At 37.0% G+C, this 288,358-nt stretch overlaps 2 protein-coding genes across 5 annotated transcripts; one reads left to right on the forward strand and one right to left on the reverse strand.

Moving 5' to 3' along the window:
- Positions 1-312: 312 nt before the first annotated feature.
- Positions 313-126,684, reverse strand: GPATCH2 (G-patch domain containing 2; the record flags this gene model as incomplete). Of its 2 annotated transcripts, XM_080408452.1 has the most annotated exons (10): positions 313-4,063; positions 16,571-16,653; positions 34,199-34,269; positions 37,579-37,618; positions 39,921-39,985; positions 102,494-102,573; positions 103,688-103,870; positions 111,964-112,025; positions 117,296-118,009; positions 126,170-126,684. In XM_080408452.1, the coding sequence occupies 10 exons, from the start codon at positions 126,682-126,684 to the stop codon at positions 3,894-3,896; spliced, it is 1,983 nt and encodes a 660-aa protein (XP_080264578.1). In that variant the 3' UTR covers positions 313-3,893. The 2 variants fall into 2 exon arrangements, with proteins under 2 accessions (XP_080264578.1, XP_080264579.1); XM_080408453.1 differs by lacking the exons at positions 313-4,063; positions 16,571-16,653; positions 34,199-34,269; positions 37,579-37,618 and adding an exon at positions 100,376-100,463.
- SPATA17 (spermatogenesis associated 17) lies at positions 126,645-231,735 on the forward strand. 3 transcript variants are annotated; one of them, XM_080408490.1, is made up of 9 exons: positions 126,645-126,750; positions 132,158-132,239; positions 138,065-138,115; positions 143,641-143,744; positions 161,548-161,671; positions 180,609-180,812; positions 186,026-186,177; positions 195,027-195,162; positions 215,908-231,735. In XM_080408490.1, exons 1-9 carry the CDS (start codon positions 126,683-126,685, stop codon positions 215,986-215,988), a joined length of 1,002 nt encoding a protein of 333 aa, XP_080264616.1. In that variant the 5' UTR covers positions 126,645-126,682; the 3' UTR covers positions 215,989-231,735. The 3 variants fall into 3 exon arrangements, with proteins under 3 accessions (XP_080264616.1, XP_080264617.1, XP_080264615.1); XM_080408489.1 differs by lacking the exon at positions 126,645-126,750 and adding an exon at positions 128,241-130,064; XM_080408491.1 differs by lacking the exon at positions 138,065-138,115.
- Positions 231,736-288,358: the final 56,623 nt, after the last annotated feature.

Here is a 288,358-nt window from a genome sequence, read left to right on the forward strand (position 1 = left end):
TTAAAGAGTGAAGGGAACTTGTATTTAAACGCCTCAGAAGAATACGATAATAAAAGTACTGCAAACATCTTAAATGAGGCATTTCCTGACATCGTGGTGTAACCTTTTCAGATGGATAATAATAACCTAGAAAAGTACTAATAAAAAGGTACATATAAGGTAGTATAGTAGCTTTAGCATAATATGCATCTGCTCAGTACAAGATATTAGCAACCTTAATTATATTTTCAGAAACAGCATGTTTTTTACTCCCCTGTGCAGTAGCGATGTTATCGATCAGGGCACTTTAAAGAAAAGAACATACAAACCCCATGAAGAACAGTCTATTTATTTTATTTCATCTTGCATTTGTGCTGTTAAAGCAAAGCGTTCTACACATATTATTTAGCTATTTACTGCCGTTCTACACCCATCATTGACCTAATTGCAGAAAGACAAATGCAGGGACAAACTTGTTAAAATGAGCATATTGATAACGCTTCTCTGACTTTGACAAATATTTATTTAAAAATAAGATACTGCTCATGGGTTTCTTTTATTAACAGTTAATGGCTCAATTCACAGAACTTTGAGACACCATGGAACATGTAGCAAAACGCAATGCTGATAATACATAATGTCTCCTCACCAAACATTCTGCAGAGGAAGAATATTATGGTAACAGCTGAGCTACTGGTTAATAAAACACCTAGATGGAAAGAATCTGACAAGTGATTGACGGTAACTTTTAGATACAAGATGATCCCATACTTATTTATATAGGCAAAAAAAACCTTCAGTGTCACAGCTATTAAGAATTATTATCTGAAAAACTTGCATATGTATTTTAAAATAACATGTGCCAGCTTTACAGTAGGTATCATAGTATGATTGTAAGTTAGGTATGAGGAGGACCTGAAGAAAAAATCCCAATAAATCCAAGTACTTTGCCCTGTTTCAAAGGCAACTAACAATGCAACAGCTCAAAAAAGAAAAAAATACAATTAATTCTTGTTTTGTTTCTTAACACTAGTTTTAACTGTGCAAAAATCACACTACTGGAGTATCTTTTAAAACCACTCCTACGACATGTGGAAAAACAGAAATAAAATGATACTGTGAGTCAGAATGGGAATTCTACAGCAACAAAAAAACCCTCTTTAAACTCTAAAGTATTTTAATAAATCAATTTGTTCTACAGCTTCTAACAGGTAACACTGACTGTCAGCTGCGGCATCTATGAGAATACCTGCTGGAAAACAGACAAACTATATCTATCACTATATCAAAATCAATTTGACTATTCTTAATGTCTAATAGTTTCTCACTAATGGATTATTTTAAAACAAAAAGTTGTAAGATTTCCAATCAGACTAAGTAGTTCTTCCACTATGGCTGTTTACTAGGCTGGCTGCTTCACTGTATCTGTCTGTATGCCTGGATGAATGAAGAGTTGAATGGGCTAAAGAGTTTTTCTCTCAACATGTATCCATTATTTCCCTCTCACCTTTTTAAAACAGAAAACATTTTCAAGTACTTTTGGAGCTGCAGACTGATTTCTTCAGAATCTACTGCTACGGTAAATTGCACAGAAATACTTCAAACAAGTGCTATATGTGCTGTACTTAGAATTTCCAGCCCAAGATATGTAGGGGTTGTAACCAAAGCAAAACAATGGATTTTAATAGGGAAAGAACATTCCTTTACATATTTGCAAACAAAGCTAGAACAACCAGAACTTAAAGATTCACTTTCACAATTTACATTTTAAAAATTATTTGAAGGAATTTTTGATTGTGGTGTACAACACAAAGAGCTCTTTAGAATTCCCTTGCTCTCAATAGCACACTGCATCGCAAGAACCGAAGCATGCCAGGTAAATTCATTATTGTAAATAACGCTTATACAAGTGGGCACCTCTGCTAGCTGCAGAATTTCAGGCTCTCAGCCCTTTGCAATTACGTGGCCCTGAAATCCTTTGGATATGGAATGTTTTTAACTCAGTTTAGTTGTGCAAGAGATAATTGAAGTGGGAAACACTATGCTATGCCCCAGAACCTTTCAATAAAATGCGTATGTGTTGATTAAAATCCCAAGTCTGTTTAAAATGTCTTGCTGTTTCAAAAAGCAAAACCACACAATCGTATCAAGTATTTAAACAGCAACAAATAGTTCTCCTGAAACTCAGAGAACGTGCATTCAGCTATCATTAAAAACAGTATCAAGTACCAACGTTTTACTCGGCACTACGTGTACGGTGAAACCATTTTCCCAAACCAACAGTACTCACAGTGGAAAGCACAAAGATTTCTTTTAAGCAAACTCAATGCTATAATGCTGCTAGTTCTTTTCCTAGTATTAATTTTTCTGGAAAAACAGGTGAAGTTGAGAGAAAAAGTAATAAAATCACTTAAAATTCATCACTGTATTCCACAGTCACATCAAGGAAGCTGTGCTCTTTTTGTTCTAAGGAAATATCTTTGCAAGCATCTGGAAGTAAGTATTTTTCTCTGCAGTTTGGGAGCAGAGGAAGAGAAAGATCCTCCTCTCGAATAAAAAAGAAAGACTGGAGAATCAAATCCTGTTACCTCTGCAGTGAGGGTAAATATTGCCGGCTACTCCAGGGGTGGGAGGGGAGGGAGGCAGGATTTTCTCCTTAGTCCACCTGAACAACAGTTTCCTTCAGCCCTATCATTTAATTTTAAAGTGGAATTTGTTTTATACTGCAGACCAATAAGTACCCTAGGAGCTTGATTGGTTGGTGCTTAATGAAATTGCTTCTGCTGACATTAGATACATTAGGATACTGATTAAAACACTTAATGATCCCTCTTGATTTTAAATTGCTAGCTTAGATTTGTGAGATGCCATCAAAGTACCTTTTTCCTTCCTTTCCTTCACCCTAACCCTGCTCCTCCTTGCCCTTTTTCTGTCCATGATCCTTAAGGGTTGTGGCTCACTGGCACCAGCATGATCACAAACCCAATGGTAACATGATGTTGAACACTGGATTGTTTAAAACATGCCAAACCCCAGAATATAAACACTGAAAAGGCAGTCGTCTTTAAAATACAATTTTCCTGGTTCAAAGCTCAAACTGTTCTTAAAAGTAGAAACACTGAGGATTATTAATATAAAGGGAAAGCCAAGTCAGAATAATCTTTAACTTTTTAAAATATTTGATGAAAAAAGATTATCCCGTAAATGTGAAAACAAGTATAAAAGCTTTACTTTTGAGCTTGAATGTGGAAGACAGTGATACATTGCCAGATAAACATGTTGGAATGGCATCCTACCAAAAGAAAGCCATTTTTCATGCTCTTATACAAAAGCGCACACCATACCACCTTCCAGTGGGAAATGTGTACACCTTATGGGCAAAATGTCATCTTGTTAACAATCAAATATTGTTAACCGCTAGAAACACCAGGTTTGGAAACTTTGCCTGAAAAGGGGAAAAACACAACAGCTGCAGAAAGTTCCATTTTCCTTGACAAATTCTTATCAAGACTTTCGAGATGAAATCATACTTACAAAAAAAAAAAAAAAAAAATTGCTTATATACTAAAACCTGCTGGGTTAGAAGCTTTCATGAAAAAAGGTGAATATACTGAATTTTATGCTTAATACAAACTTTAAGACCAGAGAAAATAAAAAAGTAGAAGTTTTTGTACATTTTAGCACCATTATAAAGTCAGACTCGAATGCCAGTTGTGTCACTGTGGCTGTACCTTGCAGCTGGTGTAGCTAATGTGAAGCACATCGACTTCCATCATCTCGGAGAGAGGAATAACTGGATTTGCCGATCACAACAAATAATATGTTTGCCATTTTTCCTTTTTTTTTTTTTTTTTTTCTCCTTTCAAAATTAATTCTAGGCTTTATTTTTATTGGGCAGCCAGAGTGCATTTCTGTCAGCTAAATCCAAGTCCAAGTCCTTTTGGTCTCTGGACAGCTCGTATCGGCTCTGCCATCCCTTTGCCGTCTGGTCCAAGGCCCGTGCCAGGGGTCCAGCCCATACTCTGAAGCATTCTGTTTCCAATGTTGTTTTCTGGGATTGGTTGGGTGTTTTCACCTACAAACCCTGAGATTAAAGAAACACACAGCATTAATCAGCGCTGCCCGCCATGTGGAGAAGAGCAGGATAATCTCCCTTAAAGCCTTAAACCTTCTTATTCTCCTAATTCACCTAACAGGTTGCTAGAACGGGCTGTTTTTGCACATGTTGACCTTATATGCATGACTGCATATGAATCTAAATAATACAGTCTTAAGCTCTGCTTTATTTTTGATGTTTTTAAAGACTCATTCAGTTTTTAAGTATGAAATACTGTCACAAATCTTTTATATACCAATATAGTGGATTCTACATTTCCATCAAAGAACACACATCACCTGCACAAGTCCACCAATACACCAATACAAGGCACGATTACCTGAATTTCTTGTCCTATACAGTCACATCATATTAACATGAACATTTCTCCATTCTTAGCAATACTTACCAATGCTTAAGATCTCATTCAATAAAACACAATTTTCTGATTAAACAGTTATAGCTGTTACAGAAACAGTACAGACAAGTGGTCTAGTATTCCAAATACAGCTATATCTTTACTCTGTTTCTCTTTTACTGATCATGTAAGAGAGAGTTGATATATCCAAGTCTACTTTCAGTATTTTCAATACCATTAAGTGTTGTTTATACACTTTTCTCTCTGTACCGTCAGGATGTCTGAGAAAAGCTGCACACATACTGCAGAAAAGATCATCAAGATTGCAAGTGTTATTGTAACAGATGCATTTTTTCATTAACAGATTATTTTTTTTTCCATGAATGTGTCATAAAAAAAGAAAGTGAAGTCAAGTAACAAAGCTGTTCCCCCCGCCATCCACCAAACTCCTCAAGATAGAATTTGGAGGTGAAGCACGGATAAGCCTTCCCATACATAACCGTCCTGCATAAGGGGTATAAATGATATTTATTTAAACAATCTGCATTGAAACTTACCAAGTTATATCATACAAAATTTTAAAAAGCTGAAGTTTTTGAACTAACACAAGCAGTTGCATGTAGGCAGCTGGATTTTGTTTTCAGCTTTGTTCAGCATCTCCCTCCCCCGCTGACAAAAGAACAAAAAAAGAACCCCAACATGTGCCCAGCTTCAAATATTCTCTGTTTAACGTTGTACCTGTTTATTCTGGACTGCTACTTTTTGAAAAATACTGCAGGAGGAGACTGTGTTTTTGGAGAGTACAATGTCTTCAATCAAGAGTTTACCATTGATGAGCAGCTGGCTCATGATTATATTACCTTACTAAAGAAGAACACAATAAAAGTTGAACATGCACTTCTGAAAAGCTTCAATTATCACACACATACAAAAAAAGCAAAGCCCCACAGTGGAAACTGCATACACATAAGTTCAAAACGAGAGGTGCACATTAAAAAACTCATGATAGTGATGATGAATTTATAGTACTCCAGCATTATCCACCACAGATCTGTTCATATTCAGTAAAACGCTGGCTACATAAAAGGTAGACAGCTTTCTAGTATCTCAGCTCCTCAGACAAAGAAAAAGGGAAATGCATTGAGAGAAGGCATCCTTTAATACTGGTTTGAAGCTATGCTTAATGCTAGGCTTAAAATAAAGGCTTTTAAGTCAGCAGCCTCCAGTCCCCAAGAGGGTTCCTCTTGAACTGACCAGCACAAAATTCAATGTCCAAGACTTCTTTTCTTTTCAGGCCCCCACAGGCAGAGGCAATTTTCATACAGATGAGTCCCTGACACTGCCTGGCATACACAACACAGGCTTTGCAACCTTCTTAGTTATACTTTCTAGCTAAAAAAAAAAAAAAAAAAAAAAAAAAAAAAAAAAAAAAAAAAAAGGAAAGAAAAAAGGCTACTGTTCAACAAAAGTTCTGGTAAACCTCACAGGTAAAATCCTGGAATTGTGTTTTGGTCCACTTTTCACAACAAGTGATGGTAAGAAATGAAGCATCATTTCAATGAATGCCTGTGGAATAATTAAGGGGGAAACTTAGAAGAAAGATCCAACATCTCCACCAAGCAGGAAAGAGCAAGGCTAAGAGTATATTTGTGACATCTAGATATCTAAAATATTAAAGTATTCATAACGCTGCTTAGGCAAAGCCAGCAATGCTGCTGGAATGGTATGCAAGGCATAGCCTGAGACAACGTAAACAGCTTTTTCGTTAGTGTATTTGGGGGAAAAACCCCCAGAGCTTTTCTTCTAATACATGTACCATTCTATATGAATTTCAATTCTCAAAAACAGCCAGAGCAACTTCACAAAAAGAGATACGTGAAAGAACAATTTGTACCCTGATGTGGTTTTTAGTACATTGATGTTTCTATTTTTGATACTTTCTGAAGTAGCTTGATGGTGGATTTTTTTTTCTGTGACTGACAGGATAATTGGAGTATTTTGTTTTTAAAGACATATAAGTACTTCTAGAATGTATACTGTAACTATTTTTCCCTCCACTAACACCTTGTGTTAGAAGACAAACCTCTCCTGAACAGTTTGTTTTATTCTCAGATGTCACCAGATTAAAAAAAAAACAACTACAAGAAACCACCACAACCTCGACTTCACAACCCACTTTTGGGCAATCAAACAACATATGCTGTCCAAAGGATGATGTGTTTGGAGGCTTTTTATTGCAGCAAGAATAAGGCAAAAGCAAAACCTGACCCAACTTGCCTATATTACTAATCGACTAATTACTGAATTAAATGTGAATATGGATAGCTTTTAATTCTGAAAAATATTTAATATATGCAGGCCACTCTTTTGCAGTACAGTCAGTTTTTATATGAATGCTATCTATATCTGTCTTTAATATTTCTGCAGTTTTCACTCATTGCTTGAAAAAATTATCTGTAATGCAACATATTTTACTTGACTCAGAAGAATACGGATAGTGGCATTGCCATCTTCCTCCACTCCACAACCCATCAGCATTTGGGGAAAGAAAAAAATTTGCATTGCTGATTGACTGCATGACGGGAGAGACCTCTTAAAAATCATGCTACACTGTGTGCTATTCCCCCGACCCCCGTTCTTGTGCTTTGGGCTTTTATTTTCTAATTAAAAGCAGTAATTGTCCTTGCAATATTCATCTTCAAGTTCAGTTTGTAATTCATGCCTACGGCACACTTCTTGGAGTAGCCAGTAGGGCCTGTTAGGCAGCACGGTCCAAGCACGCTGGCCTTGGAAACAGCTGCGCTACCTGTGGGACGTGTTCAGCCTCGACCCACCCAGGAGCAAGAGCAAAATCAACTCAATTGCACCGTCCCACAAAAAACAAATATGGAAAATTGGGCTAAGAAAAAAAGTGGGGATGCATTTTTCTAAGTTTATTGCCATATGAAGCTTTGTGGGGTTCCAGGAGTTACGAGGAAGTCTCTGTACTAATAATTAGTAGGAATCGCCTGTGCAGAGCCTTTTTACTCTATAGACTGAAAATGTTTTTAGCAACTGTTAACAGCTTGGTTCTTGATCTACCAGATGAGTAGTCCTGCAGCAGAAGTGGCTGCCGTTACACAAGCGAGGAGCAAACACCGAGGAACAGTAACTTGCTTGAACAGACAGCACTGTAAAATACCCTCACTTATGTTCCTTCCCTTTGCCATACTGCCAGCTGAAATAATAAAGGCCAATCCTCAAATGTTTGTGTATATGAATAAACACACTACAAGGTGTACACGTATTGTGCATATGACCTTACATACATGGAACATGGAACCTATGAGCAGAAAGAGGCAAAACTGGGAAGGGGAAAACAAAACCTCATCACATTAGTTTAATTTTGGTATGATATTTATGATGGCATTAAAGGCAGGTTTCAATGAAAAATAAAGGTAAGTAAGTTTTTCTTAACAGCTGTTGAGACAGGTATGTCCTGGTTAAAGAGTACACTAGTATTCAGTGCCATACCCTTGATTTTACAGTGATTGCCATGAATTAATTTAATTCCATCTGTAAGCTAAAATCAGATCAGAGGTCTAATGCTGCTGCAGGCTCCACATCTGTTTAATCATTTTTGGATACAACAGCTTGCAAAAGTTCAGGTTTTAAATTCGCTTCATATTTAAGAAACAATGTTACACCACTGCACATCATCTTCAGCAAGAAACAAATGAGCCTCTGCACAGTTTTGATCTGACAGATCCATTTTGTTTGCAAAATGCTTCTAAAGATTAAAAGCTCATCATTTAAGTTATCATTTATTACAGAATAATAAAGGAACTGTGACCCCACAAACCATACTGTGACAATATTTATTTGTATGGTCCAATTGCTGGATGAGACCAACATCAAGCATGTTTGGTTTATATTGGGGTGAATAAAATCAGAATACAGCCAGGTTCAATCTCTTCAATAACACTTGTTTAGGAAAATGTTGGTTTTGTTTGTTTTTTTTTTTTTTTTCCTTCCCCCCAGCTGTAAGAAACAAATGAAGGCATATTGAAGTAATTTCATCTCTGGCCACTGAACTATTTTTGATGTTACGAAAACGGGTTTTTAAACAGTTCTGAAGAAAATGACACTGTACATAAATATAGCCTTGGCCTTTCATCTTTCTTTTATATGATTAAGACTTGTGAGCAGAACAGCAATGCCTTTGCAGACCATACCACAACTATTATTTCCTCTTCTATCGCTCCCAGCAGCCTTAAATCCTTTAAATCCTTTCCTAGAAGGATCTCTCTTTGCTTGGGTAATTTTTGCAATACATGGCCTGCTAACCCTTACCCCCTACCCTGGATCTCACTTATGTCTATCACAGCAGAGTCAGTCTTTCTACTTCAAATCTTCCAAGGAGCATTGTGGATGGTAATTCACTTGCGTAATTGGCTCAAGCGATGAAAATCTTGTATCTGCCTCTCTTAGCCACTAATCTATCCAGCTGACTGCAAGCCTAATTGGCAGCTTGTTTAGTAATTTGGCTCCTAAAGTGTTGTATTGATGTTGGATAAACAGCCAATGGAAGGAGAAACGATACATGCTGCTTTACTTTAAAAGCCAGTGCACTTTCCCCCTCATTTTCTGAAAGCATTTAATATTCCATCTATTCTTTTTCTTTTCTGACTCCTCACTAGGCAGATGAGCTTGGAACAGTAGGGACTGATCCTGATACATAAGACAATTTTACAAGGAATGTAATTAGAATAACACACTGCTGTAGCATATCTTTTTATGCCAGCTCTAAGTAGCAAAATGGGAATCAGACTGCCTAGATGCTTACATTAAAACTGTTTTGGATAATTGCGTGCTCAACATTGTGAGCATAGCCAACAGCCATATTGTGATTTTTAAAATCAGTACCTGCAGTTGTTTTCAAAATTCAGTATGCTGTGGCTGTGTATCTAAAAAAAAAAAGTTACAAAAATCCTACATTACTTAGCTAAATATTTGAAATTGCATTTTTACACCAGACTTTCATATATATTCCTCACACCAAGCTATTTAAGATTGTGTCTAAAGAATAACCTTAGAATGATTATAGTTCAAGTGAGCCTGCTTGCATTGTATTTTACCCTAGCTAGCAGAGACAGAGAAATAGAGAGGACAGAGCTACGGCTTCAGCAGGCGTTGGAAATCTCAGTGTTTACCCACACCCACTATTAAAGCAATAGTCGCGGAATGGCAGCACGGGCAAATGCATTCTTTCTTGCAGCTCAGACCCTAGATTTAAATCTGTTTTCAACTGTCCTGAATACATAAACATAAATCCATGAACTGATGAAAATTGAGACACCGAACTTTAGGGTCAGCTGGTCACCCAGCATCACTTGAACACGGATCTGCAGGTGCTCTGCTCCTGCCATGCTTTACTGCACTACACTGTGTGTAAAGTGTAACTTCGCGCCCGTTCAGTCTTTGCTACTATTAAAATTGGTTGGGAAGAGCTGGAATTACTAGATTCCCATTTATCCCTCTGTAAGGGGAATCTCTTGAATACCCAAGACTGTCTTTTCACTAGGCTCCAGAGGAGGTCAGTTTTACGCCTGCCACCGGATGGCATTTAGGAAGAAGCACTCTCACAGGGGACCATTCCAAAGTTCTCCTCAAACCCCTGGAAACCCGGCAAATTGCTCCCTTCTGATAAGCATTCCCTGACTTTTACAAAAAGGCTTGTAACCTTATACTGAAAGCCACAGGGAAAGGATTTAAATCACAGTAATACTCTCAAAACGGACAGCACAGTTGTTAATTTCAGCAGAAAGATTGAGGATTAAACTGATACTAGGCCCAGGCACACCATGGTAGCTCTGTCTGACCCTAACTCAAGTTGGGATGGATTGCCAGGACACTGGAGATGTGCCTATTGCCTATTCTCTGCCTGTATGGTTGGAGTATTCCCTTCTGTCAAATTATCTTAATTTAAAGATGAAGACTAACTCATTAAAACTAGGCAAATATATCTGCATATTTTTTACTATGGGCTAAATAACCATTTGCCTATTTATTTATGCAAACAATGCCCACTGTGATCCCTCTCTTAGTAATGAAGGCATCAGAACACAAATCTTACTTACCACATTAGCACTGGCAGTGTCAATCTATAGGCTGAAAGGTAAACTTCTTTTACAATCAATAAATCCAAATTTCCTCTGACTGTAGAGGAAATCAAAAGCAAAAATTTTCTTTATGAAATCCACAGTATAACAGGTATCTACAACAACTTTTATCAGAAACCTTTCTACTGATTGTGAAGCTTTTATAGAAAGGCAGAAAACAGAAATCCAAACTTGCCTGTACTGAAAACCTGGTCAATTAATTTTATATTCTCACATCATGAAAATATTTTCTCACATCTTAAACAGTTAGTTTTACTCCTCTGAAGTGGTAAAAAAACCTTCTGCATAAAGCTATCAGGTTTATGCATAGGTGGCCTTTCTTATTCAAAAATAAATTACACGCTATCAAACCTTTAAGAAAAGTGACTTTTGCATAATCTATAGCAGGGCCTATTTGCAGCAGCGCTTCCTATACCCTCAGGAGAAAGTAAAACTAGCCACCATCCACTGAGAGGTTGTTACGGAGAGCTGGGAATAGAAGTTAGATTGACTGGGGAAAAACTAGACATATTTCCTCCTTGCACATTTTAATTCCCAAACTTTCTCTGGTTAACAAATGTCCTTTGGTATTACCAATCTAAACCACACTGACAGAAATATCAGGTACTGCTTTTACTGGTTGAGTTCTAGGAAAACTGCACAATGTACATCAGCTCTTCTGAAAAAGGTGACGCTTCTAACAAATTGCATCCAAAATGAAGGCAGCTCCTCTCTGTGGGGAACCACTTCATTATGGCATCTGGTAGAGAATGAGCAGAATTTCCAGAGCACATAACTGATCTGGAGGATGAGTCTCCCTGCTGACACCTCTCAGTTTCATTCAAAACCATTCCTCAAGTATACAACCATCTAATGAGACATACCTTTGGAACTGGAAAAAAATGCCTGGTTTAGCTTCTTTTGAGCAACAATTTCATATATATTAAGGATGCTCTCAGTGGTGATATTCTCTGTTAAGCTGGTTTATAATTCTTGACAGCAAAGTCCAAAAAAATTAATAGAATCACAGAATGTCTCAAGCTGGAAGGGAACCATGAAGATCAAGTCCAGCTCCCAATGGAGGCAATGTGAATGCTTTCCACAACCAGAAACAGCTACCTTAGGAAACACTCCTAGAGTAACTTGAGGAATTATTTTTGAACCTTCTGTATTTCAGAAGACAACAGCATTTAAAAAAGACTAGCAGAGTCATCTATCAACCTCAAGGCTGACTTTATATTGGCTATGTGTACAGCCTGAAGAATACTGTCTTCTCTCTAGATCACAAGAAATCCATCAGCAAATTCTCAGTATAAGCTTGGCTCTTGTCGTATTGTGGATCTTTTCTTCTGAAGTTTGTTACTGAACTCTCTTCATTACTCTGGAATTTACATGCAAGGGGTCCCACCTGAACCAATGACCTCAAGCTCAACATGGAAGGCCTTTTGCTCTGAAGGGACAGCAGCTTCCAACGCTGGATGGCACCCTGTGATCTTTCCATTGTTGAACTGCTTTAGTGAGACAATATGGTTGGAAAAACAAAGAAACAGAAAGGGGTCCCTAGAATTTAATCTGCTGCAGAAACCAACGAAAGAAAAAAGTATCCATAGGCTGGATGATCAAGCAGATATACTGCGTGCGCCAGAAAGGACTTTGGTAGACTAAGGATAACAAGTGGTGCAACGCAACGAGGGAGAGCATTCACAACACATGCCAGTGTCAGACTGTCCTGTGACAAGGGATTTCTGTCTATGGAGTTGTAACATTTAGTAGATAGAAAAGCAGGGAACCCAGCCAAAAAGAAAATAGGCATATAACAGTTCGTCTAGAGTTTTGGAAATTTACTGCCAGTTCACCCAAGTACACAAAAGTCTACCCTTTCACTGCAACTGTCTAAGTTGACCTTCACCACAAACTTAGCCTCAGCCACCTCTGTTATCACAGTGTAATCACAATCTTTTTCAAATCATCATTTTGGTACTGCAGATATTCAGGTCTGATTTTTAATCACTGACATATTAAGCATCAGCAAAATAGTTTGCTTAGCTGTTCTGCTGGCAATTTTTAAAAAGGAATGAAAACATGTACCCTTTTGATTACCTTGTTAAAGTGAGTCATGATGGCATTATAGCAGTGCTCAGTATTTCTGCTGTAATTAAGAATCTGTCATATTTTTCATTAAAACACATTCTTTAAAATGAGACTTTTAACTTGGTCATTTCAATCAGTACCAGCCTGAAGTGTAGCATGCAACATGCCAACTAGATAAAGAAAATGACATCTGAAATTTGCTTTTGCAAAATAGAAGTATTAAAGTCCCCATAACATGCACAGTAAATTTATACATTTTATATGCACATTCTCTTTTGTATTTTAAGTACACCATAGCTTTCTCTTTTTGAAGTTACTTTTTGCAGGTTTTCCATGCTGCTCCAAACTGTAAACCATGCTATGTAAGCAACAGAGCAAAGATTGTTTCCAAATAGAAAGAAATACCCATTTACAAGGCACACAAGTAAAACTTAAATTTTTTTGTTCTGAATCAAACTCCCTATGTTCTGAAAATTAAGTTATTAACATCCCACAGATGTGAATCAGAATTTCATGGTTTTTCTCCCAACATTTAAGATTTAGAGGTTTTTTATTAAAAAAGAAATCTAAAAGATCTTGGGGATTTAAAAGGAGCTGATTGAGAAAAAAAGCTTGTACAGAAGAAGATGGAGAGTCAATAGGAAAGGAACTGGGGTAAACATATTCAGTGTATGAACATGGCTTCTAAAATTCTGTAGCATCTGCTGGTTTGATACGAGACGTAAACTAGGTAATCTGACTGAAATTACTGTAAATATTCCCAATGTGTCTGTTTCAAATAGCAGTAATACTTTGCAGAGAATGACCTTTCTCTTGCATGCAAATTTTGTTGTTGTTCTTTTGTTATTATTTTCATTAATGCTGGACCCAGTTTTTCTAGGGCTAGTTCTGTGAAAATGAATTAGTTTGTCTAAGAGGTTTTTATACAAACTTGAGGGTATTGTATTGCTGCAATGAAATATGTCAGGGTGTCACGTGAAATAGCTCTACCACTCAGGTAGTCAAAGAGGGCATAAAGTCATTGAGAATGACCTGGTCCCAAATCTGACTAGAATCACTGAAATAATACTGGTTTCATGGAAAGAAGCTGTGCAAAATGTAGGTATTTATAATGTATGGCACCTAATTCTTCAAAGAAATCACAGTAAGGAAAGAATTTTTACTAGTATCTTTTTTTAGTCAATAAACTAATTAACTATCAAGGTTCACAACACACAGATGGAGCTATATCAAGCATCCATAAACCAGAAAATTTATCTTAGTAGAAAAGGCAGAATAGGACACTCCTGCCTCAGTACTGTCAGCTCCTAACAATCTATACCTATATTATCTCCCATTTTCTTCACTGCTTTTCAACACAGCTTTTCTTCACCTTTACAAATGACATTTCTGAAACTATAAAATGCTCTGTGCTGCTCAAACTTTCTTGCTTCAATAGTTCCTCATCGCTGTACAAGTAAATCTACATCCTTTGTTACTAATATACACAAACCTATTGGTATGTGACTTTGACTCCAGGCTGAGAACAGACTATAAATTTAGAAATCAATATCTAACTCTATCAATATTCATTTTACTTTTTCAATACAAAATACAAAGGTGAAAGAGCAGTAAATAAGCTGGAGTACTGAAATAAATTGGGTGTTCTTGTCACAATTAATAAATGTTTAACCAATAACACTGCTTGCTACAGAAGTCTGCAGCTTTGTAAGGTGTCTGAAAGTAGCAGGTGCTACCCTTGTGAGACTCAAAACCAGAGAACACATTTCGATACCTCATTAGGATCACCAGTCCTTCTCTTCAGTACTACTGAAGCTAAACGTATAAATGACCATTTCTCAACACTGTGCATAGTGCTACAGGAATTTAATATAATGTATTTCTTTCACATTTCTGAACAATGCAATTTATTCAAAAAATGCAGACGGGATTTTTTTTTTTCCAATGGATTGGCTCATAGTTGGTAAAACTTTGCTTATTTGCAACACATACAGCTCAAGAAAATGTTCGCAATTAATGACTCATTTAGAGACAGCCTTTCAGATTTCACTATGATGTTAAGTATCGATTACTAACAATGCCTTTTTCATTTCCAACTTCTGTTCCTGTAAATACGCAACTTTTGCCTTTTTTTTATTTCAAGAAAAAAGTTTACAAATTCTTCTATATAAAATCTAGTTCTTCTGTTCCTATACCTTAGCTAATACTGAAAGAATAATCAAATGGTGATCTTTCTTTTTAATGCAAATTTCCAAATGTATTTCCCTTCTAAAAGGAAACCTGTCATAAAATGTTATGAAATACTGACAAAGACAAACAAGGAATGCGATGGATAAACAGCAGTTCAGCTGTAGGAGGGTTAGCTTTTGTGAAAACTTACAATTTATAGTATGTTATACATTACCTACACATATCTGTAAGTTTTCTCAGAAGTTTACCAAAGTTTCCATTTGCATAAAAATTTACAATGATGAAACGTAGAAAAAAACTTTTATAAGACCACATAAATAATTCTCAGTCCTCCTGCCCAGATCTAAATTGAAAATATTACCTTGAACTTGAAAAACCCCCCACACTAGTTAAAAAGGCATGTCACATAACAGCGTTAGCCACTGTTATTCTCTGTTGCTCTCCGCGTAAAGGCAAACTTTGGGGGCAAAACAATCTCTAAATCTGTGAATATATAGATACGTAACTTTGAATGACCACATAATGTATTTGCCTTAGTATCAAAATATTGGCTTTGCAAAGTTACGCAGAGGAGCCAGCTTATAAAATAAAATACTGAACGCTGAAAGCCCAAGGTAAAATGAATAATAAAATTAATTTCATGATACTTCATCCCCTCTCAGTACAAAATGACATCCTCTAGTACTTGAAAGTTGTGAAGTGAAAATCACCTTGTAGAAATAATGATATTATTCTCTCTTCAGCTATTAAGTATTTTTCTTTCTCACTTCACATATGTTCAGAGTCTTAGAAGCTGACCCATACATTCTCTTTTTCCATACTGCTGCCACTAAGGTGCTCTTATAACATTTTAAATGTTATTCTTGGTCTGTTTCTGCCACTGAGCTTTGAAACAAAGACTTTTCAGGAGGGGGAATTCAGCTGGAATACAAATACTAGGCTTCTCTAAAGACATCTATTTGAAGAACAGTATATGTTGCATATGTTACTATAGTAATTGATGTAAGACTAGGACATGCAATCCAGATTTCCATATTAACAATATATAAAAAGCCTCACACCAGCACACACACAATCTAATCCTTCCAGTACGCACATATATAATTAAAACAACAAACTGATGAGGGTCCTATAAATCACTGCTAAGTATTGAAAAAGTCATTTTCCAGCTGTGACATCAGCAGAACGCATCCAGGGCTGTGACCTCGCATCTGTAAAATTCAGAAATGTGCTTCCAAGTGCCTCCTATATAATCTACAGCACTACTTTTAAAGCTGTGTTTCACAGCCTTATCTCCACATTTTCAATTGTTTGCCCAAGTATTCACATCCTATCTTTATTGTGCAGGGTATTTATAGTATTCATATGCATTCCTCACAGAAAAAAAAAAAGTTGCCTCATGGCTTCTACCTTGTAAGGCTTGAACAGACATAAGCGGTAATCTTCATTGTCTACAGTTCTCAGTATATGAAAAAAGATTTATTCTCTTTAAAGAATGGTGTGCAACAAAGGACTAGAAATTGGAAATATTTGGGGGAGAATTAGGAGACCCTAGTATTTCCTAATCTCTATTAATAAATAAGGATAGGACACATCTGAAGTTATACGGGAAGTTACTGAATTTATGAAGCATTTCCTCAGGTCGCTGACCTACTGCTTTGTATTTAGAGATTTAACATCTCGTATTTTGTGTTCTGTCCCAGGGAAATTGGTTACCTGTGGGTCCTGGCAGGGGAGCAGCTTTCCTTCTCCGTTTGATGTCTCCCATGCACAAGGATCCTAAGTGTACGCTGGTTTGCCTGCAAGTAATTATAGGAGAAAACTATTAACAAAGGAAGAAAACCGCCAAATACACAGCTTGTATAATCTGAACCTATATCAAAACATTCTCAACCAAGATGAAACTGCACCGTCGAGCCACCAATCTTGTTTATATCGAAGCATAATTATGTTTGTTGACAAGTGCTCAGTATCTAAATGCAGCATCATAAATTGTTGCCGGAATGAATAATATAAAGGGAATGCTTCTTAATTTTCAAAACCGGCAATCTTTGTAGCTCAACATAAAACAAACTCGCTGTTGCTCCTGACAGGAAAATAGCTAAGATTAATTATCTAAAGAGATCACAATACTCCTGGTAGGTTATCAATTGGCTAGTAATGCCTGACTGTCAGAACAACGTTTATTACATGAAAAGTATTATAAATTTTTTTTTAAAGGTAACATGAAGAATGAATCAGAAAGCACAAAACAGTAAACTCTTCAAAGTTGCATGAAATAAACTTATAGCACAGCAATTTATCCTTTTCTAAGTCACTGGCAGGTTGTGATAATGGTAACATGAAAGCATACTATCTGGTATACTCATTAAACAATTATGAGCTTACACCTGGAGACTGGAAAATCAGTGGATCTGCAGAGGATGGCAAACAAGCAAATCTTAGTGCATTAAAGCCAGGTATCAGAAGTCAGGTACCACAGAAAAGGATAAATTTGGAATTTCCAAATATTGGATTTTGGAATATAAAAAGTCTTAAAGGACAATTATATTTATTATTTTTCTTAAAGCAATGTGCGGTGCCTGTGGAATAGATTATACGTAGCTGGCATTTTTCTGGAAAGAACTAGAACAGAAGGGGTAAAAATGCAGCAATTTCTACACTTTACAATTTTAATCTGTCTCCATAAATGTTGCTGAGAAGTATGATTCTTGCCACAGAAATGCAGTGAATTTTGATAAAAATACAAGTTGAGGATTAAATCTGACTGTCTACTGTAGCATAGTAACACTGTCACTCATGGGATCTGGTTTCAGTGTGGATATATGACTTGTCCTTTACTGCATTTATAAACTTTTAAAAGCTCTGCTGCTTCTAAATGAATAACAAATAGTCATATAATGTTGAGAGACCTCCGATCTGCTCAATAATGTAAAAGAGTGACAACGCTTTGATGAAAAAGACGACAATGTGCAATCCTCTACACACTTCTTCTAGAATGTTAAAGTAAATTAGCAAGTACCAGAATGTTTTCATTCAAACTGTAAAATTTTCCAAGAAATTTAAGTTTCACACAGACATGTAATGTAACGTCACCCAGTGAACGCTTATTTCAAGAGTTATTTCTTTTTGTTTTAAACCAGACATTTTCCTTGCAAGCCTTCCAAGTTGAAATTGTGCCCTATTCTAACATCTGGAAACTAAAATACTGTTGAACTGGTACATTAACATGGTGATAAATTTCAGTGATAAATTTAGAAATAAATAAAAAAATGTAATCCTTTGATAACTGATTGTACAATAAAGAAAATTTGTATTGAAATATAATATGGAGAAAATTATTAGAGCAAAAATATTTAGGATATGTTTAATCATTAATAGATCAATGGTTAATGTTGATATTAAACACACAGAATAAGTTGTGTGGTAAATTATACGTTAAAAAGCATGCAGCTCTCCGGTTTCTCTTCCGAATGAAAAAGGGACAAAGTCTCCAGGAATACAAGTAGGATGAAAGATAAAAATTAATAAAGTCAGGCAATTGAACCTGAAGACCTGAGCCACAGCAGTAACAGCTAGCAGCATTTGAGTTATTTTACCCAGAATTGATTATCTGTTACACTACATTGAGATATCTAAATTATTGATCTGTAAGATTATGGTACTGGGGTCTCCCCACTTTTCCTCCAGGCACACCGAATGGAGTTGCAACAAATAACAATAAGTAAGGACTACTTTGTTATTGTTGTCACCCTTCATGTAGAACATAGCAGTTACTTTTTAATTTAAAATCAATGAGTGTCTGAAAGGCAGCCTTGTTCCTTCAGCATAAATGAATCATTCGCCTTTGCTGAGCACAACCACCTGATCACCAGCCAAGGTGAGAGTAGGTATTTCTTTGTTATCGTTGAAAATTCTGTACACCACAAATAAATAACAATATGTCAGAGCACTAATTAAGCTTTGTCAAACCTAGTTTTACGGCCACTACCATCAAACATTAAGCTAACTCATGATGCTCAAGTAGCATTTGCTTTCACCAGGTCTTAACATTTGATATGTGCTGCCAATGTAGATCATAGCAAAAAACCCCACAAAATCAAACAACAAAACAGCAACAAAAAAAGGCAAGCTTTTTAATTTTTTTTTTTTTTTTTTGAGGAAAAGACAGAAACTATCACTGCTCTGGAACTGGCAGGTTAGACAAAATAAGTAGTATTCTGAAGCTGCACAGTACATTTTGAAACGTTTGTAACGGGGGTATTATAAAGCAGTGAGAACTCTGACCCTCAATCAGGCTGAGTTTGGCATTATGTTTCTTAGTATTAAATCAGAAAAGCGTGGATTACAGAAAAACAGCAAGCTATTTGCCTGACTTCTCTCTACTTACCCCTAGCTTGCTTCCAGCTATCATTTATAAATAGTGCTCTGGAGGGAAGCTAGGCATTTTATTAGGGAAAAAAATAAAACTTGTTAAGACCACCTTGCCTGAAAACTTGGCTTTTGACGTGCTGGTGACAGGCACTGGAGCAAGCAGTGTCAAATGGAATAATTTTTAAGGAAAGACAACAGGAACTTGTCGCCTCATTTTATGCATTTACAAATAGAGGCTTTTCAGAGTATTAGGCCTAGTTAAAGCTGCCCTCTGGATAAAAAGTGTTCCCAAGCAGCCTCAGACAAGCTTGGGAGACAAACAGATGTGACTATGGTCCCTGGCGTTTGGCAAGAACACTCACTGTCAATACAAAAGATATGAGCATGGACAGGGCATCAGCTGCACCACGGCCGAGCAGGCCTGCAAGTGCCATAGCGGCGGCAAAGTTGGGGCAGGGGGAATCGGAGGGCTGCAAAAGCCCGGCTGGTGTGAACTTAGGCTAGCATGCCAAGAATTGTTGTTGTTGCTGTTGTGTCATGCCTCAGCGTATTAAAACAAAAACACTGGAAAAGCCACTGTCAATTTTTATTTGTTTTCCATCTTGCACGGTGTTTAGAGTCTCCTTTTTACATGGTAAATAGCCTCAAAACCGGAGGCAGACAGGGAAGGCAGCAACTAAACCCAACAACTACATATTAATAAATAAATAAATAAAATAAAACACAATAAACAATAAAAATAGTTTTGATACAGCAAATACTTTTATAGAAGCAATGACATGCAAAGCAATTCACAAGCGTCTATGCACGCTTGTGACAAACATTCATTCTGACAGAAATTTTGTTATCTCCTCCTTAAATATTTAGTCTCCCTATCACTTCTTTTTCAAGGCAATTGCCCTTACTATGGTAACATGCCTGAATTGTCTCTAAGCTCCTCAAACATTTCTATCCATGCTTACACAACACAATGTCTTTTACTGTAATTTTCATAGCTTAGTAAGGAATATTTTTTGATGAGTGCCTTTTCTGCAGTTACAAATGTTCGCTTCTCCAGGGCATTTGTAATAGGCTATGTCGGATTTTTATCTGCCCTGACCTTTGCAGCTTATGGACCATTTGGTCACATTCCCCAAATAAACATCTTGTTCCGCAGGGGAACCTACAGCGGCGCTGCTTTAATTGCAATTCACCTTCTGAGCAACTGAGCACACAAAGTGGTTCCTAACTCTTTCACTAGTAGTTACCAGCCCTGCACTATCGAGTTCCAAGTTCACCAGTCCAGCCACTGAGAAGGATAATACCACGAAACGGGTGCAGGATGGCAGATACTCTCTGGTTTATTACATGCTTCTGTAATCACTGTCATCCCATGTGTAAAAAAGATGAAAACAAAACCTCAAATGCCCAGAACCCCACGAAAATGCAAGAACCCCCCTATCTCCCAAATTAAAAACCCCTGTTACAATTCAGCAATTTTTCCAGTCTCTTCAGAAAGATGCAACGAAGCCATTAGTCTTGCAGGCACCAATACAACAGCCTAAACTAGCGAGACTGTCTCATCTCACTTGGGGGAACCCTGGGTACTAGTGTATTCGATACACAAAGTTTGCATGTGTATTTTATATCCTTGTAACAGCACGTCCATTGGTCACTTCACTTTGTCTGCCGCCAGCAGCTGTCCCTTTCCTTGCAAGCTGCAATGCTTTTACTTGGTGTCAGTGCAGTTGCTTTTGTTTGTGCACTGTAATCGTGCCAACGGTTACAACATCATTGAAGGCAAACTTAATTTTATCTCTTAGTATATTTAGTGTCAAACCACTTACCAGATGACACTACAACATTGCTCAGATTGCTTGTAAGCAATGGAGGTGATGGCTTTATGTTCTGGTTGTGACAAAACCGTTAGTAATCAGTACTTTCATGCAAAGGCAGACGTGGAAGAATGCGTGTTTTTTGTTTAACAATATTTATTAAATTTCTGTACTCTAACTTGGAAAATCCTGTATGTTTTTGAGAAGAAAGAATGTTTTCAAGAAGACAGATTTCTATTTCATAATTAGATGAACCAGTAATGATCAATACCTGCATAACGTGTATATTCCAATTAACACCTCTCTCACCTGAGGAACAAATCCACAGTAAATAGCGACACACACCGTTCTGCCACAGTATCAATGCATTCCTGCAGATGGCTGTAGAACTCTGCAAGTTTATCACCACTGAATGCTTCAGCTAATGAAGAGGCTTGATAAAAGTTTGTAAGTGAACTTTCTGCACAAGAGATTACAATCAAGCAAGAGCTGACTGCTTTGCAATTTAGAAGGGACCCAAGAGAATTATTTTGAAGGGGAAATCAAACTGTCAGTTCTCTGTCTTAAAATATAGGTACAGAATAGATTTAAATACGGATATGATTGAAGAAAAAATGCAGAAGACCACAACTCACCGTAAGCTTGAAATGACTGGACAATTTCTTATAAACTGAAATTGAGTAGGGAGTGTGTGAAGCAATGTTCAGAGTAGCAGTTAAAAATGAAAAAACACAACTCACAATTGCATAACAGAGAAGCAAGCCAATAAAATAAATAATAAAAAAATTTGAATGTGTAGAATAGCTCAACTTCATAAAAAACAAAGAATAATCTGAGCAGATATTCCATTATTTAAGTACCTTTTACAGAAAAGTATCACAGAAATAGTTCTTATATCCTTACACAGGATGGACCTGTAGTGCAGATTCTCTCATTTCTTACATAATTTAAAATGCAGACACCAGTTATCTGGTGGCCCAAGGAACTGCATCCATTAGCATTGCTTATGTAAGGGAGCCTGGATGAACTTTAACTCCTACTATACATTCCTAAATGTCCAGAAGTGGCAGACAATGGCTTCAAAAGCATCCAGGTCCATGGAACAGTTTATGATCCCCTTAGACATAAACACCATCAAAAACCTGTGGTTTATATATATATATATATTTTTAAACAGCCAGTCATCTTATTAGCTAATCAGATAAGATGAACACAAAATTCTACACTTCTATTAGACTGATTCTCCAGAAGTATGGACTTAATCAAAAGGTATCAATTCAAATACAGGTACTACACACTTGGTGCTGTAAATACGGGAAGACTCTTCTGTGTTATCTGGGTATAACATACACTTCTAATCTTTGCCTCTGGCACATATCTTAATATAACCACAGAAAAGATACATGATGATTTCATAATATTACACTGAAATGTGCAAGGCACATTTGTTTTTGAGGATAAATATATGAAAAGCAATGGCTAAGGAATTTTGTAAGGAGAGATCTCCTCTTTCCCTTGTAGCACACAGCTTGGCCAGAACATGGACACAGCCTCCGGTCTCCATCTGAACGCCCAGAGAACAGTAACACACGTGGTAAGGCATGTGCCCTGTGGACAGTTAGGGGAGGGATGGCTCCTTAACTGTTCTGAAGAAGGTACCTACGTTCTTTTGCTTTCTAAAATATGCACAGTGCATATGCACTTCCAGGAGATGCACAAGACACTACTTTGAGGTCAAAGCTTCTGGGGAGTAAATGAAGGCAGTTAAAAATGAACAAAACAGGTGCTTTAAGAATGAAAATTTGGACTCCACATCTTAGTATTACGATAGAGGGCAATCTTGAAAAACTATCCAGCAATGTTTGTTAAGAACATTTGAGATGAACCTCACTCAGTACAAATTTACTTGACTTTAGGTCAAATCCACGTCTGAAATTTATTTTGTTACAGAGACATTACATGCACGTGTGCCTGGTGGCAACCTGGGAAGTCAGTATACCAAGTGTCTACAACAAAGCTGCTGAGACAGATGCATTCTTGGTGAACACTTCCTCACCTGAGCCTTTTCTCCAGAAAAGAAAAACCCAAAAAACTTTTGATAATGGGACACAGAGATCATATGCTTAGACTGTACATAAGGGTACCTCTACTTCCATGAAACCCTCTCAAGTGAATTGTGGAAATTTTCACAGCTTTTACGGAATCCTCAAAAGCAGCGTTGGTGATACACAGCATCAGGAGACAGATTCCTGGAAACCAGAAACTTAAACTCTTTTGATAGTTCCCTTGATTTTTTTTTTTTTAATGTGTGAAGTAATTCAGAAATTCATACATCTTCCCTCATGCTAACTTTTTGCAGGTTGTAGAAAGAACCACCCCCACCCCATGCAACACTAGAATGTTGGCGGTGTTGAAAGGATTATCTCTTGTCAAGGAGTGGTAGACCAGTACTGCTGCAAATGAGTCTTGTCTATAAACTAAAATCTTTATGGAAACTTTTCATTCAGTGCTAAAGAACTGGCAATATAATAATGAAATATAATGCATATGCAGCATATATATTAGTTTTTAAAGATTATGAAGATGAATATGTATTTCTTCTTGGTATCACTTCTCAGACATTCAGGTGCAATCAGTTCCACACTTGATACCTTCACACCTTTTACAAACAGTAAAGCTTTTCTTCAGACTTTTCTGAAGAATGACATCATCGATACAACAGATTGCTTCATCTGCCACCACAAGTGTGAAAACCACCATTACATTTAACCGGAAGAGCTATGCATTTTATTTTCCTTTTATTAAAACTTAAACAGATGTGATGAAACCATGCAACTCTACTGAACTCCTTTCACACTACGCCAATCTGTTCACAATATAACTTTAAACATAAGGGTGACATACCTGTATTATTGGAAGTCCTAGTGTAATCCTATTATGAGGTGAACACGATCTTCCCCGGCCCCATCAGATCACCTCATCGCCTAACACTATATCCTAATACGTTCTTCTCCTTTATCTTTTTCAGCACTTTTAAGTGTCATTCAGACACAGCAGTCGTCCAAAATTTACCTGACCCCTACATATTGACACATTCAACTCCACACTGGCATAATTTTAGCAAACGCAATGGAAAGTAAAAACTTACATCACTACATATGTTTTGACATCCAATCTCAAGTCACTTACGTACTTTATTTGTGAATTGAGTCTCTCAGATATCTTTTTGTAGCAGAGGCCTACTGCCCTCAGAAAGGATAATGCATTGTTTTTTCTTGTTTCTAATTAGTAATTTAAGCATATGTTCAGCATTTAACTCTAAATGTTTGCCTTTTCCCCAAGCTCTAAGACAGCTGTCCAAGATGTGAATGCCAGAAAACATTTAAATATCAACATCTGTTGAATTATGTTAATTTAGTGTAATATAATTGGGCATGAGTTGGAATTGATCAAAAGTATATGAATTACACAAAGGCAAATCCAAACCAATATCTTGGTGTACAAATAAGTCACCAAGGAACACTGAGGGCACAAACCCAAAAAATCCACTTCTGTTAAAAATGAAGTAGCTAAAACCTACAGTTTTCTTCAACAAATGACATGATTCCATATTTTCGAGACAGAAAATGAATATACTCATTCAGAATATAAATTTTATATTAATTCCGAATATTTTAAATATTTTTGACAGCAAGTTCCGTTATCGTTTTGTGTCAAGCAACACCCAATACAAACAATTCTCATAATCACGTAATGGTGAAATGTAGTTAGAAAATAGGTTGCAGTAACAGAATACCATCCTGTTACAGGACAATATTATTTGCTTTAGAATTTGTGAAACATTCTTTGGCTTCTCCTTCATCTTGCAACAACACTTTTGATATCCAAGAGATATAGGCCCCGATCCAGCTTTGAAGTGATTTGGAAAATACCTTTATGACTTGACTTGAGCAATAACCATGGGCTTGAACAGACACTTTAATGGAAGGACTCAATAAGTTTACTCAGCTATACTATTTCTTCCAGATACTTCTGGATACATACTTGTTTACTACAAATGACATTAATTAAATAAACTCATTGCAGGACAAATATATTTTGTTGAAAAGACTTCAAAAAACACCTCTTAGAGTTCTGGATTACACTTATATGGAGTTAGGTTAAAATATGGAGAACAGTAGCATCATATTAAAAATCCTTTCCTTTTATAACAGGTAAGGAACAAGAAGCAACACTAAAAATCTAAATATCTAATATAACAGCTCAAAAATGGAAGAAAGAAAATGTTTTATTGGGTTGGAAGCACTCAATACTCAACCTGTATGCCAGTTTATTTACCTCTGTGCTGGTAAAGTGCGCAAGCATGGCCAACTGGAATGAATTCCATCCACCCGACCAATAATTCAATTAATGCAGAAAAACACCCAGCACAATGTTATGTTTTTTAATCAGTCATTCAGACCTAGATCTCGACCAGTGATCCAGAAGCTTTTTGTCATATAACAATCATTGTGGTCAGTCCTTAACCTACTGCCTTCCAATAGGTTCCAAGAAAACAGCAGCTCTGCAGCTGGACCCCAGCATCATTCTCCTCCTTAGCCCCTTTCTCTTCCCAATTTTTAATACTATGCTTGAGAAACAACTCTTCAAAACATATTTTCGGGCCAAGTTAGTACAGTTGTAATTCAGTCAATAAACTGATGAACAAAGATACAATAGTATGCAAGTTGGAAAAAAAGTAATTACTAAAGCTGAGACTGAAAATTAAGCAAACAGTGCTTCCTAACACTGCACTCATTCCCCACAGTAACTTCATGCAACTCCGTTGAGTACAAGGGGTCTGCATGTGTAGGAGTGAATACAAAAATGGGCTTTCTAATAACAAAGGAGAGAAGTAAGAGATAATTAAAGAAAAAATGACTTTTATTTGGTCCTTTTTAATTTTGAAATTCTTTAATAGCAAAACCTTATGTCTTTCTGCTCTATGTTATTAATTAGCAATATCAACACTTTAAAAACATGTATAAAAAGTAACAGGAGAATGGCAAAACTAATTCCAAAATCAAAAAATCAGTGGACTGAACAGTGTCTTTTGCTTCCTTTTGGCTAGGACTGTATCTGAGTCTTAGTTTCCAGAAAGGCTGAAATGTATTGCTACAATAAATGATCACAATTTCAAAATATCAAGAAAGAAAATAAACATAAAAATTTTAAGTAATTTGAAACAAACTACTCAAATTTTCTTCTGAACTTCCTTTCCTTACACAAAACCACAGTCTGGATAGAAGCCAGCATGCCTATGCCTCAGTTTTAGTGAACATGCATCACCGGATGCTGATTTACTTATATGAGGACCAGGGATCCCTTGAAGATTAGTAGGAAACTGGTGTAAAAATGGCACAAACAGTTTAACGCGCAAAAAGAACAGGAAGAATCAAACCCACCCTTCCTTCACGGATGGGTATTCATCATTATGTCTGTGGTATGTAGCATTCATGTGCCTGTGTGGTGAACCACGCAGAGAAAATCCAAATTTCTCATGGTGGGGGAAGATGCTGGGACAACTGAGCAGTGGAAAAACAGGTGGAAAAACCCCTCTTTCGCTTGCAATGCCGCTTAACAGCAGGTTAAGCAGTTTGTGGAACTTACAGTGGAAGTTACCGCGCATAGCTCTTGCTTGAACAGCAGGAAGAGTCTTCACGCCTCTGAAGCCCAAAATAACTTCACCCTTGTGCTGTTAGCATTTTAACTGGTAAGCTGAGACAAGCAAAGCTTGAGCTCTGGAGCACAAACTTGAGTGAAAAAAGAAAGTCTAATGCAGTTAAGCCTAAGAAACAAGCGTACCATGTGCTAAAATTCAGGTACTTGAAAATGAGAAATCTGCTATCAATTTATTCAAGGGAAAATTCAATCCACTTGGTACATCAGGAGGATCCAGAAGTACATAATGTCTGGAGGTTGTGTGATTTACTTTAAAATATATATATATATATTTAAAATCAGAATTAATTAACTTTCTGTTAATTAACATAATCGTGTGTACCTGGAATTTAATTTTAAATGACAAATTTTCAGTATCATTTAGCAGCTTACATATGTACAATATTACAAAGTGTACTAGATTTTAGTGCAGTAACAACAAAATTCAGCTTGTGGCTTTGTACTTAATTAGCTTTGCGTTAAAGATGCAATGAAACTCCTCAGATCATATGGAAAAATGTATTTTCAAAACAGAGCACGGTCTCTGCAAATTTTCTGCTACTTTGTAACTTCTAATATTCATTTAATCAATGGATACTTTAAAACTACCCACAAACCGAGGCTTGAAGATTTCCATAAAATTAAAAGCATCACATACTAGCTACATTTTGAAATAACAATCAAACTGTTGTCACCCCATCCCCCTCTCCCAAATGAAAATATTCTTGGAACCTTAAAAATAAGGCTGTAGTATAAAAAACTCAATCAGGAATGGCCTTTTCCAAAATGGCACCATCTTTTATTCTTCCCAGAGAAAAAAAAAACAACCAACTACCAAACTGATGGAATAATGTTGTCCCTGAGGGTGACAGCAAGGGAGGAAAGCAATGTGTCCTCAAACATTCACATAATTTAATCTGGAACTGCAAATATTATTAGGCACCAATCATAACAGTAGAGTTACTGCTTCATGGCACTCCAAAGAGGAGATAAAACTGCTTAGTTGTTAATTTCTAATGATGTAAACACATTTGGATTTTAGCATTATATCTGAATCTCCTGCATTATTAGCTCTGGGTTTACAAGATGTTAACTCACTATCTTGAATAATTTTACACTTGATTTAAAGGCTGTGTTTAAATATTACTTTCTTTTAAAGTATTTTTGCTGAGAATACGTGTTCATGAGATGGCAGAAGTGAATCGCCTAATAAAACCGCTATGCATTCCTCAGCTTTACTGCAGTGTAAATGCATGCATGTTTGCATGCGTAATTTTCAAAAACTGGCTGAATTTACCTCCTCTGGTATTGTAATTTCATTCCGCAAAAGCCACATTAAACAATTACAGTTCTTGTAATTAACCAGTAGTCTAATGTACAGTTTTCTTATCCCGATCCATTAACAGCTGCTCAAAAAATGTAGTAATTAATGGTTTCATTTATTTTTGGCAAACCTGCAACTCAACAAATAGTTTTGTATCTGCTGCAAATTAGGACTCTTTCCCAAACAACAGATGACACGGTGGGAAAGAGGGAGCAGGCAGAATCCTTGCACATCCTTGTCTCTTTATAAGATCAAATAAAGAGCAGCTGTAATGCTATTTGTCACATCTGTGTAAAAAAGTGCCATGATCCGTATCATTAAATGAAAATGAACAAGTGCTGTAAAATAGGGGTTTCCCTTCCAAACTGAGGAGGACATAAAGTTCCGCATCTAACTAAAACAGTAACATGCTTTTGAAAAAGGTCTCATCAGGTCTGGTGGTGTTTTTCCTCTTAGAATCTTTCTGTAAATGTGATTCCCAGAGAATACTTGGTTACAAAAAATGAAATTACTGGAGAGTCACCCTCTTGTACCAACACAAGGCACATACTTAAACACGACTGAGACCAACGAGGGAAAGGAGGGAAAAGAGACAGTTGCAGCAAACATGGAGAAGTTATGACTGATGCTCAGGGGTTTTATTGACACTTATCACCATTTAGTAGCATCTGACATATTTCCTTTATGGAACCCATCTACTACTTCCAGAGCCTGCTTTCCTGAACGCCTCCTCCACATATGCAAAGACCCATATTTCAGCCTGCGCTGTTCGCCATGGCAGGAGAAGACTTCAAAGACTTCTTGCCAGCTCAAAATAGAGGAGCAACAGGTGACCACTGGATGACTGGCACACAGGCCTCTGGCCACGTTACAGAAAGTTGAGTAGGTGGCTTCTGCTGATGTTTAAAGAAATATCAAGGTACTACCTCTTCCCTCAAGCTATGGTCTGCTTTGCAGCCACAGAAGATGACTAACTAGTTCATACTATGCTGCTGCTACATTGACTAACTTGTTAACACAACATCAGTTAGCTAGTTGAAACCTACCTTGTGTAATTCTACTCTACCTTGAAATCACTTTTATGAGCATGACTTCTTTCAAGCCACGACTGAACTGCATAAAAATTACAAACAGCTATTTTTTTTTCTTTAAAAGATTTGGAGAGCATACAGCTCTTCATATTTGCATGTGAAAAGCCAACACAGAATTATCAAGATATGACCAAAAAAAATATTGGTAGGCAGTAAAAATTTGGGCACTATTTTCTTTGCAATTTCTCAATTCATGTGTGTGCTGAATTCCACTTACAGTACAGTAAGAAACGAAAAAAAGTAGATAAAATAATTAATGCTATTTAACAGCAACACACTATAAAATAAATACGACACAAGACCATTAAGTATAGTAACGGAAATAATTACACACAGAATCCCAGAATGGCTGGGGTTGGAAGGGACCTCTGGAGATCATCTAGTACAACCCCTGCCAAAGCAGGTTCCCCTCGGGCAGGTTGTACAGAGTGTGTCCAGGTGGGTTTTGAGTGTCTCCAGACAAGAAGACAGCCTCTCTGGGCAGCCTTTTCCAGTGCTGTGAAGTTTAACTTATTCTATAAACTGTAAGTTTAACACAACTTTAACGTATTCCATAGTCTGCTGTTTTCCCAATCTGCAAATCTGTCATTTCTAGATTATGGCATAAATTAACTAGTTATGGCATTGACTGTATGAACAAAGGCAAAATATTAACTTGCCTAAGTATTCTGGTTATTCTGTCAAATGAGGATAAAAGTACTTCCTAACTTCATAAAGGTATTCTGAGGATAAATGCATTCAATATTAAGAGACAGGCAGACATGGTGTGATGGAGGTCCCCCATATATTTAATGATATAATCACACATTCAAAATCATGTTATAGCAGCTCAGCAAAACACTTCAACGCTGTCTCCATCACTGACCAAAAGAATCTCTCAGCCCTGGGGAGACTTCTTGAGGCAGAACTCATTTTTATAAAATCTTACAAAGGTGACTTAAGAAAACTCTGCTTTACCTTACGACGGGAGCAGGGAAACCAGGAGCGCGTGATCAGCTCCGGCAGTTCAGCTGCCAAGCAGCAACTTGTTAACTCGCCATAACTCAATCATGTTCAATTGTTTGCCCACAGCCTCGGGCTACAGACAGACATTTGGTCTGCTAACAACTGCGCCAGATGAAGACATTACTATCCCAAGCTATTTGTTATCACACATCTGCTGGAGATTATCATCTCCACAGCTCTGCTGGAGGAAGAAATCACGTGAGCACTCCTTAATATGGTTCGTACAAAACCAGCCAATTTAATTTAAATAGGTGAGTTGAGCTAGCCAGGCTGGTTTTGCCCAAAGCATGTTAAAAAATGCAGACATACCCCCTTTCTTTACTGGCAAAAAGAGCACAGGATGGAAACAAGCAGCTGGAAGAATTAACAGCTTGGTGTGGCTGGACTGGGGAGGGAACTGTTCCTGTCCTAATGCAGAGAGACAAGGTAGAGAACTTTTTCAAGGCTATACAGGAGAAATAAATGTAGCTTCTAAACCAGTATTGTTTAATAATGTTTATATAATTTAAATAATTAACGGGGAAACTATGTCTTTGTAGATTAAAGCTTATCTGTAAAGGTAGCTTAAAACATATATCTATGTAAATACACCGAATACAGAAGATCACATGTTGAACTGTATCAGGTTCTAAGTTTTGTGGTGCAGGACTGTTTCCCTCCTTAACATTTGGTTCAACAGTTCTCAACAATCTACTCATCTTGCCACTAGTACAAGTTCGTGTTAGTTTATATAGAGTTGGCTCATTATTATAGATTTTGACAGAAGACACCCAATACAAGCAGCCCAGGAAAGCAAAGCTCACCCAAAGAGTATCAGTATTATTCCACTACGAAGACACAGCTGCAGACCACTGCCATGCTTAGAGCTCCTCACCTTTTTGATGTATTTACAGAGTAAATTATTCCACAAGTCACTGATCTAATGTAGCATGGGTATTTACATATTGTCTACATGCTGAGACAAGAACTGTGTTCAGTCATCCAAAAGGGGTAAGAAAAGTCAAGGCAAGCACAGAAGAAGCTGTGGGTACGTACACCTTGTATACACACGAAAAACTGAAGAAAGGTCTTCCAGAACAGCAAACAAAAAAGATAGACCCACAACAACAAATACAGTTGCATGATAACTATACCAAGAAAGACACAGAGAAATTCAGTCTTGCAAAAAAAGCAGATTAAACTGTATTCTGGAAAAGCACAATAATTTTATACAATGTCAGTACTTAGGCACAGCTGCTGTTCTATCACTGCATTTAGCAATGAACAGTAAGACAATATAAGGTCCCAGCCATTACTTTTCGTCTGCCTTTTTTTAAGGGGCTCCTGAATTACCTTTATGTGTCAGCTCCAATAGTTTAACACATGCAAGCACCAATTTAGAGCCCATTTTCAAAAGCTTCAGACTTTCAGGTGTGAGTAAACACTTTCATCCAACAGAAGATTTAACTGCATATGCATACTGTGCACTGAAATAATGACAGATTTACTACAGTGTTACTTCACTCTGTAACTTAACCTTGTAACATTTGGTTGGTACCACTGTAGTTTACTGGGTTTTAAACTGTTTGTGCACATGCAAAAGTCTAAATGACAGATTTCCATTTTAAGATTTCATACACATTTGCAGCTAAGGTGACGTTCACCATTTCGTTAACTCTGTGAGCAATATTTGCTATTAATTTGTCATGCTAATAATTTCTGTAAGTACCTTGTCAAGCAGAAACCTTTTCCTTCTCTGTACTGTCTGGTGAAACTAAGATTAACCCTTTTGGTAGAAGTGATAATTGGAAATTATGTCATAACAAAATCAGCCTTCAGTATTAACTACAGATAAATCTGATATACGTCACTATGCACCACAAATTTTATTTGTAAGGAACAGAATACCAGAGGAATTCTCCTGAATCAAACGAGGATAGGTACTATGAACATATGAGGAGATGAAAAATATATATGTCATGTGTTGTTCCTATATATCTGAAATTCAGTGTCTATTTTGGTTGTAACAGCTTTTGATAAATAGCAAAATATTAGGTTATAGAACACAGAAACTATAGGAAGAAAGTAGTCACCAGGAATGCTATTGGCCTGACAGAGAACAAGTTTGCACGTCGTACAAATTAAATTCTTATTTTCAGCAGCTAAACTGTACAAGGACATTAAAATTTGTTCAATATGCCTTGATATTTTAAGATAGCAGATGGCCTGTTAAAAATATCATTTTCATAGAAGTTTGAGAATTTCTCAAGTAATTTTAAGGAACTAACAATAAAAGTTTCTGTGGTAGGCAGAGAAAATGGTGGTTTTCTGAAAAAGCACAAATAATTTTGAAATAACCTCTCTAGAGGGAAAAGCCTTTGAAAACAAAGATGATGGTACCAGGAGATGTTAGCAGATGAACTTGCTCTTTTTAAGTGTATTACAGCATGATAATATACGGTAGATTTAAGTACGTCATAATAATGGTTTATGTAAGTCTTTCTTTAACATTACAGGTATTTTACGGAAAATGCCAGTTTTCAGTCTTGGATTTGCCACCTATTGCTTCTACACAACCCTGGCCAGATGTTTATTGGGATAACAATCTAACAACATACTGCTGATTGGACATGAAGAGAGGTTGAAGATCACTTCAAGTATTTAACACTATTTTAAAAATCTCTGTTCTAACTGCTTCTGTAGGTAGCCATCACTTCACAAGAGCATCACTAGTCAGAATAATAAACACACAAGTTATGATTCTGCACTCCTCAGACACCAATTTACATTGCTATAGTATAAAAAAGATCCTAAAATGACTTTAAATATAATCTGTTTCTTAATGCTCACTTTATATCTACTTTATACTCTCAGTTTCATCTAAGCAGCCTGATAGTAAGAGTGCATTTATGGTGAAAATTCATATCCAACGTGAACTTATTCTAAAATTCTGAGCAAAAGTATGATTTAACAAATGTGCTCTCCAGAAGACATATGCAGAAATTTTCAAAGTTTTTTTGCTTATTATAAAAGGATTAATAGACAAAGATAACCACAATTTCTGAACGCAATGCACCTGGATAACTGATGGTTGAGAGCATAGAACCAGAAGTTGCATACAATCAAATAGAATCATCTTTAATATGCATGTTTTTGAAAGAAGTGCTCCTTTCCCTTTCTATCCAGGTATTCCATCAAAGCAAATATTTAACAATATTGAAAAATTATTTCAGGATGATAACATACATACTAAAAGACTGATCACATATATACTAAAAGACTGCCTGAAAGACAACTGTCTCACTCAAACCCACAGTATTACATGACCATATAAATTGATTACTGCTATTTGAAAAAAGTAATTTGATAGCACATTGCCTAATTTACAGAACAACTCAAAAATTGTGTAAGGTGTTGTACATAGTCAGGGCAACATTTTTGTAGTTTCTCATTTAGAAAAAAAACAGACCCTAGAATTAAAATAATTATTTAGCAGAGTATATTCAACAGGTATCATGTACATTAAAAACCCTCTAGGAACAGATTCCTAGACCAGTGCCCATCCGTTCAGTGTTGATTTTTTTGTCTTTTGAAGGGGAGGAAAAAAGCTGGAGGATAGAACTAGATTTGTTTTTAGTAAGTCCTCACAATGAAATTTTTATTGTCAAAATACAATATAAGAACAACTTAAGTGATACAGTATTTGAGTTTTCTTCTTGATTTCAAAAGCATGTAGGCATAACGGTCGTTTTATATATTTTCAGAACTTAATTCACATGCCAGAAGCACTTTGGCATCCATTTAATTCTGATGTTTACTAAAGAGATTAAGTTTAGTGAGTATAGTTGGATATAGTCACCAATACAGTCTAACACTCATATTTTAGGCAAAGGTTATCCCATGTAAAAGAAATTCTTGCAAGTAAATCACAAAAAAACAGAAGACCTCTGAAAATACCGCAAAAGAATGGTGGTGTCATTTTTTACATAAAAAATTGAGAGTTAAGAAATCAACACACTCATAAACAGTATTAATGACAGCTGCAGCATTAACTTACCTACTAGCTGTTTTTACAGAGCTGTTCTTCTTGTGTCCTCTCTCCGATCGGTTGTCTCGCAACAGCTGAAGCTATTAAAAAAAAAAAGTGTTCAGAACAGTCTCACAAGCAATACCTTTATTTGCTTTTTAGAAATCTTATCCTGACAATGCCATTTCTTTCTGTCTTGAGTAATCTTTCAATAGTTTTCATCCAAGACTCTAAAAGACATGGACATTAATAGAATTTTACAATAAAAGTCAATATTTCAAGATATATCCACCAATTTAATATTCCTAAATAATTGAAAATGTAAAAATGAAAGCATGCTCAAAGCAGATTAGAAAGACATGCAATTCACAATTTCATAATTAACTTACCTGTATAATTTTATAATTTTCACAATATCAATTTTCAAAATTGTTTAATGAAAAGTGCTGGAGAACACTTAAGTTATGAAAAACTACTCAGGTTGGCACTTGTATCTAAGCAGTTATGATACAGTTACACTATTCTAAGCCCCAGGAGCTTTTGTAATTTGAAAATTGCAGAATGAACAAACCCATGGTATTAAACCTTCCTATAACAGGAATAATGAAGGACTCATTTAACTGAAACAGTGACTCAGCTTCTGGAACAAGCTCTGATTTACTCCATTTATCTTTAGAGAAATAAAACTTTTCATTCAGGCTATCTCCAATACTCAGAAATCTGTTTCCAGCATTTTGGTATTTGTCAGGATGAGTAAAGTAGCAATAACAGTAACAAACGACTGTCAAAAAGTTGCACTAAAGAAAACTAAACAGTATTAAACAATAGAACTGTTTCCTGAAATTAATCATATATTGAAGAAAGCATAGAACAAAAGACTGTTTAGAAACAGACCACAGATAAATGGCTCCAACAGTCACAACAAACACACTTAAACATCTACTGGAAATTAGGAAATTATGAACATTATGACTTGGCCAACCACACCTTAATGTTGTACCTGAGCATGGACACCACAAAATGACACTATCTAGAATAACACTTCATTAATTTGTCCCCAACTGTCTGTAGCTTGCTTCTTGTATAAGGAACGCTCCCTGTCATTTCAACCATCTAGTTCTCAGATGCAGTAAAATAACAGAGTCTGGTTTCAAAAGGCAACCTGAAGGATACATAACGGCAGGTCACCTTATTCTGATGCATTTTCGCAAAATACTTCATCATTTTCTTAACGTCAGTGAATCAAGTCATATTTAAATGTAGCCACAGTTTTTACCCTCATGACATTCATACAATGTGTATCTATTTCATGGTCAAGCTAAGGAGAACAGTCTCACTGTTATCAGTATTCACTTGCTGATAAGTAAACTGTAGTTATAGCATGTACAAACACAGATCACCTGCCAGACCTTAAATCTGGCAAGTTAGTTACATGTGTTCTAACAAAAAAACCTTCAACTCCAGAAATTATTTAAAAGACAAAGTAGTAAACTCATGCAACCAATAGTTATGCACTACAGATCTTAACAAATTTAGTGAGAATTTTATAGGCTGTCAAAATCATCACAGTTACATTGCACCATCACTCTAAACTCCTTTACTTGTCTAAAAAAACCCAAAGAACTCATTATGGGCCAGTAACACCTATATTATATGGTAACATTAGCTTTACTTCACAATACATTAGTAATCTCTAAGTTATAAATACAGTGAACTTCAGATAAGCTCTGAAAACACAGGTCTTAAGAAATATGAAATAAACACAGAAAATTTAAAATTAATTCAAATCTACTATTATCTGTGAAAAATGAATTAACTTGTCCTTATATTCCAGCTAAGCAGACTTTTTCACACTGCATGTGGAATGGATATTGCCAGTATCTATGATGCAGATTGATGTATTTCTCAGCATGGAAATTTCCATAGTGTTTTAAGCTTATAATCTTTTAAAGAAGTAAACAATATATCTTCAGTTAACTATTATGTTATGCGAGACAATCAAGGTATTAAAAAATCCAATATAAAAAAAAAAATCAGTCAAACTCATTCTAATGTAGCAAATTTGACTACTTAGAGCATCAAAATTTCAGCAATAGGATAAAGATTAGCCCAGGAGAACTTTTTATCATGATTAATTAAGACAAAGCATGGTCATATTTGAAAAGCTCTTTGTTATGTGTTTCTTCTACTAGGAAGTGTGTTCCAAAATGATGAGTTAAATGCAAATTATATAAAGCCATCTGTTTGGATGTTATGTGTCAGTCATTTTACTGTAAGATGTTAGAAGTTCACAATTTACAGCTAAAACTGTACTATGTTCTGGCAGTTTTGGGTAAATAACATCACTTTTGAGAGACTGAGCTTGCTCTGGAATTCAAAAGAAGGGGGAGAGGACACGAAAAGAGTATTTCCTTTCTGATATCAACTGATATTTCAACTATGACTTACTGGAGCTACAAGTGTTCATGATGGATCATCCGCAGATGAACCTTCCAAAGATTCTACAGATCTTGTTTCCTTTTGAAGATTGAAATCTGTTCAAGTTTGTAAATGTACTAGTGAACTGGCATAGACCTAATTAAATCAACTACATTGTATCCATTTTTAGCAACTTAAAAAACGTACTATGAAACTTTAGTCTTAAATTCCAATGCATTGATGATATATTCAACTACTTTTACTGAATAGTTCAAGTTAACTGTATATTGATGAAATGAAACCAAATTTATTTTCACATTTTTTTATAGTTCTTGGACAGTATGCTCTGTTTAGACCTTACTACCATCCATAAAGAAAGGTATTCCTCCATGTCAGAAGACAAGCTAAAGGAGTAAGTGTCATGTCGCTAATCAAATATTAAACGTTCCCTCAACCACATCTCTAGGCTTGGACCTCCTAGGGTAGGGGCTCAACAGACTAACTAGTGGAATATTTTCACCGATATCTGCAATATGATGGACATTTAACAGTTCCTTTTTTACTGCTGTGGTGAAATGCAGAAAAATGGAATTGAAGTCCTTCCTGCAGAAGCCTACCTGCTCTCGTCACTGCTCTGTATTTCCTGATTTTGTAAGTTAAATGTTTTGCTTTCCAGCATTTTGAGACACACAACATTTGGAGATACTAGGATTAACAAAATCATTATTAATAATAATAATAATCAGACTTTCCATTTAACCTGTTAAAACTCAAAGATAATTTAACTGAAATTAAATGAGTAATTAAAGATTTTTAATTAAGGGACCTTTTGAAATGCACTGCTGTTAATGTATTTCCTTACAAGAAAATATGAAATCATACCTGCTTTGTTTATATTTTCTTAAAACATTAGCCCACTACCTCTGGAGCAGAGGTAGTTAAATTCCTTTATACATCTCAAGTAAACTGTTCTTAATCAAAGCTGTTCTTACCTGGCTATGTTCCTTCCTAGCCCCAGGGCTAAACCAGTGGCTGTGGGAGAAAAAGAAAAGTTTAACAATATAACTAACAAAGCACATGCTGTCATATGACCAGTCTGTGCGTGCTTTTGGGTATTTTATTGTCTGCCAGGAAAATACAGCCTTTGGCGATGCTTTATTTTAATGGGATATTTTTATTGAACTCTCTAAGTATGTAACAGTTTTGAAAGAATGCACCACAAATTTCACTTCTGAGCAGCTATTGGCTTTATAGGCAATTATATTTTGTCAAACAAGCTAAAATAATATATAAGTGATAGTATTTTAATATACTGTAATGTATGTGCTATAAATAAAAGTAATTCCATATTTAGTACTGAAGTGTTACATATTAATGATTATAGCTGAAAAGATTTTTAAGTACTGTGGGCTACCCGGTAGTTGTTAGTGCATTACTGCACAGGCTGAGGTCTGAGTTTGAATCTAAAGTGAAATCCAAAGTCCATAAATGCAATGACTTCTTATCTCCATACACTTGTACAATTTTGAGTATTGGCAGCCTTATTTCACAGAGGTGAGAATTTTGACCAAGACATTGACATGCAGGGACAAGAACTCACGATGTGACTTTTCCCTCAGTAGCAGTAAAAGCATATTAATACTGGTTCACACACACACTGTGAGCACACAGAACTGAATTACCATCTGAATGTAGCTGTAGTAAGCATTATACAAACCTGGGGCAAATCTTGATACTTGCAAAATACAAAGAAGGAAAAACAATTAAAACAAGGGGGAGCTGATATTACATATAGTACTTACATATTACTCACATGAACAAGCAGTAGGTTTTAGGCAAAGCATAAAATAATTCCATCCATTATAATACTGCACAAAACCGCCATCACATTACCTGCTATTATGTTTGTGAATTCCTCTGGAAGTGTAACCAAAGAGTATAAGCTTAATCTAGTCACGCTTTTTCATATGTAGTTCAAATATTTTTTTCCCTACAGCAGCCATATGACACTCAAATTTTTACTTCAATTAACAAACTGAGAAGAAGCAAATTCAATAGAATTGTCAGGTTTAAATGACTTTTGTTGTTGTTTTTTAAAAGTCACAAATCTGAAAATTTTGTGGCTTTTTGTCACTTTTTGTGAGTTTGCTGCTGAGCAGTCAACCCTGTAATTCTTGCATACAAGACCAGCTGTCACCAAAACCTGTATACTCCTAACTCCTTTTTCTAATTTTAAGTTGATTAAGGAAAAGAATGACAGCAATAAAGTTAAAAGTATACCTTGGGATAAGGTAGACATTTATATATTTTGGACATGAAATGTTTATCAACTGCACGGAACAGTTCAAAAGTCTGAGGAAAAGGGGGGAGATCTCATGCACACGCAACTTTGATGTTGGCAGCATGTGAAAAGAAAAAACATCACATTTGCAAGTGACCCAGCAAATATGGTCACAAACATCCAGAAGCTGATAAAGACAAGAAATATAATGGGTTAGATCTAAATTCCACAAAAACGAGTGTCTTGTCTCTGAGCAGCGTCAACAGCAAACACTCAAGGAGGAGCAGCAAACTGGGGTATTCTCCTCCACACAAATTCTGCTGCTTTGTGGCAAATTAGTGGATTACAGACTAAATTATTAGTAAAACATATTTCTATTGAAAAAAAAATCAAAGTAATTTGAATACGTCTCATAGTTAAGCATTAAAACCCCTTCATAAAGAATAAGATCTTGTAACGGGAAAGTGATATTCATATCACACTGATTTTTAGGATTTTGTCCATTTGCTTTAGTATTATTTGTTTACTTGTTTTTTTTTAATTAAAAAAACCCCATAAAATACCAGCTGAATTACTGTAGGGTAGAAATAACATAGAATCAAAACCTCTTTAGTTAACACACATGCTAGCAAGTTATGGGCTGCAAGAGAAGTGGATTAGTAGCATAAAACAGTTTATACTGAGGATCTGATTTATGTAGCATCTTCGGCAAATTTTGTTTCAAGCTGTGCATGCTACATCTATTAACAGTTAGACACAGAATTGTATCCCCAAATATTTGATATCTAGCCTTAAGAAGTGTAGCATTTTAGTAAAGCATATACTTAGCAGTTTAATAAAAATAAATTTACAAAGCACTGAACTTCATGGTTCCTTAAGAAACATAAAATTAATTACAAAGGATTATAAATATTATTATTGAAGATCATTACGTAACTGAGCTGAGGCTCTCTTATCACATTTGTACAGTCGCAAAAATGTGGCCTTGGGGCAGAGGTAGTACTGTAAGGCAAACAATAATAAAAAGTTATAACTCCCATCACTGACACTCACTCATGGTGAAGAGAATCCTGGGACAAGTGAACCGTTTTCCTGCTACCGCCTGGTCCTGGAGTTATCTAATGCGAAAAAGTAGGGGGGGAGAAAGAGTTAGAATAATGAGGCAGCATACACACAGAGTGATTGTTTATGAAGAAAATTTATCAGCAATACTAAATACAAAATACAGACCGTACACTAGACACAGTAAATGCAATAAGCAATATCTGCAATTTTGAAGTAAAGTCCGAGTGCAGAAAGTGCTATACGAGATCTACCAAAATCCTTTATGTGTAATCCTGATTGGATGTCAGACATCAGACATTTACAGATGTCAGGGGCTCAAGTTACTTTTGAAAAATCCATGAAGCACTTTATCTCCAAAAAATGAAAGTTAGATGTTTTGAAAATCATATTCAACATGCTATCCTTATTTATGGATAATACAGCAATGAATGTATTAAAAAATGCTCCCCACCTTTGTATCCCAACACAAAACTTTTGAAATTCACGTTGATGTGGGATAGAAAGCAAAGATAAAATAGGCTTTACCACACTGTACTGCAGTGCTTGCCTAGTGCTTTATACGTACCAAACCCACACATAATATGCTCAATTCAAGAATGATCTTAAGAATGCAGGACAGCACATGCCCACTTCTGCACATGATGATATTCTGGTATTGCTCAAGAATGCATTCAAAGAGCTTTATTTTTTTTTTTTTGTTTTAAGAACCTGCTTAATTTTCTGCACATGTCGACAGCTAAAAGCAGAACAAGAGACCACCCTGACGAAACTCATGCTTGAAGAACCAGAGCAGAAGACAAACTTTTCCTGTTTCAAAGAATGCAAGGCCAAGTTTTCAGTTCTTTGGAGATAGTTTTATAGTCAGTAGATGACCAGAAGCAGGAATGAAGTCAGATGTTCTGCCAGTTTTGAAAGCAGACCACAAAACCTCAATGATAATACATTTATATGGTTCAGGCTTGCCAAAAATACCTAAGCAGAAGATTCACAGATAAAAGAGCCTACTCATTACTAAAACAACGCACTCATTAAAGAGTACTATCCCTATTCATCTGGTGTCACAATGGAGAAAAGCCAGGGCAGCTGGAGCTCCAAGTCTGGAAAACTCTTGAAAGCACACACACTGAATAATTTGAAAGCTCTACGTGGTTGAAGTACTTGACCAAAATCTGTTTCTTTGGCCTGAAGAATGATGTCACTAAGGGCTGAACTGAGAAACCCTAAAGCGTTGTCACTCTTCTGGCTGATGGCAGCTGAGAAGAACTGGCTATACTTTACCGCAGAAAAATGTATGCAGACATCCAAGTCCCTAGTAGAGGAAACCATGGCAGCTACGTGGGGGAACAGCACCTAGTGCTTTATCCACGTTTGGAATTCCCTGTTTTACCGGCCGTATTGAAGCCTGACAGAGCCACATGCTAAACAATAAACCAGCGACCAAACGTTACTTTTTCAATGTCATAGTTCACCTAATAATAAGGGCAAGAAATGTCAATTCACAAAGACGCAGCGAGAAATACAAACAAGTATTTTAATATGTCATTTCCAAATTTCAAGATTAATACGTAAACTGTTACTTTAACACTGTAAGTAAACATGTAGCTCGGCTCTTGAGAGTTACATCCCACATTAATCTCAAAATGAGGTTTTCATGCTATTCCAGTGGGTATCCCTGGAATATAGTAATCCATTTTCTACACTCTGGCTATAAGAAAAGCCGACTGTGCCTATGTCATGCTTTGTTAGAGGTTCATGATCACATTATCTCATGGTGGACCTGACACTTTTATTCAGTTTACAGTATGTTCAGTGTACAGGCAACTTATTTCCTTTGCCAGGGCTGCTGACAACCTTTTCCACACTATATTAATCTTGTTTACAGACTTTATCTTGGTACAAATATCAGAAAACTGAACTTTTTATCTCAGGGAGAAAATAAACAACATGTTGACAGAAGCAAAAGCTATTTTCTGGACCAAAATTGGTTGTTTACCTGTAGCCATACTTATGGAAACAAGTTTAAGCTTCCAGCTTACTCAAAATACATAATCTCAAATTTAATAAGCATGGAAATTTCAAGAAAAACCACTTGATAAATTGCCAGTTTTAAAATATATAAACTACAGAAGCATGTTTTTCCACTAATCTGTATGAGGCTATGAACTTGCTTGGAATACAGTTACAACTGATCACAAAGTACACTGCTCAGGTTTCTCTTGCACACCCCCAGACAGCTGCAGTAGTCACAAAATATTTATAAAACCAAACTCATAATGCATGCTTATAGATTCTCTGAATAAAACTGAATGCTGATTATCGTAAGATTCACAATATGTTAATGCAAATGAATTCCTATTTGCAAAACTTACCCAGGGTGTAAAAAGCCAGAGACAACCCTATTGCCCATCTTTATCTGCCAGCTCACAGTTAGAAAAATATACTCCAAAGATCTGCTGACTCGCTACAGAAGACAGCGCCAACTGCTCCAGAAAGCGGCAGCAGATTGCAAGGCACTAAAATAAAAATAAATACCCTCTCAACTGTTCAGATTCTTTATTCATGCAACCCCCCCCCCCCCCCCCAAAAAGCGTAATTATCTAGAATTGCTTTAGGTGATGAAATACCAGTGCACAAGAAGAATTCGGGGGTAAAGTAAGTACTACCTTCCCGTTTGGAAACAGCACTGAAGGTTTGCACAAGTAAGACTTGGTTGGTTTTTTTTTCCCCTCTTTTCCTTCACAGTTGAAGGTATGCTGGCACGCATGTCAGCGCACACACGTGTATCAGGGAATCTGAACTGCTGTGATGAGCGTTCAGAAATCTAACAGATCAGGCCTGTTTTAAGCTTTAAGTTCATTCATTAACATCACTCCTCTTGGTAACGGTCAATTCTTACACACTATTAAACATCTCCCTTATATATACCAAGAGTGTTAGTTTTTGACTAATTTGTATGCTAAATCAGCTGTGCGTACTTAATTTCGGAGCTGACACTGTAGAGTTAGCACTGACGGCTACGGTCCTTAATGGCTCTTAGCCACAGGGGTGAAGGTGCCCAGGACTAAGCCATCTGAGAAAAGACACTGGAATTGAAACGGGCTTGTCTTCCTTCTCGTCAGATTCTCCTTGCCTATGTCTGATGTCTTTATGTTACCGCTCCCTCTGAAAAAGAGAGGGAGGGTGCACCTTCTCTTTTTTTGTAGCAAGCACCTGAGCCATTGGCAAGTTAAAGTGCAATCTGAAAAAGCATGCTTTGATAACAACAAGTGCTGTAGACCACTTTTGCCACATACTTCGCAGGAAAAAACATGCAGCAGGTGTTTTTCTAATAATATAAATACAATAGTTTGTTTTTTTTTCCCAAATCTTTTGAAGAATAAACCTTTGGAAATAATGTCATGGCACACTATAGTTCATATAGACACAAACAGAATTCTGCCTTCAAAAGTTCATTTCTATGAGACATGAAAAGGCTTAGGAAATGCCCAAAAACCTCTTTCAAGCTTTTTAGCAGTATATTTAATAGTCTGTGTTTCTAGAACTTGTACTACCCCATAACTGAACATAACCACACTGGAACATAGGTAACTATAATATAAAAATTGGAAGTATTTCTATTTCCTCTATTTAAGAATATCAGCTTTTAAAAAGTTTACTAGATGTAGCAAATGACTAGGAATGATGTCTTAGAGGATGAAGAACAATATCAACCTTCAAAAAGTACAAAAGAACTACCACAGGTCTTCACACAGCCCAACTGAGTTGCAATCTGTCCTGTGGCTTAGTTGCATAAAGCAGAAAATAAGTAGGAGTGTAAAGGGAAACCAGGGAAACCTTTGACCCTCCTTGCTTGTCAGCTTCCTCCTGTGCAAAGTCTCCCCAGCAACACATTGCCCAAGAGATACCGTAATCTACAATTGATTTAACTGTTTTAATATGAATAAACTTTAGGGTTATCTTTGGAACTCTTTAATTTCTTCCGGCTGCAAGTCCTTTTACTATTGCTTGAGTAAGACAAGAAGGTGGTGGCTGCATACTGTTTACAGGGTCCCTGAAACACAGGTATTACAACTCAGAGAAAAAGGAATCCTGTTTTGCAAAGATTGCTTTGCCTGAGAAATTGTGACCTACACTGATAAGACACAGTAAAATAGAAAAGTATTCAAGACCAAGGAGTTTTGCATCAAAATACACAACATAGTACACTGCTGCCTGAGATACCACATACCACAAACTTCAGAAGTGATACATGGAAACACGGTGGGATTAAACAGAAAAAGGACAAGAGAGGATTTCACTCTGCAGCAACGTCGAGCACAGCAACTATTGTTAAGTGCTAATAATATAAAAAGACTATTTCATTTGGAAGGGATCTGCAATGAACATTTAGTCCAACAGCCTGTGTGATTCAGGGCTGACCAAAAGTTAAAGCATGTTATTAAGGGTGATACAGATGTACGGATGTGTTCCAAACACAGTACTTTCTTAATACTTAAAATGCATACCCAGCTATACCTCTTTTCCCTTATTTTCCCCCATGCTATCACACAATCAAGTGAACAAGTACACTTCCTCTTTATGTTTAGCTTAGGAAATAACATTTTTGAAAAAATACAGATTGTGTCCTATTCATAATTGTACCTCAGCTATGTTTTCCATTACTGAAAAAATAAATTTCTTAAATTTCAAGTGATTTTTAAATACCAAAAATGACACTTTTGTATTTTAAATTGGATTTTATGCCAAATAATCCATAGCACATGCAGCGAAAAAGACATTACCAAGCTCGTGTTTTACAGGATGCTGTTTCCTCGCTATGATTTGGTAGACTTGGCAGTGTTAGGTTTATGCTTGGACTCAATGATATTACAGGTCTTTTCCAATCTATATAATTTTGATGTGTTTAAAGAATCCACATAAATAATTATGGAAGCATTTGACTTGAATGCTTAACTTAGCCATCACAGCATGTCACATTCATACTATGCAAACGCAGTAAAACCACAGCAAAATTTTGCTGAACGCTAGTTGCACAAATGAGCTAACCACTTTTCTAAATGAAAGAATACGTTCCTTTTTCCACTCTATAAATTAACTGCTATGATCAACAACAGATTAATACATGTGAAAAGTAATTATACTAAAAAAATCTTTAAAATTTCAGAAGAAGAAAACATACTTTTTTCTGGGTTCACGTATTTGTAGTATGTTTCCCTAAAAACACTATATTGATGAATACAATTTGAAAAGTTCAGTAGCAAACCTGATTTTTTCAGGCAGCATTTTCCACAAAACAAGTTGTCCAAAACAAAGCGCAACTAAAATGATATCCTGGACGACAGGATTTTGCACTAGAAATTACAGCATCACAATGGCACTCCCATAACTCACAGTTCTGTAATTGCCAATTTATAGGAAATTAAATCAAACTGTATTAAAGGGAAGAGATAGAGAAAATTTTTTTATTTTTTCTTTATGTATTTCTTTATGTATTCTTTATGTATTTTTGCACTGATTACAAGCTATTTTTCGTAATTTCAGACATCAATTTGTTATCACTCATTTTATACCCTTCTTCACTAGAAGTATTGGGAAGCACCTACACTAAACAAAGCTCTGGATTTAAAATACATCTTTAAAAAAAACATAGATACAAATTCTTTTACTTGGAGCAAAATAAAAATCTAAGAAAATAAAACCAGCTTTCACAGTATACATTACTGAATCATTGCCATAACCCTAGCTTGACACTACCATCACATTTTTATTCCCTCTAGAAGCGCACTCTTGCTGAAGGGCCCAAACTGACCATTCCAGAGAAGCATCTCTTTAATGTACAGGTTACCTTTACACGATGCTCAGTCAAACTCTGCAAAGTCTTCATGAAGACGTGGTTCACTGGCACAATAGTTCTGTTCCAGTTTCTTGCTACTCTAATTTTAATTCTTGAAAATTGGCCCCTTACTAACACAGTGTTGCAAAAATCAATGGATCATTGCCATTCTGCTTGCAAAATATACGCAAGTGATAAGGAAGGAGCAAAACCTCGAGAAAAATAGGTCAAAAGACAAGGACTTTAATCCTAAAGCAAACACACATCTCCCTGTACATGTGTTATTGTTTTCTCTTAGTAACAACAAAGAAAAAAAGACCTACGCACCCTAGGTAAAATGTGAATCACTAAGTTTCTTGGAGTTAAAATACATGTTCCAGTTCCTCAATCTCTCCAGTGGTTTCACACACTGTTAAGAGTTTTCTCTAAATTTCCTTTCACACAACTGATCAGAATATGTTTCTCTCTTCATATATGGTTTTCAATTGAATGATTAACAGATAGAAAAAAAACCACTATCGTATCAGAGATTAAAAGGTGGAAAGTGCTACTAAACACAGCTCCTTCAGGAAAAGATGGAAAATTTTCTGACTTATAAAAGCAGAACAACGAATTTCTCTGTAAATCTTCGCTGTTACACAATTTTTCTCTGCTTTTATAGTAACATGAATTTGAAATTAAATAATTATAAATTTTAAACAAAAAAGACTTTTGTAAAGTGACTGGCCTGGGCATAAAGTTTTTTGTTTGTTTTAAAGGGTAACACTAGCAGAAAATAATACAGACTACGTTTTGTCCTAAATCTTTGTCAAAGGGACAAGCTTTTATATACTATAGAATAAGTAACACAATAAGTGTGATGATGCACTGTGATGATATACAACAGTGCATACATGCTGCCTTTAGGTATCTGATATGGTGATGCCAGAAGAGCTATTAAAGCAGAGAAAATAAGTACTTGTGTATCATGTTAAAAAAGTAAATAAATTATATGGTGTATGGAGAAAGTATCAGGTAAAATGAAACGTGTAAGTGTCCCATCTGTAAGGAGGTCAGTAGGAAAGCTGCTTTTGAGATAGTAGTATTTCATATTAAATATTAGTTATGTGGCACCATTGCCAAAACAGCAGCTCACAGCACTGCAACAAACTGGCTGATTTGTAAGTCTCAAGAGGAAATATAAACCAGATTTTATTTTGCTTTTAGTTAAACCTGGTGGTAAAAGGCAAATGTAAGATCCTCAGGATGGCATTAACACACCACACAGCACTGCCTTTTCACTTTTTATATTAGGAAAGGGAAAATCTTCCGGACAGTTAGCTGAACTGTATTAGTTATGGCAAAAAAAACCCCACAAAACAAAGGCGAAAATTTTGCTACCTCACTAGTCTGTAAATAACAATATTCAAGAAATTTTATTTAAATGCAACCAACTTTTCCTTAGTACATAGAGCTACTAATTAAATGCTGCAGGAATATACTGCGTATAAAAAAAGTCTCTATTATGATGTTTAGCTGTCTCTTTTATTCTAGGGTGAAAGCTTCACTAAGTCAACAGGATTTTGATTTCAGTAGTGCTGGGACTGTATCCTTATTAGTTAAGTATGATCTAGAATGCAGAAATAATATTTTTACTTGTAAAATTATCATCACTAAGTGAAGTTACCCACACGGCAATACAGAAAGTAGGAAGGAGCGAGGCAGCGATTAGGATACCAGCCTTGCCCTGGGAGATGCAGGTTCAACTCCTCACTCTGCTGCAGGCTTGCTGTTTTGACTTTCGGTAAGTTGTTTTCTGCAGCTCAGTTCCTCATTTGAGAAAAGCATGAAAAACAGACAAACAAGACCCTCCTGCCCTTCCCTCAGCAAAGTAATCTGTAATACTTTTCCCTTACTTCATTAAAGTAAGGTAATATAAACATAGTACAGATTGTACCAACAACAAAGGATGTCATCAAAAAACATTTTCTTTAAGACTGCTTGAGGTATACTACTGAAGGTGATTTTTATTCCTGCTGCCATGGGACTTATTACAGGAAACAGAAAAAAGTCAATATTAAATGCATTTACATACATAAGCAGAATTACTCATAACAGAACTCTGTGCGGGTACAAGTCATACTATGACAGTTCGTGGCAGCATAAGGTTTCTCAGAGCGGATTGAAAAAATCAACCCTGCACACAAACCCCCCATTTTCAAATGACTGCCCAGCTTCAGTAGCAAGCTATGAGTGGCCTCTACTGGCTGACCAAAGGCTACAGAAGTCACTAAGCTTTTGCTATGAGTAACAACCGTGGTTATCAGCTGCGTGAAGAAATGCTAACAGAACGAGCATGTTCGTCAGTGCTAAATATTTCACTTATGCTATGGCTAAAACTGACGGCAAACATGAGATGAATGATACAATAGACAGTGAGAAAACCCACGTCTAATACCGGTGATCCCAAGACCTGGCGATATCTAGACTGTAAATATGTACATGCAAAAGTCCATTTTCCAAAAGCTGATAAAGGAATTCAACAGTATATACTGTGGTAGCTCTGAAGGTGGAAACAAACCTGAAACTCAAGCAGTTTATAATTTGTTTCTACATTTTGTATGAAGACTGAATTACCTCAATTATGGTATCACTGGTTTGATTTAGACGTGCAATTAGGAAGCCTATTGCGTCATCTGAGAAGGTATGAAACCAGAGACAATGTAATTATTCTTCTCATAAATGTGCAACAAATTTGTCCTTTTTCTTATTTATAAAATTAAAACCAGTAAAATACAGAATAATAAAAAATGAAAAACCTGAAGTATGGAAGTGTATCTATTGCCACAAAGCCGATCTACAATTTCCTCAAAGTACGTAAAAAATTACATTTTTATTAAAAGAATAAACCATAATTAATTTGTTAACGCACAATAATTGTGGACAGCATAACTTGAAGAGGAGAGTAAAAGCTGTCCAAAACACGGAAAAAATACTTATTAGATTTATCATGCAGTATCTCTGTTCAAATAAAAAATGATTAGATAAACAAAATAGCACCAGTAGCAAGGAAGTAATTATTTTACTTCACCTTTCTTTGCTATAGGAAAATGTACCTGATTTGCCATTCTCTCATATTTTAATTGTACCCTATCAAGAAGGATTATTGTAAAACATAAGTGACTACTGATGCCAAAAGGTGACTGCCTTCAGAAGCAGCCGTACGGTGCTCACACCGCGCTGTACTGTGTGAGATTTCCAGCTCCTGTTCTGAATTCTGCCCCATTCCGGAGTTCTACCTCATTTCAGAATTCAGTCCCATTATCTCCACCGCTCAAAACTGTTCACAGGGTTATCTAGCTGACATAGAAGATAACCCTCCGTCTCACTAGACACCACTGGGATATGACATGCTGACCCACGGTAAGCCCTGATTATTAGCTTGAAACATACACCGTATAAATGGAGCTTCGAGCCAAATAACTTGTTAAAAAGTATTTTCATTTTACTCTTACATTAAAACTAATTTTAAACATGCTGACATCAGTTCCATTAATCTACGTAGCCATGAACATATTTAAACACGTTAATGTTAGATTGTTACTATTATCCATAACCAGATGAAAAATGCTATGACTAGAATGCAAACTGCAAGTAATGCCTTTTTCTTTTCAAAAGGGAAAGGGATTTTAGTTTAATAAATTATAACTAAATGAAAAACAAATGGCCAGCCGCTGCAATTAAAGAGAATGCCCCATTTTCTGCATTGCACTGCAGGCCACAGTGTTATCTTACTGATGGAAGGCTCACAGCCGACGGTACAGCGAGGTCCCATTCTTTCCATCCCATCTTTTCCACACCACTACGCTTCCAGCGACTGGGAGAGCAGTTTGGATTAGCAGCCCCAGACAGAGGTAGGCAGAAGCGACCTGCTCGGCTAAGTCTCCCTCTCGGCTGGGATGCTTTCCTATCATAGCACCCGCAGCTCTGCGCAGTCTTGAAGTCTTCAACCAGTCAAGTTTCATTTGCATGAAAACCTCGTTACCTTTTGCTTTTCACAGGGGCACCCAACGAGCTATATTACAGCCTGGGAAACACAAGCCAGACAGCATCTAAACTATTTTCAGGAGAATGTGACAAGAGGAAGACTAGGCACAAGGGGATGCAGATAGCAGCATACTAACAGTCTCCCACGTGAAGAAAATAACTCAGGTATCAGAAAATTTTGGTTTAAAACATTACACTTTGGTAGTATCTGGGATAAAATACCTTTTAAAATTTGTACAGTTTGACCAGTAACAGACCTTACAAAATTTACACACTTGAACTGCTAAAATAAAATTACCTTTTCCCCTTCAGGTTAGGCAACATATAAATAATTAGTGGCCACAAAACAATTTTCCTGCATTTCAAGTGAAATTCTCACCAGAAGGTGGTGAAACAGCAGGAAAAAGGCTTTAGGGGAGTTTCAGGTACAAAGCTGGCCAGTTTCACTGTTGACAGTATTGTGTACACACATGACACTTCTCATTACTTTGCGCTTGCCTGTACACACATGTACACCAGGCAAGCTTGCACGATTGGTAGATTTTAGAAATCCTTCTTTATTTCCCACTTTTTTCTCTGCAATCTGAACTTCTAGCGCATAACTATAACTATTGTTCCAAACTGTAAATGCCAGTAGAGATAAACATAAGCAAGCTGGAAGCTCAGAAACCAACTTTTCATTGGGTACTCTTAAGGTCAAGCTAAATTCAGGCTTAAGGTAACTTTTTTTTTTTTCTCCCTAAGCAAAATGATGTAGAAAAAAAGTAAGTTTTAAGATATGTTACAATAAATATATTTTTTCCTAGCAGGACATTCTCAAGCTTTTCCATCATCTTGCCTTCAAATATCAAATGTAAATAATTCATGACTTCTATTACAGAAGAAATGGAAACAAGTAGGTTCTAATAGGGAAGAAAAAAAAAAAAAGTAGGAATTCCACTCATACATTTTAAAAGAAACTGTCAAGCTTGTTAGGCTTGATGGCAGTCCCACATTGGAATATCAAACATATCAAGCACATGACATTTCAAAACTAACATAATGTAGATACTAAAGATGTATCCTACCAAAAGCTCATGAATGCATTGTGCAAAGCCACCACTAACTTTGATTGGAAGACTAAACTGCATTATCTTACTCTCAAAATCCCTCCTTATCAATAAGAGTGTTCCAAGGTTCTCTTTGTACGATATCAAGCCCTACATAATGGAAAACATCACAGTGCACTCTTAAGGGCGAGCCCATAGTTCCTTATAATAATTTACATTTGTAATGCATTAAAATGATAGCCATGCCCAAACACTATTCATAAAGGAAGGCAAAGCCTGTGGTCTAGGAGCAGAACGCAGCTTCTCTCCGCTATCCACTCCTCCAGCAAGATGAAATACCACTGCTGTGTGTTGTCCTGGCACACAACGTGCATTTCCTTGGTAGTTTTATGCTATTTTGTTCATGGGGGAAAGACCGTTCACTTTCCCCTAATGTCTCTGGCTGCATCAATTTTATTTTTTTGGCCAGATCCGCAATAGTAAGTTTTGGTCTCTATGTAACACTTTAGCTGCCTCAGGCTTCTGAAATTCCTGATAAAACCACGTATAGGCAACTTTTGGCTACCAAATGCATAACCTCTACGTATGAAGCATCGTGGTAGAGATAAAGACAAGAGGAGTAACTCGCTTGTTGGGTCCTGACTACACAGGGAATCCAGTAACGAACACTTTTCTCTCTGTTGTATTTTATGTGTTTCAGGGCACAGAGAACAACATCATTTTTTCACATGCAAAGCTGTAAAGCACATTTTGCCAGGTCCTGGAGAAGACTGACTTTCCACCCACCTTGGGTAGAGACCATACTTCACAGAATCACAGCCTGTGGCTATCAGCAACTCCTTGCAAAATGATAAGGGAATTTTAAGCAGCCCTTGAGGAGTGAGAAAGTTATTTTCCCTGTTACTAAGGGAGGAAAAAAAATCAGGAGAAGCCAAAAAGATGGTCTTTGTCACAGAGAAGATCTTGAACCAAATACTGACATTTTACGTTTATATGTATATGTTATTCCAGAAACACAGAGTTAATTTAGTCCCTAATAAAGACAAATTGCCCTAAAAGCTTACCACTTAGATGTATAAGAGCACGATGTAACTCACCAAGAAAACAGCCAAGGTGAGATGGAAGGAGAAGAGTATGGACATGGAAATACATTGCATCCAGCTATAAGTGACAGCCTTGATGCTCAAAATTTCTACATGTCCGGAAGTTTTCAGAGACTATTTCTGGGTCAATCTGATGGTCTCCAAGATGCAAACTTCACTTTCAGTCAAGGGAAGTATTTTCACTACCAGTACAAAAAGTAAGCATTCTTCTGTGGGATGCTGGAATACATATTTGATTTTAGTTTGGGAAGGAAGAGGAAAATGAGCAAAAATGAAAGCAGAAGGTACCATGTGTAGAGAATATCATAAAAGTATTTTTGTATGTGGAAAAGCACACCTTCACAGAATTCTACTGCAAGATAAAACCCAAGAATCTGCTGAAAGATAATAGTGACTATCCCTTCAAGAAATGGTGCTTGGGGAATTGTGTGAATCTCTCTGCTTTGTTCAAAGCTTGAAGACACCAGCTTAATATAAACTGACTCATCTTTTTCCCATCCCCAAGATGGTTGAGTAAACACTACCAACACAAAGCCTCGCTGAACCCACCACTTGCCATTCAAGTCGGTTGTAGTGGGATCCTGGGCACAATTTATAAAGTGAGTTATTAAGTTTGCATTTCATTTGCTGCCAATGCCTGTCTGTGATTGCTTAATAAACACAAGTTTCTGGATCAGTACCTTTTATTTAGCTGCTGAAGCAATACTATGATGATGGGCTATTCCATTTCCTACCAAACACCTAGACTTTATACTGTACCAGAATGGAGGCTGAATTAAGAGCACCCAGCATGTTATTAGGCCTGGTTTGGTTTGCAGGTAGGTTTAACACTAGAAAGTGTGGTAAGCTCCCAACTGTTAATAAGATGCTCAGATTTCTCCTAGAAAAATGAAAATTGCTGGTCAAGACAAAGCTCATTTATTTTGTTAATAACTGGATACCAACAGGGTAAATGCTGCATTCCACAAGCTTAACTGGAAACAGTGAATTTAAGAGGAGTGAGAGAAAATAAAAAACTCAAGTAATGGACACCCCCCCCAAAAAAAAAAAAAACAACCAACCACAACAAACGCCAACCAACAAACAAATAAACTCAAAACAAAAAACCCCAACAAACTGGCACACTTGTAACTTTGGTTGAATCTCTAAAGAAATTGCATTTGGTGGCAGCATTCAAGAAACCGTATATATTGGCAGAAAGCACTGTTGTGTATATCATACCCTCGATAGCATTAAATTGTGCAGGTGGCCGAGAAAAAACATTTATGGAAAGAGCCATCTGAATTTGGCATTACGACCCACAAATATTTAAGTAGCACAGAAGAAAATACATATTGAGTTATTTTAAAAAAGTAACTTTAAAAATCATAAACACATAGTGATATAGTAATTAGGAAGAATGGTGTTGGCAAGAAATTCACGTTCGCTGAAAAGGTGCTGTAAGTGCCATGAAATATCTGGGAACGTTTTCAAGTTCTTCCTGCATATAGCCACGTGCTGAGGAAAATAATCAACTGAACAAAGAATATGTACAGAAAATTCTGGAAAGTTATCAAAGCAGTTTGTATTCAAAAGCAATGATTCGGCTTACTATTAAATCAGAGGTCGTCTGTCCGATACTGCATCAAAAGATGGGAACTACTGAGGAAATGCCTGTTCCTTGGGGTGGTGGGGAAGTGGTACTAGCTGCATGGTTCAAGATGCCTTCTTGGAAAAGCAACAGACACAACAATCCTTAGGAAAAAAAGTCTTAGTAACTCTGAAATCGAGTGACACAGGCATACTTGACCTACTCCAGTTTTGTCTAGCTCATCCTTAACCTCAACTAAATCAGGTTCAAACAATATTAAGTGTCCTGAACCTTGAAAATTTCCTATTCACCCAAGCTGATACACAAAGAAATGCTGTTTTTTTTAAAGACACCATTAAAAATACTTAACTCCTTCCACACCTAAATAGTTTACCTGAATCTCTGGTGCCAGGGTAAAAGCAGCAGGTAAATTCCTATTCCCACAAGACAAACCTTTGCAGAAATATCTTTGACTTCAGTCCACTACATTTTTATTTCCTGCTTTTTCTTGCAGACCTGTGAGATCAGCTTTGAAAGTTTCTCCTCTAACAAAAGTCTTACTTTATCATAAGATACGGGGAAAGAACTATGGTTTTAATTCATTCAAAGTGAAAGCCTATCAGCTCCAGAAGTTTTCATACCAAACTACTTAAAGACAGATTTTTGTGGCTAAAATTAACAAAAGTATATTTCCCATTTGTACCGTAGCCTAAAATTTCTGAAGTTATTTCCTATCATTTTGTATGGTCCACTGTTATAGCACCATTTAACCCTGATGAACTATTCCTCTTTCCTATTGTGGGACTTTTCCACGCCCCTTGAATTCTTTGAACGGACTTCACCTTTATGGCAAGAGTTTATGGTGTGAAAAACCAGTTCTAATAAAAGGCAACATAAGCAAAGAATGCATTTCAGTGCTCTCGATTGATTCAAGAATTACATACCACTGTATTTTGTGAAACCTAAATATTGATGCAATTTCTGCCCTTTAAAAATATTTAAGGGGAATATTACCTCCAAGGTTTAGTTTTAGAAGTCAAACGATACACGTATGAACAGACAACAGCAGAGGAAAAAATCCTTGATACCTGAAAACAGATATGACATGCTTCCAGATCATCCTTAGGCAACCGGAGTATGTTTTATTCATTACACCACCAGACTTAACATTCCAAAATTTACAAGACCTAGGTAGGGGAGAAAGGCGTGGGACGACCAATGGTTTCTGTAGGTATATCTGCATTAACAGAGTTTTTCAAAAGATATTACACGCTTGTAAATTACTGCAGTTTAAAAACAGGAGCAACGTTCTAAATCCAAACATTTCAGTGCCTGTCTCCTACGTGACATCAGTCAACCACCAACGAATGCCTCCGTGGCAGAAGAACAGACCTAGTCTCCCCATGAATAACACTTTCTGCACAACGTGCCTAAGGATTCTGATCTATGGAGAAGGAATTGCCCTTTTTTTCCATTATACAAGCGGCTACCTATGATTTTGATTTCTATTATATTTATTTTTTAAACTGGGTACAATACTGTGAGAGATTTGTGACAGGGTTTCAAAATTACTACTGATGAAACCAAGTAAAATATTACAAATAAAAATCCTCAATAAAGAAACTAGAGGCTTAGGGTCGGTGTTAGCCCCTCATCGCCCCCCAGTTAAACACAACTCTGGAAAAGCAGCTCCTAGAAGTTGAAGTTTTCACAGTTCCTTGGGAATCCTCATGAAAGTAAACGACTAACAACATCTGAGCTGAAAAATCTCACCCCTAATAAAACAGAGCTCTTTCCTTCCAACTTCAGAACACATTTCTTGACATAGCAAAAACAAACTTGCAGACAATCGTGCAAATAACAAAATGTGTGGTTGACTAAAAAGATCTAGCAAAACCAAACAAAACCCCTGCTAATTCCCCCAAAGCTGCAGCCATTCATTTTAATGGAGCACTTAGGTTCTCGCTAGATGTCTAAAAGGGGAATAAATACCGGAGATGAGACAATATGCCTCACGATTGTTTTGAAAGTTTGCTGACTTCAGAATCCATAAAACTTCAGGCTGATTAGGACAGGATGTACTTACTTTGCAAGCATTAAAACAGTCCTCATCTATTATTGAATCATCACTTGAATTCAGCTCATAGAAGTGAAGATCTAGAGTTTAAAACATGAAGTTTTAAAGATGCCACACAGCAGCAGAACAATAGGATGGGTAATCTTTAAGCCCTCTGGAGATGGAAAGCCTGAGGAACCCTAAGGGTCAACATCATTTTTACTTTGTGCTATACACATCTTAAAAGCTGGATTTTTCTTAATATACACAAAATGCATTCTCACTGAGAGTATTTAGTATTTCTCAGCCGTATAACTCAGATACATAAATAAAAATGTCTCATTTGACAGTAAGCTCCCAAATCAAACATTGTTGGAGGTCTTAAACATACCTGTACACACTTCTTCAGGGCTAGAGCAAATATTAACTTTGTTTTCTGAAGTCTGCCCTGCCTGCTGACTGTTTGGAGTGACTTCAGTCCAGATTGCTGCAGCCCATGTGTCAAACAAGCCTTTTTCTGTATCAGAAATGGTATTTCATTTCCACTTGTCCCCTCTTTTTAATAGAATCATTTGGGGATATAGTTGTGACATCAGCACATTCCCGACCAAAGTGTTTCCTGATGAAACAATTCAGTATGATATATTTTCCTTAACAGGAAACTAAAAATCAAATCAATCGTTAACAAATGTACTGGGTGCATCATCACTGTAGCATTTCTGCTTGTACTAAGTTAAGGGTCAGAATGTGCCCATGTAAAGACAACAAACGTCTTGTTTTAGAGACAGCTTTGTGCACCACTGCATGGCACACTGTTTGTAGACCTGCTGTCACTACCTGACGAGCAGGTATGGACTTGCATTCACTGAATTTAATTACCTTACACTTACACTAAATATAACGTTTCTTCCAAACCAGAGTAGAAATACTTTTAAGTAGTAAATGATGTGTCTCACACATTGACACCTCAGACTAAGCCTATGAAACGGCCAAATCAGACATTTTAAAGTGTAAAAGTGCAAGTTGCACTTATTTGACAAAATCTCCTCTTTTAACATTTCACAAGAAAGCGAATGCTGCTGCAGAGACTCTGTACAGATACAGATACTGTACAGATACACTTCCAGCTCTATTAGTTCCAATTTCTTTTATTTACTTTTCTGAAGGGACTAGCCTTTCAGCTAGTATAAATATGAACACTAAATGAGCTACAATTAATTAATTGATAAACCTACCATCCTTCTCCTAGCTGAGGAGCCAGTTCTAAAATGTACACTCATAAATATTTATGTTTCCAGGACAGTAAACTTCAAATAAGCTTGAAAAAGGAAATGTTAAAATCCAGAATACCGCGTGTCTCCTTCCATATTGCTAGACTGTAACATTTGTATTTAACAGTTAATTATCTCATGGTGAGAAAAGGCTCATTGGCTTCCATTTTCAAAGCAGTTATATATATATTTAAACTATAAGCATCTTTTGGTTCTTCATCAAGAACAGACTGCTAGATATTTGAAAAGGGCAGCTGCCACATTGTTCCCTGGGTGCAACACAACGGCAGGTCAAACTTTTGTTCCTCTTGTCCTACAAACAATTTTCAAGCCCATGCTCAATAAATAAATTTGGTCTCAGCACTCCCAATCAGGGCTGCACAATCCCCTCAGTAGCAGACCTATGATAAATGGACTTATTTTCCCAAATCAAACACTTGAATTTAAATTCAGATGAGTTAATGCAAAGGTCAACATTGTAATCAGTTCTTTTGATCTTTATAGAATTTCTAGAGTAATACATAATAAATCTGAAACAAGGCAATTTGCAGCTCTGTATGTGTGGCTGGTAATAAAAATCTTAACGATTAGAGCCTTTATGTACTTAGGGAACGTTTTATAGTAATAGCTATAGTGAGAGCCTCAATGCATGGGGAATGATGGCAATAGATAACACTGAAAGACATGATTGCTTGATTCTTTATATAGTTTATACAGTATGTATAGATTATACATTATAAATTAAAGCACAATGTATCTGAAGAGTCTCCCAATGTTTTTCTAATATTGTATTCTGGATTTGTATCCTCCACAAAATATGGCCTTGATAAAAACATGTGAAATTAATCTCGTATTTTGAGAATTTTATTGTTTCACATACTAGTATGTTACTTCAGCTAAGAAAAGAACAAATGAAAATGTTTTGCACAAGTGTGTGTGTCTTGATGTCTTTTTGATAGAGGAAGATTCATTTTCTTGGAAGTATATATTTAGAAGTACATTATGTCACATCTCCCATGCACAAATAAAAGGTTATTAGACAAAATTTATTCCAATTAAAACCAGAAACATGTACTAGGAGTAGATTTCAATGTCACCAGTTATATGAGGAAATTCTTAAAATCAAAAGGGTAAAACCTGATCTTTTTTAAATAATCCCTTAATTTTAAAGTTTTCTTGATAATAATCATAGAACTACCTAATCACTAAAAGCTGTAAAAACATCTTCCTTTGCAATACTGATAAAATGAGACATTTAAGAACTGGTGTCAGAGTACACCTTCCATAAACATGCAATTATGTAGTAGAGTGAATACAGGCTATAGTTTAGGAACTGCAGAAAGATTACTTCTTCAGGAAAACCAAGACTAAGTAACTGTCAGCAATGACTGCGCAGGAAGGACCAAGAGTTCATCCACGGAAACAGTGACTGAGGATCCCACTATCAGGGCAGATCAGTTGTCCACATCTATTCCGTGAAGTTGAGATATACAAAAAATTGATCGCTTGTTTACTTTTCCTATTCAAAAGTCTCCTGTTCTCACAGAACACATACACGATCTCCAGCAAAAACAGAATTATTCTTAATCTCACTCCAAATTCATTTAGGTGTTAATTATACAACTACCATCACACAGAAGCATTACTGACATTAAACTGCGTTCATGAAAAACCAGTAAGGCTTATTGCTGGGTTTTGGGTGCAAAACACCATCTCTTTCTAATAAACACAGTACACGACAGTGATCCTCTTGGCATGCTTGGAAGAACATCTTAAGCCTCATCAACCGAGATAACACAACTGTTTTAAGGTGAATACAGTTGCTGCATCATAGAGGGGTTATGAAGTACATCTAAGCCTATAGAATTCTCTAAAGAATCTGACTTGATACTGCATGACAGGTCTATTAAAAGTTATCATTAGTCAAAAATCAATACACCACCTAGTATATATATAATGGATTAAAATCACAGCTGATCATCTTCAGCAATAATTACATATGGGGAATCTTCTTCCAATAGACATATTCCTAGAGGCACTCCACAGGAGTCTGACAGAGATACTAAACAGCAAAAAGTTAAGAATGCAAAATTGGTAAAAAAACCCCCAGTAGGTAAGAGCAGCTGGCATGCAGGCAATGTAAAAGAAAGATGCTATCGTGGCAAGTATAGACAGATCAGCTTTCACAGCTCAAGCTGTCCTTTTGAAAGCGGCTGCTGGGTTTTGGTGACTCAATTATTCCATTAAACTCCCATCTCCCCTCCTTGGAAAATACTGGTTTATCAAAACTCTGTTCCAGGGGATGGACTGACATTTGTAAAACTGTCACAGTGAAAGCTTTCTCCAGTCTTTCACTGCCATTTCTTATAAAAACCAGAGGAAACCATGTGCTACAAAACAACCAGTAATGTCACGAAGTGGACACCTTCTGGGAACACATCACCTGAACAGTGGTGATAAGATATGAGGAACCAAAGTCCTAACTCACAGATCGTACTGGTGGCTTAGTATGAACAAGACAGAGGAAAAGCATGACATACAGGACTTCAAAGAGAGTAAGTTACTACAAAGAAAAGCACATAAATTCTCACCTATGATTATTACAGTAATAAGGTCAAGACTGCAAGAAGGTGGATTTAGACCAAAAACAATTTTCCTAGGATAAGATCATGGACCGCTGGAGCAAAACGCATCGGGTGGCCCAAGGATGGGGATTCTTCGGCTTTATAGAAAAACACCCAAGAAGCGACCTTGTGGTTTTGAAACAGAAGGCAAGTGACAATACAAGCAAGTATGACTGAAGACCACATCCTCATACTGGAGGAACTGCCTTTGCTTTTGGTGTTGAAGTGACAGTTTGACTGCATCCATATTAAAGATACCTGAAGAACCACAAGGCAGCACGATGAAATTGTCATCTTAGTACCTTGTATACAGAGCTACATGGCACAAGAAAAAAAAAAACAACTAACAACAAACTCATATAAATTTCCCAAAAGCAAGGTGAGAATCTTAAAACACATTTTTTAAGTCAGATACCTTGCTGTACTGGATTGTTGGCTACAAAAATAGATCTGGAAGGATCTTAAAGAAAAGCACCTTAAGTCTGAAAAAATTGGGAAAGGGAAGGCAGTGGAAGCATGATACTGCAAAGGCATTTGGCTACAAAAACAATCTTCCTAACCACATTCTAGATGGATATAAACAGGCAAGAACGATTATGTCAAGGCTAGACAAGAAACTGTAACTGAAAATACAGAAAGATGGGAGCCTGAGCAAAAGATTAAAACTGTGTAGAAAAGACAGAAAAAAAAAAAAAGGCTGTTTCTTAGCAAGACAGCCAAATAACACGATTTAGAACGAAAGCTAAGGCAAACTGACACACACTATTGACTGATATGACAAAGGCTGGGAGCATTCTCCACACTGATTAAATAAGGGAGTGCCATATATATTTAAAAAAAAAAAAAAAAGAAAAAAGAAAAAAAGAAAAAAAAAAAGATAGCCCAGATGGGATACTGGAATATTAGAGGTGAGAGTGAAGGACTGTGTGATGTGGGGATAAAGAGAAGTTATGGATAATGTCTGGTTATAAAAACTTGTTTTATTTGTGCTTTGCTATAACAATTAAATATTTTTTATTATTTATTATTTTAATATACTTTTATTTATAATCTTATATATTTATATATTAATTTATTTATAATTTTATAAAATTTATAAAAATTTATAAAAAGTAATAAAAATAAATTTATATATTTATTATTATAAAAAATACTGTATACCACATTCTTTCTACTATTCCATCTGCTGGTATATACCAATTTTGTCTTTAGCTATACCATAATGAATATTTCTCTCAGTAAACCATTTTCTTATTTCTGTTCAAACCAAGACCGCCACAATAGTATACCATCATTTTCCTGGTAAATACATGTGTTTTAAACAAAACTATGTTTGTAAAATGCTAGCTACAAACTTGCTTTCAGCTGGCAGATTAGAGCTACCCCCCACCCCCCTCCCAATATGCAACTATAATTTAGTAATTAAACATTTTGGGACTATAATTAGTGCAAATACATATAACTTGATAAGGAGGAAATATAATAATTAAGATGTGCAATTATACAATTATCATGTGTAATTACACAGGCTTTCTAGAAACTTTGCTTGAAATGATGAAAGACCATGTTATGAGATTCCAGTTTCACAATTTATCTTGTGGATTACATCCAAATAACCAGTTCATATCAGAGATTTAAATGATGGAATGTTTTTCTTCTAAAATACCTGTCTGCAAAAGCAAACAGTTAAAATGACAGGCCAGTCATGTAATTAAAAAGATCTGCAATAATACCTGAATTAAGAGTCTGAGCTTCATAGTATAACTGTATTTTCAAGAGAGTTTCTGGTGCAAAAATGCTCATATTATAAAAGGTGCTTTTGCTCTCCCATATTAAAGAAAAACTAAGTTGAGCTGCAACACATCTGTACCAAATGGGCCAAATGAAGCATGACCATAAGTTTCCACCTATTCTTTGGTTAGGATTATTTGTTTTTTTTTAAATATAAGCACGATTGGGATAAAAAAAATAAACAAAGCAGGAGCACACCTGTTTCAAGATTCTTGAATAGCCATGATAGTTACAATGTTTCAAAACCCTGCACAAAGTTGTTTTTGTTTTGGAACAGCTGAAAAAATGGAAACAATTGTTGCAAGTTTTAAGAGGGTGAATGAAAACATCTCTCCTCCTGCTGAGAGCAGACTGGAAAGACCCTGCCAGAAACTGCTGCCAGTGTAATTTCTGTTACAAAAAAGGTTTCTACAAACAAAATTATGAATTCTTACAGTTTTCTTGTACTAATGCTTTACACACTAAAAGCTCTGCTGTTGAAAAAAACCCAGGGAATTCAAGCTGCAGAAGACAGAAAAAACATCACTGCAGTCCAAGCAATAAACACATCAGTGCCAGCACCGGTGCTGGCCGTGAGCCTCACACGCAGCATTTCAGAACGCATCACTGCAGTACCCCCATCCCACCATACCAACAAGAAAACTTAACCACAAACTAAATGCATTCACTGATTCTATTTATAAACAGTACTGTAGTCCAGATTTCTAAGAGCAAGTTAATTATAGAGTATCAGTAGAGGTCTGTGTGGGTGGGTTTTTTGTTTTGTTTTGTTTTTAATAGAAAACCTAGCCAGATAACCAACCTGAAGAAGGTAGAGGCTTATTACAGCACTTGCTACAGGAAAGCTTGAAACTCCTTTAAAGGTATTAATCCAGACGACCCTTCTCTCACAAATGAGGTCTGAAGCATGCTCAAAGTTCTGTTGGAAAAGAACCTGGTAATTTCTTCCTGCCCAAGCGTCACACCTCCATGACCCTAAGCCAGCTCTTTTGCAGCTACACAGTCACTTTCTAATTCTTGAATTAGTGTACAAAATCACAGTATTTATAAAAAAGTATTTTTTTTTTTACTGAAGGATAAATTAAAAACATGTATAGACAGTCCAATATGTAGATTCACACATTATAATAGCCAGTCACTGGAGAAAATGCAGAAGTAATTCTAGAAGGGAAAATCTAGGAGTTCAACCAACAGTACACGTTCTTGCTTGTTTTGCTTCTTGCCCCCAAGTCCTGCTTTGCGCTGTGCTCAGTGACACACCGACAGCGGGAGAACGGTGCCCATACGGCACGGTAAGCTGCTCGCTGCAGAGATGCAAAACACGGGTAGAAGAGCTTTGCTAGTAGAGATGGGCCATGAGCCTAGAGCCTGCACCCGCCCTGTTCTGTACGGTGAATGGTAAGGAGTGACGCAAAGAACAGGTGATGCTCCTGCCACCACCACCACCGGCGTTGCTTCCCAGGACAGCTATGCAGCTTTAGGTAAGCGTCTCATGAGATGGCTCTGAAATCTAAGTTTGCTGTCAGGAAAGGAACCTGCCTACAGCCCTGTCCCAAATGCCTAAGTTCTGCAAGGAAAACTGTTTCAGTTGCATCTCTGTTTGCTAATTGTGTGCATTTCTGCATGGGACTTATTTGTGGCCTGACGGTGAAATGCCCAATGACCTACACATGCACCGAATATAACACTAGGGAATGGAACAAATGATTTTTAAAAAATTATTTCTATTTTCCTTTATCAAACAGAAACCAGCAGAATATTTACTGAAGTGTAGTTTATAGGCATTTACATCTTTTGAGTCTTGCTATCCTCTTAGTAGTAAATAAGTCAGTCAACAGAAAAATAAACCTACCTTTTGGAGACATATTGCTGTTAAAAAAATCCCTTCATCTACTAAACAGTGCAATTAAGATTTAGTACACATCGAAAACAAAGACACCAAGATGGAAAAAAATTTGGGAACGACGAGAACTATCCTTCTTCAAATGTAATTTAATTTTAATATCTCTCAGTGCTTCAGTTTGGTCGGACATAGTCCTTAAGAAGCACAGGTATATGGAGAAACATTTTTATAACAATTTTTTTAAGGTAAGTATTAGACAACATTAATAAATGTTATTTAACTATTAGTGTTTACATCACTTTACAGTTCTCAGTCACTGTCAAAAAATTCTCGATATCACCTGCACAATATTTGCTACATCAGTTCCTACAGGGAAGAAAAAAAAGCACTTTAAAAAACCCTTTTATTTCTTCCAATTTAGTTGCATTCAGTGACTAGTCTCCAAATTCTTCAATTCTTCCCATTCTATTTTACTATCCTCCCTTTGTTTTTCCCACACTAGTCCCCTGATGTCCTCCCTCTTCTTTCAATTCATGCTCTCACATCCAAACCCCAACCCAATCCTACCAAGATGCAACAGGAATAAAACCCACCTATTGCAAACACAATATTGTTTCAATACCTTGTGACTGAAGTAGTGATACCTTGTGAGACAATCTTTTTGTTTCCTGCTTCTGCTAGTCCTAAGTATTTAACACTCTAAAGCTCCCCAAGGTCTCGGATTACTTTTATTTTCTACTTCTGTATTGCCCAGCCCAATGAGAACCCGAAGCTTTGGGGTCTTACAATGCTCATGCTCATCATTAATTAGTTTATTCGCTAAAAATTTCCAGATGTAATTGACAATTTGCAGACAGAATACACACAAGAAATATCTTACTACTGTTAAAAAGAAAAAGCACAGCACCACCCTGACACCATGCTAGACACGGTGATGAATTCAGCTTACACAAAACTAAATAGTACTCTAAAACACCTGCCTTGGGAGCCTGTGTATGGGGGTAGCATCCACATCCAACCGAGGATTTCAGCTGGACAATGATGAAAAGTCCATATGTTACAGTGCCACCATAAATTATGTTAGAACGTATGGTCAGGCCACCGAGGGGCTCCAAAAATAGGTTAGAAACAGCTCTCTGACTGAAAACAAATTGCCTAAATTCCAATATGAGAAAACAGTGTTCTTGACATATATTTTCATGTGACTACCGCTGTTTTGAGCTAAGCCTATAGAGATAGAATACAATATGCTGCTACTTTAAATTTGGAAGTTGTTATTCCATCAAGACACTAAAATGCAGAGAAATCTGCATGGGTCTGACGCCTCCAGGCTTCAAGATTTATTATAAAATAAAAAAATAATGAATGATCATATGTCAGTTGGCCTGGACATCAGCTATTGAACCTGCATTATAGACTTTTAATCATCAGAGACATTTAAATGTTCGTAAAATAACTTATTATCACACAGCTGAGGCATGTATAAAGTGCAACACTTTTGAAATATAAACAAAAGAACATACAAGCTAGAATGATATTCTCCCATTGCAGTTAATACTTTTAAAATTAAAAGAACACCTGACTCCACATATCTATAATGCATCACTTCACAACTTTGAATCTTTTAAAGCCAGGATTAAGCTTTGTAAGAACCTACCGTGAATGCAAAATAAGACAGCTTTACAGAAGAAACTGCTGTTAAGCAGCTTGCAATCCAGATACTATAAAATTCTAACCTCTAATAAAATTGCCTTCATTTTAAAATGATGACATCCGATGGAATTTTTTTCTTGCAACTATCTTAAAAGAGAAGTACAAAACAAATATACAAAGTGCAATTATATTGACTTCATAAATTAATATTCAATAATCTCAATTGTCTTCTGTTGAAGAAGTGCTATACCTCTGAGGCGGTGGGGAATCAATCTGGGATTCGCTGATTAACATGTTATGCTGATTAATCCTATGATCTCATTGAAAAGTCTAAAGATCAAACGAATATTAGATAAGCTGCCACGTTAAGCTAAGCGCTATTCAGTTTTCACATTTTATTTCTGGCATACAACATTTTTTGGAATAATCCTTCATGCTTGTCTGAAAAATATATTTAAAAGCTACACATGTGATGCAAACCCAGCAGAGTTGTACTTGGTAGAGAAAAGTATCAAGTTAAGATGCATTAAGACAATTAGGATTTATAGTAATTACAAGAAACTTGCCAGGGGCTAAGTAACCCTGCTACTATTTATGATGTTTTTGCATTTTCACCAATTTGTGTGTTATTTTGATATTTTCAAGTAGTCTAAACATGCTACTAGGAAAAAACAGACAAACCTCTCCACTGTGCATGCATTTCTAAATCTTTTTGCATTACAAAAGTTTTCAATAACTTGGCTTTGACTGGTCTAACTTGACTTCCTGACTAGAGACATAAAAAGCTCTGTTAATGTAAAGATCACTCCTTAGGATCACCCTTGGCTAAGGTAAAACAGAAGCTTGAAATAAATGAAAAATTTAGTTATTTTAATTGCCATTGCTGTACCAAACAGCACAAAGCCATATTGTCCCACAGCATGAAGTGATCAGATATCTGCCCAAAATGATGGACAGCTCTGGCCCAGTGAACAGGCAAAAAAATCCCATTTACTCTCTGCCAGATGGGACCTACTGGACGCTTCAGCGCAAACAACTCATCCTTCTTCAGACCTTCTTGTCCGACTCTTGAGCTAGCTCCAGCTGATAATGATGGATATCAAGGCTACAGTAAAGTGGGTGACAACAGCAGCCTTGTTAAAACTGCCAGTCTTTCAGTCTTGTCATTATTACACATTGAAGATTTATTTGAGTTTATTGCTGTGCACCCGGTCTAGCCATTTACAATTCATCACCTACTACAGAAGGTTCAAGATAGTGGCCATAGCTATAATTGCCACCTCCACCTGCTTCTGGAAATTATGAGGTCAGCAGCTAGGGCAGCCCAGCACCCATAGCCAGTCCCCACGAGCACCTGCAGTGAATACCACCGGTGTCACTTCTGGTACCATTACCTTGGACATTCTGGAACGCCAGGTTTTGTTTGTACTTACATATACACATGCTTCAGTGTCCCTGAAGTTCTAATTCTGTAACAGCATAATAAAACTTTACACTTGCTTCATAATCCAGTGAGTCAGTGTCCTAAGTCTTCTATATTTGTAAACTAATATTTATTTTATGTATCTATAAAGAATTAATGTTATCTTAAGTACAATACTTTTCAAACAGGCTTTCTGAGTACAAAACAGCACGATGTGCAATGTGCTAATGTTAAACAAATCTAAAACAAGTAACTTAAAATAATTCCATATAAAGAACTATGTACTTTTACCATGGGTTTCTTACTGCATAAAATATCTTAAAAGTGGAAACTGGTTACTCACTGCTGAAGTTTTCTTCGGTATTGGTAAATATTCAAGCAGATAAATGCTGCCTTGAGACCACCACTGGCTCCTCACCAGCTCCTCCATCCCCACTACACCTACTGAAGTATTTTCTGGTTTTATTACAATACTGTCAATACCGACTTCTTTTTCATTATTAGAACAACTACCTTCATCTAGAGTGAAAATCTTGTGAAACGTTATAGTCTATTAGCAATCGAGGATATATTATTAAGAAAACCCACCAATTTCTCTAATGTCCACAATATTCTAAAACCCCTAAAACTCAATATACGGAAACCAAAAGAAATGCTTCTGCTGTTCATTGCAGGCAGTCATTTAAGATAGAAGGGAACAAGTCAAGGTTTTAGTCAAGTGGGTTCATGAAGGAAAAAAAATTAAAATTCTGTTCAGGCTTAAGCTGGGCTGAAGGTCATCAGTAAAGAGGGTTAACTAGGACCACACAGTAAGTAGTAAATAAACACCGCAGAAATGCTTCTACCTAGAAGTCATTCAAAAGGTGCAGCTTTCAACACATAAAAATAAAATGTAAGTCTGACCTGGTTAACGGTTACGTATGCTACTTAAACCTGAGAAAGGAAGTTTTCTGGTATTGTTAGATCAGTAGTATCCTTTCAGTTCTTACGTTAGCTATATTGCATGAGGGAGAACCGTGTTATATTTACGCAGAATTTCATAAGTAGAAACTTACTATACGCTCTCAGATTTATGGAACCATCACATGAACATTGAGGTTATTAAAAAAATAGTTCAGGATTCAAGTCAGTCATTAAAAAGGTATTTTCCAACAAAGTCTCATACAGAAGTGCAAACATACACCAAATGATTAAATTATTCAGAACTCAACATGACCCAGCATTATTAAAATATCACTGATGGATTTGCACATTTCACTTTCAAGTAACTCCTTTCATCCAGGAGAAGCTCTCTGATTATTTTTTTCCACCCTTCCCCTGATGTCAGACAAGCAAGAGACAGAGAATTGTCTTGGAGTAATTTCTTCTTTTAAGCAGCATCATTTAATTTCCAAATGCAGAACTACCTAATAAAGTAAAATGATTTAAGGTCTCCATCACGAGGTTTCCAATAAAGAGGAGTACCTTTTCCTATACTACACAAATTTCCTACACAAATAGTCTGGAAAAGCATGTCAGTGTAAGAAAATACTGAAGCACTTTTCAGGTTTTTAATCTCAAAGCAAAGCTTTATTCTGCTATTCCCTAGTATAAAGTAAAATACGAGACTGCTTATTTAACAGATTTGCATCATTATTTCACTTTTTTAGAAGCCAAGTCAGGGCTGAACTTCATCACGTGCGATGAAGTAGTAAATCTACATAAAAAATAAAAATACATATTTAGCTTGAATAGAAGATGTGAGAAACAAAGTGTATATTTGCTTTGAATCCTGAATACATATGGGGTTTTAGCAAACATGAGGGTCTCTCATGTTATTTAACTCCAATCAGCAATAAGCTATGATGTTTTATTTTTGAAATGTATTTAATGCAACCCAAAACGTCTGGCTTTTCATTTTACAATTTAAAATATTTTAGTATTTTAGATTTGTTACAAAATACCTTTTAGACTATAATCAACCCCCTGGTAAGAGTCTGACATTACAAAAGTCATTACAACGGCATCAAACTTTCCAGGTTCCACTTAAGTACAAGTGGTATCCACAAGGGGAAAGTGTAATCAATATACTGAGATCATTTCAGACTAGATTCTTTGTCAAATACATTGCATCCAGTTTATGAACGGTATTTCCAAATAATGCAAGGAATCTATGAAGAGTTGCAAAAATATTGTTTTTTCCAGGATTAGTGTCAGATCTTTAAAGTTCTCTTTTTCCAAATATGTTCTCAAGGCTCATCTCACACGTTGCTTCTGTAGCTCAGCACGTTTGGGCAGGAACATGGAAATCCAGGTTCCTTTACATTAATGTAATGTAAAAAATCCTTTACATTAGTGTAATGCAAAATGAACTGTTTATATTTTAGGTTTTGCAAATGTAGCTACAGTCAAAAAATGCAGAGCTCTTGAAAGGAGACTGCATTACATCTGTTAAAGCAAAGACTGAGCAGACCAAGAAAAAGCAGCAGGCCAAATGGCATTAGCCTTTCGTTCTGCACTGACAAAGTGAATTGGCCTCTTGGTAAAGAGAGGTAGCGGGGCATTTATTTGACACAGCATCCTTGGGCATAAAGAAAAGCTTTCAATTTAGGTTATTTGTTAAATTAGACATTTATTAACAAAAATTATTCAGCAGTATTTCCAATAGACAAGAAACTCAACAGAAAGCTTAATGTATTAATGGGCCAGCTTATGGAATGCCTTCTCATTCATAATGATCAAGAAGCATGAAAAAGTGACTAGTACATGTGTGTCTGTACTTTAAATAAAGGGATGGCAAGTAAATAGATGTCAAGAATCTGAGAGGAAGAATTAATTCTGAAAAATATAAATAAAATAGTGACAGAAATGCAATGCTACAAATTACTAAAATAGCTTTAAAAAGTTTTTTATGCCTTAATTTGACATGTGATAAAAATCATCACTTAAAAAAGATAACATTATTTGCAAATTGAGCAAGAGGACCTGATGATAGCTATATATAATCAGTTGTCACCTTGCAGCTCAATTAGCCCTCATGTAAAAATGAGGCATGTAAGAAGAAATGAGGTTTTGACATTATCTCTGCCAGCAAGATAATTACACAGCCTTCATTTAACAGTAGGGCAACACTACTGTAGCAACAAATTAACTCAGCTCCATTTGCAATTCATGGTGTGTTTTCTCATTTAATACCATTTGTCTTACCCCAAGTGAATGTTTCCATCAGTTTTCTCCAGCATAGCAAAATACTCTTTGACTTCATACATTACATCACCAACTACTTTAGTTCCAGTAACTTTCAGAAAGCTGTGTAAATTTGATTAAGTGATTCTGCCCTCCCCCAGTTTTAACTAAACCATTCTTTTTCTGGTTTACAGCCAAATAATAATACAGCAGGTGCTTTTGGATTTAATGAGCAAGGAACTGATTCCATTCCACTTTCATTTCATTCCTGTAGTTGACACCAAAAGCCTCAATTTCCTTCATTTTTATGACAAATACATGAATACACATGTATCTGTTATAAGCCCAAAGGAAACTTTACCAGCGTTGGTAACTAAAACGATACACGCTGCTTAATGGAAGCATTATTAAATAGAACAAGTTTGAGCATAAAACTGAGAGTCCAATTAAACCCAGCTTGTTATATCTGTTTTGTTAATGTTCAGAAAACATGCACACAAAGGATTTTATTTTTTTTTTAAATGCAAGCATCTTCTTAAACAACCCTAAGCAAGGGACTGTGGGGCAGAACTAACTTCCCACAAACCTGGATGTATGCTAAGCTAAATCTTCCAGTCTTAGCCTAATGCTTGCCTGCTCACAAGAATAGTTAATGTTTGACTAGAGCTCTGGAGACCGCCTTAGTACATGTACTAAAGATTCCTGTACAGACCCTAAGAGCACCTTTCCTGGCAGCAGTCAGCTAGCTCTACATGTAGATTTTGAAGTTTGCAGAATTATCAACAGGCACCTCCTGGTGGCTTCACTGCCAACTAAGCAGAAGGTAACATAAATGTCTGAAAATTACCGTACTTTATGGCCTAGGTAAGTGTTTACGTACTATTAGATCCTGTTTTGTAAGTATTTTAATTGCTAGTCATCTTTAAAATGTACACAATTGTTAAATCCTTTTCTGAAGCAACATCAATAGCGTAAAGTCTTCTAAATCTTTCAAAATCCCCATCTTCTAAAGGAAGGTCCAGTCTGAATTGGGATGTCAATAACACTGAAACTAGAAAACGCACAAGTGTCTGTCCTATGTTATTTAGCAATAAATGAAGAAATTAGTTACTGATTTCCATAGCTGATTTGTTAGCATCTTCACTTTCTTCCTCATAACCACTCCTCCATGGTAATAAAAGAAGATTTTTCATTAGTTATGCAAAACTCCAAGATGACCTATAACTTCTTGATCTTCCTAAGAATTCTTGCTATAAAAGCCTAAAAACTGCTACAGCTACTATTGTACTGACAAATACAGAGAGGAGGTAGTAGGGGATCGTCCATCACAGTGACAATCCATCACAAAAACAACCCACCCAGAACATGTAGGCCTAAAAACTTAAAACGGTCACTACAGCTAGTATGAATGGCCAAGTTTCTCAAAAGTAAGTTCATTCTTTGTCTACTTAGGAAACGCAGGGCTATTCCCTCAGCATCAATAAACAAATTTTGAAGAGAAGATATGCGTTGGTTTTAATCACATACTGTAAAAGATTAGCTGCTTTTTGCACCAGTTGTAGGTCTGTTATCATTGCCATCATATTGAAAGCTTATCCAACAGATGCCCTCCTCTTACCCTCCAGTGGTTCTTTGTGCACTCAAGATTAACACACTAACACAATGTTTTCCTGCATTAACCAGCATGAGATATTTGGAGGAGTCTTTGTTGCCATAAAATAAGGAAAGTTGCATTAAAGGCATCTAAATTGCATTCAATTGCAAGGAACAAGAGCAAAATACGGTGCCAGCACTTTGTGTAAGGTATTCCATGCAAAAGCTAATTAAAGGGTTTGAAAAACGGTATTATAGATACTCTTTTGAAACTTTACTTCATTTAAAATTGGCTACCAATGATATGCTGAATGTCACCTTTTTCCTAGTAAGAAAGAACAACCTCTCTGATAATAATCTAAACCACTTCAAAAAGCATAACCAGTTTTTTTTCTTAAAGTATTTAACAAAAATGAACTCTGTTCTTGTCAAAGCAAAGCAACAACTATTTTCCAAATTAATTAAATAGAATAACAGATAGAACTGACACATAGATGATTTATCTAACTAAAGTTCACAAGATATATTTAGCCTATAGTAAAAGAAAGGGTGTCACTTTTTGTTACATGATTCCAAGGTGACTGCTTATATCGTGAACTGCTAGGCTAATTCTAGCCTGAGCACAAATCTGTCTTTTATTTCATAATTAATTCTCAGTGTCAAAACCAGTAGATGTCTTTTTTTGCATCAACGTACTCTGTCTGTTAATTATACCACCATAAAAATCATGCTTGAAAACAAAATAATGTTGCAACAGTATGAAAACACACGAAGAAATTTCTGAAGGCAATTCAGAATTCAGGCTCAAGCAAGCAAATAAGCAGTGAGCTCCTAAACTTGCTCCCTCAACTTCACAGAAACTTTGGTTTCTTTTAACACAATAACTGAAAAAAGTATGCTCAAAATGAAATTGGTTTGGTCATGCTGGTAATGTGTAAATCAAATGTTGTTTTACATACGCAAGAATTGTATTTTACATCATTACTCAAAATACTTGTATACAGAATGCAGAACCTCTACCAACAAACGTGTTAGGGGTAGAGTGGTGACAGGAGCCAACAGTAGTGCTTTGGATCACTCTTTGAAAGTCCCACTATCTCTGCAAGGGCTTCAGTTAAGAGCTGAGGCTCCAAAATTAAATTCTTATGAGTCAGACCCTATGAAACAGCTTTTCCAGAACCAGCTCCATCACTGCTGTTAGTCACCATCTCCAATGCCATTAATAGAACACGGTTGTGCACATCACACAAGAACCTGGACTTCCCTATGAAACACACATTCTCCCTGAACTTTCTGCTATGTAGAAAACCTCGGAGAAACTGAAGTCTTCCTGTGTGCTCAGAACGTTGGTCCTGGGCTCTGCCTGTCTGAAGTGGGAAGTAATTTCAGTACCACAGTCAGAATTCTCTGAACAGCATTTCAGCTGATTTCTGTTGCAGCTGAATCAAATGGAGGGGGTCCGCTTTCAGCAGCTACTCACAGCATCTGTTGGCTTTACACCAAGCTAGGTCCACACTCTAGAGGATGCTTAGCTCTGCAACCTGAAAAACTGAGGTAGCTGAGGTCCTGCAGTCCAGAACATCCATGCTAGTACCTCTCATATATGCCCATCTTCCATTTGCTAGCTTTCATCTAACACGGATCCCAACTCCTTCCCTGAAACCTCACCCAGACATCTCAATACTAATATAGTTCTGAAAGAACAAAACAAAACCCAGACTATCTGCTCCTTGTCCCTGTTTTCAAAACCTTTTAATAACCCTAACAAAACTGTGACCAGCAGTGATAGATATCCCACTCTCCCTCCTTACCTGCTGTTCTCATTTTAGGCAAAAGTTTAGGTTTCAGATTCAAAGATTACAGGATTATTTCAATTCTACCACCAATATTACAAAATCTTATTCAAGCCTTTATCATTTTTCATGCCACATACACATTTCCCCCTGTTTTCTTTCACGCCATCTCCTTCTTCCTTGTTATGGAGACCAGATTCTGCAATTTTATTTTTTATTTTTTTTTAATGCTCCTAGCATTAGCATTTCTTTGACTTCGTCCTGTCTCTTGTGCACAGAACATTTTTCATCAACTCATCTGTACAGCTTTCACCCTTCCTCCAGTTAATTCCCTTTGGAAGACCCTCATCTGCCATGCCGCCCATGGGAAATCCAGCTGATTTATACTGACAAGTTAATTAAAAAAAAATCAGCTTATTCTTATTTACCAGCCAACAGTCAAATACCCTGCTATACTGTTTCCCTCAATCTCCTTTGCATGTATATTTTTATCTCCTTGTGGCAGGGACAGCGTTTTTTTACATTTGGAAAGTACCTATTACTTTGTGAAAAGGAAAGAAAAAGAAAAAAGTACAAGCATGTGACAAGTCCACAAGGAACAAAAATCCCAAGCTGTAAACATGTTAGAAGTGACTAATGAACTTCTCCAAATAAAACAGTAAAAGTTTGATCTGCCAATGTTTTTGCTTTCTTTCATTCAACTGTTATCTTTTCTGATTAGGCTAGGTCTAGCCTTGCTCTGGAATGCAAAAAAATTTTTTTAGCAGAACCACGTAAGTTCTGGAGAGGTGAAATATGTTATTAATCTACCCTTTCCTAAGTTCCTCTTATATTGCATGCCACCTTCCACCAGCTGTGACATTTCTGGGATAGAGTGAGCTGATTCAACCCACTGAAATGCTGAGGGGAGGGATGGTGCAAGCAAGTGGACAAATTCAAGCTGAGCAATTTCAGTAAAACACTGAAATATTCTACTACGTGGAAAGGAGCAGGATCAACTGATAACGTGCGTCCTCTTACACTCTCCTTCAGGGACTGCAAACTGCTAAACCAGTTCAGATGTTCCATTTAACTTCTCCTTAATATACTGAATAAATTGTTAACCTTCAGGGTGCTAGTAGGGGAAGAGTAAGGTAGAAGATCAAGTTCTTTACTGAAACAAGGGCCATACTCCTGAATAAACCTTGAACAAGAGGGAAATAGAATCCAACAGCCAACAAGCTGTATATATTAGGAAAACACCCAACAAAACATTTCCTTAAAGAATGACATTACTAAATAAGTTTGGATGAATCATCATAGTGTAAGTTGTAACATTTTTTTTACACTACTGACATTAAGTCAAAAAGCCTTTTAACTGTTTTTTAATTTGAAACAATATTTGGTAACTTTTTAAAGGACCTCATGCATACTAAAAATATTCCATAGAATATACCAACAGAAAGATATTTTATAATAAAACAAAGGCTACCCTTTAAAAACATTTAGTCATTTCTTGACTTGCTTGTAATAAGGAAATACACTTATGTATATTTTAAGTGTTTGGTTGTTCTCTTGTAGCCTTAGTTACATTCTCCTGTCCATCTGACAACTGGTTGGCTAAAATTATTTTAACAAGGGAGTTGAATGCATATTAAAAGAAAATATAATTAGAAAACTATGATGCTTGGCAGTTCCCAAACAGGATCATAGGATGGGATCATTGGCTGAAAGCAATTAACAATTCAGGTGGGAAGAAACATCAGGAGGTCTCTAGTCCAATACCCGGCGCTCCTCAGACCTGAGGTTAAACTAGGTCATTGAGGCTTTCTTCAGCAGAGTCTTGAAAACTGCCAAAGATGAAGACTGCACAGCCTTCTGGGCAACACCTTCCATTGCTCAGCTGCACTCATGATGTAGTAAGACGCTGCCTCCAATCTGAATTCTCAGCTAGTTAGATAAATAAAATGTATTTTGGTCTTCCAGGCAAAATGATTAATGAGAGGAAAAATGCAACTGAAATGAGACTGGTATGCTGATGGTAAAAGAAGCTAGTAAAACATTTAATTAAAACTGTACCACAGTCATATCCAGATTTTTCTTTGGACAAGATTGTTATGAGTTTCAGGTTAACAACAAAAATAATTTCGAAATACTCTTGTTTATCATTACTTGCTGTATTCATATCCCAGCGTGATTAACACTCAGACTATCAGATACTATTAATGCAGAGAACAGCAACATTGAATGATTCACGTGAGTTTAAGAACAATGATTTATTTCATATTTTTCCTTAAACAGGGGAACAGAGCTCAGCCACTCCCTCCAAACCAGTAGATGATATCCTTACTTTACACATAAAATGATGCTCTATTACTATACAGTGTCTGTGCACGTCTACACTGGAATGGCAGCATGTTTCCTTCAGGCAGCAATGGTCTATTAAAGCCAAAGTCACACTGGTTACAAGAATTACCTTGTTGGACCAATGAATATGATTATACCTTTTATTGCGTAGATAAAAAATTTCAAGTTCCACTTGTTTATACATCAAGTATTAACTGTTACTACACGTACAACATAATCAAATGAAAATACTTAGCATAACACAGCATTACTTCAAGAAACAGTATGCAATTTTACTTCCAGCAAAGCAGTTCCTATTGTTTTGTAGACTAAAAGAACGTTTCCATAAGCACATTTCAGATACTGAGCGAGATGCTCAGAAAGCATAGTAATTTTGGGACCTACCTATACTTTAAAGTGGATGTCAAAGACATGCATGGCTTGGCGCCAAGAAACCTAATACTGAAGATAACTTCCCTGCTAAACAGCAAATGCTGTTTTGGAGGTTTTCTTCTCATGCCTGCCCCTTTCTGCTTTCTACTTATCATTCATGCAGAAACATTAAGAGGACAAGCTACTACATTAGACAGAGAAGTGTTAATGGCTGATTTCACTGTAATTGGTCAACAGCTTCACAAAGCGAAGGTTTTGGACGTTTTGGACAGAGGATAAAAAGACAGAGCTTTCATAAGGCAGCCAGCCAGGTTGCAGACTCTGGCTGGTTAACATTCTTTGCTGATTTAACAGTGGTAATTCCCAGGATAGGCATTGCTTCTGATGTAGGACTACCAAAGCACTTGAATTTAAATGTTTCCCTGTAAAATTTAAGCACTTGGTCAAGTGCATAAATCTCTATCAAGAGACTGCAAGCACCCTTTCAATATTGAGTATTAATCAGTTAGCCAAAAGACTAAGTGAGATTAAGTCTCTGCCAAAACTGGTTCTTAACCACTCAATTAAATCTGACATGCTTTAAGAGACAAAAGGTGTTTAATCAGTTGTTACGGGTTTTTCTGACAGCTTGAGCATATGCAGTCTACTTTGTTCTTACTCAAGTCAATACCAAAAACTTGTGCCATGTTGCTTCAAGGCCAGGAAAGGCAAAACAAGGCTGACTTCCCATGTCCAGACTGGATACACTTGGGTGCCCAAAACAAATACGAGGCTTCAGGTAATAGGTAACAGAAAAGACAAAAGTAAGCGTATGGGGATCAGAAAGATTATCATTAGCCCATCAAACCTAGACAGGTTTCTAAACTACACAGAGCCATATTTTTCAATTTTAACTTACATAACCAAAACCTAAAGGTAAAAACCGCACTGGGAAACTGTCTGTCCTAAATGACTCAGTATTGCTAAAAAGAGCTGTCCCACAGCCCCCCTTGCCCACCTGCTGTCAGCTTCACATTCCTTGGAGTTGGTGTTTCTGACCTTCTCCAGATCACTTCCAGTTCACTAAAAAGATCAGAAAGTTAACCTCAAAAGTCTGGGTTTCCCCACCCCCATGTCCTGTTTTGGTGAATTGAGGCAGCTCAGAAATGAGTCTTATAATTCAGAGCTGTGGCAAGCTGTAGGGGAGGAAGCAGATGGCCTGGAGCAGGTAGGACATGGGGTTAAGAGCTACGACAGTGTTAAAGAAAGAGCAAGAAACGAGGAGGCAAGCCAGTTCCTTCTGGTGGCAGGGGCAGGAAACCAGTGGATCAACTCAGCCACCCTGGAGCCCTTACGTTTCAAATTTGCAGACATCTTTTCCTAAGTCTTAGGAACCCAAAACATCCATTTCAATTCTCATCAACTGGAGACTGAAATAACTTTGAAAATCTCAAACAAGCAATATTTTGTTTCCTTCAAGCTCCTGACATAATTCAGATAATGCATCGCACCTGAAAGAGGCTTACTGAATTTGTGTGTGACCAACTACAGTTCAGTAAACAATTCACATGCAGAACTGCCTCCCTTTACATCAAATGAATTGCATTATAATGGAATGAGTGTGATACTTGAAAGAATTGCTTACAATTGCACATACAAGAGAAGAAGATAGCTAAGTCTAAATTAAGATGTTAGCTATGAAGTTTCCAATAGGACCTTGACATGACTGTTGACCTACTCATGACATGATCACACCAGTAAGGATTTGGAATTCTATTAGTATTACCAGAGGAAAAAAGTCAAGGAGTCATCAGGAAAACAAATCTATATCTGCTACTCCATCAGCCAATTACTGTTGTTAAAGTGGAATTAGATGAGTATTGACAATGCGAAGGGGATAAGGATTAAGCAGATGACAGAGTATACAGCTAGCATTGCTGTTGTGGTTTTTTTTTTATTATTATTTTTTTTCCCCCTACAGAAAGCCTGAAAAAAAATTAGATGGGAAAGGAATATACTATACAGAATACAGTATTATAACTCTGATCATGTCCTGAAGTAGCACTTACATACATTAGCCTTGCAGCCAATCACAAAACCAGGCCAAATGCTAAATAGTGTTGGAGTCCGCTAAGGCAAGAGTATGGCGTGACATTAACTTGAAAACTCACTTCAACCTCAATTATCTGAATGTCATGAAGTAATGCAATTAAACGTTTACTTCTTGAGAACTATTTTAATGTAATAAATGAAACCATAAAAATTTCTCAGGTAAATGTAGCAGTCTTCAAAGCCAGTGGTCTTTTGTCATTTAGAAGTTAACTTCATAGCCTATTTGTAAACCTTTTTAAATACCCCAGTAATGTAAAAAAGGGAAAACCTGGAATTCTTACTGATTATTCATTTTGATTGATAGAGTTATCAGGGTGCAACCTGGCTTTATCGTCTGCTACAATCATCACTGATTTCTTTATAAACACAGACTCAAAAGGTAAAGAGTGTATTTCCACATGGAATAACACACAAAAACTTGGCAACCAAGTACATAGACGTACAACTTCCTTAGTATAAGATAAGGGACTTAAGTCAGTGTAAATGAAGCTAATAATGAGGTTAATGAAGTTGTAATTGTATTTTACTGAGGATGCTAGTACTACTGACAAATATGGCAAATCCCCTGGACAGGTTGTGTCAAATTCCCTTTTGAATCAAACACATCTCCTGAATGCTGCTATTTTTAAATAGTGAAAAATATTTGTTTCCAGCAAAAGTATTAAATTTCTGTGGAATTTTCTCCAAGATCAGCAGTACTGAACCATGAGCTCTGTTTCTATGCAAAACAAAGGAAGAAACTTATATTCAAGCAACTTAGTAACACTGTATTAGTTAATTCGTTTATTTGGTCCAAATAAACACTAAGGATGGCAGGTTACATGGTACAATGTAAGAGGAAATTAGAAGGAATGAAATCACTGAATTTCTAGAAATTAATATTTGAAGTGAGAGATAAAAATGATAGTATGAAGATGCATGCACAAAATTTATTTAATTTAATATTTATTAATGCTCATAGATGTAAATGTGCTTCCTGTACAGTTCAAATCCAAAGAATTAGTATACTTACTACTTTTTCTGTTCTGTCCTTCACTTGACTAAACCTAGCAAAGAGCCGATTCCTACTCTGGGCTACCAAAAAGCATGCCTGCTTCCTCCTTGACCAATCATTCCTGGAACTCAAGGGACCTGCCCTTCTTGAAAATTTGCCAAGAATTTTCTTGGCATTATCTTTTATCAGTACCTCAGGGAAATTTAACCTTAGACTCTATTAAACTAGGAAAACACAACTTTTTAGATTATTCAGAAAAAAAACAAAAGCAAGATTTAAAAGGTCATTACAGCCACAGGTCTAGCCACATAAAAGAAAACACCTCAGTATGGCTTCTATTACTAAAAAAGCTTCAAGTACAATGAACTGAAATATAAATAACATTGCCTAAAATCATTAAGGATAACAGAGAATACTGATTACTAAACATAACTGAACTGCCAGCAAATCAATAAAATCAGTGCTTCTGAAGTTTCTATTCTAACTCTCTCTACCTGTGTGTCATGAATTCTGGATAAAAATAAAAGGAAACTGGAAACAAAACAAGCAACTCCAACTGGTTTCTTATGGTTTTACACCTGACATTTAATTGAGGTCTAACAAAGGCACAAATGCTGATCAAATGATGAAGCATTTATAAGGTTACTCCCACATGGGCATCTTTTATGTTAATAACTGAGTTTATGCTAAAAGCCTTTCCTCAAGGGAATTAATAAATTTAGGTTTGTCACCTCAGCCTGGCTATTTCTTTTCAAGAAACTTAAAGTATTTAATAATCCCTTACATCTGAATGACTGTCAAAATTAAGTGGATTGTCAAATTAACTAGGAATTACCTGAAGATATTGGAATGAGACAGGAAGGAAGAAAAATCTGATGATAGCTCACCTCAGTTCCACAGAAAACCCAGGTAAAGGCAAGAAAAAAATTGGTTTTCTACTAGAGTGACAAAGGACAACACACTCCTCCTCCCCAACAAAACATTTATTTTACTGGAAAAAATAAAGGTACCAACACCATAGAGTATGCCTTCAGAAAAGATGTTACACAATTCTACTTATGCATTTCAATTCATCATCATCAAAGAGTCTAAGATACCTAGGAGTTCCAATTAACGTGATTTGCAGAGACAGAGAAAACTGTTGAATTTTTTTTCTAAGTTACATTGTCTCTATGCATATGAAGCAGCTCTGGTATAATTTTTTTTTTTTTTTTGCCTGTGTACAGAGCAAATGCTACAGACTCAAAGCATGATTACATGTTCCACTGATGCAAGGCTTTGGCAATCACTATCAGCTTAGTCCTGAACACAGAAACTACGTACCTAATTTCCAGAAGTTTCTCTACAACTTTGCTGACAAACATAGCTCAAATGAAGATTTTTCAAAAGCCCATGAAACTGTTTCTACAATTTTCCTTTTCTTCCTATGACCTCAATTAAAACAAAGTAGCTGCTACCTTAATCTGTTCTTTCAACTTGCTGCAAGTATTCAGATAAAAAATTACTACAGTTTTTAGATATTTGCTTTTAAAACTTCAGTAACATGCATGTTTAATACCAATAAATACATAACAGCCAGACCATATTAAGAGAGAATTTTGACCTTTTAAAAGCGGGAAAAAAAAATAAAAATGACTGCCAGTTTCTTCTTCAGCAGGAAAAAACCCCCTGCTTTCATTCATCACTACCAAAGAATCTCTCTGTGATTTTCTAGAGTTTAAGCAACTGGAACGACAGTATTTCAAACCAAAACACACATCATCACTTTTTGGGAAACTGTTCAGTCCCCAGGTGGATCTACCTGGCATTTGGAAAGATTTATATGAACTTACTATATGAACTAAGTATATGGACAAAAAAAAGGCTGTAACCCACAATCCTCCTTTTATTTGCACCAGATTGATGTTGCACTAGCGAACGTTATGTCCAGCTTTACATCTCATCTCCTCTTCACATCAGCAATCAGCAGAATAGGCTGAGCAGATACAAAGATACAGACACAGAAATTTTAACAAAGTTAGAGAATGCCTCTTGTAGCCCATCAACTACTACACACTTGTTCATTTGCTTACTTATGGACAAATCAAGCAGTTTAACCTTCAGGTGCAAGAACACAAAGGAGAGAGAAGTAGTAATATTATTTGCATTGGTATATCTTGTACATATATTCTAAAAGCAAATTACTATTGCACAAGCAGCTGGCTGATGACAAGAAGTGGACAAGAGATAACTATATTGCTATGTCAAAAAAAGTATAGAACTAACATTTTACTTGAGCACTTACAGTAAAAGCAGTCATTTTGAGAATTCATTACTATTACACTACCATTAAGCTTAAGAGCTCTGAAGACCATTTTAAGATTTTTATGTATTAAAAAAATCCTAACCTTAGGCAGAATTTTCATATTTAAGTACTTGTTAGGAGTTGAAAACTCAGAAAAAACCCAAACTTAAGAAGGGTCACATTTGAATGACTGCAATTTTGTATGAATCCACAGCGCAACTGGCTGCATCTTTTCTCAGTTAGGGGACATTACAAATACCTGTAACAGTGATTGAGAGTAAAGGGCAAAAGAGCAAGATCACACAAACAAGCAACATGCAGAAATATAAACTTAAACCAATCCACTAAGTGTAACCTGCCTTGCCAGATCTTTTTTAACTTACTGGAAAAGTTGTTCTACTTAATATTGACAAAAGATGTATAAATCAATACATTTGGAACAAGCGATATATTTTAATTTAAAATGTTCAAACTGAAGCAGTAAATCTAAGCACTTAGCACATACAAATCAGAGAGGTCTTCTTGCTGGGTACTTTTGACACGATAAGCCAAGATGTATGCAAAGCTCAGACACAAGTAACAACAAAAATAAGCTTTTTGAAAAATGTACTAGCTAAAAATATGAACATGTTGAAATGAACTCTTATTACTGTTGGCTTGAATTTACCCAATGAAGTCAAGGAAAGGACACCATGGAAAAACTATACCAAAACTCTCTGAGTACCTCTGTTTTGCAATCCGCTCCACGTATTTGCTACTGTCATAAAGTTCAGACCCAGGCAGTTTTCAGTAAAATGAATGTCAGAAGGAGAAAAGAAAAAGAGGAAAAAACAGCTCTAAAAGTCTCAAGTGTAAGTAGTCTCCTCATTTCTTTCCTATGGTATAATACTGCCCCCACACATTCTCCCCATGCAACTTCAAAACCACCTTGCTACCTTTCCTAAACTTAGTCTCTTGGATGTACTAAGTGTAACAAACTTCCAGTAAAAACTTACAAATCTAAAATCCATTATGTCAATTTCACATTTTAACATGGACTAAAGAATGCCATACAGAGAAAAAAACAGCAGCGGCTTTTTTTTTTTTTTTAATTTAAAACACATACTATGGTAAAATTAAGAGTCTCTACATCAGCAAAATATACTTTTAGCAAATTCAAAATAAAAGCTTGTGGGAAATCATTAATAAAAGGGGATGAGGGAGGAATCTATTAGCTATGTATCGAAAGAGTAATTATTTAAGGAGAAAGAGCAGGCAAGCTGGAACAGTCTTAAAGAACCTCTTAAGTTAAAGAAGTGTTAATTAATATATTCCATAACAGTTATTTGTGATTCTCATTTTGTGTTCTTTATCACTGTAAGGTAATTGTGATAAAGGGAGATAAACCATTCTTAACCAAGAAAAAAATCTGTAGAGATTATTTCAGCAATGAAATCATTAGTCTTAAATGTATAAAGTTATAATTGCTTATTTTAGAAACAATGATATCACCTTCATTACATACCACCTGTCCAGACTAAAATTTTTCTTGGCAGTGCTACTACCCCTCTTTATGTTTGCCCTATTTGCTATAGCCTAGCATATAACCAAAGTTTCTGCTGTTTCTGCAAATGAATTCATCAAGTTTGGAGTAATTTGCAATTGGACTACAACTTCGATCATGACAAATTAATGCTAATAAGGCTAACTGTTCATTCACCATGATGCTATACCAAATTTGCGATGACTGGTAAAAGACTGACTATTATTTTACTTGTAAATACAGTAAAGAACATTAGAATCAAGAGCCAGTACTAAATCCTTCAAACTGGATTTCAGTAATTGGGATCTTAGGATGAGTGAGAAAATTTTCCTCTTTTCTCTTCCTCTCCATTTCCTGTAAACACTGACGAGTAGCATGTTCATTTCCAATAACTAACCCCTAACTGAAGTTAAAATCTAAATACATAAACACTCACAAATGGCTCCTGGGATATGGTTGTGGGTAAGAAAATAAACAGGTGTTTTAAGAATTGCCTCTAAATTCCATGGGAATGTGCAAACCCCAAAATAAAATATTATAATAATCAAATCACAGTATTTCCAACTGCTGTAACTGCCCAGCAAGCTGACCTGGTATCCCTTAACATGACTGAGAGGTGTGTTTAAGATATCATGATTGTTCTTTAAAAACATTTCTCATACGGCATTTTAAGTTGAAGACTCAAGAAAGAACACATCATATTCTTGCCACTGAACGTGAAGAATATCAGAAGCATACTGAAAGCAACTGCACCATCTTCCTGATTATTTAGGTTCTATCTTCAAAACCAGCTTTCTCTCTCAGCCCACACACCCGTCCCATAACAGAGGTTTTGCTGTACTTCGTGTAGAGGAAGAAATCTGACCCTTCCTGGTAAGCTGCCAAGGATTTTTATAAAAGTATTAAGAATTTTCCACTTTGAATGCAAGAGGGTTGCCAGTTACAATACTGCAATCCACGTAAATCCCTTTGGCTGGGATGACTGTCTTGAATTGGTCTCTGAAGCCCAGAGCTCCTAATGCTCCAAAGTAGCTACAGTGCCAACACACGGCCGGGCAAAGTCTGCTGGTGCTTTTCAGTCTCTGCCGTTACCGCTCTTTAATGGATGGTGATGTCTAAGTAAGCATTAGGCTTACTGTGATAAACAGATTTATTGAAATTACTACCAAACCCAGTACAAACAATGCTGGTCAAGAAGGAAATTATGATTGTAAAGAATACTGACAGAAGACCCAAAGAGAAAATGCCACAAAAACGCTGAAGACAAGACAGGAAGAGAAAATGTCATGAAATGTTTGTGGGAAATGAGACTCCAGGAAACAATATATCTGGCAATACAGCAGGTGGCCTTCCCTCTGTTTCCTCTTCCAGACCTGCCTCTGCAGTGATACTAAGAGGTAGTCCGAGGCAGGACCGATGCAAGAGAAAAGGGGGGCTCTGGTTTATTTTGTCTTAAACAAGACAGTAAAGCAGAACATTTTTAGCTCATATTTGGACAACAGAGAGCTCTTAACATTCTTACCAAATATAGGAAGATTAATGGTCTGTGGTCATGTACCGCGTGCCTCCGTGCAGTGGGTTACATGATGGGAAATAGAGCACGATGGAGGCTGCTGCGCCAGTCCTTAATGCCGTGCCTCTCCGAACGCTTGCCCCCGCTAGCATGCATGTGTCCACTGAGGCCTAAGGAACGTTACACAGATTTTCTGCTGTTTCTGGAATTCATACATCTAAACCAGGTAGAGAGGCACCCAACTGGCCAAGTCTGACAATTCAGACAGAATGCCAGGGGTGGGAAGAAAGCACAGCACCTCACTGGAAACACAGGCAATACTGACACGACAGCACAAAGAATCAGACTCCTAGAAATAAAAGCCTTGAGCACAAAGATTTGACAAGACTGTTCTTCATTGTTTTACAAGATAAATATTGCAGGATTTTAACTGTTTTTAGTAAATTAAATAATACTTATTTAATAAATTACTTGAGCACAGAGAAACACTTTGCATTTGTTTTGGCAACACGAACTATCATCTGAATAACAAGCAAAGAATAACCTTTTACCATACCCCCATTTTAAAATTCCTTTATTTAATAAATTTGCATCTTTCTGCTACATGCTCTACATCAAAGATCTTCCCTTGCTCTTCTTAAAGCCCATGCACTATAAACCCTATTCTGCGTCACCGATTTTAAATTTCATCTATAAAAGTCATTTTACATATACTACAAATAACAATACATGCCCCGGTTTGAATATTAAAGCTGTAATTCAATTTCAAGGTTCTTCTGACAGTATTCCAGTATCACTTTTTTCAAGATGCTACTTGAATCCTTTTCAGTAAATTCACAAACTACCACAAATCAATAGCTTAAAAGCAGATATATTGCATGAACAACTTCACTAGGTCTTACTGCTCTCCATTCAAACAGTACTGAGAAGTTGGTCCTGTAATATAATAGAAATTAACAAAAATAAACAGTTAAAATTAATAACAAAGTTACATGATCCCATGTTCATAATCCATAACCTGCACACATTCTTCACAACTTGCTATGTATTTTCTTCTTGCATTCCTCTCAAATGGGAGGGCATTATTAGCTATTACAGAGATATGAAGACCCACAGACACGTAAACCCAGATTTACAGTGTTAACTCCACCCAAGACTCCATTCCTTAGATTTTATTAGCTTTAATTTCTCAGAGATATCTAAAGAATAGAAAATACAAGGCTCAGACTGGAAGAAACTGATGAAGTCTAGCCTTTATGAATCTGGATTACAGTCTCAAAAGAGACTTTTTCCTCTATAAAGCATGAGATTTTATCAGTATAGTCACTGCTGGAAGATTATGTAACATACAATCACAAGAGGTATAGTGAGCTTATTTACTAAAACTATAGAATTTTCTACACTGAAGTCATAGCTTTTTGAAAAGCTAACCACTGTACTTGGAAATTTACTTACTTTCTCGTTGTTAAGAAACAAACCAGTAGCACAGAATTTGCACTGCTTTCTTAAAGTACGATTAGTATTAGTAATTATGTACATTAAACATAGCTTTTATCCAAGCACACAAGAATTTTTGTATTAGTTATGTACCCAGTTTTCAGTTCTAATTTTAACTCCTCCAAGGCATTTTATTGAAGCATATAGTTTGTCTAAGTAACCTTAGCAATAAACAAATGAAAAACAAACAAAAAACCCGTCGGTAACTTTTCTCACCCTCTCCATTTCCTCAAGTTTCTCTCTGTACCACTGTAAGGACCTACATATACAAAACCAAACCAAGGCTATCTACCCTGTATCGGGCACAGCTGGCCAGCAGTTTGGCAGCTGGAGGGAAGACTGCAGGGGTGACCTGCACAGGAGGTGCTCAGGGGCTGCTCTGTGCCAGTCACAGTCGGTACCATTTGGCTCCATGATGGATGAAATGGACCCACTGTGCACCAAAATGGAACCAGAGGAGTCCCTGGTGCTTCCACAAAAGAGTTTAGGAATGGGATGCAAAACTCAGAAGGAGATATGCACAGGAGAATACAGAGGGAAATGTCAGAAGAGGACAGATGTTTAACAGAGGAGACACAAGAGCTGATACTGGGAGAGAAGAGATGTGTGAACAGGCGCACAAGCGAGAAACAAGACAAACAGGAGGGCAGACAGTACAGCAGAACTGCTGAAGCAAATGAGCCACCCAAGGAAGGGCTGGAGACAAGACCGAGGAGGAGGTACAACCCCGAAGGGACTGCAGCTGGTAGGGCAACCTGTGCCAGAGCAATTTGGTAAGAAACAAACAGCAGCAAAAGAAAAGGAACCACAATGCACTGACTCCCATCCCACCGAGGGGACTGGAGATCAACAAGCAGGGAGGAGAGGTGTCTGGAGCCAAGGCAAGGTGGGTTTCTTTAAGTGTTTGAATGTTTCTGGTTTTCAGCACCAGGATCAGCAATCGAAAGGTTGTTAAATGGCAATAAATTAAAGTGATTGACATTCCCTGGCTTGAAGCTGTGTTTTGGCCCACAACACACCCCTAAGCAAGAAAGCTGCCTGTCTTAAAAACAGATAAGTTTATCCTGGGACCACGGCATTTAGTAAATATACACATATACTTAATACTATATCCTTTATGCTAACCCAGAGCTTTATCGCTGTTAAGATAGTTTACTATTGTTTTTTCCATAAAAATAATTGTTCTACTCGTGCTTTCACAAAATATTTTTTTTAGCATGGCTTTCTGAGAAAAAGGAAACGCGCATAATTATCTGCAACTTTTGACCTCCTAGCACACTCCCTCACACTAGCTTTTAAGCCCATTAGCAAATTTCAGCTGGCTCTAAAAGGAGAGATGCCATAAAAATAAGTTTGCATTTGCGACACCTAATGGGCAGGAACACCCAAACCAGCACCCTCTCTCCAGTGAGACATCAGCACCAACTCAGCCAGCTCACACGTGGAGCCTGGAAAAATTCACATCACATGCTGCCTCTTTACAAATTTGCAGTTAGGAGTTATGAGGGTTGTATGCATGTAGATATGAAAAAGGAAACTTTGAGCATCAATGGGAACAGAGGAAAAAACTGAAGTTAAAAAAAAAAAGGAAGGGGGAGCTAAAGTTACTGTTGCTAAAGGATTTTATAAAGTGGCAGCTGACAGAAATCCTTAAGAAACTAGAGTTCTCTGTGATGGTCAAGAAGAATTTAATTTGCTAACTGCATTTTATATATTGTCAACAGGCATTTCGTTATACCTTCAACCTGTTGACCATGGATGTTCAGAGTCTGCTGTGTGAAATTAACACAGTAAATATATGCACTTCATTTTTTGAAAGTCCTAGAAACCAGCACCCATTCTTCCTGTCCACAAAAACAAGTCATTGCTTCCCAGTGTAAATAGAAATACATATGGAATTCGGAAACATCCACAGCCAGGAGAGCACACCAATTGATCAATACCTGGCCAGAACATCTCTCAGCAAAAGACACACAAAGATCATAAGCAAAGGACAGGTGTTAATTCATAGCTTTTAGGTCAACTTGCTTCACTTGGAAGCTAAACAAATTAAAACAAAGCACACAGCAAAACACTGGGACAATCCCAAAGGGGTTCTGCTGCATATGACAAAACCTGATGGTAATGCCTGCCAACAATGCTATCTAACCTCGAGTGCTTTCAAATCAGCCACTGCCACACAGTAGGTGAGACCCTGCCAAACTCGGGAGATCCTTGACCAGGTGTAATTGGCACCAAGAGAATTAACAAGGATTCCAGTTCTGGATTACCACTGTTGCAAGAGAAAACTTAAAAGTGCCTGCGGTTTGCCAGCCTTCTCCAAATTCTTCTTGAGAGACAAGTTCTGAAGGGTATAGGTGCTGATGCTCAAACAGCAACAAGCGATATCAGGCCACACACCACCTAGGTGATACTAAACAACATTGGACACATGGCTCGAAAGGACTGATAAATACAAAGCACACAGCCACGCAAACTCAGCATGATGTACAAACCTAGACAAGAACCACCACCTTCCTCAGAACACTCGGAGTCAGATGATGTGCGTTAAGGAAAACGCACAAAGCTTTAAAGAGTCTGCTCTGAGAGAAACTGTGCCAGGCATTTTGCCAAAGGACAGATCATTAATGGTTTCAACAATCTCCCCTCGGAGAGGGGGCTGCCAAGACAAATCCTCTTAGTTATACTAGAAAGGTTAAGTGAGGTCAAAAAGACCCACCTCTCCCCAGCTGTGGGCACTTCACCAGTTTGATAATTTTGATAAAGAAATAAATGAATGCTTTAGGTGTTTACAATTAATTAGCCTTATGCCAGCAGAGTTTCTAATAACTGGTATTATACTTGGGTCTGTGTCCGCTTTGATTAGCTCTCTTAACAGCCGACCAGCTCTGTCACCCTACTGGAATAATCTATTTTGCGCAAGTCAAGGCCATTTGCAACCTCTGGGCTATGTATGTGCTGACAGCACGGCTGGCCACTTCCAGCTCCTCCAGCAAGACAGCAAAAAAACTGAAGGGGACACCAGATGTACCTGAATCTCCAGGCAGTTTTCTATCTCCCTTTAGGTTAAGGTAGACAAGAGAGCCTGTGTATTTTCTTCTGAAGGCATAACAAACAGGTGCACCCGGTAACTCACTTTGAAAGCCACAGGCAGCACGGTGGACAATACCTCAAGGATATTACTTACCTTCCAAAGCAGAGTGTCTAAACATTAATCTGTTCCCTAAACACTTCCATGCACAGGAGGCAAGAATTAACGTCCTTTCAAGAATAATACTTTTACAGTTGATCTTCATGGCAACAAAGGAATAACTGAAAATTGAACAGTATCGTAATGTTTAGTATCCTATCAAAATAGCCATGAGTACTCAGCGCTATTCACTCAAACACATTCTTCACAGTGCAATGTTCCCATTTCATTTCTTTTGAGATTAAGTTTCTTTGCCTTACTAATTTAATGGAAGAACCGTAGAAGAAAAAACATCCAAAAAATACAGAACTTTTGGACATAAAAACCCCAGCATTAACTGAAAGGTCACCATTTTATCTCAAAGAGTAACAAAGAGTACATCACTAGTCTGCAATAATCTTGGATAGTTTCTCTAGCATTTTAGTGAAACCTCTCTTTGAACTCTACGTATCTTCTACTCTCGCCACCACTACATGGTAACCTGGCAGACTACAGATACAATGGATGCAATCTAACACAATACAGTAGTTTCAGATCTATTAACCTATCATTAAAAGAACGCTGAATGGTTAACAATCTATCTAAGGTCTCAGCACGTCACCACAACTAAAAGCAGGCAGTCATACTGAAGCTTTCTGTGTTCATGAGATTTTGAGTCTGCTGCGTACTAAGACTGCTCAACAGCTCTGACCATAACACTTGCAGTAGTAATTCCCCTGAAATAAGCAAATAATGTACAAACTTCCCTCCACAGAAAAAAACCCAAAATAATCCCCCTGACCAAAACCTTGAAAAAACACCCAAGCAGCCAAGCAGACTTTTTTAGAAAACACCTTTCCCACCCCATAACATCTGAAAGAAAGAAAACTATAATGGAACATCTGGAGTGCCACTGGAGTTTGCTGCTAATGGGTTATATTGACTCTGCTTATGTTTTGCCACTTTGTGTTGCTGTACTGTACATGTCTCAACTTTTTTTTTTTTTTGTAGAAATTGTGCTCACTATAGGACAGTCTTCTGATGTTGAAGAAAACACATCTGCACTGAAAAGATAAGAGAATTCTTTTCCATACAACATATGCACGTTCTGAAACAAATAAAAAAAATCTTGGCAAATAGTAACGTCTAAGAAAGGATAGTACAATGAAGTACTGAGAAAATTATGTTTTGAAGTTAGATTTTACACAAAGTGAAATGATCAAGTTTTTGATATGGCAGTTATTCCTTTTCGGTGTTTATTTACAGTAACCTTGTGTCAGTTTACTCCATTAAACATTCCTTATATAAACTACACTTACTGACGCTTTGCTAGCTTCTTCCCTCTCATACACTGCTTCCAAACACGAAGAACGTGGCAAAAAAGCAGAGTTACTCTTTCTACAGATCATGCATCCTCAGGCTGTTGGTTGCAAATGCTCCTTTCAAAGGTAACGTCTTTCTAGATCTTGCCAATTATTAGTACTAGTTAGGTGACCTCCACTGCCCCATGGCAGTGACACATACATATTCAAAGCAATTAGAACAGACAAAGTATTTACAACAATTTGCTAAAGGACAAAATGAACATACACTGTAACTGTTAGGTTCTTCCTCTAATTCTGTGGGTAGCTTACCTTCCTCACGCAGGCTATTGTCCTATAGAGTACATACCTCAGGGTTAAGAGTCCTAAGAACATTCTAGACAGATCTGTGTAATTGCTGGAAACTCAGCTTTGTTGCAAGCGTTTTTGACTATTTTTGTAACACGCGCTATTATAACTGGAAATAAGAGTCATACTGGGTAGTACTGATTTTGACATTTTGAAGAGGCAATCTTTACCCAACTTAAAAGAATTTTCTAAATACACACATTATGATATATGCACCCCTTAATAAGTACTCTGATTACCAGACTGCTATTTGTACACAATTAGAGTAAGGCTTAACGAATATATAATAGACTTCCATATAAAAATAAGAAATTAACTTCGGAGAGAGAGGGAGACGTGAACATATTGACACTATTTTTAGATGAGCAGGTAAGACCCGTAATTAAAGCCTGATCTTTGCCTAAGAAAACATCTGTTTTCTTCACTGTGTAATTAGTAAAATTAATGAATTCCAATCCATCCACACAAATGATTTTTTTAACTCCGAAATCAATCACTTTAAAACCCAAGATGCCTTCAGCTACACAAATTGGCTAATAAGTGATACTGTAGATCAAGTTCAAATTATGAATGTAATTTTCTTCATAGTTATGTTCAAAACATTTTCTAGCCCTCTCCCTCTATTCTGCCAACATTGACATTTATGCTATTAAGAAAACAGATCTGTGGCTAAGAAATCTGATATGGCTACATAATAGATTAATACGTAATTCTTGTCAGAAAACTGACTAACAGATCACACTGTTGAACTGGATCAGAACAGGAAATAAGCTTATTCAGAGATTTTGTAAAAAATTAAGACTATCCCTCTCTGACATATTTTATTATATACAGAGCAGGAAACTGCTGAACAGTGAACACAATTTCACCACGCAGATTAGGAGATCAATCATTAGAGGAAGTGATGAAAAATTTCTTTTAAAATATTTCCTTCTTAAGAAAGTGTTACTCCTAAGAATGTGAAGGGGCAGATGAACACATTTGAAGGGGTTAGCCCTGGATAATCACAGCCACGACAAAGAACGGGAAACACAGTATGCTTTAGCATGCTCCAGTACTATTACTGTCTCCCTGCCATAAAGGGACAACAAAAAGAGGTCTCTTATCATACCCTGCATGGTCACAGCTGGATTCTAATCCAAAAGGGCAATTCCGATCATCCATACTAAAAATCTTTGGCCAAAACCTATGTATCTGTTCATTTGCTGTAATTGTTTCGATCTTCCTCTTTGAATCAGGGAGACGTGCAGGAGAAAACCAGCTAACAAGCTCATAAGTACTTGTTTTATGAATCTGGCCCTCAGTCAAGAAGTTGCAGTGAAAAGTCTTTTAATCACCTTCTGATCAGAATTTACTGGATTGTATCTAAGTTCAAGGGTATTAAAATGTGCAAAGGAGACTATGAAAAAATGGCTAGGTTATAGATTTTAACTTCTTAACTAGAAAATTGACTCAAAATAGATTTTCTAATTTACAATGAATCAAAAGAAAAAACATTAGACCATAGCAAAAGTGGCACAAATGTATCAAAAAGCAAATGAATAAACATTTGAAAAGATTTATTATTAGAAATTGTAATAAATTTTGGAAAGATGAATCGATTTTAGTTAAAAGGTATAACTGACAATTTATTGGGCGGGAAGATGCATTATTTTCCAATTGTTATCCACCTACAGTAAAACTGATTTGTGTCCTATTGTATTTTATGGAAAAGGAGAGAGCAACTTTCAGTGATTTAGATTAAATGTATTAATCATAACCAAGCACTGTGAACTATATATCTACTATTAAAGAAGATTTTTGACATTTAATTCTGTAGCAATATTTTGGCTCTGTACCACTCTTCCTAAATCCAATTCCTGCTACAGTTGGCAGATTTCTCCCTTTTAATTTTATGGGGCTTAAAGTAGCATTTAACCACCCATGCGGTAAATAATGCAGGATTAGAAATATTTAGTGTTTTGTTTCCCTTTGAAGAGTACTAATCCATCAACCCCCAAATATTTTTAAAACATTTTCCACATTCTAGTAATATTTAATGTAAGATTCAGTAAAGCATCCTATGCAAATTAAGTTGTTTTACTGAAACAAAAAAAATCACATTAAACCCTAAAGAAAATATGCATATACATCACTGACATAGGGGTATTCATTGTATAAAGATATCAGTTTCTGTACAAAGAAAACTTTAATAAATCCTTCAGAGTTTTTAAATATTATATATGATGTGACTACTACATACTTTGTTCTCAATAATCTGACAAAAGATAAATTTCCTGAACAAGGGAAAACAGTATGTTTATATGTTTTACAATATTTATGTCCAACTTAACACTGAAATGCTAATTTTTATTTATGCAAAAACCTCCCTCATTTTCATGCAGTCATTTCCCATCTTTCCCTTAAGTGCTATATTGTACTGCACGGGAAAGCTGCCTTATGGTAACTTCTAACAGACAATGTTCTTAAAGTTATTCCAGGTACTGCAAATTGTCTTAAATTGCCTTAGACCTGCGCCAATGATTAGATTCCAGATTTTGAAAACACATCAACAAAAGAGAGAAAGCAGCATGGTAACTAATTCTCAATTGCCATATGCATGCTTTCTTCTTGAAAGCAGAACAGCATGACATAAAACAGGAAAAAGATTTCTTTTCCTCTACTTTGACTATATTCTACAGAGAAAAAACTTCGCAAGCTACTGTAAACCTAGTATCTGTTTAGGTCTTTGTAACATTACGTCTTTTAGAACTAAGCATTCCAACAGGAAGGGGCCAGGGAGAAGGGGAAAAGGGGTATATTTTATCTAATGCTTTTTAAAGTGAATTTCACAGGCTTTTAAAAAAACCCCAAACATCTATAGCAGGACAGCTGCAACAGAGTTTGCCCATCAGCCCGCAGTAAGAAAACGACTGCCTAAATAAACAGTTTTCAGTTCTCTGAACTGAGGGTAAGCTTCTTCCTCGACCTTTAAAACCATAATCTGCAGGAGTGTGAAGTCAAGGTTGAGAAACAAGAGTAAGAAAGTTATTCTCATTCTTGTGAATGCAGGTTTTAAAACCACCTGTCAAACAAGGGGCTGAAGCGAGACAAGGAAAAACAAACCACAGCAAAAAGATCATCAGAAGCAAGAGTTTGCTGAATCAAATTGCAAGGGGCTGTGTGGAACAGATTTTGAACAGTTATCAGAACTGTTGGACTGCAAAAGTTCACTTGATCAGTTACAACAGTTTACACTTCACATGGCAAAGAGACAAAAAAAGCAGCTGCTGTGTCCTAACTGAAGGGACAGTAATTAAAAGGCAAGGGCCAACAGCCTGTTGAACAACTCTAGTTGGAAGGGCTGATGCTAAACTTCTCTTTGTTGTCCTCTTTTTCTGACATATGATATGTCATTCAGGAATTGGACAAATGATTTAGGTGCACACAAACCAGAAAGATCACAATGTTTTGGAAAGATCATACCAACATTACATGTAAGGTTTTCCACTGCATCAAGAGATCACCAAACAGGGCTGCTTCAAGTTTTCCTGTGACTCACATCACAACTCACAGCATTATTAATTTATTGATTGCCTTCAAGAAATGACCTTTCCATTCTAGAATTGCTTGTTACCATTAAAGTTAGCATTTCAGTCTCTGATACTGGATGAGCATGTTTAAGAAAGTATTCACTTGTGCAACTCATTCAATTTGAAGATGTCAGAAACACATTAAACAAAGCCTACAGTTCTGGAAAGAAAGGTCTTACCTGCATTCAGTTACATGTTCGCTTGCTGTAAACACCACACTATAACGATCAGAACTGGCAGACCCCTGAGAAGTTTTGAGTACTTTCTTCCCTCCTCAAAACCACACTCTCAGTATGCACATTCGATTTTCTTATTTCAAGAATCAAAATGGTAGCAAACGTGCCATTTCCCAGCTAAGTTACTGGTAAGTTAGGCTACAACAACCGTGGTTTGCTCCACTTCTTTATGGTTCTTTTTAACAGGTTACAGAACATTGTCTTTACATCTGACTAACTAAAGTCACAGTAATCAAACAGAATGGCAGAGAAGTACCACTTCATTCCTGTATTATATCTCACATTACAAAAGCAGCAGAACAATTTTCCTGTGCGATTCCATTTCAACCCAATGCATCATGTGTGTTTGCTACTTTATTTTCTGTGCTGTATTTTGAAGTTATTTTATATACACATCTCCATGACAAATTGCTGGAGAGGGCACTAAAGATCCAGTTGAATTCACAATTTTTACAGTTGCTTCTTACTCGGGGTACAAGCCATATGAACTCAGGATGTATACAGAACCCCACCACCACCTTTTTAAGTTGTGGTTTATATTTTTGCTTTTGTTATAAATCAAACAAGATTAAAACATTTTAATTTCCCATCTGTGCCTCATAGTAATGATTTGAAAGATAAGCTGCTAAATGATATTGATCACTTCTCAGACAAGAATATTTTAAATATGTATTCTATAAAGCTAGAACAGAGCTAGCAAACAAACGAGTGCATCTGAGTATAAAGTGTGTATCTCTGAACAAATCTAGGTGGTTAGTATTAATAGAGTTAATCTAGATGTCTAAGAGATAGGCTTAGTACTTCCATCAGGTATCTAAAGGGCCACTGTTTTCCCTACAGATGGCCACCGTATGAAATGTGACTGAAAAACCAGACGGATTATTTTCAAGTTCCATCTATTGGTAGCTCTCATTCTTCCACACCACCTATTCTAGGCAAAAGGACAAAGTTTCCTATGGAGTGGAAAACCTACTCCTGTGAATAAGTTACTATGGTTTGAACTAGCAAGAAACTTCTAACAGTTTAGGAGCTGCATCTGATCTTGTACTTGCCTTCCGTTATAAAAATGCTAAACAGTGTGCTAGCTGAAATCACTGTCATGATTTACTTGATGCTTATGATGCTACTACAACATGAGATGCTGCTCATCAGCTAAGCCATGGTATCTGTGCATGTGTTCCTTGCCTATTACACATACGATTTTCTGCCTATTCTCAGCATTAAATGATCAACTCCCCCATCAAGCTCAATAGAAGGAAATACAACTCCTAACTTGTCTCCAGATACAAGATGCTGTTATACCATTAATCCTCCAAAACACTGCCACTGAGGCATCAAGAAGTTTGTAGAAGAGACAAGACTGAGTGAAATTTTTGCAGAAAAGATACTAAACCCAATTACATTTTAAGATAAAATATTCTCATTAGAAACTGCACTAAAATATAAAAGATCGAAAGAACTAGTATGGACTTAGGAAGTCAAAACAAGCAAATTCCAAATGTCTGTAGAAGAAGCATTTCACACAGTCAGACACCAGAAAGGGGGATTTCTTTGTGATAAGTGCAGAAAACTCAAGGAATAATTATGCTGCCTCATATTTTCAAGTCAGAGGTTTTAAAAATCATTATTATCTGTGAGGAGTGCTGCAAAACTGTATTAAATGTGTTTTCAAGACAGTCACTAAGTGAAGAATAAAAGGGGTAGTATTATGCTATTTGCCCTGGTTTAAAAGCAAACTTAAGTGAAATTGTAGATGACTACCATTTGAGTGGTTGGGTTAAGGTGAATTACAAGGAATACTGCTCAGACTAACAGTTCATAGCACTTGTCACCATGAATAAACCACAAATTCATTTAAGAAATAAGCAGTGCATTTGGCATTTCTAAAACTAACGCTGGAGGGCAACTATTTTCCTGAAGTGGAATGCTGGTTTTGACACTATATTTGAAATAAGAGTCCAAGAAAAGAGACTGCATCATCACATTCACTTTAGCTAGACACAAGTCAATCTTTGACATTTTAAAGGTGCGCTTTGATCCTCACAGCAGGTGAAACATACCAAGAAAAAACACTGTGAGCTCTGTTCCACAGAGTATCTTGTAGGTATAACTAGTGAAACAGCTATCTTTGTTTTGTCAATAAGCTACAGTTGTGACCTCTACCAGCTATTAATTCCTTGCTGCATTTCAACTATTACCTTTTTTCTTGATAGGCATACATTTCATAAGAGTGAAACTAGGACACACCCAATTCGAGACTACATACTAATGTACAAGGTAGGTGATATAGAAGAAACAAATAAACCAAACACATGCTTACCTTCACCAGTTAGTGCCTTTAAAGCTATCAAAAATTAGCTGAGCATCTCTCTAGCTATTTTAGTTAAAGCAGGGACGTTTTACACTTAGGTGACAGAACTAGTAACAAAACTGACCGACCTTAGATTTTCTGAAATCTAAACACTGGGTATTTGAGTCACTTGTAATTCCTTTTTGGCTAGTGAACTGCAGTTCCAAATGAGACAGAAAAGCTGTGTAGTATTTGTGCCTGTTTACTGGCTTGTTGACACAAAGATGATCACAGATTTTCATTAGACAACTACAAGTGACACAAAAATCACTGTTGGTTAAAACAAACATAGGTTGTAAGGCAGACTTTACTAAACCATTCAGATCTCATAAACGATAGGTAGAGTTCAGAATACTTTGTACCAATGACAACTACACTGACAAAACTGATTAATTCTAGTGTTCGGCCTTGAACAATCACAATATTTAAGTGTGCCTTAAGTATGGGTACCACCACTGGTACTACCAGTAATGGGAGCCACTTTGAGAAATACTGACCTACTCTAAAAAAGGGTACAGGTATAATTATGATGCTTTTGATTAGTAAGTATGCTAAGCTATTAACAGAAGTCACTAAGAAGCTTCTAATCTTCCATCAGGTGCTTACCACAAGAGGTGGAACAAATTATATTAAGCCTGCATCATTGAAAGCTTTAGCAAAAATGCACTTCAAAATTAATTTGTGGGGAAAAAAGGAAACAAAAAAAGAACTTCTTACTATGCAAAATACATAGCAGGTATAAGAACAGTAAGCAGTTCTCCCAAAAAATATTAGATACATGAAGTTAAGAACATCACAGATAACATCATCCCCAATATTTATGCTCCATTTTTGAAACCTACGCTGTTTATAATGGGTTTTGGAATTGACAGAAGCTTTTCTTTTTTCCCCTTTTCTCATAAATTAAACTTATTTCACCATGTCTAAGTTCTGAAGTCCAGAAGAGTGCCATTTGATTCATTCCTTGGGAAAATTGCAGCATTTTTGCCAATAGTGACTGAACACTGGAAGAATTGAAGGTGGGGCCTAAACTGCCATCCCAGCAGCACATCCTCTGCTAACAAACTGAATTTTCCTGCCTGAAAACTGTATCTGCAGGAAGCACATGACTGCAGGAAACCACCCACTCCTCCAGAAAGTTTTTCCCTCTATGTTGTAAAACTAAAGTACTGAGTTAACTAAAGTGAGGATAAAAGAGCATAACTTACTACATTTTGCATAAGCAGATACAAAGTTAAGACAATTACAAACAAGAAAAAATTTTGAAAAAATATGAGGAAAAACACAGCAAGAAATGCTTTAAATAGGTGAAAATATTTTTGGTGACAGAAAATCTTAATAAACCCCCCACTACAAAAACCAAAAGCCCCTAACTTCCTACCCACTAAAAGGAAAATTCATTTGCAGCTTTAGCAGCATAAGCTTTCCAAATGTCATCCTCAGACCCAGAGGCCTCATATTCCTGATCCTGAACAAGTGGAAAGTCTGGAATCCAACAAGACTTTCGTTTTGTTAACAGGCATCATATAATACCACTCATATTTCCACAGAGTCTGACATAGACACTATCACTCCAAATGATAGAAGTCATTAAGTGAATAAAAATAATTAAACCCCCACACATACATTATTTCACGCACCTCACTGAAACTGACTGGTGTTTTATCCGACTGTATGCCACACATCCAATGTAAAAGAATCCTCTGCAACACCAAATCAACTTTACCTTGAGAAACAGTGTTTTTCCCAAAGTTGCGAAGCATCCACTGATACTGTAAAAACAACACCCAGCTTACTCCAAGGGAACATGCCTTAGATCTGTAACAAGGTTTCTTACCTAGTACTGTTTCATTCAATTTCCAAAATATTTTGACAAGCAAAATCCTGAAAACACCTAGCTGTTTCTTCAGTTACAAAGCACTTAGAAAGCAGAAACATTTGGTTTGATTTTACATTTTGAAAGCAGTTAACAAAAAGCTCAATACATCTTTTCTGCTCACATCAATAGAGGAGTAGTTATCTGACAACAACTTTTTTGCAAAAAGCTCTTTTATCTTTGAACTTCTGAAAAACTGTCACAGGATTTGACAGAAATACCCAAACACCTTCAGATCAAATAACGTCTCAGAAATGTAACTTTCATTTTTTATGTACTTTTTGAATAATTACAACTAGGTATAGTCAAGCTCAATAGTGTAACTGTGCAAAAGGAAAAAAAAGAAAAATCTATCCTAGGACTGCAAGACTTAAAATAGCCTGTCTTTAATATCATGAAATCAAATGCCATGACACAGAGGTGATGGAAAAATTGGCAGAGCTGAAAGAAAGCATCCTTTTCACTGGTCGTGTTTTTTACACTTTAGCCCAGTGAAATCACTTCCAGCTTCCAGCCCAGCCAGGGAATCAAAGCAGGAAAAGACGACACACAAGAGTCCTCAAACAAAACCCTACAGTGTCTCTCCCTGTCTCAGGGAAGGAACTCCATAACCACACAAGGAACAGCTAACAGCAGCACTGATTTTTAAAACCTTCACTTATTTATATGGAGGAGTTGTGAACAAAAGTGAAATTTTTCAGTCATCGAGGACTAAGCTGGGCAAAATATTTTGAAGGAAATGAAGAAGTAGTCATGTTCTTCAGCTGCTGTAATTATTAACTCTTTATTTTCTTTAATTAGAGTTTTTGTGAGCTCCCCAGGAATCCATCTGAGATAAGTATGGTGGCCTTATATATTGAAGGTAAACAGTTCACCTAGTATTCTGCATTATAGAAATGCATCTTCACATTTCCAATGCATCTAAAATGTCAGATTTCTGATTTTATTCTGCTACATACCAAAGTTTCATATATAAATGTTGGAAAGGTCAGAGATATAGTCATAGCTAAATAATGTGCAAGTTATAAACACATACAGAAAAAAGACTGGACGGAAAAAGCATTCCTCCTAAGAAATCAGCATTTCATTCACAGAACACTACTAAATTGTTTAAATTTTGTGTTACAAAAGAATGTGGGGGTTGGGAATAATTGATCGGGTCATATATAACTGCAAAGTTCAACCAAGCACAGCTAAGATTTCAGGCAATATACCTTGTTAGAGTACTTTAAATACTGGTATGGCATGAAAGTACGTGTATCTGATTATAATTACAAAGTTGCTGCTAGCAACTTCACACAGGCAGGATCAAAAGCACAGTGTATTAGAAAAGTCAGAAGTTTTTCTATTTCTTTTCAAATAAAGTTCTTTTACAAATGATGCTGCCACTAAAAGCAATGAAGACTTGAAAAACCAGCATTATCATTGTATGCCAAATACCACAAAAAACACGCCTATCACAAGCTGTACAACCCAAAGCATATAAACCAGTTGTGATTAATATATTTTTTCTTCCATTTTCTTGCTGAGTTTTTTCAGCTGTTATCTGCTGTATGACACCACATTCAAACTGCACATTGCTTTAGGTGAGGATTTTCATAGTATTTGTATGCTAGGTTTTTACTTGTCTTGCTCGTCCAGTGTTATATGATCATTAAAAAAGTATTTTGACTCTAAGGCAGGACAGTTGATGACAGAAAGACCCATGAGTTTGTTCAAATTAAGCAACTCATCAATGAAATGCAGGCAGAGCATCTGGACAGAATCTGAGTGCCAGCTGTGGCTACTTCAAGTTAAAGTTCACTAACTGGCCCATAAAATGCAGCATTCTTCCTCTGATTCTCAGCTCCCGCTGCTTCTGGAAACCGTGGTGTGAAAATAACATAAGCTGGCAGTTTCCTCAGTATATAGCAAGTAATAATCACACTCTTAGCCTGATGTTTCTCTTACAAGTAAACACCCAAACACTTGGGCTTGAAATCCATTTTGACAGAGGATGATGATGTAGCAAGGTATTATAGCTATTAATTCTGCTTTCCCTAAACCACTAACCTCTTCAAGGCTTTGCTAGCTGCTATAATTGTGAACCTTCAACTAAACTTTCCAAAAAAGTTAAAACACACATTGACTGTATGCAAAGGGCTAACCATATACTCACATCTCCTAGATACAGGATATAGTGCGTGCCTTTTAGGTAGTGTATCTCAGTAGGAAACTCCATTTTTTACTTTTTCTCCCTTTAAAGTCTGTGTAAAAGCAGTGATACAGACATCAGACTCCTTGCTGTTAAAAAAAGAATTAATTCACAACACAACTGTTCAATGGGTTCAGTCAGCAGTGTTCTCTCCTCAGGATATTAATCTTTCTAAAAGCATTCTTGCTCCTCTTCACTGTTACCATCTAATAGCAGTAATTACTTCTTGTTCTGTGTTATCAGATGTCACAGGTATTAAATGACTTTTTTTTTTTTTCCTGTCATTGGATTGAAGTATCTAAAAAAGATTTTCTTTAAGAAGCAATCACTGACAAAAGGAAGCACATGAGCTCTGGCTTATATAGCTATGTTTGCAAAGACTGATGCAGCAGATGTGCCCACAAACATAAATAGTCATTAAGGTGGTCAGAAAACTGCATCTGAAGAGCCAACTGCACATCCATTCTATATATGCATTCCTGCCTAAACATAGTGGCTTAGAAGGTACACTCACACATCAACCTTGTTTCACAACACTAAGATATATTTAATAACTGGAGGTAACTGAATTATCAGTTTTTAGTAGATCAGCTTACGTTTTTGTTACAAAGGGAACTATGATCCCATCTTTATATATGAGATATCATGACTGGAAGACAAAATGGGCTCCTAAGGACAATCCAGAAAGTGTAGCAGAAAATAAACATTAGGATTTTTTATTGTACATACGCATTCACAGTGTATCTTCATCAATTGAAATTTAATCACCTTTTTACAATTTAGAAGAAAAGGCAGTTTTTAGGGTAGTTAAGCCATGTATCATCAATACCATGAAGCTAACCTATCAGTTATAATAGCTCCTATAAAATACCAGAGTGAAATTGCAATAAGCCTAGAAAATGGGCTACAAATCCCAGATATGCTCAAGCAAGCACTGAACCAAAAATAAAAATAGGTAGATAGGAAACCAAGAACTAGATAGCATTCATCTAATTCACAACCACTAGCAGCAGAGATCACAGGCCAAGGTTTTAAGGAATCTTATTCAGCTCCAAATGGAAATTATTGGACAGGGGCTTTAATTATAAAAACCTTTCCCTTTCAGAACGAGTTAAATTCTAACAATCTCATTCTATTCTCTGGTTATATAATAGCTCTTACATTTCTCAGAAGCACCTTATTTTGTTTAGGCAAATTAAAATTTGAAAACATACAATGTTCTCAAATAATAAAGAACATTGAGTTTGCAGTATTTATCATGCTGGAATATGTTTCTTACACACTGAGAAAGAGTCTCCCACATTCTCCTTCTCTTCCAAACACTGTTCTGATAAAGTTTTGACTGTGCTACAATGAATACATTTTAACATTGTAATTTAAAAAGTCAAAATTCTCTTCTCATGCCCTCCTCCAATGAAGAAATTCTTAAAAATTCATTAGAACCTTGTCTTAGAAAAAAAGCTATGGGAAAATCCAATTATTAGACTGTACAAGAATGCAAGGACAGTTGGATTTTTTCCTTCACTTATAAAACACTGCTCCTAGAGCTGAAGGCACTAAAACACCCCAAACATCTTTCATTTGTAGTCGCAGCCTTAAAACGGACCCAGTCTGAAGGAATGCATGATGTCTATGACAAGTGCATTGCTAACTTGTTTTAAATTCTTTTAATATACCCTTTCCCCAATCACATAGAAATTAAGCAAACAAAAGAGCATAAGGTCAGATTTTTCAAAGCAGACTTTGGGGAGGAACAAAAAAAAAAAAGAACAGTCAGAACTGTACCACAATCCATACTAGAATGCTTTCAGTTTTAGAAAAACCTAAAACAGTATCAGACTGCTTCTACCATTCAAGTACACGCAAGTATTCCATTACAATAAAATTGCAGTGGGAAGAGCCTAACTACCAAAAAAAGCAGACGCAGAATATCAGGCAGCAGTGGCAATGTAGTCTTAGCATTTCATTAGCTATCTACAACATTAGGAAACACGCATGAGAGGAATACGCTTTTTTTACAAAAAAAACCCCATAAAACTCTGAGAATAGTGTATGTAAGCTTACAATAATAAAGGCACCTACCAATGCATTCTGATTTCCTGAAGCCTTTTTTATGTTTCTTGCTGGCATTCCATGAAGATGACTAAATCTACTCTGGAAACCTACAAAAAAGAAGTACAAATTGATTTAAGAATATGTCCTATACCATGTAACCAATAAAATCAAACATTACATACCAATCTATTAATCTGACTTTAGTTAAACAAAACCATCTTAATATTGTCAAACATTGTACTGGTAGAAACAAAGTGCACAGAATGGGCAAAATAGGGAAAGGCTAAGTTGTCATGAAAATGAACATTTCTGTACTGTCACATACTGCCATCCCGGTTCTACGCACAGTTACCTGCACAAGCAGAGCATACTGAACTACAGTAGGAGTGATTTTTGTATCACTCACAACTTTGTTAGTACTAGAAAATGTTAAATCTGGTGAATATGCAGAGATCTAGTACTCAGAAACAATTCCAAGCACCTGGAAAATAAGCCTCACAAAAGAATTCAGTACTTTCAGCGTGCAGAGTAGTTTAAAAGTGATTTGACCACTGCTCACACAAGAGATCTGTATTTGAATGTGAAAGGTGATCCTTGTGGCAGAGGGAAGGTACAACAAAATTCTTTGACTGACAACTTCAGTCCTTAGACAAGCGTGGGTTCCTAGCTGTAAATGCAATCTAACATCGGTACAACTTACCACTGGATACACTGGGATCCACAGGTGACTAAAGTATTTTAAAGAAGAATAAAAAAAAATAGTTTCTAAGTTACAATCTCAATCCTAGTGCTAATGGAACCCCTCCCTCTTCACTACAAACAATAAGGCCTGGCCATAAAGCAAAGCAGATGGTCACACTAGCCTTTCCAGCCTTTGAATTAATGAACTTCCACAGAATTTCTGAACATTACCACAGTGGACAGGAACAAAATTAAATACAAAAATGCACTTTAAATCATACTTAAGAATCCTCTATGCAGACACTGAGACAACAAATAAAAAGGGTAGGCTAATCAAAATGAGCCAAGTTTTACACTGACTTTAATAACTGACTTTTTGATTTATTTCTCTCTAATGATATCTTAAAAATCACAGTTCAAGGAAACAACCTGCTAACTCCAAGATCTTGTTAACATTCTACATACTCTGTATAATCCAGAGATCTCTTTCTACTGCACCCAAGTGATTCTACAGTTTGCATTTGCTTGATTACTACTTACCTCTCCTCCCTGAACGGGACATAAGAGGGAAAGTACCAGTTAAGATACTTTCAAAGACTGGATCAGGCAATTCTCTCTCCAGTTCTGTGGAGTCTTCTTGTTCCCACCATGGAATGACCCCCGTAATTCCACATGCTCCACCAGATTCATTTTCATGAAACCAGTCACTCTGCTCATCATCACCTGTGTGAGGCCAGTATCCCCCACAAGCCCCCCCAAAAAAACAGGGAGGAGCAGAAGAGAGAAAAATCAGATGTTACCATCAATAAACACTCTGACAGAACAATTATTTCTTTTTCTTTATAGCTGCGTAACAATTACTCATATATAGCAGTTCTATTTGGAAAACGTTTCTCAGTAGCATGACAAGCACTGCTATCAATGAAACCACATAAAATGTAATGTTTTAAAACCAATTTACAATACTGAAAAACAATAATAAACTAGTTAAACCTTTGGCAATAACCGCAGGGAAATCCATTTAAGTTACTGCACTTTACATATTAACAAAAAACAAGCCTTAATCTCCTGCAGGGAATTAAAAGGTATAAAACTGTGAAACTAGTTCTTTGCAGCTGATAATGGTATATAATTAGCTTAATTTCATGATTTGTATGGCTAGTAAAAGGGGAAAACAATCATGAACAGATGTGACTAAATGAAGTTAATCTGATTAAGTTCATTTAGAAATAAGTTTTGAAAAAGTTGATTTTAAATGAAAACTGACAGTATCGTGTGATTGAGAATTATACTGCATTATACCACAAAGCTGGTCATTTTTACTGACAATATTTATAGATGTAGTATTTAAATACTTGGATTTAAAGTCAAAAGTAAGACTAGACTGAAAATCCGATCTTAAACACACTGGCAACTAAAAATAGTTACTACTTTTTTGAAACACAGTCTTTCATACAAACATGGTAGTTTACAGAGATCAGAAAATATCTTCATAAGACATCGAAAATTTCCTTTCCTACACCCCAAAATTAGATTTCAAAGTATGTGTTGTATATTTTAATTCTACTTCAACTTATCCAAACTATGCCTCACTATTTCTGCATATAAATTATTTGTTTGGCATTTTTTAATCAGGCAGAACTAACCAAGACAATGCAAGATTTTATTAGACACAATTTTCAAGAACAAAAAGCATTTGTGTAAAATTTCATTGCCGCTCAACCTCACAATGGGAAAACACAAATAATGAAAATGCAAGCCAGAATTTGAGGGAAAATAACTCCAAATAAATCATTGCAATGAAAAGAATACTTCAAGACCAAGCACAGGTGAAAATGGCTGTAAGCATTCATCAGGACAAGTACTTCAAGAAAATATAGAATAATTAAGGCCCCTCACTGGTCACTTGCAGGTGAAATGTGATCCTTATATCTTTAATGATCACTGCTAAAACCAAAATTAACAGAGGCTAGGAAACAGGGAACTTTAGATGGAGGAAAGGGAAAACAAAGGTGGAAAGGGATACACAGGTCCAAATAAGATTTAGTTTTCTTTGCATTCCTGAAGCATTTCAGATTACTCTCCACATTTAATCTAATCCTCATTTATAGGTTTGCCGTTCCACAAAGGTGTTCACCATTAATTCTTTCCTCATTTCATTATAGGCAGGTATAGTTCTTTGGAAGATGTCTAAGAGTGCTGAACAGAGATGCTGGTGGTGGTGGAGGAAGAACCACACCTTTTCATTAGACTGATCTGTGGTTCAGAATTAAGTTTGAACTCCTTTGTTTTGATTTTCCAAACATTTATGTAGACAAACTTTGTCTGAATATTTTCTCATGAGACCTCTAGACACCTTGACTAATAAGAAATACTATCAAGAACTCAAAAGAAGTCCTGTTACAGATAATTCAGCTATGAAAGCAAGAACAGAACTCTGAGATTTCAGAGTTTCACAATCGGCTTGAGGACAGAAGCCTGTAAGTAGTACATAATGCAGTCTTGGAAGAAAGCGCTAGAATTTAAGACTGGGTTGGTGGACTGCAGCATAAGGCAAACAGTGGCTATGGAAGGAAACTTGTATCTTCATTTATATGCACAAAAAGAGTTATCTGTGAAAAAATACAAAATTGATTTTCCTTTTTATGCGGTAAGAATATTATTATGTTAAGCAACTACCCGTTAAGGTATCTTATCTGTTCTGTTATTATACACTTCCCTAAGCACTTATGTTGCTTACTGCCAAAAGCAGACTTATGATCTAAACCTGGTAGGCTTTCCTCATGTGACACCAGCACCCAGTATACCTGTCTTTTAGCTTCCTTGTTTGTGCACTTCTAACAGCTCTGAATCCTTTGACTACTTCAATCATATTACCACCTTGAGGTGAACATAAGCCTATTACTACTACTCTTATCCAGGTGACAGCACCCACAGGCATTTTGTCTTCTAGTTGCTCCACCTTGAAGGGATGCCACTTACAAATGGGGTCAGGGAAGACCACTGCATTTAATAAATTCCTGACCTCATATGTATAGGCAATGTAACACAGAGGCCTCCCCGCTCAACAGTTTGGTAACCAAATACTTGTTTTTAATCTACTTAATTTGCAGCTCTCAAAAGGCAACACAGTATCCACAGCAAATATGAACTTAGGAGAATTACAAATTCAAAGCAACATTTCTGACTTCACAATACTTGAAAAGATTCACTACTGTCCTTTCCTATTAGGGATGCTGATTCAGCACAAGATTACAGCAAAGTACTGCATTCTTCCAAGCTACAGAAAAGGTAAAACAACCTCCAGATGTCTCCAGAAACTGATCACCAAGCCCAAGCATTCTCCCAGCCACACATTTAAAATACAACAAACTTGTTTGTGGGTAATGCCAGTGCTTGAAGGAATTACTTCAAAGCAATTTACATTCAATTATAACTGTACTGATCGCTACAAAAAAAAACCCAGAATCAATTTAAGGCTCAGAAATGTCAACTTCAATTCTAAAATTTCAAGGCATTCAGTTCCTGGCTCTATTTATTTGTAAGCTTTCCCCTCCCCCTAATTACTGTTTTCCTAATTTTCACTCTATATTATTGAGTCTACATATTTATCTAATTACTACTCTTTCATGTTAAATTACTTGCCTTCCTCTTTAAAGAATTTTAGAAAGTGATTTATGTGGGCTTCTTAGGATTTCTCTATAAACACAGACCCCACCTGCATCACCATCAGTTTCACATTCAGAATAGCTTCACGTGAATCTTATTTTAGCTAAAGCAATGCAGGATGATAAGGCTTTCCACTGCACACAAATAAAGAGTTTTCCCCGCTCTTCCTAGTTTTCTTTTATTTCAAAATGGCTAGACTACCCTCCAAAGAAGTCATCTATGTCTACACGTGCTTGCCTATAACAACTACAACCTACTTTGAGAGGCTACCACAAAAAGAGTTCAGCATCAGTGTCCTATAAACACCACTTGATACTGTGCTGCTCCATCATCCACACAGAGAGCAATAGCACATAGCCTGTAAATATCCCAGGATGCTAGTCTCATTTCCATGACCAGTGTACCTCTTCCTAGGTAAAAAAAAACAACCACCAGCCCTCTGTTAACAGCTGTAATGATCATTTGGAGACATCAGAAGATTCACTGTAACACATACAAGCAGTTTCAGGAAAGCACAAGCTTCAGTTACCTAGTCCACAGAGTTGCATCTCGCTCTCACTGCTCTGCAGCGCTGCCTTGGCAAAAGGGATAGCAGGACACCACGCAACTGAAGCAGCTAGCTCTTTTGATTCAAGCCTGAAAACTTCACATGAAGGCCTCCTCCCATCCCTCCTGTCCAATGTAATAACAAACTCTGCTCTTGAGCAGGACGATTGTACAGGTGTGCTGTTAACAAATTAGGATGTCACGTGATCTCAGCTTTATGTTCACCTCTGTGATCCACATGCAATATTTAGGATTTCAGCTATTCAGGTTGTATACAACAACTTCATGTTATTTCTTTTTCACCTGCAAAGACTATAAAATAATTAACCACAACAATTCAAAACTGGTGTGATTACACTTAGCATTGCATGCTCCATTTCTTTATACAGGCACAATGGCACTCTGACAACCTGCAGCTGCTGAGATGCTATATGAGGTCTAAATTAGTTTCTCGCTAGAGAAGACATAAGGATGGAATTCTCATATACTGAATCAGTAGTGGGTCATCTTCATAAAGGACACAGTAATGAATATATGTTTAATCATAAAACAATGAACAGCTATCTTTAAAAGCTTAACCACATCCACAGTGGAACTCTGACATTCCCTGACCTCCAATTTTAACTGTTTAACACTTTATTAATATAATTTTCCTTCCTTCTTGCTTAGATCTTAAAGGACATTTCAAGTGCTGCATGTCATGATTTAAGAGGCCTTAAGACAACTTTGAATTTCCCCATGTGTACTAGTAGGTGTAGATGGACTAAGAATGAAGAATATGTTTTATTTGCCATCCCATCCCTACACTACAGAATTCATTAAAGAATATACTTGCAATTGGACTTTGTTTTTCCCCCCAAACAGCAACAACATCAACCAGTGTTTGAGTAATATTACAATTTTGTTAACACTGTGTTGAAAGCTTAACTTATAAAGTGCCTTTCAACTTCCAAAGTCCCTTTAAACTGCAGGTGATCCTACTAGCTTGGCCTATAATAGAGTTGTATTATAGGTCGCAATGTAAGATTAGACCTTTTGTTTCAAAACTCTTCTTGCAAAAGTTTCTACACTGGGCATAAAACTGCTTATCATTAATGTTTTTAATAACTGAAAAACAGACATTTATGAAAATACTATTAGGAACAAAGGAAGGAGTACGAAGAAAGGAAAGTCGTAAGGATTTCTCATACGTAAGCTTCAGCCACTGTTTAGTACTTTCAATTACTTGGCTGGCAGGTTCTCCCACCACCATACTCAAGGGCTTGACACTTCCATAGGATTCTGTTTTTATATATTAACCATATAAAATCCCAAAAGAATATTTTAACTTTATTAAATCTTGCCCCAAAGTTTACCAATTTACAAACCTCTGGAAAAAAAATACAGCCCATAAGAAGTCACTGGAGGTTTGTTCAGCAGCTATCTTCTTCACTGACTGTACTTGCAATGAGTATTTTTCATGATCTGTGAGCTTTTGCTGGCTAACTGTACAGGGTATGCAATGTTTCACAGAAGAAATACATTTGCCACAGTGGGATTGCAAAAACATCGAGTACCAATTACTTCTGCCGGAAAGTAATATGACAGTGGGATAAAGTACAGCAAGAGAGCCGCTGTTGCCCTCTCACAGAACCTAACGTAAGCACTTGGGTAACTTGGAAAAGGAGGACAAGCACGGCTAGGCTCATATGAGGACTTCATGGGAACAAAACAGATCAAACAAAAAAGCCATGAGACTAGAACAGAGGCAGGCTGGAAAGGAAAAGGGTATAGAGTTTTTTTTTTAAAAAGTGTTAATGGCACAGCACATATTTGAAGTTGAACATAAGATTTTCAAGTCTCAGCAATTTTCTTTTATCATAGCAATTGATGGCAATTAAAATACATCTAGCAATTAACCCACTGCTACCCCCAATTACAGCTACACCTGGTCTTCTTGAATCAAATTATGAAAGTCAAAACTCTTCCAAGAGTCTATGAACAGCAGAGTACAGTTACTGTGATGGAATTTAATTCCATTTGCTTTCTGAAATGATTTTGGAAAAATATTAGAAGTTGCAAGGTCAGGCACTCCAGAGTTCAGAACTAAATACTCAACTATTTAACTAGCCAACTGCTTGAAGAAATTGCTGATTTAGATCACTTTCTCTTCTAGAATGTCTTTTCCATAGTATCAATATGCTTTGGGAATTAATTAGGGTTTTACAAAGAGTATTTGTCTGCAATAAATGAGATATGGTTCTTAATCCCAGAGACACAAAATGAACAAATGTTGCCCTGGAGAACAGGATCTTCTTGTCCTCTGCTACCCAAACTTCTGAATGATGGCAGGCACATCATTTAAACTAAGTATTTTATCAGGCGGCATTAATCTCTGGTTCTCCACTTGACTTAGCAGAAACCTGAAGTCAGAAGTGCAGAAAATTTGAACTACAAATGAGGTCAAGATGCTGATGTTCGGAATATATATCCTGGAGGAGGGACACTGAGAAGACAGGAATCTGAGTCTAGCTTTTAAAACTGGACAAGAAAATCAGCCAGTTTTTCTCTTAATACATTTTTCATCCTGTCCTCTTCCAGCTTTGTTTCCCTCACCTAGGCTTTTCCTTTGTTTTTATGAGATTTATTTTCTCCTTCCTTAATTCTCTTTCTTTTTTTGTCTCAGTTCAGCTATAAATTGGAGATGAAATAACCTCATCTTACTTCATAAGGCAGTACAAAGATAAAAATTACTAGTGCTTTCTTTAGGGGGGGAATAAATGTTATTAGAAAATAAACAATTTTGGTTTTGCAGTAGGATCTCTTATAGTACTTTCACGGAAAAGTCTTCACAAAATCAAAGCTATAATGCAATCTAAGAACATTTGAGATCCAGTGTGAAGCTAATGGTCTTCTGATCATACCCACAAAATTAGTCCAAAACAGCGATTAAAAAATGTTTTGTCCCGATACCATCCTTCTGAAGTTTAATTATTGTTGTTCTTTTTATTTATATTTAAGAATATGATTTCAGGTCTAATGGTTTCTGCTTGAAAATTGCAGTCAAACTGAATCAAGGTTCAAAAAAAATCAAACAGGCAAAAATAAGAACTGCAGATCTACAGTAAAGAACCGACACTAAAAAGGTAACGCCACACCAATGGAAGACCACTGTTGTTCACCGATATCTCCCTTTTTCTCCTCCCACAAAACATTTAAGAAAAACAGAAAGTAACAGACATTTTCAACAATCTTATTCAAAGATTTAAATTAGTTTAGGATTTAAGGAAAAAAATATTCATAGAAATACATTGGAAGGGTACTTAAAGGCATGCAATTATTAAATATGGTAGGTCACATTACATAAAAATACAGAGGACAAATGTTTTAAAAATTGCAAGTCCAAAGAGAAATTCATATAGGGAAGTAAAAGCAAATCTTTTTGACGCGTCATATTGAAATACTTAAAGTACTGAAATATTGGAGTCAAAAAATTGATTTAAACTTTCAAAGAGAGCCTAAATTCTTCAAAAAAAGCTATGTGTTAGCACAACTGACAACAGATACTCAGACTGGGAGGTACAGTTTTTATAACACAAGTTACCATTGAGCAAGGATGGTAACACCGCTGTTCAAAGTCTGAAAAATTATCTCCCTACTGTAACATTAACATAGAAGATTAAAAAAAAAACAGAAGAGACTGAATTATACATTAGAGAGAGAAAAAGCCAAACAATATTCCTTCAACTAGATCTGTGGAATGGGCCAGGATTTGTTTTCTTGCACGCACAGGTAGTCTGTGGCAAACAGCATACAGAAACGATGTCCATTACCGTTAACTTAGAACTGCCAACAGAAAAGCAAGTCTTAATTACCTGAGAGACTATTTTTTGCCCTGTTTTTGTATACTGCCAAAGACAGCGAGTTCCTAGTCTATGAGCTGGGCACGAAGATGCTAGTATAATACAGGTGAATGTGTTGCAATAAACACTAAATCTGAAAAAAAAAATCTTGTATTTCCACCCTCAACAGTTTTATTACATAAAACCACGTAAGAACAGTACGCATAGTAAAAGAAAATTTTCAATATTCAATGCATTTTATATTAAAGAAAGAATTTTCAGAGGGGAAAGACTTTAAACTGCATGCATCTTCTAATCTCAGTCTTAGACTCCTGAAAAAATTGTTTGAAACTACTTTTCAAACAAACTACTTAATGAAAAAGAACTATAAAACCCTGCAGTATCAACTTGGAAGAAAGAAAAAAGCCACCTCAAAAATAAGTTTGAGAAGCAGTACTACGATCACAGAGTCCTGTCTGAAAATTGGTGCAACCAAAGGATTAAAACTTGGTATAGACGATCTTTTGGAGATGCTCAAGTTGTAAGTAAGTTTATTATATTAGAGAGATCGCTTCTCAAGACAGCGTTTGACTAAGTCATGGATTCAGGACATCCTCCGGTAACATTTCAAAAAACCAAGAAAGCAAGCTATACTTCAACTCATTAAAATAGTAATAGCAACTGAAATATAGTAATTAACCTATGAAATAAGTTGTAACGCTTACAGAATTTCAACTGATGTGGTTTGAGGGGTGGAGAAGGGAAAGATTGTTTCAATACCTTGTCTTCCCTCATCATTGGTAAACAAACCAGCATCACTGCTGCTCAGACTGCTGGATTCACTGTAAGAAGAAAAAGAAAGAAACGGATCAAAAGAACAATTGATCTTTCAGTCGTAAAATTTTAAGGAGACAAGGCTGTGCTCAGATTGAACTTAAGCCCAACAGAGATTGGAAAGAAAATAGGATGATTTTTTTTAATCAAACTGCAAATATCCTAGTTCCATTAACTACAAAGCATATTATTTTTGGCACATAAAACCACGGGAATCTAATGGTACCCTGACAGTAAGCCAGATGTGACTGCAACGAGGGGCTGACACAATTGATGCATTTTATTATCTGCTTCCATCAAATGTTCACTGCTTCCTTCTTATGCTGTGCAATTCAGGTTGATCCTGGAACACCACTGCTCAATAAAATAGGAAAAGTCTCAATCAAAAGCAGCCTAAGCCTTCCTTCAGTACATGAAATATGAGAGTCTGAAAATCAAACTACCTTTCTCAAAATCATTTGCAAACATTCTGGAAAAGGCGTTGCTTCATGACATACTACTTGGGAATAAAGAATAAAGTTTATATCAAATGTAGCCAATTAGACTAAAATAAAGGTCACCCTGAAGGAAGTAAGTACAAACAATGATCATAACATAAAAAAAAAAAAGGTACAGTTTACTTTTTTTGTGACTTTCATCACAGCCTTAAAATTAAAATGTGTGTATACAACATCAACGCACTTCTAATTTTGAAAAAAGGTATTTTGTTCTTTGCTGTATACACACTCTTACAAAATATATTCTACACCTCTAAATAGTAAAACAGACTTGTCTTTTAATAACACAGCTCACAATTTGGTGAGTTTCATGTGAAAGGATTTTTTTCAAACTATTTCTTTCATTTTTTGTCAGCAGAGTAGCTCTGCTAAGTAATATTCTCAACAAAATTTAGCTACATTTTACTTACGCTGAGAGGTAGAACAATTTGAAAAAAGTAAATCGCATCTGTTCACCGCACAAATCCAGGTACAAGTTAAAAATGCTGTGGTTATTCTCCATGTCACATTCAAACTACTTAAAAGAACTCGACCTGTTTACCTTTCTATACTTGTTCATATCAAAACACATACAACAATCCTGTATTTGAGTTCAACTTGTCTCAATTATTTTTACTTTCTAATAATGAATTAGTTTTACTTTTATTTCTAAATAACTAGTACACTTCGGAAAAATATTTCCTTTAAAATGGTAATTTCTCAAAAATAAGCCTCAATTTTTTAAAGCTTGTACTATGATTTACATAAAATTAGTCTAATTCTTATTTAATTATAAGCATGTGTTTGCCTTTTGTACCTTCCTTTGGGAGGCATCCCAAGTATAGTACCAGGAGACAAAGCAGTGATTATTTTTTTTAATATATATATATACACACACACAGAGCTCTGTGTTTGAAGAGTGTGTTCTTAATCTTTGCTGTATCATCTGCTTATCTGTATTCTTACTGTATAAGCAATACTTATACCATCTTTTATACAAAATATAATCAGAACAGACTTAGGCACTTGCACAGTTGCCCCAAGCAGAAGAAAGATGACAGGCATGCAATGACAATGGAATCATCTTTCATAAGTGAGACCAAAACTTGAACTTCCTAACATTGCGAATCCTAGCAACCTCCTTCTAGCAAGCATCCCATCATCATTTTAATTACAAATACAACACTTTAATTAAAATAATGGCTTTACTGTTCTTACATTGCATTGTGCACAATTTTACTTCACACATCTCAAAGAAAAAACATCCTCTTTTCACAGGTTCTTCCTGTCCATTTATCTGGGGTTTTTTGTCTTGTTTAATTGTACTTTTTTTTAAAAAAAAAGTTAGGAAATCCTTTCAACCTTAGTATTTTAGCCACTTTCCCTATCAAAATTTCCAATTTTGAGAACAGTGTACTATTTTTTTTAAAAAAATATTTTAAATGTGCAATAATTCTTACTGAATGACTAGCCAGTTCATGAAAACACAACCACTTGAAAGTCTGAAAATTACACATAATAATGTTTTGTTGGTGCTTTTTTGTGGTTTTTGTTCTTGTGTTTTTTTGTTTGGGTTTTTTTTAAAAAATTGAACTGTAACAGCAGCATATCCATGGCAGCCACTGTTCTCAGGCCACAGTCAAATAGGGCAGGGATTACAGCCATGGTAATTGCTACATGGCAGTCATTTCACTGAAAAAATTCAAAACCTCTGGAATTAATAAATTAATATCGAAGTACCTGAAAGCTGTTACAAATTTATTTCCAGTTTTAATATGATTTTGCACTGTATGTTGCCAATTCCTTTGTTTTGCAACAAGACTTCTCCTTCCAGCAAGACTTCCAAGAAAAAAGCCACAGATTCCTTTTAGTCCTATAATAGAGTATGCAGGCAAAAACTTGGAAGGAACAGCTCTACTATCCCCAAGAAACTTTCACAGCTTGCTTTATGCATGTGGAAACAAAGAAATTATTTTATTATTAGTTATTACTACTAGTCAACTGTCCCATACCTTGATTTCATGTGAGACTTGTGACCTTTGTTTACCCACCAAGCCTGTCCCCAAGGAATGACCAGCCACTGGCAGGTCAGCAGGTGGCCATCTCCAAGTTCCACTGCTGCTCTCTTTCAAGAAGAGCAATTGAAAATTTTCCTCTAGTCACTTAAACAATTGCCACAGCTTGGAGAAATCAAGCACCATCTAGAAGTCCATGCACTGCCAAATTTGGCTGAACCTGGCCAAGGAGCTAAGCACTGAGGACAAGGGAGAATGAGCAAAGGAGAGGCTCTGATCATGGAAGTTATTTCCAGCACCCAAACCCAACCGCACAGCAATTAATCTTTGGAATCATTTAGATGTTGACATTTTAAGAGCTTGAAGATTCCTCCTACTGCTCCTGAATCCTCACTTAAAATCTGGTGGTTGTTGTTGTGTTTGGTGTTAGAAAACACACAGATAAAAGACTACAAAAGAAATGTCATTTAGCATTTTTAATGGGCACTTCAAAAAAATATATATGCTATTTTAAAGTAATTTCATGTATACACTGAAGACTTTTCCTCACAGTTTAGATCCAAGCAGTTTAATTCCCATTAAAAACTATTGGTTTTGTTCTCTTTTTACAAACTCAACTTCTAACAAAGACCCTCATCTTTTGAATAATTAAACTGTATGCACACAAACATACAAAATTAAAGAACTTTTGCACACATTTTCTTTCCCTCTCTTCCAGTGAGTGCTGCTGAAGCATGAGTCTTATCCAAGCTGCTTTTTTAGCTCTCCAGATCCTGCAAAGTCTTACAAAAGTCATGTTCCCTTTTAAAATCTCAACTTTTACTTTAAGGACATACTCTTAGGAACAATTTGCTAGTTGAGTCCAATTGTTCTGGCTGAACCATCTCAAGCAATAGAGGCAATTGCATTTCAGTAAAGTTAGATTAACATTATTCACATATAGAATATTCAGATACAGTATGCACCCAAGAGGCTTACATATGGTGGATTTCTAATCACGTTATGGAATGCAAATTTTCTAATTCAGTGGTTCCCAAACTTTTTGGCACAGTAAACCACTGCAAGAAATTTGGTGGGATGACAGACCATCACTCTGAACATGGAGAGGAATGACAGATATATGCATGAGCAGAAAACACTATGAAGATGAGAATGGTTTTAAAGGCCATTTATTGGGGCCAGAGACAAACATTTCAAGTATGATTTACAAAACAACATCATTTGGTGTAACAAAACATTAACCACTTTGAAGAGGAAGATTAATTTTTAAATGGATAATGTTTCTTTTGTGAAAATATATAAAGGTATTCAGACTAACTGGAAGTAGCAGTTTGGGGAGTCTACAAGAGGATTTTCATATTGATCACTCTTCTCTCCATCCAAAAATTAGCTAAGGAATTTTTGAGTTGGAGAATTGTTACCCTTGTAGCATAACATAAAATCTTTTATAAATAAAAAAAAAGTGACAAGACCACAGACATATGATAAACTATGCAATTGTTCCTAGTTCCAGGGAAATGTTTAATCATCTGCCTTTAGGTATCAAAAGTAGGGGAACAGATTCTCAGTATCATCAAAGAATGAAGTTTTCTAAAGGCTGTCTGACAACACGCTCCTGTCTTGCATGTCAGTGAGATGTCTGAAGTTACACTGACCACCCTGAAGGGTTGCTTCTGCTCTAGTAATTACGACATTAGGAACAATCTTTAAGACTCAGGATTCATTCAGCTCTTTCAGCTTCTTACTGCTTGCAGGTGAGGGACAAGTCTAAAAAGTAATATGACTTAGAAAAACTTCTGCAACAATAACTAGTTAGTCACTTTCCAATACTGCTGTTATTACAGTAACCGATCTGCCTGCTCTGGTCAAAGCACCTGGGTACTCTGCATCTCTCCAATAAGGAAAAGGCTTAAGAGTTTATAGATAAAATGCCTACAGAAAAACCAGAGATACTCGTGCTGTCAAGCAACTGACCAAAATTACATGTTTTAATATAACTGTTTCTTGTTGACAGTTCTGCATTCAGAACCAGGTACATGAAATAAACATAATCAAGTTTACCAGGCCCTGCAAGTAACATCCCTAGTGTATGGTGGAAAAATGACTTACACCTTACTGTGTTGTCAAAACAGAACTTTGGAAACAATTACCATTGTAGTATGACTGCTGTCTGGAATGGATGGATGAGGTGTACTGCCCAAAGGGTCATCATTCCCCCATTTTTTTAATGGTAAGCTCAGGTGTTTCTGAACTGTAAATTGGTTTTTGCATTTCGTAAATGATGTATATCCTTGGCAACCTGCAGACTTTTTATGCCCATGACACATAAGAACATACTGTCTAAATGGTGACTCTAAACACTGACAACCTTTCTGATGAATAGAGATAACAATCAAAGCACCAATGTCTAGAAATTGGAAAAACACTTAATTTTTGTCTGAGAACTGTCACGAGTTGAAATACCTTGAAAAAAAAAACCATACTCATCATTTGTATATTGTGTCATTCTTAAGCTTGAAACAATTAGAACGCAGCATTTCAAGAAACTGTTTTCTTGGTTATTCCTCTGCTACATGACACTATTTTATGCTGAACTCTTTAACCTGAGCAACTCAATATATTAGCACATGTAAAAAGTTTAAGAGTAACTTGTTAAAACAGATACTATTGATGCATTTTAACTCTGGAATTAAAGAAAAAAATCCAAAGATTCCCAATACAAGCAACAGTAATAAAACCAAACAAATATTATCCAATGCTTCTGTAAAAAGGAAGAGAAAGAATAACCTGTCACTCATGTTCTCATCTGAGCCTTTTTGCTCCTCATACTCCATTTTGTCCTTAGTTGCCTGGTTCACTTCTTCATTTTCTATAACTACTCCTTCATCCAAGATTTCCGGTCCTTGTCGAGCCGCAGCTACTTTTCTTTTTTTCACTTTGCTCTTGGAAAACTCTTGGTGTTGGTATGATTTATTGTTATTGTCCATTTCTTGATCTCTGCTGTTATCCTGCTGTTGAGTTATTGTCAGTGCATTAGAGACTTCTGACGGCAGATCTATTGCCATCCGTTTTACCTTTCTTCTCCTGCGCAAAGTTCTGTTTCCCAAACTGTCAACAGCCAAGTCTGGTTCATGCCACAGAGGTCTCTTGCCCCTGATATTATTTAGGTTTGAGGAAGGCCTACGTTTAGCAACCAACAACTGGTCATCAGAGTCACTATGGTCTTTCTTATTAGCATGATTCTCCCTGTAGTCTTTGTTTGATTCCTCTAAACTGGAATCAGAACCTTCACTTAAGCAGTGACCAGTCTCCCAGGGATGATGGGTGGTAAATGAACGTCTTTTTCGTCCCCTCCTTTTCCTTGCCTGTCGCTTTAGAAGACACGACACACTTCGAGAATGATCTCCAGTATCAGCAAAACCTCCTCTGGCTTGCTCTGAACTTTCTTCCAGTGCCGAGACCAGATCATGAACCAGTTCCTCCATAGTCCTACTGAAATGCCTGCATATTTCAAGGAAAAACACACATACAAGAAAACAACAAATGAATCTGAGGTGTTAAGCATAAACTCTATAAACATTTTACCTGGAAAAATCATTTTAGTCACTTTAGGCAAGGTAGTCTTAATGTCCATCCTATAAACACTATTCTGCTGAAAGACAAAGCCTTGCCAACCAGTCCTATGCAAATCACAACACATCAGCATACATTCCATTTAAATGGTATCTTCTCAAATCTCTGTCTTGGAAAGAAGGGTGGGTGGGTGTGCATATGCATCCATCCCTCCCATTTGTTTTTGATCTCACTATTTTTATTTGGTTATAATTCACCTCATCATGTTTTTATGATTTTCAGGGATTCCACAGGGTGAAAGCATCAACAGAGACCATTCACTCTAACTGCAGGCAGGGAACACATTTAAAATTTATGAATGGGAAATGAAATGCATAATATACCTCCTTGATAGTATATTAGAGAGCTCTGTTTAAAAGTTGTCATTATGATAAAATATTTTTAAGGATAATTATCTCCTGATGCTGCCTAAATGCCAAAATGAAGTTAAGACAGCAATTCTTTGATAATATATGACTTTTTTTTCTAATAGTGACTAATTCTGTCTTTCCAAATGGCTGATATGTTTGATTTTTTAAAAAAATATTGATTCTGTGGAGTGATATTAAGTTGAGAGAATACCCTGCTATAGGTAATTCTAGAGTATTAAATGCAAAGTTTCCTACCACGTGTAGGCACTCACATCCATAGAATCACACGCTTGTGTAGAGAAAAGTATCCCTAAACACACACAGTGTCTGATTAAGGCCTTACCCTTTTATGTTTTGCTCCTTCCTCCTCCAATTTCACTAGCATTTATCATGTCTTTAACTCCATATTCTTCAGTAAGTTCACCCATGCATTACATGAACGTAATTACGAAAAGAAGAGACATTAAATGATTGCTGCTGAACTCTAATCCTTCCCTGAAGGCTATGAACCTCCTCTGTAACCACAGCAATAGATTCTCACATCAAAGCATCAGAAGATCCCATTTGCTGAGGTAAAGCAGAGAATAACATTCATGCTGTTTACTACATTACACCAACTGATAAACATGAAGACACTCAGTAAATTGTGTGGAGGACGTTTAAAAGCAAGACTCTTCACTTTGTTTTACAATATAGATTGACAAAACAATTATCAAATAGTTCTCTGCCCATACCAGTAGAGTTGAAGATGTAGAGAAAATCTGGACACGTAGCACAGAGGTTCCCTCTCTCACCACAGACTTCAGTGTTAAAGGTTAATGGTGATGGCTGAATGGACAGTCATGACCACACAGTATACAAATTTTAAATATTAACAGGGGAAGAGCACGTTTAAGAAGAAATCCAAGCTGGTTATGAAATATGCCACCTAAAAAAAATTATATTTTCTCCTTTTAAGCCATTTTCAGAAATACTGATTTTTAACATTTCAATTGCAAGATCACCAAAAGCACAGGTTGTGGTAGAAACACAAGATCGTTTTGAATTCCTTGTGTCACTTGCTTTCATTCCTCATACCTCTTTTCTGTCCTGCTGTAATCTCTAGTCCTATTACTCCCTCTTAACCTAAGATTTTCTTTGGCTCTTAGTACAGCAGAATCATCATATTACCTTGTAAGGGGGCAGACAGCTCTGGAAAAATGCTACACTTTCTCCTTAATCCATTTGGTTCACAAGAATCAAAGCCTCCATAATCACACAAAAATACTTCTCAGAAGCAATAGACCTACACAGTAGGAAAAGCATTTCAAATGAGGCAACTGTTTTCAAAACATTCAGAGAGAAAGAAAAGTGGAAGCCAATTAACACAAATTACTTTGAGACACATGGCATCAATATTATTTTAAACTAATTCTTTCTTTGAGGTTTTGAAGTTTCAGTTACTGCTGAGTTTCAGGGGCATGTGGGGGTTTTGTTCAGTTTTTCCTTGGTTTTTTTTTGGTTTTTTTTTGGTTTTTTTGTTTGTTTGTTTGTTTGTTTTGTTTTGTTTGTCTAAGAATTCCAACCACCAGTAGAGACAAATCCAGGTATATTTGTACAGGGCTTCTATGCATGATGCTTAAATAGATATATTAACCCATGTTTTTCAGTAGCTATAACTGCACAATCGGTAGGGTACTAGCCCCTTTAGCCCATGAAGACAGCTATCCTTGCAGGTGTGCATAGGAGAAATGAGATGCCCTTGAGATCTGCACTGATATAACTGGAGTCATAGGATGCAAACAAACTCCAGCGCATTTATTTGGGTTAATTTGAGACATCAATTCCCCCAGCTGCCAGTCCAGCCCTTCTGCCACAGGCTTTGATACTTACATCGAACTGACCGAAGTGGAGGTGAACTAGTAGGCTTAAACCTGCATTTAGCTCAAAATGAACAGACTGCTGCTAACTTGTCAGAATATGAAGATACATAATCTCTTGCAGACTATTCTGCTAGTGTCCCTGCAGCACAAAGCAAAAGGAGACTGGAAGACAGGGACACTAATACCACAGTTTATGATTAATTTGTTCAATTCAGTAGCCCTAATCCATATGAATAACTATATCACTAAAATCAATGTAGCTCCTAGAGTGGACATACCAATTTGCTCCATGTAATGGCATAAGTATGGTGGCAAAGTTGCCTTAGTTCTATGAAATACTTCAAGATCAAACACAATATATCCAGCTTGCATTTATATATCTGATCTACACTTGTCTTGAATCCCCCACAAAACGCTCTCAATACAGATGGTGCCAGATCAAAAGATGAAACTGAAGAAGAGTAAACACCCTTAACTGTTTTTGAAGTAAAGGGATAATACGATTCTTAAAAAGCCCTGAGCTGTAAAGGCACTTAATTTCCATCAGACTACGACTTTGAATCTTTTCCACTCCTGCAATTAATCTTTTCTATTGAATTATCAAGTCTCTTCATTGCAACTCCTGAACTTAGATCTGTACAGGGCAGCGACCTTGTTTACCCTGAAAATTACAGCCAACTGCATTACCTTTGAAACAAATCAGACAAATTAATATTATAATTACTTCAACATGTTTCCTTAGAATGATTATAAGAATTATTTGATCAATTTGGGACAGTGGAAGATCCTTTGTAATAGACTGAGAATACAACACACATACTACTTCAGCTTTTTATTCACATTGCACTTTCAACATGCCAGTGTTCCACATTAAAACTCCTTTTCCTGGAGGTCCAAGAAATCTCTTCTGAGTAATTTTATTTGAGCTCTGATTTCTCTTGCTATAATTGAAGAAAAAACCTCAAAGATCATGGCAACAGCAACCAAGATAGAATGGTTAATCTGAAACCTGTCTCCAAAATTCAGGAGTATATTTCTATTACAGCATTATCAAATCAGTGTTGCAACTTTCTCCATTTTTCACAGCCAGCTGTCAAGCTTGTATTCCAAATCCATGAAGTAATTTTAATCATCATCACAGATGTTACTGTAACAAAAATATTTGCATTTGAAATAGGTTGAAAAATAACTACAAGAAGTATTAAAGACATTACCAGTGACTATCAACTGCATTCAGTAAGATGAGAAATTTCAAAGGTTGTAATAAGGAATGTAAGAACAACATACTGAGGCACATAAAAAAACAGGCTGAGCCATAGTTTAGCATGACTCACATAAGGCTATAAAACTGCTGTTACAGCAACAGCCCACAGCTAGCAATAAACTGTAAAGTCTTCGCTAGGAGAAGATTCTACTTTACTATAAAAAAAAAAAAAAAATCTAGTTTGCCTGCACTGACCTTTACATTTATCTGAAGCTATTTTAATGTAGTTCACCAAAGGCTGACCCATTTCCTCTCTAATCCTTAAGAGAATATACCATAAAAGTACTGTTGCAGGAAACAGTATAACTGCTTTCACCTACTCCAAAACAGTTCACACAGCTTGTGCTCAGTATTTATATTCATATTGAAACTCCTAATGGAAATAATGGGCACTTGCTTTTTTCAGTGAAAAATCAAGTAGCATTTTTGTTTGCTTCCCACCTAAAGCACGTAACAATACAGAGCTCTGACTGCTCACAAAATATTTAACAAACACATGCTGACAGGAAAGCTCATTTACTTGCACAACTCAATGACAGGCAGTATCTTTTACTAAACCAACAGCTGCATTTACATTCTAGTTCTATACCTCTTCCTGTTAGATATGGGGTTTCTTGCAGCTAAAGTTATGTTGCATCTGTGTCTCATCAATTCTGATTTTTGCTGCCTTCACAACCCAACTTGATCACAAGCTAATAGCACAAGAAAAATGAAGTAGTTCCTTGAACAGTGGGATTATAAAACCTGGCTTTCTATAATCTTTTCCCATACGGATTCTCTGATGTCTTGTAAAACAGCTGTATTCACAGTGTACCTTTATCTTCAGACAGGTACTAATTTAAATCCCAGTTCTCCACCTCTGAAGTTATTTTCACAAAGCCTTAGAAACGTTAGTTTTCAGACCTCAGCTTTATTGTTGAATGTGACTGAAATTTGGATCGAACAGGTGCAAGTATTTGGGAGAGAGCAGCAGATGATAAATCTCACCACCTTGCCTGAAGAATTTACAGATTCAAAAAAAGAGAAGTATCCTAGTTCATGGGATACACAAAGGAGAAAGCAAAATGGAGCAACACAACTTAGTTAAAGGTATTAAAAAGCTAGCAAAAGACTATGATAGATTAGGAAATAACCAATAAACCTACGTTACATAGAATCTTATGGCATACAAAAACAGAAACCGCACCCAGATTATTTAAACTTGCCTGTCATCAAACAGCCATCGCCAAGAGGAGGACACAAAGTATCCAATTCCAAGTCCACATCTACTGATGTCCTTAGGCATTGACCATTGGACAGCCACCTACACAAAGCTACAAAATGACCAAAATGCACTCTACCCCACACCAATCATCACCGGGGGGCATAACAGCTACCTACCGAGAATCCCCATACTCTTCCACTTCTGAGGACCCTGCCCAATGCTTCCTGTAAAGACTAAGAGCCAACACACTGGCAACACATTCAAAGCAAATCTGACACACAGACCAAAGAAACTTAACACAAATGTAATGTTTATACTACAGTTTTAAAATGTGACAGTGTCAGAACAGAAACTTACAGAAATCATATGTCAGAAAACATAATTATTTTGAGTTCCATATAAGATAGTGTGAACAGCTATAAAAATTGAGGGTTCTTGAAACGTCAGGATATTATATTGGAGCAGGTTTTTATCTGAAAAAGGGAAAAACAAACCCAGAATTCCCAGGCTATTTCTCATCTTCAAGGTACACCAACTCTCCTATTTCGCAGTCAGTTACATGTGTATATAAGTCAGTTTCACAAAGCAATAAAAGTATAGAAGTTTTTTAAAAAATGCAAGTCATTGTTCTATAATTAAAGACATAACGCTGGAAATGTCTATGAACTCTTTTTTAATATCAAACGTAGGGTACCTATACATTTAGTTACATACAATTACTAGCAACATTTTATTCCTCCAATCATATACTACACATCAATTCTTAGTATCAACTCTGTATTCGAGAAACTTCCTTAGACAGGTTTTGGAATTTCCTTACACTTGTCCTATACAACAAAAAGTTATTAGTATTTGAGGAATGATGGAATTTTATTAATTATGTTGCTGACCCCCCTAAAAATTAGGGCCAGGCAAACTTGCAATAAGTACATCTGACTTTCCTACAGTTGCTGCATATCTAAGAAGGCCCAACAATAAACACTATCAAGTCTACTCATATTTTAGAGTGAAAAAGGTTCAGTACAGAGCAATGGTATACAGTCGGAAAGATGCTGACAAGAACTGCATTTAATAAAGCTCTAACACAAATGAATTGGTCAGCCAGAAATGAGATTTGGAGCAATTTATCATGAGGGGCAGCAATTCTTACAATCCCATTGCTGCCATTTACTGATATGCTTGCCCTTTTCAGAAGTATGACTTCATTAATTAATCGTCAAGGTGGAGAATCACATGAACTGTCAAATGACAGTAATATACTACAGCACCGAAGTCATTACCAAAAGAATCAGAGTGCCCAGTAAGTACCCAAAATGCAAACTATTCCTAAATTGTCACATGTATTCACAATATAAATGAGAAACATTCAGCTTCAGAGGAGCTTTACCACCCAAAGTGAACACTCTTACCCTGTGGCTGTTCTCAATCCACTCCCTTCTTTAGGGTCTTAATGTTTTTAGAAAGCACATGTTCTTAATTTTCTATATCAAGCATTAGACACTGAAAAAAGTACTTTTCTGCATCTCACTCAAACAGGTTTCCTTTGACAGTCAGCTTCTGAAATAACTTATGTAAAAGAAAAGGGAGTGACTGAGCAGTAGTCAAAATTTTTAACAGGTCTTCCTTCAGAACTGCTAAACTAACAATCCTATAGATCAGATCTCACTAATTCTATCTGTACTGAATTCCTCCGGGCAGTGTATTTGCACAAGCAAAATCATTAATGCCTCAGAACAATTACAGAAGAATATGCCAAATTCCCACACCCTGTATTGCTGAACACTATTTTTGAAGCCTCTGGAACTAAATCTACATGCACACAAGACAGTATAATTTAAGGGAAATGACAGGTCAAATGTATAATGAAAACTTTCTCAGAGTACAGATACAAGTTTGGAATGTCTTAGGCAATGTTTCTACCATATACAGCATTAGTAGACAAAAATACTTCTGCCACTAAAGTATACCTTATACTCTGAAATGTTCTGAATTATACCAACAGAAGTTAGATTTACACCAGGCAAATCTGCATATCTAGCAATACCAGCAAACAACTTCTAGCAAATAAATCACTCTTTGGAAGTTTTCTCATTTAGAAAAACGTAAAGAAGCCATGAAAATACCGACTAGAAAAAAGTGGTGGTATCAGCAGAAGTGGAGAATGAATGGAGTTTCCTGTGTAAGAAAACAAAAGTGCTAAGCCTTTCTCTTCCTCCTCTTCCCCAACTCCAGAAAAGAAACAAATCAAAACACAGAAGAAAATCTCTTCCAGATCTGGGAACTCTACAAGTAGGTATCTGCATACATAACATAGTCCCTAAAAAAAGCCTCAGGGCCTCAAATTATCAACATTCAAGGAAAAAACCCCAACAAACAAAACCTCACCATGCTCCTCCTCACTTCCATTAATAAAAATGAATGAACTAGAAGTTACACACATCAGTTGATACCTATGATATCACAAAATACCTAACATTTAATGAAAGAAACAAAAGGCTTCCCTGCTAGTTGTTTGGGCCATCTCGCTTTCACCAAGTTTCTCTGGTCCCAGTCTTCATATCTCTATGGCCTATTAACAAAACTCACTTTTCCCTTTTTTCTATTCTGTCAGTTTCCTCTCTTCACAGTTCTACAATAAAAACAATAGGGACCTTTGGGGTTGCTATGCTTGTATATGGAGTTACAAAAAGCAGTAAATCTGTGAACTCTGCCAGAGCAGAACTACCCAGACTGTCCTTGCCCACTGGCTACAGCTGCACTTGTTGATTCTTGGTTTGCAACAGAACAGCTCCAGAGCAGCAACCACACGTAAATGGATGTTTCTGCAACATACACTGCAAAGGGGTTTGGCCTTGCAGGGTCTACCACAATTAGAAAAACCCAAATCCACACAAAAAACTAAATAAGCCTGTGACAAAAGTTTTCATTTATTAATTGCCTGCCGTCCTTTTTTAGCAACGAGAGGAAGTTTGCCCCTCCAGCCCACTGCTCACTTACCAAGGCAGCGACCCGCTGAGACGTGCCAGTGGCACCCTGCCAGGCCGCGGTGGCCTTGGGCGCAGAGGAAAGCACCAACGGCCTCTCCCCCACGCACCGGGCACCAGCGGGGGCGCAGGCCGGGAGAGGCCTGGCAGCCCGCCGGGCACCGCCGGGCAGCGGGGAGGGCCGGCCGCAGCGGGGGCTGCACTTCCCCCAAGTCTCCAAATCCCTCACAGGGCGCGGAGATGGGGTTCCTGACCCCCACCCCCAGACACCGGCCCCGCGACAGTGCAGGGGCGGCGGAGACGCCCCCCTCCCGGCCCCGCGGAGCGGCCCCGGCGCCCCCCGGTCCACCGGGCCTGGGCTTACCAGCTCTTTCTCGCCGTCTGAGCTCGGGTCGGGGTAGGTTCAGCGACCCGGAACATGAACCCGGCGCCTCCCCCGGCCGCTCCCCAGGGAGGCTGGCGCCACTTCGCAGAGACTGAGCCGAGGAGAGGTGGGGCGGGGGCCGGCGGTAGCGCCGGGGACCAGCGGGCGAGGGCCGGGAGGGGAGGACGCGGGCGGCCAACGCTGCTCCTCAGACCCCCATGATGAGAGCCCGGAAGCAGCTGCGGCACCGGGAGGAAGTAGGACGCCACCATCTGGTCTCTTCCCCTCCATCTCCCGACCGCTACCCAGGGGCGCCGCGTCCCCTCCGGCACTCCCCGCCTGGGCTCCGCTTCCGTCCCGGTCCAGCTCCGCCGGGCTCCCGCTGCCGCCGGTGCTCTGCTGTTCCCTGCCGGCAGGGCTGCGGTGGGGGGCGCCACCCCCGCGGCCGCGCGGAGTGGTACGGTCCCGTTGCCATGGTGGCGGCGTCGGGCGGGCGGGTAGGAGGGAGGAAGCATGGCCGCCCTGGCCCGGCTTCAGGCGAGGCTATCGGGGCTGCGGGAGGAGTATTTCCGTAGGAACAGGTAACTGGGTCATGCCGGTGGTGGGGCGGGACGCACCCCCTCATGCAGGGCTGGGGCTGGAGCTGGCGGGGCGGGCAGCCCCCCGGCTTCCCCGTCAACGAGATGGCGGCGCTCCTGCGGGAAACGCTTTAGCTTTGAAACCCCTGCTGAGAGCACCCTCCTCCTCGCCCCCAGGGCCTGCCAGAGTGCTCTGGGGTGCCCCGATGCACAGTTCCTTTAAGGGGGCCCTATATGCCCTGCAAACAGCGGCCTGCTCATCCCCTGCCCCTGCCAGCCTGGTACCCTGCACCGGGCCGGGCGGTTTGCGCTGCTGGGTTTTCTGACTGCTAAAGATGATGGTGGCCAACTTTTCCCGGATCAAATATTAAGAAATAAAATGTTTCAAGACCTGTGTTAAGATTGTATAGATCTGTCCTGTAAACCCTTTTTATTCAACTGTGTTGTTGCTGCTGCTGTACATCTAATGCTAATATTCAAACAGGAAAAAAAAGAAGCATATTTAGCATCATTGCAGTGTTTGTGTTTTTTTCTTTCTTCACTACTCTAATGAGTCATTTGGTTTAGAATCTAATTACGGCATCATTAGCATCAATAACAAGGCTCCCGAACACAGCTAAAAGTTACATGGAGTTCAGGTCCTGCCTGCATATGAAGTGCTCTGCTTCCCTGTTCTTTCCCTGGGATTTGGCTGGTGCTGCTGTGGCTGTAAACACCACCGTTCCCTAAACTAGCATCAGTTACGGGAGACTCCACTTGTATTTTGCTTATTTCAGGTTAAAAAGAGCAGGCTGAGCCAGACATGGAAATCCATTGGAGGGCAGCATGCTTGATGTTCGGGGATTTGGGATTTTTTGGCAGAGCTTTCAAAAAATGAATTGTTTCCCTTTTATAGAAGAGGCTATAATCCATCAGTTTCTTGAAATTCAGTTTTTCAGCTAAGAATTTAAATGAGAGGCTTCCAACAGTCCAGCTCAGCAACTGAAGAGGTAGCTGATCAGTAATCTGATCTTTATTCTTTAAGGTGAAAATCTCCAACTGCTTCAACACAGCTGCCGGTAAAATCCTGAAACAAATCAGAATATCTTGTTTAGAGATTTTGGTAGATCCTTATTTAACTTTTAAACTTAAGAAATAAGTTTTGGGCATTAATGCACATCAAATTTGCAGTGGTCTTTGAAGTATTTTTGAAGCATTTGTATTTTGAAGTCAGACAACATCTTTTAATTTCCCTTTCAGAACTATGCTTTATCCACATAATGTAATAGTGCCCTCAAAAATGACAAATCTGAGATGCTGTGGGCGCACAAGTCAGTGTAATCTGTGAAGTCACTCATCATTCACAACCAGATTCAGGGCATTCAGACAAAAATACATGATACTGTAAAGAAAGTGGTTACTTACTCTATGAAGTCAGTATTCTGCAGTGAAGTACCAGATTCTTCAAAGGATCTGAGTTGATCTGAAACATCAGAAGGTGCAAAAGAAGGAGGCATGGTAATTGAAGTGCCTTGAAGTAAATCCCAGAATCAGAATAGTTTATCTTTGAAAATGCATTTACTATTTTAGGACTTTACACCTGTTCCATTAAAAATTAGGGCAGACTGATGACTGTAAGATCTTGCCTGTTGGTTGTGGTTAGGCAGGTTTACCTGATCTGGATAATGTTCTTCAGATCTTAATAATCTTCCTGTCGTGCTTTATGCAGAACTGTTCATGTCAGAGGTATGTGGTCTCCTAAACTGACTTTTTAGGGAAAGCACCTTTCTGGGAAGGACTTGCCCAGTGATGGCACAATACAAAAATACCATAAGCCTGCACCTCAAGAAATACCCTGTCAACATAAGCATTAGAATATACAGGATCTGTTAGTGCATTCTCTTAAGTGTTAAACAATACTATCACTTACTCATTCAAGAACCTACTTTTATTTACTGTAACATCTGTATGTCACGTGCTGACCTTGAGCATGCCTTTTTAACATTCAGTGAAGTCTTTGAGAGGTAGCTGTGATTCTAAAAGCTTAATTCAGACAGTATGGCAACTATGCCATCTGATCAGAAGGGCAGATACCAGCTTGAGCAGTTTACGCCTCTAACCACTTATTCTGCTGGCAAGGCCAGTTGAAAGTGTTTGTGGAACTGTACTGTAAGAAAAACAGTTGTTGTTGGTCTGCTTCAATAAACTTTACAAGGACTTCTAAACTGACTTGGCCAGGCAAGACAGAATGCCAACTAAAAAACCTTACAGGGGGTCATAGAGGTGAAGGCTTCTGCTTTTCCAGAAGCAGACTGCTGCCATTGCCAAGTGGGTAGCACTGGTTTTGGAGCTGTCACCTCTGACACAACCTGTCCCACATCTCCTTTTCCAGGCTGCAACTGCGGCTGCCTGTCCAGGGTGAAATCACTCATACCCTTGTAATCAAAATCATTTACCTCTAGGTAAAAGTGTTCTGGAGGTGTCTGCTTCTTATGAAGTCTAGGAAGCTGCACAGGAAAGACACAAGGAAGCTCTCTAGCATAAACGCCAGCTTTAGCATCAACTTGTTTTGTGGTCTTAGGTAAAAGAAGTCTGTTTTCCACAGTTTCCAGGTACTAGACAGGTCTGATGCACGTGAGATGATGATGAAAATTTGGGCCCACTTAATGTGATTTGAGAGCACATGCTGCACTGGATGATGTAAAATGATGGAGCTAATGCTTCTTGATCTCTGGTAGTTTCATTTTTCAAGAAATATAATGAGGATAATCCTAATTTATCAGATAAAAATTCATCTTGTGTATATTTACTGAGGCAATTAATGTTGACACAACACTTTGTTAGGAGAGTTAACTGATATCAAATAGTTAAGAAAACTAACTAATAGTGAATTAATTATTCTTTTGTGGCAGGTATAATAGATTAAACTACCTGGTAAATATGTTCCTAATAAAAATGGGGTAGCAAAAAGTCCATGAAGATTAAAATGTAGTTTTAAGTTCAAAGACTTGGCAGCTATTGACATTTTGAAACAAACAAAAAGTAAATTAAAGCTAGAGGTGATCTCATAGCTGAGTTCCACCCCTCAGCATTGAAACTCATCACAGTGATTTTTCCTGAATTCTCTGAAATCTCTTCCAGATTCATATATTTCTTTAACTGCAACAGTAAGACATATTTAGAAGAAGTTTTCTGCTTTGGTACTAAAATACCATGCTGAACAAGTATTACTACTTTTATATTTTCAGATCTGTAGATGAATACAGAAAAATAGAGTACAAAGCTGCTGTCAAAATTCAGAGCTGGTTTCGAGGATGCAGAGTCCGAGCCTATCTGAGGTATTATACTAAGCCTATCTTGATCTGTATATCAATCTTGACTTCTTTCCCAAAATTTCTCATGGTATTACTTGATTTTAATAAAATTAGAGCATTTGGGAAAAAAAAACACAACCCCACGTTATTCTGCTTTTACATAGAATGTAACATATAAGCTGTGGCACTGTAAGAAATAATTTTTGATTTTCAGAACTGCATACAATTAAAATGGCATGATGCTAGTAAGTAGCATGGAAATAATACATCTTCAGAATAGATACAGAGTATTGTTTTAAGAAATGTTGGCATGACTTTAAAAAAAAAGGTGTCCCTCAGGCTGTTTGCAGAGACTTTTCTTATCTCTGTTATTCTGTCTGATACAGAAGGATTCTCTAGTGAGTGTAAGGTAACTGGACTCTTATTGTAGAAAATTAAGTTCTACTGCTGGATTTGACCAGTCCATTTAAAAAAAAAAAAGATCTTCTTTTACATAATTTTCTCCATTTATAAAACAGAGATCACATGCAATTACTTTGTTCTGTAAAACGCTATATCAGCATTGTTATAAGTTTTTTTGAAACACTAGGGTTGGTCCCTTCTCCCAGGAGGCCCCGAGATATTTTTTTTATTATCATAAGCCCAATTGGTCAAACTCATGTGCTCAATTTTCTGTATCTTCATAAAAATTAAGGCTGTGAGGGAGAGGGACTGTTACCTCTTCTAGTTTGACCTCTTGCCTGTTGCAAATCATTATGTATCATTCGGACATACTATATCAAGTATAAAGAATTATTAGGTTAAATAACATTAATCACTTAATGGACACTATTTCCCTCATAAAAAGGCTACAGCCATTATGTGCACTTGTTAAAAAAAGCACGGGTAATGTGTTTTCCATTGCTGGTTCAAGTGTGTTGTCACAGGATGCAGCCATCACATGCAAGTGTCCAGCAGGCAGGCAAACCTGGTATTTCCACCCTCCAAGGAGTATCAGCTATGTCATCAATGTCAAAAGCACCAAAGACAGAGGATTGGTTAGTGCTTCTCTGTTTCCAGCATGAGTAACAACAGCGTGCTGCAGAAGGAAGTGAAAACCCAAGTGTCTTTACCAATCTATTCTGTAGGCAAAACTCATTCACACGCACATTTGTGTTTAGTAATGACCAATGTAAGAAGAACAGTGTAGTTGTAACGAACATGGTAGAAGAACTAAATCAGCTAAGTGTAGAAGAGGTTTGTGTCTGCAGCTGTGTACAGAGTGATTCTACTCAGTGTCCTCTTTCCGAAGATGGATGTGGTGTCTGCCTTAGAAGCACAGGCTCAATATAACCAGTTGTCAGTGTTCTGAATTAATCTCTCATTTAGGTCCTTTGAATTACCTGCTGGAAAAGACTGCCTCCACTGACTGACTTAAGCTGTACTGCAGGGCTTCTAAATTTGATGTCCATTGTTAGGTGGTATGAATGCTCCCCTATATAGCTTTTTCTAAGCAGTCCCAAAGTAGTGATTGCATTAATTTCTGCAAAATTGATGTGCGACATCAATTATGGAATTTTTATTAGCATAATAAAGTGTATTTATATATATATATAGTAAGGACAGAGTAAACGTTTGCTTACAATTAAGCTAGGTGTAATTTTATAAAAGCAAAAAAGTAGTCTAAAAATTCCAGACATCTGTGGGTTTTGTCAAATATTTTAAAATTGTAAAGCTATGAAAGTGTTGCATGTGCCTGAAAAAAATTCTGAACTGCTCAGATATGTTGGTTGAAACCATCCATGAAAATACAATCACCCATCATGCAAACTACATTCGTAAGCCTTTCATTAAACTTTTGTAATGATAACTGAAACAGTATACAGGTAAATTTGCAGTAATCTGTTTTTTCCAAAAGCAAAGTATATGAGCCTATATAAATATATGTATATATTGGTCTGTAAGTGTGTATGTGTGTACATATGTATATGTGCATACATGTATAAAATAGTCTGCAGTGGCCATCTGTTTGGAATAAGTATGGATAATGTGCTATACATTATTTTTAATATTAGGAAAAAATAAAGTTATATTGTAAAGTCTCAATAATAATTTTTTAAAAATGTATTTTATTTTAGATACCTGAGAAAAATGACAATTGTTATACAGAAGTGGTGGAGAGGTTATCGAAGCAGAAGATACTTCAGAAAAATGGTGAAGGTAGAAAACTATTTTTTAAAGTTTTGGTTATTTATAAAATATATATGAAGTAATTCATTCACTCATCTTGAAATTAAAAAGCTGAAACTTGGTCCTTTATACACACAGACACATACTTAACTTTACTATCATGAAAAGCACCATTAATTTCAGTAAGCCTACTCATAACGGTCAAGTTAAGTCAGTGTTTAAGTGTTTGCAGCTCTGGAGTTTTAGTCCCCAAACCAGCAATGAGATCTGCTCATGCAGAAGCCTGCCCACATGATGCTAATTGCAGGACTGGAGCTTTTCAAGATGCTTGTTTTCCTGGCAGAATTTTTAATTCTGAAAATAAAAGAAGCCAATGTGTCTACACATTGGTGTTCTATGTTTTAGCGGTTTAAATTTCTTACTTAATGAACCTTGAAGTACTTGAGGTTTTGCCTTAAGGCACACAGCAGATCACAGTCAATCTAATTCCCTTGACGTACTTGAAGATAGCAAAAGTGTATGATAGCCCACAAGCTAATACCTCTGTTAACAGGTTTAGGAGATTAAAAAGAAACTAATTTGCCTTTAACATAAAACAATTAATTTTTTAATATGTAGTTTACTTCACTAATTTATCAATTTATGTTAATATTTTACAATAATTTTGAACTTGTTAGTCACTTATTCTTTATCATTTTGTTAAAGTTAAATTGTGTTTCAGTCAAAACAGACAAGTCAAGAAAAAGCAAAAAAATGAGCCATAATAACTCATTTATTACAGGCTAAAGTCCATATTTCCTACTAAACTATGTTTTCTACTAGCAGGACTTGTGTGCCTGAAAGCTTTAGGCTTTTTTCCTGTTTTCCCCCCACATTTATCAGTAATCTTATTAAAGATTTCATCTCTTCTAACTTACCTGGCTTAAATAATAAATTATGAGTCATCCTTTCAGGCTATGTTTTTCAATCTATCTTCTAAAACACTAGGTTTTGTATATAGGGCAGATAGCTGCATGGTTGGATTGGGTTCTGCTTTAAAAAAATGAGGCTTGAGTTGAATATTGTCCCTGAGTTTAGGGAAGGTTTGTTTAATCTATAAATGCTTCTGTAGAGTAAGAAAGACATCATGATGTCAATGCATGTTAAAATTTGCTAATTAAAAGAAAGAATCTGTGATCAAATACTGTAATGGCTTGCACGGGGAGTGCAAGCTGTTCTTGTAGTCTTCAACCTTTGAGATACTCAAAACCCAACTGAATGAGGCCCTGTACAACTTGCTGTAATTGACCCTGCTTTGAGTACTGGTTTGGAGCTCCAGAGGCTCCTGCTAATCTCAATTGTTGTATGCATCTATGAAATTGGAGGTCTTTTACCTGTTCGCTTTATTACTTCTTTCTTCTTTTGCCCTCTCTTAAAAAACACTTTGTCAGTTCCATTTTGAGACAGTCTTTCAAATTCGCACAGGTTTCTGCAATAACCAAGCTGAGATGGCATTATAAAACGCCCTCAGCTTTTCATTCTTGAAATATATTTCTGAAAAAGAAAATTTAAAAAAGCTTTAACCAATAAATCCTGGTTCATATGTAGTTCTTCAAATAGACATAACTGACAAGCCCTTGCAAACTCTCAAGTCTGTGGAAAAATGCAGAACAAAAAATTGTGCAAGCCCACACTTAATACATTCTAAATTGGACCATGAATTCATCCAGCTTCTGGATTCCAGTACATATCCAATATTAGTCAGGGCTCTAGAGAAACAGTATTTCATCAGCAAGCTTACAAATTGTACAGCAATCAGAACAGAAAGCCACCTTTTTCCCTCAAATACTTCATTTTGTGCTTGCTGTCTGTTTGACTGGAAAGGGCTAAATAGGACAGCTGTGTTGGAAGCTAACCTCAAACTCATACGAAGTAGCAGACAAAAAGGCACCTTTTTCTCCCTTCAGACTGCTGTATTCAGTATTATATGTTTTAGGGTAGGCTTAAATATAAAGTTCAAGCTCATTTCCTATATTCATTGTTATACTATCTTTACTTATCAATGGCTGAATTTGGCATATTTTAAAAAGAAACAAAAATCTCCTCAGTAGCTGAATGCAACTTTTAAATTAAAGATCAGTTAATGTTTACATTGAACTCTTGCTAATAACTGTTGTAATGATTCCTGATTATGAAACACAATGATACATTTGACACTGGTCACTTTAAAATTTGTCCGCTGATAATGATTGGATTGGTATCTGCTGCCAGTAAACAAGGCAAAGCATATGCACAAAATACCCATGATTACTTGATAATAAATCATTTTAATGATTATATTCAAAATTGTGAAATGTGAGTGGTACTGATGCGGAAAATAAAGGCTGAGGCTCATCAGATTGGCTGTCCATATGTGCATTACTACTAGTATTTCATTTGTTACTCCTCTAGTGCCTTTTCCTTTGATTGTTAAAATATATTAAATTAAAAAAAACCCCTATTGATGGTGTTTATATGACTAAACTTATGTGCCTTCCTATATTCTAAATATAGGTGCTTTGGTGTAAAGCTTTGTTTCCTAATATTAATCTCAAAGTAAAATTAAGAACTGCACTCTGATCATTTTCTTAATAGCTTAGTTACATTGGTTGTACTGGGTTCTTAAAGTCTTGCATAACATGCAGGAAAGTATGAATTTTAAAACCAAGCAAGCACCAGAAAAAGTAGGCAAACTGTACGTCACTGTTTCTTTTTACAATATTTCTCAAACTCAAGAAATCACTTGTTAAAGCAAAGGGAATTGTTACATGTCATTATATGAAGTCGGCATGCATGATGGCTGTATTTTCAGCTCGCTTTGGAAGAAAGTGCAGTTGAAAAAAGCAAATATTTTGTGTGCTATAGTTTTGTGTGCTGTAGTTTGACACCACCCTAAATAGTTTAGCTTCAACTTAGTAACTGGTTTTAAATTGGCCCAGTCCTACAGGAATTGGGCAAACGCCTATTTGTTCTATCAAAAAAAAAAAAAAAAAAAAAGGTGCCTGTTCCCAACTTAGACCATGTGTTGGTTCCTTCTTTCATTCTACTCATAATCAAATTTCTGGTTCTTCTTTGAATTTGTCATTTTGTATTACCTGTTTAAAGAAAAAGAGAACACCAATCAGGATCAGATCATATTTGTAGATGATCCGCAAACATGTTTTTTAAACAGAAAAGGAGAAAGTAGTAGAACAGTTTATAAACAAAAGGCTTCAAATATATTTTGGAATCATAGACTTACAAGTAAACTAGTAGAGACCTGTATATTAACATCATCAGTGGCAGATCCAAAGACTTCATGGTTCAGAACTGGAGGTGGTGCATGTGGGTGAGATTGCAAGATAATTCTTCCCAGAGAGTCCACCTTGCCATGTAAGCTTGGAATTGGCACCCAGTGAAAAAATGAGAGGCAGTGCAATGGGCACAAGCTGAAATGCAGGAAATTCCACATAAGCTTAAGAAAAGAGTCTGCTGGACAAGAAGGCCCCAGTTCAGGAAAGAATCTTTCATTTACTAGGAAACACTTAAATACAGACTGGGATTGAAGCACTAAATTATGGCTATGCTTTTGTGAATAGTGATGAACACATTCTCCATCACTTGTAATAGCAGAACTAGCACCTATTATTCTAAGCAGGGTTAGAAAACAGAGGGCAAATCCATTTGCAAAAGAACCTAGATGGTGACACAGGCTTTGGCTTTTGCCACAAGGATAAAGCTGTAAGACAGTTATATGACCAGTTCTGCATTTGGCTGACTTGTAATTTAGAACAACGTTGAGTAAAAGCAGGAATGTGTAATTTCCTTTTTGTTGGGAGTGACCTTGTTAAGTAGTGGTAGGGTAAGGCCTGGATTCCTTACACCTAAGTGAGGTTTGCAAGTTAGGGCCCTAGTTGCCATCGACGGTCTTCGTAAAGAGCAGACAGAGATGCAATTACAGAGCTCTTCAGTACTTTGCCAAGCTCGGAGGGAAAGTGGTCCCACTGTCTTTCAGTATTGATGCTAGCGAGAGCATAATGATGTTAGGTCTCCAATTTAGGTTCTTCAGTGAAATGGGATGGATTCAGACTTCAGTGCTCACAGGCTTCAAATATGAGGAGAATAAACAAAAAGGTATAAGGTTGTTTAGTTTAATCATTGATGGACAGAAATCTGATGATAATTTTTAAGTTTAAGAATTTCCATCAAAAATGTACTTTGTCTATCTGGTGGTGCGGCAGCTCTCACATTCCATTCCAAAGAAAAAAAAGATGAGCTGCAAAGCAAAATTGTATCAATTTAATCAGACACTTTAGGCATATATTTAGGTCTGGCAACCATTATTTCCTTCCAGTGTTAGCTATCTAGTTAGTATCGCTCAGAAAACATTTATTGATAAAAAAGGGGAGATAAGTCCAGTATTTATTCTATTTCATACCTTTGGGGCAGAGATCCCCTTACATATATATATATATATATATGTGTGTGTGTGTGTGTGTGTGCGTGTGTATACTTCTACACTCATACGTGAAACTTTTTTGAAATTTCACAGTCCTGCATTTTTCTTTCACGTAAGAAATATCTTTTCCACTGTTTCCATTATTAGTAGATTGGTATGATATTAAAGTGAGCATTTAAAATGCACCTTAATTAAACTGCAGGAATTATGCCTTGCTTAATGTAATGAAGAAAGAGAATTTAAAATGAAGTAGCATCATTGTGTTCATTTGTAAATAACATATTGCAGCCAACTGTTTCTTAATTGCCCAGACTGTTGATAAATAATCCAGTCCTGCTGCTCTCCACAGACAATTTGCTTTGGATCAGACTAGGCAATTCAAATAACACTAATTACAGTGAAACCCTTTTATAGTGAATTCCTGTTTGCCATGGGGGAGAAAATCACTATATCAGGGGAAAGCACTTTTGCCTTTGATTTGTGTCTAAAACATGAGAAACACATAAAAGCTGCATGTTGTGCTAAATAAAGGACATACTCTTGCATTCAAAGTACTTATATTTTACTTTTTATGATACAATTGTGAATTATGTTCATTTTGCATTTGTAATTAGAGGGCGGAACAGATGTGAAAGCTTAGTTTAAAGTGATGTATCCATTAAAATAACCTATGCTGCCAAGTGATTGCTTAGTATAATAGGGGATTCGTTCACTATGAGAGGAATTCTACTTTATTGGAAGGAAACCAGGACTACAGGAAATGTTTTCTATATCAGGGGATTCACTGTAACATGGTATCATTGTATTTATGATTTTATGATGTTAAAATGAATATTAAATGAAACAAAATTCCCAAGGATTACTCGGGAGGCAGCTAAGTACATAACATTTAGTACAGATGGTTGGAAGGCACAATTTTGCTCCATCACTGCATCCGTATCCTTGAACGATTTCGACTGAAGACAGCATTTCTTTGAATTTTTCATTAAACCAGACGTCTTGAAATATGAATTCCTTTTATGTTTCTGTGAGTTTTGGCTAAAAGAACCCCAGTGAATAAATCATACAATACTGCGTGTCACCACCACTTGTGAATATTTCTGCTTTGTTATTCTACTCTCAGTAGAGCACCATTGATTATCAAACTCAGCGGAGAGCATTTTATGATCATATATCTCCATTAGCTCCTAGTTTGACTACCATAGATTTTTCTGGTTAAGCCTGCATTATGTATTAGGAAGCCTATCTCTTCAATACAAAGTTTGATTTTATTCTCTCTAAGCCTAGAACTCTTATTATGTATTATGTATAAAGATTCTTATCTTTTATATGTAAAAATAGGAGCACTGTCTTTGTGTAACTGAAATATATGCCATCTTTTTTTTTCCTTGATTCACAGACAGCATATTTTATTATGAAGATGAATTTCTACAATGAAATGGCTGTCAGGGTAAATATTTCTTCACTTGTTAAACAAATGAAAAGTCAATTGTGCTCCGAATTTGCTTTTAATAAAATGAGCAAACCAGAATAATATACACTTGATTGATATGCTGATGGCAACAGCGGGAAATAGTACATAGTTAAAAATTAAAGTTACAGTCAGTAGTCTGGGTTGTATTTGAAAACTGTAGCTGAATTTAAGGCATGTGTCTTGCCCAATTTAAATGTTCATTGTACCTTACCATATGTGATACTGATAAAACCCCCAAACATTCTATCTGTGAGTATTCCTATAAATGTAGACATCTATTTACAATTCTGACAAATGATAGGGCTTTGATGTTTGTTGACGTGGCTGTGCTTTTTCTTTTGTTAGTACATGACATTTGAGATATTGAATCTCCGAAGAGTTACTCAGAAAGCACAAGACAATTTCATTGCCTAAACATAGAGATGGAACTGCACTGATCTCAGTGATGATATTATGAGAGAATTTTGCTAGATGAAGAAGAGTATAGACAGTCTTTGAACCTTAATAAATATATATAAAATGAAGTTTGTTATGGGGAAAAGTGCAAAATATACTTAACTAGAAATTAGCATTTCTTTCCTGAACTTGGAACTGTACTTAAACAAATATGTGAAACAAATATGGGAAGGACATGAGATAATTCTTGGAATGAAATCTTTTTATCTTACTTCATTCTTTTATTTTCTGGAATAGACCTACCTTACTTTAAAGGCCTATATGATTTTAGGCAAGGCATCTTACCTTTTGAATTCTAGCAAATATAGGAATGTGGTGGGGATGGAGAGTAACCCAAGGAAACTCCTGTAAAGTAGGAAGATTCTCAGAATGGGTTTTAATTTTACAACCTTTCTCATTCCAGAATAACCCAGACTGAAGAGATGTGTTCCCACCAGTTTTTTGACTTGGTGCTGGTTCTCTCAAAGGCACAAAATAGAATATTACTTTTGGTGCATGTTAGAGAGCTGAAGGTGTTTAACAGCAGTCTAATTCCTCAGAAATGCACCTTTTTTCCTTCCCCCCCCCCCCCCCCCCCCCCCCCCGGTTTGTTCCTTAGCTAGTTTTAAAATATTCTACAGGGGATAAATGCTGTATACTCATAGAGCTGTAATGAGTGAGAAAACACAAGATGCAAGCCAGCTCTTAAAAGTTGGCTGTGTACTTTTAGAAGGCATTTGAAGACTAAATTTCAGAGGTAATTATGTATTCTAGTCAAATGGAGTTTTCCATTTGGTCTTTCATTTTTAAAAGAAATTGAATGTGTTCCCATTCATTTGTAATGGAAATATAATGTTGAATCATTAGGTGATATAAATCTTCAAAGTACCATTTTTTCAGTCATGTCCTTTTCTTTAATGGAAATTTAAATCAGTAGGAAACAATAGAACAGATCTTTCTTTAGTTGCAAATGTCAGAATCTGATTTTCCTCTATCAAAATCTTGTGCACCCATACCTGCAGAGCAGATTTAAGATGCTACCGTTCTGAAACACTGAGTGTTTTTTTTTTTTTGCTTTCATCTGTTGTTCGAAGAACTAACCAAGATCCAGGACAACAGACAATTAGGCCTGTTGAGTTTCTGCACAGAAGATAATGTGGCTACACTTTAGGTTTCCTAAGCCACCTGCGCCTCATATTCACCCATTGCGAGCTTGATTCATGATTAATAATCTCCAGTGTTCTGAAAATATAATAATAATTGTGTATGATTTTCTACTTAATCATTGGTTTTGCCTCATAGTATCATTACAATTGCAGTTTATATTCAGTGATAAGAAAGGCACTTTTCAATATTGGCAATTCAAGTAACACTGGAGGCATAGACATGCTCGTACTTTTGAAGCCGGTCTACATCTCTGCCTGCCTGGTTTGTGTTTAGTTGTAACCAGAACTATCAGTTTCACCTTTTAAAATTAAATCAGATTACTTGTTTTAATCAATTTCAGTTTTGAGTACTAGGTCAGAATATGATTCTCTCCCTTAAAAGATTTAAAGTTGCTATAAATTTTCAGCAGCAAAAGTAATCCTATGGAAAAAAAATATTTCCATGAGCAGATGGCTTTTGATATATCAAGGTTTTGCCATTTGTTTTAGTGCTTAAAATAAACATTATTTATAAGACCACTTACATTTTGATGTTACTTAATGAGGAATATGCATCATTGATTTGACTAGCTTAAGAGGTCATTTAGAACTTGCCCGTTAACAAGCTGTAATCTGCTGAGCACACAATGACTTTGTTTAAAATTATCTGTTCGGTGCTGATCAATGACAATAATTGTTTTGTACCAATCACTGTTGAAACTTGCTAATTACTTTGAAGGGCATACACACTTGTCTCTTTTTTCAAGAATTTTTTAAACAATCACCTTGGAATTAAGAAGAAATATAGTCATACTACATTGTACTTCCTTATAAAAGCAAATATTCAGAACTTTCACACTGAAAATAGGAACGTCATCAGAAGCTTTGTGTAAAATGTTCTTTTCCAAGAAGATTAGTCTTCAGTTTTGTGATCTCTGACATTCAGTATGAGGGAAGCAGAAATCTAGCATAAACTAATTTGAGACATAATGCAGTTTTTCTTACTTATGTTTCATTCAGTTGTAATCAGTGAGGTCATTCTGAACAGAAAGTGGTGTAAATAAAGGTAGAATGTGGCATTTAATTGGTACTCCTAGCCCATTGGAGATAATTATAGCTTTTTACAATTTGAGTCTTTTGTCTTTCAGTTTGAGTTTTGATCCTTTAACCTAGAAATATCTAGTCTACATTTATAACTGTGAGGTGAAGACTGTCAGAAAGAGTTTCAAAGGGACCGTAATCCTGCATTAATGAGCACACAGCTATATGGGAGCCAAGTTGCTCTTGTTGGGAAATTTTGAAGCCAAACAGAAAAACAAAGCTAAGATCCTTATTCACATGCAAAAGATTTTGCTTAATCCCAGATCTCTGAAGAATACTCGTTCTTTGCTCTTTCTCTATCCCTTTTTAACCCAATAAGCTTGTGTGTGAGAAAGTGGAGTTGCAAAGAATATGAAATTCACTATAACCTAGTGCAAAGAAGCATGTCTAGTGCTTAACCTTTCTTGTTCCCATGTTCAGCTGCTCACTTAGCTATTATTTATACATGTTATAACGATGTATACATGTCCAAAATCCTTTTTATTCAAAAAACCCACCCAAAATAAACAACACAACACGTAAAAGAAAATGCCAACTTAAAATTAATTTTGAGCCTTATTTTAGAAGAGAGGAAGATACATGGTGATGCACAAAGGGGAAACAGAAGAATGTATTAACACTAGAAGGTAATATCCTCTTATTCCTAATAGCTTTAGTGCATCATTTTATTTTCTTGGTGACACATTACTCAAACTGGGGTACTTATTCTCTTGTTAAATCTCACTTAAAGAGATAACCACAACTCTACCACAAAGTGCCATCAGTTGAGACCAAACACTAGTTTTAACTTTAAGGAATAGTGTTTTGGATTTTGTGATTGCAAAATGGTACCAAAGACAAAGTGTGAAACCATGCAACACTACCTTCATTAGTCTTCTTATAGTTAGCTCTAGCGCATCACCGTTTTCCGCTCAGGAAACAGCAGGAGATGGAAAAATTGCAATAACTTTTGACAGTTATCACAGACAGTGGTTCAGAAGTGAACTGCAGGGGAACTGGAATGACTAGAGAGAATTTTGCCTGTTACTGAAGACTGTTACTCCCAAGACTTGATGGTACAGACTCTGAAGTCACAGCATGCAAAGGTTGATTGATAGTGTGGGCAACGGGCAGCTTTTTTTTCCTTGCCTTCTTCCTGAATCAAACACCACAAACCATTGCACTCTTTTCTTTTTTTAAATGTTTCTTTGGAATAAGAGAGGGTAATAAAAAAGCCAACACCACAAACACATGGATTGCACTCCATTTACCAAGTCATCCCTTGGTTCTGGAAAGAGAAGCATTGGTGTAAAGGAAAAAAAGAAGAAAAACATTCCCTTTAGATACACTGAAGAGCTAAGTTGAAAAGTCCAGTGGGCAGAGGCCCACAGGAAAAGGAGGGCTCTTGGCAAATTACAACATTCTTCTCTTCAATGCACTTAGTGAAAGGTAGTAGCTTCTCACTTTGGAGATGTTTCTGGATCATAAGACCTCAGTCGTCTTGCTTTTTTTAATGTGGATTCTGCCTTTCAGCTGTTATGTCTCTTAAGATTTCAAAGCTGTAAAGGTTAAAGAGATGGACGTTGGAGCAGGACTGAAGGTAATGCAGACTGGAAGAGATTAATATAGAAATGTATTTAAAAGAAAGGGAGACAAAATGAAAGGAAGGAAGTAAAGAATATTTTTGCAGGAAGATAAGTAAGTTCAAGGTTGGAAGAATCTAAAGAAGAGGAACTAGACCCTGAGACCAGAGGAAAAAAATCATTAATCTATTTTTCAGATGTATTGATCTAGAATACACTGACCTCTTACAGGAAAGAAAATGCAGAGTGGGAGCAGCCCTCAGCATGACTGAATAGAGCAAGTTGCATCTTTCACCTGTACATGTCGTGGCATAGGGATAGATCTGGCTAACAAAGGGGCAGTACTGATAAATTTTTGCCTAATTAGTACTTACTTTCCCTTCCCACAAAACAGATAGCCAGTAAACCTGTAATCATTTCAGCAACATCATGATTAGAAATGTTAAGTATCAGAGGAGGTGTAAGTGGTTTTGTTGAAATAAATTTTGGGGGAAAGTTGAGCTAGACTAAGTCTTTTTTTCCCTCTCTCTCTTTTTTTTCCCCCAACCGATGCCTTTTAAAGTGCACCAGAATATGAATTCTTTCTGGTGGAGGATGCTACCTGATTTCTATTCTTAATGCAACTTTAGGACTAGCTACAGATAAAGAGGTTTCGTTTTCCAGTTTAAGCTTTTATCTGTTATGCAGGAGGAATAGTATTTTGTGACGTTATAATTAACATACAACAAATAGAGATGCATCACTTAGATTGCAGATGAAAGGACTGCAATTGGTAAATGATGGTTCCAGAAAGCCTGAGAAGTTCACTTACTGAGAAGGCTTCTATTCAGTTTAACTTATATCCACAGCACAAAGGTAGCGTGTGACAGAAGATACCGGCGAGGTGGTGACTCAGTAGGGAACGCATGTTGTACCTGAGAAAAGGCACCAATTCTCTTGTCTGCTTTTTTACCATTCTTACGCGGAGCAATGCCACTGGCAGCAGCAGACATTTCTTTTCATTGTCACACCACAATATAACCAGTGGTTTAAAACTTGATATTATTTTTTTTTTTAATTTTAGCAATTAATGGTAAATTCATATCACCATTTAACTACAATATGTTGTCCTACCCTCACTTTTTCCGTGAAACATATTGGTGCTTCTACTTTATATGACTTTTAAGGAAACCATATTATTTGGGAAATACAACAGATACTTGATATGCATCCAAACTTTTGATTTGAAATATGCTAAGCAAATATTTATTTCCTCTAGATTCAGAAAAGATGGCGAGGCTATTATGTTCGGAAGTATATCCATAATTATTATGCACTGAAGAAATACCTGGAAGCCATTTCTGTGAATAACGAGATTATCAGGTAAAGATAAAAACTCCATGTGGTAAAGCATTAATTTCCTCTTCTTTTATTTGTAAAATGTTTATGGCACCAACTAAACTATTTGAGTGTAATTCCCCTCTATGATCGAGTATATATATTAGTCATTATTCTTTTTATCCTAAGTCTGTGCACATTGTGCCACATTCTGTTCTCATTTACACTGTTGCAAGTTCAGAATGATTTCTTTGAATTAATTAGATGTACTCTGTGAGTGCATACCAGTTTAATAAAACTGGTTTTGGCTCTTCACCTATGCTCAGAACTCATAGATTATTATGCCCTAAATATGGCTTGTTGAACTAGATTATTTTTTTTCCCAGTATACACAAGCTGAAAAAAAATTATTTTCATAATTTGTTTTGAAAATTGATTATTGACAATGAAAAAAAGTGCAGATTTGGATCTAACTTACATGCATGAGCCTTACTATGAATATTAATTGTGAGATACTCATGTGGATATAGTGAAGCAGATTCTTTTCATAGTTACAGAAGAGATTCATTTGCCTGTTATTCTGGCTAGAACTGTTGTTGCTTTATTTTTTTTATTATAAATATAATAAACTATATGTATTCAAATAATATATAAAATACATATTATCATAAATATATATTATTATAAATAACTTATTATTTATGTTCCTACTCTGTTTCTCCTATCCATCCCTTATCTTTCCCTGTACTTAAGTTGGAAGCTCTCTAAAATAAAGGCAATTATTTCCCTCTAGCACATTTGATGTCCTGATCCATGACTATTTCTTCAGGTAACACTGGAAAAACAGAATACTGGGTGACCGTGATCATTACTTTCTCATTGCAAGTGAAAGGTGTTGGACAAAATCCTTGCAGTTTTTGCTGTTCAGAAAACCTGAGACAAATCTTTGCTTTCTGAGGTGTGGGAATATAAGGGAATCTAGTGAAAAAGTATTTCTGGAAGTCTTATCTAGATCACATGGCAAAGACAATTTAGCCAGGAGGCTGTTAAAAAACCAGCATGTACAAGTTATAGGGGGTGTGGGGAAGAATTAGCCAACTTCTTTGGAAGCTGCTTATTAGTTTATATTGTTTTTCCATAGTTATAGCTGATGCTACATTCTCTTTGTCATAACATTATAACTCATGCGTTACATTTTTATGTATAATGAAGCATGCTAATAACTGCCTACCTCTAATATCTCATTACTTTTCATTTTAATATATTCTGTGCAGAAAGTTAGATCATCACTCAGCAAAATCAAACTTAAAAAAATCTGTCATCTCTTGTATAGCATATTCTTGTTCTGAAATACTTGAAATATGTGCTCTTCTTGAAAAGGTAGAATTCTAGGAAGACTAAATGAAATCTTGGAAAGTAAATGAAGACATAACTTTTCTGATTTAAAATGAATATAACTGGATAAACTGCAGAAACACAACCTGCTTCTCTGTTCATAATAGTTCTGTTGCTTTTCTCCATTCCCTGCCTAAGCCTGCAACAAGACTCATAATTTGTCAGTTTGATTGACTTTTGATGTGTGTGAATAGAAGAAGATAGCAAGTGGTATTCCGGCTGTACTGAACAGAAATTGATTAGAGCTTTGCATTTTATTTCCCCATACCCACAATAGATCTCTGTTGTGTACATCTAACTTTGGAGGACTACAAAAATATTTGCCTTTCAGTACTTTGCCATGTTCATCAAATTCCCTGGTATTGTTTCCAGGTCATTAAAAAACTTTAAACCTATGCATCAAGTAGGTATTTAATCAAGAAATAATTTTGTGATGTTTTTCTTTAACAGGTAAGGTGAGCACTATGACTCAGGTATATCAAAATGTGTCCAAGTGTCTGTGTGAGCTCTTACCTGGCAACTGATATATTGATACTCTGCTAATTTGAGTTCTGTCTTCCTGAGTTCACGGAAATGTATGGGTTTCAGGTGAAAAATTCCATGTTTTGGATTTTAAAAAAATTTAAAATTAGTTTTTGTGCAAATTTGGTCAAATGGATCATATAATTTATTTTTTTAAAAGGCATCAGTTCTCAAGTGCAATCAAGAATCACAGTAGTAATCTCTTTACTGGGGTATGTTTGAAAACTAATATGTATATTATCTTCAACATTCTTCGCATGAAATCTAACAGATGTTTAGTGAAGATCAGGTGAAGACCCTCAGCCAAACAGATTTTTCCTGTCATTGGGCTAAATTGCTGCCAACTACTTTGGCCCCAAGGTGGCTTATTGTGTTTCTTTATAGGAATAGTGAACAAGGTGGAGGAGAGATTCTCTCTATATTTTCATCAGCCATGACATCAAATGTGGGAGTATACAAGCTCATTGTCCATAAACATTTTTACATGTATGAAATTATTGCAATTGTGCATTGTAAAAGACACCAGGAATTGCCTGAATAGAGTGCATTTGTGAGATGCTGGGTTTTATTCCAGCATCAGCACTATGGAAATTTGCATGTTAGTGGACAGAGCCACTAATATACTTGTGCACTCAGATTTGTCTGGCTTTGTTTCACAATCTAGAACACCATGAAACAATGCAACATGATACATGAAGTAATACATTTTTTTCTTATTTTTCTTACAGCTGTATTCATCAGAATATATGCATTAATGCAGTGTCAGTTTTAGTAAAGAACCAATTTTGTTCACAAATGGCAATAGAACCACAGTAAAACAGAGACTGCTTTGAGGAACTTCAGGGTGGTATAACACCCCACCCTCCAAAAAACCACAAGCACCCCCCCAACAAAATACACACTAGAAGTTTATAATTTCAAAAGTTTATTTAAATTGTATTCTTTCTGGAATTATGATGTAATTCTGTGTTGGGTATGTATGGTTCTCAGTATTACCTTCTAGAATAATGCTGACAGATTTTTTATTTATCAACTACTTCAAATCACATTGCAGGTCCTTCTGAGATATGTTTTTACCTCTTGGTCTCCAGAACTGGGAGTTGTGCTGTATTTTCTTCCCTTTCATTAAGGAGCTATCAAATTACCACTCACCTGTTTCTAAGAGAAACTTAAAGGAAATTGCCATGAAACTTTGGTCATTCTGTTAGTTTCTTATGAGTACCTTGTAGGAGTTATTGAACATAGTTTGTTTCCTGCTCTCTCCTCCTTCACCCTATTTTTCTTAAATACAAGACACATCCCTTACTAAGGGGTTTTCTTAACCAGTAGCCACATCTTTACCATTCAGCTTTAATACAAGCCGTCCTTATTTAATAGCTGCCCTCATTTAGTAGCCAGACCTTTATCATTTGCTTTACTGTGAAAACCCCAGGAGAAAGTAAACTTAATAGAAGCTGCCCCAGTTTAAAGCCATAGAGGGATGTAATTAAGTTTAACAGAAATTGATTTAACAGAAATTGACCTAAAATATAATTAAATAATAATAGTCATGTTATGTGTGAGTTTCCACTCACTTAGCAGACTTCTTATCCTAACTTAAGGCACTGTTTTTGTATGAACTGTCAGTTTAGCTCGCAGACTGACTGAAGAGCGTGTGGGCTTTCCTCCAGCATTCCCATTACCTCCCACTGCTACAGAACCAACAGGTGTGGCGTCTGCTGGTGTCCCCTGTAGAGTCTATAGTAGTTAAGTTGAGAAGTGATTCAAAGAATCCCTAGACATATGTCCACAGAATGACTTTGAACCCTGAACTCCATCTACATAAGGACATACTCAGATTTTTCTTGACATTTGTACAGTTTAGCCTCAGTGTAATGGTGAAATGGGTTCATTAGTCCTGAATTCTGGTTTTCCTACAAGATTTAGGAAGTTCTAAACCAACCAAGTAGGAAACCTGTTTTTAAATATTTATTTTACAAAATTGTGTTATTTAGATTTTAGTAATAAAACTTCTTCTATAACATCCATTTGTATTAGAATAAATACCCCCACACACTGTATTCTAAGTATGGATTTGTTGGGTGCTTGTTTATATAAATGCATGTGTTAAAATAATTTCCATTACTTTTCAGTGAAGTTAGCGTATTTAATTTTAAGGGGAAATATCTTGTTTTGAAACATTCTTAAAGCTGCCTTTAACATCTGTAAGAGCTGGCAGTATGGTTACAAGGGGAAATATGCCAAAAGCAATTAGCATAAGCTATAACTCCATATGATGCATTAGAATTTTGTTTTATGTGAAACAGTTTCTAATCCATGATAAGCAAATGGACATCACTTCACATAAATTAGCATGCTGGTGCCATTATATCAGAAGAATTTATGGATGATGTCAGTTGCCCAACTGTGTGATTAACTTGTGGTTCTTTGACTAAGGTTATCTACAGGCTGGCCTTTAAACTACATAAAGCAACTTTGCTGTATGTCAGGTGTGCAAGTGGAGATAAGATTTTGGGATGTAGTGCTCCATTTATTGATGAATGGCACCATTTAAATTTTTCCCTAGGTGCAGAACTCAGTAAGACAGCAGTACCAGAAAGCCAAGAAAGCAGTGGCGAAGTACTGGTATGGGGGTTCTTGTGCAATCCAGGCAGCTTTCTTGGTTAATGAACACACACTGACTTAAAGGTAGCAAACTATGACCTGAGTCTAGCTTTAGCAAGTGTCATAGTGTGCATAAATACTGTTATGATCATAAATCATGAATCTCACACACTTAAAAGATTGATGCCAAATTCTTCTTTCCATTGTTGTTGGCTTTAGTAGTGAGTGGCCCTGAAGAGTGTGACTTTAATCCAAGTTCCATCAGCAGGTTTAGTATCACAGTCATCATTAAAGCTTTTTGGTCTTTAAGAAATGTCAGGGAAATAGAAAATGCAAAGTGATAAAATCACTTCCTAGGCAATATGTACATTCACAATGCCTTTGTGCAGTCTGATTTTTTATAATCTTAATGAACAATGAAATACAGTACTGTTACATGTTGCTGGTGATCTAATCCAGTGTTTAGCTTTTCTGCAAATATGCCCAAGCATGTAGTACTGAAAAAAGTACAAGTATGTAGCTTATTCTTAATTACTAGAGCAATACAAAGGTCTATTTACTTTTACCAGAAGTACTTTGCTTCTTAAAGCTTCTGAGGTATTGCTATTTTCCATGAAGAGGTCTTGAAATTAATCATCTGTTGTCATAGTAATATTAGGAGAACTTTCTCAGCCTCCATCTCTCTGTTCCTTTCTGGTAAAGATAAGTCCAGGTGCTGGCCATTTTCTCAAGTGTCAAAGTGTTTTGAAGAATGTATATATTGTCTTATAATTCAATTAAAATGTTCCTCCTCATTGACTGCAGAAGCAATTGATTCTGTAGTCTATTTTCAATTAGTGCCAAATCCTTTCAGACAGCTCCTTGGAATTCTTGCAACAATAAAACCCTCGTTTTTGTAATGTTGTCTTTCACTTGATGTTTAATTAACTAATTTATCTTCAACCATCTTCTTTTCCTTGTCTTCAAAGATATCTAGAGGAAATACATTAAGCTTTTTAACTTATTTACCTGTAATTAGAATTTTCTGAATGTAAACTTATCCTGTTTGCTTTCTTTGGGAGCCACAGAAATAGAAGCAAGTGCCAAATATGCTTTCTTTTATTTAAATTTTGAGTGGTAGGGCACATAATCTGACACATCTGTGCCTTTTCCAGAGGAGTTTAGATATAACTGCTGGATCTTGTAGGAAACAGAGCTGTAATCCACTGAGGATCCCAGAGTACTTCCATAGCTCCAAACGTGATGTTGTTAGGATGAATAAGACTTAAAAAATGCATTATTTCATTCTTCTCTGTGATTTGACCTAGTTCCCATTGAACAATATTAAGATGGTCATATTAACTTAAGTGGGAGTTAGACCAGCTTAAAGGGATTCACATCTGGTTAAAATATTCTCTACAGTTATGTATTTTGTGATGGTTGTTCCTTCTTAAACATGTTGTCCATAAATCCAGCTTTCTTCACATGTTCCGAGCATAAAAACCCTCTTTGACAAGTCAGTCCATTTTCAGGTCTTTTCCTACATATTAATACAGTTTCATTTACATACATGCTTGTATACGGCATATATGCTTATATACCTGTAGGCTTTTAATAATGAATTTTACAAACCAAGACATTTTAGATGGACTTTTTGTCTTTTTAGTTTGTCCATGAAATTGTAATGGATTGGGTAAAGCTATAAAGCAGGCAATACCCTGTTTTAACTCCATAGCAAAGCACTTTCTGAATGCAGTGAGGCTAAGGTAGGAACCGTTACGATTACACAGTAAGCTGAATTTCCAATGCAGATTCAGCTAGACATACCTCAAGTGCTTTATTCTTTCTATACATGTCTGTCTTGAGCAAGTGGTGAAAACAATCTTGGCCATGTTTTCAGCTAATTCTGTGTAATGTAGAACAACTTTTGCAGATACACATGAATATCATATTTAAAATAAGTAACTGATTAGATTGTAATCTTTAAAGATCGAAGGCTGTATTTTCTCATGTATTTTTGTATAGCACTAAGCACACCATTAGGAGTAACAGTTTAAACATTATGCTTTATTTTACTGGTATCCAAAGGAAAATTTTTAATCTGAGTGAGTAGAAAGAAATTTGAGATCCTTGCATTCCCTCATTGAACAAAATAGTCTGGTGTAGCTGATTACTTTTGGTGAAGGTGGAATAGAACAGGTGTGACAACATAGTGTTTTATATATATATATATATATAAACAGTTATACCTGTGAGCTTTGAAGGCACTGCAGTGTCTGAATAGATTTTTTATTTTTAAATAGGTCAGTTAGAAATATTGACAGCTAATAAATTTTTTTTCTGCAGATAAAGACTAACTAATCTTAGCATTATATATTGTCTTATATAGACAGATTTCACAGTCTTATATTTTGTCTGAAGCAGGATCTTCACTGTGAAATAAGTAGAAAAGGGGAAGAGGTACAGTTCCGTTAAGCCCTAACATATCATTGACTGTCAGGTAGGTCTTGTTATGCTGTCCATCCTCATTTAACTATCCCACAAGATCTCTTAATGAAGTTAAGCCCCAAGTTCACTCCAGTAATTCTGTGGCAAGAGTTTGTGCAATGTAACAATTCATCACTTGTCAGGAAGGCACTTTTAGTTTATACATTTAATAAGGGCATCCTCTAGCTTGGTTAATTAGAAGTGAACAGTTTGCATATTTACTAAATGCAGAGTGTCATTGCCACCACGGCCTATTGCCTACATGAATTATTTCTCTATCTGCAATAAACAGCTGGGTAATTATTACTGCCATAATCAGATAAATTCCCTCTGTAAGGCTTTTCTTACATGGCAATTCTTTGAACTCATCCAAAGCTGAACAAAATTTATGAACTCCAGCAGCTAGGCCACTTTTTCACAGTGTAGTGTCCCTGTTCCCTATTTCAAGGACATGTAGAGTATCATAAATATTGTGTAAATTAGGAGGATAAATATGATTACCTAAAGATTACATATTAATAAACTTGATTTTCAAAATATAATTTTCAGGTTGTAACTGATTACATTATAGCAGTTGTGTTTTATCTAATTGTAGAGACATGACAGGCCATCTATATACAGGCTATACTAGGTTATCAAGGAAGAGCTGTAGCACTTGAAGACTAAAGACTCATGGAAAACTATATAAATATTTTTCATGTGCCTTTTGGAGAACCAGTCATTTCAGCTGTTTAGGTCATTAGAATTATGACAAATTTTATGTGCCATTTATTCAACTCACTTAAAGCAGTTCTTTTGTCATTAAAACGAGGTGATAGTTCTTTTTGGTGTGCAATTTTCAGTTTAATAATGAAGCATAAAATTTCAATGCACAAATTTATGTGTTACATTAGAAGATTAGATATTTCTTTTATTTGTAGAAGCAATTTGTATACAAACGATTATGTCACTAAGCTTGCTCTATACTATCCAAATATTCCAGCTCATATGTGGGTGTATCTGCAGACACATCAGTGAGTACTTAATTTACACATGCAGTTTTTCCAGTATGTGCTGGAATGTAGCCTATTCTTGAGTTCTTCAAAGAAACAAAAGAAAATCAAAATACTTGTGTCAAATTTTTTTGAATTAATGCACAACAGCCCGTTTGATTTAACACAAGGGGTTTTTATCATAATGTAAGATACAGTGTTTGAGTGCAACTAGAAAATTGCCATTAGCTGCTCACACACTTTGTAACTCCTTATTAAGTAAGTAGCATACCTCAGTTTAACAAAATGCTCAGAGACAGCAGGAATATTAAGGCAAACCAAACTAAGTAAGTGTTCTTTGGCACTTCCTTATCTAATGGAAGTCTTTTGAGGCTAGACTGCCTTTCTCATTTCCCATTTATGAGGGAGAAATAGCGACTACAGTGGTGAAGATCTTTAAAAAGAGCCACACTACTGTTGTGTTTTGTTATTAGAAGTGTGGTATATATGCCTTGCATTTTCGCAAGTTCATGATCTGATTTTTGACTTGAGTATTTGAAGGCTTATTGATCTTTCCTTGACATTTCAGATTTTTTAATGGTGGAAAGTTATGGTCCTTCCCTTTATATTGATGTATCTTGTAATATCCCATGAAGTGTCATGGAATTGCATGAGATGCAAAACATCATACAGTCTCTCATAACCACTTCTCTTTTTGTTTTAAAAGAAAAATGTCTGAAATGAAAAAAAGGGGTTTAAGAATAAGAAAGAACTCATAGTCCCATTTAATTATTTTTTTAACTTTCTAGACCATTATAAATAGACCCTTCTGTTATCTAAGACGAGTTAGTTCTCTTAATTACTGACTCAGAGAAGAGAATGAAAAAACTAATTGTCTGCTATTTTTACAGTCTAGAAGAGTAATGAGGAATAAAAAAAACAGTGTTGGTTTTTTTGTTCTATGACACTCAAAATAATGTTATTCTGAATCAGATGGTCTAGTCTGACTTCAGATCTATCACCGATATAATATTTATCAATAAAAAATTACAGATATAACAATATCTGTAAAAAGCCAATTAAATTTTGGCTGAACAACCTAGTCTTGATTTAAGAACATAAAAAGATAGAAAATACCCTTTTTATTCTACTATAGGAGTTAATTACCTTTGGTGTTCAAAGTATGTCCCATATTTCCCCATTGAAATAGTTTCATTTTATCTTTGAACCATTGCTTCTTGTTATGTCCTCCTCTGCTAGACTGAAAACTCCTTTATTATTCAGAATCCATACATGAATCTAGCTATCTTTTAGTTTTCGTTGTACCAAACTTAAGCAATGGAGGTCATTGCAAGATGTCTCTCTGCTTAAAATAATTTTGGTGACCATTTTGGACACTTTCAATCATCTTTTAAAATACTGTCAGCATCAGAACTCCAAACAGTTAAGGTGTGTAAGAAATTAAAAAAAAAATAATTCCTTCTAATGTGTTGTCAGTTTATGCATTGATTTATATACCTTTTCATCACAGTATCATAAAAAAAGCTTCATCTCTTTGAATGCTACTAGGAATAACCCCTTTAAAAGCTATAGTCCCCCATACTGCGTGCATGATTTTTTTAAAGCAGTGCACAACTGTTACTTATTATTATCCCCTTTTGAAATTCTTCAGACTCTTCACCTTGTAGGGATAATTACATGAATGCATTAAGTTGTTTATCCTTGACAGTGAGGCTAAATCACAATGTTTTACCTTGAACTTCATAGTTCCTACTACCTTCAAACCGAATCCACACAACAAAGTATTTCAAGAAAGCAACATCTGCCACCTCTTTTCCTCAAGCAGGCTATTCTTTTCTTGTCCAATTAACTAGCTGATTGCAAATGTTTTGATCTTTCAGCTTACATGACACACAAAATGATGCAGCACTCATTAGCTTACTTGTATTTGGGGGTGGGCAGCCTCTCCACCACCTAGCATTGTGCATGGCTACTCAAGAAGGGATCTAGTACTCAGATCAGAAAGTTAAATGCTCAGGTGTAGGCAATAGAATCTAAATGTAGGATGTATTCCTTAGGCATGAAGAATTGGATACCTAAATCTATAATTTAATGTAGCTTGGTTTATACGGTAGAACCCAAATTTCAGAGAATAAACTTTAATGCTGAGTGTAATTTCTTGCATGCCATCCTAAAAAAAGCCTGATTTTTGGGGGTTATTGATGCCTTCAAAGTTTTCAAGACAGTAAGAGATAAGATTTCCTAGCACTTCTGAAAATTGGGATCTAGTTGATAATTTTAGTTTGGCAATTAGCCACTTCTGTGAAATCACATACTTACAAGTAGCACTGCAGTATTTAAAAATGCGTCAGATCTCTCCCAAAATAATTGCATTTGCTATATAAAAGTTGTACTAATTTGCTGTGTCTTTCATAATGTTTTATGCTTCATTAAAAATGACATCATAGATGCTCAAGTGGTAACAGCATTCCATGAATACAGAATTTGAGAAAACCATCAGGTACCGTGAAAATTACTACGAAGTTGTGAGATTTGGCATTACTGCTCAGCTATACGTAATGGGTCAATAGATAAAAGCTCTGCCTGCCTTGCCATTGTAAAACCTGATTAATGTGAACGAAGCATACCATTTTATTTGGAAACATATGCAGACTTTTACATGAAAGTAAGTGAAAAATGTGAGTTAGGGAGTAGGTCTCAGTCAAACTGTTTCATAACACCCTGAGAAGGAAAATCAACTTAGCTGATGACCTTTAGAAGTTATAATGTCATGTTTGCTTTCTAAATCACATAATGTTGAATATTGTAAATGTTGCCAAGTACCATATATTAAAGTAAAAGGAATACAGATATGTCTACATTGTCCTGCACTGCAGCAGAGAGATAACAGTTAGCTTAAATGAGTTCATTCTAGTACTGGGAACAGCTTAACTGTAGCAAAACATAGCAGTGTGCTTTCCTCTAGTTATTACTGCGCAGATGGTAGCATATATAGTCTTCTGGGAATTGCAGTGCCAAAAGATAACAGATACTTTACATGACATTCACTAGAAAACTTTCAATGGTATTTGGCCGTGGTAGACATCCTCTTTATATGTTGCTGGAAAAATTAAGAACAGGACTGCTGTCCTAGCAGCTTAGCAGTGACACTCTGCTAGAAATGATCACTGCTGCTAAACTGCTATCAGCATAATTTGTGTTAGGGCTCTGTTATCCGTTCTGGGCCAGATCAGCTTTGTTACCACAAATACTAATTTCACTGTTTAAGCTAATCAGTAAGGCTGATTTTCCATGGAGGTGTAAATAGCAAACAGACATGGAGTAAAAATATTTTTCCTGCTATGGTCAGCTTTACTAGTATAGACCTGAGCATAAATAATCTTGAACCATTGTACTTGCATCCAGTTCCTCAGTCAACAGAAGCTTCGGTGTTGTAGTTACTCTTATGCACATCCGTAAAGGGTGGGTTTTGCAGTTTAATGAAATCAAAATAGTTAAGTAACAAAACATCATTTAAATTGGGCTTTTTACAAAAAATATTTTTAACTTCACAGAATTCTGTGCTGCAAATGAGTATCAAGTAAAATCATTTTAAGGATTTATACACACAAAGGAAAAATGTTTTGACCAATAAGTTGCATATCTCCAGAAAATGGAAACATTTGAAAATATTATATATTACCAAAAAAGTAGTTTTTAAATAGATGTGAGTAAATACACTGTATGAGTTGTTATTGAAAAGTTAATAAAAAGATTCTGTACAATGGATTAGGGAAAATACTCCCTTTTTATTTATAAACTGGCTCTGCAATCAGTATTTTGAAAAGCTGTTGCACTTTCTTGAGTAACTGTGCAGCAGTGGAAATTGGAAGGATAAGAAAGATATATCAGTCTGTTCCTTCCTATCGTCTGGTACATGCTGTGTCCTGATCTCCTGATCTGCACAAGGTATTCATTCACTGTATGCCCTTCACTGCTATGTTCATCACATTTCCTACGTAGTATATTGATCACATTGTGGACCTTGACATTTGAACTCGTATGTCACTTAATTCCATTGGCAGTGTGCACTACGTGACTAAGGAAGGATGGGCACAGTATGTTCTACTATGCACAAATTATAATGGGATGTTAAAGTGTTATTAATTTCTTTCTGTAAAATTAATAAGAATAGAAACTGTAGGGTTTTTTTTGCATGCTTACATACTAGCTTTATTTATTTTTGTTTTTTTTTTCATCCTAAGGAGTCAAATTAGTTTCCTATTCACTGCACTGCAATGACAGAGCAGTAGCATTCTTCCAGATTTTGAAGGGAGTGTTGTGATTAAGTTTTTGAATGGATTGATGTAAACATTCACATTTAAAACTAGTAAGAATTTTGGACACACATTTGTGATGGGTCTCCTAGGCAGTAAGATTACCTTGTACAACTAATAATTGACTGCCTCTCAGAACATGTTTCACTGCAACTTGAGATCAAACAGTTTGGCCAAGGGATTCTGTCAGGATACACACAGAAGTATACATTACGGTAGAGAGGAGTAAGGGGGTTACAGAGCTGCTGTAGTCTGTTCAGTAAATTTGAACAGGTTCATTCAAAAAGTCAGGAAAAAGTTGAGGATGATCAAGCTGTCTGATGTTACGTAGCTAAGTATGTAGTATGTATGTTCTGTTAAAACTGTGCCTTTAAAGTACAGAGCTCTCCAAACTATTTTTACATCCTAGGCTAGTCTGTACATATATTTCATTTTTTCCCAAATATAATAGATTAAGTCAAATGATATTACCATGGCAGGTCATATTGCATTCTCGCCTACACCAATGTAATGTGAAATCAAGTGGCATGCAGTGGTGTATCAGAAGTATTGTCCAACTAATTTCATTTTCAATTCCATATTCTGTATTTGAGGAGGTAGGATGATATATAGTTGGGAAGGTAAAATCGATTTAGGTTATCTTCTTTTATGCTAAGGTTGCCTACTGCCTGTGTTGCAGAAATTTTATGATTTGGGGTCTGAATTGTTTAAAATCACAATAACTTTATACACTTTCTGGGTACTCTAGGCAACTATACTAATTATTGATTTTCTCAGATGCCCTTTACTTTAGTTAATATTATAATTTTATGGTTATCTGGTCAAAGGACCATAGAATGCCAGTGAAAATGCAAACAGAATGCAATAGTTTGATAAAGTTCAATAAATGTAGGTCAGTATGAATTTGTAAAACGATGAAGTTCTATGCAGAATTATTAAAATCTGTATATTACTGGAATAATCACTTGAAGACCTTTCCAAAAGTGCCAGGAACAATATTATATGTGTATTTTTAACCTTTATACAGACAGCAGGAGCACTGTCAACTGAATTTGCATCTCATATCTTGAACCGACACCACTGCATACTGCATATGCTTACTGCATAATGAAGTATCAGAATAACAATAAGTTACCTTGTCATATGAAAATGTTTTATTTTCAAATTGTATAAAGCAATAATTTTATCATTTACAAATCAATAGCTACTTCACCTATTTGCTGCACAAGATAATTTTTAATTCTGGGCTTTGAGCACACATATTGATAACCCTATGCCTATTTTCAATTACATGAAACATTCTCTATGACAAGTAAAACACACTTTGTGTTACCCAGTATATTCATTGTTTTAACAAAATAAAAATGCATCCTAAGCCTGTGCTAATAGATTTTGACATTCTTCTGATTTGTTGAACAATTTTAGATCATGATGTTTGTCATGTTGTTTGTCAAAACTTACACATATTTCATCTACAAAGAAATTCCATAAAAATCTGTGTGGGAGAACTCTGGACTAAGCCTATATGGGAATCCAGGTTTGCAGGAAGATGCAGCAGATGCTGTTAATATACTGAGATAAACTTTAATGTAATGAAAAGATTATGTGCTAAAAAAATTACCCACTTTTTCAGTTTTAACAGTTTAATAAGCAGTACTATTCCAACTATGAGCCATGCTACAGACAAATCATTTATAAAAATAGAACAAGATTATTAATTAACCTAAAACGTGTTTTGCATTTACAGAACTCTTTTTTTTTCCCAAAAAAATGATGAAGCTTTAAAAATACAGGCCAAACAATTTGTGCGTATTCAATTTTCCCACTTCACAATGAACCATGAAAAGTTCATCCAGAAGCAAATTTGGTCCAAAGTCCACACAGTATCTTGCATCACATTTAGTATTCATAATATCACACAGTTCCATGAAAATATTGCTTATTATTGCTCAATCAACCTAAGATATGTGTAGACAAAGAGAAGGCTGGCAGTGTAAGGGTTTAATCTGAAGATACTGAATTTCAAAAATTTTTCAATTTAATGGAATTTGGATTTATTTTCTCTGGGAAGACATACATGTAGAAGGTCATGAGCATGAAACTTCTCAATGAACACATTTACATGTAAGGTGTCTGGAAGTCTGTGTTTGGAAGTATAAAGTTATGTCTTCAGTATCACTTGTACACATTATTGTGTATGGTAACAGTGAAGCCACCTGCACGGTGTGTAACATGTTAGTATTAATCTGCTAATGTGTCAAAAATTATACACTTATTCAACTACTTTTCAATTCTCTGCTTTTGTTGCTCCTATGAAATTCTTGAAAGTATGGTAAAAGGGTTGAAAGTTTCAGGTTCAAATAGCTTTAGAATAAATCTATGTTTATGCTAAAGCATCTATGCTTCCCAGTCAAGCAATGTTTGGACTACTACATACTCCTTATTTTGTACTGCTTCTCAGGAGACAATCAGCTTGGGAGCTACTATCCCTGAGACAGAATTATCTGCATGTTCTGTACAACTGTGCAGAGCGGTATAACGCAGGATGGAAATATTTTAGCACAACTGTCAAAATGTGTAGGCTGCCAAAGTATGTTAAAAATTATTTGTAACTGCTTAAAAAGATCCTTCAAGCTTTTAAAAAGATTATGGTACAGCATTGGTAAGGATGTGTGATAAGCAGGAAGGATCATGATGATTTGGATGATAGTACTGTTTGAAAAGATCATGAATTACATTCAAATTCAACAAGCATTTTAGACTTCATTTAATTTCAGGAAATAATGATTATTAATCATTCATTCAAAGTAATCTGGTAAATTCAGACAAATGACAATGGGAAACATTTTGCATCCCACTATCATTACACCTGTAATACAAATTTATATTTTTATCATTATTTGAGGGTTTTCATCACCAGTTGTGTTCTAAATAATAGAGCTCCCATATCTGTTGTTGGGAAGAAGTACATGACTATATAAGAACATGAATAAACGGCAGTAATATGTTGATAGACATTTCATCAGTTCTAGATAGTGGTACTAAAGCTGAATAGAGGACTCTGTAATCAAAAAGGAACAAGAAATAGTATTAAGTATGTAAAACACTGATCATACACTCTGATTTTGAAGGTAAAGTGGCATAAAATAAAAGAACAAAGTCGATACTATATGCATTGTCTCTTTATCCATTTGTTTATGATTGATTGATATAGAACAAAGAGTTTCCAAGTAAAAATGTTGATGTACCTACATGCAGTGACTCTGAAATCTGTACCTTAAGGACAAAGAAAGGTCGCCAATCTCTACAACTCCTAGTTCTTTGTCAAAAATGGACACAGTTAATGAGGTTTGTTTGGTACAGCACAAATTCTCAGACACAGATAGAGATCCTTTCAATGGAAACAAATTTGTTTGGCTTTACCAGGTTACTTAGCGATTAATAATAGCCTTGAGATGCAGGTCAGAAAGGTCATCGTCCCCGCTTGCCAACACAATCTAAAATGTGCAGCTAGTCCGTCTCTGCAGGCTTTGAGGCCCCAAAATGCTATGCATAAAGTAAAACAGGCTATTTTCCAACTTCTTTTTTCATATTAATAAGCAATTTTCAAGAGAAGGGTGGCAAAATGGGGGCCATGCCACTCTAAGTAATTCATTTATTTTGCAATTTAATCTTATGTTGGAAAAAAATTACACTGCTGCAAAAGCATAGCATGGTGATTTTTAAACGTCAATGTGCTTCATAAGTAACCTTGTATGAAATATTGTATTAGCAGCCTTTAACAGTAAACTGCAACAAAAAATATTTCCAGAGATTGAAACAGACCTATACATCTTTTCTGGTCTTTAATTTATTTCCTTTTCATTCTATTTTTGTTACATTTTAAATAAACCATATTTAATTACTTAATATTGTACTTATTTTAGTTGATAAAAACTTGAAAGATACCATCAAACAAATAAAAATTCTTCATTGCAATTGTATTTAAGAATGTGATTTCATAGTGTTTGTACTTATAAAGCAATTACTGCTCTTTCACGTATTTTGATGAGCTAATTTAATATTATGATAATTAAAATATGAAGAAAAAGTCTGAGTCACAGTCTCAAAAACACTTTCAGGAGCAGTATGACTTTCCCATGGGATTATTCATATCAGCAAACTTATCCATGTGCATATTTTGACAGGATTTGACCCTTGTCCTGGAGTGTCTTATTTGTTACTTATTGAAACAACTGAGACTCTTAATGTGAACCTCTCTAAATGATCTGTTTTGCTGGAGTTTTTGAGTTATCCATATATGTGAATAGTATCTTTTTCTTTGCTTTTTGTTTTATCATATACATGCATGCTTAAAAAAATGAAAACTAGAATTTACTCATTTTATTACCTTTTAAACAATCTAAATGCCTGATTGAATATGCTCAGTGTCTTTGGCACACAGGTTAATTTGAACTAGCAATTTCTTAGTAACAAAAATAACAGTTGTTAATCACACTAACCTTTTTTAACTGGGTCAAAAAAATTCCATACATGTGCACTGTGCACAATAGCATGGAATTTTGTTTCTTATAGAACATTAATTCACTCCACGGTTTGTGTAATTTATGGCAAGCCTGGCTTTATGAAAAAAAGCCATTGAGGGGGCAATCTACACCCATTTTCTGTTAAAGTTTTCTTCTAAACATTCAGTTAAGATCATTAGTTTTCTCCATTCTTTGAGAGCTAGTGTTGGGTACAGTTCCTTATTTCTTTTACAATGAAAGAATTTTGCATAACCTATTGAATACACGGACCCACCCATTTAGATGACACTGTGTGTTTGCAAACCTCGGTCATGAGTAGCTCATAAGGCAATTACATTTTGGTTTTTTTGTGGTGACTGGACTGTTGCTGTCAGACCAGGGTAGGAAGTAACCTGCGCAAGAAGCCTAGTGCTATGGAAACTCCTTTCAAGGACATTGCAAGCGTAAAAGGTTTACATCCAGTTCTTCTCTCTGCCTATATTCTCAGCCTTACAAAAGGCTCAAGGATCTAGAAGTGAATGCCAACTCTTACCCTGTGTCTGCTGTCCTCTCTCATTCCATAAGGTCTCCCCTGTTTGCAGATCAGAAGGAGGTGTTGCTAGGCCTTGGCTGAAATATGTGAACCACTTTTATTTTACAACCATTTGAAACAAAATCACTAAATTATAACTTCTGCTTAGAGACATTCAAACTAAAATAATGCTTGAAGGCAAAAAAAAGCACATTGAAGAATACTATTTTATCAGGCTATAGAAATATGTAGGTTGACATATTCTTCAGTACAGTAAGCAATATGAACTAATATATTATTCATAGTTTTTATCACTTTAATCCTATTTCTTCAGTTATATCCATGTAGAATGCCGCTGCTGAGGAATTTAACTGTAATTTTACATTCCAGTGGTGTCACTGTACTGCTAATACATAACAGCAGAATGCCATGAAGCTATACAAGGGTTAAAGTCAAATAAACCATTAGCACATCTTTTATTGTTGTAATGCTGTTAGCAGATTTATTTCATTACAGGAGTGAACTCCAAAAGTACACAGAAATGAAGGAAAATGAAGAGAAAAGGAAAGACCTAGAAAAGAAGGAAAAGGAAAAGCAATACCAAGCCCGAAAGATGCATTACCTCCTTAGCACTGAGCAGGTTGGTGTACCTGTCCCTGACAGCTCATGCAAACCACTTGGGCCCCCAGCCTGACAGAGATAAACTAGCAGGCTGAATGGGACATGACTTGTTGAAAAGATATCACAAAGACACTACTTCGAGTTCAATTTAGTGCTTTTCTATAGGCAAGAGCAGGTACCATGACTATTCTGTGACAGTAGCTTCATAGAGGCAGCATCAGCACTGCTGGCAGAAAGAGTCCAAGTCAGCAGTTTGATCTGCCACTGTGATAACACAACATGAAGGGCATAACCTCGCTTTAAAAACTCATTTTGACTGGCTTATTGTTGTGTTGTTGCACTTGTCAAGATCTAACAAGTTATTAAGCTGAGAAGGGATTTCATTTTTTTTCCCTTTTTTTAATTGAGCTAATGCTTGGATTGGTGCTGTGTTCTGCTTGTTTTTAGGATAGATTGTAAATCTAGGTTTTCAGCTAAAGCTTTTCCTAGAACTGCCTGAATCAGCTTATTTAGTGTGATTGTTTTCACATAGAAATGCCTCATAAATTTTAAATATTTACTGATTCATTTGTTTTATATTGATAAAAGTGGTAGATTTTTTCAAGCTTTCTTATGTAAGCTGCTTTACAGACAGGTGAATATGGCAGTACATCTCTCTTATACAAAATTGATATGATTGGTAAAGCTTGTAGGTTTCTTTTTTTTTAGTCCCTTTTTGTGAACTTTTGTAAAAAAAATAAATGTTTGGTGACTGGTTGTTCTTCATATGAATAAGGAACTAACATGCAAGCAGGGTATGCTAGTGCAAAGGAAGTGCATGCTTTTCATAGGTTCTTAATGATAATCTGTCTGCAAAAAACGTTAATTCTAAAGAACGCAGGAAAAACACCATGACACTTAGTGGCAAAATGTTTAGTCTTTCCTTCTGTCTGGGAATAACATGTGACCTATCAAATAAATAGAAATATAGTTTAATTAACTGGATATCAGTTAATGAAAACACAATCTGTAAATCGAATTTAAGTAATTTTATTTGCAGGAAAAAGCATTGTAAAATATTAGCAAAAAATATAATTTTTTTTTTCTGAGTAGCTTTTAGACAGGGGAGCTAGTTAATAACTGAAATTAGCTCACAATAATTGATTTGTCCAGATGTAGATCTAGAATATTAAGAATAATTGTGCAGTATTTTTATATTGTTTTATACTGTAGAAAATTGGGAATTCTTTTTTTTGAACAGGGCAATTTATGTAAATAAATGCATACACATAAATATGTGTAGCTGGAGTACAAAAATTGTCTGGTTAGATGCATTGAGTGACCTGTGGTCTAAAAAGATTTTAGTCAACTTAGTTCAGTTCTGATGAGACTAGTTTAGCAAGCCTTAACATGTTTTTAAGGAATGGCAAGTAGCGCCTTATTTCAGCCATCCGCCTGGAGGACTTCTGGTAGAGGGCAGCAGTAACTATTATGTTCTGATGAATTCAGGTTTCTAATTTTACAAAATTAGAATTTAGCTAGCAGCATTTTGCAGAACAAAAATATGTTTGGTTTTGATTGCTGAGACGTTTTGTGAATAGTGGGACTCAGAGCCCACAGAATTTTTCCTTTATCACAGGTCTGTGCTCCAAGAACCATCTTCTTTTTTGCAGGTAACATTTTGAAACATGAATGAGTGTAAATCAATGCAACACCTACAGACAAACTGAAAACCAGCAAAGACATATATGAACTACTTATAGCAGTCAAAGTCTGTATTTCACAATTGCACATAATTATAGAATTTGGTATCTTGCAAAGTCTGTATTCCACAATTGCACATAATTATAGAATTTGTTATCTTGCTAAGGTACTGGGCAAATTGTTTCAGTGCAGAATTTACTGGTTTGGTGCTCTGACATTTTACTCTTTATACACCTGGTCTTCTGATCTGACTACAGCTGCATCTTGCTGTCTTCAAAGGACAGTTAATTGGATTACTGAGCAAGGTCCATTCATGTCTCAGTAGAAACAGGCAGCAAAAGTCAACACTTTTGGGTGAGTTAAGGAAAAAACATAATTTGTAAGCAGCAGGCATAGCAAATGAAAAGAGAGGGTTGGTGAGCTGGACTTACTGTAGAGTCATGTATTGACTAAAGCCAAATAAGTTATAGAGATGATCTGCTAAAGTTTGCAACAATCTCCTTGCCTTCCTGCCAAGCATAATGAGGTGCAATGATGGAGCTGAGCCACCTCATGCATCAAGGCTGCAGGTGTTCAGGCAGGTTATACGGACGGCATTGCAAAATCTATATTTGCAACAATTGTTTCAAATATATCCTATAGTTTTGAATCTTTTTGTTTTACTACAGGCAAAAAGGGTGAGAAAAGGGTGTTTGCTTTCTGACAGAAGGGAATTAAGAAGTTGTAGCTCCTGAGTCTTAGTAAAGAAAGGCATGTCAAGTTCCATTCTCTACTCCCTATGAGCTGAAGCTCAGAAACCCATCTCAGAAGCATGTTACAGATTGAACAGGGAGATGGTCCAACACTGTAGCATTGTACAACATAGCAGATGCAGTGATCCTTTCTGGCCTTAAATCTATGAATCCTTTATTGATTGCAGAATTTGCTCTGCTTATTCCACAGATTATATATATATACATATATATATATGTATATATATATATATATATATAAAAAAGGTTGGACCCATTCCTAATTGCTAGCATTGTTTTACATTTCAAAAAGTAAAACTTAAGAATGCTAGCTAGTGTCATGAATGTACAGGGCTGTCTTGTATGTATGTAATAGCATGGCCTGTGATGAAGTCAGTGTGTTTTTTCTTTTTCTGGAATTAACTTGCTATTCAAATATTTATTTCTTCCATAAACTGTTACCTTTATAAAGAAAAAAAGAAAAAAAAAAAAAAGAGGAAGAAATGAATATCAAACTGAGAATTATTATGCATTATTTCTTGTTAGTGGTACCAGGTATATACACATGGTCTTATATAGACAGATGTGAGCTTGCTTTGATTACTTTCCAAGCCAATCTGGAGCTATAACATGGGGTTGAACCCAAACTAATTAGCCCTGTTGAGAGCCACGGTATATTAGCTCAAGAATTAATGCAGTTACACAGCTCCTGGTCAGCTCAAAATATGAGCAGAGTAAGTGTGTGCATGCTTTAAACTCAAGAACAAGGAGTTTGATCTGCCTAAAAAATATTATACAGGCATACCTACATGTAAGTTGTTTTGCCTGCATTTCCCCACTTTTCGGGGAGAGGGAGGTATGTTATTGAGTATCATTGCTATGAAACTGACATTTGGGGAAATCATTGGATGATAAAAAATGTTTGGTATTATACTGTACAGTTTTCCTATATACTTTGCACACAGTTGACTGAGTGTATTTTGCCAGAGAAACTTACCCAAATATGACCATTTCCAATTGCTACTTGTAGAAATACATAGCACTTACACAAAAATTTTAATCCACATAAAACTAAGCAGTTCATTTGAATAAAAGGATGTTAGTATTTAAGAAAGTTAAACATGTTAGAATGTGTAATCAATAACTACTAACAGTAGTAATGTTACTTTGCTGTTAATAATACATATTAGTAATGTAATTGTTGACTTTTTTTGGTGAAAGTACAGTGTTATGCATCCTGCGAACTTCAAAACACAGTTTTTTGCTTTACTAAAACCCATCTACATATTTTTTTCTGTAGACCAGTAATATCCATGTGACACAAATTTAACTGTATTTGTAGGCATGAGTGGCCTTGACAAAAGAATGTAAATTTTTATTTTATTTAAATTAAGTTCGTTGCCAAATAATGTCTGGAGAAATAAAGCATGAGCTCTTAAACTTCATGCTTATGAAATACTGAGATTTTAATCAACTTGCTATATATGCCAGCAGTATCAGTAACTGGTCAAGTAACATCTTATAAACATGAGCTTCTTTTCTTTGAAGGAAATTTCTCCTTCAAAATTATAAAAAAACCCTAACAGTGAAGTCCATGCCCTTCTTATCATGTGCTAAGTTATCTTGTCTGCTCCACTTACTGGTTGCTTGTTGCAAGAGATTCCACTGTAAAATACTGCAAGAAATAAATCTGTGAGGTGACAACTGTCAGGCTTCCAAACTAAATTCCATTTTAAACCCAAGATTCTCTATATTTCAGATTTTAAAATTTATATATATAAAACAATGTTTTCCTTGTCTGTTTTTATCCTTGAGTCATAACTTCTGACTTCATGATTAACATGATAAAAACGGCAGTACATATTTAACAAACCTTTGCCTTTGTTAAGAATATTTCTTGTCATTTCATATTGGTAACACAATAGAAATGAGTACAGATTTTTTTTTTCATTTTTTAATCCATTTTATCATGAACTGCATTGTAATTTCTTATTGAGACATGAAACTTGTTAATTAAGTTTTTATTTTTAGTCCGTAATCACAGTATGCTATTTCCACTATAGTGGTAATGATTCCTTTTTTTCAGTTGTCATTAATACATGAACTACTTATTAAATGTGTTTTTCTGTTATAAACAGGTTTACCTATGTAGATTGCACTTCTATACCCCTTTCTGTATTAACAAAATTCACTATAATTGAACAGGTTCTTACTTCTGCTCCATCATATTGGCAAGGCTGACATTTGTAGTAAGGGCCACCCTCGGCAGAGCGCTGGCAAACAGCATTTAAAGTAAATGAAAGACAGAATCACTGAATACACGGATGGCACTTTGTGGGGGTGGGTATGAAGAGCCCACATGTGTTGGAACATGTGGTTGCACGATTCCAGTCGTTGGCATTTCCAGCCTGCCAAGAAATTTTGGGGTTGGTCTTTGTCTTACAATGATGATTAGAATTAGGTATAACAGACTAAATCCAAAGATCCGGTACCAGCCCAGAATGCAGACCTGTATTGTGTTAAGTATCTGCTGACAGAGCAAGCAGCAACACTGGGGGGAGTGTGAGTGAGAGCAAGTGTGTCAGCTCTGCCAGCCCTAGTGTTGCTGCCCAGGTGAAGGACCCGCAAGTCCACAGTGTGGTGGGGAGCAGAAGGCAGTGGCGACCGAAAGGAACCAGAGCAGAAGTGGTAGAAGGAGCAGAGTGGTGTGTGCCTTGTAAAGTCGTTGAGATCAGGAAAAGATTCCCACAGAAACAGTCTTCAGAGTGCCACAGCTGAAAAGCCTCTGCTATTACAGTTTCTCCTGTCACTGAGGAAAGGGTTGGAGAATCAGCAGAGCAACTGATATTTCCCCTTTACTCTATGTTTATTTCCCATATAGCAAACAGTACTGGGTGAGGTTAAAGAGAACGTGAATTCTCTTTCCTCCAGCTTTCTTCTGTTTCTAAACAAATAAACCACTTTACCTTTTGTCAGGAGAAAATGAATGTACGACTAGTCCAGAAAGCCAAAGTTCTTTGTGATATCATGTCTAAGAAAGCTTGAGGGCTTTGTCACGCAATTACAAAATCTACTTTGACATTATTGAGAATGTGATGTTATACATGCATCACTTAAGCTTATCATTGCTCTGGCTGGTGGACTGAGTCCCAGCCTCATTTCCGAACCTGAACTCCTGCTCTGTGATAAATCATGCTGACATTAGATGAGCTAATACTGGTCCTCTGTTCTGGGGGATCTCCTGTTCTATCTGAATGCTTTAACTATTGAGAACTTGAGAAGAATTAATCATGCAGTTGTGTGTGTATGCCTACTCTTGGGTTTTATACACCATCCTGTCTTTGACAATGGCCAACCGCATGTGCCCAGGGAAGACAAATAAAATGGGGCAATGGAAGAGTATAATGACATGCCGAGAATACTCTGCAGTTTCCAGCAATCGGTAGTTGAAGGGTTTTTAGTTTTTTGGTGTACAGCTTTCCATTTTTGGATTATTAAGTTGTTCACTTTTTGCCTCTGTATTGCTCCAATTCCTGCCTCTCTTAATACTCAGAGAAGGAATAACCTAAACAGAGAGAGAGAGTATGGTAAGAGATCTAGGTCTATCCACAACAGCAGCTCTCAAATTCTGCTTCCTTGGAAGACCAAGTTCACTCATTCTTCTTGCAGTATTGTTTTGCAGCATACTCATTTCACAGCATATACTGTCTCTGCTATTCCATCACAGGAGAATATGCAACTGTGAAGTGCCTTGCCCTTTCTCACAATTTGGAGAGGTTCTGCAGACTGCGTCTTCCACTGCAAGTGACACTAAAGTCCATCACTTTTCAACCCTCTTTAGCAGGGTGACAATTTCTCGTGATACCCTTTGGCAGTTTGTGAACAATACTGTTCATAAGCTCTTAGGCGGTTTAGAGTTGCAAGAGAAGAACAAAGCCCATGTGTAATAATAGGCCCTTTCTGTTGTAGAAGTTACAAAATCTATGACATTTCTTTTAGTAATTGCCCATAACAAGACACGAGTTATCTTTTTGAGTTGCAGTAGTTCCTTCAGTTTTCAGTGCCCGCTTGAGTGTGTCACTGTCTCGCTGTTGAGTCAAGGCTGATGTGTTTAGATATGTGGCCCATGTATAGTCCCATTGAACTGATGCGTTGGAAAGGATTACTTGTAGGATTATAATAGCTGGTGCTGTAAAATAAGGAAGCGTTTTTAACTGAAATAGTCTTGACTGAGATAACCCTTTCTAGGGAGACAGAAACATGAAAATATAACTCTTTAACAGTTTAGCACTATAGAAAACAAAAAAAACCCCACCTTAAGAATAATGTTCTGTGAGGAGGAAGGAGATGTTAGCATCAAGTAGCAGTGAAAAGTTCCAATTTCAGCAATGAGAACCAAGTTTTTAAATTCTTGCTCTCTCTGTGTAACACCCATACTCTATAAGCAATTCCACTTTAAGATAATGGGAGCTGTTTTGCAAACTTCTGTTAACTCTGGATTAAGGCTTTTGAGTATAAAGACAGCAAAAATGTGCCCCAATGCTACTTTTCAGCTTTTGTTTTTCAGACTAGTTTTGTTTTTATCCTCTGTAGTTATTATAGAACTCAAATTTATATCAATTGCATCAGTCATTATTTTGTGTTTGTCAGTTCGTAGAGTAAAATATTTTAAATTCAAACTCTGTTCAATGCTAAGGTATTTTTATTGCTTTTTTCTTGTCAAAAGAGATGTTAATACATAAACATTACACTGACTGCGTGTTCCCCCTTTATACACTATTGGAAATCAGGAGTTAACTCTATTGAAGTTACTGCACTCACATCAGGCGTAAATGTTCTAAGTGAGTAGAAAAGACAAGCCACAGAATCCTTCCTGGAGCAGGGTAATGAATATTCAGAAGGCACAACCGATTAATATGCTTCTAACCTAATGTGCTGTCCTGTAAGAACTTGAAAAACAATTGGTCTGAAATGACACTGTTTGACACCCACACTGTCTCTGGGCACCTGACAGTTTTATTCTTATAAAGGTGAGGGCTCAGTGGATAAAGCTCTGGCCTTTGATCTTCAGATCCACAGTTTAAGAGACAAGGCTGCAAGTTTGGTCATTTGAGCTTGGTCCCGAGTGAACAGTGCACATCACAAAATGGTTATACATAATTTGTTACTATTGGCAGTGTCTGTTCAGGAAAGGCCAAGGACTGAGCTAGCATGAAGAATGAATTAGCTCTTACCTTTTACATTTTATTTCCTCCCTCTTTACTGTTGTAATTTTATTATCCTGTCTCTAAAACATTCAGGGAAGAAATTATCATTCATTATAAGTACTAATACTTCCTGAAGATGAACTAAAATGGTTAATTTTTTTTTAATGTAGGTACCCCAATCACTGATCATCCCCACCTATCCATGGGTGTTTAATATCCACTCATCGCATCTCTGCCAAGAAGTCAGATATTTCTGAGTAGTTTCCCAAGCTTGTACCATAAAAAAAATCCCATTTAAATTCAAGAGGAAAGAGCGAGCTCTCCTAGCTCTCAGGCAGGCTAGCAGCCTACATTTAAATAGCATTAGTATATTAAGCATTTCATGCTGCAGTGTTCTGTTTTTATAAAAATATTTTCCAAAGGATGCTCAGTTTGCATGAAATCCTTCTTACAGTACTTGTGACAGGTATGTTTGAGCAGCCAGCCCTCCACGTTGGAAGCCAGATGTATCAGTCTATTCACAGGTACTCACCGTAGGAAAATCATTGAGCTGTTGTGCCTCATGGGGCACTATACACACAACCTCAGCTCACTTGCAAGGAATCTCAGTTAATGTTGCTTAATGTTTCTGTCAAAAAGAAGGACAAAGTAAGGTAAACTGAAAGCAGCCAGTAACTGAGCTGTTTGTGATTCTGGAAGACGTTGTACCTGAACAAAGAAAAATGCTTATGTCTAGAAGATTAGTTCCACTAGGTCTGAATTCCAAAACTGAGCTTGAAGTGATTTGCACATACAATCAAAAATCTTCAGTTCTCTTAGAATTTGAGTCCAGCTCTTGACTTTCGGGATTACTTATCCTGGGAATACTCAGTATCATGGTGATGTAAAAAGAAGGCAAGTACTGGAAGCCAACATCCTCCAGAACCTGCCTGGTGCACACCCTGCCAAAACCATCTAGAGACCATGTTTACAACTTTAGTAGATTTTCCAGTTTTCCTCATATCCTTTTCAATCACCCTTTCTTTTTCTCTGGGAAGGGGTGCTTGTCTCCCTGGAGAGGGCAAGTACAATCAAAGCCAAAACTAAGATGGCAATGATCTTCATGCCCAGAAAAGGGTAGCTCCATATGATTAGGGAGCGATGGGAAGAGGATGGGAAGGTGCTATCTGCTGATACCATAACCTGTCTCCTGTAGGAAACAGATGGCTATGTACAATTTCAGATTTATTTCTTCCCATACACTCTTCTCCTAAGTCTCATTCTAGCACTAGTTGTAAGTGAAAGTGCTTCCAACAGAAATCAGTAATTTCTTCCTTTGCCACACTTCCCAGAAAACAAGATCTTGACATCCTATTTTTTAAAGATAGTGAGTGAAAGAACTTAAAAATAGAACAAATGTAATAATTTTAGGCATGTTCTGTGGCAGTATTGCAAACTATTTTTCCTGAGGACTGCTTATTGTAAAATCATGTCAGTGTGTTTGCTAAGTGGATAACTGTGCGAAAGAAATGAGAAGGAATTTTACACTGAGAGATCATCTGTCATTAGGAAGAGCTTAAGACACAAAAGGCTGTAAAGTTTGAGTGCTGTTTTGTGATTGATCCTATGCAAGCTCAGTTTTTAAAGGCATATACATGTAGACACGGCAATATTCCTCTGAGCTTCTTCTAAATAGCTTGTTTCTAGCCGTGTCATTCATACTAAGCATATGTTATTATAGCGTAGTGGCATCTCTGCACCTACCATGCATTACAGCATTTAGCATCTCCGCATCTAGCATTAGTCATTTAAAAATCCAATAGCTAGAAGGTCCTTAAACTGTCTTTTTCAGCATCTGAATTACATAATCACTATCTGTGTGGATTTTTTTCTAGACAACAAACTTCTTGCTCAACTCCTGTGGGTAGGATTAATGGCAGAGTTTAAAGGACAAGCTGTGTGATCTATCAAAAGTGTACATGCTGAGATCTTAGAAAAACATGACCACATTTTGTGTATTACTGTCAATTGGGGTGGCAAAAGGTTGGATTGCTGCAGGGTCAGAAAACTGATAAGAGTGGGTTTTATATTGAATGCTGGCTTTGTGCGTGATGTGGTATGCATGTTTAAAAAAAGATCTACATTACAGGGAAATTGCAATGTAGTGCAAATATCAGCTAAATAGCTCACACACAGAGCCACATTCACACACACTTGCATAGAGTGGAACTCCAGTGACATTCCTGAAATTGTTACTGGGATAAATTTAGTTGATGAGTAGTAGTCCATCTGGTGTTTATACAAGTTAGATGTGATGTATGGTTTTGCTGAGGTAATTTTTGAAACTATTATATCAGAAGAAGTACATGCTAAATAAGAGATAAGTGCGTAAGAAGGGGGAGGTTAGGAATGGCATGAGAAGTCGTGAAGATAAAATACTGTATATTTCTCAACAGCAACCCTTCCTGTTGATTAAGAAGTGGCACTGATGGTATCCTTGCTTTAATGAGACTTCAAGATGAGTGATGTACACACCAATTCTTTTGTTTTTCAGCTCTTAGGCAAGCGAATAGTATAATGGTAAAGTTCTTTCATTAACTTGCACAGTTTATTCAATATTCAGTGCTTTTGTTTAGTATCTATTATATACTGTTAATTTGGGAATTGTGTCTGTCCTGCAACGGACATGATGAAAACTGTGTATCTTCCCCCATCTATTGTGTTCTTTGCTTCCAGTTTTTCTATTGCAACAATCTTTTAATAAAATCTTTATCTTTTAATTTTTTCTTATTAAATCACTCTTTTCTACTCATTTCTGACTACCTTTACTAATCTGATGAACATGGTTCTGTTCCCTCTTCTTTATTCTTTCCTGTATACGATGCTATGACTGTTCATTAAACCTTAACCTCGTTGTTGGTCTCATTGAAGACTGCTTTGTTCAACATACTGCCACTTTTCAAGTTCTTAGTCATTGTTTCAACCTATAGGTTTGCTACAGTAAATTGTTTAATAAATCTATCAGACCTTATGTCTGTAGGGGAAGATTCACATGTAAGCACAATGCAGCAGACATAAGAAACAATGAAAAGCCATGAATTGTTGCATTGTTTAGTTGCACATATGTATTTTTTGGAAAAGTTAATGAATTCTCTTTTTAGCAATTTCCTTATCAAAGGAAATTTCCTTATATTTTTTATCTCTATCTGTTAAGAAGGGCTTCTGTCTTCTGATACATTGTAGGTAACTTCTGGTGTTACAAATTCAAAGATGCTAAATGGTGTAATTACAAGGATTTTTCTCAATTCAGTGAGAAAAGGAAGGAATTTTGAGCTGATTTTTTTTACAAAGCTAATCTTTTCCATTATGACAATGACAGTAGATGAAATTTTAATTTTAAAGATGTAAATAGTATCACACATTTAAATAAGTGTTTTAAGTCTCTGAAAACTTCTCACAAGCATAAATAATTTTAGCCTGAAAATAACTCTGTGAATTAAGGAAATACTGTGTGTGTGTTCACACGCAGTTATGGACACATGGAAGAATAAAATCACCTTCAGAGGATATTCTTCAGACTAAACTCTTTAATTCCCATTTATAGAGTGGTTGTAGAAACAGGTTGGTTTTCAGAGATTCCTAGAATTTATACAGGATCCCATACTGACCCCAGCACTTCTTAAAGAAAAAAGGATAACATTTCCCATTCCTATTTTTAAAACAAAGTCATCAAGCAAGTTAAAATGTATTTTTCTGCTTCTTTTGGAATCAGAAGTCAAATGAGAAGTCAGTAAGAGAACTTTGAATGCTCTGTCTTTGTTTTGTGCCTTCATCATAAGAGTTCTGCTTCCTGTGCCATCAGTCCCTCATTCAAGTTATTATCCCTGATCTAGTCAAGTCATCGAGAACCTGTGTCAGAATTATGTTTGACAGAGTAAGACTTGGTCAGGGAGACAATCAATGAAAGGTGGATGTGTTTTTGAGCTGCCTCTGCATTTGCTGGGCTGCCTGTGTTTTGGATGTTGTGCCACAATGATCCGTGCATTGAACTAAGAGTTTGTTTCTCTTTTGTCTTGTTGCCTAAATACCCAGGCAGTTGGTACCTGTTTGGAAACTCAATTACAGTTTTGTTTCCTGCAATTGAACTTAGTGCCTGTGCAGGTTTAGAGGTTGATTTTATGGTCGGTGGCCAAGATACTGGACTTGAATGTTTCCTTAACACCTCATTGTATAGTCCATAAAGTTGCAGCCTGGTATACTTATAAAAGTGCATTTAAAACATGATTGCACTATTATTTTGATATCAAGCAAACATTTCACAGATTAAAAGGACTGACCCAAGCTTTACAATCTGAAGACAGAATAACAATAATTAATGCTTTTATTACTCTGTTTAAACAGAATATATATTAAGCAGAAGACAGGTAATTAATCCCACTTGAAAGAGTATATGCTACTCATCACTCATTTATGTATTCTTCAGTCTCTGCATAAAAGCAGTATCTCAAACAATGCTAAAATACCTTAGCTACAGTAACAGGCTAGGTCCTTCAGTTCTTATTTAGATGAATTTCTGGAGACTATACCTTTACAAGGATTACAGGATCAGGCCTAAAGAGTAGAATTAGCTCAGTGAGAACTGAACCTCCACTTATAAAGTTGGGTGACATTTTTCCCATTGTCAGCCATGGTAAGGAAATTTTATCTCAAATTGAAATGCTAAACCATCCTATGGTATTTTTCCCATATCTGAATGAAGTTTGCACTATATTTCTTAAGCTTTAATACAAAAATATTTCATATTAGTTTAAAACCCACAGATTATTCCTAGTAGAATACATTCTAAGGTGGCTTAAATATTTTGATGTTTCAAGTTTGAGACATAGTTTTATTATACTTGTTGCTAGAACAGTATTTACAGAATTTTTATAAATGGCTCTTTCCCCAATACATTTCATATTAAAGATATTATCCTTTTATTTTCACAACATATTCTACTTATCGAGAAATTTTACATTCCTTTTCTTTTATGGACATGGTTACGGCATCATATAAACATATTTTTTCCTTGTGAATCATTAATGTTTTAAGGTATTTCTTTTACCTCCTAGAGAAACTATATCTGGGGATTAACAAGATTGTTCACTGGAATTCATGTGGAAGCATAACTGCAGTAGCTGAGGAATGATCATGTTTCCTTTTAGTTCGCAGCAAGAGTAATTGAATGTTGAATATCTTACTAAACGCTGGACTGTGACAGTGTGTTAACACTCCGACTATCTCCTAACAGCAGGGCAATTATTTGCTGAGTGGGATTTTTATAAATCCCCTGGCAGTAGTATGTCCTGATAATTATGATGAAGTGCACTGGTCAGTGTTGATTCAGCAATCCCATCTCTAGCAAATATTTCATTCACAGCTCTCCTTCATGCTTTTACTTTTATGGCTTTTAAAGATCTCTTACCTCTCCTCTCAGCTTGCTTAGTTTTTTTACAAATTACAATGGAGTAAAAAAAAGGATTTTCAAGCTAAGTCTCTATTTTGTTGAAGTCTTTTCCTTCTCATTTAACTCCTTATTAAAAGACCAGAGTGAAAATGTAGGACTTTATTTAGGTTCTTACTGTGACAATCACTGGCAAAAGCTTCCTCCCTCAAAACTATTTTTCTCAAGATTAAATGACTGTTAAATGAAACGTATTCATAATATATGTTGATTATTTCAGTCTTTTGGAGCTGATATGGAAAAGTAATTAAAATAGAACATACCTTTATTATTGTTTAGTTAAATTACAGTAAAAGATATTTTAAAGATTTGAGGATATATTTTCTATCAACTTCATGCTTACATTTGATCTTCAGCTCAACTTCTTCAATTTTTAATTTTGCATGTGTGTAATTATTTGCAGTGCAGTAGCTACACTGTATCTATTAGGACATATTTTGTTTGTAATTTTACATGTAGACTTTAAAAGCTCAGTCAAGAAATAAGAATAAGAAATTAATTCATAAATAACAATTGCAGCATCTAAAATGGTTCACATTTTATTACAGCACTTGGGATCACTGATCTTTTCTGTGGAAGTATCCAGCATAATCAACACAGCCTTGTCTTTCCCTTTGTACCTGCACCTTTTTCTTTCCTTTCTTCCTTCTTTCCTTCTTTCTATTTCTTTTGCTGCTGCCTTCCTTCATAGTTTAGCTTTCAAGGCAAGCTCCTTAATAATTTCTTTGTTGTATTCTGGGAAAAAACAGTTAAGTCTTTCTCTCCATATGGAAATGATAAACAGGAAAAAACAAAAATAGATATTCTACAGCATAGAGTAGATTTAGGATTAGAGGTGGAAGCAATACACAAATACATAAACCCCCCAAATCTTTTCTTTGCTAATGTTCATTAAATTAATATTTGTTTTCTTATGATTTTTTTTCTTTCTTTATATGCGACCATTAATTATAAAGATAAGAAAATGATTGGTAGGAAACTAAATGATAGAGTGTTAGAAATGCAAAATGATTCAAAATATTAATGTAATGCTAAGGATGACTGGGTAACAAATGGTACATTTGCCAGTACGCTTGACCTGACACAATTAATATTCCAGGTCATGCTTGGGTTTCCATGATGGAGGGTCTGAGGCAGAGAATTCTAGGGGAAAAATATATCTATTGTATAACTCATTTCTCTCTCTCTCTCTCTTTTTTTTTTTTTTTTATTTTCCCTGACGAGTCAGAACCACAGTCTTAAAAAAAAAATAAATAATCTGTGCTTTCACACCTCATTTGCCGTATTCACCACTGGGCCACCATTCACCAGAAGGGCCTGATGGAGGGAGGTCAGTAAGAAGCTATTAGCAGAGTCCCCTCCTGAGATTTCTTTGGTCTTATTGAGGTGGAAGTTAGCATGACAGTACTGCAAATAACTCAGTTGTAGGTTTTTTAACAGTTAGCACAGATTTCCCCACAGTGTTTGTCACTTTAGGAAATTGTTCCTGGAAATGAAGTCCCAGAAAGCTGGCTTTGACAGCATCCCTTCTTAGTTGTGAAGAATATGGGTACAGAAAAAAGTCTTTCTCCCTGCAGACAAGAGGTGCTTTTTGTAATATATGATAATATTTTGGAGGGAACATATTTTCTTAAAGGCTAAAAGTGGAGGAAATACTGAAATCAAGAGTATGAGGTAATATCTCAAGACAGATACTTTTCTACCATTGAAAAAGCAGTATTAACTACAATGGTCTGTAGTTGAGAGAATATTGTCATGAAGTAGGGAAAGGATGAAGTAATGCTTTTAACACATTGTACTGGTCTCAAGAAGATATGCAAATTTATGAAGCACCAAAGGCTCTGATCCTCCAGATTCTTAGATTTCTGCAGACTGCCAGCTCCCTGCAGAGGACAGAGTGAATAGGGCATTCATTCTGCGCACAGCACATGTGCAAGATATTACAAAAATAAGCCTCTGATTCACAGAGATATTTAAAAATGAATGGAACCGATTTTGCTAGAGATTGATCTGAACTGGAAAGTAGAATCAAACTCATCTTCTCGTCTTTCCTACCAAACTTTGCCAGTTTTAAATCTAGGCCTAAAAACTTACCACAAACCTTGGGGAATTTAGTATTAATTATTAGTATTAATTTTATCTGTCTAGATACTAACTCTGCTGATTGTTCTGCTGTCTGTCTGGTTGAATACTTGAACATATGTAATTAAAATGTAAAGTAATTAACAAAGATTGCTTGAAAAATTGTTATTTAAAAATGCACTTCATAATAAATTTTGACCCTGATCTTACAAAAAGTTTCAATTGTAGAAAAAGCATCAACTTTTAAAATGTCCAGCTGGCCTCACTAAAATTCCAAATCCAGTTTCATAGTTAGTACACTATCTATATGTGTATCTATATCTGATAGTATGTGGAAAAAAAAACCAACAAAAGGTGGCTCTTTGTTAAGACATTTTTAAATGTTATTCTCAAATTATGTCTTAACAAATGTTAAGACATAATTTAAAAGACACTGAATCAGTTCCCACATCTATTATGGCTAATTTGTGTTTCATTAAAAGTGCTAAAAGCCAATCCTATTTGTGCACCTTGAGATATTCAGTAGCATTTCAGTGTTTGAACCCTTTTTCTACAGCCAAACATTTAAAGAAAGAAAGATCAAGTAGAATATATGTAGTATCTCAATATAGATTGCAAAATGCAGAAAGCCATTGTATTTGTGGAGCCATTTATACTTGCTCCAAGTATGACTAACAGAAACAATGCCATTTCTTAGAGGCCAGACAGCACATCAGTTTAAAGTTATTCCTGCCTGTATTTCTTTAGACAAAAAAATGTTTAAATTATTTAAGACCATGTGTTTTTCCACTTTAGGGAAACAAAAAACAAACCCTGTGCTATTGGCATTGAAATAATCTTTTTTTGTTATTGTTGTTGTTGTTAAAATTTTCTACCCAGTTTGCTCTTTGTCCTTTTCTTAAAATTTATTATATTTTTTAAAGAGAAGGCTTAACAAGGGTGATAAATTTTGAGCAAATGCAGGATGTGCTACAGATCAACAAATCCATACCCATCAACTTCAGAGTTTTATGCCATAGTGGTTTATTGCGGATCATCCTGATCCTCAGTGATGCACATGGAGATGTTTTTCTTCTGGAAAACGTTTACATTTTCAGTGATGTTGCAGGTGTCTCTGAAATATGTGTTTCACAGGCATCCCATGAGAGAGCAGTATCCCTCCCGCCAGCTGGGGACCCTGCTGACTCATGGCATGGCTGGAATGCAGTGTGCACGTTAGGTGGGATACAGCAGCCGAATGTGGGTGGCATAGCAATGGGTGGAAGGATGAAGTAGCAATACAGTGAGTAGTTCAGTGACATGTGAAAAAAAGGTAGTCACAGGCAATCACTTTTCTATTTTACTGTCATCAGTGGAGTGAAGGCAAAAATTAATTGATCAGTATGTAGGCAGATCCAATGGCCATGGTAGGACTAATGAGTGAAGAGCCATAATGACCAGGGCATAGAGATGGTTTGTATGATCTAATTTGATTTAATTTGTGTGGAAGACCTTGACTGTGGCATTTTATATTTGAGAATAACTTGTGTAACAAGTGTATAAGTGTAACTGCCGTCAGTAATTGTGGAACAGTGCAATAGTGCCCGAGACAACACATGGAACTTGTGTTTCTGTAGCACTTCCAAGTCACCGACTTGTAAGCAAAAATGTACTGGACTGAGAAGACAATTGCAATAGCACAGTGTATGAAATGCTACAAAAATAGTAACAACATTAGGAGAATTCGTAACTTTATGAGATGTTTAGGTGAGTAAGAGCCAGACTTGTAGAACCAAACTGTTAAGATGCAGCTGGATTTTGCAGATTGTGCAGATGTACCTGCAGTTTCCCCTTCAGTCCAGTGATTCTCCTTGCCTGCTGTTTGAAGCATGGATCCCTGCCCTTTTACTTTGGCATCCCAAAGAGCCGAAGGAACTACCAGTGGTTGTCTGGCATACATATGTTTCTACTGCTCATCCATTCGTGTCCTCTTTCCCATTACACATTTAGACTGATAGTGTAGTGAAATAGTTTATAGGGTTGGTGCTAAGAGGGGAACATGTAACAGTGGCCCAAAATAAATTGTTATTAGGGCCAGATCACTTACAGAGTTGAAGAATACAGCCCATAACATGTTGACTAGCCCAACAATATTTTGAATAATCTACCATCTCTGCATATTTTTGTCCATTAAACAATAAGTATTATATGACCCTTATTTAACTGTTTTGACACAAGAAATTGGAACTTCCCAGTAGAATATGTTAATGAAAAATGCATTAGAGCTAATTGGGGAGTGTTCAGTCCTCTCAGCCCCAAGAGATTAATACTTTATGAGGAGGCTGATGCTCCACTTTGTTTTCTCATGATCCTCAGCAGTGTTCTAAAGGAGAAATGCAAGATTTTAAAAACTTACTCTTTTCCTTACCTTTCCCCACATCACAAAGCTAATTTATTTTCCTACTATTTTTATTCAATACTTCTTAGCACTTAAAGTTACCGTAAAAGGAAAGGACAGTATATTGTAACCGAGCATATTACTTTAAAAGTCTTAAGAATACTCTGAGTATACTGTGGAAAAAAATATAATTATCCTTAAAGCAATTCAGTATCTTTAAATTAATTTTTTCCAGGTGTATTTTAAGCATGTATCATCTGTTTTATAGGAGATTTAGTGGCTCTGTGCAATATGGTACAGGAATTCTCATGTTTAACAATTCATAATTAATTCAGTAAACTCACATATGTCTATTTGTTTATGTGCAACTGATAAAATCCCTACATTTATAAGAATGAATTGGGAACAGTGTCACATAATTTTGATTTGCCAGATATTCACAGATTGTTAATTACATAGATTGCTAGTTCAGAATTTGAAATGTGTGCTTTATATTAGTAATTGTTATATTAGATTACCCTAGTGATGCAATTAATGATGTATCCTGAAAAAATGAAATATAAAATTCAATGAATAATGAATCTTTTGGTTTAATTCACAATTCAGAACTTCTTTTCTAAATTTTTGTTTTTCACAAGTTTTATACTATTAAAACTAAATAAATTTGAATTGTTAAAGGACTTTAATGTGAACATTTTGTTGGAAAAAAGCAATTTACTGTTTTTTGGTATTCCATAAATTTTCTTGTATTTCCCCTTAAATAATCACTCAGTTTTACTTTTAAAAATGCTGCAGGTGCCACTGTCTTACTCCACATTGTAAGTCAACTAGCACAGAGTTTAAAGGGACAAGAGTTATGTTCCCTTGCATAAGCATTTATTTTACTCTCTAAATATGTGTTTGGAAATAATACGTAATATATTTTTGCTCCTATTGTGTATAGGAATATAAATTGGAATTTCAATTAAACTTTAAATTTCAAACCAACTATAATAGTTTGCCTTTAAAACTAGGTGCAAATTTGTACACAAATATTTTTTTAAGGGAAAAGTGGCGTGTTTCTTTGACTCCTGCTATGGAAGGTGGAATACTGAATGTGACTGAAAAAATCATGGGTTTGAGGTACAGGAAACTCTTCCTTCCATAAAATTGAAGTTACCCCCACGTGAAAGGCTGACACCCAGATTATACATTGCATTATCCTATTTAAACCCTTTTGTAACTGTAATGCAATGTCCAGAGATGCATTTGAAGTATAGATTTATCCCATGCCAGTTAGAAACTTTGTGCAGAACTGTATATTATGTAGGGGTTTTTTAGATTAGTTTGATTTATAGATGCAAGAATAAGTTCTGAATAAGTTGAAGCCAAAGATAACATCACCTTCTGTTCAGATTGCAGGCATCTACAATTCACCGTTCAGAAAATCCCCGGATCCAATGGAACTGCTGCTACGGAAATCGAAGCCCTTGAGCCACAGACGGCAGCAAACAAAAAGTCCCTTTGCCTGTGAGCTCCATGACTGGCCAACTTGTAAAAGGCCTCCGAGCTTCTCTACGGCACAGCCTCTGCCGTGTATTGGCAGGCAGAAACCTCAGGTAACATTTTTCAGTGTCTCTGAGGCAGCTTTTGTTCATATCTTTAACCACAGCTTATTATAGAATATCTCAAGTTGGATCACCAAGTCAAAAAATCCCTTTTGTGGGTTTGTTTCTTTTATATAGCTCTAGCACTTGCATTCAGAATATAAGGTCTTTGAAACATGTTTGTCTTAACGAAAAAGAAACTTAGGTGGTATGTAAAAACAGGGTAATATGATCTTTTATACTTTACTTTTGCCCTTTGGGGAAAAAAATGTCATTTCCAATATTTCAAATGGAAGACCTGGTACAAATGAATGCCAGTATCATGATTCATTAAAGGTAGAAGTAATAATTTCCAATTTTAAATCAGTAAAAAAGTAGGAGAAATGAAAGGTAATAGGACAAATTAGCCAGTTGTGATAACTTTTTCCTCTTTTTGCAGTTGTTTTCCATATGAAGACCAGGAGACATCTTCTCAGTATAGAACAGTTCCTGCTCTTTTGTGTCCACTAGCTGTGTGTCAACTTTCATTACAAAAATTTCTACAGTTTGTTCTGCATCACAGCCAAGTTGCCCAGCTCCCATTCTTAACTGTCATAGTCTCAATTTTAATTTCAGCTGATGGCAACATATGTTGCAGATAGCTTTTTTCTCTTCTATAAAGTAATGGATATCTCTGAGATAATGCATCAGAGAGAACATCCCACAAGACGGCAAAATAGCTTTTGACACCTTATTGTCAAAACCTGCTGAGAATATGCCCAATATGCACAGCAGACAGACTTTTGAGACCTTTGTGTTTCTCACTTGATGACAATACAATGACATGTAGCTTTTGCCAGTAAATGCCTGATACAGTAACTTTTGATATAATATTCTGTTTTACCCTCTATTCTGAAGAATTTTTCAGTTTCCCAATCTACTGAACCTTCTACTTACCTCACACATACGCTTTCAGTGCTGGTTTGACTGTGAATGACCACGGTGTCTACAGAACTTCTTACGCTGTTTTTTTTATTTTTTTACTCCGTCCTAAATTTTCTCATCCATATTTTGCTTAGAAAGACAATACTTCTAAATGGGTCCTTCTCAGTAACTTTTATGGAAGCTATCGTTTAGCTGCAGAAATTAAACAGCAATGACAAGCAATAAGCAATGTATAATATATTTTTATTGGTATTTTACTCCTCTGAATTGATATGGTTATTTTCACTATATTATTACAGCCCTTGGTAGAGGTGATCTGAACACAATCTTAAATTTGAACTACTGCTGGGTTCAAACTATGTGTACCACACTATCTGCCACATTTTGCCTGTGGCTTATTAATTGCATCCACATTGTTCTTCAGCGGGGATGGCTGTGGGCGTACTGTCTAACTCCCACACAAGAGGCTTTTCTCACCTTTATGTCACAACTGACTTGTCCGTAGCAGGATGAGTCTCTACCAGTGGTGGGACATGAAGGCAAAGGCAATTGCATTAGAGAACAAGAAGATGCACAACACCTCTGGAGAAGTGGAGGTGAGCCACACAGAGATCTACACTGCTTGTAACAGTAAGGATCAACTTCAGGGCAGTTCTCCACCTTCATCCTTGCCTCCTTATGTTCTCCCTACCTTGACTGCTTGAGCTTCCTCATGGAATGAATTAATTGACTCACATTAGAATCGAGCCAAAGTGTGAGCCATCAGTTGGGGTGGTCAGGGAGTTTGGAGATGAGATAAATATGACATTATAGCTTTACCTTGTGGCACCAAAGGGGCTATGGCAGTCCTTCAGTGGGTTGTGACTGAATGCACTGTCTCTCAGGATGGAGGGGAAGATTTTGCCTAGAGGACATAGTACAGGAATCATGCTCTTAAATAAAGAGGGAACTCAGAGGTTTTCCAGTTGAGTTGCATTTACAAAACTGCTTTGCTGTATAGTATCTTACAAGCTTCTGTTTGGATTTGGAATATTTTATAGACCTTTCTAAGTTCAGACGCACGCACAGCAGTGGTGCACAGATAGCCTTTTAGAACAAACCAGAAGAGTTCTGTTTATTTTCTGCACCTCAAAGAGGGAATTTACTATATAATACTTTAATCCTTTCAGCACCCTGGGATGTACACTGTGGGGTAAATTTTCAAAGCACAGCGCGTGGATTTAGCTGCGCGACTCTTATTGATGTTAATGGGAGTCACACGGCTAAATCCCTGCACAACACTTTGACAATTTAGGGTTGTATGTCTAAGAAAAGGACACTGGTCTGAGCTGATGAAACAGCTGGAAATGAAAACCCATCAGAACACATCATCCTGCAAGTTGTCTGGTGTGACAATAAGGAATTTAATTACTAGATATACTTGTGTCCTACTTGTCTGTGGTAACACTTTTTGGCACCAAGCTTCTTTGCCTAGTACCTAGAGTCACTGTGAGTCACTTGTTACTTCACTGTTCTTTCAGGTATCTAAAGTTTGTATTGCCCATAGAGTTAGATATTTTATATGAACATGTCAATTATATATGTTCGAAGGAACAGAAATTAACCATCTTTCAGCTTCTCTTAGGAAAATGGGTATTTAGCATTTTATAGGTAAGCACTGTGTGTGTAAGACAGAGCATTTAAAAGAAAAGTTTTAATGATACTTATGCATCAGTTAGATCTATCATTTTTATTACTGAGTTAACTAGAATTACAGTTTGATGGTAACACAGATAATGCTAAAATTAGTCATCTATTCATTAAAAGGCATTAATAACAGAAAGGACATTGCCATTTTTAGGGGATTTTTTGCATGCTGTTAGCTGTTCTGGAATGGGGGCAGTGAAGATTGTGTAATTTCATGTAGATCATAATCTCTATCATGAGTTTCTGATTTTATGCTAAAGTAGTAAGAATGCTGATCTACTAACCTTTATTTGGGAGTCCAATCAGTAGTAAGAAGATTTATGCTACCCAGTACAAATCCCAAACATAGACCATAGGGCTGTGTGAGTTGCTTTCAGGGTGCAAGCTCTTGGTTGACTCCCTCCCTTCCTGCCCTAGCCTAACTTCCTCAGGAAGATCTCCGTTTTGAAGCAGGATGCCTGAAATGCTTTCAGGCACTGCCAGTTTGAAAACATTTGTAAGCACCGTTCTACCACACATTCCACAAATCTTAAAGTTAAACTTGTAAAATGGAAGTAGGTAAATGGATTTTTTAGAGGCCTTGTCATCTTGGATATATTTCTTAGGTGCCTATTGCTAGATAAGCTTCTTCAAATACATGATTCAGAGGAATGGAAAAATCTGCAGGGAATGTTTAGAATTATCCTAGTATTCTAACACATATACTATTAATGATGACACAGCCTGGCTTGAGAGACCTTTGCTTAGTTAACGCTCTTTCCTTCCCTCCTTCCACTCATAGCTGGACTCTATTAATTTCATTTAAACTATGGATTGAGAAAGCATTAGAAGGTCTTAGAAATTAAAGATGGAAAAAACGCCTTGCTTGGATATCTGATTTGGCCCTTACCCTGGTGGAATATGAGTCGATATTTTACAGCGAAGAAGAAATACAATATTCTGACAGACTGTTTTCTAAAAGCCAAAACATTTATCTTGATATTATTTGATAATAGTACACTCCTTTCTTCTTTCCTCCATGGATCCACTTGATGCAAATGTCGTCCAAAAAAATATATATTCATTCTTTATTATAAATTTTAAACTTTTTTAATATCTCAATCACCAGATTATGTATTAGTTGAACATTACCTACTAGTTTTAATGACCTGTTCTAGTATCGATTATTCTCTCACAGGTGATAATTCTTTCCAGTCTGTTTTTAAACTTACCATGGTCATATTAGATGAACTTTTTTTTAATGCAGACTTAGAAAATAGAAGCAAGAAAATATCTGCAAGGAGTGCAAATATTATGCTCATTTGCTTACTAGGACCTTTAAAAAGATCTCTGAATCATGGTGCTGTGCCTTTAAAAAGTAAAGTTCCGATAAAAATCCATTAACTACTTTCAAATATAGCAATCCTCCTGTCCAGCTGTGAAAAGTACTAGATGATACTTATTTGCCATTTGTGTTATTTACGGTCCATGACTTTTATGGTAACTGGTTCCTATTATTGGTTTCTATTAATGTAAAACATAAGTGAACATAAATGAGGCGTGAATCATTTCTTTTTATTAGCCCCACAGTCTTCACTCAGTGCTTGCAGTAACTCCAGCTGTGACTTGTTAGTGATAACCTATTTAAAGAAGGATATCTTTTAAGAATAAAGGCTGTGATTAGGATTCTTTGTTCGTAGTTTCAGAAGGTTTCACTAGTTCATTGCAGGATCAACAATGATGAAAATAAAACAAAAATCAATTAGCAACACTTCTAAATCCAGAGTTGCTACTGAACTGTCCTGAGCGTAACATGGCACTAATTATACTTTGTGTAAGTTCTTGCTGGTTAGTACCAAAAGTGAGATGTAGGAGATGTCACTTTGACAGCACAGGGAAGGACTTCCTGCTGCTATTTATTTGTGTTGTTAAATGGAAGATACTGATCTGATCAGTTATTAAACAATTTACTCTGGAGAAAAAGATATATATGTGTATATAGGGAGAGACTTGTCAAAGAATTATGAGCTTGCATATTTTATTTTTTTTAAGAATAATGAAGTTAATGTGGAATTAGACTTTTCAAAAATGGACTATTCACCTATATTATAGAAGTAATTTGTATCAGTTGTATTAGAAGAATTGTATTGTAACTCATGTATTAAGTTCCTTTCCAGGCAGCTTTATAGTTAAATTGAAAAGAGCATGTTAAGGTAAAACATTGTTTATACTCTGAAAAGGAAAAAACTTAAGCTTTCTGCTTCAGCAGCGTCTAGATAAAGTTAATACTTGTGTATCAGATTTTATTTCACCAATATTTTTTTCTATGGAAAAACTAAGTTTTCCTAATCAGCTCTAACAATGTATCGTTTGAAAATAATAAAACATTTTTAGTCGTTAAATAAATCTGGAGTGCACATATCTCATTCTCTCTTTGGAGCTTTAGAGCATTTTATCAACCTTTATGTTATCTTTAACTCTGTCAAAATGAACTGCCTTAATTATTTTGGAAGAAAATTCTTCCTACGCTTCCCAGACATTCTGTGTCCTCTTTCATCAATTGTCATGAATAAAAGAAGGAAAGAAAAGAACTGTAACCCTACAATAAAACACTTATGTTATCCTATACCTTTCAGGGGCCTTTCCGCGATCCTGCTGAAGTATTGCGGCAGCGCTACAAGCCTTTGGAACCAACCTTGCGAGTGGCAGCATCAATCAGTTCACCACTAGAGAAGGCCAGAGAGGAAATGAAAAGGGAGGAATGGAGAAACCGTGTACATGACAATGAGTAAGTCCTTTGGTTTTTCTTATATTTTTATGAGAATGTTTTCTTTATTCCGTTGCTTTCCGAAACCTTCCATGCCTGACAAAATGAAATGTCGAACGTGACAGCTTACTAGCAAACATTCTGTGTACATACTTCTAAATTCTGTGTCCTTAGATTATAAACTGTTCAGGGCAGAGACCCTATCTTGTAATTGTGTGACATGTGCCATCCATATCTATGAATCTATAGAAGAACTTGTAATAATAATAATAATAATATGTGCTGCAATAGATGGGTTTAATGGGAAATGAGAAAACAAATGCAGATCATATTTTGCCACATGCACCTTGCCAAGGAAAAAATACTGCTCGAGTGTTCGTATTCAGGGAGCTGACAGACTATGGGAGGAAAAAATGGTGCTGCATGCCAATGAGACTTGCTTTCTCTCCCAGTAGACTACCAAAGCTCTCTTGGAAGGGGAGGGAGCATATGCTGCACTTGTTAGAACATGATGCAAAAACTGTAATCATCTTTGAAGCAGTTCGGTTTCCTAAACCGTAGCATCTGCAATAGTGTCAGACAGGCCAGTTCTTTTCCATACGATCCCAAATACAGATGTAATCCATCCCAAAAGATATAAGGCTTCTGTCCCGAAAGATTTAAGGCTCTTGCCAAAATATTTTCAATTTTTTTCTTATCATGACGGAACTCTTTTGTCCAGTCATAATAAAAGCCTGTTAAATCACCTGCTCTGACTTTGTAGTTAACTAGAAAAAATGGATGTCAACTTTTCCCCTGAGATCACTGCTCTTGGCAATCCTTTGACACTTTAACAGCAGAATTCAGGACAGAAAGGAGTCACTTTTCCTCATGAGCAACCTGTGGTCCACCGATTCACTGGGACACGATGCTTTGCTATCTTTCATCTGTTTCAAGATTTTCTATCAGTTCCAAGTTGCCATGTGTCAGCTTCAGGTCTGGGGCTTAAGAATGCCCGAATGAATTGCATTTTCATGGTTTGGCTTTTATGTTTTTGTTGTTGGATCATTTTTTTCACATTTTCCCTGATTTCATATTAACAGTGGCTTAAAATGGAAATTCTACTAAAAACCAGTTTTGAAATAAAGAAAAATCTCTTCATTCCGTTACTTTTCCCCTTCTAGGCAATGTTATTTTTACATTCAGTGCCAAAAATGAGATATAGTACTTTTTATTCTATTCATTCCATAAACATAACTGAGTTAAGTTGCAAGTAGAAAGGTACTTCTGTTTTCTATTTCCCTCTAGTCTTTCATTTATTGGGGTGAAGTGGAAGCAGCTTAACTTTCACATCTCAGCTTAAATCTGGGCCTTTTTTTGTTATTAACTTTTATTTCTTGCTTCTGCCAGTGAAATTTAAAAAGAAAAAAAAACACCCACTAGGTAATAATTAATGTTCTACCTCTCATTTAAGGTGTTCTTTTTACTGAGTAAGTTTTGACTGATGAATTCCAAGTAAGAATGGATTATATCCTTCGTTTATAGGCATGACTATATTGCCCGGTCTTTATTTGATGAGGTTTACCCCAGACATCACGTATCAACAGTTTCAGAAGGTCAGATCTTGTAATAAATATTTCCCTGACTCTCTTCAGTGAGTGAACTGTGAAGCTTTGCTCTCATACAGTTTAAATTTGGAGTCTCCAACTTTGACAGCTATTAATTGAGCAGGGGTCTTTATTTACCTTATGGGTAAGGAAGCGTTTAGTGCCATCCTTAATGCACAGAAGCAATGTCCTAACACCAATGATTCTCAGCTTCATGCATGCTAAATGCATAGTGTATTATACTTTTTCGGGCTGTGATCATTCCGTTTGTGCTTCATATTCAACCAACCGTGCAAGGGTCACATCTGTAACCTTGAAAAGGTGATGACAGAGTTGCAGGTCATCATCAGAACCAACACTCACTAGTAATGCTGCAGCTGCTGCGTGGGATGTCAGCCTCTAGGGAGGAGTCAGCAAAGGGTTACTTAGATTCTACAGTAGTTTTTTCTCAGCAGTGTCTATTATGAATTGACAAATTTCTGTCTTTTTCTATGTAATTGTGTACTTTGGGACTGTATTTCTTCCTGGTAGTGCTTCCTATGCTGATTATTCTTCTATTTTAGAAAATAAGGAGAGAATGGAAGTGTGTGGCATTTGTTGAGAAAGCTTGTGTTTGCATAAAATGAAAAACTGAATCCTTGATCTGAATGTTTCTAGAATGAGCATTGTGTGATATCTCATAAGATAGAAAAATCGTTGCTGTATACCTGCAATTTCCAACAACATTCAGAATTTCCACTCACCTCTGATTATCTTTAAAGGGGTAATATGTTTTCTTTAAGTGTTTCAAGCTCTAAGAAAGTTTTTACTTCTGATAAAATGCAAAAATAATTGAAAAAGCTGTGGGAGAGTTTGGGGCAGGTGGAAGCAGTACGAATGAAAGCAAGAGAGAATGTTGTGCTTACTTAAAGCAACTGCTGGAATTTCCTGTTTTGTAATGAAGGAGCAACTGGGTAATCTAGCCTAATAAGAATGATTCCTTTTTCTCGTGTAATTGAAGCTGTTACTGCTTTATTGTGCTATTTTTCATACAAATGAAGTGATTTCCCCCTCCTCTTGGAGAGGAATGACAATTGCACTCCTTCGGGATGGCCACTTAATAAACTAGTGTCTAGTTTGAGGCACCAACTGCTGGATCCAGCAGATTTAGATCACTAAGCATGAAAAGTTCTTTACAGAGTTGCATGCAGCTGCATGCTGGCATAATTTTCCAAAGAACAAAGATGTAAATTATGTTCATTCATTTTGCTGAAATCTGTCTCACATAGCATGCCTCGTGCTTCAAAGTCTACTATTAAACATCTTTATAAAAGTCAACATACATCAGAGTGAGTTGCAATATGGTGACAGGATAGGGATAAACCTGCAATAGTATAAGGCTGAGGTTTCCTGATTTATTGTCATCTTCTGGTGTGACATCAGGCAAGTCATCTCAGCTTCTGGCTACGTCTGTGCTCCGTGCTGTCCTGGAGGCAGCCAAGCTAGTCCTGAGCACGCTGGTTCACTTGTGTGCAGCAGAGTGCAATGTTTGCACGCCCTGCCTCTCAGTGCGATGTGAACAATGCAGCACCAAGCTCCTCCTGGGCTTATTCTCAGCCAGCTGGTGCTTTCCTTTAGAACCAGCTTAGGTGCTTCTGTTCTGTGCAGTGCTGGGCATGAAAGGTATGCTCACAGCGAAGCTGATGAACTAAACGAACTCTATACTTGGAGAGCATCAGTGTCATGAGCTGCCTGGTATTAATGGTAATAAAATTGAAAAAGCAAGCCACTTTGATTAGATTTAGTATTTTTAAAAAACTCGTTTAATTTCTACATTTACAAGAACTTTTACTGTATTTCTGATTTATCTGCAGTGAAAATGGCTACTATATTTTATGTCATACAAGTAGAACAAATCTGAAAACTTTTTAAAAATCATGCTTAGTTTTTCATATGCTTTGCAACTTCATCCATTTGCATATTTTCCGGACTGTTATTGTATTATGATAAACAGGGATTATCATATATTTTCAGATAATGTTTTCTTAACAATTCAACTTCTATTTGTAACTCTTCCATTTATTTTAATTACTAGCACAGTGTGCAACATTTATTAATCAGCAGAGTCTTTTTAAGTTAAAATACTAAATTAGCTAACCCCATTAACACAGAATACTCCAAACAAGCAGTAATAGGAGAGGTAGTTACTGTGCAAATCGTATTATACATGCGGGTGCTCTAGGGCACAGTTAAGCATGATTACCCTCTTTTGATCCAGTATTCCTCTGCTTCTTCCAGCTAATTTCCACTGGAAATTTACAAAGTAGCGCCTTCATTTTTCCATCTTAATTTTTCTAATGAAGTTCTGGTACTTTATAACACTGGGGATGCAGATAATAAGTCTGTGTATAATTAAGAAGTTCCGGAATTTGCTGCAGAAGAGATCTCTTTTACTTCCTACAAGAACTAAACTATACTTTTCTTTGCCACTTCACAGTATCTCAGACAGGGGTTAAACAATAACGGAGAGAGGATTCTTAGATTTACTGACATTGGGATAAAAGTGATTGATAGCTTATTGAAAAAATATGTATTTAAAATATTATAGACGATATCTGTAATAATGCACCCAAAATAAGTTTCTTATGACAAAAATATTCTGGTAATGGTAATCTGACTAGATATGTTGAGTGAAATAGTCTATCTTTATTTTTGTAAATAACACTTTGATTTTAATATGCATTCATAATGAACTAAATAATGGGTGCCCTGCTGCAGTTGTTTTGCTGTGGAAAACCATTGTGCTTCTTCCTTTGTTCCCTGAGTGAAAAGATAGACATAGTTGGATCTGAAAAACAAATTATTTGAGGTATAACCCAAATTTGAAAGCTTAAAATTAATTTCATGTTTTATTTAAAGAAAAAAAAAGAAAAGATAAAGATTCAGAGCTTTTGGATAGAGAAGCATAGTTTGTTCAGAGTTAATTGTTCATGGTCTTCGAAAAGATATTGAAATGTTTTATTTGAATTGGATCAAGACAGCAAGGAATTTACTTGCTGTTGCTTAGAACCATTTTAGATAAAAATTTAACACTCACATCTAGAGTTAAGATTTTGGTAGTATTTTTACTACTACATTACAAAAATGTACGGTACATACAAATATTATCAACGTTTGAAGAACTGTATGAGCAGAATATTCCTTCTAGTTCTCTGGGTTTAATATTTCTTATTGTGCCCTGGTAGTGCAGCACGTACAGCAGTCTGGCAGTAGATCTACTGCCTGTTCTTTCTCAGAAGCCTGTGTAAAGTTTGAAGCATTTCCGATATCAGTATTACATGCTTGCACTGGGGGGATTTTGCCCCTTGGGCAGGTCCTGAAGGACCACTCTGCTTTTCTGCTGCCATTTAAATTCAAGAAAAAGTTAATGCCTCTGAACTATGTCCTGCTGGTGGGTACCACATAGCATTGGGATGCTGCTGGCCAGCAGTAAATGATGGACCTGACAAATCCTCCTTCCTGTCCGTGTGGCTGCTCTCTCCTCTCGCAGTGCCATAGATGTTACCCCCAGTACCTACTGCTGCTTCTATTGTCTCGGTTGATCCAACTGGAAAGCCTTCAGTGTCTAAAATGCCTCTTCCATGCCCTGTCATGATAGTGAGAGCTATTACATAAAAGAGACAGAATGGAGGAAGGAGATGGTAGGTGAGCAATGCAGGAAGAAAGATCATGAAAATGTGGGGAAAAGAAGGTTTAGAAAGATGAAATTAATACTAGCAGGGAGATGCAGGATAGATTGAGTCAAGGGAGAGAGAAAGCAACTTTTATTTTTGTTAACAACAAAGAGCTAGGGTATCTTTTGAAATGTAAGTACACACCGCTAGCAGCTGTCAGGTCTGGGATTGGCTGCTAAGTGAAGGCTTCTAGGTATTTTTACGTTAATTACTTTCAACATAGTGTGGTCCTGGTGACAGTGCAGCTCGCCTTCATTACCAGCGATGCTGCCAGCTTTGGTCCTGGTCCTCCCTCGGGTTGTCTATGTGTAATACTATTTGCAGAACCTGAGATAGTTTCACATTTTTGGTTCCAACTCTTTCTCCCTGTCTTGAATGTATCCTTTGGCATATCTCTCATTCAGGCTTTTGTGGTGGGTGAAATGAAATAATTTTTTATTTTTAAATATATTTCTATAGGGATAGTTCACCTCCCATTAAATCATCAACTTTTGGAAAGCCTCAGCTTACACTGACTATGTTTTATGGCACGCTGTAACATCTATACAGAATTTAGTTCTTTGAACCTCCTACTTTTGTCTCGTCATCTTTACTGAAAACCTTTAAGAATTTCTGAATTTGCACTTATATCACAAGGAAAACCTGAAAATCAGATGTAAGAATCCTGAAAGTGAGCTTTTTGTGGAAAAAAACCTATTGAGGTCTAAACCTGTCAGTTGATAATGGTACCATACCATTTCCTGTATTTAATTTTCTTCTCCTTCCATCGCTCTCTTCTGTCACATTCAGAGCACATACTGTCATTAATTTGGGGAAAAGCAGTGTCAGGTGTATACACAGAGATACAGAACACAATACCATTACTGAAGTGTTTTGCAGTGCTGTTGCTTTTTAATGTTATTATCGGTTGTGGGGGTATACTGACTTCTGTATGACTCCCATTAATTTGGTTACCCTACTTAACACAAAATTGTTTTAATGATCTTTTTAATTACTTATTCACACACAGTAATGAAAACTTTACTTGCTTGCAACAGACATTGAATTTGCAAGCATACGATCCTTTCTTGTAGTTAGATCGCTATTGCTATAAGGATCTGCCCACCTGGCTCTGACAGCAGAATTACAGACAGAAGGAAAAAAAAAAAAAAAGAAAATTTTTTCTTTAGGCTGTTTTATACCATTATCCCTATTATATTTTCGATGTTCTTTCATTTCAATTTTAATATTTTTTATTGTTCAGTGTTCTCCCTCAAAAATTCATAGTTGATTTAATATTTTTTTACTCAGCCATAGACATACATTCCAGGTTGTATGGCACATACTTCAGTTAATGATCTTAAAAGAGGTACACAGCAGAATGCTGAAGATCACATTTGTGCTAAACTACATGTAGAACATACTGTTGTGTCTGAACTGTTACAACAGATGTACACTTTTTGTTTGGAATCATGGTAGAACATAGATTACTCTGAGTATTCATTTACTAAAAAGACAAAGATTAACTGATCCACACTAATATCAAAATGTCTATGTAGGAAATTTTGTAGGGAAAACTATAATAATTTACTTTTCTACTTTCCTCAATTTTTTTTTTTTGCCATTTTGTATATAAATTTTATAGACATAGTATTCGTATTAAATTATGAATGCTACGGCTCAACTGAATTCTATGCATATATGGGCAAATCCCTAAACTGCTAGCCTTGTCTTCTCAGCTATCCAATCCCCTGAGAAAGCCAATTTTCTTTCATGTCTGAACAAAAGAAAAATGTACTATTAAAATGCAATTCAGAAGTGATAAAAACTGCAAGTGGAGCAGCCGGCTCACAGCACCTTCGATGTATTCTCTGGGACACTGGGGCCACATTAATTTTTGTGTGTGTGTGATGTCCATCCCATGTGCAAATTAGCATTACAAGTACCATAATCTGTCATGTGAGAGTGTCCTTTCCCATGAGTATACACATGATACTATAGCTTTGTATAATTTAAAAGTCTGCTAACTCAGTGTTTTTCTTTCGCTAACTTTACATGACATCTGTTTGTGGTACTTGATAGAATAAATTGATATAGCTGGCAAGATTCTGAAATAGTTTCTTTTTATGAAGTGGAAAGAAAGGAAATTAATTTAAGAAAACAAACGTTCAAACAGTTGCTGATAGATCAGTTAGTCCAAATAAATAATTTTCCGAATCTGTATCAGCTGAGAGACAAAGAAAGGTATTTTGATGCCCGTCTTTATCAAACACTTGTTTAACTGTCTAACTCTTCTAGGGACTCTGGATTCTGAAAAGCTTTCAACTAGGAAAGTTTTTAATTAACTACACCTGTTGTCATGGCAGTTAAAATGATGTTTTAAACTTCTGAAGCACATTTTTCTAATTTTAATGTATAATATTTTTTCCTGCAATTGTAGAATAAAGAATGCATGTTGCTTTTTCAGAATACCAGCAATAGCAAGCTTAATTCACAAGTTTTTACCCCATACTAAAAGGTACTTTTTTGCTCTCATAACCCTCTTGAAAACTGAAATAGATGGAACAAATACATCGTTACAGGGTCTCTTGTGGATCCTTTATATATAAGATGTTTTTCACCTTCCTCCATATGGTTTACTATGGAACCTACCCAGAAAACCTGTTGCTGTCCATGAGAGTTAGGGACATGCATCTGAAAACCTCTTCCATGCCCAAAGCAGGCAGCTGGAGCTTCACTGTTCAGTGGCAGTACACAAGCAGGGAGTCCAGCATCAGTATGACCAAAAGCAAAATAAAAGGCTCCAAAAGATTGCTAATTAGGACATAATTATAACTTCAGAGTAAAGTACACAATTTGTGTATTCAGAATAAATCACTTCTTTGATTTGTGGTCTGCCAGTATAGGAAAGTCGACAGTACTATTTGTGTAAGTTTCTATTCTGCTAAAAGAGAGTATGGTTTATTTAGCTTTGATTAGCAAATACCAAAGGATGCATACCTAGTTTAAGGTACAGGGGCGTTCTTTATTATGCAAATTTGCCTTGGGTTATGCTTGTACTGCCGGCATGCTTGAAAAGTTTCCATCCTGATGGAACGATCAGGTTGAGGTTGTACGTTTGGGGCTTACGTGATTTGTTAAGTGGATGCAAAGTTCTCTAGAAGGAGCAATGTCCTTATGTGTGGGGCCACCTGAGGCTTGAAGTGTCGGTGTGCAGATCCCAGCAAACTGAACCCTGCTCGTTCTTCACATCACACCAACTGGTAGTGCAAATACAGCCAAGGTAATAGTCTAGTAATGCAAGTGGACCCAGTTATATCTTTATACAGAAAATCTTCATTTTATCCTGTTGAAACTCTGTATCTTTTTGCTCCAAATTTAATTTAAAAGCAGCTGTAGGAGAAATTGCAGAAATCCTCTCACAGTACCGAGGGGGAGCATTAAGAAGGCAGTGGAAAATAACAGGAACATGTTTCCATGTCAGGGACATGTGTCCATGTCACCTCCTGTTGCATTGATACCTACGATTTACATCAATCCTGTGGCATTTAGAGTAGAGCATAACTGATATTAAAATATTGCTGAATTTCAGATTTCTGCCGTTTTCTTCGTATCATAAAAATGAGAAGTATGACCCATCAATTCACCGGTCAGGCAAATATGGCCAAGAAGCTTATGGAATTAAACACTTCCGAGAAGTACAGCCTAAGAAGTGGGTAACAGACAAGGTAAGTCGCTGCAAAAATTAAAGAACGGTTTAGTTTTTTTAAATTGTTATTGTGTTAGAACTAAGTGAATTTTGGCCTGATCCAGAGATCATGGAATCCAATGGGAATCTTTCTAGCATGTTATAAAATCACGTACTTAGAGCTGATGTGATGTCAGATTTCCTCGCCTCTCTTTCTGGTAAGTTCAATTTAAGGAAATTCAATACCTCTCCCACCTACAAGATAAGGATTTAAAAGCCTGCTGAAGTACAGCTTTGGTTATATAAATTTTGCAAAGTTCTATCTGTATTGCCTTTTCTGAGTTAAGAGAGATCTCATATTTACTCTTGCACATTAAGATAAACCTTCAGAAAATTATGGCAAAACCTGAGTACAACCAACAAAGAATTTTACTGCTTACATTATTTGGAAAAATTCTAAAAAGTGAATAGCTGTTTTTATTTCAAGATAGTTTCATTAAACTGCCTGCTTTGTCAGGACCATCTCATACATTTCTGATTTTGTAGTGCTACAAGAGGTAATTTTCCTCAGAACATGTTCTAACATGAGTTTGTGTAATGTTTGCATTACTTCTATTTCCATTAAGTATCATAATCATATTAAGATTTCCCGGTACAAGGAAGATAATGGACTTGGTAGAGAGTGAAGCACAGAGTCACGAAGATAGTTAAGGGAATGGAGCATCTTTTGTAGCAGGAGAGGCTGAGAGAACTGGAACCCTTGAGTCTGGATAAGAGAAGGCTCAGGGGACATCGTAGCAATGTATATAAACATCTGATAGGAGGGAATGAAGAAGGAGCCAGACTCCTCTGAGATTCAGTAGTGTTCAGTGACAGGACAAGAGGCAATAGACATAAACGGAAATGTGTGAAATTTGAAATTCCATCTGAATGTGAGAAAACCCTCTTTTTTTTTTTTTTTGCTGTGAGGGTGACGGAACACTGGCACAGGTTACCCAAAGAGGCTGTGGGCTCTACATCCTTAGAGGTTTTCAAACCTCAAGTGGACATGGACCTGAGAAACCTACTCCAGCTGAGTATGGGTGCTGGACTAGATGATCTCAAGAGGTCTATTCCAACCTAAACAATTCTGGGATTTTTTGAAATATCATTACTTATTTCCCTGAAGGTAACTTAACCTTTCTAATATATAACAAGGTCCAAGAAGTCTTAGTTTGAGAACTAATATTTTTTACAAGAACTCTAAGCTTTACAAGTGAGCTCAGAGTAAAATTTTGGTATTTTAACATACATTAATCTTATTGCAAATAAAGGCACAAAGTTCAACATTCAGACAAAAAGATCTGAATTTGTCTTTCAAAAGCAATGAGTGGAGGATGCGAGTGGCTGCATAAGTATGATATATAAAAAAAAATTAAAAGTTCTTATTGGTGGTACTCATCTTGTCCTGTAAAGTCTCTTCCTTTTCCAGTCCTTAGTTGTTCTTGTTCAGGCTCGGGTGATGGCATCAAACAATGTAAAGATATTTATATTGTATATCATATTGCACATATATAGTATTAAATAAATTATGTGCTTAGCTGAAACAACTAAACTCACTTGTGATCTTGGATAGATTTCAACCTAAGTCTCTGGAGGTGAATAGCTGTATACATTAACCCAACATGACATACAGCCTTCCAACCCCAATTCTAAATCAATATGAAGCTTCAATTAGGAGCCGCTTACCCAAACAGAGAGATAAGTGGAGAAAAGAGCTATTTATGACCTACCTGCTGCTTTAATGGGTCATTATTATCAGAAAAAAACCACAACAAAAAACCAAGCCAAAAACCCTCCACCTCCTCACTATATTTTTATGAAAAGGGTCCTATAGGCAGGTGTGAGGTCATACTTTCATAACTATTAAATTTGAAAGAACTCTCTGTCACTTTCTTACTTCTAAACTGTATTAAAACTGTATATATCTGTGCTATGAACAAAATTATCCTGTTCAATGAATCACAAGGCTAAAGGGCATGTATCGAAATACTACCAAAAAAATTTCCAATTTTTGCTTAACACTTGGTCTGCTAAACATAGCCCTCCTTTGAGTTTCCCGTGAGATGATATTTTAGTGGATACAACTTCTCTTATGACCTGAATAACTGATAACCCTGCCAGGATGTATATTCAGCTTCTGACAGTGTGTACTAGAGAAGTTTCTTTTATCATTGTTGGTAAGACAAACTACTGTGTAAGTTCTTCCAAGGAGTCAGTTCCATGGTCAGTGGATCAGTGACCCCACTCTGTTGCTGTGGTATTATTTGATATTGGCTGATATTAGCTGGCTTTTTTTAAAGCTATGTATAAAAAATTTTCCCTGTGTATGTTCATGAGCATGTCCTATAGTTGTATTTTCATGTGTTTAGAAGTATGCATTTTAATTCAAGTCACAAAAAGATTAGTATGTAAATTATATAATTACTTTAGAAGCAAAATGAACAACAATGAAAAATATTGCCTTGTTATATTTCTTCTGGAAAATGAAAGGGTATTAGCATAGACTTCCTCTAAACATAATAATTACCATATCTATGTGAGGAAAAGTGAATAGTTCTTTTCATCTAATTATAATCAGAAAAATTTTATCTCATTCCATTTATGTTTCAAAGATGTTTCTGAGTTAAGGGGAAAACTATTGTATTCTAATTCTTCATTAAAAATAAACAAGAAGTGGAAATACTATACCTCTAGCGAAACTAAATCTAGTTAGCTTGCCCAGTTGTAAATCACTACAAAAATAAAAATGCTTACATATTTTAAGTTTAGTATCATATGTCTAAATACCTTGGAATGCCTTTGACAGGATTTATGTGAGAACTATCAATAAAAAAAACTTACCAGTCAGTATGAATTTAACGTACAATGATAGGTTCCAGTGTAGCTGGACAGTCAAGGGATCAAATACACCAACTATAATCTTTCAGTTGTCAAAACACTCACATATGTTTGTATTTACTGAGGCAGAAATGATAGCTTACAGCCTTTAATCGGTATTGGAATTAGTTTGCATATGCATTTTAGAAAACTGACTTTAATGACAGCATTTAATGTTTTCTTATTTGCAAAATTCAGTAAGTGACATTTTAAGATGTTCCTTCCTGATAGATTCTTCCCTCTGATGCCTTATTATAGGTGAATTACAGTACGACTGCATCACTGTTTCATTATTTGCACAGGCATTTTGGCCCTAAACAGAATTTTATTATCTACAAAGCATAAAAATACCCAGTACTGCAAAGAATTAATTTGGAGAACCTAAGCATATTGCACAGAACATAAAGTTGACCTTTACCGTCTACAGCTTTTGGAATGGAGTGGGATGTGGAACACATCATAGATTTAATGTGGCACAACGCTGTCTGCAGAAACTTGGGTGGGACTGTGACTGCCTGCCCATTGCACCCGATGATTGAATCTGCTGTCACCAGCATCCTGATAATAATGAACATTCAGCTTAACGACCGTGATTATGATTATCATAATTGATGTGCAAGTGCAGTGTGTGGGGATCATTACAGCTGAACTGTACAGCAGAGAAACATGCCTTAGTTATGGATAATTTTACTTTCATGCATTGATTGGGATAAAATATGCCTTTCAAGTTCAACAGGCCAGCTTGATATAATTTTAGGAAGATTTCTACATGTATGAATTGATTATTACGAGCTTCCTGCAAAACAGTCATTCTATTCTAGCTGTTTGTTTTGAATTGTTCCATTCCATTAATAACGGGAAATAATTAAATAGTTAGATGTTGTCAAGTGGAAATCACTTATAGAGTACTGCCAGCATTAATCAAGTATCAAATTCAAATATTTCTGATTGGCATGGCCTCGCCTAGGCTAGGAAAAATAGCCCTTGTAATTCACCACCAATGCAATTCTGGTTTTGGTGGAGTAGCTGTAGTCACCACTACTGGCATTTTCACACTGTATTGCATAGCCATTAGAGCCAGCAATAGTTGTTCCTTATATACATTATATCACTTCCATCTTTGTCACCAGAGGCAGAGAATAACAGGCTCATCTTCAGCCAGTGTAGATAAAGGCACCATCGACAGCTTCAGTTGATTTTGTTGGACAGGGATTGCCTTCAACTGAAGTTGCAGAAGTATTTAATTAAATCATAACATGTATAACAGATAAACAACGTGTGTACCTTTTTAAGCCAGAGTTTATACAAAGAATGTTATGATGTAAGTATAATGCAAAATATAAAGTTTCATTGATTTACACTAGGTGTAAATCTGGCTTTTTGTCCAAGAACTGGCAGAAATTTCTGATCTGGCATAAGAGAGATAACAGACTGTGGAAAAAATTCTTGGTCTTTGACTTGCTTTCTACAACAAAGAAGATTGTAAGGATCAAATCTCTGTGACCGTCTCAACTGCATAATGCCTTTCACATGACTTTGCTAACTTTGGACTTTCTATGATGAAAAAGAGAGTCCCCCCTGTGTGTCCAAGGATGGTACGCTGTTTTATAGAGTCTGTGGCCTCTGAAAATTCAATAGCCTCGGTGGTTTTCATTGTTGCTCACATTATGGCCCAAGTGGACTCACGTAATCAGGTAGGGCTCTAATAACCAGATATGTGGGAAGAGGTCCACAAGGAGAACCTCATATGGCCTGAAAATGTCAGTGCCTTAGAAAGTGAGTGTGACTTTTCTTCATGGCCATGGCCAACCCATTTTCTTCTGCATTCTTCTAAGACCACTGTGTCCTGCAGTTCCACAGCAAAAAGTTACCTTTTAATAGTATTAATGTGAGGGAAAAATAGGGCAGGGAGGGGAGAAATGATCTCTGTTTGAAAATTAGTTTCAACCCTTGTAGGACCGACAGCATACTCACAGTGATCATGTCTCTAGTGGATCATGTCATTATGTGGCAGAGTTGTTTGATACACTATTCATGCTTTTCCATGCCTGAATATACTGAAATTTATTTGAATTTTACCTTAACTTCATTTTTCGTAGCCTTGCAGTGACTGGACTTGGGATAGGTATGATGTATGTGTGAAGCTTTAAACTTTTTCTCTCTCTGATTGGGACTCTAGGACTTTTTAAAAAAGGATTTTGCTTCTTTTCTTTTCATTCAAATTAGGAAAAAAAGATTAAACAAGCATGTTTTCTTATACAGTGTGATATTAGGCAATGAACCTGCATCTGTACTATCAACTTTATGACATGTTTTAAAGCTTTCAAGGCCATATTTAGTTGTGTGCCTTGTGACAGGAGTCATTAATATACAAGGAGAAGAGCTAGCACGTATTTTGAGTACCAGGTTCTTAGCTCCCCAATCCAACTGCAATGTGTTTTCCTAGGCAATGCAGAGCTGACATAATGAGGCAGCCAGAAGTGACTCTGTTGTAGGGGAATTATTAGATGATCTGTAAGAGTTTGCTTGTTACACTACTGGTTTCCTCATGAGCCATGTCAGGGATAATAAAGGTTGTTGCCAAAGTGTGCTGCACTCCAGCAATCCCCGGCCGATGACATGGCTCCTGTGTGATTATTACTGCTGGTATGACTTGATGTATCTATTCAGACGCTCCAAATGGACCCTTAGTTTGAGTTATCCACTATCTGTTTCCAAGGTAAGGCTGCTTTCTGTCACTTTTCTTCCTATCCTGAGTCCTGCAACAAACCAAATAATTGAAACCCAAGGATCTGGTCCTACAGCACTACATCCTATACTATTAATGGAAAGCCTGTCCTTTGTAGCATATATTTTCTGCACTCAGAACACTCATTGTGAGTCAAAAGACTACTGTGTCTTCATGTGAAGATCAACTTGAGTAATTCCCTGCCTCCACTTAAGGCAATTCCCACAGCAACATTACACTTAAGAACTGTGAGCTCCTTGGAGCCCAGGTGTTTGGCTACCTGGTTAGATAGTACAAAAAAAGAGCAGTGTTGTCCACCTTAATATCATAAAGCAGCTTAATAAGCAAATGGTCTCTGAAGCTGGGTAACAAGACATGGCTTAAAGTCACTTTTGCAACTTTTACTTCTGAATTTTATACTTTTTTTTTTTTATTAAATTGTCGTGGTTTAACCCTGGCTAGCAACCAAGCACCACGCAGCCGTTCACTCACTCCCCCTCACCCAGAGGGCTGCGGCGGAGAATCGGAAAGGATGTAAATGCAAAATTCGAGGGTTGAGATAAGAACAATTTAATAAGTAAAGCAAAAGCCACGCATACTAGCAAAGCGAAATAAGGAATTAATTCACTACTTCCCATGGGCAGGCAGGTGTTCAGCCATCTCCAGGGAAGCAGGGCTCCATCACGCATAATGGTTACTCAAGAAGACAAATGCTATAAAGCCGAATGTCCCCCCGTTCCTTCTTCTTCCCCCAGTTTATATACTGAGCATGGCATTTTATGGTATGGAATATCCCCTCTGGCCAGTTCGGGTCAGCTGTCCTGGCTGTGTCCCCTCCTAGTTTCCAGTGTCTCTCCAGCCTGCTCACTGGTAGGGCCCAAGAAACCAAAGAGCCCTTGACAGTATAAACACTACTTAGCAAGGACTGAAAACATCAGTGTGTTACCAACATTATTCTCCCACCAAACCCAAAACACAGCACTGCACCAGCAACTAAGAAGAAAATTAACTCTATCCCAGCTGAAACCAGGACATAAATGTCATAACATACTGTTGAGAAGGAAATATATTAAAAAATGCAGGAGAAATGTATTTAAAAAGGCAGACGTTACCTCTCATCCACAGGACTAGAATGATATATCTCTCATTGTAAGATGCACCCATTCAGTCTTCCAGGAAAGTAAATGACACTTTCAGCTTTTGACAGTTGACATAATGATCTTTCCAGATTCCTTACGGAATGACTGTATCGTATTTACAGAAATACGTTTTGTTGTGAAGATTGCTGTCAGTGCTCCCACTGGAAAAGTTCTTGAACTGTAGATTGTTTCCTTTGAGAAAATCCTTAAGGTCACCACTGCTGGGCTGCCTTTGAAAAATGCTACTATTGATATATGCAATGCTGATGATTATGAACTATCAGGAATCTTTCAAATTATTTTCTTAGATGTAGAAGGAAGGTAAACGCTGTGAAGCAAGGTAAAACATACAAAATGTATCCCTGGCTTTAACTAAGTGCAGAAAAGTCTGTGGGTAACTGGAAGGCTGAAAAGGAAGGCTGAAAAAACTTTCTGGTGAAGGTTACTGGTGAGTTACGGGTCTGATTTTGAAAGAATGCTACAAAGTAGTGACTGGGAAGAGTCAAACCATTCAGTTATTTGCATAAGAAAAGATACTGTCATGACTTGTCTAATCAAATCCATTCTAGTGGTTATTTGTAAGGGTTTGTCGGCAACTAGTTGAATATCTTATAAAACGTGATTTTCAGTTCTGTAATTTCTCAACGGGAAAATGCAGTCCCTTGATGATGATCCAAGGCTTTGAAGAATAAATTGATTCGAAAGAGAAAATTAGATGGTACTTATTATACTGTCTAACTAGCAATCCTGTGTCATTTGTCTGTTGGATGATAAATGTCTTGCTTTGCCTACCTTCCTCATTTAATAATGTAACTTGTATGCTAGTGGCATACAAGAAAATCTTGTTTTTTAGTAAGAGCTAACTTTAACCAATGTTTCTTTGAGGGAGATACATGCATGTTTTAACGTTCTAAATAATTCCCATTGTACACATTGCTTAAACATTTTAAAGCCTCATGTTTAATCACAAGCACTTTAGAAATAAACTATCTTGACCAATTCCTTTAGCACATGCTTAGAGTACATTACAGTAACTTGTGGCACAGCTTTTAATGAAAAAAAAATATAAAAAAACCCAGCTGAGCAGGAAACAGTAGAGTTTGAAGTTATACCTAATTTGTTTTGTTTATATTGGTTTTAGTTTTTCACTGTTTGGAAATTATTTTGTTGGAATGGAAAATTCTTGCACTAAACTGGGAAGTGCTTGGCCTTGCCTTTTGATGATGGTTTTGGATGGGCTGTTCAGCATTCTTGGAATTGATTTGTTTATAAATCTGCCAAACATAATGTATTTCAGCCCAATTCAGTTTGCCATAATATTGAATTAAAAAGGCTATATTTTGAAGTCACTTAAAATCCTTTATGGAACATATCTGCAAAAGCAAACTACTTATTTGATAGTACTCACCTAGACCATGTTTGTGCTGATTAAATAGAGTTGAAATGAAAGTAACAGAAAGCTTTTCACCATCCTCTAAGAAATATGTTGTCCATATAACAGTTGAAAAATGCAGGTATAAGAACTGATCCTCAGTGCCTAGCATAACTGAGATATATCCATTGAGCTAGGCTAATCTGTGTCAGGTAAGGATCTGGCTCATAGTGCGTATAATCAATATGTACATAAATGTTATTTAGAAACAATGTTCTAGGAAAAATGGTGTTACCCATTTTCACAGAAAAACAGACATTTTTAAATCTCATGTTTTAATACACGTTGCCGGTCTCTTCTTGTGACCGATACGCTTAAGACTACAGAATGCTACATCTTAAAATAATGCCTGAATGACATGTTTTGTTACACTGACCCATTACAGTTGAACAGTTCTATAATTTGTAGTGCTATTAATACCTATAGCTGTTCTGGATGGATTCTAAGAGGTTATGCCAGGTATCTGCTCAAGCTGAGAGAAACGCTGCAAGTTTTTGTTGTTTCGATGATCTCTCCAGAAAGCAAAAGTAGATTATTCTCTGAGCAGTAGGAATTCAGTGCAGTAAAGTGGATTTTAGAGTAATCTACATTCCCTGAATAGGAAAAATTACAGTAAAAGATAGCTTTGTGCACTTATGTGGAGTGAATGAGAGACTGTAAGTAATACAGAGTGCTTGTTCTCTTAATGGCTTGATGTGAGCAGCTACTGCTTCTTTCTTTAAAATTTATATCATGAATCAACTCTGAACTCAACTACTCCATTTTAAATAGTACTATGATATTCACTTTGCAATACACTTCAGTGTTTATTCATTTAATGCAATGAATGAGTTGGTTTCAACATGCCCTTTATAAACTCAGGTTAAAAGGATGTTCCACCATGATAGAGATAAGAAACTATATTCTTTCTTCTCTTACAGTTTTTGTTGATCTCAGCATAAAATATGTAGGGAAACTGAAAGGCATATCCACATAAGGAGTTATTTATGAGTAGGTGTATTACCATGTGTTAATATTCTAGAATGAGAGTTATGGAATTATTCAGGAATAACCTTTCCACTTCAAATTCAGACTTCACTTCCATTTAAATAACCTTACAAGCTTTGAGTTAATGTACATAGGTAATAACACCTAAAGTAAAGGGGATAAGATATAAGGGCTGTGATGCACACAGTATCTGTTTCACAACTGTATTGGTTTTGTTTTCCATAATGAGACTGTTGGAGTAGGAATTTACATTTTGACTGCGATAATAGGAACCAATAATATTCCCAGCCAGTAGCTTTGAGACAGTTAGGATCTCTCACCTGTAGTTGTATAAAGGAATGACAGCCTAAGTGGTAAGTGCTGATCATTAGCAACTGAATAACCCTCTTTTTAAAGTATAACTTGTTAGATATCAGAGTCTCAGACATGGGGGGTGGGGGGAAGAAAGAGAAAAAGAGAAACAATACAAACATTGCATATTAACTGACTTTGTACACTAATGCGAAGCTGCTTGATTGAGCAGTGTAGTGTCAACCATGTCTTTCTTCTAATGCTAAAAGTAATGCACATAGACAGAGTGACAATCAGAGTACAGCCTCCCATCAGCTGTAATTAATCTTTTAGTTAACAGAGACTAGAAAAGCTTCTCATCAGCCTCTTCTGAAGTCTGAGGCACCCTGTTTTTTGATGTTTGCATTCTGAGTAAAATTGTCCCCACCAGTTCTAACAAATTGAAACACCAGGCTAATTATGGCAGCTAATGAAGTGTGTGGAATGGTCACAGCTTGTCGTGAAACTGTTCCTTCAGCTCAGATTAGAGTTTCATCAATCACTTTTTTAAACTGATCCAGAATTGCTTCTGCCCAGTGCTTGGCATTTTTAATGCTGTTTCTGTAATTGGTTTTTTCCCCAAAGCTTAGGCTATTTTTTGAAATATTACATTCTCAGGACAGGACTTACAAACTCCAGTTTATAAAAAAACATTTCATTATCGCCTCTATCAGCTGATCAAGTGCTAGAAAGCCAATAAAAGAAGCAGAAATATAAAATTTGATATATTGCTTTTAATCCAGCTAAAGGTAGCAATAAAGCATATACACATATATGTATATGAATCATTATTACTGTGGGCTGGATGTATACTGCAATCTCATGAGACATGGTTTGTGGGCTGGATGGTTCAAATCCCACTGAAGGACCTAAATGAAATGAATGAGTTGGTCTTAGCTTATTTCCTAGTGGATTGTGGTCCTCCATATATCACTCAAAGAGTTTGGCATGATTTGTAGTTTTTGCAGATGCCCAAGCCTTTGGCAGGAGGAAGACCAAAATGTGTTGCTGTTTAAAGAATTTCCACACTGCAGGTCAAATCCAAAGTCCTTAAGAGAAGTATGGAAAAGTTTACAGTATAACTTATATTGCTGTCAATGAATAAATTAGCATATAAAGCATTGTAAAAATTCCTAGTTCCTGTTCATTTATAAGATATAATAGTACTCAGCTATACATTGAAAGTTCTGCATAGACATTAAAGACATAGATGTTAAAGGAAGTCTAAGGCTAAACTCTTTCCTCAACATGGACAACTGAGTGTAGAATTTTGTTTGGATGTTATCCAGCTGAAAAATGAAATAAACTTTTGCTTATGTACTGCCATAGAATATGTTTGCACAAGCTGTTACGTTTAGTATATATAACTGGTATTCATATCAGAACCAAGACTGCATGATTTTAGGTTTTGAAGTGTTCAACAATCTACTGCTTAAATTTGTGCTAATACAAGTAATCCGTTTCATTTTTCTGAACACTGTTGAGTCTGAAACAATGTCTGGCTATAAATATCAGCTGTTCTGCTCCCCCAGAGTTTCTTAATCAGCAACAGTTTGACAGAACTAGCTTCATGTCAATGCCAAAACAAATCTGTGGCCCCCGAGTGACTAACCTGTGTTGTTGATGCTGTTCCTGAACTGTATCAAAGAACCGGTGGATATACACAGGGGGAAAAGTGCCATTGAAAGATGAAGAAAAACATGACACACAAAGAAGATGCTATCATATATGAATAAATACAGACAGGAAAAATAGCAATAGGTATTAGCCTAAAAGCTGTTGTTCCAGTTTTATCCATTAGTGAGAGTGTTTGTGGAGACTGGATAGGAGCTGAGTAGTTTTTCTAGTGTTAGCTGATCTCCAAAGCAGGCTGCCAGCAAAATGAGAAAGGCCTTTTCCTGTTCGATCGTTTCAATCTCTTCTGAAGGTAGCACATATTTACAAAACAGAAAAGCTGTTTTTCTCTTTAGCTTTCATCACTTCTAGGGCACATTGCTGACTCATGTTTAGCTCGTCGCCCACCAGGACCCCCAGGTTCTCTTCTGCAGAGCTACCACCCAGCCTGTCAGCCTCCAGCCTGCTTTGTTCCAGGGTTAATCTGTGTCAGGTGATTTTGTCCATTTTGTGAGGTTCTGTCAGGCCATTCCTCTAGCCTATCTACACCACTCTGATAGCCCTCAACTGTATTGGTGGCACCCTTAGTTTGGTGTTGTCCATGGTCTTGATGGGAGCGCATTCCATCACCACCTCCCAGGCCACTGATGAAGGTATTATACAAAACAGGTCCCCAGATAGCACCTGAGGAAATACATTTGTACCCAGGTTCCAGTTAGCATACAAATCATTCATTGCTACCCTTTGAACCTGATACTCCAGACTTCTATTAGTCTGCACATCTAGACTATAATTTACCAACTCAGCTAAAAAGATTCTCTGGGAGATTGTATTGAAAGCATTGCTAAAGCTCAGCCAGCATCCACTGTTCTCCTTTGATCTGCGTATCTAGTCGTTTCATCACAGAAAGCAATCAGGTTTGAAACCATCATCCAGAACAATGTCAAACCAAATGAAATCTAACTGAAGTACTAGTTTTGCTACATATGCCTAATACAATGCAATCAATGTGCTTTTATTTATTTATTTATTTATTTATCAATTCTAAATCATTGCAACTTTTTTTTTTAAACAGATACAAGTTAACCTGATAAAGATAACAAATATTTTCGGGATTTCAACTCAGTTTTTCCTTCTTGTGTCCTAGTGGCATGATTTTAGCAAGTTAGGCATAGATGCAACTTGATCTTGGCAGGGTAAACATTTTCTGGCTTTAGTCCAGCAGGTTAAAAGTGGTTCTGAGTTTGTCTTGGCAGTCCACACTTGGCAGCAGCTTCTTTTCAGCTGGAAAGAAAATGTGGTGGTTGAACAGATTAGACAATGAAAGGAGCAGTTTATAAATGGTGTAAGTCAAGATACTTATCCCTAAGTACATTATTTCCTAATACAAGTCCTGTTGCTAGCAGAGTGTGTGTGATGGACAGGCCAAGGAGTTGGTTTAAAAATATGAGTGCCATGATAAAAATGTCATTTACTTTTGCATCAGATGCTTTTGGGGCTCTTTATATTTTTCTGTATGCAGGAATGTATTGTTAGGCAGAGCTCCACCTCAGATTTAATAACTTCATAAAAGTTTTTTTTAAAAAAACCCAAAACTATGTATTACTCACCAGTGTTTTCACACTTGACAATGTTATTTATATGTCTTAATTAAATTAAGTAGAACATCTACTATCTTCTTCAAAAATATTTTCTTAAAATACCCTGCAAGAAGTAGACATTTGCATGGCAATAGCAAATAAACACCTCTTGGGATTCTGAACACCTACTGAACTATTTCAACTGCACATTTGTTTTTTAGCTCAGATTCAGTAAAGTTCAAGGGTATCCAAGTATGAAATAGCTTGTGGAGAAATTCACATTGGTTTCTTAATTTAATTTACTTGTAAAAAAAAGGCTACATTAGTTGAAAAAATAGAATATTATCTTTGGAAATTTTGGTTTAAATACAGACATTCAGAACAGAATTTGGGTAATGTTGTTTCATAACACTGACTGAAGTATGGTACAGCATGCACTGTAACTTTATGTGTGGCAAACTATACTTTTAATACTGATACTGGCTCTGAATATGTCTAAAAGTACCTGAGAAGTGTACTAAAGGTGATTTGTTCTTCTTCAGCGGATTAGCTTTATACACGTAAATAGATTCATCATCTGAACAGTTATTTATAAAGGAGAATATATTTCTTTTTAAAGCATTACAAAGCTAGTACATGTTTGGGAGGGAGGACCAGACAGTGTCTGGCTTGCAGATCATCAATAAATGGAATAAATGGACTTAGAGGGTACAGCTGGGAATTCTGCCCTTCTTCCCCTTGGGCAACCACAATGACTGCAGGGTACTAAGCAAATGTAACAAATGCAAATTTGAACCACAAATCTTCATTGCTGGTTATATTACACATGACAAAAAAGACAGGCTAGTTTCAGAGCCCAGGTTAATTTTAGAGGGGCCATACTTATGGGAAAAGGTAATTCACTGGACCAAATCCTTCCCCTTTTTTCCTTTGTCCTTCCTTGCATGAAACTTCCATCAAAGCCAAGAGACTATTTGCCTTTGCTTGTGAGGAAGCACTGAAAGAGTTGACACATTTGTAAATCCTTAATGAACACAGCTATTGCAAAATATCTGATTTGTTTAGAAATATTTGTACTCTCCTTGTACAATGGTTTAAACTATTGCGTTTTCAAAAGCATCTTTATTTCCTGTCATGTCATAGCTTAATTTGTGCAGCTTTGGAAGGTTGCAGTGAAATACGCTTTTGTTCCATTCTCCAAACTGCTTCTAACCATGCAGGAGCAGAAATAGGCTCTTTTCACAGCTAGAAGACATCTTCTCTTACCATGCACGGATGAGGACAAGAAGTTTTAGAGCTTGACTTGTGTTAGCCAGTTATCTCCGCTTATCTCCAAAGAACAGATTAGCTTAGCAGCTGAACTAAGAAAGCAAACTTCATTGAGCACGGATTTGTAGCAGAATGCTTCCTTCTCAGGATTTTAGGGAAAGGGAGGAACAGTTATCATTTCCATGTTGGCTGTCACAGAGGAGCACACACTGCTGTGCTGCTTGCACTGGACATGCCATGCAGGAAGTATCTAAACCTGTGTGATTATCAGGTCAGTGGTTTTTCAAATTCATGAACCATAATTAGAAATCTTTCATAATTTCTTGCAAGCACTCTTTGGGTTTGGTTGCCTCATTTATAATCCAAAAGATTAAATGTGTAAGAGTCAGTGATAGTTAGAAATCTCCATGAAAATTTAAGTGTAATAATACTGAAATGTTTGTTACATAAATTAAATTGCAATTAATGTTTTCTCTTTCTGTTTGGAAGATAGGATATTAAAATCGTGTTGTTAGACTTCCTATTGTGAACATAATTTCCTGATTTTTTTTTTTTACAACACATTATCATAATGTCAATAGAAGACTAAAACTAACAAGTAGAAAAAACTTGCCTGATGTAAGCATAACACAGTAGGTTATAAAGTTTCCTTTTATGATGACTATACAATACCATTTTATTTTAAGATCTAATAGCAAGTTGATTCAAAGGGTAAGGCTTGCACTTAACGAAGTCATTAAAGCAAGTAGAAAATTGCCTTCTACCATAGTCACCCAGTCTTTTTAAATCAAAGAGTTTTATTGTTGTTGGTGATGTTTGCATTTGCAGGAGGTAATTAGGGAATGACTTAGACATCACACCCAGAGTCCTCAAGCTTGTCAAGAAGAACCATAAACTTCACTTGCCAAAAAAAAAAAAAAAAACAAGCAAGCAGGCAGTTTAGGTGGCAAATTGCAGAGAACAGAAGGGAACAGGATCATCAAATTTTAGGTCAGTCTGACCACCGCTGTGTTGATCCACAATATGGGCAGCTCATAAAGTCTTCGTGGAAGTGCAGGTTTTTTCAATGCACTTACTCAAAAAAGCAAAATTTAGAGGTTTTAGAATTGGTAGCAGTAGCAGACAGTTAAAGGAGGAGATAGCTGATGGCTCCTTGTCCTCGTCCTCCGCATTGCACTGGCAAGCTGGATGGGGAAAGGTGTCATTGTACCCGCTTCGTCACAGCAGTGGTCACTGTCCTGTCGCTCAGGAGCTGTGATTAGGCATGCTTTTCCCTGGAAGTCAATACCTCCTCCCGACACAATGAGATCCAGCCCCTAAGGCATGAGCCAGGCTTTTGTTATTATCTCTCATTTGAAGGGGCTAGTTGACCCAATTGGTAAACACATTAGCTTTTCAATTTTATAGCCTGAAGTCATAGAAGACCTATTCCTCGGTTTTGGATATTTCTCCACGGCGGAAAGCAAAATCGGCAGTCTGTGCCCACCAGCCACAAAAACAGAGTTATGCCAAACAACTGTGTCCTGAACTTTATGGCTAATTAGCTGCTGAAGCTGTGCCCAAGAAATAGGTTCTTTTGCCCATGGGAAGAAGTGTGTAGCCATTATTAATGTCCCAGCTCATATCCCTCCATAGGTCTTATGAGCAAACCTGCTTAAAGAGACTAAATGTACAACAGGGAATTAAAAATTGAGGTACCCCTTTCACTGAGTGAAATATTGTAAACTTGTTTCACTGGGGCCAGGATTGGTGTCAACGTACTTTGTGTGAAAAGTGCAATAGAAGCATTAGTATTTGACAGCCCTGGTTGAAATAAGTGAAATTAATGGAGCTCTTTTCATATACGACAAGGCCATGGCACCCCTTTCATGCTGCTTACAGACAGAGAAAAGTCAATACTTTTTTATTACTTGATGCTGACCTACATTCTGCACTACAAGTGCCAGGCCCACTAATTGGTTTCAGTTGTGAGAAAAGTTTGCCCCAAAGAAATACTGGAGCAGATAAATCAATCTTTTTTAGGGCAGCTTAGTGGGTTTTGAGCACTTGAAATGACATTTGTGTTGTATTGACAGAATGGATTGTTACACTCATTTTGTCATGTCAGAAGGCCCTGTACTAGTTGGAAGTACTGTTAACCAGTATTGATAAATTTGCTAAGAATAAGTTAGCTGGATCAACGTTTTAGTGGTATAACAGCTTGCCATTTCTGGTTTGCTTCCTTGTTAGAGACCTCTGTGGCTATTAATAGGTCAGGAGGCTTGCTATGACAGCTCAATTTAAAACTCGAATTTTACTATTACGACCATTAGGATCATAAGGAGTACTTAAATATGACCACTTAGTATTAAACAGAGGGGGTTGTGGACTATGGCTGTACAGCGCCACTTGGCAGTACTGCCTGGTTTTCCGATGAGGTGTGCAAATGAGGGGTGTCCCAGCTTTGTGGGGAAAGCAAGTGGTGGGCTTACCCTGCACTAGCAATGTAACTGCTGCGTGGACTGTTATGCAGAATTTCGCATTGCCTCCTCTAAAATCTTGATGTGTACCTGTGGATGTTGATTTCAGGCGAAAGAAAAGTGAGTTTTGTTCCCCATTTCGTTCAGTAGCATGAAGATGGTACTAGGATTCGAGCAGCTGTGCCCTCTTTTCCTTCTGCCATTGATTTTTAACAGATGTTACCTACAGTAGTAGGTCTCTATAGGAGCAAAAAATAATTCCAGCACTACAAAAAAGTTTTTTATGAGATACAGACCTTTTGTGGATTGGTTTAGTTTTTGCACAGCACATGGTGTCATGTGCTGACATTGTGCAATTATAGAGTGTCTTCAGTATTGTTAGATTGTCTCGGAAGAGGACTTTGCGCTCAGACAAATCTACATGCATTCAACCTAATGCAACTTTAATCTTCATTTATGCAACCAAACCTCTCTTTATGCAACAAAATGAAATTTTGTCATTATAGAGAAAGACTGCAAAGCTGTAAATTAGGTATCATAAGTGTATTGTTCCAAGTTTATCACATGCTTAACAGCTTCATAATTATTATGGACTTGATAGATTTGCTATAGGAAATTACCTGAAGTGTGTCTGCAGAAGCTGAGAATAAATGGTCATAATGGTACTTTCTGGCTGCTGTTGGCCTATTCTTGCTTTGGTCTGAAGCACCTGACTTTCTAAATCATTACGTTTCCAAGAAGATACTTAATTGTAATTCCTATCTCATTCCAAAGTGCATTTTAATATTACAGGAAATCGTACAATACTCTCAAAATTGAAAAGAAACAAAGTTAGTGCACATTTATCACTAGAACATGAGGGAATGCATTCTCAAAGGCCTTCAAGCTGATGCGTTGGTCCACGAGGTCTTGTTGGTTTGCCAGTGTTACCTGTACATCATCTGTATTTATGTATGTCTGCCTATTCTGATGTAAAATCTCTTGAGAATTTGCTTTAATAATAGCATTCCAAAGATAAGCTGCGAGCATTTAGCAAGTCTAATCCATGACATCAGAGTGTGCTGATTGAGCCGAATCCTTGGTGGCTTTATGTCACCTTTGTTGACTTCATTGTTTAGAACTGATGAGCACACGTGACAGTCAAGTAGTCAAATATATCAAAAGGGTCCGTAGGTCTTGTTGAGCTCTGTCAGTTGAACTTGAGTCAATTATGATTTACCAGGGCGAAAGGAGTCAAAGCTTGACAAGTTTAAAAAGGAAGTGTTACATTAACTTTGTTTTGGAGTTTAAAAATAGGTCTTGGGCCTGAGAATTAGAGGTTTCTGGTGCTGAGAATTATACAGAATGATTGAAGAAAGCATTGTGGAAAAATTCCATAAAGCTCAGCTCCATGCTGCTCTGATCCTGAGACCGCAAAACTGCAGGGTCAGTCCCACCAATATGTGGGAGTTTGTATTTATAAGCGAATTCATTCCAGCTACCAACAGTGAGGGAATAACAGTGAAAAGAATTTTGAAGAAGCCTGTTTTTCTCCACTCACAATTGTTGTTCTTGCAACTTCAAAAGGATTATTTACATACCTTCATACATCCTAGACTATGCAGCAATCAGCTTAAAATCAAGAAGATCCTGGCAGTCTACCAGAACCCACCAGCAGTGCATTGCAGTGCTTCACTGCACGATTTAACTTATATTTCACCATCAAATTAGGTAGATGTGAGAACCCAGCTTCCATTTCCTTTCCCTTTGTGGCACAGACACTCTTCAGTGCTGTGAGGTGCATCTTGCAAGGCCACGTGGTGTTTTCAGGCTGTACTTTCTCATACGTGATTAAAATCTAAGTCTTCAACTACAGAAATGCCTGGGGTTCTTTTCTCAAAAATATATTTATATTTTATATGCATACTGTGCGACATTTATCTGGTGTACATTCTAAACTTCTTTGATTAGCCTAACCGTAAAGGCAGCAACACTTTTATTTATCCATCAGGCTATGTGATGTTTCCTAAATGTGGTCAAACATAACTGCTGTCGTCATAATCGGAGCCAGTTGTTTAAATGCTCAGTTGTGAGTATCTAGTGAGATAGCTTTAAATAACAAGATAAACAGTACAGCTGCCAACCCAAAGTAATCTTACACCGAGGGGGCGTGTGGCACAGAAAATTTCCTCTTTGTCATTTTGATTTGAGTTTGAAGCTGGACCTGGGCTTAGTTCCAGCTCAAAAAACTGTTCACTTCAAAGGCTCCTAAATTGTCCCAAGGAGCTAATTTTGGCAGCCAATTGTTTTTGTTTGGCTAGGCATCCTAATAGCAAAAGCCGTCTGCTCCAGCAAATGAAGACTTCTTCAGTGCTCAGACTTCCTATTCCTGATTTTATCCTGATGTGTGGGGGGTACACTTTTACTGGTTTCCCTGTCTCACCCCAAGTTCACTGCTTTTTTTGTTAAACTGTACCTAACCGTCCTGCATGTAATACTTCCTATTTTCAAAATAAAGGATCCTGTCTTCTGCTCTGAATTACTGCTTAATCCTAAATTACAGCTGTATTATCTATTCACTTTCTCGGCAACTAGAGCTGGGGTTTTTTCCATTCCCCTGAACAATATTAGCCTGGTGGATTTACTGAATAAAATATATGTAGCTTCACTTTCAAAGGGAACTATTTGCAGTTATGCTGGAGTTATAACAATATTTATTATAATAATTACATGGACAACTTTTCCTGCAGTAAGAAGGTGCTTGTGATGCCAAGTACACCATGAAAATTAAAAAAACTGTGCTGTTTTTAAAGTATAATAGGAAAATATGCAAATAAGCTTTCTTGGGTAAGAAATTGGGCAGTACATAGAGAAACATTGGGCAGGCATAGAGAAACATTAAAAATTAAATCCTGTGAACAGTTAAGAATGGGGCAGTACTCACTTCCACACCACACAGAGAGTATGTCGTTTTGCGTCTGTATGTCTACCTTGCTATTTTAAGATTTACGCACCACAATGTTGGAGGAATCATAGCAAATAAATTGAAGTATGAGATGTAAGAAATGATATGGTCACGGTCTGGCAATGCACACTGCAGAAGAAAGGCAGGCAGGCCATGTCAGTGTTTGCAGGAAGCTTACCAGAAGGTGTAGTTGTCCTGTTTATGAAGATTCAGCTAAACTATGGTCTGTGAAGTAGCTAAATCTAAATTAGCCACAGAATGATAATTCTGCTTCATGTCATTTTTCAGAAAAAAAGTTTTCATTCTTTTCAAGAGAAAACAAAACTTTTCAAATTGTGAAGTGTGTTGAAAAGGTAAAAAATTTAGCTTTCATTCACCCAAGCACTTTCACAGAGCATCATGTTGATGATAGAAAACAGCAGAAAGTGTTCAGACCAACTTCTTTCGTAGAAGTTAATCAACACATCCTAGAAAGCTGGTAATTCATCTGTGGCATGTTACTTTCTGAAAGGGAAAACAATTTTAATGCAAAACAAACATTTTGTATTGATGACACTATTCCCTGTATTTCTAGGGTCAAAGAAAATAATTTTATTAAGAATACTTTAAAATCTTGATCTGAAACACCACAGACTTGCTCATTTAGCATGAGTGTTTATTAGTAAGTAGCTAAATCAAAATACTCTTTAGAATACTTAGATTATTTTACTTTCTTGTTTGTTGGCTGTATTTAGATTGTGCTCTCAGGTCACAGGTTGACTTACATTTCTCTCTTATTCAATTTAGCTTTGTAGGCATTTTAATTTTTAAAAAAATGAATGCACTTTTCCTGGAAAAAGCATGTTCAGGAATCACCCTGCTTGTATTTTTTCTACCGGAACACCTAATAATTTTGTGGCTACTAATACTTATTAATATATATTCATTTTATTACCATTTCTCATGGAGCTGGTTTACTATCCATGTTTGAATGTTAACCAAGGTAGAAAAGTTAAAATATTGCAAGGATATTTTGCTGCCTTTAACCTACCTGGTTGCCAAGGAGGAGAATAAGATTTTGTATACCATGATTTGCAAAAGACTATAAAATCGTTTTTGGAGCAGGAAATATTTGCAGTGCCTGTAGTCATTTAGAGTTTGAAATACATATTCGCTTGCAGTTAAATCAATCAGTCCTTGTGCTCTTCTTCAAAGTAATATACATATAATGAAAAAAATATATGCCTCTATACACTATTTTGCATCATTTGCATTCTAATTCATATGATGAAATGTAACTAGAAGACAATATTTAGAGCTCTAAAATACCTATTAAAAAAAACACTGAACATGTAAAACTGTGAAAGCCAACTTAACACTTTTTTTGTCTCTCTTATTTCTTTAGGACTTTCGAACAGTGTTACCATCGATTGTTCTCTTCGAAAAGTTTGGGAAAACTTATTCCAGAACTGGTCAAATAGTGTAAACTAGACTGTATAAGACACCTGATAAGTAATCAATAAATGTATTTCAGCAAATGCACACCAGTACGTTGATGGAGTGTCCCATAAAGTACTCTTTCTGTAAAGCAATGTATACTGTGTCTGAAGTAGCCTTAATTGGTTTTGCTTGATCTTTAAGCAATACAGCTTCCAAGATTTATATTATGTATTTAAAAAAAAAAAATAATAAAAAATATTATCTTAGGAAAATGGTTTCTGAAATTGCTATATTTTCTGTAATATAAATCCTTTAGGATACAAAACTAGAGTAATTAACAGACTTGGAATCATGTTTGTTTATTACAGATTTGTAAACGAGTTTAACACTTAAAAAAGAAAAAAAGTTTAAAAGTTACATCTACGTTGGTTTTTCTCACAACTATAAATGGGTCTGGTTCATCATTGTTGTTCATCATTTTCAGTGTTAATATACATCCTTTTTGGATACTGATGCATCTCTTCAGAAGGACAGGATAGGCTCTTTACATGGAAGATACTATTTTATATCCTTTTAGCACTTCCTTGGGTGACGTAACATCAGCGTTGAAAAAAGAAAGTTCTAACAATATATACACCTTATTATTAGATCGTTTTTTCTATAGCCACTTGATTTCCTTTCTCAGTAGCTGTGTATTTACTCCTAGTGCCATGTTATGTGGGTACATAACCATGTCGTGCTTGGCAAAGAGGAACACATTTGATCACACAAAACTGGTATTGCTGTGTTCACTAGCACGCAATCCTGCAAAATATCGAGTATCTTCAAAGCCCATTAGCTTCAAAAGACAAACAATTCAGTGTCATGGGAAGACTTCAGCATTTCTTAAGAGCAAATTGTAAGCTAATTCTTAAAATCATGAGTGAATTTTTACAGGAGTTTTGTGCTGAATCTGCTAGGATACCGTGTTTGCTTTTTACATCATTTGACTATATTTGAATCTGTTCATCTGTTGCTCAATGGTAGGCTTTTTATTACTGAATTTTGTTATGTGATTCTTTTTTCCTCTACAAATATGCAGAAAACCTCCGTGAGATGTCTGTGTGAATACTTTCTGGAGTCACAAATTTCACTTCTGCGGTTTTCAACTGTTAGCCTACGTGAAAAAAGTTTTACTGCTGTCATACATCAGAGTAAAAGCACTTTCAGTTCCATTACAGTAGGTTATGGGTGCAGGCAGCGGGCTGTACTGTTGTTACTTTTTGTAGTTTGTCATTTTCAAGCTTTGAATAGTTTATTCTTCTGCATGGCAATGAGAAATTAACTTCAGGAAGTGAGAAGCAGCCAGCTCAGTGGCTGGGTCTCCCCTGTAAGATTTAATCTGACCAAATGTATCAGAGTGCTTTAGATGTTCATGGAAGGGATTGAACATGAAACGCTTGTGCAAAACTGTTGATGAATAAAGATGCCACAGTAATTTTTATATGTGAGAGTTATCTATTTGATTGCTTCAGCTTTAAGGTAGTTCATCCCAGTAATTCACCCTGTGTTGCCTCTTTAACTTTGTACCATAGTTTCCCATCAGTCCGATTAGAAATGCCTTTATCAGATTAATCTTTCTTTCTCTTTCTCTTTCTTCCTTTCAGTCTCTGTGACCCCAAGACAAAACGAAGCCTACTATGCAGCCTGTACTGCACTGGCAGTAGTGCCCATAGCTAAGGGTCTGGAGCACAGATGGAGGTTAAAACCAACACTTCTAATTTTAATCTTTTGATGCATACACACTTTTCCTCCTCTTAAGAAAAAAACCCCACCTTTTCCATTTCTAAGCCGCTAGGTACTTGCCAGAAACCTTCTTACATGAAAACAGATCTGTTAATTTTATTAGATAAATAAATATCCACAAAATTAATAAAGTATTAACCATATTGCCTGCCAGGTTTGGGTTTTGGGGTTCTTTTACCAATTAAGTTTCATAGGGAATCAATACTTTTCTTTAACTGGAGTTCACACAGAATTTATGTCATTTGTGGGCATATATCATCCAAATTATTTTGTGTGGCCACACTATAATCCCAGAACCCTTCAATTTCTCATTAAATACATTCAGCACTTATGCAGTACATTTATACAAACTACTTGATAATTATTCTAGTGAGACCTTTACCAATTCTTCCATTAAGTGTAGACTTTTTATTATTTTTATTACTCTCTTAAACTGCATATAAACACATGCAGAGAGTCATCAGAGGATTAGCTTGAATATATTTTGAAATAGAAAAACATGTCAAACTCTGAAGCTTCAGATAGATTTTGACTTTTTTTTTCTTTTTTTTTTTTCTTTTTTTTGTTTTGTTTTGTTTTAATTCCCAGTCAGATGCTGCAGAGTCCAGGAACCTTTGTAAGCATGGACTAGGGAACCTGCCCCTACATTTTTTCTACCTATGGATGAGGCTGACAGAGAAAACTCTCAGTATTAAAAGGAACTGCTAGTAAAAATATCCCAGTTTTGGGATACCTTCGGCATGTTGTACTCCCTTGATTACAAAAGCTCAGAATGTATAATATAGCACAGAGAACACCAGTAGGTTTTTTTATGTAGAGGAACTGGAAATCAGGAATCATTCAAAAAATAACTTGGAAGTGAATGCTAGCAACTCTGCAGTATATAGGAAAGGAGATAAAAGATAAACTTTAGCCCTGTGGTGGACCTAATTTCTGTAACTCTGGGATAGACTGCCACTTCCTTTGGTAACCCTCTGTGGCAAGCAAGTGAATGTGTCTGTCTGGCAAAGAAAGTTTTTCTGCTGTCTTGTTTAAATAAAAAATGTTTGCATGTAGCAAACTTAACAGTTTTTATCTAAAGCCAGTTAAAGATAAAATGTTGATTTTTTTTTTTTTTTTTTTTTTGGCAATAATATAGTGAACAAGACAGTAAGGATCTTGATGAAGTCATTAAGTAACCAGTCTATCACTATAAACACTAAGTGACTGTGTGATTTTACTTTACTCCTGTTTATCTTTCTTATTGATATAGTTTACCGTATCAATTTTAGTTATCAAATTACTCTTTGTAATATATTTGAAGTAATGTATTTTTAATATTCTATTTACTGTAGGCTTTCCTTATTTATAAAATTGTTGTTTTATAACATTCCGATAATGAATGGTGTGTATTTTAGAGAAGGGTTTTCTCTTTTATAGGGGATGGTACAATCTGTTCTCACAGTACAAAATCTTAACACACAGAATGGGTATAGGTAAGGGCATCGGGAAAGGAACGCTGAAAATTTGAAATGGACTCATGGATCTTGATGACTCTGAACTTATGTAGCCTCTTAGAAATGTAGTTAGCTATGACATTTAGCAAACTACTCCCAGCAGTATCTAAAAATCTAAAAGAATCACTGTAATGCCAGAGAAACAGACAAACATAAGAAACTGTTTATCAGTCTTCAGAAAAAGAGGCATAATTGCCCTAATTGTCCCATTAAATGTATTTCAGTCAACTGTAGTTGAACAAAAGCGAACAGTAGAACGTATATAGCCAGACTCTACCAAAGCAACCTCATCGCTGTTCTCTGCGATAACAAAATATGGCCTTCAGCGAGGCATGCACGATCCTTGCTTTTCAGCCACAGGAACAGACATATTTTTTGTGATTGGGACTGGTTTAGTCCACATGTACAGAGGAAAAAAACTACTGTTGGTTTTTTTCATACTCATGGTTGAAGAGGCTCATGAAACACCTTTAGGAAGCTGTAGTTACTGGAAAGAACCTGTCATACTAGCTCACTAGTAGAGTATCTCTAGCATGTCACTTAGAGATCTTTGTTTAATGTATAAAAAGTCTGGAACATCATACTTTGATGTCTACTGATATCTGAGCACATTGTATAGATAACAGATCTTGAAAGAGTCAAATAATAATGTTATTTATTTCTATATCAGATATGCTGGCCTACATGCCAAGCACTAAGGATTCAAAGCCTCTGTGCTAGTGGCCAACGATCTTTGGGTTTAACCACCACTGCGGATCACAGCACTCACAAAAAGGATTCAGGTGAAGACATTAAAATGGAAGAGCAACATGCTAGAAGTTGCTCACAACATCTCGCATCATGAGATTCAGGGCTATTAGAAAATGTCTGGTAACTTCTTACCAAATCTATCCTTTGTTACTCAGAGGATTAAGGATCTTTCAGTGTTGCTGCCCAATAATTTTGTTTGACTCCTACACAGCTGATGTTGTAAACACAGAAAAATATCTTAATTTAGGTAATTTAAGAACTGCCTTCTGGGCAGATCCAAGATGTTCTCAACACTTGCCAGAGAAAACATTTAGCTTGTAATGCCCTCTAGAGGCAAAATGGCTATAGTAGCGTTGACCACGGCTTTACTCCACACTTTCTGGTCCAACTGTGATGCTGTCGCTTTCAAGGAACCGCTTTTTTTTTTTTTTTTTCCTTTTCTTTTCTTTTTTGTTTTCCTTTTTCTTTTATTTTCTCTCTCTCTCTCTCTTTTTTTTTTTTCTTTTTTTTTTTTTTTTTTTTTTTTTAACCGTGTAAGAGCAGAGGTCTTAGAACCGTTAAGGGCTCTGCAGTTGATCTAGATGCCTCATTCTTGACTTGTACTGAAGCGGTCTCAGCTGACATGTGGCCATACTTAAACTGCAAAGCAAGATGGTCATGCTCGTAGACAATAATGGAATTAGACATACCGATGCTTGACATTGAATAAGACTCTGAAAGCATCAAAATTAAAAAAGATTGCTAGACGTTTACAGTTATTTCAAAGGATGTGTTTGCAACATGTCTTTCATAAATCCCCGGTTCTCAGTTTACTGAATGTAGAAGTTCTGCATAGTTGGCTTTGTTAGAAAGATGAGGAGCTCTGCCTTTTACTGGCAGCCATGGGCTCCCATACTGGGAATAGCAGAGGCTGAAAACCTGAGGATGTGCATAATTCCTTAATTTTAAAACCTGGATTACCCGAATACAACAGAAACACTGAACCACAAAGGAGTCACATCCATGCAATCAGCAATGGAATTTCAGCCTTGAAGCTTTTATTTGTCTGAACTGTATTTGTACAACTTTTTTTTTTTTTTTTTTGTGAATTTTCTTTCCCGTGTTGACAAAGGTTTCTGGTATGCCTGGAAGAATGTCAACAAAGAAGCTCAGACAATGCAAAGCTGGCTTGGCTTTGTATTCTTCCATCTTTCAATAGTTCAGCTCATTAATGAGAAAATCATCTGGCTGCTGGCACAATCAGATACAGTCACTTATCAGTACATTGAGTTCAGTTTATAGTACTCCGATTCATATTCATGATCAGAGGATGCAGTGGAGCAATTCATTAGTGCACTGCTGCGTTAAGCATTCACTGCCAAAATGTGGCATAGTGAGAGTTTGCATTAAACCGCTTCCTTTGAGAATCTTTTGGTCAAGAAATTCCCAAGTGCAGAAATCTGTTGAGGTAAATCACTCAGGCACTTCAAGGAAAACATTGAGACTCAAATGTTATATAACATTTAGTTAAAAAAAATCCATTCACTGGTGCTATTGTATGTGTGACATGATTGCTCTCAAATACAAGTTTAGATTATTGTAGTGGCTAATAACATGTATAATCTAGATTAGAATTATCCCACACTGGATCCTCTTTCTTACTCTTAATTATGCTGTCTAATGAAAGGTGAGATTTTTTTTGGTTTGGGTCAAGGTATTCAACATCAAAACCCCAACCTTCTCCATTCTGTGTGTTTGCTCATGGTACAAACAGGGGGCACTTGCAATTGCAGTCTGAGCTACTCAGTGGTAAGAGAGGAGCAGAAAGAAATGAAGACAGAATGGAAGTAGAACTGTAAACTAGTGATCACTCATACATAAGCAAAATAGGTGCTAAACTTTCTTTTCATGTGCCCTTAATGTAACTCCTCTCCCTTGATCGAGATTACTCTTGTTTTTTCTCACTGGTGTTTTGACCAAAATCTGGGCCAGTGGATCGCTGCTAAGAGGAGAATATATGCATAATTTGTAAAAAATACGAAACAGACTGCCCATACTTTGTTTTGCATGTTTTTGCAGCAATAATAATCACACATATACCTAATAGTTTTGAATAAGAGTGTGTAGTGAGCTGTGTTTCAGACACTGACCAAACAGCCTCTGCTGACATGGGTCTCCCATTACTTCAGAAGATAATGTCTGGCTTCATTTTTCCTGTTTTCCAAAGCTGTGTGCCAGATGCTAGGTGAGACTCCCATGTGCCTGCTAGGAGTTGGTCACCCTCTTGATTTTTTTTCCTGTGCTTGATCTTTGCTTTTTTGCTTCCACTTGTTCTGTTTTCCCTGCAACACAGGATACCTACCTCTGGTTTATGCTAATAGCAACATACAAAAGCCTTGTCAGAAACTAGTTAAAGATCAATTGGGAGAAAAAAAGCTCAAATCTTTAAGAAATTTGTGCCTGTAGGATTTCTTTCTCTCTTAAGCTTCTGTATCTTCTCCACTGCAAAGTGTTGCCATCTGCAGATGAGGCAAGAATTAGTTTGCCATCTATCTTTTGCTCTGGACAACAGAGCAATTGGGTACTCTGAAGCAGTCAGTGTGGCTTTTAAACAACACCTAAACATTTCTTTGGAACAGAAAGGTCCTTCCTAATTTCCTCACAGTCCCCTGAACACATATATGACAATGCCATAAACATGAACATTTTGCAACCATTGGCCTGACTGAACAGTTTGTATCTTAATCTCATTCAGAATATATCAATGTATGTAACGATGGGTATATTTTGTAAAACTAAAACTTCATCCTTAAGTCCTCCTTAGTCCAGATCATTACTTAAACTACCCGTATTGCTAGGCTGTTTCCAGAGTCATTTACAGCCAGTACAACCAGCTACAACTACTGAAGTGTGTAGTCGTTCCAGTGCTAAACCAGATGCCAAGAGCACTAGACTGTGTATCTAAAAACTTGTCCAGCTCTCTGCCCATCCCCTTTTTGGGGGAGTCTGTTGTGAGGACGGACACTGTTATGGTTTCACAAGAGGGTTCGTGTGCCCAGTTCAGAACCGAGACCCTTCTGTGCCACTACTGCTGCACAGATCTAAAGGAAACGGAAATTAAAAAGGGGACAGTGCAAGTTTAATAACCGGGGCAAACAAGCAAAGAAAGTAGTGACTTGAAGAAACATAGAAACAATCTTCCCCATGAAATCTAACTAGTGACATTTATGGCAATTATTGGGAACGCTTTATCTAGGCCTCAAACAGGAAAAAGAAAAGAAAAAACTATTCTGGGCAAGGGCGTGAGTCACGCTGCTTTGTGCAAGCCAGTGATGGCAGCCGCTCGCCATCGGCAGCGCAGTGACCCAGAGCCGTGTCTCTGTGGTGAAGAACAAACTGGAAATTCATTGTTGCCCCCAAGAAGGCAGGAATTCTGACTGAGGCCACTTTTCGTGTAGGTGCTTGGTACCACAGCTCCTGCAACTTGTTAGTTCGTCACTTGTAGTCTAATGACAGTTGAAGAGGATGACGGTGACAGACAGCTGTGTCTGTAAGCATCAAGAGAGAGCTTATGTTTGACCTAGTTCTGGAAATGATTAACACATGATTTAGCTCTCATTCATTTCTATTCATGGTCATATATATCACAGCTGTTGCTGAACACCAAGAATCAGGAAAGGTTTTTGATGACTTTATACTTTACAAATGCATAATCAAATGGTGAGAACTGGCCATTTACATTAACGAGATATTTTTCCTGTTAAAAAATCAGAATATTTTCTCCTGTTGCTCTGAAATTTTTGTTTCCTTTAACCATCAGCTTATTCTAGTAATGTGAAAACAGTGATGGTGTATGTCATTTCTTATAAAATATATCCATCTGCTTATTTAATTCTTCACAGCTACTGTACATTAAGATGAAACTACATATGTTATAACAAGTATAACTACAATATTTAAGAGGCTTGAAGACTTCCAAGTGTAAGTCTCCTTTTTTAATATTATATTTTTACAGTGAAGAATGCATGATTATTCCTCCAGCATAATCATAGCTAAAAGGACAAGGTGCTTTACTGCATTGATGATGTTTAATCCGCTTACGTCTCTCTCATAACAAAGGAAAAAATTATAAATCTATGGCCAACTGGGAACTTCACAGTGCCACAATAGTTCCACATGTATGCACTTGGAAATTCATAGCTTTGTCAGAGATAGCATGTAGTAGGTGATTTTGCTGCTCAGTAGCAACCTGGTAGATCACGGTGTCTGGACTGGGAAAGGATCTCCACTGGCTGGAAAGATTTCTGGCAGGTTTACTCGTTTGTCCTGAAGAAGGCAACACGGCACACTGTGCAAACATAGCCCTTCTGTGAGAAGCTTTTAGAAGCTCTGAGTAAGGGCAGGCACGTGTGAGGTTTTGTATGCTAACATTTTATTAGAGTTCACAGAATATTCAAGTTTTTGCAGATCTCTCCCACATTATTACCTTCTGGGATCCCCAGCAGTGAAGTGTGTAAAATCTGGCTCTTTCAGGTATCTCTGTTGCTGTTTCCTATCATTTTCATCCACTTGTCTGGCTCTTCTTTGATAATGACTGCTCCAAATACCAGCAGATTTTGATAGGACTTGCTCACCTCTCACTGGTCTTTGCTTCCAATCTTTATGCATCTGGCCGATACAGACAAACTCGTAAAGGTTCAGATGCAAAAGATTTTCAAAGCTGCTCTAGCTGAAGGCCTTCAAGCTTGAAAAATGTGTTCTTTCATCAGAGGTTTTTTTAAAAGCAGATAAAGAATTGGCAAAGAAAGTAAGGGTAGTTTTTTACAGAGCTTATTGTATTGACATGGGTTAAAGAAATTGTTCTGACAATTTAAGAAATTAGAAAAATTGAAACTTCTGTTTCATATCGTAAATGTTTACTAAGTGTTTTGGTTTTGTTATACATATATTTTCTCAAAGCCCAGCAGTTACCCAGAATTAATATTTTTTTAAAAATCTGTCTTTACGTCCATTTGGGAAGAAAATAACAATATCTGTGGCAATGATTCTTAAGAATTCTTCTTTCTAAGGAATCTCAGATTCTATTATAAACATGAAAAAATCATTTAAACAGCTGAAATTTGAAAGGCTTAGATTTGCTCCTCATTATGTATACATAAAGATAGGTTGAGAGAAGATTCACCTTGAACAAGTCACTACCAAACGTCCTGCTGAGCCTGAAAACTAGTAGGCTGCCTCAGTTTTCACACTGATAAAAGGAAACTGGCTAGGCTGTTTTTTCAAAATATGTTAATAAACTGGCTCTTCAGAGCAAGAACACATTTAGCTGATACATCTGTTACTCAGATTGTCGCACAGAATTAGAAAAAATAATAAGTATTTTATTGCTCTCTAGAAGTTAGAAGCAAGGACTAGGGAAATAGGTCTTGGCACTTTCTATGCAGAATTTAGAAGTCTTAGAAACAACTGAGTCATCTTTGATAAAAGAAAGTGATTAAAAAGGCAAAAGGATTTGTAGAGGACTCAAAATTTTAAAAATTCAAAAAGTGGCTTTACAGGAGAGATTTAAAATTCACAGAAATGCTCTCCTGGTGATATCCATCAGGTGGATTTAGAATATTTGTCCTAATTCAAATCCAAACTCGCCTGGGGTGTAAAAGCACTTACAAGTAAGTGAAAAGCAAACCAAAAAGGTATAGTTTGAAATGGCATTCAGAGGACACCAGTCCACTGCCAAAATATGTCTATAGAGACCATTCACTACTTAGTTGCTTTGTATGCATATCTCTTCAGCTCTTCTCAACTTCGGTACAGATGATTTTGTACTCTAAAACACAGGTGGAAGACGATTTGTACTCTAAAATACATAGAAAGTGTAGGCAGCATAGCTCCATATTTCAATAAGCACTAGAAGTTTGTCTGCCAGAACAGAGCCTTGCACAATAGGCAGTGCAATGGTTTAATTCAGAAGAGACCAATGTAAGAGCCTGCAATTGTGTGTGGCTCCCAAGCAACTTTGTGCAGAAAGTATGTCTTCCTCCCTGGGAGTGGGACTGTGATGGGGCACCAAGCTGAAGGGGGAACTAAATTGCCAGCTGAGGAGGGAAGTCAGTCAGAAGAGCGATGGGGTTTGACACTGGGCAAGGTCCCAGCTGTGGGCCTAACCCAACTTGGTTTACTGGGACTATTCAGAGGCTGCTTGTTACCACTTGTTTTGAACCACTCGCTCCTGGGACCTCAGAGGTAGGAGGTATATGTTTTATAGCTCTCTGTCACAAAGCCTTTGATGGGTTGCTGAAAGTGTTGGTAAAATTGGATATTCTTACACTTTTTTATCTTTGACAGAGCTGACTTTAAAAACTACACCTAAACAACGAAGTTATAGAAAGTGAAAAGTTATTTCTATGTCATCGACTGGAATTAGAAGCTGGAAGTAATCTATTCATCCTTGCGAGGCTAGTGATGTCCCTTCTGATGATGAAGCCTCATTATATTTGTTACTCAGTGATGGATTGTAAGAGGTACAATGTGTATTTTCACGTGTCAAAGAAAAGGATTGTGTTGATTTTTTTCCAAAATAAAAAGTCACACTATTGGTGCCCAAATAATCCAAATCTTTATTTAGGGACCTGAAGTGGAACCTATCAGAAAAGAGGAAGGTGTGGAGCTGAACAAATTTTTGTTCCCATCTCTGTCTGTTCCATCGAAAACTATAGCAGAGAGCCTCAAGAAAAGAGCTAGTCTTCCCTTGATCACAATTTATATCATTTCTCAAAAAAAGATCAGGCAGGAAAAGTAGTGATGCATGTCTGATATTGATGGAAAGCAAGTATGTACCTCATCCATTGGAAACATTGATCAAGGCCACTTCGCTCTTTTTTAATGACGGCCCCGTAAATCTGCCAGTATCAATGAAAGTCACTGTTATCTACTCGAGGGTCAAAATAGCTGCGCTAAGGAAGTTAAGTTATATCTAATGGTTCTTTGCTTCAGGAGCCAAATTGTCATGCTTACCTCTTCCAAAACTTTCTTTCTGCCTTTTTTTTTTCTTGTTTGTTTGGGATTTTTTTTTATTATTATTTTGAAACAACACAGAAACAAAACCAGGACTCATAAAAAAAGAGGAAGAAATGCCACATACCCATGGTAATTTTTAGTGAAGTGGTTTTAATGTTCAAAGGTTGTTTGCACATCTTTTGTCTCCACAGGTTTCAGTCAAGAAGGATGAGAACCCAAGAGTATGTGGCATTTTTTCTGTGCGTACAGGCTATTGACTGGCAAACAAGCTTGAATAAAAAAAGGCCTGGAAAAGTGATATTCCTGTTAAATGTCAATGTATAGTTTGTGGTTCAAAGTCAAATTAGAAATAGGATTTAAATTCAATAGCAATAAAACCTTACAAGTTATTGTGATCAAAATGCTGTGGAAGATGTTCTCTTCACCCTGATCTTCACCAGTGATGGACATAAATCAATGGCTGACCCAAAATTTTATATGGACAGTAATCATAGGATCTTTTTAGTATCACTCAACTTAAACCAGAGCAGAAAGATGGGACTGAATCTAGAATGGTAAAATAAGCATCTGTTGCCAGTTAGGTGATTGGGTGTGACTGTCCCATAACTACTTTATGTCTTCTTTAAGTAATAGGCTGAGGGCAGAAGCTAAGACGAAGTGTCTGCTATGGCTGAAACAGAACCCAGATCACAGGGGCTTCAACCAGAAGGACACTATGAATACAGAGTATGGGAAGAAGACTGGGAAATCTAGTCCTCTGGAAGTATGGTCATTTTAAAAAGTCACCTTATAACCACAGCTGGGGAAGAATTACAACTGCCAAAATTCCCACTTGCAAAACATACTGTACTTTGTTCAGTAAATCAAGGCATTTGATTTACCTACTGAACAAAGTCAAGGAGGTGCAAGACACCGTATGTAGGTTGCTAAGCGGATACGAAGGAAAGAAGCAGCGGGTGGGACTGAGCTCATCCTAGCTCACAAACTGTGTTTAAACACGTGGGCTTGTTCTGCATTGCTGCACTGTCTGCCAGCAGCCCAGTTCCACAGCTCCCAGTATTACACCTTTGTCAAGGACTCCTCCGCAATACCTGGGGCAGGCTGAAGAATATTTCTTGGGAATTCCAGCATAAAAACAGGGATTACTATTTCAGTGTTTTATACTAAATATGTTCAGGATTGAGGTATATCCTCAGTGGAATACTTCACCTCACACAATGGGAAGCAATAAACAATTCTTCTGCAAAGAGATGTTGAGAACATTTTGAAAAATGAATTTGCTTATTATTTGCCTCAAGAATATCGAAGAGATTCTCTAGACAGATCTGACTGTATTTCAGCTATCTTGGCAATGAAATCCCTCCTTAGCCTTTCCCCAGCACACATTCCTGTGTAATATGTATGTGAATCTCAGAAACAGATGGAGTATACTTTACCCAGAATCTAATCCTAGTGAGGTAGAGAGGCCAGATGGTCTCACTTTCCAAATGAAAACTTTCAGAGACTCTTTAAAATAAGCAAAGATTTTATTAACAATGATGGCTGGATATAGTGTAATACACAGAGAAGATTAATTAGAAACCCTAATTAAATGTAGCAGTGCAAAAGAACCAGAGGACTATTTGGCATCAAACAGCTTTTGAAGATTCTTGTTGAAACCTGGAGTCTTCAGCATGGCTGAGCCGCAAAACAAACAACAGAAAAGCAGAAACAATGAGATTTACTAAAAGGTGCCAGACTCAATTCTACATGCAATCATTTCCTGTATTTTTTTATAGAATCATAGGAAAGAGGGCTGAAAGGAACCTTTAGAGGTCGTCTAGTTCATCCCCCTACCCCAAGGCAAGATCAGCTATACCTAAATCATTCCTGACAGATGTTTGTCTAACCTGTTCTCACAAAGCTCCGATCACGGAGATTCCAAAACATCCCTAGGCAATCTATTCTGGTGTTTAACTATCCTTGTTGTTTGAAAGTTTTTCCTAATGTTTAACTCTAAATCACCATTGCTTTTTTGTTCTTTTTTTCTATTGATGAAGGACATGGAGAAAAGTTTATTCCTTTTTTTTTTTTTTTTTAAACCAGGTGCCTGTTACAAATAGGAATATCACTCCTGTTTCCCTGCTATTGTGGGTTTTTTGTTTTTTTTTTTTTGATTCTTAGACCAAGTAATCCTAGTTCTTTCATTTTCTTCCCATTTAGACTTCTGATCATTTGGTTTCCCTTTATTAGGACTACACGCCTCTCAGTGGCATCACATCAGAAACAACGTTGTAGCTGCACTCTTAGTTGTGCTCAGCAGAACAAAAGGGCTGTATCATGTGTTATGGACAACATTCCTGTTACGTATCCTGGTGGGAGGCTTGCTTCTTTTCTAAGCTTTGACTTTGTTGTTTTGTGCTAAATTCATGTTCCTTTCCTACAGAACTCTTTCCTAACCTCTCATTTCCAGGTTGGTTTTAGTAGAGGTTGACTGAATATATTGAAGAAGGGATTCCATTCCTGTTTTTCATTGCAGACAACTGTAGAAAAAGAATATTTATTTGCATGAAGACATCATCGTGCCCCCCAAGCAAATGAGGTGAAAGAGTCAGTTTTCTTTGGCCTGTTAAAGGAATGTACATCTGGAAGTAATGTTTTAATTCTCAGACATATGGAGTGGGGAGCTTGAGGATACAAGTGTCACACATCACTTCTCCCTGTTAATTCTGTGCTCATATCTCTGGCTTGCAGCAGGAATTCTTGTGGATCATGGACAGTAACCAGGAAAGCGTTGCCACGTTTTCATAGCGTCCTCACCACTAGGCTGTTACTTAGTTGATTAGTTGGCAATACAACCCTACAAGGTTGTACTATCTTACTAAAACCAGTTCGTATCTTCAAGAGGTGACCAGCATACTTAGGTAATGCCTCCTCCTGCTCCCACCCACCAAGCATGCTCCTACCTCAGCTCCCTAGGAAAATGCTGCAGTGAAGTATCGTAGGCAAGCACAAGAAGAGGCATCTGGACCCCGACTGTTGTGGAGGTTTGCTGAGACAAACACAAGTTTATAGCTCACAGAAAAGGGAACAGATGTGCAGATTCAAGGAATTTTATCCCCCCAAATGCTGCAGTCACAGCTAAAGAAGAAGTAAAAATAGATGCAGTTGTAGGAGCAGCAGCAATGGCAAGGACTAATGCTGAAAGGGCGCAGTGAGGGAGGAGAGGACAACTTGTCATAGGAGCAAGGATAAGTGAGGAGGGCATTAATTATGGACTGCCCTGAATAGTGACAGCACCCAAACTGCCTCTCTCAACAAGTTTCCTCTTTTGTAGTTTCCCAGCATCAGCTGCATACCACCCTTTCCCACTACCAGTGTGCAGCACATATGGCTGCCTTGCAAGAATCACACAAATCATCTAGTAAGTTCATTTTTATTAGTAGCTTCTGCTTAATTAAGGGATGCATCATGCTTCATCAATCAGCTTCTGTGCATGTGAGTTGGTCTCAGCCACTCTGCTGATTCAAACTCCAAACAGATACAGTTCTTGTGCTGTACACAAGAGCCTGGCTAGCTTGACTTTGGGGAGCCAGGGGCAGAACTGTGCCCCTGACCATTAAAGGGAAGTTTCATACCACAGCTATGGCAATGGTAGCTCCATAATGACTTTCTGCTATTGTGCACTGAAAGATTGATGCAAAAAGCTGTTGTGCAGAAAATTGTTAGTGTTAAGGCAGTGAAAAGCACAGTTACAGATTGAAAGCTGTTGTTTATGAACATACACTTTTTTTATCTTTCTGTTTTTTAAAGAAACCCGTAAAATTAGCTTCTGGAGTCACCACAGGTTTACACTGGTGATTTCCAGCCCTGTAGGCAGAGGTGCTCTTTGGGCAGGTGTGGCTAATGCAGCCCAGCACAGTGCCAAACAGATGGTATGGGCAGAGTATAGCTTTACTTCCCAGAATGGGCATGTGAACCTACACAAGTATACATATCTACAAGTGCTGCATCTAGCTAGCCTGGGGTTGGCTTGGGATCTCTTCATGGTGCTGCACAGTGAGATGTGTATGTAATTACAGATAATCACATTCCCTGGTCTTTCAGTTAATGATAAAAAAGGCTGTCTGTTATCACCAGTCCATTACTGGCTCTGGAATAATGCTCATAGCAGCAACTCAGTGAATTACTTTTTATTTGCTTAATAATATTAAAGGCGTAATTGGTCAGATAGAAGCTTTGCAGTTTAGCTCTTCCATTGCAACCTCTTTCATGATCTCAGACCGACTTTTCCTAGATTCCTTATGTGCAGGAAAGGTTAATTCTGCTGAATTATACCAAACTCTTTTGCAGTTTTGCTGCTGGAAAGCTTCATTAAGAAGTGGAACCTACCAAAACCCAGCTCACAGCCAAATCAAATTTGACTTCAGTCTTCTGATGTGAAAAACCAGTGCATTAACCCATCACAATATCTAACCCTTAAACTTCTTAATAAATGGTTAGGTGAATGTAAGTAACACCATAACATACATGTAAGCTACTTCATCTAAAATACACAGGTCATCATTTTCCTCTGCAATTTTCATGGTAGCTTATCCTTTACATATTTTATTAATAATTTTTATGATAGCTATTAAAGGCCTTCAGATGCTTTATGGATTGCTTGTGAAATAGTGTATGTACAGTATATATGGTTTTTAATAGTGCAATTAAGGTAGATGCAATAGCTGTACTATATTATTATATACAGTTCTGCAATTAATATATTGTAAATGCTGCAAAAGGTATATATGCATTGCAGAAGTAAAAGTCATATATAAAAGCATATATTTTGTTTTATTTTTTTAAACATTCAGCAGAAAGTAAGAAAAAATATAATTTCTCAAAATGCCTCTCACTTACATTGCAGGCACCTGCAAATTCAGAAGTTCATCCCAGCCTAGTTAAAGACGGGTGTTTTGTTACTGGCATCACCAGTCCTGACTCAAGATGGGGACTATCCTGTCCTTTTCTCATTCTGCAATATAATAACAAGAGTTAGTGACTCTGGAAAGTAATGCCAACACGTGTTAGTGCCAGAGGCTATTACTCAGTTTGGGTGAGAAGTTGCACACAGAATTTATACATCCTACGCAGGACACAACAGAGACAGAGAACCACATGTGGTTTTGTAGACATCCTCCACATTGGGATCTACTGGAAACTGACTATTTCAGTCAAATTTATTTTCAAGGAAATAAATCTGTGAACCAGATGATATGGAGCTGTAGACTGCTGACCTCTGTTAGGTAGAATTGAGACCATTCATTGTTCCTAAAGGAACAGTGATGAAAATTATTGCCTAACCATCATAAATTAGCGACAAGCAGCATACCCTTTCCCCACATTTTGTTTTGATGTGTTGGATTCTCTAGCTCTGGGGACAATACTACTTGGAAAAAGAGAACGAGCCATTTCTGAGCTTCACTACACATCTCTGTAAATGGATTTCCTAATAGCTATGAATTTTAGGCTGTTCCTATTTGGCTGATATGATATCTGGGACTATTCCATACTCTGAATCTCAAGGGGGAAGAGAGCTGCGCTTTCAAAACTGTATTTAAGAAAAATGAAAGAGTAAGACCAATAAACACCCAACCTTTATTCTTTCATCATCTACCAGTTACAAAACTAGGATTGCTCAACAGTCCTTAGGAGCAACTTGGCACTACACAGACTTGAACTGACCTTATTTCCCAAACATCTGTGATTAGAAGGGACCCTTCACACATGTTCCTCACACCTTAAATAGAGTAAAGATTCACTTTGCACCTTAGCTCACTTCCTTAAATCTGCTAGCCCGTGAGGTGGAGAGGAAAGAGAGAAACCAGACTACAGACTGGGAAGGACAGCCCAAAGTACTTCATATAATTTCCTTTCGTCTGTTTGGTTCACTTTTCACAGTGGGCCTGTGAAAATAACAATGAAGATTTGCCAGCAATCCTGCTCAAGTTTAGTTCAGGTTGTTGGGAAGCAGTTGAAGTTACAATGGCATCAAAAACCTTTTGGAAAGAGTATTCTGACCTTGCAAAAATTTCTTGTGAGCCACAGCTTTGGGGAGCAGATCACAGAAAGGGAGGTGCTGCCGCAGAAGCACAGGCAGATTTTTTTCCCCCCCTTAGACCACTCTCTGATACACCTTGAAGGCTGCACTGCCAGTCAGTGAGACCTGGATAGGCTGGACAGTTGGGCAGAGAGACACCTCATGAAGTTCAACCAAGGCAAGTGTAGGGTCCTGCCCCTGGGGAGGGACAACCCCACGCACCAGCACAGCTGGGGCTGCCCTGCTGGGAGGCAGCTCTGCGGAGAAGGACCTGGGAGTGCTGGCGGGCAGCAGGTTGCCCATGAGCCAGCAGTGTGCCCTGGTGGCCAAGAAGGCTGGTGGGATCCTGGGGTGCATTGGGAGCAGCGTGGCCAGTAGGTCAGGGGAGGTGATGCTCCACTTCTACTCTGCCTGGTGAGGCCACACATGCAGTGCTGTGCCCAGTGCTGGGCTGCCCAGGTCAAGGGAGACAGGGAGCTACTGGAGAGGGTCCAGCGGGGGCTGTGAAGATGATGAGGGGGCTGGAGCATCTCCCTGCTGAGGAAAGGCTGAGAGCGCTGGGGCTGTTCAGCCTGGAGAAGGCTGAGGGGGATCTTATCACTGCATACAAATGTCTTCAGGGCAAGTGTCAAGGGGACGGGGCCAGGCTCCTTTCAGTGGTGCTCAGAGACAGGACAAGGAGCAACAGGCACAAACTGCAACACAAGAAATTCCTTCTGAATATGGGGAAGAACTTCTTTACCTTGAAGGCGGCAGAGCCCTGGCACAGGCTGCCCAGAGAGGCTGTGGAATCTCCTGCTCTGGAGACATTTAAAACCCGCCTGGATGTGACTCTGTGCAACCTGCTCGAGGGGAACCTGCTTTAGCAGGGGGGTTGGACTAGATGATCTCCAGAGGTCTCTTCCATCCGCAACCATTCTGTGATTCTCCTATACATTCCTCCTTGATTCCCTTATCCATCACTTCATTGACATTATACTTACAAGTACATAATCAGAACAAAACTAGAGCTCTCAGACGGATTCCTCCCACATTGTGAGGGAATTCTCGTTTTGATCAAGTTCTGGACCCGATTATTATATTTAGTTTATCAACAAATAGATCAGTAGGTAAATCCAGCAAAGGAATCATTCTTAACTACTTGATATTAATGCACATTAAGGCCTTTGCTTTCAGGCTGCATTTAATTGCAGGGTGTGCTTAGGTCTTTCTGCTGAAATACGACTAATCTAATCCAGGGAAAGGAGCAAACCCCTGGAATAAAATACACATTCCCAAATGACCAACTGATGTATTTTGCCAGGGAATCAAGCTCGACATGTAGGGATGGAGAACAAGTTCCCTTAATCTATGGCTTACTAGCGGTTTCTAAGTGATTCTGGCTGTGTCGATATATTTGTTCACAGCTCTACTTGTGTTAATGAATTGAACATAATGAAACTTACAGCATGTCACAAGCTAGCTTCCTTTGGCAACTTTAGTAGGTTGCTTAAGCAACAGGTCCTAGGTGTTGCTTAAACTTCTCTACACTTCCTGTTGTAGGAAAGGTCGGTGGAAACTTGGAGCCAGCAGCTTTAACATTAATAGCTGGAGTAGACAAAGCCTATAAATCATGGTATATGAACTGTAACAACCATATTACAACATGCCAAATAGCTAACTACAGAATCAGCTGAAACCACCCTGGGAGCATGCGAAGATAGAAGAAGATAGGTAGAAGAAGATGACCACTTAGCAAGTCCTTATTGACAAAAGAGCAAACAAATGAAACCAATAAGAAGTAAGAAGACCCTACACCTTAATATTGCTCTTGGTCAGAATTATTGCATGAGGCGTGAGGAACTTTGATTGTAAGGGTGTAATTGCCCAGGGTTTTCTTTCTTTGGGGTCCTTCTTTGGAGGCACCCAGCTTGAACGGTAGTGCTATTAATAAAAAGTTCTTTCATAAAGGAATCTGTCTTTCGGCTTATGTGGAAACCTAGAGTCGAACCTGTTATGAAGATTACACCTATCAGCCACCATAACATTCCACACACAAAAGCTCATCTGAATTCTGAAATTTGTCTTGAAACCCAGCTTTGCCACGTTTGCAACATGAAAAGGGGGGGGCATGTGAAATGTTCTTACTTAAAAGTGGAGTGTTTCATTCATTTTTCACCAGTTATTTTGCTGGGATGATAAATAACTTATTGTTCATATACACACAGCTGGGAGTGACAAGTCCTTTCATCTACCTCCACTGAGGTTTTTTAAGTCATCCTCTGTTTGGCTACTCCTTAAGTATTTAAAGAATTGTAATAATTCATGCATTTTTCAAGCTATTTCATTTTGATCTGTCTTGGTAAAACCTTAGACAATGAAAACGTTATATATTCTTCACCCTAGAACTCGATCTCCTTGCTGCACATACAAATCTTTTACAATCAATAATTAAGCAGTATTAACAAATAGCAAGATATTATGCATTCTTTTCTAAGATAGATCATCACTAACAATTTACCCTTAAACTTGTATCTTATTCTCATGTTTTTCTTCATGTTAAAACTGTTCTTAACATGTACAGAATTTGCTATTTTTAATTTAAAAATGTAATCAAGAAGTGATGCCTATTCACTCTTTAATGGTAACATTCTCATTTGTTGAAGGTCCTATACAGGATCTATAGTCCCAGCTGAAAAAAATGATAGTATATATGTTGTTTTTTAATCAATAGACTATATTTATAAAAAAACAATTGATTCTCTTTCGGTGTTTTCATATTAGCACGAAGCATTGTAGGAATCACTGATGGTGCAGAACATTATTAGGTGCACACAGCATGATGCCTGCACTGTTTTCACAATGTAATTTTTAAAGAAACTCCAGCAAACTAAACTCTTCTGATTCAGCACTAGATAAAAATATGGAACAAATAAAACCATCTAGCAGAAATGTTGCCTCCAGCACAAATGACTGGATCTCATTAATACCCACGCAGTTATCTGTGGACCACAAAAAATACATCTCTCTGTATTAGCTAGCACAGATACCTCCATGCAGTACTGCATTTAGGTTGTACAGGCATGCACAGAGTATTTTCTGGTTAAATTAACCTGTGTCAGGTTCTTAGGGTTATGTTTTTCTTTCTTGTGCATTCATACCTAACCTGATGGTCAGCCTTATTTTCAGCATCTGTCTTAATAAAAATTTTGTGGTGAACCTCAGGTCAAAGAATTTCTGCTTTGAATATTTTCATTATTGCACTATGCTTTGTGGACCGAACACTAGCAAACCCCCAGTGCAACTTAACCTTTTTTCAGTACTGGGAGAAGGCCGGGTATCATCTTAAGTGAGCAGATAAGCACAACACAATCAAACTTGTAGGATACACACGTACCATGTATGTGTCACAGACGTTCATGTGATAAATTGCACAGACCATGTGGTAAATTGCAGCTTGCGCTTTTGACTGCCTCATCTACCCTCTGCTTACTAATCCATCTCCACTGGGACCACTTCTATCATTTAAAAGATCTGATCAACATCAAATAGCTCCCTTAAAAACCCCACAAAACAACCTGCCACTATACATAAAGCAGGTTTATCTACCCATAGTAAATGCTGGATATATCAGCAACCTTCAGCTAACCCATTTCATGTCATTTTAAAGGGCCATAAATGGCAAAAAAAAGAGTGGCACGCTACATGGAAAGGCCTTACCACAGCTCTTAACAGAGATCTTGCTGCCCCTGCAAAAATCCATATGGTGGAACTAAAAGGTGAGGTCAGGCTCCCAGCATAGTCCAGGAATAGTACTTGGTACTGAAAAAAACCCCAGACAACATGGTTTAACCCCAGCTGGCAACAAAGCACCACACAGCTGCTCATTCCCTCCCCCCACCTCAGTGGGATGGGGGAGAGAATCAGGAGGGTAAAAGTGAGAAAACTCACGGGTTAAGATAAAGACAGTTTAGTGGGACAGAAAAGGAAGGTAATAATAATAGGAGAATTAAAATATACAAAGCAAGTGATGCACAATGCAATTGGTCACCACTGGCCGACCGATGCCCAGCCAGCTCCCAAGCAGTGGCCCCTCACCAGCTTTGCCCCCGGTTTGTATACTGAGGATGATGTCATATGGTATGGAATATCCCTCTGGCCAGTTTGGGTCAGCTGTTCTGGCTGTGGCCTCTCCCAGATTTGTGTGCCCCTCCAGCCTTCTCACTGGCAGGGCATGAGAAGCTGAAAAGTCTTTGACTTCGTATAAACACTCCTTGGAAAGAACCAGAAACATCCGTGTGTTAACAATGTAATTCTCATACTAAATCCAAACCACAACACTAGACCAGCTAGTAAGAAGGAAATTGACTATCCCAAACAAAACTGGAACATAGAAAAACAAACAAACCAACCAAACCAAAGCAAATACAAAACTCCAACCCAAAACAAAAACAAAAACAGGAAAAAAAAGGAAGAAAATTTACCACCTCTCTCCTTCTCGAATCTACCCACATCCACAGGCATTCTATAAACTTTCAAAATCCTAAATCAGAAAATAATCTGACATCTGATGCAATATTGAGACTGATACACTAATTCCACATGGTTAGATTAATCCATTAATCATTGCTAAAAATAACTGCGTATGTACCTAAATTAGCTGGATCTTTCTTATGGGAATCAAAGAAGAATAAAAGGCTTTAAAAAACTAAAAGTAATTCCTGTGGATGATAATTAGCATTGTATTTAAACACTCATTCTTACACTGCTGCTTTCCCTTGAAAAAAAGCAAAGCAATATCCTCATATTCACTGAACATGGTATTAGCACCTCAGAACTGCACTGCTCTGGAGCCCAGACTTAATTAAATAACAACATTAGAATCAGACAATATATCAAGGTTATAAACCGGAGCACTAACCTTCTGGAGGGGAGAGATTCTCAGCTTTCCAACGGAAACAGGATTTTGTATCTATATTTGGAAGGTCCTGGGAGAACAAACTTTAGCATCAGCATAAATTAAGTACAGAGAAAGCAATTTAAGTATAGTTAGCCTCTTCTTCCTGTCTGTGCCTTGGTTCACAACTAGGGCTCCCAAGCATACAGTGGTAGTGCTGCCACAGCTGATAACAGCACCAAAACGAAAGCAGGCTGATTTATGGGAGCTTTGGGTTAGGCCCTCAATAGCTGCAGCTGGTGGCTGGTCTTTAAGAAGGGACATCACCTGAGTTTCAGCTTCAGCTCAGGGTTCTTGCTGCTTTCTTCTTTCCCCTCACTACTCGACTTCAGGTTCAGTGGTGCTGACAGCCTCTGGCTCCAGAGCTCACCCTGACACCAAGGACATTTCTTGATGTACTGTGGCTACTCCAAAAATGTGCATCTCCATAAGAGGAAAGCTGAACGTAGGCTGATGCCTAACAGAAGGAGGAACTCTCTTTTCTGAAATATACCTATACCAGCAGCCCACTGCCCTTTAGAGCAGCGAGGTCTGTTCGCAGAGGAAGCTGCTGTAAAAAGCAGGCAGAGTCCTTCTGCATGTGGAGAGAGACTGTAAGGATTAGACCCTAAATGTTTAACTGAGGGGAGACTGTCTGGCATGCTAACCCTGCTTGTTTGGCAAAACCCAAGGAGGTACTACAAATTAGACAAGTAATCAATAGCATTCAGATTTCCAAGAGAACAACATAGGATAGAAACCTCAAACTCATTTAGTTGTATTGCTGGAAAGCTTCACTCTATTCCAAATTATAAAATGCTTATTACATGTAAAATATATTAGTAATTTAATTGCAACTGTTTTTCTAAAAAGAAGATAAAGCATTGTTATTAAATTTTCATGCAAACTATTATGCATGGAGTAACTCATTATGAAAGAACTATTATATTTCCAGAGTCAATACTTGAAAGGTTAATAGCACTTCATTGAAACAAACGTTGAAAGGTCTGAAGATACATAGTGGAAGCCTGGCTAAACAACAAACAGGAGAGGATGAGCTAATGGTTCGCAGTGATCTGTAGTGCGAATGAGCCAGAAGGAATGAAGAATTATAGAAAGGTACAGCAAAGTACAACAGGGGCTAATGGAATGAAAATAAGAAATGTAAAATTTAGGCTGAGCACATCAGGAAAAAGTTCTTATTGGAAAAAAGATTATTAGATGGCCAAACAGCCTCACAAATATATATGCTGGAAATGCTGATATTCTCTGAAAGAGTTAAAGTGAATTTACATACAATACAATAGACCATAGTGGAAAGAGCAATGTCAGGATTTGTGCCAAGGAAAAGGTCTCAGCTTACAGTTGCCTGGTTTCAGCTCCTCATTGCATCATCCTGAGACTGCAGTGGAAGCACCATGATGTAAGAGGGAAGAAGAGAAGTAGCTGCTGAAAGAAAAAAATCCGCATTTACGTAGGTTTTGTGCCTTTGTAAAAAAAAAGCATTTAAACTGAAAAGGCCCACCTTCACAGTCGCCAGAACAGTTTGTGAATTACACAAATGTGGCCCCGACCAGTCTGTGGGGATAGGAATTCCACAAATAACTGCCTTCAGTTCCTCATCAGTGAGTTGCCAGGCTGAAACTCAGTCTCAGTCTGTTTAACCAAATTTGATGATATCAGGTCAATTTTTCCTTTGCTGAAAGGCCTCACAATCTTTACATGCATCCAGGCTGGGGTAACTTCCTAATGGCAGATTTTGTTGTGGGAAAAGGTATCCTTTTTGATGTAGAAGGGTTACTTTATAACCAAAATTCTGGAAAAGATCTTTTCAATGTATACATACAGTAGGATTACTTTATAACCAAAGTTTTTCCTTCCTGATAGCAACATTTACTCATTCCAACTTACTCATTCCAGTCCTGCCACTAAAAACCCTATGCTAATTAACAGGGTACTTGTGGACACCTCAGCTAATACTGTTGCTAACCATACCTAGCAGTGTCACTTACTAAGAACAGACTACTTGGGCTCAGATATATAGCATATCCGCCAAGGAAGAACCCAGCTCTATGTTGAGGTTGCAGATACTGGGGAACTGATTGAAAGAACTGAAACTACTTTGAGATTGGCACAGGGGTAAGAGCTGAAGAGCTGAAGGAGGATGGACAGTACAGTGGTGGATGACTCTTTAGCTCTTTAGCAGCTTCATGTGTGATCATGTGCAAGAGCAATTTATTCCTTTGGCAAATGGGAAAAATTTTTCTTTGGATTAAGAATTGTTGGTTCCATCAACAGAGGTTAATCCTAAAGATATATTTCCAAAGCACATGTGCATATATCTACACACACAGCTATGGAAGCTGTTGAGGAAAACTTGTCACTGCTTGTTTCAAGAAGCAGCGTTACAGGCAAAATGCAGAAGAGGCAGAAGAGTCACCAGACCCATTCTTCAGTCAGCAAACTAACCCAATTCAAATAACAGCCTAGATTTTTTTTTTAAAGTCAAAAGGGAATAACAGTGCTGCTACCAAAGTTAATTCTTCACAGTGGTTCAAGTCAGTAAATAAGAAGTAGGAGTTGTATGACCACCTGCTAGTATGTAGTGTCCCAAAATCTACTTCCACATACAGACTTGAGAATCCAACTATTTTCAGCGCATATAGGTGTGATTCTAACATGTTGTATTGGCTAACTTGACAAACTGTTAAATGGACTGTCCAATTCTGCTCAAGATTTTATTGTTTGAAAACAACATAGTAGGACAACAGAGATCCTGCTTGGGGGTGTTCATGTTTCCTCTGACTGGTTTGATTTCTGCCTTTAGTGTGAAGAGAGGCAGTGTGAGTTTGAACTGATATGAAGTTAGAAAACATGGATATCTGATGACTGGCCACTTTCATATCTGCCATAAAGGATTTTGATGCTTACATTTTTTTTGAACATCGCCTTCTTAGTTATTGAATCCCTAATACTACTACTATTTTGATATCAGGGTACTTGACCATGTAATATAGTGATAAAATCACTCTGAAGTTAACTAGACTTCTTGATTCTAGATCCTAATGTCCCCTGTTGCAAACTATGGACAGCTGTAGAGTTAAATTTGTCATGAAAGGATTGAAAAAGTATTGTATGGTGTTTTTCTTGTTGAAAAAGAATAAAATTCCAGTATATCAGTCAAGTGACTTACCTTATAAGAAGAAAACTAGTAATTATTATAAAACCAAATAATTAGATTCCATTAGCTTGCAAATATACACATCTATGGCAAAATCACCCTTCTTATTTTTAAATAGTAATACTCCATCTAATATTGACTACATCATTATTAGACTGGAACTAATAGTATCTCATCACTTTTAGGGAATTATCTGACTGGTGTTATGCATTCTGTTGTATTTTGAGAACAGAAACATCCCCAACTTGTTTGCAACTAAGTATAGTTATCCTTTATGCTTGTATTCAGGAAGGATCTTTTCACAGAGACTGGTGATTATCCTTCAACTTAAAAATTATTATCCCTTACCTTTATGGAACCTAACGCACATCAGAAATGAACCTGACACCACTCTGCTCTTGAATGATCTTCCTCAATTATTTTAAGAATGAATTCTACCGCTAGAAAAATTATAAATTATAGAATTCTCCCACTCCCAAGTTTACTTTGATTCTGTGCAAATTTGCCAGAATGAAAAGATTACATCTTTAAAATAATCAGGTGGAAAAAAAGTACATTGGGGTTTTTTAAATTAAAATATTTCTTTTGACGAAGGGATTAGTCTAAGTTTGCACACTCAGTGTAATTAGTGCATATGGTCCAGCTGTGAAGAAATAGCTGAGGACTTCTAACTTATTATTAATTAGGCTCATTAAAATGCAAGTAAGAGAACGATGCCTAGATAAACAATACCTTATGTCATAAAGTCATTACTTGACAAGAGCTAGTCTTGCTAACAGAAGTCATTACTGATATTTTAAAGGAGCTTTTTTTTTTTAGACTCCATGGGTGCCAGTTAACTACTTTTGACTGACATCAAGGACAGACATGCAAAGCTGTAAGGAGCCAGCCGTACAGCACAGCAATTCTTTTCACATCATTTCAAAATATGTCTGGTGGAGGTCAAAGGTTGACAACCAAATGACAGGCCTTCTTCAATTGCTGTGGTGTCACAGCAGGAGTGTGTCAGGGAAATTTTCCTGGGCCCCTCTGTGAATTTTTACATGTTCACATTTCTTTCCTTGTCTTGTAAGTGGGACAGGATTGGCAGATTTGTGATTAACACCTCAGAAGGAGAAGTGTAGACACCATCCCAGGTTGGGAGCTCATGGTAACTGCAGCTAATAATCAAAAGGTTCTCCTTCCACATTAGCACAGTACAAGAGACCAGCATTTTATTTGTGTTCATTTGTATTAGAAAAGGGATGTGAGATTAGCAAGGGCTTTAACTGTATACATTGGTAGGACTTACGGCATGTCTTGCTATCAGCACATCTCCCAGTGGTATTAGCGTAATGAAAATTGTCCTCTAGACAAAGAAGAAAAAAAGTTCTTTTTATTAAATACCAATAAACCAGACACTAACTGCTTTCGGAGTTTTATAAATGTTTCCCTTTCTTTAAAGCTGATGCCTGCTCACTTACAAATAACTCTACTGCTACAGCCTCCACTCCTAATGCGTCAAAAGCTGCTATTGACAGGTGCTGAAATGAGGGTCTACCTTTAACACAGGGTCAATTGATAAGTGCCTGACCTGGACTTTTGACTGACATGAAGAGCTGTCAGGCAATGTGCATCATTCTGAGTGGTGAGTAAGCACTGAAGAGGTCTGAGTCATTGCTATGTTTGGTAAAATATCTTGTGATAGAAAGAAGAGGTGAGAACCAAATTGCGAGACAGTTGGAATGCAAGGAATGTAATTCTGCTTGGATTTGGACAAATAAAGACTGACTAATGAAAGACTTCCCATTATCTGTTTACCATCCCTTTAAATTGTTCTCTTGGTGAACAAATAAAAAAAGAATACCCTGAGTGTATCTGTGAACCACTGTAGATGCCAAAGTACTTCTTTATCTTGCTCTGTCTCAGACAATGTGTGCGTGCTTTGTACCATCCTTGCTTCCCATAGTTATCAAGCTTAAAGTTTCCCCCAAAACAGGTAAGTTTGGATCCTTGGTGCTATTTTTCAGCATGTATTTCACCAGGTATTACAGCTCTTAGTTATCAGCCATATCTATGGTTAAATGTAGAAACAGGTATTTCACCACTGGAAATTATATGTAATATGGAACTGTAAGCAAGTACAGAAATGCCTGGGAGATACAACGAATTAAGCAGCTGAGACAAATGGGTAGATCTACATCTCCATATATGTATTTGCCATTGAAATGGAATATTGCAAACCCAAGACTCTGAGATATATTACAAACCCAGGAAAGAGATGTGTGCTACAGGTGGACAGTCAGCATTCACATGTGAAACTACTCCTCTTCATGGCTTTAAGAAAAGATACCCATATCCTCTTCAAGCAGATGCAGGAATATCACGGAAGGCAGCTTCCGTCTTTGTTCGCATCCTGAATTTGCAAGTGTTCTGCTATACTTCAAATAGGAAAAACAGCTTTTCTCTAACCACTGGCAGCTCTCATGAACTTTAACATATCCTGCCCAGTAGAATGACATCGATTTTCATTTCAGAATAAGGAGAAGACTTCAAAAAGTAGGCACGACCATCTGGGCTTATTATACCGTTGTTTCCTCTTTCAGTACAGGTGGAAAAAAGTTGTGGACAGAACAGATAATGAAGTTCAATTAATTTGAAGATTAAAGTGAAGATTTCCAGCTGAAGATATCACCAAACCCATGCAATTAGTACAAATCAAGACAAATTCTATTCAAACCATATGATAAATTTTTATGATTAAATTCTAAGCATATGAGAGAAAGTCTTAATCTTATCCAGTGTAATTATGTATCTTCTCTCCGCTCTAATACCTATTGCCATTTTCTACAGGGTACAGGACAGATACTAAGTACATGCAAAGTAAAAAACAACCCACTTTCATACTCAAGAATCTAGAAAAATCTCACAAAACTACCAATTCCTGAAATGTACCCTTTTTTTTAACATAGTCCAATATACGACTAGATGAACCTTCCTACCATCTTTTGGACAATGTGAGTGTGCACATGATTGCACATAACGTGTGGCTAGTGACAAAATCTGTAGTCCAAGCAATAAAGGCCTTTATAGGTCATAACCTGCATGTTAATTAAGTTGCTCATGAAATTATTATCTAACAGGTTTATCTCAGCACCCATTAGACCATGTGTAGAGTACTCCATCTTGTCTTGGTGGCCTTCAGCACAAGACCCTATGACCTGTGAACTGGATAGAAGATCTAAACAGTTGCTATGTGTGTGTGAAACAAAAGACAAAAAACTGGGGGACACACTTGATCTTTCCACATGGGCAAGAGCAAGTGCAGCCTCACAGGCTGCTTTTGAATCCATCGCCAACCACCTGGCCTGGAGGTGTCATGAGTGGTCAAATCTGTTCTGGCAGCTGGGACTTTGTTTTCTTATATACACACAGAGACATGTATTTATAAGTACATACCTTGCTTGCTGCAGCAGAACAAATAATTTCATTGAAAAAATGGGTAATTAATTGTCATTAATCTATCATATTCTTAATGTATTAATTGCTGAAACTAGTCCCTCTGAGATCAGTTCATGATGCATAACTAACCTTTAGTTTTCATGAAGAGTTTAATTTGAAGATTTGGTAGTAAAATCAGAGTGCATTGATTAGTTTTGATGTCTGTTACAGGGTCCAGTTGTGAAGGAGAACACTAATTTTAGAGAAAAAAATTCTGCTTTTCTAGAATGTTTCAATTATTCACTCAAAATAAGTTGCTTGCATACATAAACTAATTCACAAGCTCATCTGAGCAAACATGCAGATAAATAAAGTTAAATCTCTTTTTTTCCCAAAAATATCATTTTTCCTCAATATTTTGTCTTCATCTAGGTGCAGTGTTATTCTACTGTTGTAATTCTACACGTACCTTAAAGCTGTCCAAAGGCTTGACAAAAGCTGGAGTATGATTAAGGCAAATAAACTGTGGCATGTGAAAAGCCAGCTTCCTTGTATGCTTTATAAATACTTGTACGCTATATAAATATAGATACAATATATAAATCGTGTATGTACAAAGGATAAAAGTAAAAACAGAAGAAGTAGTGATCGTCATCAGTGCCACGAGAGCTTGCAAGGATTGAATATCAGCTTGTTCTCATTCAGCTATGCTAGTAGTATTTTTGGAAATACTTCCACAAATATCTTCCTCTCTACTTCAGACGATCAGAAATACAAAGTGGAGATAAGGATTGCTGTACAACAGCTGCAGCGAGTCCTGACTGAACAAATGCTGAAATAATTAAAAATGGTAGCACTGTGGAAAATGTGTCACGGGAGGCCAGACCAGTCTTGGCAGAAATGGCTGTAGCACAGCTACCTACAAATTAAAATACCGCCTGGCTGTATTTTTGAGCTAACCGCTGATATCTGGGTATGGCTGGCAAGAAGCTCAAAGAGACGTGTATTTTACGGCTGTGTTTTTGCTGCGGTGGAGTGGCCACACTGGCCACACGTGAGGCGGCAAGCGCGCGGCTGAGCATGGCGGGTGGCGTGCCGTGCAGCCGCTTCCTCCCCGGCCTGCAGGGCCCTTGCAGCGGGCGGGAGATGCCTTGCCCTCCATTTCAATGCTGCGAGCATCCTCCATGACCTTCCCTCTCCCTTCCCAGCGCACGCTGACACATCCAGCCTAAATTTGCGTCTCACATCACCTCAGGATACTCATGGCTAATTTCATTATTTTGGAGAGAAAATGCAAATGAAGCCAGACAGCTGGTGCTTTCCTCATGGCGAGGAGTGATGGAGGGGCCCGAGGCCTACCTCATCAGAGGCTCTCATACCCGTCTGCTCAGACAGGCCCTGGCGGGAGGAGAGCGGGGAGGCTGCAGGAGCAGCGGGAACAGATGGCAGGGAAGGTAGGAAGATGGAGAAGCAAGAGGGGCCAGAGTCGTTCGGAGGAAGAGGTAGTGTCAGTTACCTGTGGGCTGATGCAGCCTTACAGGACAGTTCTGTATCTCTCAGCCTCCCCCGCTTTGCAGGATTTTTTTTTTTTTTAATTCACAGGGGATGTGAAAAGCAGTTGCCAGTTAGGTGCTGCACAGCATCCTTAAACTCAGGAAATATTAGAGTCTGCTAATACTGCTCCAAACCAACAAGGGCCTCAGCTAGCTCTTAATGCTGCCTGATTGACTGCTAACGCCTCCTAAAAATAGTATAACCTCCTAAAAATAGTATAACTGTAGCTCCAGTGGGTTTGGAGGTTGTTTTTTAAATTCCCTTTCAAAAGTAGGTAAAGACTTAAAAAATACACACACACCCCTCAGCGCACAAGACAGGGAGAGTCTTTAAATCAATTTCTCCAATTATTCATGGAAGAAGGAAGGGAAAATAAAATCATGCCTGTAAAAATCTGTCAAAACTTTATCTGATAAAGCACCTTTAAAAGAGGTCTGCAAGAGTAATGCCACTCAGCACAAACTGACCATCATTTCACAGCAGTTCAGACCAGCTTGTAAGAACACATTTCATGGAAATGTTTTCTGACATCTAAAAAGGTAACGAGACCAGGGGCATTTCAGTTGGTAGGAATTTTTATATACTATTTTATTATCATTATTATTGTTTTTAGTGAAGTTGACTCTGGAGACATCTGAAATCTTTCATTCAGCATGCCTGCAGGCAAATAGCAAATGTAGAACTTTAATACATTAAAACAGGCTTGAGAGGTGGGCCCATGAGAACTTCATGAAGTTCAACAAGGCCAAGCGCAAGGTCCTGCACCTGGGTCAGGGCAATCCCAAGCATAAACACAGACTGTGCAGAGAATGGATTGAGAGCAGCCCTGAGGAGTAGGATTTGGGGGTGCTGGTGGACAAGAAGCTCAACATGACCCAGCAATGTCGGCTTGCAGCCCAGAAAGCCAACTGAATCCTGGGCTGCATCAAAATAAGCGCAGCCCGCAGGTCGAGGGAGGTGATTCTCCCCATCTGCCCAGCTCTCATGAATCCCCACCTGGAGAGCACCTGGAGAGCGTTCAGCTCTGGGGCTCCCAGCATAAGAAGGACATGGACCTGTTGGAGTGAGTCCAGAGGAGGGGCAGGAAGATGCTCAGAGGGCTGGAGCACCTCTCCTATGAGGACAGGCAGAGAGAGTTGGGGTTGTTCAGCCTGGAGAAGAGAAGGCTCTGAGGAGACCTTACAGCGGCCTTCCAGTACCTAAAGGAGGTATGAGAAAGCTGGAGAGGGACTTTTTACAAGGGCATGTCGTGATAGGACAAGGGGGAATGGCTTGAAGCTGAAAGAGGGTAGGTTTAGGTTAGATCTAAGGAAGAAATTCTTTGTGATGAGGGTGGTGAGGCACTGGCACAGGTTACCCAGAGAAGCTGTGGATGCTCCATCCCTGAAGGTGTTGAAGGCTAGGTTGGATGGGGCTCTGAGCAACCTGGTCTAGTGGAAGGTGTCCCTGCCCGTGGCAGTGGGTTTGGAACTAGATGGTCTTTAAAGTCCCTTCAGACCCAAACCATTCTATGATTCCATGATTAATTGGAAAGGTAGGTACTTTCAGGGGAGCAGATCTCTCCACTCCCCACACCCACTCCTACTGCCCTACAAGTATAAGTAGATATTTTTAACAAAATAATAAAATAAAATATATATTTGAAGCTGTTAATGTGAATAACTGGTTACTGAAACATTTTAACAAATTACCATGACTTCACCTCTATCCTGTGTTAATAAAAACCCAAACCACAGACCGCTCTATATCTACAACAGAGTTCTCTTAGATCCCTCTGTTTAATGATTATTCCAGCTCTGGTTAGAAGTTGTAATAATGTATTGATAATTGATTTATTATCGATAAGGTAACCTTTGATCCATTAGACGAGTAAACAGAAGGTCAGTATTATCACCAAAGCAGATTCATAGACTTAAGAAGAGATGACTGGTGCTCTGCTAACAGACCTAATAACTGGTGTTTGGCAACACAACTAATAACACAGAATTCAAGAGATTTGGTTCCCAGTACTTTTTAGATACAGATCTGAAGTTAAACTGCTACCACAAATCTTGTGGTCATCAGCTCAGAAATACGCAGGGAAATACAAGTTTTAGATCCTGTTTGGTACGGGGCGCAAAGGGCTGTTGAGGGCTGTTACTGGAGAACTCTCCCACTTCTTTCCTCCCTCTTCCCCACCCCTCACTGACATCCATACAAAGCCAGCCAGCTTTCTATCCATCTGATTTGTATTACTTGTCCATCTCTTCTGTGACAGTATTCTCAAACTTGTGGGCTATGTGCCTCCTCTATTCCTCCAAATTTCTTGTTCTATCTCTTTCCACACAAGGTTATCCAATACCTTCCCACCGTTCCTTCCTTTTGGCTACCTAAGCTGATGGGCGCAAGGAATCCTCCTTGGGATGCTGCCTGCACTGTTTTTCCCTCAGATGCTGCATGTCTCCTCTCACATCCCTAAGCATATTACTTGGGAGTTCTCTTTATCCTTGCCTAACTTTTGCAGATCTTTAACTTTGGTGCTTAGTCACCACAGCATTTTTCTCTATGCTTTTCCTCTAAATGCTCTGCCAACCTCTATGCTGAAAAATAAATCTGTCACACATTGTCCAAAATAAAATCTTGGATCTGTGATTTCCCTTTGTGTGTGTTCGGTTAAATTTACCATGAAGAAAAAACCAAACCTTATTATGTTTTCTGACATATGAGTTCCTATCCAGACCTCCTTGCTTCCTTTGACTTGCTATCATCAGTTGTTCTGGTGCATGTCTTGGGCATTTTCTTCAAAACAACCTAGATAGAAGCCTGTGTCTAAGACTTGAAGGTATTTATTGTGTAACACCTCCATGACATAGATTTTCATGTCAATCTATATAAAGATAACTCTTGGATGGTATCTGCTCACTTCACATCCTGATTATTGCAACATCATTTTCTCTGTTGCATCAGATTCCTCATTTATACTCACTTCCAGAATCTTTCTGTAAATTGTCCATCATCTTCTGATAAGCAGAAATCTGATTCCGACATCTGATCAGTTTGGACTGCCATTTTTCATTAAAGACTCACATTTCCCTGTCTTTGTAGTTCTCATTTGCTGCAACAACAGAAACACAATGATTAGATGTTGGATGTATGTACACTGTAAGCTCTCATATGGGCTGAGGATGCCCCATATCTTAGGCTGTATTTCCCTTTTGCTTTGTCTGTATCCACATTTTCTCACTAATTCCTGTGTTGAGATTGGGAAATTTGAGAGCAGACTCTTTTAATCCATGTGTTCCTATGCAGTAGAAGAACTCCTAAGTAAAACCAACTCCATTGAGCTATGCTAATGGAAAAAAGCATAACACCAAAAGCTGAGCTCAGAGAAATAGGCAATTGTGCTCATGCATCTGCTAGTTGATATAAGAAAATTGTGGAAAGCATCAGAAGAAGCCTAGTCTTCTAGGTGGGTTACTCTCCCCCTATCCAACTGACTCCTCCTTTACATGAAATAATTACAGGCCTCCCTGGGAAAAGAAGTGGGATTTTCCAGCTCAGAGATTATTCATCAGAATAAGGGTTCTCCATGAGTCAGATTTCAAGTATCGATTATGAATTTCAATTATAAAGTCACTAAAAAGAGAGGAAAACTTACCAAAGAACAGAGGAATACATCTGACATGACCTAGTCATTATATAGTTACCAATATGTTTAAATCTTGCCAAACTGGAAGCAGTTTTGGGCAGGAGCATCAACAGAGTGGTAAATACTGCAGCAACAGTCCTGGTAGACACAGGGGTGGGCATGTCAGCTCCAAGAAGAAATGAGCTGTATTAGCAATCCCTTTGCCAGCTCCCGGTGAGGCTGAGCGTAGCAAAGCCCTGTGAGAGAGACACTAGCTGAAGACTAAAAGTTTTTTTAATCTGATCTGTTCTACACTTCCAGCTGTGCAAATAACGCTCACACTGGACCATGCTGACAGATTTTCACTGCTTCTTGTTCTGGACATAGCTTAACAGACTCGCTGTATCTCTGCATAGCCCTGCATTGTAAGATGTAGGATAATACTGGGCACTGAAGATTATAGCTCCCTAAGGAGTTGTGAATATTCTTAATTTTTTTTTTTTTTTTTAAAAAAAGACACTCTAGAGTTAGAAATATTTTCTTTTTAAATGTCTTCATTCAGGAATAGGGTCAAAGTCACACTTGATGATCAATCAGGTTTTTATTGATTAAGCAAACAAATGATCTGTTAACATCCCTAAGATACTTATCAGCTTAAATTTTTTTAATCAAAGAGACACTCTGTTTAGCTATCAGCATTTACAAAAGCAGCAGCACAGACATGTCAAGTTCAACATGTTTTCATTCTGTGCTACCAAGCTCAGCAGTTAGACTGTTCATTAATTTCCCCTTCTCCTCAATACACCGTCTGTGCACCTTATTTATATTCACCTGCTGCCAATTTAACAACCTGAAGAGGCACACCTGCAGTGGCAACAGCTTCTATGTTACTGTTGCTGGACTCCATGTTTTAGTTGCTTTTAAGGTTATCTCTGCTGTAGAGCTCTTTCTGTCTAATCCCTGGTTTACTTGAAACCCATGCTGGCTACACAGCCAGCTCCTTTGGCTCATTGCAATTTGCACTCAAGCTTGAGTTGGCTCCTCAGGTTTTGTCAACATTGCACAACATTTTACCTTCTGATTTCACTTAACGTGTTTTTATGTCAAGAAACAAACTCTCCCACAGTGTCTGAAATAGAGGGTGCTTGCTCTGAAACAGGAAACAGACCTTCTCTTGAAGCACAGAGCTGTGGATATTTAAGTCCAAATTAGGTTTATTGCAGCCCCTCCCCTCCATGTGGGGTCCGTGTAATCTAAAATGTATGACAAACGTGGTGCTGAACGTGCTGTGTTTACTCTGCAAAGAGCCTTTCATTTTGAAGATTGAGCAGGAAAGGGGAACTAACACACTCATCAGCTCTTGTTCTGTCTCTTTGGAGCTCCAGCAGAAACCAAGGGCTCTGGAAAGGTAGTCCTCTTTCTTCAGCTGAATCCAAGGTTCAATCTTTTTGACACTATATATAGCCCATGGCCCAAAGGCAGAATTCCTGTCTTCGAGCAGGAGCACATGCCGCAGCACTAGAAAAGGGAAGGGGCTGATCATGTCTGTGCAAGTGTTATGTACCAGCAGCAGTTACTCCTGTGTGAGCAGGGCTCCATTACAGTGTGGGTGACTTCTTGTTCGCAAATTCACAGGCCTGAATATCACATGAAGCTTGAAAGATCAGGTTAACATAATAATTAGTAAACATAATTTATTTTGTCAATAAGTCCTACTCACAGAGAAGAGGCCTCTAACCCTATGTGTAGCAGAAACTCATAAATGGCAGTCTTTACTCATGACGGCACTTTGGGATGCAAAAGAAAGAATACACAATACACACTGGTTGCAGCCCTTGGATGGAAACTGTAAGATGTGGATTTAATTCATTACATGTGACTCCCCTGTTTTTTAGACTGTTGGGTACTCAGAGGTGGGTAAGGGTGTCCTCAGTCTTCCCAGTGGCACGTGACAGCCAACAAAAGCACAGCAGGAGGGTGACTAGTGTGTCATTGTAGCTGCATGTGCCGTGTGAGGCCTAGTTCAAAGTTCTGGCCTTTACACACAGGCAAACTTTATTTTCCTCAAACTTTGTCGATGAAATCCCATAGTCCAGTGAAGTAGAAACAAAAATCCTATTCCCTTAAATGAAATCAGGATTACTCCAGGCCCTGATATAGTAGCATGCAATCAAAAGGGTTGTTGAAATTCATGAAGCCTACAACTTGTACAGGTCACAGAAAAAAGATTTATAGTTAAAGTGCTCGCAGTTATGAACCTGGCCTGAGTGTGATGTTCTTGGAAATATGATACAGAATGATCCCTCTTGGAAAACAGTTTTATAATCATCAGATTTCCTTCTACATAATTCAGATTTTTAAATCAAATGATGAAAGGGTAGAGCTGCATCACACAGTACACCACATAAATATCCTGTCACAGGATATTTATGAAAATACAGGGAAAAAGTCTTTAAATACTTATCTATGAAATAGTAGTTAGAAGAATATGTTCTGAGATTGCTTCTAATTTTACAGACAAGCAAATCTTCCTCATTTAGCAAGAGTGTTTACACTGTAGGCACATGAGAGAAATCTAGGAAGTAACCGGTGGTATGTTGGTTTTGAGCTTCTGTGACATTCAGATTTTCACTTAAGGCAGAGATTTCATATTAGTTTCTATTTTAATTATTTCTTTTGAGCTACTTTATAAGGAAGGTGTGATACAGAGCAGTGGCTTTCTCAGTGTGGTATTGACTTACCTACACAACACCCCTGCATACTCCACATCTACCAGTGCCAGTAACCAGTAAACGCATCAGAGAATTCAGACTGTTTGAACTGTTTCTTTCTTCTCTCTAACCGTACAGCACATGATGCAGAGGCAGTTTAGCAATGAGTGAACTAACTTTAGCCATACAAGAAATCCCACGGAAGTTGATGGAACTGCTTGCATGCTTATCATTAAGCCATGCTTTAATACCTGGTTGTAATGAGATATCAGTTATCACTATTCCTCATACACAGGGCTCAAGGAAAAAAAACTACAATGAAAGACAAGATGAAAACTTTGTGTATCAAGACATACTGACTTCATCCAGCTCTCCAGTGTCACAGTCTATCAGGAATCAAGACTGAGAAGCTTTCGTACAGAGGAACGCTGGACATAATTTTCTGCCCTAGCAGCGATAATTTTCATGAAGAAGCCAAAATTCTGCAGAGGGGAAAGGAGAACTTCAAGAAGCTGGTGATGTTTGGAGTCATAAAGGCATTTGAAATGATGAATAAAGTCCATAGACAAACAGATTAGTGGATGGGTGACATCAGTCACAGGAGGTGATACGAAGTGGTGTGGTCATATGAGTTAGATGGATCATGAAGGGTAGTTCTGCACTTCATCTTTTGTCCTCTCCAAGGTATTATTCAAATATAATTTCTTTGTACATTGTGTGACATTTACTAAGATTTTAAAAACAGTGTCTTTGAGCATTAGCCTATGAGAAATGATCCTGACCAATACAGACAGTCATTTCCATAAGGCATATTGTTGCTTTAATCTCATGTAAATATTGGAAATTTTGATTTATCTACTAGAGTGAGGCTTTATTGTATCTTACACACTATGCCCAATCTGTAGATGATTTAGGTAAAAGCTTTGCTAATTTGACTAGGAATGTAACTTTTAAAGTAATTAAGTTATTAGAACTGCTGTTTTAAGCAGGATTGTGCTTTCCCATTTTTGAAAAAAACACAGCCAGAAACAGACTTCTTCAGGTCTGTAGAGCTTAGCTGACACCCAGTTATAGTGGTTTCAACCGAATTCCCACTAAATTAGTTTATTTCATGTTAAAACTGTGCCAGAACGGACTACAAGAAAATATTTAGACACCGTCAGCATTAGGCACTAATTCTATAGAAGTAAATAGCAAGACCACTCTGCTCTTGAGAGCAGCAGAGGGCTAATTAATTTCCTAAATGTACAGCATACAAATGCTGAAAAACAAAATAGAAGAGAACAAGAAAGCTAGAGGATAAAGTGTATCTAACCATATATATCAAAACTACCTTTAGAGCTGAAGGATGCTTCAGCTGGAGGATTCAATAAAAGACTAAAACTAATATCAGTTTTTAAACACATTTTAAAAACATTCTAGAAACAGAGGCTTTCATCCAGAAAACCCTCAAGCATTGCTCTGTGCTCAATAAATACAGCAATACAAGAATATTAAGAAATATCCAAAATTAACTTTCTCTGAATTCCTTTCACCACAACTCTCTGGTGTCTAAAATCTGCATTCTGTTTTGACCGCTGTACGAAAACTGGGATTTGATATCTCATTCATAGCCCAGCTGTGCATGAACTCTGTTTAGTGCAAAGCTTTGCAAAAAGAAAAAAAAACCATATCTTATTTGACCATGAACTTTAGATGATCTAGTTAGCGTTACTGTCAAGCATCCCGCGGTCTTTTTGAAAAGCAGGACTTGTCCATGTTGCCCTCTGGACAACTTCAGTGGGATTGAAGCACTAGCAAGAGCCATCAAACTGCCTGACAGCTTGTCACCAGTGAGACTCCATTAATTTACACACATTTTCCACTGTTTGGCATTTACCATGATAACTCTTTTCTTTCCAAGCAGTTCCTGTTTGCATTTAACACTCGGGTTAATTTTCATCAGAGTTTAAATTTAGCCATCAGTTATTTCAGGGGAGCTGTCAGCCAACATATGGAGAAAAAAAATCCTTCTGAATTTATAATAAAGTGGAATCTGTTGAATGTGAAACAAAAACCAACTGCAATATACTGCAAGGCCCCGATGGGGGGACCAGGGTCAGCAAAGAATAGCAGAGTGGATTAGTTGTTCTATTCACCAGAGTGGCATCTGAGCACCTCAGGAGCTTCTTGATATATCAAAAAATGATGGAAAGACACAGTTCAATTTGTCCCCCTTTTATAAAGGATAATTAACCTGTCAGTCTCGCTACTTTAACAACTTCATTAAATTGGAGCAGAAATGGGTGCAGGGAGCCCCTGTCTTTTTCCAAAATGAGCACAGGGCACTTGTTTAAATGGTTGAATAGCCACCTTCTTCCATCTTCCTCCCCCCTAGAACAAAATGATGCTTTTTTGGTTTATTTGTGTTTTATTTTCAGCTGGAATTAAACACCCTTCCTTAAAATATAGAACCAGGCTGCTTCTTATACAGCCAACACTAGGAATCTTTTTAACTCCGAAGGATGAAAATAATCAGGTATGCAAACAAGGGAGGAAAACTGTGATGGAGCTTACAGACTTGTTATGCTGTTCAGACTTCAAGCATAACATGATGCTTCTCAGAGATGAGATGGCTTTCCTAGATAAGCCAGAAGGAAACAAACAAAACTCCTATTTTCTTCTGAAGAAAATACAAACTTCACGGTTTATGTTCTGAACTGGGTTAAAAATGCTATCTGTAAATTGAAAAGTCTCCAGGCAATTTTAACTAAATGGAAACATCACATGAATGTGTACACTTCTGGAAGATGTGCTTAAGATTTCATAAATAATTATACTTACAAATAAATAACTTGATACTGACTGAATTACTGGTCAGTCTGAAAAGCTCCAACGGGTATGTGTATAGTATGTAGTTCTGTAAGACATTTTTTGCAAATTTTCCTCTCCAGAGCAATTGCATCTGCACAAAAGTATTAAAGATATCAGAGGGAAACTATTCCCCAGAATATCAGCTTTTGTAACAACAGAAAGAGTGAATATCCACTGTAATCTTACAATTTAGAAATTGAACTTTTTCTTGGTGATTACTCAGAGGAGCCTTCTGGTATTACAAGAAAAACTAGACCCTTGTGCCTAGTTCTGTTTAAAGAATCTCCTTGGTTTTATCCAGAAACTAAACTTTATGTAATGTTGCCAAATCTTCAGATGGAAACAAAGACATAGATTCATTTATTGCAGGTGAGACTACAATAAGTAAGACTGCAAGAATTTAATCATAATTTAAAATTATAAATTAATGAAATTAAATATTTATTTAGTTGTGGCTTGGTTTTTTTGCTTGTTTTGTTGGTTTTTTTTAGGTTTTGCTAATTTACTTGTTTGGTTTTAAATGCTGTTACATGTTCCACCTCATGAATAAAACTCCATGGTCAACATGAACAGAATCTCAGCTTCTTAACAAACCAAAAGGAACATAATTGGAAATTATTGCCACCAAAAATTCTCTGTAAGAATAGTAAAACTTCTTCTTACTTGCATTAATTATTTTTATGGAGTGTTTTGGTATCTTTTAATCATAAGTGACCTACTAATGAAATAATGTGATTGCTCTCTAATTCTGTATCTACAAGACCCATAATTGCATCAGAGAGTATTTTCAGCTTACTTTTAATAGTCCATTTTTGGAACTGTTTACAGATTTGAAACTACATTTAAAAGTCACTTCAATTTTACTGTTTTAATTTACATTTAAAAATTCAGGCACAGAGACTGAAGATATTAATGTACCAGAGAACATTAATGTATGCATTGGACTTGCATTTTAACTAGTTAAATACACACAGTTTGCCACAAACATGAACAAAAACATAGTTAAAAATTAGGATATTAATATTCTCAATCTTATGATAATGTGGAACTAAATTCCTATCAGTCTGAGGTTTGAGAAGTGTTAATCCACACAACATTATAAGAAATTTATTTGTACTTTGAGTAATGAAGAAGTTCAATTTTCCATAATGTAGTGAACTCTATTTTTTAGCAAAAAAGCAACTGCATACTGACAAACTGAAATCTGAATTTAAACAGTCCAATGTCAGGAATCTATTTCATAAAACACATGCTTGATTGTCTCTCCACTTACAAGTCATAACTTTATGAATTAATAAAAGGCTAAAAATTTCCTTTACGCATCTGTTATCTTTTCCAGGTTTATTTATTACATTTTTTAAAGGAGATTATCTGGTGGACTTCAAGCCTTCACTATATGAATAAAAAACGTGCAGCCCCAAACTTAATGCAGTATTTGATTTGGCATACTTTACATCATTCCAACATAGACCACTGTCTACCTGCATTTGTACATAAAATTAAAAGCGTGATAGTCTCTTCCACAGTGTTACTGTGAGAGTCAGAATGAAATTCAAAATGGCAACTGCTCTTGCCACTGGTGGTTTTCCAACTTGTACACTGCTTCAAAAATTGGGGTTGCAGACATGGAATGTCAGTATTTCACCAGAGCACTGACATCCCACTTTTTTATACAACTTGTCATGTTTGTTAGCTTTTTCTTTTAAAGAAAAGCCCAGGGGCCAGAAAGAGAGGAAGAATCCTGCGCTCTGTTAGATGCATAAGCAAGGCTAGCAGAAGAGGCATAGCAGTCAGGAAAGAAAATGACTCAAATTCCTTGTGAAATAATGTTGGAAGATTGGAAATGTTATGAAGGCAACAGAAAGGAAAAGCTATCAGTCAGGACTTATTGGACATTCGCTGAAAGTAAATAAAGTACAGCAGGTGTAAAGTTTGAGAACCTGTTAGGTAGATCTTGCTCTGTATTTGAAGCATAAGGGAGAGCCTCATGGTAAAGTTTCTATAATTAAAACATATGAATTTGGTGCCTAATTAATAAAAAAGTATGGATGTGTAGAAATACATGGAGGGATGTGTGTGCATGTAGATATAAATCACTGTTTACATAAATAACTTCATTTCCCTTCCATTCTCCAGCACACTTTCTCTTTTTACATGCTCAGATTTGATGATTGAAGGTACTTTATGTTATTTTTCAGGTCATAATCTTACCTGATTGTAGTTCCAGTCTAAATTTTAACCTCCTTTAAAAGATCTCCTGTAAGAAAATACTTGTACCAACGCAGTTTAGCAATGTGAGACATTTTAGCATTCATTAAAAAAGTTTTTATGAATGTCTAAAATGGGAGAAAAATTAATACGATGGCTGGTAATAGGAAAGCAAGAAAGCTCAGCTAGCTGTGGATCAAAACCAGACACAGATATCAGTATGGCCCTTCATGTTTAATGAAATGTTTAAATTGACTTAGATTTAATCACTATAATTTATACACTTTAAAATCATGCGTCAGCTATTCAGTAGCTGCAGTATCTTTAGAAACGCCAGAAATATTTTTCTTTAATGATTATATTTTAATTTGCAATTGTTTTGTTCCAACACTGAAACAAGGAAGTCAATTAAAAGAGAATAAGAAAAATAACACTGATATTCCAATGTTTTGAATGGCTTTTAAGGTTCACCAGCAAAGGCCATGTAACCATATAAAAATGACACCATATTAACACGTGGGTGATTCGGAGTTACATTAACATATCAGAACTGTAGGTCATGTCAGTTCTGGGCCAAATTGAAAAATCTTAGCTGATGTTATCTTTCAACTGTAGTTTCTATGTCCCTCTTACTCCAGTGTTCTACTCAGCAACATAAAATAAAGACTTAGGAGTATTTAATACAGTAAGGCGTGGAGAACAGAATCTGGAATCACATCAAAGCTTTGGCTATCATTCCTTCTCTGGAGAGAAAAAACAAAAGTAATTTATTCTCTCGATCTGGAAACAGCCAGATTGTTCCAGTGGTGATTGTTGTCATAAAATTTCGGTCCAGAGGAAACTCAGTAGTAAATCTCAGAGAATACAGTAGTGTGGGTATATTTGGTACCATTTCATCCTATGTCACACATAAGTTTTTCTTAAAGTAAATACTAACCAATATGTTCTGACTTGATCTTCCATTTAAATGACTCTTAATTTCAATTAAATGCCAGATTCAAATACGGATTCTTTTTGTCTTTTAGGACCTTTCCATACTTCCATACTCACACTTCCCTACTTCCAAGCTCCTTCCCAAAGCAAGTTGCATCAGATGAACTCTCCAGCAGAGACTCAATTAAGTGTGAGTCTAGTTATAAATCAGTAAGTTTAATGGACAGAAGTAAGTGAAGAGATATGCAAGACCTGCAAACTGTCTCATCCATCCTTCTGGCATCACAATACCAAACCTAAAATTTTTTTCTTCAAGATGGTTTTAAAAGACCTATTACATGATTCCCACCACTTCCTTTTTGCATACTTAGACTGAACTTTCTCCCTCTTAATGGTTCCCTGTAATATTTACACCAACTTTATCACACCTTTGCTCTTTTATCCCTTCTTTCTTCCACTTTGGTGGTTTTTCCTGGCTTCCTCTTGAAATGAACCTAAGATGAGACTAGTGGTATTGGACTTTGACTAGTTGAGGTCTGAGTGAAGTTTAATCCTGGGACAGACTGCAGCGGAGGGGAATAGGAGGGTTACTTTGGGCTTCCAGTGTCAAAAACCAGCACCAGCCATACTGTATTTTTGTTAGCATCCCATCCTGTCATAGTCAGCCTCAATTTTAGTTCAGATTGTTCTGGACTGTCCTGTAGCTTGAATGTGATTTATTTTCTCTTCCTGTGAAAAATTATTCACAGTTTGAGCTGGGATAGGTAATGAAGAGGAACTTGTCATGGGTTGATCTGAGTGCAAAAGAAATACTGTTTCATCAAGTTTCACAAAGGAAAGACTACCAGATTGTTTTCAAAAATATAGCCTAGATTGGTTTCTAAATAAGATATGATCCTCCTCTTTATGTTTTTGTCAAGTGATCTCAGTTTTCTTTGTAGGAAAAAATACATTTTGCATCTTTTTCCATTGCATTTCCTCCTTCCATTCTTGTATCCACAAGTACAAGTACTTGAAAATCTTCAGAAAACTTGTGTACAGGGGGAAATACTCTTCATTTTTTTTAAAAAAAGAATCCAAGCCGCACATATGTAAGCCACCCCTATGACTGCAGAACAAAGAATGAAGTTTGCATTTAGAGTAGTTGATAAGTAAGATGCAATCACAGATAAGAAAAGAAGGTGTAACAGCCTATCTGCAGGCTTCACTTTTCTCAGGGAGCTTAGAGTTTACTTGGACAGTGCACCAAATCAAACACCTGAGAACTTGAGGGAGGTGACAGCTCTCCATTGCTTAGAGAAAGCACTATAAGCATTTTTGTAACAGATTTTGGACATGATATTTTTAGGGTGTAAAGGGCAAATATTTGAATAGATCATGGTCTTCTGACTCTCTTACTTTTAATGAGCATGGAATAGTTAGAAATAATTATTTGGTAATTGTCAGGTTTTTGTCCACTGTAGCATGAAATTCTGTTGTGATGAGCATGACAAAAAATAATCATCTACTATCAAGCCTGAGGTTCTGCAGCTGCAAAAAAGAGCAGTCTCATGAAATAAGCAGTCCCATAAAATGTCAGTGATGCTACTCACTGGAGAAAGATTGCAGCATCACAACCTTACACAGCCATCTAAAGCAATAATGTGATGCTATAACAAAACAAAGTAGACAGTATAGATGGGAATGACAGCCCCAGTATAAATTCAATCCCTTACTTCCAAGTGTAAAACTGACTTTCTCATTGATTCTGTTTTTGAACACACATGAATGCTTGCTTTTATTATTTTGTGGATGTGTACACCTGTAGTGTATACAGTATTTTTGCTAGTAAGCACTACAGAAAGGTCTTTTATATTTTTAAAGTATTAATTTTTCCATTTGAATGCTTTTTCAGTGTTGGGGACTCTTATTTTAGCAATCATCTATCCATAGATTCCAGTTGTTGGTTTATTACACCTACTCAGGCAGGTGCAGTCATTTTGTTACAGTTAAGGAAAAACCATTTTTTTATTGATATGTTACGTCTCAAATACAGGGCAAATAAAACCTCTCCTTTGATAAAATGATTTTACATGACAGATTTTTATTAAAAGTGCTGTTTACAGCTGTGATTTATTGCATGCAGTGAAAATAATAAAAAAAAGCAACTGGATATTTATGCAGAAAAAAGCATTTATATCCCAAACTGCATTTAAGATTCAACTGGTATTTTAGTGATTGATGTATGTGCATGCATGTAATACAGGTCCTTTTGTAAGCAAGCTGGTAATATGGAACTGAAAACTTTATTTTCCAGCTAAACAAATAAGCAATCCCCCTCAAAATTCATTTTTCCCTACTCTGCATCCTAATATAGGATAGGCAAAATAAAGATGCCTGATGTTAGAACAGTTCACTCAGCACTCAGCAGAGTTTTGGCTGCAGGGATGGAAGGAGTTGAGATAAATAAAGGAACCTCACGGGCCACTGACAAAACTGGAAGGGTGGAGATGGTCTTTTGGATTACCCACTGGTCACATAATTGGAAGGACACCACAGTTCAGTTCTCTTCCCTGGATTGCTTTAGAAACCCACCCCCTTCACTGAACTCCCTGACCTCCAGGCTGAGCTCCTGTGTTTTCTGTCGTGTAAATATTCTGGTATACTATCTTAAATAATCAAGTTTTGGTGGGAAAAAAGAACCCATCCTGGATTTGTCCAGGATGCACTGACTGTATTTAAAAAAGTCTGTTATCCTGCTTCACTGACTTAGAAATGGAGGAGAGAAAGAGCGGGGCCTGGCCTGAACATAGACAGTAAGATTATCCTACTACTTGCAAAATTCCGGATTAATCTTTTTGTGAGAAGGAATTCTGGAGCTGTACTCTACAAAAGGGAGACAGCTGGCTTGCCTTTAGTTGGCTCTTTCTAGGGCTCTGCTACTAATGCTTAGAAGTCAGTGGGTGGCTTAACTAATGACAGGAGTATCTGTACAACTCTCCTTCATAGAATGGAGTTAGTCAGACTGAATGACAAGAAATTAAGTTTTCAGCCTAAGTGCTTTGCTTGTAGCCACTTTGGCCAAGCTACATAGTCAGGATTAGGAAGGCTGTGTCATGTGCCAAAATAAAATCACGAAGTGGTCAGAAGCAGATTACAATGTGCGTTTTCAAAAGCTTTTGAACTGCAGTACTCAGACACACCACCAGCAATTTAATCCTTACTATCTGCTTTTCTGAAGGCTACATCAAACCTATTATGTTGCTTTAAGATGACAGTTTCTCTAGGTTTAGACAGGTAAAGGAACTCCTGAGTAGCTATAAAAACAGGTTCAGGCTCCCTGATGAAGTGGAGCACACTGCTGTGCTGGGTCCTTTATATACATAAAGGACTATATGCTTTTGAAGCAGGGAATATCTAAGTAAATACTGTATATCTATACACCAATTTATAAGAAAGAAAAAAATAGCAACTCGGTATAAGGGAAGTAGTTGAAACATACCCTGTTTCTGTGTACATCACATAGCTGTGAAGTGTTATTTCTTACTTACAAATCATTAATAGTTACATGCATAAAACCTACCCCTTAGCTCCTCTTAGACAGGAAGATGCTCAATGCTCAAAGCTATTTTCAGTTAATTCTGGATTCATTTCTATCTCTGAACACTTTACAAAATTGAAAATCTATATAGGAATATATGCTTTTGGAGAAGATAAAATCAAGCAATTCTACGTAGCCGTCCTGGGAATTACAGAGGCAGTAGCTCAGATACAGAGGCTTTTCTAATTCATATGCCCCAATGGTGTTCAACAGATCGGCCTCTGAAGCAGCGTTCTTCTCAGAGAGCCCTCTTGTCTGGTTTGCGAAAAACTGCAGTAAAAATGGAGGATAGGGTAAAGCATCTCAAATTAGTCAATCGATCAAATATTTTTATTTCCTCTGCCAAATGAAATCTGTGAGCCCTGTAATTTTGTTCTCTGCAATTAACTCACCTCAAGAAAAAAAGCACAACAAGGAGTTAACAGTTCATTCTGGAGCATCTTCACTGCATTTCTTACATAGAACTTAATACAGGGCAGACAATTTACAAAAAGGTTACTGTAACTTATTCCCTTGCTATTACACTTGTTAGCACTACAAGGCAATACATATTTGACATATTTGTATTCCACTACATCAGATTTCTTTCTTCAGCAGCTAGTACCTGGATATTTATGCTGTGCACTGATCTTCTAGCTGTGAGTGCATCTAAATATAAAGAGTTGAATAAATTTTAATAACATTCATAATTTTAACTGTGCACACAATTACAGTTGTAGTTAACTGTGTGTACACAGTTAAAATTATGAATACTATTAAAATTTATTCAACTCTTTATATTTATATGAAAATCTATTAAAAATCTACCCCTGACAAATGAATGCTGTGTCCCAGGTAACCTGATGCTTCGTATTTCCTAATATTGCCGCTGCCTCCATTTGCTGACAGAAGTAATCTACACACAATAGATTAAGTCACATATTTCAGAAACCACCTCTGTCTTTCTGAGTGTGCAACCCACTATGTCTGTGTATGGGGAGGCTCCAGGAAAGGCACCTGTGGTGAGGAATGAATATTCTAATGTTTCTGAACCTTTTGGTGAAGGTGAAGGGGGCTTGTTGAAAACATTGCTGTGAGCAGATGGACCCCTGAAACCATCTGCTATCGAAGCAACTAAATGTTCAATGATGCATTACGAAATTATTTAGCTCTCAAAGAGCCTGAAAGTAGTTAGTAATGATGGCATCTGTACTGAGAGCAAACAACCTATTTATATATGATCTATCACTTCATAAACCATTTGGAGACCATCTTTCCTTAAAGCAGCAGTAGTCTTGTTGACTCTCAGAGTAAAATACTGAGTTGCATGCGATAACTTATAAAATCCCAGCTAGTTCATTTTCTCCTCTTATAAGAACACACTCTTTGCTGGTACATGCTGGAATGCAATCTTTGTTTTGGACAGAAAGCATAGCAGTATGTGCTAGAGCTACTCTCTGTATCAGTGCACAAACATAACAAATGCTGGTAAAAAAAAAAAAAAAAGTGTAATGTGTTTGCTCACTTTAAACCAATTTAGGATCTTACCTTTTTCTTTCCTGTGAAACGGTTCATCCCGTTTAGTAGTATCAGTAAAGTAATAGGCATTTAGGAATCAAGGCTTCCAAATATGAATTGATTTTTCTTTACTTAGATGATTCTTGTACATTATATAGTTACCATGGGAACTATTAAAACTTATTTGTGTGAATTTAGTTATGTTCCCTGTATGTAGTCAACTGCTTACTAAATATGTAAAGATATTATACACTGTATCATAGATGTTGTTGCACCTGAAAAACACTGTATTTTAATTTTGTTTCACATATTTCTACAAATAATGAGCTTTAGATGAATATTTATGCCAACCTAAGTGATAGCACATTGCTAATTTGTCAAAGCAGAGGAAGTTACCTTTTTTGTTCATTTTCTTTCAAAATTGCCATACATATCTAGAAACTTGCTTAAAATAATGATGTCTACTCTGAAAGCTCTTTCAGCTATGTAAGAAACCTGGATTTCAAGAAAAACTCTGAATGTAAATATGAGTAAATGCAGCACGAATTTTTAAACAGAAATCCCCATTAATATCAACAGTGACTCCTTATCAGTTCTTCTGGTCTAATATCTTTGTTAGGATCACACAGGTTATTTTAATTCTTTATTTGGAAGTGCTGAAATCAAAGAAGATTTTGCCCAAGGAGAGACATCAGCTTAATGTGCAAACCATAATTAAGCAGATTTGGTAGGGCATAACTATGGCATGGACAAGGCACTTCACAAGCATGGACTGTCCTATTCCCAAAGCTTTCCCCGAGGCAAAATTTTGCCCCCTGCAGTGGAAAAGACACGTTTCTAATCCTGGCACTTTGAAGCACAGACACGACTGACCATCTTCAGCTGTGTCAAGAGGATTTCTTAGCCTACTCACACACTTACTGACTTGGAGCCTTCCTCAGAAACTGCTTCATCCTCCCAGCTCAGAGTAGCCCCTACCTGCAACCACCACCTCCCTTTGGATGCTTGCCAGCCTTAGGATGGCACTGCTTAAACTGCAAGTTCGGTATCTAGCAGAGATGTAGTAAATATGAGCAACCTGAAGCATTGTCATTAAAATATGTGCAAATACTATGCAGAGGCAAACCAGCTCCTACTTACTCCCATGGCATGCACTCCTCGCAGAGGCCACACACTGAGTATTCATGATTCAGCTCTGCATAAAGCCTTTGCCATGTGGTTGCATTTCCAGAAAGTAGTTTACTATATTCATGTTTAAAGAAAGCAAACCTTGCTCAGCACAATTTAAGCCTAAGTCAAATTTTCAGGGTGGAACAAACACTTTAGTCCCAAATGTTTTGCTGAAGTGCAGCAATGTGGACCATTGCAAGCTCAGAGTTTATATTTATGTGTCCTTTCAGGTAAACTTCTGCTTTTTAAATTAAAAACATTTAGAAAAGGTGTTATTAAACTGCTGTAATGTTCAAAGTTGTTATAAACTGAATGTGGCAGAACAGAAATTCAACCTTTACAGCCTTTGGAAACGTGAGCATGTGAGAAAGGGAGGACAAGGCAAAATATTTTCTTTAAATTGCTCCTCTTCTTTGTCATAGAATTAAACTGTAAGGGTTTGTAAGAGTCTAAGTGTTTGATCAAATACTCTCCACACTCTCCTGTTCTTCTCTGCAGACTTCAGGCATACTTGACATGGAGGCTGCAGTGTGAGTGGGACTGAAAGAGAAATTGCCCCCCTGATAGCTACACGCACCACAAAAATTACAGGACTGAAACAAAAGGCTGGTGTGTCTGGCTGACACGCTATATCCCTTTCCTCTCTACCACCTGTCAATCAATCACCAGTCAATCACAGAAAGCCACAATCAGCCACTTAATGACAGCCAGATGGCATCTACTTCTCATGAACTGTACTCCTGAAGTCATACTTGCTCCCTGTAACTAGCAGCATTTCCTATCCAGGGTAGTAATGAGGTGTTTTTTGTATTCAGACGAAGCTGTAATGCCTCGCACCTCTTGACAGGACACCCCTGTGAACAGAATACATGCTCTGCCAGAGGCATTGTTTTGCTTTAGCAAAAGAATCAATGCTGCTTTAGAAACGCTGATACTCCCCCACTCCGCAGCTGCACGTATCCCTCAAACTTTGATCAAGGAGAGGTCCACAGGTTTGTGAATAAGAATTGTGAATAACACGGACATTTTAGTAGGCATTCATTCTGCCTCCCTTATTTCTCTGCAGTCCTGACAGAGGGAAGGAATCCATACGGAGCCCAACGTGATCTTCTTCACATCCGTTTACCAATGATTTCAACCTTGACCCAAAGGGAACACTTCTTCTGGAAGTGACAGGTAATTTAGGTTTCTTGCTTAGTTCTGGGGCTCTCTTGTGGTGAATTATGTATAGTGCTTCTGTGATATGGACCTTTGTCCATGAAGGACCAAGCCAAGGCTGTTAAACTTCTTTTAAAGGCATTTTATCCATAAACACCAAGCAGTCATGAGGGTTCTTTGCAATAAAAAAATTCTGCCTTGGCACCAAATGACAAACTCGGCTTTGAAGTGACCAAGTTGGGCCCGTCGGCCATGCAGCTCGATTCAGGCCTTGCTTACAAGGGGTTTTACCAAACCGAGTCGAGCTGGAGGCTTCTCGCTGGTATGTGAGGGCTATCCTGTTACTGCATTCCAATGGGTACATTTCAGTCACTGAGCTGAAATTGCAACTTGCCCTCCAATGATAAAAAATCTTCTATGAGTAGCATACACTCTATGAGGAGATTTATCTATGGCCAGATTGGCAAAACACGGTTCTGGTCTGTGAATCTTAGCCTGGGATGGCCACTACTGACCAGCTTTTCAGCATCCAGTAGCTCTCACCCTCCGTATTACAAACTGCTTGGTATTAGCTCTGTACAGCTGAGGAAGGTAGAAGTTGTTTTTTTAGGGAGGATTAGGTACAGATTGGATGACTTGTAAGCATTGCATCGGTACATCCCGTTCCATGGGACCTTTAGAAGTGTACAGGCTCTTGACTCACTAGAAAGTAACTATGTTTGCTGCTTAACAACGCAAAACTAGTTTATTCAGAGTTTGTCCTGCTCAGGCACATCCCTCCAACATACTCTCCACCCACTTCAGGATATCTTCCAGCTTTATCAGGCAGGAAGGCACAAGACCCTCACATGAAGATTCCTCCCTTTACTGCTTCTGTGCTTACATTTGTTGCCATACCAAAGACACATCAGTGTTAGATGTACATATTTTTTCTTGGCAATTTCAGATGCTTCTCCCTCAGAAATCTTGGAGGTAGATACCTTACAACTCAAGGACGGGCAGATTTTATCCATTAAAGATGGGATGTAAATAGACACAACCTTCCACAACACCCCCCCTCCCCACATATACATACATTTTCAGCCCTGTTTCTGGAGCGCAGACAGAGAATCTCATTAGGAATCTAATATAATAAGGGCATGTAGATACTGGGGTTGGGGGTGGAAATCAGATTAGCTTCATTACTTTATTCTGCACCTCGCAGCGCTTCTGCCAGTGGACAATTGCATTAGATCAGAGAGGAGATCAAAAGGCAAAAACTCCCCAGAAATACTGCTGCTCATTGTCTGAGACAGGAATGGGAAAAGTGTGCTGTTGGAGGACACAGACCCACGGTAGATACCAGACACTTTTGGGAAGGGCAGTAATTTTTTTCTTTAAACTTGTGTGATACCTTTGCCTGTTGAACTTTGTTTGAAAGGCCAGTCTAGAGTCTGATACGTAAAGACATGGAAACTATGCATCTTGTCCGAGCATATGCAAGTGGGCACCAAAGAGCCAGGAGGGAGATGGTACTCTGAGTGCCAGACATGTCCTCCCTGTGGAGCTCTGGTGCCTCAGTCACTGTTACCTTTTCCACAGGCACTTTTCTTCTGGACACCTTTCAGTTTTGGGCATGGGAGCAACAGCTCATCTGCGTGACCTGTTTCAGCAATGGTAACCTGACAAAGGAATATAAGGGAAAGTATCCTACTTGCCATATGAAAAATTAACAGCCTAGACCAGTTCAGTACCCTCCTGCAGCAGTATTCCTGCACCAATTCTGAGTGTGCACAGTGACCACAGAGGCAATTTGACCAGCTACCCCAAGTTGCTTCAGTCCAGTGAAGGTCTAACATAGTTCCTTCAGTCCTGAGAGCGAAGCCCTGAATCCCATCTCATCCCATATCACACCTTGCCTGGAATTCACAGAAAGTGAGCTGGATAGGACCTTTTGGCACAAGAACTGCCATGTCTTCAGGGAAATACTTTAACATGCTCCTGAGTTGCACTGAGGGACCAGCCAGTGCAGATCGTTGCTGTTGTCAACAAAGAGGGGATATTATTTTCATTAACTTGTAATCCACACCTCTAACTTCCCTTTAAAGAAGTAAATTCCAGACATCTGAACCTTTATCAGGGAGCAAATGAGAAAGACTGACTTAGACCGAAACAGGGCAAGAAGTTCCTGGAGCTCAGCCAGGACAGATAAGCCATGCTAGTTTTGTCCAGAGTGCTGGATGCATTGTCAAATCCCGAAGCATTGCTGCTGTGGTATTTTCTCATTTGCTAGCATTACACACATTTTTTATGCAGTTGGTGCTGTTTTTTCTTCCACTGCCATTTTCTTTTTCATTACTCCTTACAGAAGCCCTGTAATTTAAACAAGAACAAGAAACGCTGCATGCTAACTGCTACTGCTGTGAAAAACAGGTTACTCTTTACATATCACATAAAGGAATATAAAAGGAAAACAAAGTGTTGAGATGTAGGCTAGTAAACTAGAGATTTGAGGTGGAATATATATCTTATATTAGAAGCTAGGTGTCGCTTATGAAAAGAACTTGTACACAAGTAAAAGCACTATTAACCATGTAATGCTCACAGGATCAGCTTACTGCTACTGTCATACAGCTTGTGAAAGTCTTACAGGAGTGTTGAAATCTGTCATAATTTCTCCAATATTTAATCAAATGTCAAATTCAGGAGCATTTTTCCTACAAATACAGAATTTTTTCATGCTCCAAGTTGGGGTTCATTGTCTAATATTCTTCAGTTTGCAACTAAAAGGATGAAATTCTAAATCTATAAAAACCGAAAAGTGTTGTCTACATGAATGAACAGATCATACCCTTTACCATTTATGCTTATTGAGATTGTAAGTTTCTCTAAAACAGAAAAGCAATACAATATTTCATAGGTCATGTCAAGTTCACACAGGCGGCAAAAATACTCGATAATTTGAGAACATATGTGAACATATACTATGGTATTCAAGTGTCCTTTTGCCTCATATTCCATGCCTTTCAATACAATTTAACCTAATCCAGAAAATCTACCCTAATTTCAAAATAAGTATGCTTGCTTAGAAGGTATGCCCATCCAGCAAGTACCCAGAAAGATAATCTATTTGGCCCTTATGTTTATTCCTGTCAAATTTATCTTCTATTGAGAAATTAGAGTTCAGCTACTATTGTAGAAGTACTGCTATTAAAGGTAAACCAGTGAAGATTTTATCACCATGGGTGAAACATACATCTGCTTCTTCAACAAAGACATTTGCGAATGATGGAGAAACAGAAGGTATCAGAAAAACACGGCAAGAAAAAACCTGGGCACTCAGGGGTGAGAAGAGACTAAACAAAGACAAGATGCTTGAGGCAGTCAATAACACGAATACTCCAACAATAATGACAGCAATAGGAAGTTTTTTCAAGCTGTTTCTTCGCAAGTGTGTACAGAAAAATCTATATTGTGAATTTTACTGACAGGGGTATCTTTTTTATATATTCTTCTATATTTTCAGAATTCTAATGAAAAGCATGCTCTAGGGTTTTCACAGACATCAGTACTTATGTACTTTACCTCTTCCCTAACAATACCAATTAAACAGAAAATATTTTCCCTGAATTCTCCTCATGTGCCCTTCTCTCTTTTTTTTTTTTTTTTTCAAAAGCATATTGCAAATACCTGCATTTACCTATGTGTTAACTTCTGAACTGCCAGAAAGGGCTTGAAGGCAAGATGTACTGACAAGGAGAATTCCTGTCTTAAAAGCTCAAGTCATTGGGCGCCTTTAATTAAAAATTGTATTGATTTTTTCCATTGCTTTTAATGACAGGCAGTAGTCTGTGACTTCCATTGTTAGCCATTGACAGTTTAAGTGGTGAAACAAAGGGCACTTATACAGCACTTAGTGCAAAATTATGACTGATTAAAAAGGCATTTGTCATGGTAACAGCATCTGCTTAGACTTTGCAAATTTTTAAATGCACTCTTGCACAAAGTGTGTAGGAAGGTGTGGTACATGCAAATCTTCATAGCTATGTCCCTCAGCAATTTAAATACATTATTACAGTGCCATGTGAATCACATTTTTTAAGCAGTTACTAGTTTCTCACAACATTTGCTTTAAGAAGTTTGAGCTCTGCTAAAGTTTCGGTGTTTGACCACAAAGGGAAATGTAGTAGAAATCTAGACATCTCTGTTCAAACATTTTAGACATTACATATCTCAGAAAAAATGCAGAGCTCTTATTTAAGTTGGATTAAAAACAATTAACTCACAATTTTACTACCTCTATTTTCCTGTCTTTTCAAAGGCAGGCTCCTGCCTTCAGATGTGTCAAGGGTGCTTAGCATACCAAGGTGCAGATAGTCAGCATAGTTAAATCACTGTAGCTCAATTGCTGTCAATAGACCACATTTACTAGCATCCAAAGATCAGTCTAATGCAGATACAAGGAGAATTCAAAAAATAATCTAACTCTATTAATCAGTAACACTTATCACAACTAATAACAGTCATATTGTAGTTCACATACAAATATCTACAGAAAATGCACCGATATTCACTGTGTACCACAAAGTCGAATGTTACCATTTAATGAGTAACAACTGTAATATTTGCTGTAGTTCTAAATAACTAAATACTGACTTTTAAAAGTATTAGCAAGTGTAATACCAAGTAGCCACAGCTGATTCCCCTGCAGCTTGCAAGAGAGTGTTGCCTGGAAGTTTTCTAGAGATTTTGGCCTAGATTTTAACTTAATGGCAACTGACTTACATGACATAAAAATTCGTAAGATATGGAACTCAGCAAATGAATCCTTTGTAAGTGAACTGTAATTATGTATATTTTGTATGTGGTGAAGAAACTAACCATGTAAATTATGACAGCTAATTATATACAGCTCTCCTGGGCATTAGTATCACTCTCCCTGACAGCATACTCCTCTTTAAGGTTTTTCCTTCTTTGTATATAGGCTACTATTTCTGCACATTCCTTAAGGGAATTATGCTGTTACCTTTGCACTGGTTAAATGAAAACTAAATGTTTTTATCACAGAAATCCTCAGTGTAATCTAACTAATTTCTCTGTTATTGTGCTAATAAGTCAAATCCGGCTCTTCTTACTGGTGTCAAGCCAAACTAATTCCGCTGATTTCCATGAAGTTGCTATGGATTTACACATGCAAAGCTGTCAGCAGATATTTGGCTGCTGGTTTTGCTCCCCTGGGAGAGCTGGAGATTACAGCCTGTAGAAGGAACAGTGAATAACACTGGGTCAGCCCAGGGCCTGCCATGGAGGGGGTGGGCAGAACACCACATGGGAGGAATCTGAGGAAAGCAAACCCCTTAAAATCTTTCCTAGAAGAATTCCCTCCAACTTCTTCCAGCTTGAAGAAGGGGGGAAGTGTGTGTGGGGGGAGGTGGGAAGGAGGGCAATTCAGGGATGAAGATGGTCTCCACAAATACCTAACATGCAAGAGGTTCTGACAAAATTGATCAGTATGTCAGACTACTTTTGAAAACATCTCCAGAGATATTGCCTGTGGGTGACCAGAGCCATTCTGATCTCTCTGCATCTTTGGAGCACTGTTACTTTCAAAAGCTGCTCTGACCCTTTCACAGTCAACTTTCTCTTGACTCTTCATGGAAGGTATGCAGAAGAGTCTACTCTGGCAAGGATTACATAAGAAATAAAGACAACACATAGTGCAGTACTTGTCTTTAGATTTGCTGTGAGCTTCAAAGATAAGGGCTAGGATTATGCTCACTCTCTCCCCTCTGCTGTCACCTTATTGAATTTCTGAAACTGGACTGAGAGAGAGATATGAGAATGTGACTTACCTATATGACTCAATTGTCAAATATTGCTCATGGCTGGAGTACCCTTTTTAAGCTAATTCTGGAAGCCAGCTTCCTCTCATCATTATTTTTGTGATCCACAGAGAAAAATATCTGCATTGAAGCATTTGCTAAACAGCCCTAACTGGAAATACACTGAGAGTGTAGTGTATGGTTCAGTCCTTTACATGATTCTGAACCTTACCATGTTGCAATAACACATATTTGATATAACTGACTAGTACCATGTGCGGCAGCAATAGAATGGATATGAATATACATAAATACATCTGGAGGCTGTCTTCTGGAGGCCATGCAGCTTCTAAGATCACTTGTCAGAGACCGTGCACCGCTAATAGTTTTTCTGTTAGTGTTCCTCTGATTCCTCTCCTTGAGCCCCAGAGCCATGTGGGGAACGCAGACACATTGTCTTATTCTTGCTAGAAATGCAACAAAATATATTTACCTTTTAACAAATCCCATGGTAAAAAAAACCCCAACAAGTCTGCACTTCTTTAAGCAGCAAATTGGTTCAGTATTTCCGCTGCAGTAAAGGATCAGTGATCTAGCTTCATTTTCTCCCCTGATGCCAAAGCCACTGCTGAGCTTCCCAGGCCGCCTGTTCTCTTCTTACATGCAGTGCCAAATCCTGCCTTGAGTGTCTTTCATTCAGAACTGCCTCCTGACCCTATTGCTTTCCAGAAGGCAACTCTGGTGGTGCAGTTCTTCCATTCGCTCTTATTTCTACAGTCCTGATAATTGCACACTTTGTATGTAAGATGTGGCAAAACCTTTTAAAGTGCTGACCCGATTCAATAATTATTTGCCTCAGAAACTCCTTCTTCTTTTCATACACACACATATGTTCTTACCTCATACCCACACCCCCATTTTTCTTCGCAGATTATCTCATTAAGCAGCCATCAGTCCTGTGAGTCCTAGGATGTTTGCCAAGGTCACACAGGTAGTTTTCAGCCGAGTCAGGAGTAGTTCCCATCTCCCAATTCCCAGCCCTATGCTCTGGCTACAATTTCATTGGAGTGATTTGTACACATATGAACAAACTGTGCATCTTAAAAATGAATACAACTGGGTTTGTTCATTACAGACTATAACTCCTTCATGGTTTATTTCATCTTACACATGGAGCAGCCTTTACTGCAGAAGATAAAAGTAACTTCTTTATTTCAGAAAAAAATATTAAAACTAGGATTTCTCCTCCCTGACATTATCTGAAACAGTGGTAAGGATATATTTTAATTGTTGTTGTTGTGCTTTACCAGCAATCTCAGTGGATATAAATCAACATTGTTTCTCAGGTTCCAATGGAGTTACACCAGATTATATTGGCTCAGACCTACCCAGAATTTTAATGTGGCATTGTCCCTTGAAAAAACCCCAAAAATTAGATGACTACTTAAAGACATCAATTAATCCTAGACTTCAGGATATACTACATATTTAGGGAAGGTAAGAAAAGGTATTTTAAAATTACAGGAAATCTGAAAATGGCAGGAGCTGGATTTCTTGTATGTAATAAAATACTAGGGAGAGAAATGCATGGGTTTTACAGTAAATGCTTTGGTTTGTGTATAACAGTATCTCAGATTAATTATCTTTGATGTCTGCATCTTTTTTTGTTTTCTGTGAAGAAGATTTGTTGGCTCTGTGGCATTCATTGCAAACACAGGTGTCTTGGAAAACCTGCAGGTGTTCACCCTCCTCATCTTATTCTAGTCCCTATGGGTATGGAGGGAGGGAGGGAGGGAAACTTACCTCACCAGAAAAATGTTTTCTGCATGACCTTGAAAATAATGTCTAAAGCTCTGAAGCATGTGATTATGCCTTGGCATGTGAGCAGTACTTGGCCAATATATGACCTAAATGTGGTTTTCAAGTACAGATACTGGGCTTTTCCTTTTGTGTTTGTGTTTATTTGTTAAGCTTCTTGCTTTGCTTATGGTAGAAAAGGGATTTGCACATGTATCAGTCACTGATATCTCACTTCTCTAATCAGGGAAGATTTCCTATACCAGCTCATCCCTTGGCTATTACAGAAAAAATCTAGTACAGACATAGAAGAAGAAGTCTGGAAACTTGACCTCTATTTTACTTCCTTTGGACCATCCTTATTTTGTCTTGATGTCCCTGTACAGACAGCAAAGGAAGCTTTGTGCAGAAAGAGAAAAAGCTCCCTTCCCCTTCTCCACTTATCAAAGCCCTTTGGGCAAGTAGAAACAGAATAGACAAGTTTAGCTGCTCAAACACTGAATTAGGATGATAGCTGAGAAGAAGGCTAACCCATGAAGGTGTGACAAAATTCAGGTGAGGCAGCAGAAGACAAAATCCATCTGATTTTTCTTCTACTATCTCTCTTGCACGTCTTTCTATCAGGCACCAGGTCTTCCTCTGAGTGCTGCATGATTCAGAAGAGGTAGGTGCTGGCAGCAGGTGAGGAGCAGGGTCACAGAGACCTGCGTGACTCGTGGGATGTGGACACCCCAGAGAGCGCTGCCCGTCTGGGGCAGAAAGAGGAAGATTCCTTTCAGAGCGTGGCTAATGACCTGCAGAGGAGCTGCACAGCAGTCATTTCACAGATACGATGGCAGGTCACTGCGACAGATGTTCCCAACATATGTGGAGAATTAATTACCCACTAGTAAACAAAATCTGTGATGCGGAGAGTCATTTTGTCCAAATTTCTTTCGATTTTGCTGTTATTAGGAGCTTAATTTTTCTTGATCAGCCAGACCCTCTTGAATTAAAGTGTTCCTTAATGGGCTGTACTGAACATTTTCTGAAGTGAAGTGTGGAGGGAAAGTGGCAAGGAGGGGGTCGGCGGAGATGAGTTTAGCTGGAAGAGTTGATTGTGAAGCTGTACCACAGTGAGTGATTAGTCAATTATTTGATTAAAAGGTTGGATGCCAGTCATATGTTTTTTTAGAAAAAAAAATCTAATTGTTAACTTGCATTCAACAGCTTTTATGCTCAATTTAAGAACACCCAGTAGAATGTCTGGACCTTCTGGGGAAAGGATAATATTTTGAGAGAAAGAGCTTTTGGAAAACAGTTTTATTTTCCTTTTCCGTCAATATTCTGAATGTGTTAATGTCTCAGGGCCATATTGTGCCATTGATTTTTAAGCAGAACTCCCCATTTAAATCAATGGCAAAATCTGCTTAAAAAAAATCAATGGCATGATATGGCTCCAGGACTTTAGAATGAAATTCTTATATTCATGACCCAGATAACAAATCAGAAGGCCATAAATCCCCTGCTGTTTCTTAAAACTCATTCAGTGCATCAATACTTGTAAACTAAATAGTGCATGGAAATGAACATCCTCTAATAGAAGGATGGTGAAGATCAAAATATTTAGCTATTTTTGGTTGATTGTACTTTCAGAAATTCTCCCCAGTGTTTCAATTCTTGACACGTTGCTTAGGATTTGAGCTCACCTCTCCCTTTTGATCCACAAAAGGTAAATTGAAATCACTGTCCTGCTTAATATTTCACCATTCTCCAGAATCTGAAATAAATTTCTTCAGGTGTGTCAAACTTTATAGCATGGTTTCCAAATGGAGATGATGAAAGAGAACTCTCTGACACACTGGAATTGGCATACTTTGTAAAACCTTGGGTCCAGAAACAAAATCTATAGTTTAGCTACATTTCTTAATCATAATCTGAAATATAAAGGTTCATCACATTATCATGGTCAGATGACAAAAGAAAATAATAAAGTATTAGGAAAGTGAAATCCTTTCCTTTTGGCATTAAGCATTAATATGGTCTTTCAGCACCACTTATTCCTCAATTTGGAAAACCAGAAAGGTTTCTGAGACACATGAACTGCTGCTGAATACCACAAGATGCCTGAATTTCTTAGCAACACTGCCAACCCTCAGGTGCAGAAAGAATCTGAGGTTCCAGGTACCATTGCACAGCAAAAGAGAAAAGTCAAAGTGCCAGAAATTTGCCAGAAAAGAATAAATGTTCAAGTGAAATTACGGGGCACTAACATCATTATCCAGAAAGAGTAAAGGATGACTGAAGTGCAGTGATTTAGCATCATCTTGATTCTGCTGTGAATTTCAGTTTTAAGTCATTTAGCCTAGCTTTGACAGTTTTATTTTATCAATATTATTTTTCTTTATAAATAAGACTTTTCTACTTCATTGCCATTTGCAAAGGACTTTGAGAACTTGTGATAGATTTCCCCATAGAAATCTAAAATGTATTTATCACTTCATTAAAAATAATTAAATCAGGTAAGAAGTTGTACCCACATTCTACTTATTAAGTAACACTTGTATACACGCATACTTTTCAGATGTGAATATGCTTGCATTTGAACTTAAACAGATACTAATGCTGAGGAAGTTATTTTCCCAAAGGTTTTCTCTGCCACAGTGTTAAATGGAAGTGTAAGTCCTGTATTGTCAGTAAACCACTCTGCACAAATACCTCCACCCACACCTTTCTTAGGTACTAGGTGCCACAGAGAAAGACATGGACTGAAGGTGAAGTGCTGCAGATAAGCCAATAATGAAGTGTGGGCTGAGACTCCATGTTTTTAGGGTAGAGATGAAAGCTCAGCTCAGCAGAGCTCACCAGTGAGCTGGACCAGTTAGTTACAGTGCTGGACCAGTCACTCCAAGTTGCTTCAGTGCTGCTTCACCCCCTGGTTACCGTCACTTGAACTGGGACATCCGAGAATAGATAAGAATAGATCAAATATATGAGAATAGATCAAAGAGACAACTAACAGAGTGAAGGGATTCATTCAGCAGTTGGAGAGATCTGCGTAGCAGCGCATTTCCCCTCTCTGCAGAGGGGGATTTCAGCTGAGCATTACTTATGCACAGAGCACGGTTACAAAATAGTTCAAATAGGTAAATCAGATAGTATTTGTGTCAGAAACTAATAGTAGATGATTGACGAGCTCCACTACCCCTCAAGCCTATGCAATATGGAAATGCAGGTTTTACTTCAGATGATCCTCATATTCTGACATTTTATGTGTACGTGAAACACCTATGAAGGACTATCAGTTCACAATGACCTGGCCGTGGATTCTCTACTCCGCTTCCTCTTCTTGGATCAAAAATCTTCACACTACATGCAGAAAACATATTCAGCAGCAGACAGAGAGGTCTAAGTCACAAAATGCTTACATATGTCAGTGATGAAGAGAGAAAACACACTGCCCAAAACAGGTCTACTTTTTATTTCATTTCTTACACTACTTATTGATTTTCTGACTATTTTTTCTACAGAGCTGACCCATCACAGGAAATGTAGAACTCTCTGAATAAAGGTGCATGACATATAACTACAGTTGCTATTAGTTTTCTGAGACCAGTACTCACATACTGACAGCTGACTTTTATCTAGGTAAAAGCTCTCTATGTTACATGTTTTTCTTTCTTCAATATACTTCCTTTCCTGAAGAGCTGAAGTCCATCTACAGGGAACTGTGCTGAGAGTAACTGAGAAATCTTTTTATTTGAAAATGCGCTTGTGTATGTGTGTGTGCGCAAACCCATTGGTTTTAAACAAGAAAGAAACCGATGGAACTTATATTATTGATATGAAATTACGGTTTATTAATTAAAGTGGAAGTACACATGCATCTAAACAGTAGATCTAAGCTTGCCATTTGTATTTACATGAATCCACTGGATTACTGGAGTGAGAAGGGTCTACTCACCTGGCTATAGGTTATAGGTGTGATCTGCCAATAATCAATTTGATCTGAAATGTGAAGTGGCCCTAAGAGAATTTTCAATGCAATTCACATTCTTTCACAGCTAGGGCTTCACTTCCTAGCTGCCATATTTAGCAGAAAATAGATGTTTAACACATACAAAATCTCATTATTAGTTGGACACTATTCAGATTACAAAATTAAGAGCTCAGAATTTACCGAACACCAGCATAATTGTTGCCTGCAAAGCTGTATTCACCTCTGAAAGCTTTTCCTCATGACAGAGGATTTTTCCTCTATGATTGTTTATGTTTTGACCGTTTTCTGCCTTATTAGGCATACAGTAAATAAAGATTCTATAATATATGGTCAACTTTTAGATGTATGAGTGATATTTAATATAGAATGATATTTCTAAAAAAGCCACCATATGAGTGAAATCCATTTCTGTTGCTATTTTTATTTGATGTGGCACAGCCTAACCTAACCATGATGACATCCAATATATAATTATCAAATAATTCTTAAAGCACGGATTTCAGAGTTATTATCTCAGTAGAAAAGTCATAATATATTGGAATAAAGTTAGTAGACGATTAATTATCTTTGTCCAGAGTCCCTCTCCTGTAGCATTTTATCATGACTCCATTATTCAAAATGCCAGCTAATAATATTAATATGCCTCGCCACATTAGTTCCTAATATTTGCTTACTGTCTGTGAATACAAAAAGAAATTAAATGTTAGATACAACAGCAAACCATCTCAAATACTTCAAACAGAGCAGTGGGGACTTACAGGCCAAAAATATAGAAGAATATTCTTACTTACATAGGTAGTTTCTCTGAATTCTCAGAAAAGTCTCTGATATCAGGCTCGTAGTTCAACAGACAGTGTTATGGACTTCATCTGCATTAATTTATTATTCCTAGCAACAAATGATTAAACCAATTTTCTGATTAGTGAAAACCATGCTTTGTAACTGTCCATGTGAGATCAGAATTTTTAATCACTCTGCGCAGGCTGTAGCAATATGAAGAGCAAGATTAAAAAAATATTTTATAAGAAATATTTAGCAAATACAATCTAAACCTCATTCAGAGCTGGTATCACTGTGAAGTACCGGTTATTCCATAATTGCACACTTGGAGCTTCTTTGCTACTCTCTTTGAAGCATCTTACTAGCAACAGAGATACTTGACTTAAAATGGCTACTAGTCCTTATCAGTGTGACAGTTACTATGATGCTAAGAACAGATAGACAATAATCATCCTTGCATAACTGGAGCTATGAAAGGAGGAATCAGAGACAATGGAAAGGTTGAGAGGACCAGACCAGATCTCAGGGATTACAGGTATGCCGTGTACTCTCCAACCAACCATGCATTCAGTGTGAGCCTCCAGCCTCATGGTCATTCACACTGCAAATTCATTTGCAGTTACTTGAGCCCCCTCCTGCGTTACCATTCCAGAAAGGTTCTCGTTCACCTCCCTTTATGCTCAGCACCATACGGTACTGCAAAGAGCCAAGCTGCTATTAAAATGTATTTCTGCCTATTGCATCCTGTATGTGGTATGAACGTAGTGGGGTACCACCTAAAGATGATGGGGCCCAAGGTGATCTCTATCACTCCCTGAGCTCTCCTGTGTGAGTTTTCTGCCAGGAAAATCTTCCAGTAGTGGTGTGATTAAGCCGGAGCAGAGCTGGCACAAGCTGGCTTCATAAGAAATGGCAAATGAGCCAGCTCAGATTTACACCATGGAAGGCTACTTATTTCCAGGTCCTGCATGACTGGCTTAGTGGTTTTAGGGTTCGTGCTATGTGTAGTCTGTCTTCTCAAGCTGAGAAGGAAGAAACATCTTGCCCCGCTGTTCTCTGTACTCTTGTCTGTGCCATGTGTATTTGCAAAGCAGGAACAGCTGGTTTGGAGGCACCACTACGCTGGTGACAATAGTACCAAGAATCATATTTGGTAGGACAGCAATCAGTAAGCCTGTGGACTGACATAAACCCAAGTGTTCACAGGAGTCCTTAACCTAAGGTTATGGAAGCCAAAAGCCAGCCCTGGGTTCTGACCTCTGCTTCTTTTAAAGAAGCAGAGAGAGTAAAGAAAAGGGACTGTCTTCTTGGGCTTAACTGTAACCTTGATATCAGGAGCCACGCAGGGAATAACAGGCCAATAAACCACCTCTGACATGGCACTGTCTCCACTAAGTTATGGTGCTCTCATTTAGTTATCCATGTTTTGGGGGTCTGAGAGGCTGAAGGGAGATGCAGATGAGCTGGATAAAGGATACTGGATAAGGGATAAAAGGCTAACTTGTACCTTGGACAGTCTCTGGTGTGTCTCTAACCTTATATGGCACCCAAAGCAGCTGATTGTCCTTTAGTATCTCACCTGTCCATCAATTAACTGACCCATGATTAGACAATGCACAGCACAGGCTTGTCGTATCTTCACTCACTGAAAAATCTCCAGGACTGTGTTCATCATAAAGAGTCTTGTTTGAATGTTCTCACAGTTGTTACGTAGACTGTGAGTCCATCAGTGGTAGCACGGAGAGCTGTAAAGGATCGCAGATCTAGGATAGTAGCCACAATGAGTATCAGCTGATCCACACTAAGGTCTGCTAGTTAGCAGTCATAATTTTGCTAATTTTGGAGAATTTTGACAGTCGGCCAGCTATAAGTATGGCCTAGAGTATTCGCCTGGACTAGCAAAGTCCCGTGCACATCTTTTTAGTGTGCAATGGAAGTGATTGTCCACTGCCAGCTGCCTCCTGGCTAAGGCTTGGTTGCTACAATGGTGCTTTGAGACTGGGGATGGCTGGCGCAAGATAAACCTGCTGTCTCTGAACAAAGTGCTGGAAGGAGGACTATTTGCTTTCTGGAGTGTTAGGAGAAGTTTAGGTGGGCTAGGTGAGGAATGGTTAAGGAATCAACTAACCTGAGAGTAATAGATCTCGAGTATTCCCTATTAAAGGGAAAATGTATTTGACTTCATCACCTGAAAAATGTGCAAGTACTACTACTGCAGCTCTTAATTTCTCTAGTTAGGTACTGTATAATTAATGTATATGGAAAAGATGCAACTATGTCACAAGTACACTGGAATTAATCCACTGTTCCTGCAGAAAGGGATCATATTTAGTAGCATTATTGTGTTAATATTCTTTTATAAGGTTGAGCTGTTAAATAGCAATCAAAAATCCAGTTCAAATTGCAGCATTACTGTAAGAAATCATTCTTAAAGAATCTCTTAAAAAATTACATAAAGAAATTACAGGCAGAAGAGTCTTTCTTTTCTACCCAGTACAAGATGGTCTTTTACATACTTGATCAATGACATTGTCTAGTCCCATTTAAAATGGTACAAGAAAAGTTTGTTCAATAAAAAACTCTGCTTAGTTGCCTGGAAATCTTACTCCCAAATTTTACCTGGAGTTGTTTGTGTCTTTGAGTTTTTCTGCTGTAGAAGCAGACAAAATAATTTTGTAAGTAACATGTTTGGTTCTTACTTTCAAATTTCAGTTAGATTGTTCTAGCTTAGCCTATTTTAATTTTTTATTGCTGATAAAAATTTTGTTACAAAACCATAAAAAACCTTGATGTAGCAGACTTCAAAGGAACTGATCGAGAATGTCAGTCTTTTCTGTTCATAATTAAAAAAAAAAAATAAAATAAAAAAGAAAGTCTTGGGTTACCTGAAAGGATAAAATAATTTACAGAACAAGTTACCTAATGGTACTACAATTTTCTAATTAGTTGCAGGTTCAAATGATATCAGTATCGGTTTATGCTTCAGGGCATGAACAGCACTGAATTAACTGAATAAACTTATTATAAACTGGTAATTAATGATAATTATAAAATGGAAAGAAGAAGAGTGATATGATTGGCTAATAAGAGTGGTGAGCACTGAAATTAATACAACATAATTTCCTGCTCAGTACATGTTAGCCTTGTAACTAAATTAACATAAGTAATTTTCAAGCATTTTATAAGAAAACTTTATAATTGCAATGAGGCATTATGGAGTATTAGTTCATGCCTAGTTGCATTGATGGTAATCAGCTGGTATTAGTTTATGCTTGATGTGTCGGTTGATTATTGCCAATAAATCTAGATGTGAATGAACACATAAAAAAATCTTGTTCAGGGCATAAATAGTCTTTTTCTCCCATATTCTATGCATTTGAATATTTCAATTTTTCAAACACTGATAGGTCTTCTGAGCTAGAAATCAGAGAGAAGAGGACAGCAGCAAACTGATCAAGGTCATTAAGCTAAGTACCATGGCTCCACTAACAAATCTGGAAAAGGAGAGTGATGCTTCTGCCAAATCCTTTCAGAAAAGTGACAACGTGGCACAAGCTCCTTTTGTCGGAAAGTGGAACAAAGTTTTGTACCATTTTATATTATATATCTCAAACTATTCTTACAAAGCTTTCAAGTACCAAGAGCAAGTATTTCATGAAATGTAAATGACTTATTTGAATATGCTTTTCAGAAGTATGAAGAGATCATTAACTTACTGCTGACCAGCCACCTGAGGTGAGTAGGAGAGAGAGAGCTTAACTGGCCGGGTCACTGCACAGTACTCATAACAGTATATTTCCTTAGCGCTTCATTGCAATATTCCATCGACTATGGGTTCAAGTTCCACTATAGTGCTTGAGTCATGCATATCCTTCTATAGAACAACAAGAATGATTCAGGTTATCTCTGTGACTATCCTCTCTCCTATAGCATTTCCACAGCCCTGGGAATCTCAGGTTGAGCAGAGGAACAGTCAGTACATTTTTCTGTACTGAAAGGCATAGCTTCTTGGTGCCAAACACATTTTGTCAATTTGTACCAATTTCAGACAGTTGCTACTGCCAAAAACTAAAGACGAATAAAAAGCCCTCTTTAAAACAGACGGACAAAATAGTTCATTTCAATATTTTCCAGATTAGTAACAGATGTTTCAAAGCATATCCTTTCATTTCAGTGCTTTCTATATGAAACTGTTCCTCTTTCAGGAACAATGTTTCACCCAGGAACAAATTTGAACTTTCTTGAAAATAAAATAAAATTAAGAAAAGAAAAGAAAAGAAAAGAAAAGAAAAGAAAAGAAAAGAAAAGAAAAGAAAAGAAAAGAAAAGAAAAGAAAAGAAAAGAAGAAAAGAAACTCAGAAATGAAATATTCTATTCAGCACAAATTGACACTTTCCCACTTATCAATTCACACTTATTATATTTTATGAAAAAATTCTGCAAACTACACAACTGATTATTTACATAGTTATAACTCTCATTTTGAAAGATGTAGAAAACAATAGCACTTTTGCTATAATGTCATGATGCTTCTAAGGTGCTTTATTGTGTCCACTATACTCAGGCAGAGAAGAAGCACAGATATTAAAAAAAATGTGGTTTTTCCACTGTTTAGCACCCTGACCTTTAAACCTCAAGAAAGTTACTGAGAAATCAATACATGAATGTAGGCAACTTAGCAAACACCATATAAGAAACCTCAGGAAACCTTCTGTCTTATTCCCCACACCTCCTGTGGTTTACCCTCCTCTGAAGAACGAAGCTGGTGTTCTTCCAGAAAAGGTCTCTTTCTTTCCAACACCTTGATTCATCCCCAGAGCACTGAACAAAGAAAGGAAGCAGATGAAAAATTTGTTGTGCTAAATAATCAAATATTAGAAGACATAAATAAAAGACACTGAAGTTAGATTGCAAGTAATCTTATTTCTGCTGTTCTAAGTTTGAGTTCTTTGATTTACCATCTTCATGACCCATTTTTTAATGGTTCTGGTATTACATTTCTAAGGTGTATACCAAGGATCTGCTCTTTCTCTAATGAACTTTCAAGCAAGTCTTACACATAGGATCTGCAGATGCGTACATAAATTGAGGTAAATCTAAAACGCGCTCTGTGTTTTACAGTGTCAGTGCTCAGGGCTTCTATGCACATCCAGTCATGGAGCTGCAGATCGTGCATGAACCATTTTAGAGACTGAGAACCTGGCCTCTACTTCACGACTAATTGATCTCCCCAGGGGTTGTCACCGATGCACAAAATTGTGATTTCAAAGATTTTATTGCAAGTAAATGCATATCGAGACACTGAACCATCATTTTTTAAACACTTTTTGAAACCTGTTTCAGGAGGAAAGACACTTTGGGGTTGAGCAGTGAAAAAAGCAGCACTGAGAATATAGGTCAAGACATTAATATAAATTTGATCACTTCCTTTTTATTCACCAACATTCCTCACAATAAATCAGATCACCTCCTCACCCACACCCCCTCCCACACACTTCACCCTTCCTGTCCTGATTTCGGATCACCGAATGTAAATCTGTGACAAGGGTATCTATATATAATATTAATGGTGCTGAGGAGTGTTGGTGTGAAGTGTGAGTACTTGCCAAGTAAGGAGTGATCAACGCAGAGCTGTTCATCCTCTGCAGCATGCTCTACATCATCTGCAGGACAAATGTAACATCATTAGGCAAAAAAAAGGCAGTCATTCTGCAAGGAAATGGCTAAGTTGGAGGTACCAATCAATCTCACCAAGCGAGGTTCCCTGTGATACTGTCAGAAGCAACAGACAAAACAGATTGCAGTGTAGATCGTAGGGTGGTTTAAAAAAAAAAAAAAAAGAAAAAAAGAAAAGGAAAAAAAAAGAAAAAAAAGAAAGAAAAAAAAATAAACCCCCAACAATCCCCTTCTCCCCTTTCCCTATTGCTCCCCCTGCTTTCTAAGATTAACTCGTGTAACCAGTTGCCACTGATCTGAATCCATTTACCACACGGTCCAGACTTGGCTGCTTTATGCTTAAAAGCGCAGGACTAAGTGTTGGTGTTTAGCTGCTAATCTAGTAGGGCATAAAGTAGCTGCCGAAGGCAGGGTCTATCAGTATTGCAATGGTCTGTATTAAAGTCAGTAGACATGAATTGTGAGCTTAAAAAGAGTCATTAATGGGCTTCTGAAAAGGAGTTAGAATAAATAAACAAAAAGTAAGCTAAAGCAGTTCCAGTTATCATCATTATTTAAACTCAAATTACAATTAAATCATTTTCTCAGACATTTACAAGTCGTACTGAATTTTTACCTTGACAAATGTCTGCTTTCAAGTGACACTTTTCTCCATATCTAGGGCCTGTACATGCACATATTGCAGTCAACGGGAATATCTGTGCTGCCTGCAACGGGCAGCGAATGAGACCGTCCATGAGACCCAAGCGAGGCAATAGTAGTCCTTTTGTGAGATACACACTCAGCTTGCTTTGCTGGTAAATAAAGTTAAGTGCAACTGTATGGATTGTGTAAGAAAACGTTCCCCCAAATCTTATATATCACCTAAAATATATGTTTATTAGTAAAGAACCAGGGAGACAGAGGGCATTAATTTGATTCCCATAGATAGCCTAATTTTAAAAAAATTGAACATGCATTATTATTCACAACCTAGAAGTTCTGCTGTTTGACCACAATTGATGTTTCTTTTAGCAGGAATTTATTTTTAGAATCAGCAAGGGTTAAATCTACCATTTGCTGTTTCTGTTCTTGTATCAAGGTCAGAATGAGCAGGTAGCCCAGTTCACAGTTTGCAGGACTAATAAATCTTTCCAAAGGTCAGCATCTGCAGTCATTATCAACTAATCAGTTTTAATTTGGTTTTTAATATATAAACACTTGGGATCATGTAGAAAACATCATGCATGTTGTTTAAATCTGATAATTTTTTTTAAAAAACATCACTTGTTTTAGGCAGTTCATTAATATTTTAAATAAAGGAAATCAATATGTGCATTAAAGCTGCTTACCTTCAAGTCCTTCTTGTTTTCACAAAATATTAAAGATAACAATGAATAGGTGCACTTTTTTCTGGCGAGGCTTTTATTAGAGCTGCCGCCTCTCTTATGAGACTAATCAGATCAACCGTGGTGTAAGTCAGTATACATTGATTCACTTGAGAACTGACTTGATCCAACTGACTTTCAACTATTGCAAATACACTGTTTACTATTTAGGCTATTTAAATCTAGAGGAGTAAGAACAGCAATGTGAAATGTCAGTGTACATTTCCAAACAAAGGGTTTGAAAAGCTTTTGAGAAATTAATTTTTAAGCCACAGTGTTTGAAGAGTCCCATTTTACCTTATTTTGTGACATTAAATATTTCTACTCTTAGTTGTGCTTTCTCATCAGAACTAGCCTCTAAGAATTCATCAGGGTGCCACCATATGACTCCTTAGAGCCAACAGGATCGATCATCAGTGTTAAATCAATGAAAGACATTGGTCTGGTGTGCCATCTCATTGCCATATTATGCACCTAAATCCTCAACTTAGATTTTAAAAAATATCTGCTTAGATGCTAAGGTCCTAGTGGTTCTTAAATTTGATGATCCTCTAAATTTTAAGCCGTCTTTTTATGCACAAGAGTCCTGCCTACAGTCACACAGCCCCTTGAAGCCTCCAGACTAGGTGAGTGGGTGGCGCAGGCGGCCTCAGCTGCTGAAGAACCCAGAGGGAGGGGTTTTGCTATAGCTGTAGCAGATCTTGCGCTCCCTGACACCTGTTTTAACTAATGTCATTTTGTGCTGTTCGCTTCCAGATCTCAGCCTATGTAGCTGATTGTAGTCTGCGCAGACTACAAATGTGACTCGTTTGAGAACTGTTTTCTTACACTTGCCTGGCTGCTTCCATGGACACTTCCTCCCAGTGTGGGAGGTGATGGTGCCGTTCCACTGGAGAAAAAGTTGGAGTTGCAAGGTGGCCCCGCTCTTCTATCTTCTGAAGCTGTAGCCTGATTTGTGAATGGAGAAACAGAACAGCAAATTACTTGCATGAGCATTCTGCTCTGAATGTATGGTCGTTTGCAAAGTCCTAATACTACATAATTATTTTTAAATTTAATAGTTATCAATGAATATATTAAATATTAATCCACTACTTACATTTTTTCAGAATAGAATATTATATTTAAAAGGGATCAGGCACCCTTGCTTATTTTCCAAATGTATTTTTAGTGCAAACAATAGATTTTTGAAATAAAATATTTCTATAATATACCCAAATACTTTAAATAATATTTTAAGCCCTATGTTGATATATTTTATTATGATACAAAACACACTGAGTGATCTACCTATATAATAATTTCCAACTTTTCTAATCTCTTTTCAACCAAAAGCACTTCAAAGAAACGTTGTCAGTGGAACATTTTGCAGTAGATTACACTATATTGAAGGAACAGCATCAGAGCGTAGCACCTTTGAGCTTATGATCTGTTAAGATTGCCAGCAATTTGGGGCTTTGGTAAATGTGTATCTAATCAGATGGTGGCTCAGGGACTATGCCCATAGGACCTCATCAATCACATATGCAAAATGATGGAGAACATTTCCTTTTGATGTAAATAGGAAATAGATTAGACTACAGGACTTTCCCAAAGATTCAGCTACTGTTCATATTACAATAGGCCTGTCCCGTGGACTCCAGGATTGTTGAGGGGTGTGCTGTGGGATTGTATATGATCAGGAATGGCTGCATTAGTGAAATATTAGTTACTTAGCATCCCCTGTTAGAACACAGAAGAAACTAAGCAGACACAGTGAAAATTAAAAGAACTATAATGTGACTATAATAGGAGAATAATAGAAATATTAATAACAAAATTAAAAACAATATAATAAAGAGACTGAAGAAGAGCTCTGTAGCTACCCAGGTAAGGCTAACACTGCAGAGAATGCTGCAGCCTTCAAGAGCTAAAGCTGACCAGGACTTTAGTTGTTGAACACAGAGAAAAGCCGGCATCCTTAGCTGCGCAATGCCATTCTCTTCAAGAATTACATCAGCTATGGAGGAAATGTAGCATCATCTGAATGTCTGGGACTATTTTCTGGAGCAGCCCGGGACTCGCAGAGGTGTCCATTCTAAAGTGTTGAACTTCTCAGACTCATGACTTGCCAAGTAAAATAAAATAAAATATCCAAAAAGATGCTACAGCTTCAGAAAGATGCCATACTTTCCCAGTCTGCATTATTTATAGCTGTAGTGGTAAAATAAGTCTTAGATGCTGTTTAGACAATATGTGTCATGAAGGGCAGCAGATGCTCACTGGGGAACCTAAGATTTAGGAAACTAGATGTCTGTTACATCAAGAGGGAGCCTTAACTTTGTGTGGCAAATTGGATATTTAGATGTCTCAGACATAAGGATGCAAAATTAGAAAACTCAGTTCAAATATATATATGAGTCAATAGGCTATTGGGTGAGCTGCATGTGTCACAAAAGTTATGAAAACCTTGAACCAGTAATAGGTGAGGATTTGTCATGGAAAAATTAATGGAGGAACATATTATAAGTTAGTAGACATGGAAATTACTCACTGTGAAGCTTATTCCTTATCTTTTAAAAAAAAATCTGCCAGAGCTATAAGTGTATTTTATACAGGGAGATATTTCCAAGGTTGATTTTGAATAATTTATTCAGAGGGGTGGACTATTTTTTTCAAAGTCATTGAAGGCAAAGCACTTGGCTCTGAAGAATTATGAGCAAAGATTAAAAGGACTGTGGGCCCAATTTTGCTCTCATTGAGACCAACAGGAATTTTTCCATTGATTTTGGGCAATGGATCAAGCTTTTTAATCCTTTGTATATGTGACCTTTCCCATAATGCTATCCCATCAATTTGAATATCTGCAATGGGACCAAATGAAGGGAAATCCCCACTGTTGGTTAGAGGAAAAACAAGTGCTGCTTTTGCTTTTCAGCTGAGAAGCAATAATTTTTTTGTGTTACGCCTGCTTGGCCAGAAATACAACCATGCACTTTACAAACCAAAGTTTACTGATATTAGAAAATCACTTGCTTTGACTTCAGTTGACTTTGACACAATTATGTGAGACAATTTGTTAAAGGATGCTAAAGAATTAAAATGCATTTCTACACATCTGGTCATATTTACTCAAAGAACACTTCTACTAAAACCAGTAAG

The sequence above is a fragment of the Falco punctatus genome (genome assembly GCF_963210335.1).
Source record: "Falco punctatus genome assembly, chromosome: 12".
NCBI classification, from domain to species: domain Eukaryota; kingdom Metazoa; phylum Chordata; class Aves; order Falconiformes; family Falconidae; genus Falco; species Falco punctatus.

Bases quoted from the DNA above. Each gene is read 5' to 3' on its own strand.
- SPATA17 (XM_080408489.1), top strand. From the start codon at position 129,940: ATGCTGAACAAGTATTACTACTTTTATATTTTCAGATCTGTAGATGAA. The intron at 180,813-186,025 runs GTAACATTTTTC...TATACCTTTCAG, and splicing joins TTGGCAGGCAGAAACCTCAG to GGGCCTTTCCGCGATCCTGC. The intron at 195,163-215,907 runs GTAAGTCGCTGC...TTATTTCTTTAG, and splicing joins AGAAGTGGGTAACAGACAAG to GACTTTCGAACAGTGTTACC.